Below are 252544 nucleotides of genomic sequence, written 5' to 3'. Positions count from 1 at the left end.
ACTTAGTGTATCAGCATAATGCCATCCCACTCGCACCCAAGCTCCCTGCTGCTGTGCCCTTGCTCTTTGATGGAAATGGATACCTTGGGAAAAGGCACCAAGAGGCCAGCACGATGTTCCTTCTATGAAATTCTAGCCCCCAAACAATAAAGTTTTGTTACTGAATGTCTACTACTAGGGAATGGGGTCTCCTAAATGATTTAGTATCTATCAATTCCAATAGCTATAAAGAATAATCGCTAAACCCCTACAAGAACCAACCAACGTGTTTGTCTCGCCTCCTGCCGGCACAGAGTAGACACTCAGCAAACATTCCATAGATGAATAAATGCTGGACTATCTGCTCTGCCATATGGAGCTCCATAAACAGCCAGAATTTAAAGTGGAGTATAAAGCTCTTAAACCTCTTACAAGACACATATTGTTGCTTATGTGAAAAGAAACAAAAGCATGAACCAAATGAGGAAGGTATATTTGACAAGAGACTGATTTAAGAGTAAGAACTGAATTACTTAATGACAAGCCAAGTTGCAACATTGGATCAAGTTTACAGCCAAAGACATTACCAAGCTATGACAGAGAAGATATGGTTCAACCAGCTATAGGAGCTTTGAAGTCAACCATTTCAACCTGGCCCCAGGTAAAACTGTGAAACTGGGTTGGTCTGTCTGAGTGGCCCCTAGGCCTCCCTCTCTCCTTCAATCTTTTCCCTAAGCCAACAATTCCCTCATGTGTTCTGCACTCTCCCCTTAACCTTTCTATGTTACATGGAAAATACAATGGTGGTAGGTTTAAAATATCTCCGGACATAATCCCGCAATCCACGTATTGCAAAGGTCTCAGGGCAAATTTCCCAGGCTGTAGACAGTGAGTTACACCACTGCTGAGTTGAAATAAACTCCAGTATTTTTCCTAGAAGAAAAGGCTGGGATTTCTGGCTTTTATTTCCTACTTTTTCCCAGATGTGTGCTTTAGAAAGCCTAGCTTCCTCCTCAAGTAGTGTAGTTAGATAGAATTTAACATGAGTTAGGAGAGGTGGTGCAGGGAAGTACAGCTCTTTAAGATGTTCAGTGATTACAAAACAGCCATTGAGTCCAGGGATTATTTGATCCGTAATCAACAACCGCTAAGCAACACTTAGGCAAGAAGATAATCCAGTGCAAACTGAATTGGTATTTCTTTGGGCAATTTATATAGAATCTTTTGTCCTTGCATGATTCAACCTGTCCTTTTAAAAACTGTGAATCACCATGATTCTCATTCTGACCAATATTTTAATGCTTCATGGCTTGGGGGGAGATGAGTATTGTATTTCAAATCCAACACATTATATCTAGCATATATAGTGTTAACCATTGAAAGGGATTTTGAGGGCTTAATAAATATCTATGCTACAGCATGATACAAGATAGTCATTTAAGATTGTGTGTCTGGGTGTGACATCTGGAACTGCTGCAGCCACCCTGTGACCATGAAGAAAGTGATAAAAGAAATTTCTGCTGGACTTTGAATATATGCATTCAGACTTGCTCACTGCATGATCCAGACCCTGTAATATACAGCAGGGAGAAATAGCACCTGCCTCCCCAGAAGAAGGAACAGAAGGAACCAGAGCAACAGCTTTTCAGAAAGCTAGCCAGTCAGTAGAAAAGCTGTCAATGGTGAATTTGTGACTGTATTGTCTAGACTTGAAAAGCTGACTTGGGGCATAGCAATCAGCTATGCCAAGCTCCACTGTAACTAACCAATTTTGAACTGGCAATCCAAAAGTTTGTTTAAACCAAGCAATCATTTTTCCTTGTAAAAATTTGTGACTTCTGCCTTTATAGGTCCTGCTCTTGCCTTTGATTGGAAACACAGCCTTCAGAACGCTGTACTCTCTCACATACCTATAAATGAGTGAATCCCCAAGACTTTACCCTGAATTTGTCTCCAAAGTATTCTTTGCAGTTTAACAATTACTCTGCCTCAGAATCTGTGTTTCTTTTGTCTGGAGGTCAAAACTGATACACCACGGATGGCAAAGTAGAAAGACAGAAGGAATCTGGTTCCTTGTTAATATCTTTCTATTCCTAACTAAGGAGCCCCTCTACCTCTAGACTTTTTGCTGTGTGATATAATAAATTTCCTTTGTTTTGTTTTGTTTTGTTTTGCCTAAGCCACACTGAGTTGTGTTTTCTATTTACTTGCACCAAAGGTAAAATAACTGATGTACGTTCTCTGGTTACTCTTTCAAAACTAGTGCCCCACTCCATCACTGCTCTCTTATCCTCCTTATTATGTATTTCTATGTTTGTTTACTTATTTATTGCCATTGTCTCCCACAAAAATGTAAGCTCCACAAGACGGGAACTTGGTCTGTTCAGATGCCCAGTATCTAGGAAGCGCTAGCACATCATCAATGCCCAATAATACTTGTTTAATAAATGTTGATTTAATTCATAGGATTACATATTGTCTTAAATTGGGTTTCCTAGAAGCAAATCCTAAGATAGGGATGCAGAAGCATGTGATTTTTTGAAGCAGTGCTCTTGCAGAAGGAGAAAGGGAGTGAAAGAAGCAGGCTAAGGCAGGCAAAGGAACTCAACATGCTAGCTGAAGTCTAGGCTCAGCCTGAGCCCATGGAATGCTCCAGAGCGTGACGGTTCCATAGTTAGTACCACTTTAAAGCAAGGGCGGCAAGCTTTTTTTTTTTTTTACACCCAAATCAATAAGTCATTAGTTATTGACTGTATGCTGCTTGGTGGGGGTGGAGGAGAATGTTATCTCCCAGGCAAGTCAACTCCTATTCAGTGACGGCAATTCTCCAGAGAAGGGGGTAGCTATGAGTAGTTAATAGTCAACATTCAGGACAGCTGGGGGATGGGCACACTGCTCTGCTAAAGGGGATCCCAGGGGGATGATACATATCTAGGAAAATAACCTAGAGAATTACTAAAAACAGAAGCAATAATAGGATTCAGGAAAATGGCAGGTTATAAATTTAATATATAAAATTCAACAGAGGCACTTGGGTGGCTCAGAAAGTTAAGGATCCAATTCTTGATTTCCGCTCAGGTCATGATCTCAGGGTCGTGAGATCGAACCCTGAATTGGGCTCTGTGCTCAGCACAGAGTCTGCAGGGGATTCTCTCTCTCCCTCTCCTTCTGCTCCCCACCCCCGCTCGCTCTCTAAATAAATAAAATCTTAAAAAAAAAAAAGTCCCTAATCAATAACTTTTAGAAAATTCAGTGGAAGAAACTATTTTTAAACCCATAAGCTGATCAAATATCTAAGTATTCACAAATAAAAAATGTATAGAACTTAAATGAAGAAAACTTTAAAATTCTATCTTGTGACAAAAGAAGACAAGTAAACTGAAAGATGTAACATTTCTTGGATCAGGAAACTAAAAAATGTTAAATATATAAAATCTTCATAAATTGTCCTATAAATTCAATCTAATCCCAATTAAAATACAAACAAGAATGTTTTATCTTGAAAAATAATTCTATAATTCATGGTAACCAGGAAAATTTAAAGCAAAGTATGGCAGGAGACTGGTCCTACCACAGATGAACGCTATAATAATAAAAGCACTTTAATACTTGCAAAGCAGTGGGCAGATTTATGGAACAGAATAAAGGGTCCAAAGTAGAAACGACTATGTATAGAAAGTTAGTGATAGAGGTGGTACCTCGGATTGATGAAGAATGAGAGATTATTACATATGATATCAAAACAGCTAGGTAACTTTTGGAGGACAAAAACGCTGGATCCCTACCTCATTCCTTAAACCAGAGGGAGCAAAGATGTTATGCAACAAATGAAAAACAAAAGCTTCTAGAATAAAGCAAGGGAATATATTTTTGTTATTATAGAGCAGGGAAAACCTTACTAAGTAGGACACAAATCCATAAACCATAAACAAAGTCAAAGCTCAAATGGTGAGAAAACTACTAGCAACAAATCTGACAGGCTAGTTTCCATACTTTACAAAGAGCTCTTATAAACCAGTAAGATTAAAATTGTGTTAAGGATAAGGACAGATGGTTCAGAGCAAAATAAATACTAATGACCAATAAACTTATAAAGAGAGGCTTGACTTCAGCCACAGCTAAAGAAATGCAAATTCAAACAATGGAAGATATTTTTTCACCTTTTGGATTGGGAAAATTTTGAAGTTTAATGCTATCAAGTTCTAATGAAAATGTGGGAAGTCAGGGAAACTCACAAAGGATTGGTGGTATTGTAAATTAGTGGAAATTTTGTGTAGGTGATTTGGCGGTCACTTTTTGTGCACATACCCTTGGCCTATCAAGCTCACTGCTAGAAATATTCCATAAGGATATGTTTGCAAAAGTTTACCAAGATAGGATGTATAAAGATGTTCAGTGAAGCATCATTTGTAATTACAAAACAAAAAGAAAAACTGGAAACAAATTGCTAATCAATAGGGCATTGGTTTAATAACTAAGATAGAATGCTCTGCTGTCATTCTTTTAAAAACATGATTAGTTGTGTTGTAGATTAGTTTGTGTTGATATGGAAATTATAGGAACAGTAAGATATTTGATTTAATTAACTCGTCCCTTTTTAGTTTAATTAACTGACTCCCAAAGAGTTGACACCTTCACCGCTCACAGATTAGAACAAGGAACGCATGTGTAATATTAAACTCCCGTCAATATATCTTCTCAGCTCATTGCACTGCCTCAGTGTGGTCATCAACAAGTGTCATAGTGGTAACAAAACAGAAGCTATTGCAGACTTGCATTTGGAGAATAATGAACAGTGACTGAGAATACAGGCTGTCAGTGACTGATGCTACATAACAAGTTACCCAAAGTGTACCAGCTTCAACAGCAATTTCTGTGGGTCAGAAATCTGTGAGTGCTGCAGCTGGGTGGTTCTGGCTCAGGGTCTTTCAGGAGGTTGTAGTCAGCTCACCGCTCAAAGAGGGCTGGAAATGTGCCTCCAAACTCTCTCATTGTCGGCAAACTTCAGTTCCTCTCTGGCTTTTGGGCTTTCCATCCCCATGTGGGGCTCTCCATGGGGCTGCCGCTCGTGGCAGCTGGCTTCACCCCGGAGCAGATGATCCGAGAGAGAGAGAGAGAGAGCACGCACCTAAGACAGAAGCCACTGTCTAATCTCAGAAGTGGCATACCATCTCTTCCACTATTGGTCTCACAGCCCAACATGTATGAATACCAGACGCAGAGATCAGGAGCCATCTTGGAAGCTGGCTACCACACAGCCTCTGGACTCAGACTCCAGGGTTTGAATCTCTTCATAACATTTGCCTCAGTTTATACATATATAAAATGGGAATAATAACAGTATGTACTTTTGTTGTGAACATGAAAACCGCTAATCTATTTTAAAACCTTAGAATATACTTAAGATATTTATGACTGAATTATAGGACATTTGGTATTTGCTTCAAATACTCCAGGAAAAAATTGGGGAATAAGAATGATGATGGTAGATAAAACAAAGATGGCAGAATGTTAAAATGGTTTTTTTTTAGATTATTTATTTGTTTATTTGAGAGAGAGACAGTGCGCAGGCAGAGAGGTACAGAGGAAGAGGAAGAGTCTCAAGCAGATTCCACGCTGAGCTCAGCCTAACTCCAGGCTCCATCCAATGACCATGAGATCACGACCTGAGCCGAAATCAAGAATCGGTTGCTTAACCAACTGCACCACCCAAGTGCCCCTAAAATGTTTTGATAATGGTTGAAAGTGGGTGATATATAGAGAGAGGTTCCTATGTGAGCTTTTCTGTATTGCTTAATTTTCCATAATAAAATTTCTATAATAAAAAGTTATGTAATTCTTGGGCGCCTGGGTGGCTCAGTCGTTAAGCGTCTGCCTTTGGCTCAGGTCATGATCCCGGGGTCCTGGGATCGAGTCCCACATCGGGCTCCCTCCTCAGTGGGAAGCCTGCTCTCCCTCTCCCACTCCCGCTGCTTGTGTTCCTGCTCTCGCTATCTATGTCTCTGTCAAATAAATAAATAAAATCTTTAAAAAAAAAAAAGTTACTTAATTCTTTATGTAAAATGTTTATAGTGGTATCTGGAACATAGTATAGACTCAATAAATGTTAATTATTACTTTTGGAATGCTGGATAAGCCAGATTTTTCTTTATTCAAGTGATATAATTTCTTATACCCTGGGTCTTTATACATGTATGATTCTGGATTAAATAAGTTAACTTAGGTCTATATAATGTTTGCTTAAAAATCGTTGGTCAATTCAAGGATCCCTGACTGGCTCAGTTGGTAGAGCATGTGACTCTTGATCTTGGGGTTATGAGTTCAAGCCCCACGTTAGGTGTAGAGATGACTTAAAAAAATCATTGACCAGGATTGCTTGAGTGGCTCAGTTGGTTAAGTATCCAACTCTTAATTTCGGCTCAGTCATGATCTTAAGGTTGTGAGACTGAGCCCCGCTTCTGTCCTCACTGGGTATAGAGCCTGCTTAAGATTCTCTTTTTCCTTCTCCTTCTGCCCCTCCCCTGCCACTCGCGCTTGCGCACACACATGCGCGCTCTCCCTCTCTCTCTAAACAAAAAATATATATATATGTATATATATATATATATATCGATCAATTAGCTGTAATCATTTTTCTACCAGTGCCTAAGTAACCTTTGCAGCTGCAAAAATGCAGATTAATTTCTTGTATCTTGTATGTCGTATTCATATCCTATGAGCCACAAGAGGGAGCCCATGTCCAGAAGCATACTAAAAGTGACAAACTTAGAATTACTATTGACAGGAATGGTAGTCCACTGAGCTGTCCCTATGAACAAACATAGCTAACAGTCCTCCCATCAGCATTCTCTACTCCTTCCCCCTAAAGAGAGGCCAACCTTATTTCCCAAGACTCCTTGAGGAAACAAGTGGAGCCCTTCCAGTGTGAGAGGAGTTGAGCAGACTATTTTGGTTGGGAGTAATGTGGGGTGGGAGAGATTGGGCACACATTAGGTGGGCCTGGTGGGGTGACCTGTACTTACCTTCCTTGCTGCACCAGGGAAGAGAGCCAGAATCAGAGGAGCTGGTCTCAGACTGCAAGACTCAAGAATATTTGAGGGGCTCCTGACTGAAATATCTTATACCAGCTTGTTCTCTTGCCTGAGATTTCCCTCTTTAGGGAGACTCATTCCCTTAGAAGATGGCCATGCTGAAAATGCACTTAATGCACAGGATGATGGAAAGTAAATACTTCTTTTGCATCTAAGGCTGTTTATCAGGTTACTCAGGAGGGACTAGGGGAGGGAGTGAATGAAGAATGCAGTCCTGGGAAGACACTAAGCACCTGGTTGGGCTAGCTAGGGGAGCCAAAGGGAGATGTGGCCAATTTCAGACTGTCTTGCAGAGAGTGTGCTGCTTATAACAGATAATTACAAAAACTCATTTTTATGATCTAGGACTCAATTTCAATTATACTCAGCTTTGTAACCCAGTTATGATGGAAGCTTTGTGAAATATGTCCAGCCTCGGCTATTTTGAGACAAACGTATTTTACATTTTTTTCATTTCTTGTGATCACTAAAACTTTTTTTCTCTTATATAAATACTGCTTTCAATTACAGAATTATGGACTTCAATGTTCTCCGTAGGATGCGATTTTCCTCATAATAAATAGAAATGTTGCCAATCTCGTTATGAATTTGGACCTAACTTGGTTATAGTAGAGCCCTTCTTGCAAACACTTAGCATATCAAGATCCAACAGTGGTGCACAACAGAATATGTAAAATACATATTGTTTCTGTGCAATGTTAACTCCATTTATATTTAATAGACATTTATTGAAAGTCAACTGTGGGGGTACCATGATATATAAGAACAGTGATAATATGACTTGCACACAATTTTTAAACAAGTGGCACTTCTGAGTCTCATCTGCTCCCTACTATATCCCCCTCCATTTTTTTTTTCTGGAAGGAGGGACATTTATGACAAATATAGCTCATGTCAAACTTGTGAATATCCTACCCTTCTACCTTTTATTTATGTCATCCTTAAGTTTACAGAACAAAATCATAGGTACGGACCTTTTTCCTCCTAAGAGTAGGCAAGTGAAATGAACTTTTGATCCAGGTGACCAAACACATTTAATGTGTGGTTTCAGTACACCTGATACTTAACATGATGGAAACAGAGTTGTCAGCAAACTCTTTCTCCTACCCCCAATAAAACGAGACAAACTAAGTAATTAAAGGCCCCTTGAAGAAAGCATATGCAGGATTCTCCTAGAGGGAGAAAAGGAGAGATAGGATGGACTGTCTTAGTAGAGGGGAATGCAGGGGATGGGGAGAGTCCCCAAGACTGAGGGAGGCATAGGCTTGGTGAGGTCAGTAGGGCCACCTGTGCTTAGCTCCTTAAAGCTACTGCAAGGGGTATCAGACAAAATTAATGGTGAAACATTGTGGCAAGTCTCTACCTAAGAACCCTGAATGGGGCAACTGGCTAAAGACTCTGGAATTGGCCATCATTGCCCTTCGCTGGTGTGACCATTGGCCTGACTGTGACATCTCTCAAGCTGTCATGTAGGAGGGAGATAATCTCCTTTACCTTCTTTGCAGGTAGTGTCATGGGGAAGCTTAAAGAAATCCTAGGATATGAATGACATCTAGTAGTTAAAAAAGATAAGGTAGAAAGTGGTAACCACTGGTTATTGCAAAGAAAGTCACCTTTTTTGTGAGATAGAAATCATTTTACTTCAAAAACTAATTATGTACTGAATGGTGATTAACATAACAATAAAAAATTTTTTAAAAAAGAAATCATTTTACTGATCTTTATGATTGTAAACGTAACCCATGCTCATTGCAAAATTCAGAAAATGTAGGGAACTATAAAGGCTCTGTGTACCATTTTAATGGGATCAGTTGACAAATACTAATTGATAACCTGCTTTTTTTCAACAATAATATATTTTGGACATCTTCCCATGATAAGGAATATCAATTTATGGCCACAGAGTATTTCCTTGCATAAATATGTCAAACGTAATGCCTACTGGTAGATATGTAGATGGCTTATAATGCAGTTTTTATATAGAAATGATGATACTGGGGTGCCTGTGGCTCAGCTGGTTAAGCATCTGACTTAGGCTCAGGTAAGGATCCCAGGGTCCTGGGATCAATCGAGCCCCGTGTCGGGCTCCCAGCTCAGCGGGGAGTCTGCTTCTCCCTCTCCCTCTCCCTCTCCCCCTGCTTGTGCTCTCTCTCTCTCTCTCTCTCAAATGAATAAATAAAATTTTTTTTTTAAGAAATAGTGATACAATGAACAGAACTTTGCACATTAACTCAATTATTTTCTTAGGACCTATTTCTAAAATTGAAATTGTTGGGTCAAAGAGTACATAAATTTTTAGAACCTTGATGTGTACTACCAACTTGTTTTCCAGAAGTTCAGCAGCGATTTATATCTCCAGCAACAGAGTATTGACAGCGTCTGTTTTTTTCACATCCTTATCAATTCTGGGCATTATCTTTTTGAAATCAACAAATTCATTTTTTACTCAAAATTTTAAGAATCTTCCAAGCCCCAGATACCAATGATACTTTTTAAAAAATTATAAAATAGTAATAGTCGATCAAACATTCAGCAAGATAAGTTTCAACAGACACAGTTCTGAGACAATAAGCTTTCGTGAAGGAAAAAGCAATGAATTAAAAATTTATTTGCGGGGCGCCTGGGTGGCTCAGTCGTTAAGCGTCTGCCTTCGGCTCAGGTCGTGATCCCAGGGTCCTGGGATCGAGCCCCGCATCGGGCTCCCTGCTCGGCGGGAAGCCTGCTTCTCCCTCTCCTGCTCCCCCTGCTTGTGTTCCCTCTCTCGCTGTGTCTCTCTCGGTCAAATAAATAAATAAAATATTTAAAAAAAAAAATTTATTTGCATAACATCTCATACACAAAGCAAATGATAATTATTTAGATATACGCTGTCACCGTGCATCACTCTCTAACGTGAGCTGTAACGTGTCTATGACAATACTTGTAGTTCAAAATCAATTTGTTATTGAATCACCCATATCAATCTTTGTCCTAAACACAAGAGTTTTGTCATAATGTGAACCCAGGGAAGGACTCCAAAAACAGAAATGCCTGTAATTCGTTCTTCCTTTTTTTGTATATATGTGTAAATAAGTAAGTAGGTATTTAGACCAAATAATTAAATCTGAAAATTATAGCTATTAAAGCCCACTTTAATGTCCAGTAAATGCTTTTTAAAACTCCCTCAGACTGATATAATTACATTAATTAAAAACATGAGCCTAGAATAGTGGTTGGGCTTCTTATTCTTCCCATAAGTAAGCAAGGTCATTTAAAGAATTTGTAGTGATGCAAATTATAGTCAGTGTAAGTCAGAGCAGTGAAAAGCTAGAACAACTAGAGCACTTCGACTTAAAGTGTTGGAGATAATTCATTTCAATTTAATGAATGGATCAATTACTTAATGAGCTCACCTTAAATAGAAATGTATGCAATCATTGGTCTTAGCGTCTAAAACGAACAAAACAAGCTACAATTTTTTATTGAGTTAAAATTCTTGTAACATAAAATTCACCAATATAAAGTGTACAATCCAGAGGTTTTTAGTATATTCACAATGTTGTGCAAACATCACTACTCTCTAATTCTGTAACATTTAAATCACCTCAAAAAGAAGCTCCATACCTATTAACCATCATTCTTGATTCCGTCCTCCCTTGACCCTTGACAAACAGTGATCTACTTTCTATCTCTATGGATTTGCCTATCTGGACATTTCGTATAAGTAGAATCATACAGTATGTGACCTTTTAAAGTAATAGCTTTATTGATATATAATTGAAATACTGTATTACTCACATATTTAAAGTGTGCAATTCAATATTTTTTAGTATATTTATAAATGCATGCAACCATTATAATACTCAATTTTACAATGTTTTCATCATCTCAAAAAGAAACTCTGTGCCTTTTAGCTGTTACCTCCCTATCCTGCCATTCTTCCCAGCCCTCCTTCCCACCCTCAGCAACCGATAATCTATTTTTTTTGTCTCTACAGATTTGCCTATTCTGGACATTTTATATAAGTGGAATGATATGGTATGTGGTCTTTTGTGACTAGTTCCTGTGACCAACATGTTATTATCTGACTTTTTTTTTATGATAGACATCCTAGTCGGTGTGAAGTGGCATCTTGTGTTTTTGATTTGTATTTCCCTGATGACTAATTACACTGAGTATCTTTTTATGTGCTCTTTGGCCATTTATATATCTTCTTTAGAGAAATGTCTATTTAGATCTTTTGCCCATTTTAAAAATTAAATTACATTTCTTTATTATCGAGTTTTAAGAGTTCTTTGTATACTCTAGATATGAGTCCCTAATTGGATATATGATTGCAAATACATTCTCCCATTCTGTAGGTTGTCTTTTCACTTTCTTAATAGTGCCATTTGAAACATGACCCTAGAAGCTTTTAATTTTGCTTAAATCCAATTTACCTATTTTTTCTTTTGTTGCTCATACTTTCGGTATCATATCCAAGAAGCTATTACTAAATAGGAAAGAGGTCATGAAGATTTACTACTATGTTTTCTTCCAATAATATTAGAGTTTTCACTGTTACATTTAGGTCTTTGATCCATTAATTTTGTATGTGATGTGAGATAGGGATCCAACCTCATGTAGATAGATGTCCAGTTGTCCCCACACCAATTATTGAAAACACTATTGTTCCCCCATTGAATGGTCTTGGCATTCTGTGAAATTTCAATCGACCACAGATGCAGAGGTTTATTTATGGAATCTCAATTCCATTCCATTGTTCCATATTGCTATCCTTATACCAGTACCACATTGTCTTGATTCCGGTGTTTTGTAGTAAGTTTTTCAACTGGGAAGTAAGTAAGTCTTCCAACTTTGCTCTTCTTTTTCAAGGTTGTCTTGTCTATTCTTGGTCCCTTGAAATTTTATATGAGTTTTAGAATCAGCTTGTCCATTTCTGCAAGAAAAACTCACAGAATTTTGCTAGGGGTTGTATTGAATCTGCAGATCAATTTGGAAAGTACAAAACAAACATAAAATAATGTTATTGTTTAGGTTGTGGAAGACTTTTTGCAAAGATGGCCTCAATCATTCCCTTCCCCATATATGGATAGATGCCATGATATTTGAGCTCCAGCCATCAAAAGGTAGAGTCATTTCTCATCCCTTGAATCCAGGCTGGCCTTGTGACTTACTTTGACCAAAAAGAATGAGGCAAGAGTGACACTGGGCTACTTCCAAGTCTGGCTTATCTCAGTAAGCATAATGTTTTCAAGGTTATAGTATGCATTAGAATTTCATTCCTCTTTAAGGCTGAATACGTTGTATGATTCCACTTATATGAGGTACCTACAATAGGCAAATTCATAGTGACAGAAAGCATAATAGAGGTAACCAGGGGATGGGGAGTTATTGTTTAATGAATAGAGAAGTGCTACTTGGGAAGATGAAGAAAGTTCTGAAAACTGATAGTGCTGATGGTTGTACAACATTGTGAATATACTTAATGCTACCGAATTGAACACTTTAAAGTGGTTGAAATTGTAAATTTTATGTTATGTGTATTTTGCCCCATTGTTAAAAATATGTTTTCTTTGACGCGGAATTTTTAAATACATCTAGTTAACTCACGCACCTGGATGGACGCTACAGAGCCATACAAACCCACTTGAACACATTAACCTTCAGAGCAGCTCTGTGAATTCTCTTGATTGGCCCCATTTCTGGCTCTAGCGGTTTGCCCTCCTACAGTGCCTCCCAGCTCCTTACTTAGTGCTTCAACCTTCGCTTCTTGGAATTGACAACAGGATTCTACTTCCTGAGTTTGGCCTTTGGTACTGCCCAGCACAGACTCAATCCGTGCCTATGGTCCTTTCCATTTCTGACACCTCTGGCAGCCACCTTCTTGCCCCACCTGCTTCCTACAATCCCATCTGGACTCTGAGATGCTCCAGACAGGCTTTTCAGAGAAAATACTTGCAATATTTGGGACATAGTTATACTAAAAATTATTAATTGCCTATATGAAGTTCAAATTTAACTAGAATGTCCTATATTCTTATTTGCTAAACATGGCAAGTGGATTTTGGGGGGAAAATGCATCAGGAAAAATATATGAATGCGTTTTATTTTTATTCTCTTTCCTGGTGAAGCCATTTTTCAAAGCACTAGCTATGTTGGTATGTCAAGGACCTCAGCAGCCAGACTAATAGTCGCGAGCTTAGTTTGAAACACATGCAACCATACCCTCCAGAGAGAAAATAACGTGTAATGAATCTAATAGTGTTTTATTCCACTGAGCTTCACAGTCAGTCCATGTATTACTTTATAGCAAGCTACACTGAGTGTGCATTTAACCACAAAAATTTACATTACGTTAATTTACAATGAAAAAGCACATTTTCTCAAATTATTTAAAAAGCACAATTATCATATAGTGAGCACATGCCAAAGTTTTATTTAACTCATTAATGAAGAAAATAGAAAACAGAGAAAATAGTTTGATGAGGATATGAGAAACTGGGATGGAAATGTCAGTGGGAAAAGGAATGTTGAAATCAGATGGCTGAGTTAGATATGAAACTGGATCATATCCTACAAGGCAATAAAACCATAACCTCTGGGTTATCTTCTTTACCAGAGAGGGGGAAAAAATCATATCTTGCCAATTTTTACAAGTTAACATCTAACTTTACAGAGTTATGAGACATTGGGGCCCTAATCAGTTGTTAGCCAAACAAAGTTCTATTTCTTGCAAGATATGACCCTCAGGTGAGTCTATTAGAAAATGCTCTAACACGATGTTAAAATGTTACTCATATTTTCACCTTTTGTCCAATCTGTACCATTTTTTCTGTACAGCATATACTACATTCATAACTACATTTGGTATTGAAAAATAAAGGATAGGGACCAATAATATGCTTGACTCCCTTCCATTCCATCCTGGGGTGAGCCTGGGATGGTAGATAAAAATCCACTCTTGCCTCAGTTCCTCTCCATATCCCAGGGCCTCTCACCAGTGAATACAAGTCCAGCGTTCAAAGTTGTAAATGTTTCAAACAGAAGGCCACCTAAATACAAGCCAACTATTTCATGTGGTGCTCATCCAAAAACACACAATTTGTTCCAAGTCTGGCGGAAAAATTGACTAACATCTGGTCCTAAATTGAAGCCTTGCTAAGGATTTCTAAGGCTAACTTTTCCTGTTTAAATTTTGGCATTCATGCTGAATTTAGAATCTAGACAAACCACAAATCTAGACAAACCTTCTGTAATACTGATCTTTTTTTTTTTTTTTTTTTTGAGGAGGTCAATACATCTCTCCAGCTTTCAAAAAGTACAGTGAGGTTGTAATAGACAACTATTGGGCCCACATCCCTTCTTCTAATCTTGCTCCCTCCCAGCTGCTCTGAAGATTGATTGCTAATTGCTCAGAGCTGCCCCTTTTCTAGAGAATGGCCTTTAGCCAATAAGAGCCTCCTAAGAGGATACTCCCTCCTCCTGAGGTCGCCCACAGCCAAGGACTGACTGATGAAGGTACAAAAGCCTGGACCCTTTGTTTCAAAGCAGGACCAACTCCAGGGCACAATCCAGGCTCCAGAACTCCTCAAGATATCAGGCAGAAGCTAGACTCCAGCTGGGACACCTTCTTGCTTAGCTTTTGATTCCTGCCTTGTCCTGCTTATCTCCGCTTCTCCTGAAAGCACACACTCAAGAATCCCCGTCTCAGCCTCTGTGTCTAGAGAATCTGACATAAGACAAGGGTATCTGTCTGCATCCTTCCTTCAAGGCACCCAGTTCACTCTTAAGAGGTAACCAGGATTGCCAGTGTCTTGGGTCAACTTGCAGAAATATAAGAAAATGTATAATACATAAATATAAAATATTAAATATTATTTTTGTGGGCTTATCTTTGTTTTTATATAAACAGATGATATCATACACTATCAATCACTGTTTTGCCTTTAGACTTTTATTTGATAATGAGTCTTAGAGATGTTTCTTACCCAGTACACATAGTGCTCTTTATTTTGTAAAAGTTTTGAGTACTCTGGTTTTTGGTTTGGTTTTTTTTTAAGATTTTTATTTATTTATTTGACACAGAGAGAGAAAGAGCACAAGCAGGGGGAGTGAGAGAGGGAGAAGCAGGCTCCCCACTGAGCACAGAGCCTGATGCAGGGGCTCAATCCCAGGACCCTGGGATCATGACCTGAGCCAAAGGCAGACGCTTAACCGACTGAGCCACCCAGGTGCCCCTTGAGTACTCTGTTGTATCTACTATAATTAGGAAATTGGTCCCCTAATTTTGGACATGTAGATTTCCAATGTTTAGCTATTAAATAAATATATATAGCAATGCTATTGTGAATTCTTGTTTGTGTGAATCCTTATTTGTATGAAATATCATAAATTATTAATATTTTCATAGGATAAATTCCTATTAGTGGAATTCCTGAGTCAAATGGTACATGCATTTGTATTTTGGCAGATATTGCTAATGTGCTTTCCACAGAAATTAAATCAATTTTCATGATCACTGAAAATATAAGGGAATGGCTATTTCGTCAACCCTCACCAACATGCCAAGCCGGCATATTAAAAAAGGTATCTCTTTCTCTTTTTTTTTTTTAAAGATTTTATTTATTTATTTGAGAGAGAGAAAACACAAGTAGGGGGAGGGGCAGAGGGAGAAGTAGACTCCTTGCTGAGCAGGGAGCCCAATGTGGGGCTCCATCCCAGGACCCTGAGATCATAACCTGAGTTGAAGGCAGCTGCTAACCAATGGAGCCACCCAGGTGCCCCCCAAAAAAGGTATCTCTTATAATGTATGAGATTATGCATGTATTTATATGTTTAAGATTCATTTGTATTTCTTTTTCTGTGCAGTATCTCTCTATGTTCTTCGCTATTTTTATATTGGATTTTGGCTATTATTAATTTATAGTTATTCTGTGTAGGAAAATTAACGCTGTGATGTATTATGAATATTTTCCCAAGTTTATCATTTGTCCTGTCCCTTTGCTTATGGAATTTTAATGCTTTGCAGCATTCTTTTTTCTTTTCAGGTAGTTGAATATACAAATCTGTTGTTTCTTGATTTTTGTGTGGTATTGGGCAAGTTTTTCCCTGGTCTAAAGTTATTTTGGAAATTCTGTTATATTTTCTTCTAATACTTTTATAAGTATACTTTTTTTTTTACATTTAATCTAATGCATCTGTAATTTGTTGTTGTTGTTTTTTTTTAAAGATTTTACTTACTTTTTGGACAGAGACACAGTGAGAGTGAACACAAGCAAGGGGAGTGGGAGAGGGAGAACAGGCTTCCTGCTGAGCAGGGAGCCTGATGTGGGACTCGATCCCAGGACCCTGGGATCATGACCTGAGCCGAAGGCAGACGCTTAACCGACTGAGCCACCCAGGCATCCCTTAAAGTTCCATTTTCTCTATACTAACACTCCTATATTATGTTAAAACTGCTGGTGAGCCTGTTATATAAGGTGCTTTGGAGGAAACTTAAGGAGTGATCTCTGAGAACACTTGAGGCAGTGGAGAGCTCCAGCTTCCTGGAGCAGTTATATGGGAAACGGAGACCAGAGAAAATGGCCTGTTTTTGGTACTGAGGATTGAAACCTTAAGTAAGGTACAATGCCATAGAGAGGCTAGGTTCAAGTGTGGGTTAACTCAAGAGTGGACTTGAGACACCTTCTTTTGGCATATAGTAACTAGCACAAAACCTTGAAAGGAGAAATTATAGCCTGCTAACCCAGGGGTTGGCACCATCTATCCAGTAGATATCTACCTTATGCTATTGTAAAAAATCATAGTTCAGTGCTTGCTTGAGCACTTATTATGTGCCAGCCACTGGTACTGGGTGTGTATATGTGTGTGTATTAATTTGATTCTCACTACAGTCCCATGAAGCAAGTGCTAGTTTAATCTCCATTTCACAGATGAGAAAACAGACTTAAAGAATGATCCAAGATGGCACAGTTGGGATTTAAATACAAGCAACATGACTCCCAACTGAGTCTTTTAAGTATGGAAAGTAAACTAAAGAGACTTCTGGTTGCAGATGAGATGGAATAGACACACTTATTCTTTCCACTAAGTACAACTCAAAACCTTGGACGTCATATATAAAATAAATCAAGAAGACCCTGAAAGAAAGAGCAAAGAAAACAAAATGGCTAGGACCTCAGGACCCAAGGAATGACATGCATTGAGTTCCCTGAATTTTCTTATTCTCAGCTGGGTGCTGGAGAGGCTAACAACAGAGAAATGCCAACAGATGTAGACCTTTCCAGGCAAAGGATGGCTAAGTCTAGCAAGATTGAAAACTTGTAGACAATAATTGTCCTACTGCAGTCAAATTCCACAGGAAAAACTGAGGCCCTACCCACACCCCTGTCAGCAAAGGCTGAGTGGGAGGCCTAGACTTTGTCCTCACACAGCTGGGATGAGGCATTCCTCTTCCCTTCCTCTGCCCCAACTGGGGTGGTATCAAAGAAGGCCAAGTGATGAGCCAGGACTTTTCATCCTAATCAGTCAGTAACAAGTCCCTCCATCCTCTGAAGTCTCAGAGGAGACCACAGAAAGACCTTGGATTTCCATTCCACCTGGCAGTAACAAGGCAGCATCATACTTCCCCCACAAGATGGTGTCAGAGGAAACCCACTAAAATTGAAGATTTAAATAAGATCCAGAGTCTCATAACATAATAACCAAAATGTCTGAAACTAATTTAAAACATCAATCCTTTTCCCAAGAATCAAGAAAAATCTCAGCTAGAATGAGAAGAGACAATCAACAGATGGCAAGACCAGATGACAACAGACACTGAAATGACTTGACAAGGATTTTAAAGCAGCCATCATAAAAAATGCTTCAATGAGAAATTGTGAACATGCTTGAAACAAATGAAAAAGTTTCAGCAAAGAAATAGAAACTATAAAGAGGAGCCAAATAAAAAATTTGGAAATGAAAAATACAATAAAATATAAAAACTCACTGGATAGGCTCAATAGCTGACTGAAGAGGAGGTAAGAATAAATCCATGTGTTTAAAGTTAGATCAGTTAAACTTACCCAATATGAATGACAGAAGGGAAAAAATGAACAGAACCTCAGGAACCCGTGGGACGGTAACAAAAGGCTTTCATTTGTGTCATCAGAGAGGAGAAAGAGTATAAGGCTGAAAAATTATTCGACAAAGTAATGGCTGGCTTGTCCCCAAATCTGGAATAATATATAAACCTATAGATTCAAGAAGCCATTGAACCCCAAGCAGGATATGCCCAAGTAAATTCATGCCAGAACACATCATAATAAAAAAAAAGGAAAATTTTTTTTAAGGTGGAGGCTCCATGTGGAGTCCAGTGTGGGACTTGAACTCATGACCCTGAGATCACCACCTAAGATGAGATCAGAAGTCGGAGGCTTAACCAAGTGAGCCACCTAGGTGTCCCCATAATCAAACTTCTGAAGATGAAAGACAGAGGAAAAATCTTGAAAGCAAGAGAGAGAAACGATGTTTTACTCATACAGTAAAAACAATTTGAATGAGAGCAGATTGCTCACCAGAAATCGTGGATTCCAAAAGAAAGTGGCACAACATTTCTGAAGCATTTAAAGAAAAGAACTGTGAACTCAGAATTACATATCCAGTGAAAATCATTTTCAGGAATGAAGGGGAAATCAAGACACTCTCATATAAAGAAGAACTAAAAGAATTTGTCACCAGCAGACCACCCCGAAAAGAATGGCTAAAGGATTTCAAACAGAAAGAAAGTTGTAAAAGAAGGAATCTTGGAATATCAGGAAGAAAGAACAATGGAGAGTAAAAATATGGATAAATACAAGACTCCTCTTCTTGAGTTTTCTAATTATGTTTGTTGAAGCAAAAATTGTAACATTGATGTGATTCTCCACATATGTACAAGAAACAGTTTAGACAATTAGGGAGTGGATAAAGAGAAAAGGGAGATAAAGTCTCCATACTTCACTCATAAAACAGCAATACCAAAACAAAAGAGTAAAAATTTAAAGAATATAGAACACTATAAAGAAGAAAGTGATAAATTATACCAGTCCCCTTAAAGAAAGTAAACCGAAGAGCTTCTTCTGAAATGGGAATGTGAGAGGTTCCATATTACTACACTGCTCAATATGACAAAGGTCAAGTTTGTCCCTGCTGTAGGCAGACTGACTATGGACTTTAGAGAAAGAGATGTGTTCTATGCCTAAAGAGCAGTGTATGTGGAAGTGTGTGTGCGTGTATGTGTGTATGTGCACGCGTGAGGGAGAGAGGCAGAGAGATACCATGGTTGAACTCATGGCTCAACCTGTTTTCATGACCCACCTGATGAGGCTTTCATGCTCCCTGGGAACCCAGTTGACAGCAGGTGGTATGCACTCCCAGGAAAGCCATTGCCCCTTCCTTCAAGTACAAAGTCACGCAGCTCTGGCAGCCCAAGGAGGCAGGAGGGGGTTCAAGAGACAGCACCGCTCCCTGACCATGGACTCCTCTTGGAGAAGCCAGACAGCCAAGCAAGCTGATGAGAAGACAAGAGTAGAAGACTGAGAATAATTTTGTCCCTGGCATGAGAGAATACCTGGGGAACTCTGAGAACAGATAGGGCATCTGGAAGCAGAGACTAGGAACCTCAGTGGGCAGGCAGGGGCTCAAAGTCATTGAAATGAGGCTACTGAAGGAAATGTGGCTTCATATTCTTCAGTTTAGTGCAACTTAGACACAAAGGCTATAGTTGCAGCCTTAAAGATCTTCAGGTGCTGTATATCTTCAGGTCTAGGTAGCTACAGCACTTTTGATGAGAGACCATTTTTAAAATTCTAAAAAAAAAAAAAAGAAATTTCGTAGATTCCCTCACTACTCTATTCATTGTCTAGAAGATTTTACTATTTGAAAGTTGTTCCTACTTGCAAACCATACTCTCCTAAGATGTGGTTAGATTTTATTTTCTTATATTTTATTTTTGTTTGAGTTGGAAGACAGCTGACCTTCATATTTATTTTAAAAATCATATTTTAAAGGGTATCATTAAATCATTATGGTTGTAATAGTTGGAATTCTTTTGGTTGCAAGTGACAGAAACCCAACTCAAGTTAGCTCAAACAGAAAAAGATCACGGCTACTTTTAGTCCCATCTGGATTTGGGGGCCTCAAACATAGTCTTCACAGCCTCATTTTTTTTTTCCTACAATCAGAAGCTAGGTCTATATCTCAGAAAATCTGTCCAACAAACAAACAAGAAAAGCCTTGGGGAAAACTATAATTGGCCCAGCTTATCCATATGCCTATTTCTGAACCAATCACCATTCCCGGGGAAATGAATGGCCAGGCTCAGTCACCCGTGGGTGAGTGAACATTGAGAATCTCACCAGATCCACACAAAGTGACTCCCCCACAGGAAAGAAGAGGCCTGGTATCAGAGTAAGAGGAAAGGAATGCAAATCACACCCAAAATGATAGATGTCCAACAGATGTCTACTTACTGTGCTTGGCAACATGAATACAGAGGTAATAAAATGTAGACACTACCCTCAAGGGTCTCATTTTCCCCAATTTTCTTCCTTTTTCCTTCCTGATTCCTTTAACAATTTAGTAAATTGCTTTACCTCATTTGCAAAGTGCTATTCCAGACTGGAGACTTCTGGTTTCTATTTTAAAGATTTTTGAGATCCGGGAGTTTCCGTTTCTGAATTACATTCAGGAAAAATTCCTGATCATTTGGGGACTCCCCAATCACTGTGAGAACAAAAACACTTTAGATTAAAAACATTGCTTGCCCACTATGGTTGTGAGTAACATACAACTGGTAAAACCAGAGGCTCCTTTTATAAAAAGAAGTGATGCATGATTAAAGCAGTCCTGAGGAAAAGAATTCCAATCTAGATCCGCCCATCATGATGTAGCTGTGCCTTTGGCATGTCCATACATGTTCTGGGCATACCTGACGTGTGTGCTTCAGTCATGCTCACTCCACCCATCCCAAGAACCTGGAGAGTCAAGGTCTTTTTTGGATATTATTAGCCTTGGGTAAGGGTTGGACTAAGGCGTGAAAAGGGAGGCGGCTTATATGAAACTGCAAAAGCCAAGACCCGTTATCTAATTTACTTGCCTCCTTCATTTTTAAGATTAACCATTCATAATATGACTACCTCATGAATTTATTGAAAAGAACTTGAAAGATTGCTTAGTCTGTCCTCTTGCTTCATGGGCAGATCACTACCTGATTTAACTAAGGAATTAATCCTCAGGCAGTAACATTCCATCCACGTGTGGTAATTTATTGCATTGGGGCCCATCCCTACTACCCAACCCAGAACTTGGTTGGGTTGGGAACAAGATGAGGCATAAATGCATGGAAGTATTAATGAGTGATAGAAATACAGGAAGCAAAACATTTTTTGTTTTTTTTAAGATTTTATTTGTTTGTTTATTTATAGCATGAGCAAGGGGAGGGGCAGAGGAAGAGGCAGAGAGAGAACCCTAAGCAGACTCCATGCCGAGTGCAGAGCCCCCCCCCCCAGGGGGGGCCCAATCCCATGACCCCAAGATCATGACCAGAGCCGAAACCCAAAAGTTTTAAGAGTGCTTTTTGAAAGAGACAGGATTCTTTTAAAAGTTATGTGATCATATTTTTAGTTCAACATGGTGGATAAACCATATCTATTTCTCTGCTCCATCCTGGAACTTCACCAAATTAATTAGAGTTGAATTTTTAACAGCTTTATTGAGGTATACTTGACATGCCATAAACTATACATATTTAAAGTGTACAGTTGTGTGTGTGTTTGTATGTTCACACACTCCTGCCACCACCATGATCAAGATTATGAGCATATCCATCATCCCCGAAAGTTTCTTGTGCCTCTTTGTAATTTCTCCTTCCTACCTTTCCCTACCCATTCCCGGGCAACCATTGATCTGCTTTCTGGTCACTACACATTAGTTTGCATTTCCTAGAATTTTATAAATATTAAATCACACAGTATGCATCTTTTATGTCTGGCTTCCTGCAGTTAGCATAATTATTTTAAGATTTATCATGTTGTAGAATGTACCAATAGCTCATTCTTTTTATTGCAGAGCATCATTTCATTGTAAGGGTATACTGCATTCTGTTCATTTATTACTTGTTGTCTGACATTTTGTTATTTCCAGTTTTTAGCTATTACATAAAATTTCTGTGTACATATGTGTACAAGTCTTTGTAGGGATGATTTCATTTCCCTTGGGTAAATACCTAGCACTGGAATGGCAGGATCTTATGAGAAGTGTATGTTTAACTTTTAAAGAAATTGACAAATTGGTTTCCAAAGGGGTTATTCTATCTCATGTTTCCACCAGCAGTGCAGGAAAGGCCCTGTTTCTCCACATCCTTGCTAACAGTTGGTATAGTCAGTCTTTTAAATGTTATTCATTGTAACAGGTATGTGGTGCTATACTGGTCTGATTTTAATTTACATTTCTCTAATGACTAGTGATACTGAGCATCTGTCTTTTCACCCATATATCTTCTTTGGTGGAGTGTCTGTTCAAATCTTTTGCCCATATTTTAAGTGTTGTTTGTTCCCTTAATTTTGACTTTTGGGAGCACTTAATATATTTTAGATACAATCCTTTATCTAAATTCTACTCTGCAAATATTTTCTCTGAGTCTGTGGCTTGGCTTTTCATTCTTTTAACATTACATTTTGAAGGGCATTCATTTTCAATTTTGTTGACATCCAATTTATTGATTTCTTCTTTTATGGATTGTGCTCTTGGTGTTATATCTAAGAAATCTTTGTGTCACCCAAAGTCACAAAGATTATTTTCCTATGTTTTCTTTTAGAAGTTTTATAATTTTAGGTTTTACATTTAGGCCTGTGATCCATTTTGAGTTTATTTTTGTATATGGTTAAAGTCATTGATTGAAAATTGTTGTTCATTTGTTTTTGCATATGAATGCCCAGTTGTTCCTGTAGAAACATTTGTTGAGCAGTCTATCCTTTCTCTACAGAATTGCCTTTCACATTTTGGGAATATCAGTCATCCACATATGGGTGGTTTTATTCCCTTCCTTCTATTCTATTCCATTGCTGTGTGTCTCTCTCTGTGATGATACCACACTATCTTGGCTTCTTTTTTCTTTTTTCTTTTCTCTCTTTTTTTTTTTTTTTTTTGAGAGGGAGTGGGGGAGGGGCAGAAAGAGAGAATCTCAAGCAGCCTCCATACCCGGCATGGGGCTTGATCTAACAACCGGGAGATCATGACCTTAGCCAAAATCAAGAGTCAAACGCTTAACCAACTGAGCCACCCAGGCACCCACTATCTTAGTGCCTGTAGCTCTTTAATCTTGAAATTAGGTGGTGTTAGTCCTCTAACTTTGTTCTTCTTTCTCAAAATTATAGCTATCGTAGGACCTTTCCATGTTCATTTGAATTCTGGAATCAGCTTATCAATTTCTACACAAAAAGCCTACTGGGATTTTGACTGGATTGCATTGAATCTATCGCTCATTTGGGGAATATTGACATCTAAACAATATTGAGTCTTCCAACCTATGAACATGGTACATTGCTTCATTTATGTGACTTTCAAAATTTCTCTCAGAAATATTTTACAGTTTTCAGTGCACAAATCTTTCACATCCTTTGTTAGATTTATCTCTAATTGTTTCATTTTTTATGTTATTGTAATTTGTAGGGTTTTTCTAAAATTTCAGTGTTATAGTGCTCTTTGCTTGTATTTGGACATAAAATTGATTTTTACAAATTGATCTTATATACTACAAGCTTGCTAAACTAACATATAATTCTAGAAGCTTTTTAGTACCTTCATTGGATTTTCCATATGGACAATTATATCATCTATAAATAAAGACAGTTTTACTTCTTCTTTTCTAATCTGGGTGCCTTTTAATTTTTTCCTTGCCTGATTGCACTGGCTAGAACTTCAAGTACAATGCTACATGGAAGTGATAAAAGTGGGGGATTTTAGGGGAAAAGCATTCACTCTTTTGCCTTTAAGTATTATATTAGCTGTAGCTTTTTTATAGATGCCCTTTATCCAATTGAATAAATTCTCTCCTCTTTTACTTAGCTAGCAACCAGATCCTCTAAAAAGTTATATGATTGGATTTCCAGCTAGACATGCCTGCCTGGGCATGCCATTTTATTGGTCCTTTCTGAATCCTATCAAAATCATCATAAATGAATTTTTTTTATTCCAGTAAAACTCAAGAATGTGTATTGATTGAAATGTTGTGAACAAGAACAAATCAGGAAATCTGAGAAATTGCCAGATATTATCGGTCAGAATTTACACAAGACCTTGAAAAGGACATTAGGTCAGATATATTAAAGTATCTTGAACATTTACTTGTATCCATGTGCCAGGGTTATTGTGACAAAAATCAGATTGTAAATTACCAATTGGTTTAGGAAGGTGCTCAGCGTTGCTACCATGGAGACTTACTCCAGGATGACTAATTAAGATTTGTTAAACTGTGCTGGCTGTGAGTTTTCTAGAAATGTTGGAAGTGGTTTGAAGGCCATCTTGCAGTGTGCCCTGAATCGCCCTACCGTCTTTGCTGAGAAGCTCTTCTAGTCTATGAAAGCCGTGGGCACAGATGGCGCCACCTTGTCAGGACTGTGGTCACTCAACGTGAGGTTGATCTTGTACCGACAAAACAGATGTTCAATCAGATGTGCCCGAAGACCCTGGGCACAGTGACTGCAAGTGACATGAGTGGAGATTACTGAAGGCTTCTTATGGCCGTTGTAGGACAGTAGACGGGATTTTTCAAATGAATAAAGCTATTCATACCTTGTCCTTCAAAGCAATTTCCTTCACAGCAATTGACCTGCATGCAGCAATATCAACCATCAGCTAACCAAAAGAGGTTTTTATTAAGAACTATGTCAGGGTAATGTGCTTGGTTTGCACAGGTAGTTACTACCTTAATTCCAATGTTATTTTTTTCTCTATGTACAATCAATACAAAGCCTTTTCACAATGATAGAGTAATAATGCGATGCTTGTAAAACATAATTCTCATTGCTCTTATGCTAATCTGGATGCCAAAATGAATAAAATCATAAGAATCTCATTCAAAAAGATGCATTTTAAACACATATATAAATAAAATATACTGGCAGCAAATGAATTACTGGAAGCAAAAAATATATAGATCTGTAGGAATAAAAAATAAAATATTGGCAGCATAAAAAGCAAAGGAGTGAAAACTGACTCAAAAGCACTGAAAAACCTGGAAACCTACCTACTTTTCTACTGCAATGGGAAACAGATTAGAACATGAATTTGAAGGACAAACCCCCAGAAAAGACGTGAACTCAAAAGGACCAAGTAAGTCATTGGTAGGGTAAGGGGGTGGGAAGATTGGTTGATAACATGTATAAGGAGCAGTGAATACATCAGTTCAGAATAAGAAGTCACTTCCCCCAGCCTGTACCACCGGAAGGTCATCTTTCCTCCACCGTAGCTTAACACTGGAGGTTTAGACACTGGAAAAAATTTAACCAAAGAGGATCTGAGGCAGAGCTGAGGGCAAGCATGGAGTGCCATAATGAAAAGAAGGGGAATACATAGAAGTCTAGATACTGAATAGGGGAAATCACTAGTATTCTCTCCTTGCTGATTCCTCGGATATTAAAAACCAGCTTGTGAAGCTGTACTAGTTTCTGAGAGCTGTCGTAGCAAAGTACTACAAACTGGGTGGCTTTAAACAACAGACACTTATTGCCCCACAGTTCAGGAGGCTAGAAGTCCAAAATCAGGATGTTGGCAGGGCCATGCTTTCTCTGAACCCTCTAAGATTCCATGTGGCTTCTTCCAGCTTCTGGGAACCCAAGGTGTTTCTCGCTTGGTGTGTAGGTGTATCACTCCAATCTCTGCCTCCATCCTCACATGGCCATCTTCTGTGTGTCGTCCTGTCTATTCTTACTAAGGACACCATCATACTGGATGAAGGGCTCACCCTTCTCCAGTATGACCTCATCTTAACTAATTACATCTGCAATGACCCTATTTCAAAATAAGGCCACATTCCAAGTTTCAGGAGGTGAGGACACCTCCTCACGGGGGGGGGGGGGGGACACAATCCACCCCATAACCACATCCTAGGCAAGAGATTGGGGGGTTAAACTCTGGGAAAATTGACTGAGTTAAGAGGGAAAAAAACCTACAGATCCTGACATTTGCTGAAGCTCCAGTTAAACATCCAAGTTCTCGCCTGATTGCCCCTGGTGATCGGACTCACACACGTACAGCTTCACAATGCTTCCAGTAGCTTCTTGTTACTTGCCTTATAAATGAACATTTCAGGAAATATTTATCATGAAAGAGATTTTTTTCTTAAAGATTTTTTATTTATTTGATAAAGAGAGACACAGCAAGAGAGGGAACACAAACAAGGGGAGTGGGAGACGGAGAAGCAGGCTTCCCACTGAGCAGGGAGCCGGATGTGGGGCTCGATCCCAGGACCCTGGGATCATGACCTGAGCCAAAGGCAGATGCCTAACGACTGAGCCACCCAGGTGCCCCATGAAAGAGATTTTTTAAAGGAGTAAATAAATAAAATCTTTAAATTAATGATGTCTTTATTTAATAGAGTAAATAAATAAAGTAAATAAATAAAAGCTTTTAAAAGGGGGGGAGTGCTCTGGTCATGATCCGAGAGTCTTGGGATCGAGCCCCGCATCGGGCTCCCTGCTCCGCGGGAGGCCTGCTTCTCCCTCTCCCACTCCCCCTGCTTGTGTTCCTTCTCTCACTGTCTCTCTCTCTGTGTAAATAAATAAATAAAATCTTGAAAGGAAATCAGAGTAAACAGAGTACGCAGGGAATGGGAAAAAAGTCTGTAAGAATCTTCAAAGAGATAACAGAAGACATCATATCTGTGACATAGGAAGAGATTTCTTAAAAGTCCATTAAGAGAATTAGCTCTTGGGGGTAAAAATATGGTAGCCATTCTTTTAAGTTCAATAGACAGGTTGGAAATGAAAATAGAGGAATCCTCCTGGAAAGTGGCAAAAAAAATCAAAGATATTGGAAACAGGAGAAAAAAAAGATATGAAAATAGTGAGTTCGATTATTCCAGGAAGTCCAACATCCAGCAAATAGGAACTCTGGGAAGAGAAAACAGAGCAATAGAAGTGAAAGCTTTTTCAACGAAATAAGACAAAAGTCATCCAATCTGGACAGATTGCAAGAGTTTACTCAGTGGCTGGCAAAAAAAGAATTACAAGGAACCATATCAAGACACATCACTACAACTGAAATAAACAAAACATTATAAATCTTCTCAGAAAAAAAAAAAAACACTGGAATCCAGAAGAGCTTGGAGGAATGATTTCCAAAATGTAAGAGAAAATGGATTACAACACAGAATTCTGTAACCAAATTACCTAAGTATGAGGGTAGAATAAATATACAATTAGAAATGTCAGGTCTTAAATAATTTATCTTCCAATGGAGGATGTGATTCATAAGGTAAGAGTGTAGACCAAGATAGAGAAAATATAGAATCCATGACACAAGGGACAGAGGGAATTCCTTAAATTATTGTGAAATGAATTCCCTTGACAGCTGTATGACCCATCTGGAAAGCCATCATCCAGACTGGAACAGGACAGAGGGCTCCAGGAAGGAGGCCTTTAAAGAAAACAGTTGAATTGATATACTACTATGTGTCTACAGTCATTGGGAGTAGTTTTACCATTCTGAAAAGATTTTGAGGATGAATTAATGACAGGTATAAAGATACTAAACAAACAAAAAACCAAGGCAATTATATATTCATAAGTTGAATAAACAAGAAGTACACAAAAAAGGAGATACAATCACAATTTTCTCTGTGGCTCAATAGTAAACAATGGTTACATAGTCCCTAATTAAACTATGAATATTGAGCTAGCCACAGATTGTAATTATATGTGGAAAATGAGATGAGAAGAAGTGGAGGTGAGGACAATGGGAATGTAAAAAAAAATAAATCTTCAATTTCATTTTGAAAAGAGTAACTAATGTTTAATTTTGAAAAACCAAGAAATAGCCTTATAAGCTGGTATTTAGCAATGTGGTAATAAATACTAAAAAAAAAAAAAAACAGTTAAAAGTGTTTAAAGGGGCTGTAATTATGCCAGTATGATGGCATCTGCCAATATGAAGTGCATAATTTACTACTGATGGAAGCCGTGAACCACTAACAGTTTCTGAAGTCATGACTTCAGAAGCATTTCTCTGTGATCCTTAAGTACCTTGGAGGCTTCTGAGTAAAAAGTAATAAATAGCATTATTCAGAATTTTGAAATAAAGGATAAACTATGACTTTCTCAGAAAGCTGGTTACATTCTAAAAAATCATTACAGTCTTAAAGATGGCTTTGAAATTGTTATGAAAGAACAACTTACCTTGCCTAAAGTGTCATTAACCAGACCTAGGTTATTTCAGCCATGGTGTTTTTGAGTTATTTCCATGTGATTGTTTACTTCTGTTAAACTTAATATTAACCTCTGATGGTCTCTGCTGTGTTGTTCTAGATCCCCAAGTCATCGAATTTATCAATCATTGAGATATGGTTCTTGGAAGCTTAAAAGTAGTAATGCAAATAGTAACCTAAATGTATCACTAAGAATAGCTTGGCTGTTCTTTTTTTTTTTTTTTTTAAAGATTTTTTATTTATTTATTTGAGAGAGAATGAGAGAGAGAGAGCACATGAGAGGGGGGAGGGTCAGAGGGAGAAGCAGACTCCCCGCTGAGCAGGGAGCCCGATGTGGGACTCGATCCTGGGACTCCAGGATCATGACCTGAGCCGAAGGCAGTCGCTTAACCAACTGAGCCACCCAGGCACCCCAATAGCTTGGCTGTTCTAAGCACTTGCCAGAATCACTTGTCTGGGCAAGGCCTAATTTTAAGCTTTTAAAAATGAGCAGTAAATGGAAATTTCAGAGCACCAAGGGACCAACAAAGGAGTCAGATGTTCTGCTACTCCTTTTTTCTCCACGGCAGCACCTCTCAACCTTGTGCGCACATTCGAATCACTAGGGAAGGTTTTAGAATTCCAGACCCCGGGCCCGATCTGAGACCACGTAGATCAGGGCCTTTGAGGTGGGACCCAGCTATGGGTGTTGTTTAAACTCCCCAGGAGATTCCAGTGTGCAGCCAAGACTGAGAACTGCTGCTCTGTGAAAAACCATGATGAACAACATTCAGATACTAGCACGCTGTCTTCCGCCCTCTCCTTAAATGATCTCAGCCTTCTGCTTTCGAGATGTCCAGGCCAAGTTTGATCCCCCACCTTTTTTGGGAAGATGGTGTTGAGAAGAGATTTCCCTCTCAATCAGATACCTGCTTCAAAGGCCAAGGTGGCTCCAACCCCACATAAAACCTCACTCAGGGCAGTAAAGTTGGGCGGGAATGACATCCAATTATAACTCCATTACCCACTTGAGCTGTTTCGTAAGCAGGTTTCTCTCTGTTCTTTACTTGCAATATTAAACATATAGTTGGTACTTTAAAAAAAATAACAATTTTATCAAGGTATAATTTACATAGCATAAAGTTGCTCATTTAAAGTATACAATTCAGTGGTGCCACTATCTAGTCTCAGAACATTTTCATCACCCAAAAGAACCCCACCCCTTTAGCAGTTACTCCCATTCCCCTTGTAGAGAATTCCCAGCTCTTACACAACCACTAATCTACTTTCTGTCTCTATGGATTTGCCTATTCTGGATATTTCATGTAAGTGGAATTGTACAATATATGGTGTTTTGTGACTGCCTTCTTTCACTTAGCATGTTTTCATGGTTCATTCATGTTGTAGCATGTATCAGTACTTTATATGAATGAATAATATTCCATTGTATGGCTATACCATATTTTTGTTTATCCAACCATCAGTTGACATATGTTTGGGTGCCATTCACCTTAGGCTATTATGAATAATGCTGCTATGAAATTTGTGTACAAGTTGTATATTTTTATTTCTCTTGGGTATATACCTAGGGGTAGAATTGCTAGGTCATGTAATAACTATGTTTAACCTTTTGAGAAACTGCCAGGATGTTTTGGCACAATTTCTGAAACAAAGATGGCTCAAGTAATGTTGCAAGTATTAAATGTTTCATTTGTTACAATAAGATGGAATTTATTTTTCTAAAGATGTTCGGAGAGCTTAATGTGACTTTCTTAAGAACAGGAAATAGCTGCCCTCAAATTTTAATTTTCATCGCTTCCCCCATCCTTCCCTGGAGAGGAAAAAAATGTTTTATGGATGATAAGGGGACCTATGATTTGTGAATATTAAACCACTCTGCAGCCCAGGAATAAATACCACTTGATCGTGGTGAATGATTCTTTTCTTGTACTGTTGGATTCGATTTGCTAGTATTTTGTTGAGAATTTTTGCACCCATATTCATCAGGGATATTGGCCTGTAGTTCTCTTTTTTGGTGAAGTCTTTGTCTGGTTTTGGAATCAGGGTAATGCTGGCCTCATAGAATGAGTTTGGAAGTTTTCCTTCCATTTCTATTTTTTGGAATAGTTTGAGAAGAATAGGTATTAACTCTTCTTTAAATGTTTGGTAGAATTCACCTGTGATGTCATCTGGCCCTGGACTTTTGTTTGTTGGGAGATTTTTTTATTACTGATTAAATTTCAGTTTCTTTGCTGCTTATTGGTCTGTTCAAATTTTCTATTTCTACCTGTTTCAGTTTTGATAGGTTATATATCTCTAGGAATTTATCCATTACTTCCAGATTATCCAATTTGTTGGCATATCAGTTTTTCATAATATTATCTTATAACCATATTTCTGTGGTGTTGGTTGTTATTTCTCCTCACTTGTTTGTGATTTAATTTATTTGGGTCCTTTCTCTTTTCTTTTTGATAAGTCTGGCTAGGGGTTTATCAATTTTATTAATTTTTTCAAAGAACAACCTCCTGGTTTCATTGATCTGTTCTGTTGTTTTTTAGTTTCTATATCATTTATCTCTGCTCTAATCTTTATTATTTCCCTTCTTCTGCCGGCTTTAGGTCTTGTTTGTTGCTCTTTCTCTAGCCCCTTTAGGCATAAGGTTAGGTTGTATATTTGAGATTTTTCTTGCTTCTTGAGGTAGGTCTGTATTGCTGTTTACTTCCCTCTTAGGACCACTTTTGCTGCATCCCAAAGGTTTTGCACCATTATGTTTTCATTTTCATTTGTTTCTATGTATTTTTTTTATTTCTTCTTTGATTTCCTGGTTGACCCATTCGTTGTTTAGAAGCATGTTGTTTAACCTCCATGTTTTTGTTGTCTTTCTGATTTTTTTTCTCATGGGTGACTTCAAATTTCATAGTGTTGTGGTCAGAAAATATGCATGGTATGGTCTCAATCATTTTGTACTTGTTGAGGCCTGATTTGTGACCTAGCACGTGATCTATTCTGCAGAATGTTCCATGTGCACTTGAAAGGAAGCAGCCACTCTGGAAAACAATATGGAGGTTCCTCAAAAAGTTAAAAATAAAACTACCCTACAATCCGGCAATTGCACTACTAGGTATTTACCCAAAGAATATAAAAATACTAATTCAAAGGGATACATATACCCGGATGTTTATAGCAGCATTATCAACATTAGCCAAATTATGGAAAGAGCCCAAATGTCCACTGACTGATGAATGGATAAAGAAGATGTGAGAGATACATATATATCTCCATTTTATATATATATATATATATAAGCAGGTTAAACAACATACTTCTAAACAATGAATGGGTCAACCAGGAAATCAAAGAAGAAATAAAAAAAAATACATAGAAACAAATGAAAATGAAAACATAATGGTGCAAAACCTTTGGGATGCAGCAAAAGTGGTCCTAAGAGGGAAGTATACAGCAATACAGACCTACTTCAAGAAGCAAGAAAAATCTCAAATATACAACCTAACCTTATGCCTAAAGGGGCTAGAGAAAGAGCAACAAACAAGACCTAAAGCTGGCAGAAGAAGGGAAATAATAAAGATTAGAGCAGAGATAAATGATATAGAAACTAAAAAACAACAGAACAGATATATAGATAGATAGATATATAACAGATATATATATATATATATATATATTGCATATATATGCATATAATGGAATATTACTCAGCCATAAAAAGGAATGAAATCTTGCCATTTGTAACAACATGAATGGAGCTAGAGAGTATTTTGCTAAGCGAAATAAGTTAGTCATAGAAAGACAAATACTATATTATTTCACTTATATGTGTAATTTAAGAAACAAAACAAATGATCACAGGGGAAAAAAGAGAGCGGCAAACTAAGAAACAGACTCTTAACGATAGAGAACAAACTGACGGTTGCTAGAGGGAAGGTCGGTGGGGGATGGGTTAAATAGGTGATGGGGATTAAGGGAGTGCACTTGTGATGAATATAGGGTAATGTATGGAAGTGTTGAATCATTATATTGTGCACATGAAATTAATATTACACTGTATGTTAACTAACTGGAATTTAAATAAAAATTTAAAAAAAGATGGGGTGCCTGGGTGGCTCAGTCAGTTAATCATCTACTCATGTAAGCCTCTAGCTCAGGTCATGATTCCAAGATTCTCGGATGGAGTCCCACATTGGGCTCCCTGCCCAGTAGTGAGTCAGCTTCTCTCCCTCTTCCCCTCCCCCCGTTCGTGTTCACTCTCACTCTCTCAAATAATTAAATAAAATCTTAAAAGAAAACTTTAAAAAAATGACTACAAACTATAACTATAACTAACTGAACATTTTGATGGGAGCTCAACAATCCGTTTGTCCCCGGACCACACTATACAGTCTGTTTTGAAACTGGATCAATTACTGGTATGAGGTCATCAAAACGTTTCTTTGTTTTCAAAGAAGCAGTGACCTCGCAGGTAAAAATCTGTTGAGTTTTTTCTTTATCTGGTGCAAAATAATCAATTCCAATATGCCTAACAAATCTCCAGTCTCGTTACAAACATGGGAAGAGAACCAAAACTAAAACAAAAAAACATGAAAAAATAATTCAAAGTTGCATTCTGAGTAACAAAAACAGGAGTAAATTACACGGTAGTCAAAAAGCTTGGAATCTATCCAACGAAGTTAACAACAAACATTAGGCTTGGAGAGCTAAGGGAAGGAGTTATTAGCAAAAATGTATTTATTAAATGACTCTCTTGGACATAGAAAATAAACCACCATAATATATACATTTTCACAGATACTTAGCACTTTACTTGGACAAAACTATTCCTGCAGAGCAAGAGTTAGCTCTTGACATAGACAAGGGGTAAGTCCTGGTTAACTTCTTGCTCTGTTTATCATCTCAAACCCAACTTCTAGGAGAACATTTCTTTTTCCTTCTTTTAGCTTTGACCCACCTCACCCTCCTCTCATCTTAGAAGGTGGAGGACAGCCACAACAGCCGGCTCCCCTTGGGCTCATATTAAAACCAATGCTCAAGTGCTCGCTTCAGCAGCACATATACTAAAGCCGATGCTCAAGAAGCTGTGAGAAGAGAGAGTTCTGCTGTCTCCATTTCTGGGTTTTCTCCATGCAGTAGTGTTGGTAAGCAGGACAGGCTAGGCCATGTGGATCCATAGATCCTTGGTGGATCTTCATAGGTTGTAACTATACCAGTGGGAGAAATGATAGGTGTTGTTAAAAATAAAAGTCAGCTATTTTACCAACAAAAATGGATTTATTCAGGATTAGTAGAGAATTGCAATTTGGGACGAGCAACCTCTGGCAAAACCATAGACAATTCCAAAAAACAAAAGAGAGGAGAATTATTTTATGGAGAAGAGGGAGAAATTTGGGAGTGGTTGTTCTGAACAAAAATCCGTCGGAAAAAAGCAAGATTTGAGGGTGATCACAGTTCCTCATTGGGTGAGTCGCAGGGTTTCTTGTATAAAATGCAATGTACATGTTTCCCTGTTAGGACCTGTAACTGATGATTCTTTCCTGTTGATGACTCTCCTGTTGATCTCTGCAACTAAGAAGTCTTCTTGTAATTGACACTGAGTGATAGGGCTCCCCCTTTTAACCTCTTCTAGCCTCTCTAATCCATTTTAGTGAGGTTTCCCTTTATTAATTTCACATGGGTCTGTGATGCGGCCAAGCTACTCAAGAACTCACAGGTGCAATGCATTCCTTAATTGAAAACCTACACTCTTCCCTCAATGATTCAATTTTTTTACTCTTTTCCTGAAAGTCTAAATGTTATGGCCAATAGACCTCCTAAATGCCCCATCAGCTCTTATACACAACTTATTTTATTTTCACGTGTTTTTGCTCATTATTGTATAATCAGCATGGACAGAGGTCCTCAGTGTGCACTCATGTTTATGTAATTTGTTCTCAGTCAAGACCTCCATCCCCTTGGGCAGCTCTCAGCTCTTGCTCACTTCACTTTTTGATTATACAAGTGCAGAAATTGAACTACCTCCTCCCCATCATCACACCTGTGCCCCTGCTGACCAAAACATATTCATCTAAGTCTACTGATTCAATGCATTGTTTTTTTCACTAAATTATTCACAAAATATTTTCACCAAACATTCCCAAATTTATATCACCATATGATTGTGTATCTTCCTTTCCAACTCCTCTATTTAAATCCAAGTTACATACTTATCAGCTGTCAGTAAGTATCCCAAATTCAAATAAACTCCCTTTCAAATTAATGTTACCTATTATTTATAATAATATCAAAAGTCTGGAAATTGTGCTTTTGTGTCAGTATTAGATGGCACACCAGGGATATAGGTAGCAAGAGAAGGCAGCGATATGAGAATTAGAAAGTTCACACTGAATGTCGATCCACATACTGCTTTCTTCACCATTTTAAAAAAATTTTTTTAGGGGCACCTGGGTGGCTCAGTCGTTAAGCATCTGCCTTCGGCTCAGGGTCCTGGGATCGAGGCCCGCATCGGGCTCCCTGCTCTGCGGGAAGCCTGCTTCTCCCTCTCCCACTCCCCCTGCTTGTGTTCCCTCTCTCGCTGTGTCTCTCTCCGTCAAATAAAGAAATAAAATCAAAGATTTTATTTGAGAGAGAGAGAGAGCACAAGAAAGGGGAGCAGCAGAGGGAGAGAGAGAAGCAGGCTTCCCACCAAGCAGGGAGCCCGATGCAGTACTCGATCCCAGAACCCTAGCATCATGATCCGAGCTGAAGGCAGATGCTTAAACAACTGAGCCACCCAGGCGCCCTATAGCTTTACTTTTAATCATAACACTATTACATGCTTATTGGAGGAAACCAGAAAAATATAGAATACCTACAAAGATTTTGTGACAACACTTAACAGGGACTTCTAAAAGGTGGCTTAAGCCACCTGTACACAGGATTTATATGATAGAACAGTCATCCCCAGCTTTGTTCTAGACCATTTCTCCCTCCTTTTCATTGTCTCTGCCTGGGGCCACATTCTGGAAAAGGAAGTGGAAGGAAGGCCATGCTCACATAACAATGAGCCAATGATTCTCTCTGATATCTTCTAAGCACCCTTTTATCACAAGTCCTTAGCACAAGGGTTGCTTGAACAAAAAGGCTACTGGTATGAAAGGAATAAGTTCTAAGGATCTAATTTGTCATGTGCGACTGTAGTGGATAACACTGTATTGTATAATTGAAATATGCCAGGAAAGTAGAACTGAAATATTCTCTCTCTCACACATACACACAAAAGCAAATATATGGAGTGATGGATGTGATAATTAACTCAATGGGGAAATCCTTTCACAATGTAGACATACATCAAATCATCATATTGTACACTTTAAATATCTTACAATTTTGTCAATGATACCTCAACAACATGGGTATCATAATCTGCTATGGAGCTATAGCCATTGTTGACATCTCTTTTAGTCTTTTGTCTAGTTAGATAGGCTAAAAATTATATTTTAACTGCTTCTTTTGGGGGCGGGGGGTAATAATTGGTATTTTCTTCCAAGTCTGGGACTAGCATGAGGCAAGTGAGATGTCTAGGGCACGAAATTTAGGAGGCACTCATTCTCGGGATTCTGTAGAGTCAGCATTTATATGACCCTGAGAGTTAGTATTTTCTTAAATTTTGTGCTGTGGCACCTCTATTCCCTGCCTTGTTTCTTTCTATGATTTCTCCCCCACTTTCAGGCTGTGACAGCAGGAAGAGAACAGCATGTCTCTTCCTCGCTTGGTAGTTTCAAAATCCTTAAGGAATGGAAATGGCTCAAAATATAGATAACGTTTGCGAGGGGAAAAAAAAAACCAGAATAATGTAAGAGCCAACTCCTGTTTTGTTACTAAATATGATTCTACAAGTAGAGAGGAAAGGAGCAGCAGAAGGGAAACAGGAAAATGATGGAAGTTTAAATAGAGACAAATCCTTGCAACTTGATCACCCCTGGGCAGACTGCAGGGACCAACCTCCCAAGGCACACCGTGCTCCAGCACAGCCTGAGCGTAGCAGAAAGGACAGTGGGATCTACAGATGTCTTGAGAGTAGGAATGAGGGACATTCCTCAACAGTGAACTGCTCAGGCCTGATAACCCAGGGATCCAATATCTGGATGGTGTGAGGATGAGGAGTCCTACTAAATTCCCCAAAAGGCTCCTGGAACTTGGATGCAACTTGAAGGAAAGAGGGTGGTAGAGGAGACACACAATTTGATCAAGATTAAATTGTCACCACCCTAGGGGAATGGAGACTTACAAGAATAATTATACAGGAAATTATATAGGAGAGAAAAAAAGGTAATGGCTTTTTGCCTATTTGAACATGTTCCCTAAGGTTTGTACCCATCATGCAAGCACAGAATGACCCCTTACATGCTTCATATCATATGCCCGTGGGATATGAGTGGCCAAGTGAAGGGATGAAGTTATATGGCAAGGATTCAGTCTTTCAGAAGACAGAAGATCCTCTCAAGAGCTCTCTTAACACTACATCTTTCTTTATCTTCTCAACCTTACCTACTCAATACCCATACTACTTTCTCCAGTTAATGTGCTCTCCACTTCCAACTTTTTGCTTAGAATCTTATGTGCCCTCCAAAACCTAGCACATAAGACCATGAAGCTGTAAGCACTCTTTGTTGGTGTCACCCGAAGAGGGTTCTGAGGGGATCTGAGCAGGGTATCTGGGTTTTCACCGTGCCTGGCAACAAACATAGTCTTTGAGGACTGCTTTGAGTCATTCTGAGCATGATACTCCTGTTCATCCTTGTTTTATGGTTTGTTGATTTGTTGCTTCTTTCTTTTTCCTTTTGTTGTTGTTTTGTTTTGTTTTTGCTAATTTATATCCACCCTCCTATGTTTCTATATGAAACAATAAAAACTTTCAAAATGTCTTGAACAAAGGGGTGCCTGGGTGGAGCAGTAGGTTGAGCAACTGATTCCTTGTTTCAGCTCAGGTCATGATCTCAGGGTCATGAGATCCAGCCTTGTGTCGGGCTCCACACTCAGTGTGGAGTCTGTTTGAGATTCTCTCTCCCTCTCCCCCTGCCCCTCTTTCTCATGCTCTCTCTCTTTCTCTAAAATAAATAAATAAATCTTTAAAAAAAAGTCTTAAACAAAAACAAATGCCAGATAGTCCAAAGACTTATATCTATAAAAGGAAACCACAAAAGTCCATGGTCAAAGGCTTCAGAGCTGCTTTGGGAAGGTAGGAGCTTGAGAAGGTTAAAGTGCTGTACGGAAGAAAATGGAAAGAATTTGTTTTTTATGTTTTTTTCCCCCCTTCGGAGAGGGCAAGCACAGAGGAGAGAGGAGTGAGTACAGAAACAAGAGATGTAGCCAAAAGTGTCCTGAGAACAAGAGTGCTTGATGTCTGATTGTGTGATGCTTCTGTGGCTCTACCTTCCAAAACATTCCTTGTGGACTGCTACGTACTCAGAACCTCGGGTAAGCAGAAGCCATTTTTGGTATGAAAACTAAGAAATGGATTGAAGACAGGGTAGAGATGCAGGAACAGCCTCACGCTGCACGATGGGAGCAAGAATTCAGTTGGAGGCTGCCAGCGCCTGCACGGCCATGAGACCGTAACTCCATAGGGAATTCACAGATCTCTTGGCCAGGGCACTGGGTTTCCTTTTCCCCACGCCATGGAATATGAACCTTCAGGCCGGTCTTACGGGACTACACTAGGGAAGCTCTTGATGAGATACTTCTACAAAATCATATGCAGCCATAACGTGGGAGAATTTATGTGCGTTGTGTGAAAACACAAGACAAGGAAGAGACAGAGGTAGCACCAGAACCCAGACATTAAAGGTCTTAGTGTGGTCTTCTCCTTTTTACCTTACTGTTCCCAGCAGTTTGCAATGGCAGGCACAGGGTTACTGCATCTGAGGCTTCTCTGAAAACCTTAATAATGAACCTGGGAGTCTGAAAAATGGGTTCGCTGAAACCCTCTCAGCCTCATACGTGTCTGAAAAGCTGTTCACTCACTCACATTGGCTTGACCCCAAGCTGCCCTATGCACTTTGTAAAACTGGCTGGCTAAAGTTTCCTTTTCTATAATGTGTTAAATTTCTTCTAGTCCATCTTTCTTTGTAAAGGTTTAACAAGTGTTGATATTAAGGAAAAGTGAGCTAGTCATGACCTGAAAACTTTTAGAATGCTACAGAGCAATTCCTGAGCCCAGGAAGTCTCTCTGTGTTCTATCGAAAAAGGAAAGGGATTGGAGTTCTCAAGAAATAGCCACTGTGATTGGGGATGTAAGGCATATGAAAGCTGGAAAAATCACAGGAGCCAGGCCAGCAGTTTATAATCTGTCTTTCAGAACTAAAGAGGTTACCGAAGGGGCGCCTGGGTGGCTCAGTCGTTAAGCGTCTGCCTTCGGCTCAGGTCATGATCCCAGGGTCCTGGGATCGAGTCCCACATCAGGCTCCCCGCTCAGCGGGAAGCCTGCTTCTCCCTCTTCCACTCCCCCTGCTTCTTTTTCCTTTCTTGCTATCTCTCTCTATCTCTGTCAAATAAATTAAAAAAAAAAAAAAAAGAGGTTACTGAAGATTTTTAAGTAAAAAAAGTAACATTAATTCTTGAAAGATCACTGGCTCCAAAGTGCAAAACAGATCAAAGAGAAGCCAGGTGTCATAGCTCAGATTTCTATCACAAAATACCGTAGACTGTGTGGCTTAAACAGCAGACATTTATTTCCCACTATTGTGGAGGCTGGGAAGTCTGAGATGAGTGCCAGCATAGTCAGGGTGCAGATGGCTACCTTCTTGTGGTGTCCTTACATGGGTTGGGGGAGGAGAGAGAGGACTAATCCCATCATGAAGACCCTACCTTCATGACCTCATTTAAACATAATTACCTCCCCCAAACCCCACCTCCTAACACCATCACATTGGACTTCAACGTAAGAGTTTTGTGGGACACAAACATTCATTTCATAATCAGGGAATAATTTCTTAAGGAGGCTGTTGCAATAATTCAAGAAGGAAAGATGTAGTTCTTTTGGAGTGAGATTCTCACAACTATCAAAGATCTGAATGAGACATTAGGAAAATAGAGATTGAATGATTTCCTTATCATTTACTTCAGATACATAGATACCTGAAAGAAAAAGTGAGCCTTTGTGGACTTAGCCTAACTGTTGAGTGCCAAATGTGATAGTAAGGTAATACAGGATATTAAAGCTGCCCAGACTTTTGACTGCCCTGACATGGGCCCCTACCTGGGGTCTCAAACACAGGTGACACCTCATGTTCTTGGAGCTTAGGCTGGAAACATGATGATGACCCAAGATGATCTCATCTTGACATCTTTTTATGTTTGCAAAGACCCTGTCTCTGAATAAGGTCACATCCACAGGTTCTAGGGTTAGGACATGGACATATCTTTTGGGAGGCCACAACCAAACCCACTATAGATATTCTAGTGCAGTAGTTCTCAGAGTGAGTCCATTATTTTCTTTTTCTTTTCTTTTTTTTTTTTTTAAAGATTTTATTTATTTATTTGACAGAGAGACACAGCGAGAGAGGGAACACAAGCACGGGGAGTGGGAGAGGGAGAAGCAGGCTTCCCGCCGAGCAGGGAGCCCAATGTGGGGCTCGATCCCAGGACCCTGAGATCATGATTTGAGCTGAAGGCCCACACTTAACTAACTGACTGAGCCACGCAGGTGCTCCTACATCCTGTACATTTTAGATGAACTTCAGCTTATTAAAATGGTGATTGGAACACATCACTGTCAAAATAATTACAGGGAGATTTAGGTAGTTCTGGATGCCAATAACCTCAGTAATTTCAGGTTTTCCTGAATTTCTTCTATTCTCACTGTTTCAAACTTACATTTAAAACTTACTCTTTTTGGGGCACCTGGGTGGCTCAGTTGATTAAGTGTCTGCCTTTGGCTCAGGTCATGATCTCAGGGTCCTGGGATTGAGCCCCACGTCGGGCTCTCTGCTCAGCAGGGAGCCCGCTTCTCCCTCTCCCTCTGCCCGCCACTCTCTGTCTCTGCCTGCCACTCTCTGTCTCCGCCAAATTTTATTTATTTATTTGACAGAGAGAGACACAGTGAGAGAGGGAACACAAGCAGGAGGTGTGGGAGAGGGAGAAGCAGGCCTCCCGCTGAGCAGGGAGCCCGATGCGGGGCTCGATCCCAGGACCCTGGGATCATGACCTGAACCTAAGGCAGATGCTTAACGACTGAGCCACCCAGACACCCCAAATAAAATCTTAAAAAAAAAAAGAAAATACAATTTTCAATATTTAAAAAGAATTACAGTTAAAGATGGTGTGGTAGTCAGCCTCCAAAATTGTCCCCATCGTTGCCTCTAGTTTTCCATGCCCTCCCACATGACCTGTATGAATAATGAGACTATTGTGGAAATGATGGCATGTGACTTTTGAGATTAGGTCATAAAAGACATTGCAACTTTTTCTGTGGCCTTGGATCACTCACTTTGAAGGAGGTCCACTGCCCTGTCATGAAGACAATCAAGCAACCCTATGGAGAAATTCATGAGGTGAGGAACTGAGGCCTCCTACCAACAACCATGTGAATTAGATCCTCCAATACCAGTCAAGTCTCCGGATGATGCAGTTCTGGTTGACAACTTGCTGCTTCATGCAAGAATCTGAGCCAAAACCCTCCAGCTAAGCTGCTCTCAAATTCCTGGCCCACCAGAATCTGTAAGGTCATAAAAACGTGTTGTTGCTTTAAACCATGAAGACTGAGGCAATTTGTGGGGCGCCTGGGTGGTGCTGTCAGTTAAGCGACAGACTCTCGGTTTCAGCTCAGGTTCTGATCTCAGGGTCATGAGATCGAGCCCTGTGTTGGGCTCTGAGCTCAGCACGGAGTCGGCTTGAAATTCTCTGTCCCTTGCCTCTGCCCCTCCCACTTGTGCTCTTTCCCTCTCTCTCTCAAATAAACATATAAATTAAAAAAAAAAAGATTAAGGCAATTTGTTACTCAGCAATAGGTAACTAAAACAGAAAATGAGACAGAAACCGAAGTTTCAAAACACAAACTTCATACTTTTTTCTTATCAGAAAACTCACTGCAAAATAAAGTGGAAATGTGCCATTTGGAATAAAACATTCATTCACAGGCAACTGGGCAGGAATTAATGTTGTGGGAGTCACTGGATAATTTTTGTCAGAAAAAAATTTTAAACAGTCTTTAATAAGGTGGGGAATTTAATTTTGAAAATACCAACTGGGTGGATCCTTGCAGCCTGGGCAAGAAATCACACACTAATACTGTGGTTCTCAGTGATATTGTCATGGCCTTTCTTACCACAATCTAATTCATCTTTGACACATTTGACAGGAAGACATCACTGGACTCCCTGGTAACATCAAAGCACCCAATTTTCCAATCATTCGTTGTGCAGAAAATTTTCTATTTTTCCAGGCTTTTATGGAAAATAAGATATTGGCTACCATGAAAAAGCGGTATATTATTTATTTTCCTTGCTGAATGTGTGTCACAATACCTTTTTTTTTAATTAATTTATTTATTTTGAGAGAGAGAGAGAGTGTTGGGGGGCGAGGTGCAGAGGGAGAGGGAGAGAGAGAATCCCAAGCAGACTCCTTGCTGAGCATGGAGCTCAACAAGGGGCTTGATCTCAAGACCCTGAGATCATGACCTGAGCTGAAATCAAGAGTTGGTGCTTAACCTACTGAGCCACCCAGGTGCCCCTGGGGCAAAACCTTTTAGGGATTACAAATTCTTTTTTTTTTTTTTTAAGATTTTATTTATTTATTCATGAGAGACAGAGAGAGAGAGAGGCAGAGGCAGAGGCAGAGGGAGAAGCAGGATCCCCGCGGAGCAGGGAGCCCGATGCGGTACTCGATCCCAGGACCCTGGGATCATGACCTAAGCCGAAGGCAGACGCTTAACCGACTGAGCCACCCAGGCGCCCCGGGATTACAAATTCTAACAAGAACTCCCCCATGTAGGTCCCAGGAACCAGCTGAACTGGCCTGACTGCAATTACTAAGCTCAGTCTGTCATTTCCTGCCTCTGCATCCAGATTCTTTCTTATCTTGTGGGATTCCTTCTCTGCTTCTCCTTGCTGAAATCATGCCCCTGCTTCCATTCACCTCATTTGCTCATATGTCAAGAAGCTTCTCTTAAATCTGCCATGTAAGAGTAAACTTTCCCACCTTGGACCATACCCTTTTACGAATGTTCCCACATTTAGCATTGTAACATATACATTTTTGGAGTTGGGAGTTTAGAGTTAAATTCTAGAAGAATTTAATTTCCTTCTGGATTTGAATTACACTTTATAGAGCTTAGCTCAAATTCTTAAAAATGGCAGGAGACGGGGCGCCTGGGTGGCTCAGTGGGTTAAGTGTCTGCCTTCGGCTCAGGTCATGGTCCCGGGGTCTTGGAATCAAGCCCCCTATGAGGCTCCCTGCTCTGTTCCTCCCCCTGCTCCTGTTCTCTCTCTCTCTCTCATAAATAAATAAAAATCTTAAAAAAAAAATGGTAGGAGACTTGAAGGTATTTCCCAGTTGAAGGGTTATACGAGTAAGGTTTTCTGCACCTCAGGGACATACTAGGAATTTAGGAGAACTGATGCCATTGGTGGTACAGAGTTGGGCAGAGCCCTCCTGATAGGCAGAGTCACAGAAACTTCACAACCTACGGTGCACCTTCAACCCGATCCCCAGTTTAACTCCTAGCCCCCTTCTTCAGCAAAGCATTCCCCTCATTGAGAACCCACCTTTGAGTTTTTTACATCAGAAACCAGTGAGAAAATATTTACTCACAGAAATAATTTTACAACAAGTATCGCTGAGACAGGTAAGTCTACTTCATCATTTATTAATTTCCAGAGCAATCTATAAATATATATATTCAAATATGTTTGCTACATTTATGAAGTCTTTTCACCTTCTAATGGACTTAATTTGATCTTTACCAAAAAGAAAAAAAAGTCTCTGGTGGTGAGTGATGGGATTAGATTTTGCCCTACTTACAAGTTAATAACTTAGCCTGTTGCTGTTTCAGATTCTTGGGTCAGAGACAAAGAACTTTTTACCCATGACACATGTTTGCAATGATTCCCACTTTGCCTCCCAGATCTCGTGAGGGTTGAGTTACAGGAGAGAAACAGAGGTTGGGGAACTCTTCATTTTATAGCAAGCAGTAAGCAAACCTGTTCTTTGCCCTTGAGGGAGACATTATTTCACCCCTCAAAGTTGCGTGCTGCAAACATAACCCTGAGAAGTAACCCAAGTAAAGAGTGGTCAAGGTCTTGCATTCTTGGCATACCCATCAAGACTTAGTGAGATTCATGGAGGAGTATCTCTTTCAACAATCATTATTAATCCCCTTTATTTAAACTGAAACACTGAAGCCCAGAGAAGTCAATAGATCACTTTATGTACACACGACTAGTAATATCAGAGCTTCTGTTTTCTTATTCTAAATTGGTGCTACTTTCAATAGACCTGCACTATCTAAACTTTAAAATATTTTATTAATAATTTTTTATTTTGATAACAGATCTAAATAATTATTTAGATATTAATAAAATATTAAATATAATAAATAAAATTATTAAACATAACCTTTTAAAACATTATCACTTATAATTACTAAATGTTATTTTAAAATATTATTATATAAAATACTATGAAATATAATTTATATATTCTAAATATAACTTCACCCATTTCTTTTTTTATTTATTTATTTTATTTATTTGAGAGAGAGAGAGAGAGCGCATGGGGTGGGGGCAGAGGGAGAGGGAGAGAAAGAATCTCAGGTCAATTCCCTGTTGAGGGTGGAGACCACCACGGGGCTCAATCCCACAACCCATGAGATCCTGACCTGAGCTGAAATCAAGAGCCAGACACTCAACCAACTGAGCTACCCAGGTGCCCCTAACTTCACCTGTTTCATTTCCCTTTTAAAATGTGGCTACTAGACAATTTTTAATTATATTTATTTTATGATCACATATATATTATATTTCAATTGGATAACACTGCAATAACTCTTTTATCCTTTATTTTCCTTTTAGTCCTTTGTTCCTAAAAATTTTCCCCATTTTTCAGTAGTTCTAACATACATATTGCAAATGCACCATATACTAATCTTAAGTACACAACTTGCTGAATTTTTACCCATGCATATTTTGTTATAATTGAATAAGGAAAGGGTTAAGGTGGGGGAAAGGTAGGGGGCCCCTGACTAGGCTCTGAAACTATTTCTAGCAGGCAGAAGCACTAAGTCAGAGTGAACAAGAGGTAAGGAAACAGACCAGCTGGCCCTAAATATTAGGGAGTATTTTTCTTTGGCGGCTACAGTGTATCACAGAAAATGGCCAAACCTCAAAGAATTAAGTCATTAAGGGTGTTATCAATAGTCTATGCTCAAACCAAGACAGCACAAGAAACTCAAGGCCATAAGCTTCCCAGGCAGTTCTCAATAAAGACTGCCACTAAAAGCCCTCAGTGGCAACCCATTCGGAACCCCTCTCACTTTAGAGAGCTTCTTTGCTTTCTGCTCTCACCTTCACGTTCACTTCACTTCACCCTTTTGTGTCTGCGAGATTCATTCTTCGACTTTGTGAGACAAGAACCCTGCAATCCTGTAACATAATCACCACTCAGATCAAGATGCAGAATGTTCCCTCTTAGTCAATATCCACTGACTCCCCTTCTTTGTGATAACTTATATTACCATTAGTAAGTTTTCCCTGCATTGGAACTTCATATAAAATCACTCTTTTGTGTCTTGTGCTCAACATCGTTTTTTTTTTTTTTTAAGATTTTATTTATTTATTTGAGAGAGAGAATGAGATAGAGAGAGCATGAGAGGGCGGACGGTCAGAGGGAGAAGCAGACTCCCTGCTGAGCAGGGAACCCGATGCGGGACTCGATCCCGGGACTCCAGGATCATGACCTGAGCCGAAGGCAGTCGCTTAACCAACTGAGCCACCCAGGTGCCTTCAACATAGTTTTTTTGGGACTCATCCTCATTGTTGAGTGAATCAATAGTTTATTTTTTATTGCTTTGCAGAATTCCGTTGTATGGCTTTATTTCCAGTTGGTAGGCACCTGGGGTGTTTCCAGTTTAGGCTATTTTGAATAAAGTTGCTCTGAACATTTGTGTACATACTTAACCTCTGAGGAGGGCTGTGATCTACCTTTGGTAAGTCATCTAATGCCCCTCTCCCACTCTAGTATTTTAACATAGTGCCCTACTTGATGGATATTTATTGAAGTACGGTTTCAAACTAGTAGTGATTTGTCTCTTAGTCTTCAAATGGAAAATAAAGTCCAATGTCATAACAAAGTCTGCTCATAGTTTCCACTATCATCACAAATAATGAACAAATAGGTCAGGAAGTCAGTCTCCTGTACTTAAATGCTCTATTTCAGTCTTGTTGCCAGTTAAAAATAGACTTGTGCTACCAGATACATTTTAGTGACTGCTTAGGAAAGAATGTAGATGTTTCCTACACTGTTTTTTCCCTAAGATTCCTACCCATTTCCTTCATCTCCTTATCTTTTTCTTTTTAATAGTAATTCAGAGGGGTGCCTGGATGACTCAGGTGGTTAAATCTCTGACTCTTGGTTTCAGCTCAGGTTATGATCTCAGGGCTGTGAAATCGAGCCCCACATCAGGCTCCACACTCAGCACAGAGTCAGCTTAAGATTCTCTGCCTCTCCCTCTGTCCTTCCCCCTGCTCACATGCTCTCTCTCTCTCAAAATAAATAAACAAATAAACAAACAAACAAATAAATAAATAAAATAAATAAATAGTAATTCAGAGAAAGGCAGGTTCTAAGTGGAAATATTATAGAGACATTCAAAGAAAGTCTATAACCCACAAGGAGGGTTATTATTTTGGTAGTTAATGAAAAAAAATTTTTTTTCATTTTCTTTCCTTTAAGATTATGTATTTGGGAGACCACAGAAGCCAGACATCCTTGGTTTTAATCATGCATCTGAAATCATGAGCCAACTAGAGACTTAACCTCTGAGCCAAAGCTTTCTTGTCTCTAAAATGGGGATTCAATACCTTCCATATAGGATTGCTTAGAGGATTGAAAGACCTAGCATAAGTCAAGCTGAGCTCTTCAGGCAACAGCCTTTGTGAAATTGAGTTCTCATTGGACACATGCCTTCTTCCTATATGAGCTGCTGTTTGTTTCCTGTTCTTTGTCTCTCTGAGAACTTGGGTTTTGTCAGGTATCTGTCTACCAAGTTTCCTAAACTGTGTGCTCAGGCACCCCAGGGTGCTGCAGCAAGCTCACCTAGAGCAGTCCAGGATATTTTAAATTTTAAAGGGAAACAGTGATACCTGGCATCTGTCAGAACTATACTGGCTCCAGGAAGTTCACAGTTTCAACATTAAATTGTGGTACATTTCTACCATTGATGTCATATCTTTGCAAGGCTGTTTTCTGTGCTGCATGGAAATCTATGTACAACAGAATGAAGATGGCAGAATCAATCCCATTTGAATCCAAGGTTTGAGAAATTGCACAGTGACCAAGAGGTACAGACATCTCATAAGTACCTAAGTGTGGTTATTGAAAAATAAAATAAAAAACATATTTTTCTCTGGGTGCCTGCATGGCTCAGGGGGTTGAGCATCCAACTCGTGCTTGTGTCTTTCTGCTCAGGTCATGATCAGGTCATGAGATGGAGCCCTGCCTTGGGCTCTGCTCTCAGCATGGACTCTGCTTGGGATTCTTTCCCTCTTCCTCTCCCCCCCTCCCCACCCCGGGATTCTCTCTCTCTCTCAAATAAATAAATCTTTACAAATGTATTTTTCTCAATTTCGGTGTATTATTTTTCATAAGGCTACTAAGTTCATTAAGTTTTTTGGATCTTACTATTCAGTAGGTGGTATTTCTTAGGTTTGTTGGTTTTTTTTTTATCTAGAGGTATGTGAAAAAAATGACTGAGATACTAAGTGCTGTGAGCTAGAAAGTCTGAGAACTTTCTGTTCTAATGCTGTTTAACCTAGGATAGACAACAGTGATACAGAGAAATATGTAGATTTTGTAGGGTTGCAACAGTCAAGACTACATTTTGTAGATAAACTTTTCCCCCAGGAAACCCCTTCTTTAATTAGTTAATTCCTATGTACCCTCAAATCTCAATTTAAATATAACCTCTTGCAGGAAGCCTTCCCTGATTTACAACTGTCCTACTCCCATTCGCAGCGCCACCTAGATAAGGAACCTCTCATCTAGGCTTCCCAAAACCCTTTGCTTATCCCAGTGTAGCATCCTGGAAATATTGATTTTTTTTTTTTCTCTATTTGAGTTTGTTGTGGGTGGAGATTTAAATGAACTTTGTATCTATGGAATCTGGCAATCTCTGGCATGTAACAAGTGCTCAGAAGATATTTGTGATAAATTAACAAAACACACACAGGTTTATATGGGTAATAGTAACCAGTGTTTACTAAGCATTTTATAGGTACTTCCAGGGTTATTCAAATGACATCTTATTATCTTATAACTTGAAGACTATTTAGTTTTTTTGTGACTTGAAGATCATCTAGTGTGATCCCTGAGTTCAGAAAGGTGAATGGAGGGCTAGGAGTAGCAGTCACTTTTGTCTAAAACTAATAACCCTGACCATACTAAATCCGGTGGAGAACGTGGAGCAACTGGATCTCTCAAGCACTGCTGGTGAGGGTGTAACATGGTCAAGCCACTTTGGACAACAATTTGGCAGTTTCTCCTAAAGTTAAATACACGCCTATCTGAAGACCTAGTAATTCCAGTCCTCAGTGTTTATCCAAGAGAAAAGAAAACATGTGTCAACACAATGGCTTACACACTAACGGTTATAGCAGCTTTATACATAATTATTAAAAAGATGGAAACGCCAAGGTCTATACACAGGTGAATGGGTCAACAATTGTACTGCTTCCATACAATGGACTTCTACTCAGCAATAAAGAGGGACTACTGAAACACCAACAGTACTGGGTAAATCTCAAAACATTATGCTAAGGGGGAGAAGTCTGGCTCAAAAGAGTACAGACTGAAGTGATGTGATGTTAAAGAACGGGAAAAACTACGCTAAGGTAAGAGAAATTAGATTAGAATTGCTTGGGAGGGAGTGGTTATTGACTGGGAAGTTCCTGGAACTTACCAGAGTGGTGGGAATGTGCTACATATTCGTTGGTGCTGTGGTTACCCTGGTGAATACATTTGCCAAAAACTCATAGACTGTACACTTAAAATACGTGTGTCTTATTCCATGTAAATTAAACCTCAGTTAAAAACAAAAAAAAAAAAATTACATGGTGACCCAATCAACCATGGTGACTGGAAGCAGGGGTCATGGTGTTCTTTTATGAGGAAGTGTATTCTTACAAGGTTAAAAAAAAGAGTGTGGAGATGGGGAAGGGGGATTTCCAAGTACCAGAAACTTGCCCAAGTACTGACTTCAAGCAGAAGAAAACTTGGAAGCGTTCTCTATCTTACAGAGTGAGGGAAGGACGCTGCGATAGTAGATGCCCGATATGGGCCAGCCTCTAGAGAGGTGCTGATCCAGTTCGACCCCAACTCCCGCCAGGGGTCCCACTACGCCCAGCGGCTTCCTCGGGAGCAGCCGCCGCCGGCAAGTTGCAGTCGGGAGGGGAGGGCGCTCGCCGGCGTCGCGCTGACGTCACGCGCGTGCTGACGTCGTCGGCGGCCGCGGCCTCTAAAGCGGGCTGGGTTGCGGGGGGCGCCGAGTTTGAGTAGTTTGGGGGCCGCTCGGCGCCTGGCGCTAGTCCCGCCGCCCGCCGCACCCCGTGAGCCGGGCTTCGGCCGCACCGAGCGCGTCCGGCCCGTTCCCGCGGGGACCCGCGCTGGCGGCTGGGCGGCGCTCGGCAAAAGTTGGTCCCTCACGGGCGGGCGGCCATGGAGCCCCGCAGCATGGAGTACTTCAGCGCCCAGGTGCAGCAGAAGGACGTCGGCGGCCGCCTGCAGGTCGGCCAGGAGCTGCTGCTCTATCTCGGCGCCCCCGGCGCCATCCCGGACCTGGAGGAGGACCTGGGCCGCCTGGGCAAGACGGTCGATGCGCTCACCGGCTGGGTGGGCTCGAGCAACTACCGGGTAAGCGGCGGCGGCGGCGGCGCGGCCGGGCCGGGCACGCCCTCTCCGGCCGGCCCTTTAATCCCGGACGCGCGCGACCAGCCAGGCGAGCCCCCGGGGTGCGCCTGGCGCCTCGGAACCGCCCCGTGAAGGGGAAACCTGTAGGCTCAAGGGTCCCTGGACGCGAGTCGGGGACTTAGTTCCCACCAGGACCAAGTTTTTCCCCAGTTGTGAACAATGACAAATTCAGCGATTCCGTGACACAGTGCGGAGTTTTTTTTGGCATTAGGACACAATGTTTAATCAGCTATTTAAAAAATCATCGATACTTTGCATACAGAAAGCGCTCGAAGACTTTTTGCATTTGTACGTATCTTGTAAACACTGTTAGACCAAGACATAGGACATTAGGATACAATTTTTAAGTTCAAAAGAGTGTCAATTAATTCCTCTTAATTAGTGCTTTTTATCTTACTTAATCTTGTTTCTTTTTTTCTTTTTAAAATTTTGAGTCTGGAAGGTTGTGCTCTTCGTCTCTAAGGGATCTTTAGAGCTTAATCAGGTGCCTGATTGCCTGATTAAGTTTACCGTTAAATCTAATACAAAGGTGCTGACCCCGGGGCATTATGTATTTGTTTTTCATTTATTGTCGACGGAAAGTAGTTGAACGCTTCCTGTTAATTTGTTTTGCTGCAGTTGAGGACTGACTCGGATTTGAAACCTGTGTACTAGTAGGTGACCTAGTGAAACGTGTCCTAGTGGATTAGTTGATGATGAAAAAAAATTACGAGCTACAAGAAGAATGAGTGTTTTTGAAGAGCTGGTAGTAGGCAGGCTGTAATGTAGCCAAGTTGAGAGACCAGGTAAATATTCTGACTGAGCCTCTACTGTAGTTTTTAGCAGTTATTTTTCTTTCTAGTCTTCTGGTGGCAGTGTTGCTTTAAAATGCTGGCTCAAATCTACGGATGAAGTGATTTTTCTAAGTAATTTATGCTTATAATCCTGCGATAGGCTGTACTTTGAAAGCTTTATTCTCCTAGAGTAGAAAGTCAAACTCTGCAATTACTGTGCAGATTTAATGGTGAAACTTACATGAGTCTTGGAAGGGGTTGACTTTTACAAGGATAATAAACCCTATGGGAATTAACCACCTTGATGCTCTATTACATACTATTTCATTATTTTTTAAAACTTTAGAAAACGTTAATATTGAATAATATATCAACTGGGAGGTTATTATTTCTTTGGGAGAAACAAGCTAAATTTACTTACACTGTGAGGACATATGCACACTCAAGATAATTGATTTTATGTTGCAACATAGGCTGTTGTAGAAAGTCAGCTCTTTGGTAATGCTTGCACCCCTTCCCAAGTGAAGGGTGTCACCTTCTACGCTGGCCATAGGGAGTTGGCTTTGGACCATTTCAATCTTCAGATATACCATCGTGTCACCTTCTACGTCAGCCATGGTGAGTTGGCTTTGGACCATTTCACTCTAAAGATGTACCTTGAGTGAATGGCATTTGACCAGTCCCATCTCTTGAAACACATCTCTTGGCTTCTGTAATACCACAATATCCCAGTTTTTCTTTAATGTCTTTAAGCACTACTACTTAGTGCTGTATTTTCCTTTCAACTGGTCCCTAAGAATTAGAATCCATCAGGGATCTGACCAGGTTCTCATCTCTTTACTACACATTCTCTCCATGCTCCTTACTAGATGCTGTAGCCTGAGACAGTTTACACAATGAGAAGAAAACTGCCACAGGCTTCCACAACCTTACCTACACACGCCCTTGTAGCTGTGCTGTATATTCTACCTTCTTCTCTGTTTCACTTACTGTATCAGTCCCACTACATGAATTTTAGATTCCATGGTCTCTTGCCTACTTAAGGCCATTAATTCATCAATTCTGCTTTCTCCTTCTTGAGTCATTAGTTCTCTTCTTTCTACTGGATGCTGTATATAAAACCTTTTCTGACGTTGTTAGAGGGCATTTGGGTTAGTTTCTTGCTTGGGTTTTATAAACTAAGTTACCAAACTAGGTCATCATTTTTTACCCAAGGTACAATAACACATATTTAAGTCTTTAGGAAAAAAAGCGTATCATGGAATTTTTTGAACATACACACAAATAGAGAATTGTACTTAAATTTCAAATGATGCTGAACAAAATACAGTTTTCTTCAGATTTGATACTACTTTAGAATTTGAGTATCTTAATAACCATCATTACTTCCAAAAATTTGAGTGATTATACTGTATGTTGGGTATTGTTCTAGATACTGAGGATCCAGCTGTGAACACGACTAGTAAATCTCATTCATTTAGCTTCATTTGGATATTTATTGAGTACCTACCATGAGCAGGCACTCTTCTAGGCACTTCAGATACAGTAGTGGGAAAACCAAAATCCTTGCCTTTGTGGACTTAGATTCTAGTGGGGGTAGAGGAATACACACAGATGAGTAACTAGAATCTATAATATGTTAGAGGTGGTAAGTGCTTTGGAGAAAAAAAGCAGTGAAGGGAATAGGGAGTGTTGGGCAGGATGCAGGTAGTCAAGAAAGGGAGGTGAAATTTGGGTATAGACATGAAATAAATATAGGAGTGATGGATGATTTAGGCAGAGGAAACTGCAAATGTGGAGGCCCTAGTTCTGTGGAGGAACATAAAGGACAACATGGCTAGAGTTTATAAGTGAATGATGTGTTAAGAAAGATGAAATTGGGGAGGCAGGTGGAAAGCGTTATAGGATTTTATTCAAAGTCAGTGGAGGGTTTTATGTAGAGGGGTGGCTGCTTTGTGGAGAGTAGATTGTAAAGATGGCAATGTTGAGAAGTGCAAGATTTTGAGATACACTTTGGTGATAGAGCCAGTGGGACCTCCTCTTGGGTTGAGAGAGAGGAATTAAGGATAATTACCTTTTTTTTTTTTTTTTTTTAGATTTTATTTATTTGAGAGAGAGAGACAGAGATAGTGAGAGAGAGAGCACAAGTGGGGAGGAGAGGGAGAAAGGCTCCCCACAGAGCAGGGAGCCGATGCGGGACTCGATCCCAGGATCCTGGGATCATGACCTGAGCCGAAGGCAGACGCTTAACTGACTGAGCCACCCAGGCACCCGATAATTGCCTTTCTTGAGCACCTCTCATATACTTGGCAAATTGATGGAGGAGTACTTGAACCTAGGGAGGTTAAGATTTTCCTACTCCCTTTCTTTGCTTTTCTAAAACTCTTCAGTATCCTATCATTTATCAGCTCTACTTTTTTATATTGTTTATCTGCAAATGTAACAGTAAGTTGAGTCTAAAAATGGAGAAATAAATAGCATTTATATAACTATGAAGTGCTGAGCTAAGTAATATGCTAAGATTTCAAGTCTTCTCAGAATCCAAAATCACAGCCCCTTTGCCATTTGAAGGATGAGACTTTCCAATGTCAGCTTCACCTTGATTGTATTTCTTATAAACTGTTAGTTTCTTAAAATATACCATTTCTTAGCTTGCTTAAACAAAAATTGTTTGAGATCTGTCTTTATATATGGACCTTGCCTATTCTTTTTACTTACAATAAAGAATGTCCACATTTTTAATTTTTTACTGTAAACGTTCTTTTTTTTTTTTTATGTTTTTAAATATTTTTAAGGTTTAAAAGTGTTTAAAGTTTGTAATTCCTAGTAGGAAAACATTATCTGAATGACTACCCTAATGGCAAACCACTATAGAATGTTTCAGTTGCATGTGGGGCAGAGGGGTAGGGATTCTCTTCACAGCACCCCAGCTTTCTTCATGAGAAGGTCAGAGGTACACTGGTTTGTATTATTGCGACATCCATTAGGTGATCGTTGCTTTTCCTTCAGCAAGGGCTTTATTTGTCAGAAGGGCATTATTAGGCTTGACCTCCAAATTTGGCTGACAATTTACTGATGAGATTCATAACCTTTGGATTGCTCTGATATTTTGACATATTTGCTGGGTTCTGGGCCACATCCTGGAAGGCCACCATAACTTCTGGATCCTGCATGGCTGCGAGAACCTCTGGATCACTAAGAATTTCATTGAGCCCAGGCATTCCTGCCATTCCAGGCATCCCCCCTGCCATTCCAGGCATTCCTCCAGGAAAATTACCAGGCATTCCCCCCAGGAAAGCCACCTGGGAAAGAGCCATACTGAGCTCCTGATTGTCGTCTGGCTTCTTCCTCCCTCTGGGCTCTCTCATGTTCTTCCCGAGCCTTCTTAACCCTTTCTATTCTTTCTTTGATCTCTCGCTCTTCACGTTTTCGCTCATACTTTCTCCGATGTTCAGCAATTTTCTGGGCCCTCGGTTGAACTTCTTTCAGCATTGCGCTAGCATCTTCATCGTAATCCAGTTTACAAGCAAGGGCAAGATCATGTGCTGCTTCTTCCCAATGGCCCAGAAGTCTGTGTGCTTTCCCTCGCCACTTATAAGGCTGAGCTGAATCAGGATTTATTTCAATAGCTCTGTCACAGTCTCGAATGGCAGCATTTGGCTTCTGTAATTTGATGAAGACACTGGCTCTCTTGGCATACAGAATGGCCAAGCGAGGATTCAGTTTGATGGCATCTGTGAACAAGTCAATGGCTTTCTGTAGTTCACCATCATTTAGGGCATCAATGGCAGCCACTTTTTTATCATTTGCCTGATCCATCATTTCCTCGGTTATCTCTACATTTTCATCTCCCGTTTCCTGAGGGGCATCAGTATCTGGTTCAATCACACCTTCATTGTCAATTTCTAGATCACTTTCCTCACTTGATGGTTCCTCTGTCTTTATGTTTTCCTCCGCCTTCTTACTATCTGTTTTTTCTTCCTTGATATTGTCTTCTGATTTAGTTTTATGAGTGGCAGGTGGTATTTTACCCCCCATGCTCTCTGCCCACTCCTGCAGGAAACGCATTTCCTCGGTGTGCAGAACGCTCCAATCCTGCTTACACATTTTCACGAAGGCCCGAAGCTCGCTCACGTTGCGGGGGTCCATGGTCCAGAGGCGGTGAAAGGCGGCAGGCGCGGCTGAGGTTGCGGCCCGATTCCAAGCCCCGGTTACTAGCTCAGCGTGATCGTGTGGAAGGGCTGTAAACGTTCTTTTACATTGTCTCCTTGCATGAGAGTTTGATTAGGGCAGTGATTCTGAACCCTGTCAGATTCAGTGCCCTCTTTTAATGTCTCCCTTTTAATCCTGAAATAAAATTATAGATAATACCGAGGACACATAATTTTTTAAAATCCCAATAATGTCCTAGCTGTACTAAAAAGGGAAAATTATATGTAATTTGTAATGGTATAAAATAGAGTTCAGTATGTAAATGCCCCATAATGGTAGCTAGATGGCTGTACCAGTACATAGTTTTGCTGTAGATGCTACCACAGCCAGTTCAGACCACTACGGGTGTGTGGTTGCTGGGGATTCAGACTTACAAGTGGCATTACTATTGGTGATTGTGATATCCTAGAACTCTAAATCCTGAACCTTATTTTTCTTGAGTACTCCAACTTAAAGAGTTTGACCACCCCAATCCAGTTAGCTTTTAACTATCCCACACTCCTCTAGTCTGAGCTTCCATTTCCTGGTCAATCAATCACACCCAACATTCATCCTTTTTTTTTTTTTTAAAGATTTTATTTTATTTATTTGACAGAGAGAGACACAGCGAGAGAGGGAACATAAGCAGGGGGAGTGGGAGAGGAAGAAGCAGGCTCCCCACCGAGCAGGAAGCCCGATGCGGGGCTTGATCCCAGGACCCTGGGATCATGACCTGAGCCGAAGGCAGACGCTTAACGACTGAGCCACCCAGGCGCCCCTCCCAACATTCATTCTTAATTCTCTTATCCCTGTTCATACTCGTTTATGGTCGTGATTTGATAAAATGGAATCCTGGTTAATCCAACTCTGCCTACCCCCACACCTGTGGTGCCTACACCTGCAACTAAGGGTAGATGGAGAAGAACACAAAACCTCTGATTTCATTTTAAATTTCTGACCTTCAAGGGGGCCCTTATTGGTGGCTGACAATCATACTGTATTTTCTAGTTCATTCAGTCTTAGACAAACTATTTTATATCTGTTCCGCCCCCCCTCAGACCTACCAGTATCTATTCTATATTCAGTGTCAGCTAATGGCCTTACTTGCTATTTTCCTGAGAAAATTGAAAGAATTGAAATTTCTTAAGATTCCCATTAGGGTGTGTACCCACCTCCCAGCATTTATACCCATAGCAGGCTCTCAGTGTTTGTTAAATCTAAATTAAAGCACATTTGTCCCTTGATTTACCAGCTGGAAAACTTATGTACTAAAACCATGCAAAAGAAAAGTTCTAGGCTCTGATAATTTCAAACAGGATTTTCATTTACTTGAATGGCTGGCAGCAGGGCTGCTAAGTATGGCCATGTACCTTTGGGCTGCACAGCTCCAAGGAATAACAGTGTGTTGTACTACCCCCTCCCCCAGTTTAGAATAACTGTTTTTGGGTATATGTCTAGAAGTGGAAATATTGGATTATACTTCTCCTGTCTTGTCCCGCTCACTTGATCTAGAATTAATCAATACCTTTAATTTTAAGTCATTTGTTTCCCTCCTTTTTTTGAGGGAAATAGTTTTATTATTTATATAATTACATAAAAATAACCTGTTAATTCTTTTTAGGTTTTCAATTTTGTAAGCCATCAGGTTTTACTTACTTAATCTGTGCATAGAAGCTCTACTTGACAATTACTCTATCCCATTCTTTTTTTTTAAGATTTTACTTATTTATTTATTTGACAGAGAGAGAGAGAGAGAGACCGCGAGAGAGGGAACACAAGCAGGGGGAGTGGGAGAGGGAGAACGGGCTTCCCGCTGAGCCGGGAGCCTGATGCGGGGCTCGATCCCAGGACCCTGAGATCATGACCTGGGCCGAAGTCAGACGCTTAACGCCTGAGCCACCCAGGCGCCCCTAGTCTATCCCATTCTTTACTCATTTTCTTAGATGCTGAGTTAATTTGTGGAAAAAATGTCCTGTAAACCATTAATATTTCCTAATGAGAGGAGCATTACAGGAAGTCTGCTTCTTACAAAGAATACATATCTTTTTTTCTTTTCTACTTACAGTGGAAAACATCTGTGATTATGAATTAAGCTTATCTTCTTCCTAGATTTCAAGAATTGTTGTTAGGCTGACTTTTACATGGGAAATTCTAGTTGTGATTCTTAAATTGCAAGTAGTCATTACTATCTCGTGCATTTATTTAGCTTTGTTGTTGTTGGACAACATTTCTGATTTAAACTGTTTGGAAAATTAAACATACTGAATTAAATGAAACTCTGGCCAAGGCGACAACTTGCGTGTGATTTTATTGACATGACATTAGTTACTCAGATATGTTAAACCACCTCTCATTCATAGGTGAAAAGGGAGAGTGAGAAAGAGAATGGGAAAATGACCCTAAAGGTTCTGGGACTTCTTGGGGTTAATAAAATTTCATAAATTTTTTTAAATTTCAGTTTTATGACTTTAAAACACCCTAAAATTTAAGCTTGGTCTTAGCCCCAAATTTGCTTTTTAGAGTTTCTGTTTTTCTGCCTGTTAAAAAATATTGTTTTTGCTTTTAGTTTTTTTAATATTTTGTTTTATACTTTTATATTTATAATTTAATATGTTTCTATTTTTGCTTTTGTATTTTATATGTACCTGTTAGAAAGTACACTAGTTTTGCTTTTGTGTTTTAAAGGACCTGAATGGAGGGGCGCCTGGGCGGCTCAGTCGGTTGAGCAGTCTGCCTTTGGCTCAGGTCATGATCCCAGAGTCCCAGGATCAAGCCCCCCGTATCAGGCTCCCTGCTCAGTGGGGAGCCTGCTTCTCCCTCTGCCCCTCTCCTCTGCCCTCTGTTCATGATGTCTTTCTCTCTCTTGAATAAATAAATAAAATCTTAAAAAATAATAAAATAAACAACCTGAATGGAGGCATTTGAGTTCGTAAGGAAGTGGTGGGGAGCAAATTGGAAGATAGCTCTAGTTGTTTTCTTCTTTTCTTTCTTGATGGTTTCTTATTCTACTGAAAGGACCCTTAGCCAAGATGTAGGCTAAGTTGAAAGATGTCCAAATGGAAATTCAGGAAAGTCATTTGTCTCTAGCTCCATGGTAAATTTTGATATTTGCTATATCAAATTCACCCACCATATTCTTTAGGAATGTGTTGGCTTATTATTGGGTCTTTATTTACTAACCCATGTGAATTTTAGAATCAGTCAAGTTGCACTAAAAAATTGGGGCTTTTATTGGAATTACATTGAATATCCTCTTTTTGGGGGAAGATTGGGTATCTTTTTTTTTTTTTTTTAAGATTTTATTTATTTATTTGACAGAGACACAGTGAGAGAGGGAACACAAGCAAGGGGGATTGGGAGAGGGAGAAGCAGGCTTCCTGCGGAGCAGGGAGCCCGATGTGGGACTCGATCCCAGGACCCTGGGACCATGACCTAAGCCGAAGGCAGTTGCTTAATGACTGAGCCACCCAGGCGCCCCAGATTGGATATCTTTATAATGACCTCTTTTACCCATGAAAATTATTTGTGCTTTTTTTTTTTTTTAAGATCTTATTTATTTATTTGAGAGAGGGAAAGCAAGCGAGAGAGCACCAATGGAGGGAGAGGCAGAGGGAGAGGGAGAAGCAGACTCCCCAGTGAGCAGGGAGCCCGATGTGGGGGCTCGATCCCAAGACCCTGGGATCATGACCTGAGCCGAAGGCAGATGCTTAACCAACTGAGCCACCCAGGTGCCCCTGTGTTTTCTTTAATATGTCTCATTAATGTTTCATTATTTTCTCCAAATAGGTCTTAAACACATTTTGTTAGATTTATTCTAATAGTTATTGAGAGTATAAATCCTATTTTTTTATTTTTAAAAAATTATGCTTTCTGATATATTGAAATGAAATGGCATTTTGGATATTGATTTTTGCGACCAACCTGCCTGTAATTCAAAACATTTTTTCTGCAGTTTGTGGATTCTTTTAGGTTTTCTCTACGTATGGTAGTCCCTTGTCATCCGTGGGGGATACATTTCCAAGACTCCCCAGCAGATGCCGGAAACAGCAGATCGTACCTATATTCACACTATGTTTTTCCTTATACATACATACCTGTGAGAAAATTTAATTTATGTTAGGCACCATAAGAGATTAACAGCAATAATAAAGCAGAACATTTATAACAATATACTATAATAAAAGCTATATGAATGTGGTCTCTCTCAGAATCTCCTTGTACTATACTCACCCTTCTTGTGATGATGTGGGATAATGAAATGATGAGATGAAGTGAGGTTTAATGATGTAGGCATTGTAACATAGTGTTAGGCTATTATTGATTTCTGAAGGAGGATTATCTACTTCTGAACCACAGTTGACCTTGGTAACTCAGGCTGTGGAAAGCAAAACTGGGGATAAGTGGGGACTACCAGATAATGATAGTTTTGCTTCTTTCCAGTTCTTTAGTTTTGCTTGGTTTGGGTGCATTGGCTAAGACTCTTAGGATGAGGTTGAGTAAAAGAGCGTGGGCCTTGAGTTCTTTTGTTTCAAGGGTATGTTCATTTCACCATTAGGAATCACAGTTCCTGTAATTTTTTTTTTTTTTAAGATTTTATTTATTTGACAGAGAGAGGGACAGCAGGAGAGGGAACACAAGCATGGGGAGTGGAGAGGGAGAAGCAGGCTTCCTGCTGAGCAGAGAGCCCGATGCAGGGCTCCATCCCAGGACCCTGGGATCATGACCTGAGCCGAAGGCCAACGCTTAACAACTGAGCCACCCAGGCGCCCCTCCTGTAATTTTTTTTAAAAAAACTTTTTACTATAAAGAATTTTGAACATATGTAAAGGTAGACAGAATAAAATAACAAATCCACCCACAACACTCATCAGTCCATGGCTAATCATGCCCCATCACTTTGTCACAAATCACAGATACATTGTTTCATCAATGAGACTTTTGATTTAGTGTCTTGAAGATAAATGTTCTTTAAAAATTGTTGGGGTGCCTGGGTGGCTCAGGCAGTTAAGCGTCCAACTCTTGATCTCAGCTCAGGTCTTGATCTCAGGGTCTTGAGTTCAAGCCTCACGTTGGGCTCCCAACTGGGCATGGAGTCTACTTAAAAAAAATTATTAAAAAATTGTTAACATAACCTCACCACCATTATCATATGTAAAAAAAAAAAAATAATGCCAAATATGCAGGGTCAAATTTCCAATTTTTAAAATGTCATGCAAATTTTTAATTAGATATTTGTTTATTTTAGTAGGCTCCCACCCAGCGTGGAACTCAGTGTGGGGCTTGAACTCACGACCCTGAGATCAAGACTTGAGCTGATACCAACAGTTGGATGCTTAACTGACTATGCTACCCAGGCACCCCTTTAATTATTTCAAGAAAACTCAGGATCCAAATAAGATTTCCACACTGTGATTTGTTAATATATTAGTTTCCTGTTGCTGCTGTGTCAATTTACCATACACTTAGTAGCCTAAGCAACATAGATTTATTTTCTTATAGTTTTGGAGGTCAGAAGTCCTAAATGGGTTTCATTGGGATAAAATCAAGGTTTCAGCAAGATTGTATTCTTCTAGAGAACTTCGAGGGGATAATTTTCCATATTCTGGAAACTGCATGCATTTCTTGGCTTAAGACCTCTTCTTCTGTCTTCAAAGCCAGCAGTATAGCACCTTCACATCTTCCTGACCACTGCTTTTGTCATTGCACCTCTGTTTACTCTCCTGCCTCTCTTTTATGAGGTGTCTTGTGATATATTGGGCCCAAGATAACCCAGAGTAATCTCCCCACTTTAAGACCTTTACAACATCTTTAAAGTTCTTTTTACCACATAAAGGAACATTCTCACAGGTATCACAGGTCTTAGGATGTGGACACCTTTGGGAGGCCATACCTCAGTCAACATGTTTATTAAGTTTCTTTGAATTTTTTTCTCCCTCAGTTTCTCTTTTTAAAAATTCTTGGAGGGGCGCCTGGGTGGCTCAGTTGGTTAAGCAACTGCCTTCGGCTCAGGTCATGATCTTGGAGTCCCTGGATCGAGTCCCGCATCGGGCTCCCTGCTCGGCAGGGAGTCTGCTTCTCCCTCTGACCCTCCCCACTCTCATGCTCTCTCTCTCTCATTCTCTCTCTCTCAAAAAAAAAAAAAAAAAAAAAAAAAAAAAAAAAAAAAAAAATTCTTGGATTTTAGGGTGCCTGGGTGGCTCAGTCGGTTAAGTGTCTGCGTTCAGCTCAGGTCATGATCCCAGGGTTCTGGGATCAAGTCCTGCATAGGGCTTCCTGCTCAGTGGAGACCTTGCATCTCCCTCTGCCCCTCCCCCCACTCGTGGGCACCCCCCCACTTCTCTCTCTCTCTCATAAATAAATAAAATCTTAAAAAAAAAATTCTTGGATTTTATTTGTAGAGTTTCCCACAGTTATGATTTTGCTGATTTCATTCCTGTGCTGCTAGTTCCTCTGTATTTCCTATAAATTGGTAGTTGGACCTATAGCTTGATCAGATTCGGTCTTTTTTTCCTCCTCAGGAGGCACATAGCATCAAGAAAGCACATAAGGTATGATAGTATCTTTTTATGATGTTAGCAACCATTAATGTTCAGTGTTTAGATCTCTTAATTCATTAGGGTTTGTAAAATGATACTCTAATTTTGTCATTCTTTCACTTATTAACTAGAATACTTTTATAAAGAGAAATTTAGACCATTTACTTCTGTTTGGTTACTCATTGGCATAGTTTATAATAGAAAGGCAGGCATACCTCATTTTCTTGTGCTCTACATTATTGTGCTTCATAGATACTGCATTTTTCACAAATTGAAGGTTTGTGGCAACCCTGCATTAAACAAGTCAATTGGTGCCCTTTTTCCGACAGCATTTGGTTACTTTGTTATCTCTATGCCACATTTTGGTAATTCTTGCAGTATTTCTAAATTTTTTGGGGGGGCGCCTGGGTGGCTCAGTCGTTAAGCGTCTGCCTTCGGCTCAGATCATGATCCCAGCGTCCTGGGATCGAGCCCCACATCGGGCTCCCTGCTCTGCGGGAAGCCTGCTTCTCTCTCTCCCACTCCCCCTGCTTGTGTTCCCTCTCTCGCTGTGTCTCTCTCTGTCAAATAAATAAATAAAATCTTTAAAATAAATAAATAAATAAATAAATAAATAAATTTTTTTGTTGTAGTGTGTTATGATGATCTGTGATCAGTGATCTCTGATGTTACTATTGTAATTGTTGGAACCACACCTATTCAAGATGGCAAACTTAATCAATAAATGTGTTCTGACTGCTCCACTGACCAGCCATTTCCTGTTTTTCTCCCTCTCCCTGGGCCTTCCTGTTCCTTGAGACACAACCATATTGAAATGAGGCCAATTAATAGCTCTACGATGGCCTCTAAATGTTCAAGTGAAAGAAAAAGTTGCGTGTGTCTCACAGTAAATCAAAAGCTAGAAATGATTAAGCTTAGTGAGGAAGGCAAGTCAAAAGCTGAGACAGGCCAAAAGCTAGGCCTCTTGTGACAAACAGCCAACTTGTGACTGCAAAGGAAAGGTTCTTGATGGAAATTAAAAGTGCTACTCCAGTGAACACACAAATGATAAGAAAGCAACACAGCTTTATTGCTGATAGAGAGACAAAGTTTTAGTGGTCTGGATAGAAGATCAAAGCGGCCACAATACTCCCTTAAGCCAGAGTGTCGTCCAGAACAAGGCCCTAACTATCTTCAGTTCTGTGAAGGCTGAGATTGGTGAGGAAGCCGTGGAAGTTTGAAGCCAGAAGTTGGTTCATGAGGTTTAAGGAAAGAAGCCATCTCCATAACATAAAAGTTCCAACAAGTTATTCAGAAGATCTAGCTAGGATGATTCATGAAGGTAGCTACACTAAACAACAGATTTTCAATGTAGACGGAACAGCCTTATGTTAGGAATAAGATTCCATCTAGGACTTTCACAGCTAGGGAGGAGAAGTCAATGCCTGGCTTTAAAGGACAGGGTGACTCTCTTGTTATAGGCTAATGCAGCCTGTGACTTTAAGTTGAAGCCACTGCTTCACTTACCATTGTGAAAATCCTAAGGCCCTTCGGAATTATGCTAAATCCACTCTCCTGTGCTCTATAAATGGAACAACAAAGCTGGGGGAGAGCACATCTATTTACAACATGGTTTCCTGAATATTTTAAGCCACTGCTGAGACCTACTGCTGAGGAAAAAAAGATTCTTTCAGAATATTACTGCTCGTTGACAATGCGCCTGGTCACGCAAGAGCTGCAGTGGAGATGTACAATGAGAATTACTGTTGTCTTCATGCCTGCTAACATGCCTGCTAATCCATTCTGCAACCCATGGATCATGGAGTAATTTTGATTTTAAAGTCTTACTGTTTAAGAAATAACATTTCGTAAGGCTATAACTGCCATAGATTGTGATTCCTGTGATGGATCTGGGCAAAGTAAATTGAAAACCTTCTGGAAAGGACTCACCATTCTAGATGCCAAGAAAATTCATGATTCCTGGGAAGAGTTCAACATAACAAACAGGAGTTTGGAAGAAGTTGATGGCTTTGAGACATTCAAGGGAGGGAGTAACTGCAGACGTGGTAGAAATAGCAAGAGAACTAGAATTAGAAGTGGAGTCTTCGCTGTGCAGTAACTTTTTATCTTGATGTGGTCCCAATAATTTATTTTTGCTTTTGTTTCCCTTGCCTCAGGAGACATATAGAAGTTGCTACAGCCAGTGTCAAAGAAGTTACTGCCTGTGTTCTCTGCTAGGATTTTTATGGTTTCAGGTCTTACAGTTAGGTCTTTGATCGTTTTGAGTTTATTTTTGTGTAAGGTGTAAGAAAGTGGTCCAGTTTCATTCTTTCGCATGTTGCTGTCCAGTTTTCCCAGCACCGTTTGTTGAAAAGACTGTCTTTTTCCCATTGGATATTCTGATGGGTTAAATAGGTGATGGGTATTAGGGAATGTACTTGTTGTGATGAGCACAGGGTGATGTAAGTGTTGAATTACTACATTGTACACCTGAAACTCATATAACACTATATGTTAACTAACTGGAATTAAAATAACCTAGGGGAAAAAAAAAAAAGAAATGGAGCCTGAAAATGTGAGTTGCAACAATCTCATGATAGAACTGGAGCAGATGAGTTGCTTCTTAATGAATGAGGAAATAGTTTTTCTTGGGATGGGATCTACTCCTGGTGAAGATGCTGTGAAGATTGTTGAAATGACAGCAAAAGATTAAAAATCTTACATATATTTAGTTGATAAGCAGCATCAGAGTTTGAGAACCTTGACTCCAATTTTGAAAGAAATTCCGTGGGTAAAAGGCTATCAAACAGCATCACATGCTACAGAGAAATCATTCATGAAAGGAAAAGTCAATTGTTGCAGCAAACTTCATTGTTGTCTTTTTTTTTTTTTTTTGAAGATTTTATTTATTTCTTGATGAGAGAGAGCAAGAGAGGGAACACAAGCAGGGAGAGTGGGAGAGGGAGAAGCAGGCTTCCCGCAGAGCAGAGAGCCCAATGTGGGGCTCGATCCCAGGACCCTGGGATCATGACCTGAGCCGAAGGCAGACGCTTAACGACTGAGCCACCCAGGTGCCCCTTTTGTTGTCTTATTTTTAAGAAATTGCCACAGCCACCCCAGCCTTTAACAACCACCACCCTGATTGGGCAGCAGCCATCAACGTTGAGGCAGGACCCTCCACCAGCCAAAAGATTACAACTTGCTGAAAGCTCAGATAATTGCTAACATTTTTTAGCAGTAAAGTATTTTATAGTTAAGGTATTTACTTTTCTTAAGACATAATGATATTGCATGCTTACTAGAGCAAAATATAGGGTAAACATGACTTTTATATGCACTGGGAAATGAAAAAATTGACTTACTTTGTTGCGATATTCCCTTTATTGCAGTGGTCTGGAACAGAATCCACAGTATTTCTGAGGTATGCCTGTAGTTCAAATGATTCTTTCATTTACTAAGTGTTGAAATATTAAGGTGGTCTTCTTGCATCCTCCAATATTGGCTAAATAGTTTTTATCATTATGAATTCTTGTATTTAAACATATCTAATGTGTTTCAAGACAATGCAGTTATTATCCTTATTAATATTTAAATGTTCTATCTTGACATGACCCTAGTAATCTCTTACAGCATCTTCGCTGTCTGTTACCACAAGATGTCCTAGTTCCTGCTCCTGCCCTGGAATGAGCCACTTCTCCAAGAAACTCTGGTTCTTTTTAGTGGGAAATAGTATATATGTGAGTGCTAGTGGAACTCATTGTTACTTGTTTGATTGTTTCTAGATTTTTTTTTTTCAATAAATAGGATGGGTTTTATCTTAATTTGGAAGAAAAATATATCATGAGTTCATAGTGATTCTAATTTAGTTTCAGGACTGCATTTTTTACTACTTCTGTATGTCTTCTATCTCCTTCAGTCAACAAGATTTCTAAAATCATTGAAGTTTCTTTTTTTGCAGAGTTTAGTGTTTGTTCTTAGGGTATATCCCCCTGGAGAGAGATAATCAAATTACTATACTTTAAAGTCACTTGAAATAGTTAAAATACTAATTTGGTATACGTTTAGGTTCACTTATTTTGTTTTCAATGAAATTAGTTATTGCTACAAATACAGTGTATTCAAAATAGTCTGGCTTCCTTCTCTATTCCTTATAGCCTGTTCCTAACCATTAAAAATATTTTTTCTTATTATTTTTCCATTGCTGTTATTTTTAATAAACATTTCTAACTGTATCTACACGTAGTCCTCTTTGTATATATACATGCATTGTCCAACTTGCTTTTTTCAGTTAACGATATATCATGGAGGTGCACTTGGGTGGCTCAGCTGGTTAAGTGTCTGACTCTTGATTTTGGCTCAGGTCATGATCTCAGGGTCGTGAGATCAAGACTCGTGTCGTGCTCCACGCTTAGCGAGGAGTCTGCTTGAGATTCTCTCACCCCCCCCCACTCACTCTTTCTCTTTAAAATAAATAAATAAAATCTTAAAGAAAACAATATCATAGAGGTTATTGCATAGCAGAATTAGGGTAGTCCTCATTTTTATTTTTAAAGTGTTATAGTGGGGCGCCTGCGTGGCTCAGTCGTTAAGTGTCTGCCTTCATCTCAGGTCGTGATCCCAGGGTCCTGGGATCAAGCCCCGCATCAGGCTCCCTGCTCAGCGGGAAGCCTACTTCTCCCTCTCCTACTCCCCCTGCGTGTGTTCCTGCTCTCGCTATCTCTCTCTCTCTGTCAAATAAATAAATAAAATCTTTAAAAAAATAAAGTGTTATAGTACCCTGTAGCATGGATGTACCATCGTTTATTGAATCTGTCTCATATTGATGAATGTTTGGATAGTTTCTGGTCTCTTGCAATGAATAATATTCATATGTCCTTTAATAATTTTGTTAGTGTATCTTAGGGATAGATTCCTAAATGAGATCTTACCAAGTGTGCATGTTTTTCCTGCTAATTTGAGATACTGCTTTTATCACCTGTAAAGTCTGTTAAGTCTGTGAGCCTATTTGTAGATTTTTCAATTATGTTTTAACAGCTTTATTGATATAATTTACATATTATACAATTTATTCATTTGAAGTGTACAATTCATTGATTTTTTTAGTATATGTACATATATGCACAACCATCAGCACAGTTAATTTTAGAATTATTTTCATCACCTCAAGAAGATCCTTGTACCCTTTTGCAGATACCACCTTATCCCCCCATATTCCCTAGTTCTAAGCAACCACTAATCTACTTTCTATCTCTATAGGTTTGCTTATTTTGGACATTTCTTACAAGTTTAATCATACAACATCTCACCATTTGTGACTTTTTTTTTCACTTACAATGTTTTCAAGGTTCATTCATGTTGTAACATGTACCAGTCAGTCCTGTTCATGACCACATTTTTGATTGAGTGCATATACCACATTTTCTTTACCCATCAGTTGAAGAACATGTGGGTTTTTGCACCTTTAGCTATTATGAATAAGCTGTAGTGAACATTGGCATACAGGTATCTGTGTCCTGGTTTAACTCCTTTGGATATATACCTAGGAGTGGAATTAATTGTTGGCCACTCAGTGTTTTTGTAACACCCTTCACCTTATACCTTCCCTTTTTTCATGTGCTTCATAGAGGGTTTTTCTCCATGTTCTCTTCTCCAGTGGTAAACTGCTCCTTATGCTGTCCTTGCTAGCCTGGTTGTGGCGAGTGGGAGTGTTCTCTGTTTTTCTGGTCCAGCTTCAGTCTTAGGAGCCCTTGGTTCTTGAGTCTTAGGGATGAGGCTTTATCAGAGATCCTGCCTCTCCTCAACTATAGACCTCTAATCATCTGAGCCCAGGATGATTTTCTGCTTCTCCCTCTGAAGTAGCGAACTTTTTTTCTTTCCTCTTTGCTCAGCAGCAGTGAGTTTTTACCTGTGTCCTGGGGTGACAGTATTTGTCTTTCTCTCAGTAGCATCATACCTTTGTTTCTTACAAAAGTATGGGAAAAGAAAGGTTTGTGCCTTTCCTACAAAGGCAGCTGCTCCCTTCGTCAGACTTGTACAACCAAGAGATACTTTTTCCAATCACGAGTGTTCAGTGGAGGTTTGTGGAGAAAGAGCCTGTAAATGGGTGTCTCTCTTTTTGTGTCTGTGGCTGCTAGGGATTATATATTTTCATGCTATCCCACGTTCAGCTATTAACAAGTTAAATATAGTTGAACTCTTAACCCACTTGTATCACATTTTCATTTTCCTTCTGTCCTCTGCCACATGTGTCCTACTGCTTATGTCCCATCTCTCCTTGGGAGCATCTGTCTTTCCTTAAATTTCAGGCTAGTTGATTATCCTACAACTGCAGCTTTCTTATGGATTCAAGAGAGATATGGTTCTATAGATTATTTGGCTTTTTCTTGTTACAGTGGGAGTGGTATTTTTTTCCAGTGTCTCCATCCTAGACAAAAGCTGGAATTTCTGTATAATTAAAGGTGCTGTTATTTTTAACTTTCATTTAGGAAACATTTCAACATTATGGGAAAGTTGCTTGTATAGTCAGTGAACTTCTTTGTACCCTTCACCTAATTTACCAGTTACTAACATTTTGCCAAATACACTTTATCATTATCTTCCTGCATATTTATACACCATTATTGTTATTATTATTGTTATTATTATTGAACCATCTGAGAATAGGGTGCCCTAACCTCATGGCTGTTTATCCCTGAATACTGCAGTCTCCTTATTTTTTAAAAAAACTTGGTAATATATGAAGATCTTTATATGTCAGTGATTATAATTGATTTGAAAGAATGCATTGGTACTTTGTATTCATTAAAATTTCTTTCTATCTGTAGGTATCATTAATGGGACTGGAAATTTTAAGTGCCTTTGTGGACAGATTATCAACACGATTTAAGTCCTATGTAGTAATGGGTAAGTTAACTTTATCTAAAAATTATTGTGGGTTTTGACATACTGACTTTTTTTCTCACTGTTTTTAATAGAATTGGTTCTCTGTGAATGCAAAAATGTAATTTTGTACAACCCAGAGATCTAATTAGCATTTTAGGTTGCCTAGACATAAAAGATTTTAAGCCTATTTAAATAAATATTTCCTTTGAGACCAAAAAAAAAAAGCAAAAAACACACTAAATATACTGTTGATAGATTTTTACTGCATATTTTAAAATGTTTTACTGTAACTTTTACTTTTTTTGTAACATTAAAAATTTATAACTTACACCATGACTTTTTTCCATTTTTTCTCTTTTTAATTATTCATTTATTTTTTTCCCTTTTCAAATTTTTATTTCAATTCTAATTAACATACAGTTATTGGTATATTGGTTTCAGGAGTAGAATTCAGTGATTCATCACTTACATAGAACACCCAGTGCTCATAACAAGTGCCGTCCTTAATACCCATCACTCATCTAGCCCACCCCCCACCCACTTCCTTCCATCAACCCTCAGTTTGTTCTCTATCATTAGGAGTCTCTTGTGGTTTGTTTCCCTCTCTCTCCTTTTTTCCCTCCCTTCCTGTATGTTCATCTGTTTTGTTTCTTAAATTCCACATATAAGTGAAATCATACGGTATTTGTCTTTCTCTGACATATTTCACTTAGCATAGTATACTCTAGTTCCATCCATGTCATTGCACATGGTTAAGATTTCATTCTTTTTGACGGCTGAGTAATATCCCATTATATATATAGACACACACACCACATCTTCTTTATCCATTCATCAGTTGATGGATATTTGGGCTCTTGCCATAGTTTGACTGTTGTTGATGCTGCTGCTATAGACATCATGGTGCATGTACCCCTTCGAATCTGTATTTTTGTATCCTTTGGGTAAATACCTAGCAGTGCAATTGCTGGGTCATAGAGTAGCTCTATTTTTAACTTTTTGAGGAACCTCCATACTGTTTTCCAGAGTGGCTGCTCCAGTTTGCATTCCTACAATGCCACTTGTTAGACCATCTGTGATGGACCGGTTCTTTTGTTACTAGTCTGTTGCAGACGAATATTTTGTAAAATACAATAAAAATAAATTACAGCAAAGTGAAAGGAAAAAAAAAACAAGGCCCAATTTTTTATTATTAGATTCAATAAATAAAATTATTTTGGTCAGATTGTTTTTAAAATTTTATTTTATAAACACTCTTCAGTTTTTTTTTTTACCACAAATAGTTTGTAGACTGGTCCGGGCTGCCAGCCATACTTTGAGGTGCACTTAACAGTAGTGTGTTTGCAGTACAGTACAGCATAGTAATACAATGCTTTTCTTTGTGTGGTGGTTAGGATTACAGCGTTGACTTTGACCTGTTTTCTAAACCTGAGTGACCTTCATGTGTCTTTTCGAGTGCTTTGATGAGTAGATTTGGTTCTATTATGTAGAAATATTTAAGGGGGGGGAAAAAGAAATATTTAAGGGAAACCTCAGATGTTTGTGATTTTCTTTTATGAGTTAAGTTAATGCTTCATAATGCCTCACACTTATTTTTGAATTATCTTTGGTCAACTTTTTATTCATGTTTGGTATAACCGTAAATTCTGCTGCTTTCTTCTTTTTATAAACTTTTTTGTTTAGCTGTCTTTTTAGCAGAAGCATCTTAGTGAGTTTCCCTTTATTATTCCCTTTTTAATCAATACCTGGTATCAATTCATTCTTTATATGAATATCCTCTAGAAAGGTGATTTTTTTACTCTGTCAGTCTTCTGCTGAAAAATCCTATGATGGGGTGCCTGGGTGGCTCAGTCGTTAAGTGTCTGCCTTCGGCTCAGGTCATGATCCCAAGGTTCTGGGATCGAACCCTGCATCGAGCTCCCTGCTACGTGGGAAGCCTGCTTCTCCTTCTCCCATTCCCCGTACTTGTGTTCCCTCCCTCGCTGTGTCGCTGTGTCGCTGTCAAATAAATAAATAAGATCTTTAAAAAAAAAAAAAAATCCTATGATGTTAAAAACTATGCTCTGCAAACATATTTTACTTGCTTATGTATTTTCTTAAAACATTTTGAATCATTGTTTAAAATTACAACGTTTTACATAAAAATTCATGTTTATGACTTGTCTTAAACAATTGGTCAATGTGGCAACCCTGATCTTCCACTCCTACGGGTACTTTTTGGCTGAAGTTTTGTCATAGCTTCTCTTTTGAATGGGTCATGAGCTTTCTGATTCATAAGTCCCTCCCATCTCCTCTTGTCTCCTCATAACTGAGAATATCAGTTATGATACGGCAAGCTTGGAATACTGCCATTTTTAGAGCTGGTTCATTTTTGGCATTTTCTGTATGTCCCTGACTGTAGGCATTTATGTTTGTAACCCCTGCCCTGTAGTAGTTCCCTATTATTAGCTGTGACAGATATTATTTTAGGGTTGACAGTAATTCTAGGTATTACGTTATCTTGCTTGTTTTTTGAACACAAGGAGGGCCAGATGGGATTTGATGCTCCGACTGCTCATAATGAGGCAGTAGGAGTATTGGGACCAGAATCCTAGTTTGTTGCCTCCTAGGACTGTCCTGCTTTCAGAACTTCTGTTTTGCTGTCCTTTGGTGTTCTAGTTCTCTCAGCGTGTATGTCTCTTCTGCATCTCAATAGCCTTATTTATCAGTGATCTTTAGCAAGTACTTTTTTCCACTTTAGCTAATCAGAAACTTGCTCAGTCTTATTAGTTCTGGCCTAATTTGTTCATGCTTCTGCAGTGCTGTTCTTTCTTTTTGAAATCCTCTCCTTGGGGCGCCTGGGTGGTGTAGTCAGTTCAGTTAAGTGTCCCACTCTTGGTTTTGGCTCAGGTTGTATGATCTCAGGGTCCTGAAATTGAGCCCCACATCGGGTTCCACGTGGAGTCTGCTTGGGACACACACTGCCCCTCCACCCTTCTCTCTCTCTCTCTCAAATACATGAATAAATCTTATTTTTTTTAAGATTTTATTTATTTATTTATTTGACAGAGAGCGAGAGAGCACAAGCAGGGGGAACAGTAGAGGGAGAGGGAGAAGCAGGCTCTCCACTGAGCAAGGAGCCTGATGTGGGACTAGATCCCAGGACCCTGGGATCATGATCTGAGTCGAAGGCATTCGCTTAACCATCTGAGCCACCCAGGCGCCCCTACATAAATAAATTAAAAAAAAAAAAAAAGAAACAAATCCTTTTTTTCTCTTTAAAAGATTTACTTCAGATTTCAATATCTAGGAACTTTTCATATTAACCTTACCCTACACTGAAGTTTTCTTTACTCCATGATTCTTATACCCTTAAATACTTAATAAATTACATTAAGTTGCTTTTATTCGTATTTCATATGTGTTCTCCATATATCTACATAGGCTTATATGTAATTTTTTTTATCTTCTAATCTACTCTTTATGGTTACTTCTGTGCATTAATGTTAGCCAGTATCATTTTCACTTTGAACCCTACATGTTCATCATTTTCCTTGGTGAAACTTGAACTTGTTATTAGTTGAGAGTCAGTGTGGTATAATAGGAAAATTTTATCACTACTTTGCTGCCGTATATTGCCTACTTGTCATCCATTTATTAGGCCTTATCTACTGTACATAATGAGAGATTATCCTTACACTATTTTTGATTTGTATGGTAGCTCCATAAGATAGGCAGTATATCTGTGTACTCTTAAGGGGGTACAGTACTAAACTAAGAGTCCCAGGGTTAACTTTCTTGTTTTACCCTGTCTTAGAATTTAGCCAAACCATGTTAGGAGCCTTTCTGTAAGAGGAAGAAATTGAATTAAATTATGTGTGGAAGGTGTTTTTTTTTAAATAATGTAATCCTAGATATATGTAACTTGATGTGAGTGATATTTTCTTTTGGTGCACTTAGGTTATTATAGCTATTTTTACCTTTTTACGTTAAAAGTGAAGAGATGTTTCAGGAAAATTGAGATTCATGTTCAGTTTTAGACGAAGTGCCAGACAGAGTATGGGCTCTATTGATATAGTTCTTTAATATAAAATACTTAATTTTTCTTTTGTGACCACATGTACTGTGGAAAAATAAGCTTTTCAAACAAAAAAATATATACAGTTTACTGATTACCAACCCTGGTTTATGATAACTGAATTCAGTAAAGGATCTCATGTTTTACAAATTTTAAGCAGATAGTTTTTTTTTTTAATTGTTAGTCACCATATGTTACATCATTAGTTTTTGATGTCGTGTTCCATGATTCATTGTTTGCGTATAACACCCAGTGCTCCATGCAATACATGCCCTCCTTAATACCCATCACCAGGCTAACCCATCCCCCCACCCCCCTCCCCTCTAAAACCCTCAGTTTATTTCTCAGAGTCCATAGTCTCTCATGGTTTGTCTCCCCCTCCGATTCCCCCTCTTCATTTTTCCCTTCCTACTATTTCTTTTTTTTTTTTTTAACATAAAATGTATTATTTGTTTCAGAGGTACAGGTCTGTGATTCATCAGTCTTACACAATTCACAGCGCTCACCATAGCACATAGACTCCCCAGTGTCCCATCACCCAGCCACCCCATCCCTCCCACCCCCCACCACTCCAGCAACCCTCAGTTTGTTTCCTGAGATTAAGAGTCTCTTATGGTTTGTCTCCCTCTCTGGTTTCATCTTTTTTTTTTTTTTTTTAAGATTTTATTTATTTGAGAGAGAGAATGAGAGAGAGAGAGAAAGCATGAGAGGGGGGAGGGTCAGAGGGAGAAGCAGACTCCCTGCTGAGCAGGGAGCCCGATGCGGGACTCAATCCCGGGACTCTAGGATCATGACCTGAGCCGAAGGCAGTCGCTTAAGCAACTGAGCCACCCAGGCACCCGTCTGGTTTCATCTTGTTTCATTTTTTCCTCCCTTCCCCTCTGCTCCTTTGTCTTGTTTCTCAAATTCCTCATATCAGTGAGATCATATGATACTTGTCTGTCTCTGATTGACTTATTTCGCTTAGCATAATACCCTTTAGTTCCATCCACGTTGTTGCAAATGACAAGATTTTGTGTTTTTTTGATGGCTGCATAATATTCTGTTGTATCTATATACCACATCTTCTTTATCCATTCATCTGTCGATGTACATTTGGGCTCTTTCCATAGTTTGGCTGTTATGGACCTTGCTCCTATAAACATTGGGGTGCAGGTGTCCCTTTGGATCACTACGTTTGTATCTTTGGGGTAAATACCCAGCAGTGCAATTGCTGGGTCATACAGTAGCTCTATTTTCAACTTTTTGAGGAACCCCCATACTGTTTTCCAGAGTGGCTGCACCAGCTTGCTTTCCCACCAACAGTGTAGGAGGGGTCCCCTTTCTCCGCATCCTCACCAACATCTGTCGTTTCCTGACTTGTTAATTTTAGCCATTCTGACTGGTGTGAGGTGGTATCTCATTGAGGTTTTGATTTGTATTTCCCTGATGCCGAGTGATGTTGAACACTTTTTCATGTGTCTGTTGGCCATTTGGATGTCTTCTTTGGAAAAGTGTCTGTTCATGTCTTCTGCCCATTTCTTGATTGGATTAGTTGTTCTTTGGGTGTTGAGTTTGAGAAGTTCGTTATAGATTTTGGATACTAGCCCTTTATCTGATATGTCATTTGCAAATATCTTCTCCCGTTCTGCCAGTTGTCTTTTGGTTTTGTTGACTGTTTCCTTTGCTGTGCAAAAGCTTTTTATGTTGACGAAGTCCCAATAGTTCATTTTTGCCCTGCTTCACTTGCCTTGGGCAATGTGTCTGGGAAAAAGTTGCTGCAGCTGAGGTCGAAGAGGTTGCTGCCTGTGTTCTCCTCTAGGATTTTGATGGATTCCTGCCTCACATTTAGGTCTTTCATCCATTTTGAGTCTGTTTTTGTGTGTAGTGTAAGCGAATGGTTCAGTTTCATTCTTCTGCATGTGGCTGTCCAATTTTCCCAACACCATTTGTTGAAGAGACTGTCTTTTTTCCACTGGACATTCTTTCCTGCTTTGTCGAAGATTAGTTGACCATAGAGTTGAGGGTCCATTTCTGGGCTCTCTATTCTGTTCCATTGATCTGTGTGTCTGTTTTTGTGCCAGTACCATACTGTCTTGATGACGACAGCTTTGTAATAGAGCTTGAAGTCCGGAACTGTGATGCTGCCAGCTTTGCTTTTCTTTTTCAATATTCCTCTGGCTATTCGGGGTCTTTTCTGGTTCCATACAAATTTTAGGATTATTTGTCCATTTCTTTGAGAAAAGTTGATGGTATTTTGATAGGGATTGCATTGAATGTGTAGATTGCTCTGGTAGCATAGACATTTTCGCAATATTTGTTCTTCCAATCCATGAGCATGAAACGTTTTTCCATTTCTTTGTGTCTTCCTCAGTTTCTTTCATGAGTATTTTATAGTTTTCTGAGTACAGATTCTTTGCCTCTTTGGTTGGATTTATTCCTAGGTATCTTATGGTTTTGGGTGCAGTTGTAAATGGGATCAACTCCTTAATTTCTCTTTCTTCTGTCTTGTTGGTATATAGAAATGCCACTGATTTCTGTGCATTGATTTTATATCCTGCCACTTGACTGAATTCCTGTATGAGTTCTAGCAGTTTTGGGGTGGAGTCTTTGGGTTTTCCACATAAAATATCATATCTGCAAAGCATGAGAATTTGACTTCTTCTTTGCCGATTCGGATGCTTTTTATTTCTTTTTGTTGTCTGATTGCTGTGGCTTGGACTTCTAGTACTATGTTGAATAGCAGTGGTGATAGTGGACATCCCTGCCATGTTCCTGATGTTAGGGGAAAAGCTCTCAGTTTTTCCCCATTGAGAATGATATTTGCTGTGGGTTTTTCATAGATGGCTTTTATGATACTGAGATATGTACCCTCTGTCCCTACACTCTGAAGAGTTTTAATCAAGAAAGGATGCTGTACTTTGTCAGATGCTTTTTCTTTAAGCAGATAGTTTTAATTGAAAATGCAGTTACAGAAAGAGTATTAGAATAGTTGGGCTACCTGGTCATCAGTTTTGCATCTTGTAAAATGGTATGCATCTCATACAGTGCTGAGAGAATAAAACATACCAGCTGTGCTTTAAACTTCTCCAGTGTTTCACTGTTCATATTCCAGTCTGATCTATTCATTTGTTTAACAAATTCTTAATGTCTATAGGGTAAAAACACTGTTTTGGGTTCCTATAATTATCTATTGAATATTCATCACATTGAATGGTAAAATTCAGTGGTCATTATATTATATACAGATCTTTAGGATCCTTAGACTGTTAACTATTCCAAATGCTTATTATGGGCTTAGCACAAGCCTTTTTTTTTTTTTTTTTTCTTTTTTTTTTTGCCAGTTTTACTTCATCCTCTCACTAGCCATGTGAGGTATAGGCCTGCATCCCTCCTTATTTTATAGACAAGGAAACTTCGAAATGTGGAGAAGTTTATATAATTAATAACTGGTAGAGCTAGGAATAAAATCTTATTCTACTTGACACCAAGGGAGTATGTGTTAAAAAGGAATTCTAATGCAAAAAATTCACGGATTTTTTAATAACTATAATAAAAAGTTTATATAGTGTAAAGTTGTTTTCATTGTTTATATTTTATAAAATTTTAGTTTTTCATATGAAGTGAGCTGTTGTTTGGGTCAACATATTAATTTCCTTTTTGGAGTTAAATTCCACCTCTCAAGAATGAAGTGGCTATTTTTTTTTTCATACTACTGTTGTGTGATTGTTACAACACACACACCCACGCAGAACACCCCAGTTACAAGTAAATAGAAATAGTTATGACTGGGACCTAATTGTGTGGATTATTTAAATCCTTGTTTCAGCTTGCTATTTGTGTGACTTTGGGCAAGGTATTTAATCCCTTTGGGCCTTCTCTATCAAATGGGCCTACTCTATTTCATAGGATTGTTATGAGGATGACGTGAGATAATTCAGTGCTTAGTACATAATAATATTTAATATTTATTAAGTGTTTATTACTGTCTTCTGCCTCTCAGAAGCTATCAGAACCAGAGTCCCACACAGCCAATCCTACAGATGTCAATGATTTTCTCTGATGTTAACAATAATCTAAGCAAGATGAGAAGTGTTTATATTATTCCGACTGACAGGTACTTCAGTTGCCTCATGATTAGGCTTATGATTTTATGGCAGGGACTTTGTTTTCTTATACAGTCGTTTCCTTGATTAAGCTTAGGTTTTTGGATAATATCATTTCATTTGGTATAGTGGGCTTCTCACTATAGTCGAATTTTCTTCCAAAAAGAATTTAATTTCTTTTTTCCTTAAGTGTTGTTGTTTATTATTATTACATCAGTCTGGTTGTTATATTGTAGACAATGTTATATTGTAGAACATATTTGCATCAAATTATATATACAATTAATTATAATTGTCAATAAATAAATGAGAGAAAAATCCCTTTCTCGATCTCATTTCTTCTTCCTTCCCTTGTTTACACTAGGTCTCAGCCTTCATTGCCTCAGGGAAAGGAAGGCTATAGCTATCATGTCAAAAGAGAAAAGAAGTTAATTTCTTTGCCTTCGAACATGTAGAATGATGCTAGCGATGGTGAGGGTGGTAGGTGACACAGAGTGCTTACTCAGTGCCCTTCACTCTAAGTGGTTTACATTTATTCCCTTTTTCATTTTCAGTCATCTTCTGAGGTGAGTGCTGCTGCAAACATTAATGGTTGAGGATATAAAGACAAAAGGAGATGAAATATTGTGGCCACGCACCTTGTAACACCACACAAGGGGCAATGGTAATTTAAGGGATTACAGAAAGATAATTTTGACTATGAGATATTTTTGCCCAATGAGTGGACTTAAAACCCTCTGAGTTCTAGCTTCCGCCTCCCTTTCCCTTCACCCTCACCCTCAATAGATGTGATTTCTTTGTGGTGCTTTGTTGATTTATAGTTACAGAAACCTTTTTCGTGAAAGCTCTCCAAGAATGGACTCTCACCTGCCTTTCCTGCCTCCTTCCATGAAATAGTGCCACAGTCTTGGACATAGTAGAGAAAAACTTTAATCCCAGGAGCCTAGGCTTTTATTTTTGTCAGTTGAGTAATATGTCATACATGCATAAGTGACACATGTAATTGTACACCAACACCTGCCTGTGCCCAGGTCGAGAAACTAGAACTCTGCCATCCTAGATACTTCCTCTCTGCATTCGTGATGACACCTCCCTCTCTCCCTCCCTCTGCCAGAGGTAACCACTGACATGACCTTTTATTTATTTATTTTTTTTTTTTTAAAGATTTTTTTATTTATTTACTTGACAGAGAGAGAGACAGCGAGAGAGGGAACACAAGCAGGGGGAGTGGGAAAGGGAGAAGCAGGCTTCCTGCCGAGCCGGGAGCCCGATGTGGGACTCGATCCCGGGACTCCAGGATCATGACCTGAGCCGAAGGCAGTTGCTTAACCAACTGAGCCACCCAGGCGCCCCTGACATGACCTTTTAGATAACCATTCCCTGCTCATCTGTAGAGCTTGACTAGCCATACACATCTCCAAATAGGATAATATTTAGTCTTGCCTGTTTTTTGAATGTTATCATAAGTGGATATCATGTAATATGTATGCTTTTGAAACTTCCTTCTGCGTTATTTTTTATTAGACTCATGAGTAAAGGAAATAATTTGCTTACCTCTTAACTTTTCATTTATGGAAACAAGCTGTTTATAATTTTGTAAAATATAGCTTATAATGGAGATGAATGATAAATATTTACTCTCTTTCTCTTGCCTTTCTCTAGTTATTGTAGCTTTAATAGACAGAATGGGAGATGCCAAAGACAAGGTTCGAGATGAAGCTCAGACTCTGCTATTGAAATTAATGGATCAAGTAGCACCACCTATGGTAGGCTTTCGTTTTCAAATTTACATTTTGCTAATCAGTGATGAAATATCAGTAAAGATAGCTGGTAATCACAGCAAGTCATTGAAGCCCCAGGGGACAGGAAAGCTGAAATTTTAAACAATGAATTGTTGTTAATTCTTTAAAGGAATTGAAATTTAAGATAAAATGTCAATATTTGACTTTTTGGTTTTTTTGCTTTTCTTTTTCCTATTTTCTGCTCTTTGACACTTTATACAAAGCTAACTCTGAGATTCTGCTGGACACTGCTGATTATATTATTCTTTAGGATTTTCTAGTTTTTCTTACCTGCAGATAATAGTGTTCAGTGAGAAAGGTCATTTTGAGAACTACTGAATGTTATATTAATTTGTGCAGCTTTTACAGCAACAAGAAGAAAATTTTTTATTTGAACAGGTGGTTACTGATTGTATAAGGCATATATTCTGTGACACCAACTTGTGTTGTATGAATACAGTAGAAAAAATTAGCCGTCATGGAGATGTTTTGAAAGGAGAGCAAAAAGGGGCGCGTGGATGACTCAGTCAGTTAAGCATCTGACTCTTGATCTCAGCTCAGGTCTTGATCTCAGGGTTGTGAGTTTAAGTCCCACGTTGGGTCGTAAGTTTAAGTCCCATATGTATGCTTTTGAAACTTCCTTCTCCGTTATTTTTGATTGGACTCATGAGTAAAGGAAATAATTTGCTTACCTCTTAACTTTTCATTTATGGAAACAAGCTGTTAATAATTTTTTTTTTTAAAGATTTTATTTATTTATTTGAGAGAGCGAATGAGATAGAGAGAGCATGAGATGGGGGAGGGTCAAGAGGGAGAAGCAGACTCCCTGCTGAGCAGGGAGCCCGATGCGGGACTTGATCCCGGGACTCCAGGATCATGACCTGAGCTGAAGGCAGTCGCTTAACCAACTGAGCCACCCAGGCACCCCACAAGCTGTTAATAATTTTGTAAAATATAGCTTATAATGGAGATGAATTATAAATATTTACTCTCTTTCTCTTGCATTTCTCTAGTTATTGTAGCTTTAATAGAGTGGGAGATGGCAAAGACAAGGTTCGAGATGAAACTCAGACTCTGATACTGAAATTAATGTTATTAACAATTTCCATCAGGTTATTCATCAGGTTATTCCAAACATACAGCTAATTGTCTCAATCAATTCTTTCTCCACATTTAGAAACACCATCCTTACCATTTATTAGATACACACACACACACACACACACACACACACAACACACACACACACACACACACACACACACACACACACCCTTCCTGGACTCTTTATTCAGTTCTACTAATAGTTCTCTTTCTGCCAAACTTTCTGGAAGGTAACTTGGAAGTTTATTAAAAAGCATGACAATAAATTGATATGTAAACAAAGATTTATAGAATGTTAAGTAGAAAAAAATCAGAATTTACAATATATACAATGGTATTATGGGTTATTACCTAAAATACAGTTTTAAAATTATAACACATATTACATATGTTTTATAAAAAATTGCAAAAATTAACTGTTTGCCCAGATATTTTATACCTTAGAATGAAGTCCTTGTTAATAGTTTGGTGGGTATCCTTCAACACTTGTTTAGTGGTTCAAATTTTAACTCATTTTGACATGCTGTTATAAGCAGTTCTATAAGGAACATCCTTGTACGTTTGTCTTTGGATGTACATATAAGTATTTATATAGAATAGTGTTCCAGAGATGGTGTTGCTGCATCAGGTTATTCACATTTAAGATTTTCTGAATAAACTTCCACGTTACCTTCCAGAAAGTTTGGCAGAAAGAGAAATATTAGTAGAACTGAATAATAAAGGGTCCAGGAAGAGGTGTGTGTGTGTGTGTGTGTGTGTGTGTGTGTGTGTGTGTGTGTGTGTGTGTGTATGAATCTAATAAATGGTAAGGATGGTGTTTCTAAATGTGGAGAAAGGATGGATAGAGACAATTAGCTGTATGTTTGGAAGAATAAAGTTGGGTTCCTTCCTACACCAAATTCGTATAATTGCTGTAGGTTATCTGTTACAGGTTATGTATGCTTTTTACAAAAGAAAATTATATTAGGTAGCAATAAAATGACTTTTACCAAATGATGTTTCTGTATTTGGATCCAGTGCTAAAGCGAGAAAAGCCTGAATTATAAAATGTTGAAAAACCCTGTTCCATGTGACAATTTGGAGTAGTTACTAGGCAACATTGGACCTTTTAAATGCTTACTGGACTACTGGGCTTATAATGGTAGCATTGTTGTTGGGAGGTTTCTAAAGCTTAGAAAGAATTCTATGTCCATGGAAATTCTAAGGTTTTTAGGTATTGGACATAGTTTTCCTGAGAATAATTGAAATCCAAAGTGAAAGATGGACATAGTTTTTCTGAGAATAACAAATCTAAAGTGAAAGATACTAAATAAAAACTAAAAATGTGATTAAGATACTTAAAAATGGGTGAGAACAACATTAGTACAAATTTGGTAGAGAAGTAAAGTCTGATGGGAAAATTCAGTTATCATTAAGGTTGGTGATAAGGTTGGGAATAAAAAAAGATTATAGCATGAGTAATTTAATTTTTTGTTATACTTGTTTTTTAAATAGTACATTTGGGAACAGTTGGCTTCTGGTTTTAAGCACAAGAATTTTCGATCTCGAGAAGGCGTGTGTCTGTGTCTTATTGAAACCTTAAACATGTAAGTTTTATGATTACTGAAAATAGCCATCTTGTTTTTCATTTTTCTAAAAGGAAAAAGCAATATCCATTTCATAAAGCTTGAAGAAAGCTATGGAAGTAACATTTTAAATAGTTACTAATTGATTTCTGGTATAAGAGTTTTTGATTCGGTATCTTTAGCTGTTAATTTTTTATGTGTATGTTAATTTAAAATTATTAGTCAGTGATAAGAAGTGTTTTTCTTTTTTTCTTGAGTAAGTTAATAGTTGCTACCCAAAATAGATGGTCGTATAACAAGTATGTTGATATAACTTAGGATCTACTTCTGTTCTGGACCCAGTTTGGAATTGTTTTTAACTCAGTGGTATTTCAAATATCGTAGCCAATTCCCCCCAGCTAGGCTTTCTAGACCAGTGTGTATGGCTACCCAAATCACAGACTGAACAAGATTCTCCCAGATAACTAGACAGTGAATCAGGTAGCAGTATGTAGAGCTCTGACAGCAGAGAGCCACAGAGCTCAGAACTCCAGTCCGAAGAAGTTGTTAGGGCTTTTGATCTCTTTCTGGATTATTTGTTCAAGTTCTGTGCAACAAGATAGGTGATAGATAGTAGCTTTCAACTTTTCCTGTAGTGTTACTTCCTTTTTTCTAACTATACCTTCATTTATTTTCTATTACTCCACTGTGGTCCTTTCTGCCATCTAGAGCTTGTAAGTGCATTCAGTTCTGCACAACTTTTGTGGTTTTTGGCTCTCCTGTCATTTGCTTTCAACCCATGACCTCATCAAATATTAATAAACATAATTAAAGGTTTTATTGGAATGCAAATTTATTTGAGACCCAGCATCTAAAAAAAAATCACTATTTTAAAGCAAAAGCTCAATTTTTCCTGAGTGATCAGTAGGTTGCTAGGTGTTAAAAGTGCCATTGGTTGAACATTTTGTTCTGTTGGATCATGTGTTGACAGTTTTCATTGTCAGTCATGATTTTTCAAGTTTGCATATTTCACATTGTTTAGAATTAGTTTTTGCTTGTGTCTGATGTCCTTCATGTTTTAATGATGTGTACCCATGCTCCTCACCATGTTTGTCTTTTTGATATAGACAAGAAGAAAGTATAAGGCTATTTTGTTTACTGTTCGATTAAAACCAAATTCTCTTTATTTTTTGTTTCAAATTATATTTAGTTTTGGGGCTCAGCCACTAGTCCTCAGCAAGTTGGTACCACATTTGTGTATCCTATTTGGAGATTCCAACAGTCAGGTAAAATTTTACTTACATTCAAGCATCGACTAATTTTTTTGGCTATCTCTTCTTTCCTAGTGCCCTTAACTCCATTTTAAAAAAAGAAGAGGGAGGGCGGAGGGGGGTAGTGAAAACAAGATTTCACCTCATTTTTTTTTTTTTTAATCCACCAAAGTTACTTTCCAAGAACACATTATATTCACGTAAGTTGCTTAAGTTTGTTACTCGTTTGGCTAGTATTAAGGATATATGGGACTAAAAGGATAGTTCTTGGGTTTGAAAGATTGAGTGACAAAGAACCTGGATTCCTTTTTATAGTCCTCCTACATGTTAATTGTGTGGACAGATTGTCAGCTTCCTTTCTTCATTCCTGAATGTGGTTGCATAACAACAACTTTTTGCAACAGTCATAACCCTATTTAACAGAGGGAATTTGTACCAGTGGTGTATCACTTGTTAGAAATTTCTTTACCTGAGCTGTGTATGCTGTAGGCATAATACAGGAGCATATTCTGGGTCTTGTCCATCCTAGTGGAGTTGAATCTTGACTATAACCTTTTTGGCATAGCTTGGGCATTTGGAATAACCCTGGATAAACTTGTCCTTGCTATTAGGCCCCAGCTCTGCCTTTGGATGTTTGAAGAGAGTTCCATTACCTCTTCACTTGCTCTTTGACAGTGAGCTGTGCAAGGAAACTAGAGCTGTCTTCCAAATTCCTGTCTTGAGGCCACATTTTTTTTTCTTTTAATTGTGTTAAAATATACACAACAAAAAATTTACCATTCCAGTCATTTTTTAGTGTACAATTCATTGGCAATTAAGTACATTCACACTGTTGTGCAACCATCACCACCATCCATTTCCAGAACTTTTTCATCTTCCCATACTCTGTACCCATTAAACAATAACTCCCCATTCTTCCCAACCCCCCAGCTCCTGGCAACCACATTTTACTTTCTCTCCATGTGATTGTACTATTCTAGGTACTTCATGAAAGTGGAACCATACAATTTGTCCTTTTGTATCTGGCATATTTCACATGGCACAATGTCTTCAGGGTTCATCCATGTTATAGCATGTGTCAGAATTTCTGCCCTTTCCTTTTAAGGCTGAATAATATTCCATTGTATGTGTATACCACATTTTGTTCATACATGCATCCTTAGGTGGACATTTGGGTTTGTTCCACCTTTTGGCTATTGTAAATAATGGTGCTATGAACATTGGTGTTGAGTTCAGACCACATTCTTGAAGGGCAGTTTTATTCCAGAAAAGTATATTAACTGCAATAATGATTTGTATTCATACAGTTATTGGCAGTTCTTTGTGCAGTCTTATTACAAATAGAAGATTTTTAAAAAACCACATTGGTAACGTTTACATACGTGTTTCTTAGATTTCTACAAAGCGTTTTACAAGATTTCTCTAGAGTTTTCTCAGCAGGTCCTCTTGCTTTTTGTTAATGACCTGCCAAAATCTCTCAGGGGTTTAGAGGCATTAAAACCAACTGAGAACTTCCAGTTGTAATGGTGCCTTGAGATGAAGTGTTTTATTATGTCTCATCTAAGTTTAAGTTCTGAATTCTTTGGCAGGTGAGAGATGCTGCCGTATTAGCTATAGTGGAGATCTATAGACATGTGGGAGAGAGAGTGAGGGTGGATCTTTGTAAGAGAGGAATTCCTCCTGCTCGGTAAGTCTTGCTAAATTTGTTTTGGTTTTGGTTTTTTTTTTTGGCCCCTCATTTTATAAGTTTTAATATCATGTGTTTCTTTTAAATAGGTTCAATTTTCTGAGATGTTTTAAAATTCACAAGATACATAAAGATATGTAGGTTATCACCATTTAAAAAGTTCTTTACATCCTGTAATTTTTTTGGACACTGATTATATACTCATATGTTATTTAATATGTAATTAAATATCATCCAGTAAACTGTCTTTTGATACCAAACAGTAATAATCATTATTTGGAAGATGCTTGAGCAAGAATTTAGTAAAAATATTAATTTATTCATTAAATAAATACTTTTTTGAGTGCCTCCTATTGAAAGGTATTACACAAGATACTGGATAACAGAAAGCTATATAATTATTAGTCACTACTGGGGCGCCTGGGTGGCTCAGTCGGTTAAGCGTCTGCCTTCGGCTCAGGTCATGATCCCAGGGTCCTGGGATTGAGTCCCACATTGGGCTCCCTGCTCAGCAAGGAGTCTGCTTCTCCCCTTCCCTCTGCCCCTCCCCCACACTCGCTCGCATGTGCTCTCTCTCAAATAAATAAAATCTTTAAAAAAAAAAAAAGAAATTAGTCACTACTAGTCACTACTCGGGGCGCCTGGGTGGCTCAGATGGTTAAGCGAATGCCTTCGGCTCAGGTCATGATCCCAGGGTCCTGAGATCGAGCCCCACATCAGGCTCCTTGCTCAGTTGGGGAGTCTGCTTCTCCCTCTCCCTCTGCCTTTCCCCCCGCTTATGCTCTCTGGCTCTGTCTATCTCTGTCAAATAAATAAATAAAATCTTAAAAAAAAAAATTAGTCACTACTCTTAAAACCTAGTCAAATAAAAAGAAAATTAAGAATATCTGAGTACAGTAGCATCAGTCAGATCAGTAAAAATCCCATTGATGAGCTTCTCATGTATCAGAACATTTTTTCCAAAGGTACTTTTTTTCTTTAGTAGTTCTCAGAGTTCCTGTTTTTATTAAAGATATTATTCCAGTTAAATTTTTTTGTAATCAAATTTTAGTCCCCATTTTAAGGGGGGCTTGAAAGGAATTTTTTAACGTTTTATTACAGAAAATTTCAAACACAGACTCAAGTAGACTAGTATAATGAGCCTTCATGTACCCATTACCCAGCTTCAACAATTAACAACTCATGGCCAGTGAGTTATAAATAAAATAAAACTCTTGTTTTATTTTGAAGCAAATCCCAAGTCATAATATTTCATCTGTAATTCAGTACATTCAATACTGTCATCACAACTTAAATTTTTTTTTGCAAATAGTTGTATAAATCAAATATCCAGTCAGCATTCAAATTTCCAGTTGTTTCATAAACGTCGTAAGTTTCTGTATATGTTTTTAGGTTTCTTTGAGTCAGTATCCAAATAAAGTCCAACAATTAGTTGATATGTTCTTACAAGTCTTTCTAAATCTTTACCTCCAACACGTTTTTCTCTTGTGTTTATTTGTTGAATAAGCTAGGTAGTTTATCCTGTAAAGTTTCCCATATTCTGAATATTGCTAATTCTTTTTCTGTGGTATGGTTTGACATATCCTTCTGTCTTTATATCTTACAAATTGGTAGTTAGATCTGGAGGCTTGATTAGATTTTTGGTGGTGGGGGGTCGGGTGTCAGGAGATGTAAGACTACTTCAGAGGTATGTTCTGGTATAACTCTCATCATATCTGGCTATCTCTCTTACCATGTATTTTTTTTCCAGTACCAATTATTTTTTGGTAATAAGATTGTCCATTAAATATGCATTTTGTTTGCTTACTCATTTTCTACTTCCAGGGCTAACAATTTCATTTGAGTAAATTCTACATCATTTTATGTGAATGAAAGAAATGATGTTAATGTAATGTATTTATGTGTATGAGTGTGTATATGTATGTATATATATTACATTATATATTTTAAAATTTATATTGAAAGTATTTTTTATTAAATAATTTTACAATTTTATGCAAGTATGACATCCATACAGAAATGTATGCAATCATAAGTATGCAGCTGTGTAAATTACCATAAAGTGAATACACCCATGTATCCACATAGGTGGCAAAGTTGAACATTATAATCATCCAGAAGCCTGCCTAAATCCTTTTTAATTCTTGAATTTTTGAATTTTATATAAGTGGAATCATATAGTATGTGCTCTTTTGTGTCTGGCTTCTTTCAGTTAACATTATTTTTTAGAGATTTATTTACTTATTTGAGGTGGGGAGGGGCAGAGGAAGAGAATCCTCAAGCAGACCCCCTGCTGAGTGAGGAGCCCACCATACGACTTGATCCCACGACACTGAGATTGTGACCTGAGCTGAAACCGAGATGACTCTCAGTTGCTCAACCAACTGAGGCATCCAGGTGCCCCTTGTTGTTGTTGTTTTAATTCATTTGGGTTGTTGGATCTGCCGTAGTTGGTTTGTTTTCATTGCCATTTACTTTTCTCTTTTATGAGTAAGTCCTACCTAATGAATCCATACTAATGATGGACTTGTGAGTTGTTTTCAGTTTGTAGCTCTTTTGAATAATGCTATTAAAAACATTCTTGTAAATGTCTTTTGGTGTACCTATGTATTCACCTCTTAGAGTATATCTAAGAGTGGAATTGCTGGGCCATCAGATATGTTCACCTGTAATTGATATTGACAAACAGTTTTCCAGAGTGGTTGTACCCATTTATATTCTTGCTGGCACTAGAATAATAAGAATAATAGAACTAGAATAATAATAACTAGATAATAATAAGAACTAGAATAAGTTCTTGCTGGAACTAGAATAATAGTTCCTATTATTCTATGTTTTCACTGATATTTAGCATTATTAGTCATAATCTTACTAATTTTAGGTTTCTGGTGTTGTCATTATAGTGGTAATCTGCATTTTTCTGATTACTAATAAAGAAGAGAACCATTTCATGTATTTATCAGCCATTTGGATATGTTCTTTTAAAGTGTCCTTTCAGGTCTCTTGCCTATTTTTAAAAATTGGGTGGTCTGTCATTTAAAAAAAATTGATTAGTAGGACTTTTTAACATACATTCTAGGTGCAAGCCCATTGTCAGCTATGTATATGTTTCAGATATCTTCTCCCACCTTGTGACTTGCCTTTTTACTTTCTTGATGATGTCTTTTAATGTACGTAAGTTATTAATTTTGATGTAGTTTTTAGACATTTCCTTTATGATTAGACATTTCTGTGCCCAGTTTAAGAAATCTTTGCTTATCCTAATATCTTAAAGACATTCTCTGGGTGATTGTCTTGAAGTTTCATTCACATTTAGATTTATAGTCCGTGGGGTATTTTCTTTGAAAGTGGTGTGAAATGGGGGTTCAGATACATTTTTTTTCCATGTGGGTATCCACTTGACCAACACCACTTACTGAAAACGTCTTTCTTCGGTGTTCCTTTTGTTACAAATTAAGTGTCCATATGTGTGTTTAAGATTTTTGCATTTATGCTCAAGGTAAGATTAGCCTATAATCTTCCTTTTTGCTTAAGTTGTTTTTTTTAATAAGTAATTTTAGTTGTTATGGGAAACCCCTTATTTGATTTCCCCCCCATCAGAATCAATCTCATAGGAGTTTTACCATATGGGGATAGCCTGCACTTTAATGTTCTTACTGAAATAAGCCAATGACCTATTAATCCCATCCATTCTTATTTATGGTTTCTCCGACCATGAAGTGGTGAGTCACTTGGCAGATAAGGAGTCTGAGACCAGAGCAGTGACAGGTAGTAGGGAATGGGAGGGTACAAGGTGTGATGAGCTTTGCTCTTTCAAGCATGCCAGAATGTTTTCTATCCTTAGCATATGACCTCATTATTTTGTAGGTAGTATTTTGAATCGTCACTGGACCCCTTTATGTCAAAGGGTCTAAAACTTTTATAAGGTAAAAATGAATGAATTTTGGTTTACCCATTTCTTCAGATGATTGTTCCACTGTTTCCCTCTTTTAACTTTATACTGAATATTGCATTTATTTGAAAACTATATTCTTTTATCATATAGTAATCATTTTCTAACTTTATGTTTCAAAAGGGTATTTCTGCCTATCAAATGCTGCTCCCTTTGTGATTTTGAAATTTCCTGTTGGATATAGCCCTTTAGGGTAAAATTTCTGGTTTTGCCCACCCTTATTTATATCAAGAACATTCTTCTTTATTAAAATACCTAAGCTTAAGTATTATTTATAAAGCCATTGAATCAAATAGTTTTAAAGTAATAATTAAAAATTTTTTCTTTCTGGGGTGCCTGGGTAGCTCAGTTAAGGACTTGTATGTTTTATCTGCCCACCTCAATTCCTTATCAGTTCTCTTCTATCAGAGCTTTCTGTCCTCAGTTTCTTACTCCCATTTTGCTACTCTTGAGTGTTAATTTCATGCTTCTTAACATCTTGTTCTGCCATTTTACCCAAAGAGCTCTCCTGGTTCCTCTCCTTTCTGTATCTGGCCTGTGTGGTCTTCATTCTGAGGTGTCCCACCTTCCAATTCCAGCATTCCCTCCCCCATTTCATCTTGTCCACATCTTGTCTCTGGGCAACTTGTCTGCTCTCTGCTCAAGTCTCTGGAAGATACTACTCTGTAGGATGAAGCAACCAATGTCTTTAAACTGAAATGCTTTCAGATGTGTGAATATTTTTATTTGTTGAATTCAGTGGGGGTAGGAGGTAAGGCTCCAGTTTAAAAATCACATTATGGTTGGGCGCCTGGGTGGCTCAGTTGGTTGGGCGACTGCCTTCGGCTCAGGTCATGATCCTGGAGTCCCTGGATCGAGTCCCGCATCGGGCTCCCTGCTCGGCAGGGAGCCTGCTTCTCCCTCTGACCCTCCCCCCTCTCATGTGCTCTCTCTCTCTCATTCTCTCTGTCTCAAATAAATAAATAAAAATCTTTAAAAAAAAAAAAAAATCACATTATGGGGGTGCCTGGGTGGCTCAGTCGTTAAGTGTCTGCCTTCGGCTCAGGTCATGATCCCAGGGTCCTGGGATCGAGCCCCGCATCGGGCTCCCTGCTCAGCAGGAAACCTGCTTCTCCCTCTCCCACTCACCCTGCTTGTGTTCCCTCTTTCGCTGTCTCTCTGTCAAAAAAAAAAAAAAAATCTTTAAAAAAAAAATCACATTATGATGAGTTCCTAGAAGGTTTTCAACTTTAAAAAAATATATTTTTAAGATAGAAAGTGTCTGCATCCTCAGTTTACAAGTGAGAAATGACAGGATATGGACCACAGCTTAACTAAGGTTATAGAAATGACACTGTGACAGAAACATAAGGGTAAGTCAGAGAACATCTGGCAATTAAAAACAAAATGACAATGGCCCTCTTCCCTGGCCCAGATTTCTAAGTCATAACTTTAAGAATAAATCAGAGCATAGGGGCGCCTGGGTGGCTCAGTCAGTTAAGTGACTCTTGATTTCAGCTCAGGTCATGATCTCAGGGTCCCAAGATTGAGCGCTACATCGGGCTTTGTGCTATGCGTGGAACCTGCTTGAGATTCTTTCTCTCCCTCTCCTCCCTCCTTCCCCTCCCGTGCATGCTTGCTCTCTCTCTCTCTCAAAAAAAAAAAAAAAAAAGAATAAATCATAGCATGATATATTGGAAAGTAAAGGCAAAGCAAACTAAAAAATACTGCTGTCAGCATGATCCCATTTTGATCTGAAGAAAATTTATATATAAATACAAACCATCGGGGTTCCTGGGTGGCTCATTCGTTAAGCGTCTGCCTTCAGGCTTGGGTCATGATCCCAGAATTCTGGGATCGAGCCCTGCATCGGGCTCCCTGCTCAGCGGGAGGCCTGTTTCTCCCTCTCCTGCTCCCCCTGCTGTGTTCCCTCTCTCGCTGTGTCTCTCTCTGTGAAATAAATAAATAAAATCTTTAAAAAAAAAAATAAATACAAACCATCAGAAAGCATACAATTCAAAAATATTGGATGTTGGGATTGTGTTTTGAGTTTTTTCTTTTTTCCTAACTATATTTCCTCGTTTTCTTTTATAATGAGTGTACATTGCTTTTGTAATAAGAAACACATTGTTAACTTAAAAAAAGTGATAGCAGAAGTGTAGAAATAATTCTGAATATAATCAGAAGAGTAATGGAATTGGTGTTGAAAGAAAGTAGTTTAATAGAGAAAATGTCAGATTATCAGTCATATCCGTATCACTTTAGTTTCTAGCATCTTATATTTCATTGTTTTTATGTTTGCCTTACGTTTCCTTTGCATGATTTTATGTACTTTTTATTTTTTTATTTTTAAGATTTTATTCATTTATTTGAGAGAGAGAATGAGAGAGAGCACATGAGAGGGGGGAGGGTCAGCGGGAGAAGCAGACTCCCTGCCGAGCAGGGAGCCCGGTGCGGGACTTGATCCAGGGACTCCAGGATCATGACCTGAGCCGAAGGCGGTCGCTTAACCAACTGAGCCACCCAGGCGCCCGATTTTATGTACTTTTTAAAGAGGTCTTGGTGACTGAGTGCATTTATTATAAGGTCGTAACAAGTATTTTTGGTGGGTTTGGAGAAATAATTTTATGAGGAAACATGAAACTGTGTGCATGTAGATGCTGCCTGTGTTTGGCTGCTTCTCTACTCAAGTGAGATGGGCTTGGTGTTTTCTCTCGTAAGTGAGGTAATTGTAAAAGAGAGTTGTATGAGACTGACTGAATCCCTGAACTTATTTTTCTCAGGGAGGTGGTTAGAGAAATTGTTTCTATTTAAACTGTATATAGAACAAACAAAATGTGTTCTTTATTCCCAGGTTAGAGATGATTTTTGCCAAATTTGATGAAGTGCAAAATTCAGGTGGTATGAGTATCTGCAAAGGTAAGAATAATTAAGTTATTCCAGTTCTAAAACATTTCTAAGATTATTTAGCAAACTTTTAGATACTAAAACATGTTTTCAAGCCAACTATTATATCACTGATTCAGCAGATTTGATTTCGTGGATTGAAGCTTAGTTAGGGTATAATAACAAAGTCTTTACATACTGCTAATTATTACCTATTCTCTCTTTTAGAGTAACTGAAAATTTAATTTTGGGTCAACTGTGGAAACTGGTATTACTTTTTTGCCTTATTTTTTGTAGCTTCTGGGTTGAAGATACGTTGACCCTCTTGCCTTCCATGTTCCATGCATAAAATGGGTTTTTTATCCCGAAAGTAATTGTTTTACTTAGTTGTTTTTAGTAAAAGTTTTGGGGTTGTTGGGCTTTATTACACCTATGTGTAGACTCTCAGTGATGATACTGGTGAAGAGACCTAGAAGTAGAAACTTCACCAGCATGATCATCTTTGGCTTCTCAGTTGGAATTCAAGGAGGTTTCGGGTTAATTCTGGCACTTACTCAGTTTTGTGGTTGCTCTTCTTTTTGTAAGATTGCTAGATTGTGTTTGGTTTTAGTGGGTGGCGTTTACCTAGACTTTAGTTTTTATCCATGTATGTGAAGAATATATTCTATTTCCGAAGATAGTATAGGTGGTTTTTCCACCTAGGAAAGGAGGTTCCTATTAAAGAGAGCGGGGTGGGAAGGCGCCTGGGTGGTTCAGTCTGTTAAGCGTCAGCCTCTTGGTTTTGGCTCAGGTCATGATCTCAGGGTCCTGAACTCAACCGAGAGTCTGCTTCCCCTCTCCTCTCCCTCTGCTTCTCCCCGTGTGCACACATGCACGCGCTTTCTCTCTCTCTAAAATAAATAAATAAATCTTTAAAAATAAATAGAGTGTGGTTAGCTTAGTAATGTAATTGATGTTGGGGGGAAAATTGGTGTGTGAGTTGTATAGTCAAATAATGGAAAAACTAGTTACTAATATAATTTAGTTCTTTTTCTCTGGGTTAAACCAAGACTGAGCCTTGTTGTGTTGCAGGAAGGCAGATGGAGTGAGAGTTTAGTGTTAAAAAGATTGTGTCTACCCTAATCTAAACTTAGTTCCAGAAGTATAAATTGACTTCAGCACTACCAGTCCTCACCCTGACTGCCAGGTTTTCTCACTCTTCTCTGAATAGAAGAAGGTGTTTTAAGTACCTTATCCTTATTTTTCCAGCAATTACCTCTATTTCCATAGAAACCAGAAACAGCGGGAAGATGGATAGTTGTTAAAATTACTTGGATTGAGACTGCTGTGTTTTTATACCATTTATAGTACATTCTCATTTGTGTATTCCAGACTATGTAGTTACAACTCTAAGAGAAAAGTATAATGCATATTATAAATTTAAGATATTATTTGGATACAGTTTATTTTGAAAGTGCTGTCTTTCTTGTATTTTGTGAGGTTATTTCTGTTCCTTCAAAATAGAAGATTTTATATTCCCTATTCTCTTAGCTCCTATTTCTTTTTCTCTTGTTTCTCTCTCGATAAACAGAGGTTTGGGGTCAGTATCTGGCATTTCTTTCTCTTGGAGGGAGTCTTCAGAGATTTTTTTGTATTGGAGATTATGATCTGAATATTCAAATGTGGTCACATGTGAATGTTAAAGTCTAAGAGGTTATATAGTGGGGTGTAGGAGTAGGTCAGGATGTTTTTGATGACAATATTATGCTGTCATTGAAAAAATACTTTAATGGATTCATTAATAAGGGAAGAGACTATAAGAGGGAAGCCTGTTTATCATGTTGGCAAGTCCCAGGGCCCACGTCTCTCCTCTTCCTTTCTGTATTCTCTGTAATGTAATCCAACTCAAAGGCTTTAAATGATAACTATTTGTTCTTGACTCCTAAATGTGTGGTTCTGGTCCTCATTCATCTCTCTTATGTTCTAGATTTAGTAGCTGTGGCCTCGATGACATTTGCATTGGAGTGCCTAATAGGATCTCAGGCTTAACGTGTCCAAAAGTGGAAAGCCTGTTGTTGTCTCTTCCTGCCCCTCAAATCTGTTGTTCCCCCAGTTTACCCATTTCAGTCAGTGCCACCACCGTCAGCTCAGGCTAGAAACCTGAATTGATCCCCCAGTCTGTCTACCTTTGAAATCCTAATATATCTAAAATTTGTTCATTTTTTTCCTATCTCCACTGCTAAAACCCCACTGTAAGTCTTCAGCTTTTAGCTGGATTATTGCAATAGATTTCTATTTCATGTCTGCCCTCTAGAATCTATTTTCTACCCAGGAATGAGAATGATCTTAAAATGTAAATTAGATCATGTCACAACAGGAAGAAGACAAAGTTCTTGAGTCAGGGAGCCTACATTCTAGTGAGGGAGATAGATCGTAAACAAGCAAGTAAGCAAATAAGCGAATGAATATCTAGAGTGATTACAGTTGGTAATGGAAGAAATACAACTACTCTTTGTTTAAGGAATTTAATGAAATTAATTTAAATTATTCCTAAAATCCTTGCAGCTAAGTGAAAACCATTAAATGAAAAAATTATTTCCACTAACATTATAGTATATGTCATCCCAACCCAGGACAATGAATAATTTTTTAATAATTTTTATAGGTAGAGAAATCTATTAATTGAACATTGAAAATGAATTTTTGTAAGTAATAATTTGAAGGCAAAAAGTTTGTACCCAAAGTAATACTCTTTTTTTAATTTCTGCATTTTTCCCCACAAAATTTTCAGCCCTTATTGGCTTATTATAATTGTGTACTCAACCTAAAACTTTAAAGTTATAGAACAGAAAAACAGTTTAGGGCAAAATAAAGGCTGAAGATGAAAACTTGTGGAAATAGTTCATGCACGTAACAGACTGAGAGCCATTGAAGATACCATCTCTTCTCTCTCTCACTTGATGTACATGTGCAAAGCAAATTGTTATGAATGCACCCAAACATGGCATTCCATTCAGATTTGTTCCATATGATATTCTACAAACTGTTACGGTAAATAAAATTTTTTAGTGTGTCTGTGCCTGAAGCCATAATAATGAAACATCAAACTTTTTATAATATATTGATTTAGAGTGCTTTGGGATGAAAAAAGTCATTTTAGTAAACACAAAAAGAAAAAAACCCAGGTTATAAAGGTGGTATAACCTGATTGTAAGAGTTATTTTTTCTCTTTAGTCTACCTCTTCTCCACTTATGTGTGTCTCAGTGCACAATCTTACATCTCATGCTTTTGTCTCTGATTTCTTTCATAACTGCCATATCTATACTCTTGATTTAAGTTTTGGTTGAATTCTTTGACTTGATTTTCTAGCAAATTAGTTCATCACACTCAAGACACAAAGTAAATTACATCATCAGAGATTTGAGCATAGCATTTAGTTTAGGGAAGGGAGAAATGCGTATTTTTTTCTCTTCAAGGTTTTTCAAGCCGGACTTTAATTCTCATATTACAAAGTAAGTTAGGCAGAATCCCTAAGTACAGTGGAATTAGCTCTGCTGTTAGAAGGAAACTAAGTTTAATGTTAATCAGATCAAGGCTGGAAGGAGGCAATACCAGCCCTGAAGAAGGAAAAGACAGAGTTGCAGGCCCCCTGTGATTATGGCTGGGCCTGTTGTCATGGAGCTTTCTAGACCATCTCCTACGCTAACTGAGATGTAAACACCAACAGTGTTGGTGGCTGTGACTGCAAGTCTTTTTCTCTTTGCCTGTGAAAAAACTATGCATAATTCTGATTTGTCTCATGTGCGTAGGGCTAATGAAGTCTTGGGGTGAAATCATTGTAAAATGTTTCCCCACTTCTCTATTTGAAACAGTTGCTAGGAAAAGAATTGCTCTAGGAGGCTGGCAATAAAACAAAGCATAGGAATTAGGCTTTGAAATTACCTTGAAACTGGGCTTAGAAGAGGCAATAAGGTAACTTGCAGTCTAGTTTTTTATATGCTTGTAGCATACACATTAGTGAAAAGCAAAGCAGACCTTTTCTTAGATTGATTTTAAAACATGTCTGTTTGTGACCATGAGCCCCAGGGCCTTCCCAGAGCTTGACAATGTGCTGATGGTTGTGCAGCTTGGATGGAGGGTGCTCTGTGTCCTGCAGCTGCGCACTGGCTAGGTTCTGTCTCCACCAGAAGCAAGCTTTGTTCCGTGTGGCTCTGCTGTCCGCACACAGAGCAGCCTTTGATGGGCTGCCTTTGACGTGATTTGTTTACGGCAGCCAGAAATGCTTCCTGCATAATGAGAGCAGTTAATCATGGAAACTGGGCTATTCCTGTTTGTGCACTTCTAGCAATCTTCTGTTGTAAATATTAAAAGGTAATGACAAAAGGATGAAAACCTTTTTAAAAAGGCACAAATCAGTTAATCCATCAGATCATGTGATTGCTACTGATTACATGGATATCTTTAGGGAAGCAGAAAATGATTGCTGAACACATGCCTTGTGTTTTGATGATTGCATTAAAAGTCCCCCAGTGGGATGGCATTTATTGGCTCCCAGAGCTTTTCTTACATTAAATTTCAGGCAGCCAGTACAAGGAGAAGCATCATAACCTGTATATAACCACATATGTGCAGTTAAAGAATAATCTTGATCAGGCTCTGCTAGGTTCTGCTAAATAGATGAGGATTTTCAGCAAGATCCCAGACTTTTATTTTGAAGTGGAGTAGCAGCTGTTGGCTATTGCGGTGCAGAGCTGCAGCGCGGCCTGGGTCACACAGTGCTCCGGGTGTCTGCAGGCTGCAGGCCGAGCCCAGTGGCGCAGGCAGCAAGCTGCATTTATTTGCTGTGCTGTTTGACCTCTTGGTTTGAGAAAGCTCCCTGGACCATCTGAATGGCTATGGGAGATGGTGAGTAAGATCTATTTTTCTTCTTATGCTTGTGTTATGCACTTCCTGTTAAAGTGACGATCATTTGCTGTGTAAGAAATATATTTCTCCCTAAAGAACGAAGGACACTTGTGTGTGTGTTGTGTGTATGTGTGTGTGTACAGTCATGTGTGCGTATATGCACATGTGTGCTTACTTGCCATTTAATATCCTTTTCTACTTGATATGTCTATACGAGATCTGGCAAATATGCCAATTTACCTTGCAACCCAAGCAAGCCCTTAGTCTTTGGTAGTGGATACGTAGGGCTATTGGAAGAAACATGGAATATATGCAAAAGCTTTGAAGAAAGAATATGGAATGTGGCTCTTAGAAGAATGACAGATTTTGGCAGGAAGGTTTGGTTAGCAAGCTTGTCATCTTTCATGTTGTATATGACAACAAGTAGAATTTTGTGGTAATAAAGTATTTAAAGAAGCAAAATGGCTTGCCATAGACACTATTTTAATTAACATGCTTGTGATTTGCCAGTGTCCCTAGTAAATAGTTTTCTAGAAAATATTGCCTTTTACAAGTCCTATATAGGGTATAATTTTATTAAAAATGGATTTTGCTAGTGTTTTATTATAATATATTTTTTTGTATTTCTATAGTGCTTTATAGTGTTCCAAAGCACTTTAGTATGCTTAGTATACATTAACTCCTTAGGTACAAATAACTATATGAAGTGTACAGAGTATTTTGGTGTTTCCATTGCACAGATTGGGAAACTGAGGCTTGCTGCTATGATAAGTCCTACATCTAGGCACAGAGAGCAAACCAGAAGCAAATCTAGAGCCTCAAGTTGCATTTGGTATTGTCCTTCATAACACTTAACTACCTGAGCGTGGTTCTTTTTTCATTATTAAAGCTTTTGTTAATATGCTTAGAGGTATATTTTATAATATCAATGCCAGAGACATGTATGAAGGGGTACTTAAAGTTCCTTAAAAATATTATGTGTATTTTTCACTAGGTTCTTAAGACTGGTCTGTATTTGGAAGTTTTAAGTCTAACAGTTTTATCCTTCCTTATGACGATATAATGACTTCTCTCTCAGGAGTTTGTCCCCTTGGGACTATGAGGAATGGGACGCAAATGTACCAAAATGATGATGTTGGTAAATAGTCGTTTAAGCTGTTATGTACATGTTAATAGAAATATGATAGTATATTTTGTTTTGGTATTATAATGGTTTATTCCAAGAATATACGTAACTGTTCTATATGTCCTTTTGGAAATAATTTTAACTACTAATTTTTAAGGCAAAATCCATCAAAATTAGCAAATTAAATTCTCATATACTTAAGAGCATTGCCAAGTTTATATATTTATTTATGTTTTAAACCGTAGTTTACAGGTGACTCTAAATGTTGCATTTGATTGGGGCCATATCCAGATTTTCTTCTTTCTTAAACATAGATTTGATGACTATTAGTGTATATTTAATTTTCTTTTTTCAAGCAATGCATAAATACATTCAGACTACTTAGGAATGTACTAATTTTAAAAAATCAAAGTAACAGCCTTCTGTGAAGTTCAGAAGGTAACCTTACTGCTCATTCTGTTCTTCAAAATGGAAATACTTTTATTGGATGTTATTGATAATTATAGTAATACACTTTTATTTAAAAATAGGAAATCTAGCAGGGGCACCTGGTTGGCTCAGTCAGTAAAGCATGAGACTCCTGATCTTGGGGTTGTGAGTTCGAGCCCCATGTTGGGCATAGAGTTTACTTTAAAAAAGTTAATTTAAAAAATAAAAATAGGATATCTAAACAGTAAAGATACATAGTAACAGGTCATCCTGCGATTTGTAGTTTTTAACAGTTTCATATATACTTCTGTATATTAGTCTTTCTCACATGTAGTACACATATACTATACTAGTATCAGGTGTACATGTGTAACAAATGGATTATAAAACAAAACAAAACAAATGGGTTTTGTTATTCCTAACCTGTGTTGTTTCTTATTCTTTGATTTTTATTAACAAGTATCTTCTTTTCAAAATTCAAACAATGCAGATAAATTTCCCTCTGAACCTCCTTCAAGTCCAGATATAAACAGAGGTGAACACTTTTATTAGTGTGGTGTCTGTCTTTGCATACCTTTTACTGTCCCTTACATGCACATTAAGTATCAAAATAAATGGTTTTGTTTTTATTGTGTTTACATAAATGATATTGTTCTGAAAGTATTTTTGCCATTTGCTACATCTACTTGGTATGGCATAGAGTTTTTCTTTTTTTTTTTCTTTTTTTAATGTCCTCATGTGTAACTGTCTTGTTTGAACTGTTGCATAACATTCCATAGTATGGATGTATCATAACCATTTCTTCTATAGAATTTTAGGTTGTTTAATCACATACAATTTTATAAATTATTCTGAAACACCTTCCTACAAATAATGTGTGTGTGTATACACACACATATATGTTTCTTAAAATACTCTAGAAGTAGAATTTCTGTATCTTAAGTTTTTATTGATTTCAAATTGTGTTAGTTGTAGCTAATTTCCTCCAAAAGAGGCTTTACCACTTATATTCCCACCATCAGTGCCTGTTACCCTGCATTCTTTTCAGTTCTCGCTATTATTATTTTTAAAATTTGCCTGTCAAAGGGGTGAAAAATGTCTCACCCTTTTAAAAACATCTCTGCTGTCCAATAAGGTTGATCATCTTCAAATGTTTGATTATTTGTATTTCCTTTTCTGTTTGTATTTCCTGTATCTCCTTTTCTTTATTCTTACCCAAGAATATAAAACCAAGTAGTCAGATGATTGTGAAGTAGCTCTGGGCAGTCAAATCAGATAGAGTTAAAAACCTGTAGGATTATTATGTGGCACTGAGCCCTGCAATCTGCCTCAAAAGCTCATGAGAGGAATTTGGCCTTTTGTTGTTACGCTGCAGAGTGGCTGGAAAGAAGTAAGGTTTTGTTGCAAATAGATTGTTTCTACACTTGTAACATTTCAACACAGTCTATTCTTCCAAACATGAATCTTTTAAAAAAACATATGTAAGTGATGATATAACCTTGACTTTCCAAAGGGAAGCCTTCTAGACCACTCTTGATTTGGAGTGGTCATATCACTACTGATTTGGTGGGAAGGGAACAATAGCAAGAAATTAGTGCTGAGTAGATATCTCCTCTTCTGTACCCTTGAATATTCTATGTGCTATGCTAGAATTGGGTTAACACAAATCACTCAAAGAAGGCAACCCTTTAACTTAGTGGCAAAAAGGCCAAACTTTTTTTCTGGAAGCAGTGATAATGGGGAAAACAAACAGTCTGTAAGAAGAAAAAGTAAATTATAAGGGACAAAAGATTGGGCATTCAGCAATATAGGTGGTAGTAGTGGGCGCTAAGATCAAAAATCTTAGCCTTCTTGAAACAGGCTCCGTTTACCCATTTGGGTGCAAGGTCTTGGGGCACCAGTAGCAACATATCCTCCAACATAAAGTTGCTAATGAACCTGAGTCTTCAAGAAATGGTTTACATTATTTTTTTGTACATGTAGAATGTATAGTTGATGTTCTTGACAGCTATTATGACCAAGTATAGTTGTCATGAAAATTTACCCAAAATGACTAGTTTTTGTGAAGGTTCTAAATAAACCTTATTGGGGTGCCTGGGTGGTTCAGTCCATTAAGCACCTGCCTTTGGCTCAGGTCATGATCTCAGGGTCCTGGGATTGAACCCCACAGCAGACTCCATGCTCAGTGGGGAGTCTTCTCCTCCCTCCCCCTCTACCCTTACCCCCCCCACTTGTGTTTTCACTCGCTCTTTCTGTCTCAAATGAATAAATAAAAAAATCTTTTAATAAATAGGTAAATAAACCTTATTATGAGCATCATTTATTATTTACTTTGATATTATGGCTATTGTGAAATATACTGTTTTTAATTTTATTAATACTAAGTAATGGTTTAAATTGTGTCTGCCCCTTCATTGAACTATCAAAGGTCTTAAATTTTTAATGGGCTCCTTTAAAGAAAAGGATAAAAGTCTTCAAGTAGGTTTTTAACTAGTGAGTTAATAACTACCTAAAAATTCTAAGAGACTTTATGAAATTTCTTGGTCTCTTTTAAACTTTATATGAGATGGACTTTATTTTTTTTTAAATAAAATTGTTAACAATTTAAGATTAACTGTGCTGCTGAAAACACAGCATCTTTATGTGAATATTAAAATTTAGCCATTTTATTTTGAAGCATTTGGATTTTTAATTTCTAGTCATTTACTGAACTTTTTTGTTTTAGTTTAAATTGAATACATTTTAAATGTTTACTGTTTGATTATTTTACTTCTGAAGGCTTGTGATTTTTCTTTATCTCTGAGAAATCTTCTCTTTTATTTTTTTTGATAAGTTTCTCCTCTTCATTAGCTTTAGTCTCTCGTTACGGAGTTGTTACCAGTCAGATATTGAACCTCGTATGTTGATTCACTGTCCATTATGTTTTGTCTCTTCACCTAAGTTTTATGTCTTTCTCTTTTCCCTTGTATTCTAGGGGATCTCCTTGACTTTCTCATCTAATCCTTCCATTAAATTTTAATTTTAGCAAATAAAAGTTTATATAAGAACTTTTTTTCCCTTTTCTGGTGGTTCCATTTTTATAGAAGTGTGTGTGTGTGTGTGTGTGTGTGTGTGTACGTGCACGCACTCACATGCATACTTATATATAAAATATTGAGCTTTCTGAGTTGGGGGTGGGAAAAGTTTAATGATGAAATCATTTCATAGGTTTTCAGTGATTCCTTGCAAATCATTCCTGTACTTGTTGGCTTAGAGAGTGTCACTTCTCCGTCATTCTGTGAGGTAGATCAGTCCTCACTGTTGTTTCAGTCTGCTTCTGAGAATTCTGAGTTGCAGCTTTCTGTGGTTTTATTCTTCAAAAGCTTTCCATCCTTTTAATTTGCATTTTATGAGAATTTTTTGCTATCTTTTGGGTGCTGATTTCACATACTTTGCCCTGCCTCATTTTCTGTGGTCTTATGATGTGCTTATAATTTTATAGGGGTTCCATTACAGGGTTTTAAGCAAGAGAGCAAAGTGATTCAAATTATCATAGTTCTTTTAAAGAAGAATTTCAAACATACCCAGAAATAAAGAATATTGTGACATACGTCCATTACTACCTACTCTCCAGCTTAAAGAAATTATCAATACATATCCAATCTTTATTCATCTGTATCCCTACCTATCTTCTCCAGCCCTACCTATCATGCTGGACCAGGGTATGGGTGTGTAGACACACATGCACATGCACTCACACATAAAGTAAAGTAAAACATCTTTTTAAAAAGGCAATTAGAGAACTTTTTAAAGGACAGTAGGGGGTGCCTGGGTGGCTCAGTCATTAAGCGTCTGCCTTCGGCTCAGGTCATGATCCCAGGGTCATGGGATCGAGTCCCACATCAGGCTCCCTGTTCCATGGGAAGCCTGCTTCTCCCTCTCCCACTCCGCCTGCTTGTGTTCCCTCTCTCGCTGTGTCTCTCTCTGTCACATAAATAAATAAAATCTTTAAAAAAATAAATAAACTAAAAGACAATAGAAGTTTGTTTGTTACCAGGAAATATTTTATTGACAACCAGTTTTCACACCTAAAAAATTAACCCTTAGTATCAAATACTCAGTATTCAGATTTACTCAGTTGTTTCCTAAATACCTTTTTACAAATTGAATTTTAATTCAAACAAGGTTCACCATTGTAATTGGTTGATATATCGCTTAATGCTCTATTCATCTGTAGCAGTTGTCTCTCTTTTTCTCCTCTTGCCACTTACTTGTTGACGAAAAAATATATCTATCAGGTAAAGTTTTCCCACATACTAGATTTTGATGATTACATTGCCATGGTGATTTTATGTTTCTGTTTTAAAGGTTTTTATATCCCCTTTATTTCCTGAAAATTAAAAATTCTGCTAATGGCTTGATCAGAATCAGGTCTAATTTTTTGTTTCTGTTTCTTGGGCGGTTTTTGGTACACATTTTTATAGGTGGTATTATGCATTTTTATCAGAAGCCATGCAGTGCCTGATTGTCCTTTTTTTTGTATATTAATATTGAACAGTGGGTTCAGGTGTTGTTAGCCTGATCTGTTCTTTATAAAGTTCCCCATCAGCCTTTCATTTAACAGTTTTAGCAGCCACTGGTCTAAATTACATTTTTAGATGATCTCATTGTCTACTGTGGGGTTTGGAAGGTCGAGAATGGAAGCAGGGAGACCAGTTAAGAAGTTGTTGTAGCGGGGCGCCTGGGTGGCTCAGTCATTGGGTGTCTGCCTTCAGCTCAGGTCATGATCCCAGGGTCCTGGGATCGAGCCCCACATTGAGCTCCCTGCTCCGCGAGAAGCCCGCTTCTCCCTCTCCCACTCCCCCTGCTTGTGTTCCCTCTCTCGCTGTGTCTCTCTCTGTCAAATAAATAAAAAATATTAAAAAAAAAAAAAAAGTTGTTGGAGCAATATAGGAAGAGAAGATACTGGTCTGGTCTTAGATTAGGAATGGCACCAGAAGTAAAGAGTAATTAGGTGGATTTGAGATATAATTTGGAGTTATATAGAACAAGAATTATTAATACGTGATCCGTGTGGGGCAGAGAACTTGGAATGCGGCTCCTTGTATATCAAGAGCTTGAGTAGCTAAATAGATGGTGATGTCATTTACTGGGATAGAGGTAGATTTAGGGAGAACAGAGAACAGGTTTGAAGATGGTGTTGGTGTTAGGTTACATATGTCAGATTAGAGATACCTTTGAGATATCTATGGATGGGGGAGATGTTTAGTAGGGCAGTTGAATATTTACGTCTGGAATTCAGAGATGGTATAGGCTAGAGACAAACATTTGAGAGTTGTCAGCATATAGATGTTTTAAACTGTTGAGAATGGATGAAGACATTTAGAAAGTGTGTAGTCTGGAGAGAAGGAGGATATTCCACATTTAGTGATTGGATAAAGGAGAAAGACTGAACTAGAGGGACCTGTGAGGTCAGAGGAAAGCCAAGGAGAGTGTTCTGTTGTAAAAGCAGAATGAGGAGTGTAGGCAATTGACACTTGAGTTTTCTGAGACACCTGTGGTACCAGAGCTTATAGTGATTATTGTTTCCTGATCTCAGTTACTAATTTATCTGTTACATATGAACCGTGGTCACTGTTAGATATGTAAGAGGGTAAAACCACTCAGGAATCCAGAGTCCTCTTACTCATTGTTTTAATTAGAATAAGGAAGGATATAGCTTCAAGGGAAAAGAGGAACTTTGGTATAAGAAGCTACTTAATATGAAACAGTATATTTGTGCATGAAGATCTATGGTATTGTGGGTTCTTCTTTCTGAACTCGTTGATTTACTGAAGGAAAGCCACACAAAATGAATTTTTTAAATGAGATAGGATATAAAGTTTTGGCTTTCTCTTTTGTTTGGCATGTAAGAATGGAGGAGTTTTTCATCCTTTATGTGAATTCAGAAGCAGAAATTTCAGGTTTTGGAACACATGTACCCATAAAAGTGAAGTGAAAAGTTTGAATAGCCATTTGAATATATGGCTTTCCTTTGAAGGGAAAAAGAAAAAAGGGAAGGGATTTGATTATGGTAATATAAATTTACAGTTCATATCTGAAACTTTGGGGACCAGCTATGTTTTGGAATTCTGAGTAGGTCAGATTTTAGAAAAGTAATGATCATAACCATATGTGATACAACAACTTCAGCTGGGTCTGGGGCTGTACCTTGTAATCAAGCACATTAATATTTTTACAGTTAAATATATGCAAATTCACAATGAGTGAAGTAAAAACAATAAATAGCCTCATGTCAGTTCACATGTTTTGCCATAAACTAAGTTCAAATCAGTTTAGATTTTGCTACCAAATGAATTTTAAAAGACAACAATTTAAAGAAAAGTTAATACCTGTTCTTCTCAAACTAGTCCAAAAAAATAGAAGAGGAAGGACGCTTCCAAATCCATTCTATGAAGCCAGCATTACTCTGATACCAAAACCAGATAAAGATACTACAAAAAAAAAAAAAGAGAACTACAGGCTGATGAACATAGATGTAAAAATCCTCAACAAAATTTTAGCAAATCGAATCCACCAATAAATTAAAAATCATTCACCATGATCAAGTGGGATTTATTCCTGAGATGTAAGGGTGGTTCAGTATTCACAGATCAGTCAACAATGGTACATCACATCAACAAGAGAGAGTTTAAAAACCATATGATCAGGGGCTCCTAAGTGGCTCTGTCAGTAAGGCATCTGCCTTTGGCTCAGGTCATGATCTCAGGGTCCTGGGATTGAGCCCCACATCAGGCTTCATGGGAGCCTGCTTCTCCCTCTCCCATTGCTGCGCCCCCTGCTTGTGCTCTCACTCACACTTGCTCTCTCTCAGATAAATAAATAAATAAAAACATATGATCATTTCAGTAGACACAGAAAAAGCATTTGACAAGATACAACATCCATTTTTGATAAAAACTCCCAACAGAGTAGGTTTAGAGGGAACATACCTCAACATAATAAAAGCCATATATGAAAAACCCACAGCTAACATCGTACTCAGTGGTGAAAAACTGAGAGCTTTTCCCCTAAGATCCAGAATAAGACCACTTTTATTCAACATAGTACTCGAAGTCCAAGAAAAAGAAATAAAAGGCATTTAGACTGGGTAAGAAAAAAAAAACTTTCACTATTTGCAAATGACATGGTACTATATATAGAAAACCTGAAAGATTCCATCATAGTACTACTAAAATTGATAAATGAATTCAGTAAGGTCACAGGATACAAAATCAATGTACAGAAACCTGTTGCATTTCTATACAATAATAATGAGGCAGCAGAAAGAGAAATTAAGAAAACAATCCCATGTACAGTTGCACCAAAAATAATAAAATACCTAGTATTAAACTTAACCAAGGAGGTGAAAGACCTGTACTCTGAAAAACTATAAAACATTGATGAAAGAAATTGAAGATGACACAAACAAATGGAAAGATATTCTGTGCTCATGGATTAGAAGAACAAGTCTTCTTGTTAAAATGTCTATACTATCCAAAGCAATCTACATATTTAATGCAATCCCTATCAAAATACCAACAGCATTTTTCACAGAACTAGAACAAACAATCCTAGAATTTGTATGGAACCACAAAAGACCCCAAAGAGCCATCTTGAAAAAGAAGAACAAACCTGGAGGTATCACAGTCCCAGATTTCAGGATTCACTACAAAGCTGTAGTGATCAAAACAATATGATACTGGCACAAATAGACACATAGATAAGTGGGACAGAACAGAGAGCCCAGAAATCCATGATTATAGTCAATTAATCCTTGACAAAGGAGGCAAGTATATGCAGTGGGAAAAAGACAAATCTCTTCAACAAATGGTGTTGGGATAACTGGATAGCTACATGCAAAAGAATGAAACTGGATCACTTTCTTACACCATAATACAAAAATAAACTCAAATGGAATAAGGACCTACCTAAATATGAGACGTAAAACCATAAAAATCCTAGAAGAGCACAGGCAGTAATTTCTCTGATACTGGCCATAGCAACATTTTTCTCAATATGTTTGCTAAGGCAAGGGAAACAAAAGCAAATATAAACTGTTGAGACTACATCAGAATAAAAAGCTTATGCAGAGTGAAGGAAACAATCAACAAAACTAAAAGCCAACCTCTGGAATGGGAGAAGATACTTGCAAATGACATATCCAAGAAAGAGTTAGCATCCATTAATATATAAAGATTACTCAGCCATATAAAAGAATAAAATATTGCCATTTGCAACAACATGGAGGGATCTGGAGAGTATAATGCTAAGTGAAATAAGTCAGAGAAAGACAAATGCCATATGATTTCACTCCTATGTGGGATATAAGAAACAAAACAAAGGAACAAAGAAAAAGAGAGACAAACCAAGAAACAGACTCTTAACAATGGACACAAACTGATGGTAACCAGAAGGGAGGTGAATGGGCGGATGGGTGAAATAGGTGAAGGGGATTAAAAGTACATGTGTCATGATGAGTACTGAGTAATGGATAGAATTATTGAATCACTATTGTACAACTGAAACTAATATAAGACTGTATGTTAACTACACTGGAGTTAAAAAAAAAGACAAAACATGCTAAAGCTAGACTCTTAGAATTTACTGACTTTCAGGCATTGCAGATAAGGGATTATGGGCCTATCATCTCTCAGTGCTTGCTGACAACAGTGTCCCGTTATTATATGAATGCAACAAAAGGTAGAGTCTTCTTCTACTTGGGCTTCTTTTTATTTCTTCTTCCTCCCTATCTGTTATCTCCATCTTTTTCTCCCACTCTTCTTAGCTACTCTCCTTTCTCCTCTTCCATTTCCGTCACACACATAACCACTGCAGCTTGCCACTTTATTAGTTTTTATCCTCTAGTACTTTTTAATAGGTTCATCTTGTTCATTTTCTGCACCAAACCATAGTAATTTCTTTTGAAACATTGGAGTGAGAACAAAGGTGTCAACATAATCATGCTTTCTGCATTTAATCCTCTTTTATTCAGTAAACATTAAAGCACCTACTATAAGTATCCCAGGTGATTTTTTTCTGATTTATCTTCCAGTTCACTTCAGCTGTATCTAATCTGTCATGTCTGCCCACTGAATTTAAATTTCAGTCATTATATTTTTATTTCTAGAAGTTCTGTTTGGTCTTTTTAAAAATCTGTCACTTTTTGGGGCACCTGGGTAGCTTAGTCCATTGAGTATCTGACTCTTGGTTTCGGCTTGGGTCATGATCTCAGGGTCCTGGGATTGAGCCCTGCATTGGGCCCCATGCTCAGCAGGGAGTCTGCTTGAAGATTCTCTCTCCCTCTCCGTTTGCCCCTCCTCTGCTCACACACACATGCTCTCACGCTCTCTCTCTAATAAATAAATCTTAAATCTGTTACTCTTTAAATTTTTCTTTTTTAAAGATTTTATTTATTTGACAGAGAGAGACACAGCGAGAGAGGGAACACAAGCAGGGGGAGTGGGAGAGGGAGAAGCAGACCTCCCATGGAGTGGGGAGCCTGATGCGGGGCTCGATCCAGGACCCTGAGATCATGACTTGAGCCGAAGGCAGACGCCCAACGACTGAGCCACCCAGGCGCCCCTCTTTAAATTTTCTGATCCCTGAAATTATTTTCAAGCTTGTCTAGTAAAGCTTTTGTAGTCTATGCTTGGTAACTCTAGGATTTTTAGTGGATCTGTTCCTATTATCTATCTCTGTTTATTCTTGCTCTTGGTGTCTTGTTTCCTGTCATGCCAAGTGACCTCTCAAAAATTATTTGTGCACGTAATATGAGGCCAGAGACTTTATCCCAGGAAAATTTTGCATTTGCCTTGGCTTTTGCGTGGGAGTAGGAATACTACCAGCGTGAGCCTGCTAAGTTCCAAGGGCTTGACTCTCTTGACTGTCCAAGCAGTTGACCTTAATCAAGTATTCCTTTTGATTTACTTCTTTGTTGCTTTCTTTTGAGAAAAATTGGAAAAGAATAAAAGGCCATAAGAAGATAAGGACTTACTTATGGTTCACTTTAACCTTGATAGTATAGTTGTTTGGTATACCAGCTTTCAGTGGGAACAATATCATATTAGACTCTATATCTTTTTTATGTGGGCTTCAAAATCTGTTCCTTTGCCTCACAAGGCCTTCAGAATAGAAATTCATATGTACTGATTCTGTCCCCTGTTTCTTACTATTTTGTCAGGTACTTAATTGTTTTAAAGAAGATTTTTTTTTAAATGTCTATTCTATTGAGTGTTTATAGTTGTTTGCCTTTGGAGTTTTGTTTCAGTAACCTGGAGACTGAAGGTCTCCCTACTATGAAATGGGTCCTTCTAAGCATTGTTCCACATGGCATAGTTGTGGCAGTGGACAAAACAGACAAAACTTCTTACTCTAATAGATAATACATTTCAGTGGGAAGAGTCAGATAATAAGGTAAAATATATAGAGGTAAGTGCTAAGGAGAGAAATAAAGCAGGGAGGTGTAGGGAATAGATCAGTAGTGTCAGGATGTTGGAAAGTTTATAATTTTAGTATCCAGAGAAGACTTCATTGGGAAAGAGAAGAATAAAGTTCTGAAGTTGGTGAGTAAATAGGGCAGCTATGGAGGGGAAGAGCATTCTAGGCAAAGGGAACAAGTGCACAGGCCCTCTTGGGAGTCTCAGCAAGAAGACTGGTGAGGCTGGATTGGAGCAAAAGATGGAGAGCAGCAAGTTGGGTCATGTTGGAGAGAGAACTACATAGTATCTAAGATCTTGCAGATTTTGAAGTACTGGTAGGCCTTTTTATGGAGTCATAAGAGGATTTTGAGCAATGGTGGTGTGACTTCGTTCAACTCAGGACATTATTTTGAAAACAAGCTCAAAAGGGCAAACGTAGGAAGTAGGAAGAAGGGTTAACTATGATACTTATCCTGGGATTTTTCTAGGTAATGGGGTTATAGGGTAAACAAGATAATGTTTCTGCTCCCTTTCAGTCCAACTTCTAGTTCACTCTTAAAAGTATTATTTCAGGAAGTGATAGGTGCTAGGAAGAAATATAATTGATTTGGTCTGAATATTTTATAGTTAAAATATTTTTAAGCCTAGAATATTTATAATCTTTATAATTACAAAACATTTTTAATTTAGGGACTTTTGATGATGAATTCATTTTATGAATTTCTTTTAGCTTATAGTCAAGAAAAGATATAACATTATTGGAAGTTGTAAAAAATTTTCCCCCTCTGTAGATAGGTCCTTTTTTATTTTATATTTTCGAAGCTGTGTTACTGGGTACATAAAAATTTAGGGTTCTTTTTTCCCTGTTGGATTGACCCCCTTTATCATTATTAAGAGTCTATCTCTAGTAATGCTTCTTAAAACTGCTTTGTTTGAAATTAGAATAAGCTACATCAACTTGGTGTTTGCTGTAGTTTGTCATTTTACCTTTAACTTTTATGTGACTTTGTAAAGTATATCTCATTTAAGCAACCTATTTTTTAAAATTCAATATTGGTCTTTTACTTGGAATATTTAGTTCATTTACTTTTAAGGTAGTTACTGATATATTTGGCTTCATTTTTGCCCCTTTGCCTTCTATTTCTGTTTCATCCACTTGTTTTCAGTCCTTCTTTTTGTCCCCTTCCTGCCTCTTTTCAGATAATCAGATTTAAAAATTTTTCTTGTATTAGTTTATTTATGTATACAGTTAGTCTTATTTTAGTGGTTACCCTAGAGCAGGGATTGGCAGACTGTTGCTTACAAGCTAAATCCAGTAGTACCCTCCTGATGTACATAAAATTTTATCAAAACACAGCCACACCCATTTGTTTACATATCCTGTATCACTGCCTTGGCACTACAATGGCATAATTGAGTAGCATAATTGAGTAGCTGCACAGAGAGACCACATGTATGGTTTACAAAGCCTAAAATATTTATTATATGGCCCTTTATAGAAAAAAATTTGCCAACTCCTGCTGTTGAGCAATGGTTCTTAAACTTGACCATACATCGGAGTCACTGGGAGGGTTTGTTAATACACAGAATGCTGGGCCCCCATCTCCAGAGTTTCTGATTCATTAGATTATTGTTGGGACCAGAGAATTTGCATTTTTAAGAAACTGCCAGGTGATGCTCTGCTGCTGGTCCGGTACCGCTGTCCTAGAGGTTACGATATGTATATTTGACTTACTCAATCAAAAATTGTGTGTTTACTACTTCCACAATAATGCTTAGAAGTCTTAGAACCCTTTAACTTTGTTTGCTTACCTCTTAGGAGCACTATTTTATAATAATTTCAAACTGGCAACTCAAAGGTCCATCAACAGAATGGATATTGCTAGATTATAGTACACTAGATAACTATAAGCAATGAAAATGAATCTTCCAAACATATTGAGTGAAAAGAAGCTAGATATCAGAGTAGATATTGTATGATTCCTTTTGTATAAGGCTCAAGAATGGGCAAAGCCAATTATGAAGTCAAGGCTAGTTAGTTGGCTTTGATAGGAAGTAATGATTTTGGGGAGGTCAATGAGGGTGCGTATAGGATGCTGATAATGATCTCTTGGTCTGGAGACTGGTTACATGGGCATGTTTGTTTTGTGAAAATTCATTGCACTCATACTTAGGATTTATACACTTTCATCTACCTTATTTTGATAAAAAGTTAAAATTTAATTTCCCAGTAGTTTTAGAATGTTAAGAGTTAATTTTTTTTAAGTGGTAGAGACATTTACTCTTCATTTCTTGTGTGTGTAGGAACAGAACACTGTTTCCATGGGAACTTCTGGCTATTCGGTGTTTCAGTACCTATCTTTCTGTGGATTTATGTGTCTACTCTGTCTCTCTTAGCTGTATATTTTTTTACATGGTGATGGCAAAAAAGTTTATTTGGGATCGTATTAGTGTTTTTATTTTTATTTATTTATTTTTTTAAAGATTTTATTTTATTTGAGAGAGACCACAAGGACAAGCGGAGGGGGAGGGAGAAGCAGATGCCCCGCTGAGCAGGGAGACCGATGCAGGGCTCAATCCCAGGACCCTGAGATCATGACCTGAGCTGAAGGCAGATGCTCAACCGACTGAGCCACCCAGGCGCCCCCCCAGATTAGTGTTTTTAACAGAACAAACCTTTATATATATGTAGGTTTTAAGTGATCCCATCTGGCTCCCTAATATTATTATGCTAAAAAAAAAATGTCTTTTAACTTGAAGGTACTTTTTTCTTATAAATTGTGCTATTTAAGGGAAAAAAACCACTTGCTGAAATTGAGTGTGGCTTTATATTGGTGTGTCTATTTGATTTTCTTTTTTCCAAATAAAAGTCTTACCACTTATTTGGTATATTTTCTTTAAAATATATTTAATAGTTGGACTTGAAGTATCCCTTTGTAGTAATGATTTCATTCTAGTTGATTTGGGTATTTGCATAGGTAAGGGGGAGCAGGTTGAAAGGAAAAAGACTGACATATTGATCTGAAGCCTGTGGTAAATCTGCTTCTCTGCCTCGCCCATCTTGTTTGTCGTGGTTGGTTTGTGCAGGGTCCTAGAGAAAACCATCTTCTCAGACAAGTAAATGCATACAGCTTGTGATTTTTTTTGTGGGGATTGGGGGGGTTCCATTTTATACAAGGAGATGATCCTAGTGTGGTCATTAATAAATATTCTAAAAGGAGCTTTGGGTAGAATATTTTAGAATCATTTATGAAAACAAATTGTTTGGTTTGGTTTCTGTGCCCTAAATAAACAGAAAATTGTAAGATTACAGAGTTAATTATGCACAGTAATGAGCACTGTGATATTCCATGTTTTACTGATGCAATAATAAGCACCACAGCAGAATGAATATTGCATAAAACCTTATTTTGTATTTGTATTAATTTTCATGTGAATTACATAGGAGAAAACAAATTTAGGTTTATAAACCTTTGTATTGAAAGCCTTTGAAATTTAGGTAAAGAATAAGGATTGCAGCTGCATAGATAATATTTTAAATACATGGAGAATTTTTACCTTTCATCTGGCAGTAGCTGCCATAAGATGATGTCACCTTGTAGCTGATTGGCTCTTACAGCACCTAGGGCAGGGAAGAGAAAGAAAAATGCCGGCACAAACCTCAGCGGTGGTTCTGTGGTTGTTTCTGTCTATTTTTGATAGAATCTTTGATTAGTACTGAATCTGCTGTATTTGGCCATGTGAACCATTGGGAGCATCCTAGGGTGAGGGAAATTAAGAGCTTTCAGAGGAATGAGGCGACTGATTTGCAAACGGATCTGTGATTGTAAGTTGCAGGATCTGGGTGTAAGGAATAAGGCAGGGTGTGCTGGAAGATACACTATGGGAGGAGCTGGGAGAAAATGCTTACATGAGTAGCAGAAAAAATGAAAATGCTCTTTGCTATCCTTCGAGTTAATGTATTTGGTTTTATGTTTTGACTTAATATATAGGTAGGAAATAGGATAATAGTGCAATCAATTTTTAAATTATACTGTGTATTTTATGTGGTGTTAGCCAATATATAAATGCTTATTCAAAGGAGCTTTATTTTGTATTATATCTTATAGAGTAATGATTTTATATGTAGCTTTATTTGATTTTTGAGTCTTATGGAAAATGGAGCAAAGCTTAGTTCTCTTAAAATACATTTTTCTAATGCTTTGTGCAGATAAAAGCTTTGATGATGAAGAATCAGTGGATGGAAATAGGCCATCATCAACTGCTTCAGCCTTCAAGGTTCCTGCACCTAAAACATCCGGAAATCCTGTCAACAGTGCAAGGAAGCCTGGTTCAGCAGGTGGCCCTAAGGTTGGAGGTAATGTAAATCCATTTCAAATCTGATGTGCATGCCTCATGCCCTTCATATGGACACACATACTTAGAACTTCAGAGGAATATGTTTATTCATGACTGCAGCACGATTGCAGATCTGGAGAGTCTATTGCAACACACAGAAGAATATGCTGCCTTTTCAGAAATGTTTTTAAAATACTGTATATTGCTGTTTCCTGTGGATTAGTGAAGTCTTAAGAGTATTCATTTTTCCTATGTCATTTTTAAAGGGAGACATTTAAGGGAGTGTTGGGATTTGGGTTTTTTTTGTTTTTGTTTTTTAAGGAGAGAGCAGGTTTTTCAGAATTTGGCTATTAATTTTCAGGTGCTATAGTTGTTAAAGAAATACTGATTTATGTAACATTTCTATAAATTCATATAGTAGTGAGTCTTGAATACTTCAGTGTTGAAAAAATGGTTGAAGATACTGGATATTGAATCATTTGTCACAATGGGAAATGGGTGGTGGTCAAGTAAAATTGCCTTAAAAATGGTTTCTGAATTAGATAATAATAAATAGGATAAAACAGTTTTTATGAATATATACAACACATAGTACATTCTTTGATCACATTAGAACTGCTTCTAGCATATTGTTTATCTTTTTAAAATTTCTATGGGTTTTTTTCATATTCTAATAAGAAAGCCATGAGTACTTTTCAGGTGCTAGTTTCTGCCAGATCTTTCTGGTAAAATGAATCCTATTAGAATAAGGAAATATTTAATGCTAAAAGGACATTAGCTTCTTTCTCTTTTTCTCTTTCTTTCTTTCTTTCTTTTCTTTCTTCCTGTCTGACTTCCTTTCGTGTGTGTGTTGGGTGTGTTTTAGTTATAATTTGGGAAAACAGATTTTCCTTGTTTATGATAACTGGTAGGAAAATCATAGTCTTCAGAATTTTTGTTTTTCTTCTTTTTATCTATATCTCCTTTATTAAAAGCATAAAGGAAAGAAAAATAAACTGTATATTTTGACCAGGTCCTGTAAGTTGTGTTCTGTTGATCTTTCTATACCACTGAACATTAATTTCAAGTCATATATATTCTTAATGTAGGAAAAATACCATAAATACTGCATTTTAACTATCTTTTTTGTGCCATATAACTCTCAAGAAAGACAGTTTGATATATATAGACACACTTATATATTTATATGTAAATGTATACATATATTTACATATATTCATATGCATATAAATAAATAGGTGAATATTGTGAAACAAATGTCTTACTGATTTATCTGGGTATTTTGAGTATTTACATCTTACTGGTTTTTTGTTTTTTTTTGTTTTTTTTTTTTGCTTTGCAATTATAGGAATATATTCTTATCCAAATGTTAGTTATCATATCCTATTACATGGTATTTTCTATTATGCATTCTTATCTCTGGTAAAAAGTATCATATTCTGTGGTTTCTTTCTTTTGTAACAAATGGCTACCTTGAATTACTGCAAGGGGAATTTTTTGTCTTGATTTTTGAATTAGAGATTTCGGATATATATAATTCATGAAATGTCTTATTTGACTTAAAGTGAATTAATATTTGAAATACATGGTGATAATATATAATATTTTTGTGATTCTGAGCCATGGTGTATAATTAGCTCTGTATTTCATGTTTTATTATCCTTTCTTAGATGAAAATTGAGGTTGTAGTTTATCCAGCAAAGCTCACTTAATTTTGGTGTTAATTGAATTGATACAATCTGATATTTTTTGTAACAAAACAGAAATTTTCTTTATGCCACCTCGCCTTCTCTGGTTTGTAGTCCTACCAGATATGAAAATGCTAGGTAGCTTTTGTGATCGTAGGCATTAATCACTCATACAGATTATATCATCCATCTAAGCAGCGGCTCTTTTGATAAAAAAATAAGGGTGAGGACTTCATTCTTTCTTCCTTCTCCTCCTCATCCTCTTTCTCATCCTTCTTTTGGCAATTGCAGATTCAGTCTGCAATTTTTTGTTTGTTGCTTTTGTTTGCCACAGCTCATTTAGGTTCACTGCCTATTTTTCTAAGAAAAGAGTACAAGCCAGAGGATATTGATACTGCTTCAGAAATTAATGCCCTTCTTGGCTGTCAGTCCTTCGAAAATTTAACTTTAGAGTTTCTGTTCTTGGCACAGGCTTATTGATTTTTAAATTAGTTCTAGAAAGTTTTCTGAAAGTTGTAGAATCTTGGAGTTAGAAGGGACGTTGGCATATAGTTCAATTTACTATTCAAATATAGTAGTCCCTTTTATAATGTTCCTGATAGCATGACTATTCAACATCTGATTAAAATAATGTGTGCTCATGGATTAAAATTCGGAACAAAAACCATCTACAGTACCACTACATGTGGGTATAATCAACTGATAAATTATGATGTAATTCTAGTTGCTTTCATAATTACTTTTCCAATAATTTTTATACATAACACGTTTTCTTAAGAGGAGGACAGAATTGGCACCATTCATTGTATCGTTTTGTATACCTTTTCTCTTACTAGTATTTTACCTGGAGCATTTTCTCAAATTATTAATTGAAAACTATTCATAGCTAAATAATATCTAGGTTGCTTTCAGTATTTTTGCTGTTATAAACAATTACATTATCCTTTTACATATATCTTTTAGCACATTTCCTCCAGTCATTTCCTTGGAATAAATTTCTCAAGTTTATTGAATCAAAAGATACAGTTATTCTTTCAGTTTGGCATAGTGTCCTCCAGGAAGGTTATAAGCCAAATTCAGTTCTGAATAAATAAATTCTATTTTATATTGCATTAAAACCTGCCTCTTTGTAACTTAAGCAAAGAAGATGAATTATTTGTTAACATGATACTTTGAAATACTTGAAGGTTGGGTTCCCCTCTCTCTTTATAACTATTCTGCTTTCTAGACTAGACACTTTCTTTCTCATAAGTTTATATGGAGTAATGGGGATTCAGTATAGGCATTTCATTTGCTACTCCTAGTTATATAATATACAGATAGGTATGATTAGTTCCTAATTAAAGGAATATGGTAGATGGGGGGGTATGTCTATATTAGTTGAATAAGCCCATCACAGACCACTGAGTTTAGCAAATATTTTTTCAGGTAAGATTACCAAAATAAAAATAAAGTGAACTTCTTTGAAATCCTGACTGAATCTACTTTTGAAGTTTGGGAGTTTAATTTACTTCTCTCAGAGATATATGTCAAGATTAAAGAGATGCATGCTATTTTTAACAGAGTATCTAATCCAGTTAATTAAAGCCAGTAGGACCTGTGTTTAATCTTTAGTGTGTTTTTCATTGTATTTTAAAATTGTCTTTTCATTGTCTTTAGTGTAGTTTTGTAGTTTAGTAGTGTAGTTTTTCATTGTTCTTTGGCTCCCTGTGCCAACCTGTTCTACTTATATTGTAATTGTGTGGCCTTTAAGTCAGGGAGAATCAAAAAAAGGATTGTGGGTTGCTCCATACCAATATATTATTGCTATAGAAATCCATATTATGTGGGAGTCAAAAGTGTTACTTACTTTTGTGCTTTACTAATTAGAATAAGGATAAAATGAATTCCCTTAAATAGTTATTTTCTGAATAACATTTATAACTTCATAATAGGAATTATGGTAAACACGTTTTCTTTTCTTTTGGCTTAATGGCCTAGAATATAATTGCTGAAGGTACCTGATTGTTTAAAATATTTATATCTCTGGAGTATTTTAGGTAATTTTTTAAGAAGATGTTTGAGTGTTCTCACATATATTCTCTTATTTAAATCAAAACCCCTCCAGTTAGGTACTTTATTATCTTAATTTTACTGATGAGCAAACTAAAGTTTAGAGAAGTTAACTTGCACAGGGTCATGCATCTAATAAGTGCACTAAGCATAAAAAATACTTTGCTATACTGCTACCCACACTAACCTCACCGAGTAAATAAGTATTCTAGATCCTTTAGCTCTGAGATTATAATCTACAGTAATGATCACTACCTTTCAACATCCATAAATCAGTCATTTTAAAGCTCAACTGCTACGGTTCTCAGCTATTTTATTTGGAAATAAAGCAAACCTGAATTTTTTTCATTATAAGTAGAAATGCTTTTTAGTATTGTTGAAATCACCCTCCTGTACCAATAATTTTGGCTGCTATTCTTTTTAAAATACAGAGATTGAATGAGATGATAATATAATTGTTATTGTTTGTAATTTGTACCAGATTTTGAGGTTAATCATTTTTTACTGAGGCTTGTATGTAATCATGGAGACACGTCATTGGCTAAATCATTAGTTCTCAGAGTTCTGTTATTCTTTCTCACTTGCTCATTCATTCAAGTAGACAGCATTTTCTCTCTATGGTTGTTTTCATCTAATATCAAAGACTGCTTTGAAATAGTTTTAGTTCTTACAGTTAACTACCACCTTTCCAAATTCAGGAGTGCTTAGTCATCGTTTTGATATATTTGTTTTACTTCATTTATGTCTGACCTGAGGTTTTATTAAGAATGTCCAAATACGGGGGCGTCTGGGTGGCTCAGTTGGTTAAGTGACTGCCTTCGGCTCAGGTCATGATCCTGGAGTCCCAGGATCGAGTCCCGCGTCGGGCTCCCTGCTCAGCGGGGAGTCTGCTTCTCCCTCTGACCCTCCCCCCTCTCATGCTCTCTCTCTCTCTCAAATAAATAAATAAATAAATAAAATCTTAAAAAGAAAAAGAATGTCCAAATATGGGTTGCCTGGGTAGCTCAGTTGGTTAAGCGACAGCCTTCGGCTCAGGTCATGGTTCCAGGGTCCTGGAATTGAGACCCGCATTTTAGCGGGAAGCCTGCTCCTCCCTCTCCCACTCCCCCTGCTTGTGTTCCCTCTCTCGCTGTCTCTCTCTCTCTCTCTCTCTCACTCTGTTAAATAAATAAATAAATCTTAAAAAAAAAAAAAAGTCCAAATATCTATTTTCCATGCTAATCACTCTCATTTTTTTCCCCTCATGCAACCACAAAGTTGATTTTTTTTTTCTTTAAAAGAAATAAAGGGGGCGCTTGGATGGCTCAGTCAGTTAAGCATCTGCCTTTGGCTCGGGTCATGATCCCAGGGTCCCGTAATCAAGCCCTGCTCAGCAGGGAGCCTGCTTCTTCCTCCCCCTCCGTACCTCCCCTTGCTTGTGCTTGCATGCATGCTCTCTCTCTCTCTCTCAAATAAAATCTTTTTTTTTTAAAGTAAAGATTATGAGGATCAGTATATATTTAATAAAAGAAATCTCACAGAATTTAGTGTTTAATCTTGGAATCCAAACTTTTAACTGATAAACCTCAATTTCTTGCTTTTGAACTTTATATAAAACCAAATAACTTTTCTGTTCGTGTGTTTTGTTGTGTTTTTCTTCTTCTCTTCTTCCCCTGATGTAAGGAAAGATACTAAACCAGAATGTTTTAGCCTTTATCTTAAAGATTATCTGGCCCCAATTTAGGTGAAGAGACTGAGCCTCTAAGAGTTAAATGATGTATCCAAGATAAGACAGTTAATAAGCAGAGATGAAACAAGGACCCAGTGCTTGGCCAGAGGCTTTTTCTGGATCATCTCTGGGTCATCTCCTATCCAGTACTGCATGTGATACATATTTTTATCCCATATAGCAAGACACTACTATTGGTGTTTGGAAATTAGGGATTGGCCAGTAGCCTTTTTCTGTTAAATTACAATGAATGCCACATCTTTTACTATCCATCATAAGAAGCGCTGGTGTTCTTTTTTTTTTTTTTTTTTTTAAGATTTATTTATTTGAGAGAGAGAGGGGTGGAGGGGGGCAGAGGGACAAGGAGAGAAATCCTCAAGCGGACTCCCCACTGAGTGCAGAGGCCAACACGGGGCTCAGTCCAGGACCCTGAGATCATGACCTGAGCCAAAATCAAGAGTCGGATACTCAACTGCCTGAGCCACCCAGGGGCCCCTGGTGCTGTCTATCTAAACTTTAGTTTTAAGGTAAATAAGATTCAAGTAATTCAGCAGGTTTAGTCTAATAGTATCTTGCCTCTTTAATACTGTTGCTCTGCAGTAACAGGTGTTAAGTTTGATATGTATCCTTCTACATTGTACTCTATGTTCATTTATGTAGGTACGCAGATTAGATTTTATGTTTGCCCATATTAAACACACTAGTAAATACTTTGCAACTTGCTTTTTTTCACAGAATATTCATCCTTCAACATCAAGAATGACAGCTCTCACATCCTTTTAATAGCCATACAGTATTCCACATTATTGATGTACCGTAATGTAATAAACTGTTTATAAGTCAGGGTCATTCAGGTTGTCTACAACTTTATGCCATTACGAAGACTGCCAGTCTCCATGTCCTTATTATATTTGGACATTCTGGTGCTTCTAATCTGTGGAATAGATTCCTCCCAGTGTTCAATTAAAGATTGGGTGTGTTTTTAATAAAGACATTATTTTACCTTTTCCAGCATTGAATGTAACAGCCTCATTAATTGTTGTCATTTTGATAGGTGAAAAATTGTGCTTTTTTTGATTTTGTTTTAATTTGTACTTTTCCATCCACCTGTCCATCTGACCAGCAGCTAGCAAATGTTTTCTGAAAGCTTTTAGCATGCTTCTGCTTTTGTGACCTCTGGAAAACATCAGTGAACCAAAACAAAGACCCTGCCTTCCTGGAGTTTTTATTCTCTTGAGGTTCAGAATATTTAAATTCATTAATGAAGTTAGCATATCTTCTTCCGCAAATTACATGTTGTTGTTATTTGCCCATCTTTTAATTGGGCTGTTTTGTCTTTCTCATCAGTCTGTTACACTTTTTTAAATATTCAGATCTTTTATTCTTTTGTTAAAAGTCATAAATATTTCCTCAATGTCTCCTTTGTGGCAATTTACATCAAAACTTAAAAATTTTTGTTGTGGTAGGTAAAATATCTGTTCTGTTCTTTTTGACTTCCAAATTTCCTATCCTGAATAAAAAGGACTATTTTCCAGTCCCAAGGCTATGCAAATGTTTTCCAATTTATTCTAAACATTATTTTACATTTAATTTGTTCAGTATATCTGGAATTTATTTTTGTATAAGGTGACAGTATATCCCTTTTAATTTATGTTCTTATGCATGGCAAATTAATGTCCATGCAATTAAAGAAAACATTCTTTACTTCATTGAATGAATACTGTTGTATGTATTTCAGTTATTTTCTATAGTTTCTTTTCTTATTTTCCAGATCTGTATTTCTACCTACTCTAGCTTTATAGTGAGTGGTTTCCCAAACTTTTTATTAAGAAAAATTTTGAGCATATAGCCAAGTTGACAATGCAGTGAACACTTATCATCTAGATTGAATAACTAGTGTTTGCCATATTTGTTTTAACTCTCTATATAAACATATTCCCATACATATTCTTTTTTTTAATCTCAGCAGTTGGAAAATAAGTTGTAGACATTATGACATTCCAGCCATAAATATTTAATATGCTTCTCCTAAGACTTAAAGGTATGCTGCATTATATCCATGATATCATTATCATATGCAAGAAGATTCCATAATATTATGTATAAAACAATCACATTACCAGTTTTTATACCCATAACATTGATACATTTTTTGAAGAGTCTAGACCAGTTGTCTTAGATTGTCTGGATTTGTTCTGGATTTGTCTGATTCCTTTGTGATGTTACTTAACTTGTTCCTTCTAGCCCTTTTATTTTTTGTAAATTCTTTTTAAAATTTTATTTATTTATTTGTCAGAGAGAGAGTACAAGCAGGGGGAGCGGCAGGCAGAGGGAGAGGGAGAAGCAGGCTCCACGCTGGGCAAGGAGCCCGATGCGGGACTCGATTCCAGAACCCTGGGATCATGACCTGAGCCGAAGGCAGATACTTAACCGACTGAGCCACCCAGGTGTCCCTATTTTTTGCAAATTCTTAAACTATATACTCATGTCCTTTTAAGCCCTACCATTCTATATTCAAATTTCCTAAAGTATCCTAAAAATTGTTTTTATAACAAGTGATTCTTTGAGGCCAGGAAGAATTTTTAGTTTCTTCATTCAAGAATGCCCCCTTCTGTTGGTATGGTGAAATGGCAGCTGCTTTACTAAATGATACCTGGGCAGCTTTCTTCTTCTAATTCTGTTGTAGCATCTTATTTCAGTAGAGCCCTCGTCTTCCCTTTTTTCCTTTCCTTTTTCCACCAAGCTTCGAAGGGATACCTCTCCTTTTTAAGTGCTACTTACCTGAGGGTCTTGGGGGGAATCCTAGTTAGAGGTCTGTGTTCCACCACTACCAGGATCTTCGTCCTCCATACAGTTTCCTCTGATTTTTCTCTCTGTGAGGACTCTATAGTTGACATTGCTGGCCTTGGATGTTCATATTTACCCATTTACTTGTAAATTGAAGTTTGAAGTGTTATTAGTCTTCTCTTAGTTGTATTACAAGTATGTGCTGTGGGTAATTTTATTTGTTCTTCTTTTTGGTCTCTAGTTTCTAGAATATGTAGTTGAATATTTGATTTGAATTTGGATAACTACCATTTCCCATGGGAATAAAAATGTCTACTATAATTTTTAATATTTAGTAAGGAAATGCTTTTTTTTCTTGATAAACCATTATCTCAGCATTTTGTTGAATTTTAGGACATTATTATTTTAATAGTTTCTACTTTCACCATTGATCTGAATCACTTCTTTGTCATGTATCAAAGTCTCATATATTTGTGGGCCATTTTTGAGTCTCTGTTTTGTTCATTTGAGTGATTGTTCTGTTCCGGCACTAAAACCTAATTGTCATAATTAGCTTTTTAAATCTTGATAGCTGGTAGGGCAGGTACTTCCTCCCCCATATTCATCTGTTTGTTCCTAATGTCTTTTGTTGATTGGTATCTTTGTGATTCTGTCCACATTATTTCTTTAAATGTTATATTCACATATGCTTTGTAGTCTGTAACTAGACAATATCTATAGTGCTATATCTATTATTTGTTACCTTTGACTCTTAGTTCATAATGGTTTGCCTTGTGTATTTGAACTTTGTGAAATTGCTTGAAGGGAGTTCTTCGGGCTTAAATTGGGGATTGTAGAAGCTTTTCTTTTCTTTTTTTTTTTTTTAAAGATTTTATTTATTTATTTGAGAGAGAGAGAGAGCACATGAGAGGGGGGAGGGTCAGAGGGAGAAGCAGACTCCCCGCTGAGGAGGGAGCCCGATGCGGGACTCGATCCTGGGACTCCAGGATCATGACCTGAGCCGAAGGCAGTCGCTTAACCAACTGAGCCACCCAGGCGCCCTAGAAGCTTTTCTTCAGAGATTTATTCATGCTCAAAACTGGGGAATCACCAATCAGGGACCCCTCCAGCCTCTCCTAGGTCTTGTCTCAACTCAAGAATTCCAGGTTACTCCTCCCCACCTGTTGGCTGGGGAGCCCACTCTTGGATGGGAAGAGTTGTAAAGTTACATTGTGAAAGGAGCATTCAAGAATATGAGGAATTGTTACAGCTATCCTTGCAAACAATCTACTGCAGTTTGTCCTCTGACCACAGTAATTCACATGCCTTTCACATACAAGATACACTCACAGACTTTTCTCAAAAGTTTCAACTCATATATAGCATCAGGTTCAAAGTCCATGATCTTTAGTCTGTATCAGGTCACCTGCGAGGGTTCTCTGGTGTGGCTGCTCTCCATCCAGAGGCCTATGAACTAAAATGATATCTTAACTTGCAACCCACATGCTCAGTGTACAATGGTGGTATAAGGACAGAATATCCATAATAGATATTCCATTCAAGAAGGGGAGGAATAGGGGTGCCTGGGTGGCTCAGTCGGTTAAGCGTTGGCCTTCAGCTCAGGTCATGATCCCAGATTCCTGCATCAGGCTCCCTGTAGGGAGCCTGCTTCTCCCTCTCCCTCTGCCTCTCCCCTCTCCCGGTGGACGCTTCCTCTCTCTCTTTCTCTCAAATAAATAAATAAAATCTTAAAAATAAAAGGGGGGGATGCCTGGGTGGCTCAGATGGTTAAGTGAATGCCTTCGACTCAGGTCATGATCCCAGGGTCCTGGGATCAAGTCCCACGTCAGGCTCCTTGCTCAGAGGGGAGCCTGCTTCTCCCTCTACCTGCTGCTCTACCTGCTTTTGCGTGCTCTCTCTCTCTGACAAATAAATAAAATCCTTCTTAAAAAATAAATTAAAAAAAAAAAGAAGGGGAGGAACAGGAAGTTCACTGACATAGCAATTTTCGAATCCAACAGGAACCTGTTGTCAGTTTCCCTTACTTCAGTGATGGTGTTTCTTTGATGAAGGTTTCGTTCTCTCTTGGGGTGTGGTTCTCTAAACGAATGTTTTCCTCTGTTCTTGGTTCTGCACTGAACTCTGGGCTCTGCCTCCTGAAATATTTCCTTCTTTTGCCTAAAAATCTTGTGTTGCCACTGTGTGTATCTTTTTCAGCCCTACTTGAAGGAAGGCTCTTATGCTAAACTGTCTCTATCTCTTGGTCGCACTCTTCAGAAGCACTGGTAATGCTCTCATTGGTTAACTCTCTTTAAAAATTATGGGTTTTATATTAATTTTATTGGGGTTTAAGCCATATTTACCCCCTGTTGTTTATCATCTATTTTTCTCTTTAGGGCTAGTCTCTTCATAGTAGCATGAGAAGAACCTGCCCCTTTCCACCTTTGAGACCTGTTCTCCTATATCTGAAACATACTGCTTTACCCTTTGTGTCAGTCACCTTTGTATCCAGCACTTCATCTTATTAGTTGTTAAGGACTAAGTAGAATGACGTTTTCACTTTATACTTAAACCTTTAAGTAATATTTAGGAATTTCTGAGAGTACCTACCCTAGTCAGTCTAGCATACTAGAAACCATGCTATCTCATGAACGTCAGAAGCCTCTAATCACCACCACCACCACCACCCCCACCCCCCACCCCCGGCCCTCATCCAAGTGAATACTAGTTTAGGGTGAGTTCTAGAGCAGGGATCAGCAAACTAGGCCACAGGCCACATCCAGCCAACTGTCTGTTTTTGTTTTATGCATGAGCTTGGAATGTTTTTTTAATTTTTAAATGATAAAAATATTCAAAAGAAGAATAATATTGTGTGACATGTGAAAACTATATGAAATTCAAATTTTAGTGTCCATAAATAGAGCTTTATTGGAATACAGCCTTACTCATTCATTTACATGTTGTCTGTGGCTGCTTTCATGCTACAGTGGCAGAGTTGAGTAATTGCAGCAGAAACCATATGGCCCACAAAGTCTAAAATATTTATTATCTGGCCCATTACAGAAAAAATCTACTGACCTCTATTTTAGAGTAGTTAGACAACTGAGCAAAGCTGTTCTGTTGTGTTTTTGCCCATTAATATCTTCTGGTGTGACTGTTAACCCAGTTATATTTAAAGAGCTTTAGTCAAGTTGGAAGCCAGCATTGTTCATTCCTTCAGTCCTGCAGCCTCTACTTGTGCTCCTGCTCTCAAACTTAACTTTATTTAAATACAGCTCTGCTTTGTGTATACACTCACTGTCCTTTTCTTGTGGCAATATTTGGCATTAGAGCCCATCACTTGTTTTGACTCTCTGCCTATAGTATTCATTCTCCTTCCTGGTGCTAAAAGTATTTTATAGTATTTTTTAGGTGAACTTTAAACCTATATCAGAAAATGGAATAATGCTTGTGAGAATGAACAGTTTATTCAGCAGATTATTCCCTATTAGGCAAACTAGGATTGTAAAAAGGTTTACTTGCAGTACATATAAGAGATAAACGAGGCCAACCTCAGCATGTCCTGTCTTTACACTATTCACATACCCAATACGCTCCCATTAGCAACAGCTTTGCTTATACAAAATGGTTCTCAAAGGTAAGAGCGAGATAGATTGGGGTCAACTATTTAAAACCGTGCAAGTTCTTGTGGAATTTGGTAATGTCCATGTCTAGGTTTAGAGACCTAATTGTCACATCTGAACTGGTAATAAGGCTGCATTTAGTGATATTTGTAGCCTTTTGTCTCTGCAGCTTCTGCAGGATTTTTAAAAGCCATTTAATTTCTACTTCACCTACCCTCCCCCCTAGGTTATTTGTCCCTACTCATAAGACATAACTGACTGGATATTAAAACTAAGACATTATGATCAGAGTGAATTGTGACTTTTAAAGTTAGACTTTACTATGCATGTTCTTAGTCAGTGGCACATTTTTCTGGCTTTATTTTGGATTTGTGCAGATGCTCTGCATTCTCTTGAAAGTGTTTGACATTGTGTTGTGGCTGGTGGGTTAATGTGTTGGAGTTAACATTTTATTCTACATTTGATACCTTTTGTAAACTGCCTGTAAGCTGTAGTAACTCTTCATACTGATCTCCCCTTCACTTTTTCATTCCTCTGTAAAATTTCTGTCTTCCACACTTGAGCACACTGATGTTGTCAGTTGGCCGTGCTCTGGTACATCTGCACAGGTCTCCTCCACCAGTGGCCTCCTCCAGGAACCACTTGTTCTCAAAACTTGCCTAGTGGTTCCTCTTGTTACTGTAACAAAGTAATTTGCAAGAAGTGGTATATAAGTGAACAGGCTATATTTAATGAATGTGTAAAGAAAACTGTTTTATGAAAACTGTGTTGAATTTTTAAGAACTACATGATAAGGACAAGTCCTTAAAGAAATTTCTGTTCAGGGACGTCTGAGTGGCTCAGTCGGTTAAGCGGCTGCCTTCGGCTCAGGTCATGATCCCAGGGTATTGAGATCGAGTCCTGCATTGGGCTCCTTGCTACACAGGGACCCTGCTTCTCCCTCTGCCTGCCACTCCCCCCGTTTGTGCCTGCTCTCTGTCTCTCTCTCTCTCTCTGACAAATAAATAAATAAAATCTTTAAAAAGAAAAAGAAATTTCTGTTCAGTGGCCTGGGCTGGGCAAGACAACTGCAAAAGATTGGGAAGAAATTGTAGAAATCTAGGCTTCTGCTTTCCTGTCAGGGAACCCATTGTCAAAAACAATGAAACCCAGGGGCGCCTAGCCAGCTCAGTCAGAAGAGAGAGCTACTGTTGATCTTGGGGTCATGGGTTCAAGCCCCACATTGGGTATAGAGATTACAAAACAAAAACTTCAAGAAAAATGAAACCCATAGTAAGAGATTGATAAATGAATGTAGTATAAGATGTTAAAATAATGTGGTTAGGTATCTTATTTTTTGTTTCTTTGCTTAAACTGATTATTTTCAGTTAATCTGTTATTAGTACTGATCATGGGGATAGGGTCAAGAGTTTTATTGTTATTGGATTTTTTAATAATATTTAGGGAATAACTAATTTATTTACTATTGTAAATGAATTTCGTACAGCAAGAATGCATTCCTGTCTCTCTTAGTTTATTAAATTGTCATTGCTTTTCATTTGTAGTTTTTTTTTTTTTTTTTTTTTAAGATTTTATTTATTTATTTGACAGAGAAAGACACAGCGAGAGAGGGAACACAAGCAGGGGGAGTGGGAGAGGGAGAAGCAGGCTTCCCGCGGAGCAGGGAGCCCGATGCGGGGCTCAATCCCAGGACCCTGGGACCATGACCTGAGCCGAAGGCAGACGCCTAACGACTGAGCCACCCAGGCGCCCCTTCATTTGTAGTTTTATATTGTCTTACAACTTTGTTACATTTTTCTGTGGTCCATCTCTTACTGCCCTTAAAACTCACATGCAAAAAGATTATCTTCAAAGGTTTTTTTTTGTTTTTTCAGGATGAGGAGCTTCTTACATACCTTTGGAAATCTTTAGCTTTTTTTTTTTTTATTAGGATGTTAAATTTTTAAATCCAGTTTTGAAAATGATATTTCCTTTGGTAGATGATAAACCTAATTGGGGAGCTATTATTATTTAACTTTTTAATTGGATAGATTTTTAAGCTAATTATCCCTTAGGATATGCATCTTATGTGGTTGAAGTCCATTTCAGTGTGTTAAATTATTACCATGAAGAAATAAATATACAGAGTTAGAAACTAAATACCACCTGTATCAGCCAGAGTTCAGTCAGGAGACAGAAACCACAGGGGTGCTGGGGTGGCTTAGTTGGTTAAGCGTCTAACTCTTGGTTTCAGCTCAGGTCATGATCTCAGATTGTGAGATCAGCCATGCATCGGGCTCCATGCTCAGCGTGGAGTCTGCTTGAGATTCTCTGACCCTCCCCCGGCTCGTGCACGCGTGTGTGCTCTCTCTCTCTCTCTAAAATAAATAAATCTTTAAAAATAACTGTTGTGGGTTTTTTTTTAAGATTTTATTTATTTATGTATTTGAGAGAGAGAGAAAACACAAGTGGAGGGAGGGGCAGAGGGAGAGGGAGAGAATCCCAAGCAGACCCCTGCTGAGCCAAGAGCCCTACACGGGGCTCTGTCCCACAACCCTGAGACCATGACCTAAGCCGAAATCAAGAGTTGGACACTCAACCAACTGAGCCATCCAGGCTCCCCAACAGTTATTTTTACAGAGAGAATTTAATATGAAGAATTGTTAAATGGGTATGGTGAATTAAAAATGCAAAAAGAGAACACTAAAGTGTCATCGAGGTAGCAATTACAGTCAACAGCTCCTACTCCTAGAGCTGGAGGAACAAAATGAGGAGGTTAAAATTATTAAAACTTAGAGGTGGGGTCCTGCAGAGCTGTGGCTCAGACCTCTGTGAGGGAGTACTAGCTGGCTGGCGTCTCTGACGGGCCCTGTGAGCTGGATCAGTGAGGGTTAGAAAAATCACAACAGGAATCAGGTGCTGGGAGCCTCCTGACAGAGTTGCTAGGGTTTTACAGACAAGAACAGGGAGCCAGAAGGAGCATGTCCCTTCTTCTGTCAGCTTCCATCTTTCCAGCATCCCTATTAACAGACTTTAGCAGGAAGCCATTAAAATCAGCAGAAAAATGGTTTGCCCAATCCTGGCTAGGCCCAGCATCACTGAATATGAAAGATAGGATTTGGAGCTGAAAGTAGCTTAATTACTGGCTCTTAAACAGCTACTACTTCTTAAGTTTACTTTTTTATTGTTTATGTGCAGTAAAGGAAGATTTGTTTGCATATATAAATTTAATTTTAAGGCCCTCATTTCTTTCACATTTGCTTTCCTGAACACTGCAGCATACATGGATCCTCTGCTCTGTTATTTGCCATCATTTATTGACATTTAGTGTCATTTAAAATTGCCATTTACCTTTTTAAATGATTATCTTTTCACCTGTATTTCTTGTGTACTTGCTACTGCATTGAATAAGGATAGGAGGGCTCTGTTCTTACAGTTTGAAGTTTACAACTAGCCTACTTTATAGAGAGTTAATCAACCATTGTTATGGACCTTGACTTTTCTGAAAGATGGTGACTTTTTTTTAATGCTGTCTTATAAAATGGAATGTCTCTCAAAATTATGCCTTTGTTGATATCAAAGGAGTTATATTTTTCATATTTTCTTTGGTGCTAACATGCTTAAACTTTAAAAAAATAAATTTCCTTTTGATAAGCAGGTGCTTCTAAAGAAGGAGGTGCTGGAGCAGTTGATGAAGATGATTTTATAAAAGCTTTTACAGATGTCCCTTCTGTTCAGGTAAGGATACCAGTAAAGTGGCACTCCCCAGGAATATTGCTTGCATACCTGTTCATATAATTACTTTTGTCCCTTTTAAAAATTCTCTTTTTCCTTAAATGACTATGTAAGTAAAATACTTGGCTTATTATTACCAAGCTGTTATTTGTTGGTACAATTAGGTTTTCAAATGATTTTTCTCTGAGGCTAAAATAGAATCCGTAATGAATTATGACATTGCAATGTTCAACTACATCCACTTTTTTTAAGTTGTGATACATTGTTCTTCCTTTTTTTGTTTTGTTTTGTTTTTACCTCCTCCCTTTTTGTCCACTTTATCTCTGTCTCTTTTACAGGCATACCTTTCTCTACCTGGCTGTTGAATATTGGAATTTCTTAGGGGTCAGTTGTGGGCCCTCTCCTCTCCACTTTCTTACTAAGTCATTTCCTTCAGACCCATGGCTTCAGCTCCTGCCTTTACATAGATGACGCATCTCTCTTGAGTGCCAAAATAATTTCTCCACTGACTGTTTACCTGACATGTCCTTATAGATGTCTCAGAGGCATCTCAGATGCAGCCTGTCCAAAATGGGGCTCATGATCTTACCCTTACAAATCTGCGCTTCTAGTGTTTTCTATGTGGAAACCATGACTTACTTCAGTTATAAAAGTCAGAAATCTAGGACTTACTCTACTGCATCAGATTTCTAACTTAGTAGTATTCACACTTCTTTTGCTTATATTATCTCCAAAAAGAATGTTTGAAAAGTTGTCTACCCTCTCACCAAAGTAAATTTTTGACTTTTCTCTTTTTCTAGTTGGGGAGGGGGGAACCTTAAACTGTATTCTAGAGCAATGCATCATAATAAGATTCAGAATGGCCGAGGGGCCTGCCTGCCTTTTGAAATTGGGCAGAAGGACTGTTGTGAGGGGAGTTTGGAGGCAGGAAAGAACTGGCTCAGAATCTTGCAGTAGTCATTCTCTAACAGAATGTTATCTTGACCCCCTCCTACCTCCTCACCTTGTCTCATGCCCTGCTCCCCTTTGTACTGTTGTTGGGGAAATTAATGGCTGTTGAAAGTGAAAGACTCTTTTGATGAAGGTATCTGATATTACTTGGATGGTATCACCAGGACCCCTTTCTCTCCCTCTCTTATTTCTGGATTCCTCCACATGATCTTCCCTCATGGTCAGCAACATGGCTGCAACTGTTTGAGCCTCACACCTTCACTGCCCTCTGTGTCTTTTCTGATTGATCCTGTAAAATTTGTGAGAATCCTTCTGATTGAACTGATTTAGATCACATGCCCACCTCTGAACCTTTGTGATGTAGAGAAATAATGTGCACCAATTGATTATGGTTGGGTCATTGGCTCTTCCCCTGTCCCCCTTTGCACTTTTTACTCCTGTGCTTTGGCCTTCTTTCAGTTTCCTTCTGTCACAGAGTCTTTGCACATGCTATTCACTCTAGGGAAGGCTAATCTCCCTACTTTGCCTGATGATGTTCAACTCATCCTTCGCTCTCAGTTCAAGCTTGACTCTTTCAACTAATTCACACCTCCCATATAGACTTTCATGGAACTGTAATTCTTTGACAGTACTTTCTATTTGCGGTTTTATATCATTTAATTAATTTTTTTCTCTCCCTGACTGGATTATAAGCTCCATAAGGCAAAGACCATGCCTGTTTTTGCTCGCCATAATATCCTTCATGCCTAGCATCGTGCATCCCTGTTATGTGAATATTTAAGTGAGTGAAAGGATAATGGTGTTTTTGGCAAACAGTTGGCTCCTGAGGAAACAAAGTATGTAGCTTTCCTGGCTACAGTGTGGGGGAGCTAACCTAAACCATGTCCTTTTGCAATAATGTATATGAATGCAGTAGGTACATACCTGAAGTCATTTTGAGAAATTAGGCCTATCATTAGTTCTTAGGATATTTGCATCATGTTTTTAAATGACAAAGCATTTTAAGAGTATATCTAAAGTTAGTCATGAGCAGAGAAATAGCACAAGGGTAACAGGTAAGGAAGACAAAGCATTTTACTTTATTGTATATAATGTATATCTATTTTCCATTAATAATGGTGCTAGAATAGGAAATAACGTTATTACTTGAAAGATTACTATAAACATTGGGGCATAGTTTTGATATTGCTTATAGCAAGAAATATTAATGTTACAATTTTGTATCTTTAAGATCTATTCTAGTCGAGAACTTGAAGAAACATTAAATAAAATCAGGGAAATATTGTCAGATGACAAACACGACTGGGATCAGCGTGCCAATGCAGTAAGTTTTTTATTTTTTATTTTGTTATCCTTCTCTTTTTTTTTAATGTTTCAAAAACATGGAAATTCAGTAATATTACTACATGGTATTTGCTTATGAAATAGAGCATATGAAAGCTAACATTTCTTTCTGGAAAACACTTTGAGGTAATAGGAATTTTCTGAGTTAGGGTTAGTTTTTACTGTTTCTGCTGATCCGTGGAGCCTGTCTTACTCGTTTGTTAGTCTCTCCACATGTGCTACTTATTGACTGACCAAGAAAGTGTGAGCTTCACTGATGTCTGGGTGATGGGTTTGTGTGGGTTTACATAGTTGTTCATCAGTAGGCAGTGTTCTCAGTTCTTATAAGGTTTTCCTGTAAAACAGTTCACTTTGCCCACATGCTCGATAATTTCATAGTATTGACATCAATTGATGACAATATATCTGTTTGTCTGGCTTATTTTCTTTATTTTCTCACATATGTCTCTGAATATGATGAATATTTTTCACCTGTGATTTAAAAAGAAAAAAGTCTCCTATCCTTGAGTTAAGAATATTGTATCCTAAATTCCTTGATAAAATATTTGATACTTTTAAAATAATATCTACATTGGCAAAGGACTGTATATTTTAAAATTTGTAAACTTGCCAGATTTACATCTGAGGTTCCAGATGTGTCCTCTAGAAGCCAGAGAAAGGGTTCCATTTTTTTTTAAGATTTTATTTATTTATTTGACAGAGAGTGAGAGAGAGAGCACACGAGCAAGGGCGGAGGGAGAGGGAGAAGCAGACTCCCCTGCCAAGCAGGGAGCCCGATGCAGGCCTCCATCCCAGGACGCTGGGATCATGACTTGAGCCAAAGCAGATGCTTAACCTACTGAGCCACCCAGGCACCCCAAAGGGTTCCATTTGAAGACTTCTGCTCTGAGAGTTCTCAATCTCCATTTTGATTAATAAATCCTATATGGCCCTTTGAAAATTGCCCTTTTTGATGCTACAAACAAAAGATTTTTCAGCTTCTCTTTAATAGGAAGTTTACATATTTTAAGGTATTAAAATATTTTAACAGAAAATGTTGCTCCATATTTGCTAAATATGATTCATTATTCTGTCTTCAGTTCTGAGATTGTCTGAGATAGAAAGACCTCTGTCATAGGTAATCTATGGAGAAACATGACAAATTAAATGTTGTCAATATAAAACACAAACTTTGTACTTAAGAGTTTTTTGTTGGGGTGCCTGGCTGGCTCATTCAGTAGAACATGAAACTCTTGATCTTGGGGTCAGGAGTCCAAGGGGTTGTGAGTTCAAGCCCCGTGTTGGGTGTAGAGATTTTTTTTTTTAATGAGTTTTTTGTTTTACTTCGAAACAACCCTTTTGGAAACACAGGTGGTCTTTTAATTTTTTTAATTAGAAAAGTGACATGGGCTCATTGTAAGTGGAACAGTACAGAAGATTACAAGGAAAAAGTTAATAGTTTACTCCCTATTAAGGAAACAAATGTTTTCATTTTGGAGTATATCCTCTTCTATGTATATGTATGATAAGATAAACACAGTTTTTTTCTCCCACTTCTATAAAAATAAATGAGATCATACTAGATACGTTACTTAATAGCTTGTTTTCATTCACTTTCTTTCATAATTTATGCCCATTCAGTACAATTGCTATAGATGCCAGGCATATAGTAGTTGCTCAGATATTTATTGAATGCAGATCAATATGTGCATATATTTCTTAGTTAAAAAGATACCATGTAATTTATTAAACCATTTCCCATTTGATGGATTTACAGTTTTTTATTTTTTGCTATTTCGACAATATCGCAATAAATATCCTTGCACACATTTATAACAATGGTGTTTTTATTTTTGTAGGTTAAATTTTTCAAAGTGGGGTTGTTGGGTAAAGAGTAGATATAATTTTATTTTAGTGTTGCCAAAATATTTTGAACAAAGGTGTTAGTGACTCATAATCTTACTTACAATAAGAGCATCTCTTCTTTCTCATACTGGAAGCTGTTAAGTCTTTTTAATTTTTGCTAGCCTGATGGAGAAAAATGATACATCTTTGTTGTAATTAGCATTCGCTTATCACTAGTAAGGTTGAGCACATTTTCATATATTTATTTTGCTCAATTTAATATTGGGTTATTTGTCTTTATCTCATTTATTATCATTCTTTTGTATTGTACTTAATATGTTGCAAGTAATTTTTTCCAATCATGTTGTGATTTGTTTGGTTAATCTTGTTTAGGTGCCTTCTGATTTCTCTTCTACCTATGATAGTTTCCCTTATATGCATTAAGATTATATAACTTGTTACAAAATTTTTTCTACTATTGTAATATCTTTGTTATGGTTTTCATTGTCAGTCCATCTGATTTAGTTTTAAAGATCTCTTTAAAAATTTAGAGAACCTCAGAGTTTAACATGAAATTATATATAATAATGGATATGATAGGTAAACTTTTAGCTTCTCAGTATGTGTGAGCACAGATATGCAAATGTGGGTATCTTTTGATTAATGTAATTTTATTAGGTATGTCTGGTGTTAATATGGAAAACATTTGTCAATCCTACATTAAAAAGTAATGCTTAAGGATAGAAATGGGGAGAAAGAGCTATATATTTCACAAAGTGTGAAAATATTAAAATACGGACCTGGCTGACTAGTTGGTCCAGTTGATTCTGTACTTTGGCTTATGGGTGAATATAGTTTCCAAATTTGGCCCTTTTAAAAATAGTCTCCTTGGTAGATAGTGGTAATTTTGCCTGTTTTGAATGTACTTATGCCTCTGAATTGTGTGCTTTACAATGTTTAAAATGATAAATTTTATGTTAATGTGTATTTTACCACAATAAAAACTTTAAAACTTACCCTTAAGACTTTAAAATGTACTTAGCTATTCATACGTTACATATATCCATTTTGTATATAACTAAATCTGTAACATTCTTTTCCAGAAAGCTTTCTTTAGTTTATTTAGCATGTTTATTTATAAGATACATTTAATGCTATTAAAATGTCTGAATATAGTTATAAAAATTTTTAAATTTTTGTTCAAATAATGAAGTTTTGGTAACTTTTTTTTTTTTGGAATTGACACTCTTTATACCAATAATGAAAATTCTCTTTACTTCAGCTCAAGAAAATTCGATCATTGCTTGTTGCTGGAGCTGCACAATATGACTGCTTTTTCCAACATTTACGCTTGTTAGATGGAGCACTTAAACTTTCAGCAAAGGATCTTAGATCCCAAGTGGTTAGAGAAGCTTGCATTACTGTAGCGTAAGTATGTTCTTTCTGTGATAAGTTTTTTTTATGAATTCATTCAGTGCTCAGTCATTCAGTGCTCATTAAGTAAAGCAGGACAACCCCAAAACAGCATGTATATAATCCAAAATTAATTTTTAATATAAATAAAGATTCCATTTGTGTGATTTTTTTTTTTTTTAAGATTTTATTTATTTATTTGACAGAGAGAGCGAGAGCAGGAACACAAGCAGGGGGAGTGGGAGAGGGAGAAGCAGGCTTCCTGCCAAGCAGGGAGCCCGATGTGGGACTCGATCCCAGAACCCTGGGATCATGACCTAAGCTGAAGGCAGACGCTTAACGACTGAGCCACCCAGGCGCCCTCTGTGATTTTTTTTTTTTTAATCTTTCTTAACAACACTATATAAACGTTAAAATGTGGTTATATGTATAAAGCCCATGGGTGCCTTTTTGGTCACTAAGTCTTTAAGAAGAAAATTAATGGGTCTGAGAACTATTCAGTTTTCTCTTTACTAATTTGGATATTAAGCTCTCTATTTCTGATATTTTAACAGTTATCCTGGAATTATAACGTGTCATTAACCTATCAAGATTCTAATGTATTCCGCAGGTTTATATTCTTCCAAAATTCTAGTATGGTACAACACTTAAATTTCTTTTACCTCTACTTCTGATCTGTGTACTGTTGTTATATAAGCATTTCTTTGAAGATAGGGAACACAAAGATGCCCACTATTAATATTTCTAATCAAAATTGCATTAGATGTCCTGGTCAGAATAGGGGGAAAAATCCCAGGAAATAAAAACTATGAGGGTTTGCTAGAAAAGGAACAAAGCTGCCATTATTAACAGATGGTATAATTTATCCATGGAAAACCACAAGAATATATAAACAAATTATTTTAATTAAGGGACTTTAGCAAGATGCTAGATACATCAATATACAAATATAATTGGGTATCTTTTAAAAGCAAAAATAAAAAAACAAAAGTGTACAAAATGTAACCTTGAGAAATATTCCATGGTGAGAGTTCTGCTTCTAGCAATGCTGCAATAACTGGTACAGAGCTAGCTCTCTTGCAAAAATTGGATAAAACATGTGAAACAGCTATTTATAGATAATGGACAGTGGACGGAGCAAGACTGTGATTCTTGAAAGAAACAAATCAGTTGAGCAGTATAATCAGCACAGTTTTGACCTGGAGGTACTTTTTGGACCATGGAGAAGAGAGGAAGCACCCAAGGAGAGCAAGACAGTTTCATGAGTTGAAGAAACAGAGACTGGAGTTTCTGAAAATTGGAGTGGTTAAAATTTACAGTGCAGAATCCTGGAGAGTAAAGAGAGAAACAGAGAAAGAGCTATAGAGAACTGGATAAGGGATCCCATGAGTCTAGCTGAATACGGATCTGTGCATGTGAAAGTTGCAACTCCCTGAGGATGGGAAAGAACTAGTGCTGGAGGCTATAAGGTAAACAACAGTTCCCAGAGCTCATACGGGCTGGGAGAAGTTCAAGTTCTGATGAGTCAGAATGGAGAAACCTAGTTGAATACCCAGGGCATTTGGCAGAGATCCCAGAAAGGCCATTGTATAGGAATAATACTAAATTAGTTTTAAAGTAAGGCTCCTTCTGATAAACTGATAAAGATCAGGCTGATTCCCAAGTACATCACTTGCCTACCAAAATAAAACTCACTCTTTAAAGGAAGACCACCCTATCTAGACATAGGTGGTACCTCCTTGTTTCTGATTTGAGGTTCCTTTTTTTTTTTACGTTTTTATTTATTTATTTGACAGAAAGAGAGAACACACAAGCAGGGGGAGCAGCAGAGGGAGAGAAGCAGGCCCCCCACTGAGCAGGGAGCCCGGCGTGGGCCGATCCCAGGGGATCATGACCTCAGCCGAAGGCAGACGCTCAACCAACTGAACCACCCAGGCGCCCCTGAGGTTCCTTTTTGCCTGCGAGTTTAGACATTAGAAAACTTGAAAGTATAACGGAACACTAAAGGTCTGAGTACCTCTGTGAATCAAGAACCTGAACTTTTGGAGCTAATTGTATCCCAACAGTGTATTTTAAATAAGACATGAATACATAGAAAGTAACCAAAGCTGCAAGCATTGTCAGAACTGTGAGTGATGACAGCATCCTTCTTAAGTGTTCTAACTAAATCATGCAATTAGAGGCTGAATTTAGTTGTTTAGGGTCACCCAACGAACTAGTGTATGATAGAGTTGTATTTTCAGTCCAGAATTCTGAAATGCTACACCAAAGATGTAAGGGAGTATTTCGGACTAAAACGGTAGTGGTACCATTAATAGAAATAGAGATTGTCTTGACGAGTACTAATGTGGGTAAGATTTTGAACTTGTTTGTAAAATATGTTGAATTTAAGATTGATGTTGGGGCATCAGAATAGAAATATATGATGGATAAAGACTAAAGGTCAGAGCAGTCAGGGCTGATGTTTTACCTGTCAAGATAATGGTTAAATTCTGACATCAGATGGCTTCTCTGCGCCATTGTAAAAAGATTATAAAGGGGCACCTGGAGCAGCGTCTGGGCGGCTCAGTCAGTTGAGCGTCCAGCTCTTGATTTCGGTAGGTCATGATCTCAAGGTCTGGGATTGAGCTCCCTGTTGGCCTCTGCGCTTAGTGGGGAGTCTGCTTGTCGCTCTCCCTCCTCATCTGACCCCCCAAAGTAAAAAATAAAATCTTTTTTAAAATGTGGGGGTGCCTGGGGGGCTCAATTAAGCATCCAACTCTTGATTTTGGCTCAGGTCGTGATCTTGGGGTCATGGGATTGAGCCCTGCAGGCTCTGCATTCAGCATGGAGTCTACTTGAGATTCTCTCCCCCCCCCCACGCCCCCCGCACTCTCTCTCTAAATAAACAAATAAATATTTTTAAAAAGAGAGATATGGTAAAATGCCAAATTTCAACTTTGGACTAGACAAAGGGAAGGAAAAACAAGGAAATGAAGTAATATTTGCACTTCCCTTTCTCTTTTGTTTTTCTGTCATTAGAAGTGGTTAAAATAAAAATTTTAAGTTAATTCAGTAAGAGAATATTTTTAAATTATATAGTCCTACCTATACTTAATATTAAAAAAATTTTTTTTTTTTGTCTTCCGTTGTAGACATCTTTCAACAGTTTTGGGAAACAAATTTGATCATGGCGCTGAAGCCATTGTACCTACGCTGTTTAATCTTGTCCCCAACAGTGCAAAAGTCATGGCAACTTCTGGATGTGCGGCTATCAGATTTATCATTCGGGTAGGTTCTTCTCTTCTGTGTTTCTCCTTCACTCTCCCCACCTCTCTATTTTCAATATACTTAAGTAAGTCATTGGTACTTTTTTTTTAACCCCAAAGGAAAATCACTTTTGAATGACTTTTTCTGAAATAAAAGCAATACTTGGTTATTACAGTTATTATAGAACATTTAAATAATACAGAAGATTACCAAGTAAACATGCTTGCATACAGAATATAATATACACAGGTACATGTACTTGTGTGTGCGTGTGTGTTTAAAATTATGTTACAGGTAGGGGCGCCTGGGTGGCTCAGTTGGTTAAGCGACTGCCTTCGGCTCAGGTCATGATCCTGGAGTCCCGGGATCGAGTCCCGCATCGGGCTCCCTGCTCGGCGGGGAGTCTGCTTCTCCCTCTGACCCTCCTCCCTCTCATGCTCTCTGTCTCTCATTCTCTCTCTCTCAAATAAATAAATAAAATCTTTAAAAAAAAAAAAAAAAAAAAATTATGTTACAGGTAGTAACGGACAGATGTAAAACAAAAATGTTATAGGCAGTGGTATGACAGGGAGATTCTTAGTATTTCTCATCTTCCATATCTTGAATGTGCTCCCAAAAAACAGTGTTAAAAAATGAGTCTACCCTCTTGAATTCTGTTCTTCTACAACTAATCACTCCAGCCATTCAATATATACTTTTCCAAACTTCTATGCCTACACAAACTGTATTTATTACAAAATATAAACATAATATTTGTATTTTGCATATATATAAATAATATTTTTTAACTTGTTTTTTAAACTTCATTTACTTGGACAGCTTCCCTTATCCATCCATATAATTCTTCTTAATGTCTAGATTGGTTCTCTGTTAAAGGACAATAACATTAAATCATCCTCACCATTCTTCCCCCTGAAGTTTATGGAGTCCTTTTTCTCCATCCTTTTCCAACATTGTGTATTATCAGTCTCTTAAAGGCCTTATGATTTGATAAATGAAATATTTTTTCATATTCTACTTCACATTTCTTAGATTACTAGAGACATTAGGTATTTTTTTCCTTTCAGAATTCTTCTGTGGATTGCCAGTTTATACTTTGTACATTTTTTCCTCACTGATTTCGAAGGTCTTATGTATCCTATAAGTATATTGATTCTGTGTTATAGATGTAGGTACCAGTCTGTCAGTTCTTCAAATATTGTTTAAGCTATTATCTCTTTATATGAACTTTCAAATTTTTATGTATTGAGACAATGCTCTTTTTGTGGGTTTTGTTATGGTTAAAATGACCTTCCCCATTTCACAATTATAAGATACTCAGTTGTTTGAAACTTTTATAATACTGCTTCTTACATTTAGATCTAAGTGGATTTTGTTTCCTTGTGAAGGATAGGTATCTAATATGATTTTCCCCCCAAATACAAAACCAGTTGACTCGGTGGCATGTATAATTCAGTCTTTTCTTGGCAATGCCAGCATGTTCACATAATAAATTTCCATTAAGTATATGAGTCTGTTTTCTAAACTCCTATTCAGTTTCTTTGATGTTTGTTCTTTCCTAGTAAAGAAATGAAGTTTTGTTTCAATACTGCTGCACCAGAAGGTTGTTTCAGCAGTGAAATCAAATGCCTATTTAGAAAGCTATGAATCCTTTTCTGTTTTAGTATTTTTTTAAGGTTCTCTCAATCCAGCACCTTGGTAACTGTGTTAAAAAGTAGTAGGAATTATTGAGATCTTTGTTTTGTCTTTGAGTCTATGGGAGTACATTAATTATGATGTTTGGTTCAGGTTTCTATGGATACTCTACATTAGATTATGGGAGTTTCCTTCTGTTGATATTTTTGCTAAATTTTGATCAGGAATAGATGTGAAATCTTATCAACTATCTATTTAATATCTTTAGAAATGATTATTTATCCATTGTACATTCATTAACTGAATTTTGGTTGGCCATTGTAAATCATTATACTGCTAGATTCATTTGGCTAATACTTCAGTTAAGATTTTGGCATTCATTTTAATATATGAGTCTTTATAGAATTTCGTGTATTATTCTATTCTTAGGGCTTGCTGACCTTGGAAGTTCTTTAATGACTTTTCTAGTATTTTAGACTCTGGGCACTTTTGTGTTTCATTTTGAATTGTTAGTTGTATTTTCTCAGTATATCCGTTTCATATAGACTTTAAGAATCTTTGGTATGAGGTCGTATACTGTATTCTCTTAAAAAAAAAAAGTCTCTACCACTGTGGTTCTATTACCATTTTTTCTTGTTACAGTATTTTTTTTTACACTTGCTAGAGGCATTATCGTTCTTTTTTTATTTTTTAAGATTTTGTTTATTTATTTGCAAGAGACAGAACGAGTGGTGGAGAGGGGCAGAGGGGAAGAGAGAGAGAGAGAGAGAAGCCGACTCCACGCTAAGCAGGAAGCCCGATGCTGGGCTCGATCCCAGGACCCAGAGATCATGACCCAAGCCGAAGGCAGATGCCCAACCGACTGAGCCACCCAGGCGCCCCGTTTATGAAAGTTCTTTTATAAGCTTCAAATTTTAGTTTTATAGTTTTCAGGGGTGTTCTTCAGCTTTTTTTCTAATCTTTTAGTTCCTATAAGTTTCTTAATTCCTTTCTTTGACTTGTGTTCTCTTCTTTTTTTTTTCCTAGATCTTTGTGGTATGTCCTTAGATAATTTGTTGCAGTTTTTATTATTTAATATTATAAGGCTGTAGGTTTTCTTTTGAGTTTGGCATTAGCAGCATCCCAATGATTTAGATTTACCAAATTCTTTTTATATTTATCACTTGTAATTTTCATTTCAACATTCTCTTTGAATTACATAATGATATTATTTGCATTTTCAGTTGGTTCTTTTGTTACTCTTGTCGTCCTTAGTATAATTTCATTACATTCTGATCAGAGAATTTAGTTAAACAGTTTCTTCTTCAGTGAATGCCTTGAATTTTATTTGTGTCCCAGTACATCCTAAATTTATATAGTTAGTCTTTTAGTACTTGCAGAATATGGAATTTGTTTATAGAGTACTTTGTTCATCTCTAAATCTAGCTTGATATTTCATATTATTCAAAATCTTTATGGTCTCATTTTTTAAAAAGGTACTTTATCTGGCAAATTCTGATTCTAGATTTTTGTCAATTTCATTTCCCTAAACAATTCTTACTTTATGTATGGTCAAAGTTTTTCACTATTACCATTTTGAAATAGTGTTTTTTTTTCCTGTCATTTCTGTTTTCTGTTCATTGTGCTTTTTTTTTTTACCTGTTTCTTATGTTCTTAGAAGTTCCTTATTCTTGATCAGTGTCAAGAATAAAACCTCTGTTTTACTTCACTCACATTTTTAAAAGTTTACATTTTATCTCATTCATGTTGTTTTTCCCTTAACCATTAAATCGAACAAAAACATTTTCACTTTCAGCAATTGAAAATTGTAGTTTTTTGGGTGCGCCAAGGTGGCTCAGTCGTTACGCGTCTGCCTTCAGCTCAGGTCATGGTCCCAGGGTCCTGGGATCGAGTCCCTCATCAGGCTCCCTGCTCAGCAGGAAGCCCGCTTCTCCCTCTCCCACTCCCCCTGCTTGTGTTCCCTCTCTCCCTGTCTCTCTGTCAAATAAATAAAATCTTTAAAAAAAAAAAAAAGAAAGAAAATTGTAGTTTTTTACTTTCATTCCTGACCATTGTTTGTTAGTAAACTCTTATTAACCAGTTTTTAATTGGTTCTGCATAATTTGTTTGATGTAGTGTGTTCTCAATTTTCGTGCATATTTATCTTTGTATGTCTTATTTTTTATTTTTTATTTTTATTTGAGAGAGAGCTTGTGCGCACACATGAGTTGGGGGTGGGGCAGAGGGAGAGGGACAAGCAGACTCCCCATTGAGTGTAGTGCCCAACACAGGCTTGATCTTAGGACCTGAGCTGAAGTCAGAAGCATAACCGACTGAGCATATTTTGCATATTTTGAAGTGGCTTTTCTTTGCCTTTACAGAAGAACTAAAAAATTGGACCTTAGCTTCATACTCCTTTTTCCTCAGAATTGTTTATTTTTCGGGGGCAGCTGGCTGGCTCAGTTGGTAGAGTGTGCGACTCTCTTTTTCTTTTTTTTGAATGCTCCAAAGGACATTTCTTTTTCTTTTTTTTTTTAAGATTTTATTTATTTTTTTAACACAGGGGGTGGGGAGAGAGCAAGCACAAGCAGGCTGAGCGGCAGGCAGAAAGAGAGGGAGAAGCAGGCTCCCCGCTGAGCAGGGAGTCCAACATGGGGCTCGATCCCAGGACCCTGAGTTCATGACCTGAGCCGAAGGCAGACGCTTAATGACTGAGCCACCCAAGTGCCCCTAGTGTGCAACTCTTGATCTCAGGGTTGAGTTTGAGCCCCTTGTTGGGTGTAGAGATTACTTAAAAAGTTAAAAAGAAATTGCTTTTAATTGTTTACTTTTCATTCAGAATTGTTTTCTTAATTTTTTATTGTTTAAGAAGTGAGATACCATTTGTTTCTTTTCTAGAAAAACAAAAATAAAAACTTTAGGAAGCTTTACAGAATTGTCTCTGTGTTAGAATTTCCCTACAGCAGGTCTAGGAGTCTTCCTCCATTAGTGGTATCCTTGCACACAGTGGATAAGGATTTCTGACGAAGATGAATTTTCCTTAAATTATGTTAGTTTTCATGGATCATTTATTTATTGCTTCTGTTTTGTCAGTTTTTTTTTCTTCTGTTAGTCTTATTATACAGATTTTGCAACCTCAGTATCATTTATCATTTCTTGAATTTTTTGTCTTTTGCCTTATAGCTGTATATGTTCTCAAGAAAAATATCTTTTAATTCTACTTACATGACAGTATCCATGTTGTCATTCTTAGGCTTTACACATCATAACATTGCTTTCAAATTTCTCATTTTTCATAAGCTTGCTTAATGTTATTGATATATTATTCTGTCATCTCAATGAAAATACAAATCAGGTGGTTTTTGTTGTTTTATGTTATTTCCTGTTTTCTGTATTGTGTTTGCCTCCCAGAGGACTGCTTCCTTAGATTGCTATATTTGATTTCTAATTCTTCTTTTAATTCTAAAGAATCTTTGTATTTTTCAGTTATTGACTTGTATTAATACATTAAAATCTAAATCGTCTGACTTGATGTTTGGTTGAAATGCTTCACCTGTAACTATGAGGTTCACTTTTTATTTTCCTTTGGTACAGCTCCCCCTGAATATGGTGTAGTAATAGGTCAGTGTATCTCCCCATCCCTGCCACTGTGTTGAATGTGGGCTAATCAGCAGTAGGGTTTTGGGGAGGTTATGAGAGAGAGGAAAAGGATGGTAGGTAAGACCTATATAGTGTGTTGTGACTGGGGAGTCTCCTTGGGCTATAAGTCCATAGCCATGTTTGGAGAATGGGTTCTTCCGGGTGCTGTAGGAAACAAGTCCACACGGCCCTTCCATGCTGAGTGTTGTATAATTCTCATTTTGAAAACTGCAGGTCTATAGGTAGTTTTCCTCTGTAATAGCTGAAAAAAGTTTGCACTTTTATTTTGGTTGAGTTAGTTATAGCAGACACAGATGTGATACATATTCTCCTTCAGTGAAAGACTTGTTTTTCCAATACTGTAAGCACTACTGGCAGACAGTTTTTAGTGGCCTCCTTTTCAAGGATTGCCTCAGCTGTAGAGAGCTGCCTTTTCCAAGGTCTTGTGCCTTCCCTTTATGGCCCACATCCAATAACTGATTAATGTGGAAGTATAAAGTTTTGGCCATTTTAAACTAATTCAAGACTATTCTGAAGGGCCATTTTAACTCCAGAGCTCCCTAATGGCTTTTAGTGAAGATATCCTGTGGCTAAATCAGATTGATTTCTTTGTCTGCCAATTCCTGCTTCCTTCACCACCCTTCCACAGGTGTTGATTCCAAGGGCACTTCTTAATATCCTGTATGGGAGACTTCATGTCAGAGCCTGCTTTCTAGGTAATCCATCTTGTACCATTAGCTCAGAAGAAAAAGTAGGATATTTGAAGCATCAAATATGTATGTTTAGATTACTATTTTATTCTTCTGTCTCCTGTGCACTTTTTAGTGTTTACTTCACTAAAGAAGAGTGTTTAAGAATTACTGATAGAAATCAAAAGATTATATCTGTTGGGCACCTGGGTGTCTCAGTCAGTTAAGCATCCAGCTCTTGATTTCAGCTGAGGTCATGATCTCACTTGTGGAATCCAGCCCTGCATCATGGACTCTGCGCTTAGCAGGGAGTCCGCTCGAGATTCTCTCTCTCCCTCTCCCCCTCGCACTGGCACACGCTCTCTCGTTCTCTCAAATAAATAAATAAATCTTGAAAAAAGAAAAAAGATTGTATCTGTTGAACTTTACCTGAATTCTAGACAGCTGTGGTTCAGTCACAGTGAAGGTTACATTAAAATCACCATTTCCAAGTGCATTCCCAGTAGTTAGATGTGCAGATTCACTCTGCTTACTTGCTTTGATGACTTAGTAGTTATTTTTTCCAGCAGCAGTAGCCATGGCACCTCAGAGAGCATGATAGATGCATGCCCACTCCCTCTAGTGCTCCCTCCCCAGAAATACACTGTCCTAACAGGTCTTTGCAATTACACTATTAACTTCTCTTTCTAATATAGTATTTCAGCCACACCTGCCCTTCTGAAACTATATCATCATTACCGTTACTTTAATTGGAGAAACTGCTTGACAGTCTTAATTTCTTTCCAAATCTGATTTTATGGGTTTTTTTGTTCTGTTCTAATATATCTAAATGCTGGGTTGTAAGGCAAATAGAAGAAGGGATTATATGAAGTAGACAATATTTTTCAACCTTTCTAAAACATCTTTTTCAGCATACTCATGTACCCAGACTTATACCTTTAATAACAAGCAATTGCACATCAAAATCAGTTCCTGTAAGAAGGTAAGTTTTGAGGGAAAAAAATTCTTAGTATAGCTTTAATATTGTATTATGTTTAATTGTTATTCTGGTGCAAAAATTAGTTGTCACTGATTTCTTGCCTTCTAGAAACCTTAGTAAATTTTTTTTTATCTTATGTCCTATAAGGAAAAAGGAATGAAATGATCATTATAACCACTCATGTTTCTCAGTTTTATCATATTAAGCTTTGATTTCTTTGGGCCACTGGTTGCCTGGTTTTCAGAGAGGATGGAGTCTAGAGTCAGGTCTTTGCTAGAGTCCCACAACTGCCATTGAATCACTGTCCTACCTTGGGCAATTTAAACTGCTCTGAACTTCAGGATCTACATAGGTTAGTAGGGCTAATGATATTGATCCCATAGAATTGTGAGGATAAAATGAGATAGATACACATTAGTAGAATTCAGTGTAGTGTTTGGAACAGAGTAAATAGCCATATCAGGTCAATCTGTCAGTCTCTCTGTCTCTCCTTATGATTTCTACTGTTTTAATGTCATCACTGTCACCAGCAATACTAAAGACAACAAAAACAAGATTTGTACATTTGATGTTTAAGAAAATTGTGAAGAATCAGGGACGCCTGACTGACTCAGTTGGAAGAGCATGTGACTTGATCTCGAGGTCATGAGTTGGAGCCCCATGTTGGGTATTCACAGTACTTACTTAGTTACATAAAGAAATACATACATACATACATCACACATACATACATACATACATACATACATACAAAAGTTGAATCAGGGGTACCTGGGTGGCTCAGTTGGTTGAATGTCCAGCTTTTGGTCTTGGTTCAGGTCTTGATCTAGGGGTCATGAGTTCAAGCCCTGCATTGGGTTCCATGCCGGGCATGGAGCCTACTTAAAAAAACAAAAAAGAAAGAACAAGAAAACAAAATTGTATCATACCATGTGATTTCACTCATATGTGGAATCTGAAAAACAAAACAAATGAACATTCAGAAATACAGAGAACTAATGGTTGCCAGAGGGGAGGTGGATGGGCAAAATAGGTTGCAGGGGATTAAGAGATCCAATTTGAGTTATAAAATGAATAAGTTACAGGGATGTGTAAAGTGCAACATAGGGAATATAATCAGTAATATTGTTTAACTTTGTATGGTGACAGGTCATAACTATAGTTGTTGTGGTGAGCATTTTATGTCAAATCACTATGTTATATACCTGAAACTAATATAATATTGTATGTCAAGTACAATTAAAAATAAACTTTAGAAATAAATAATTTTAAAAATAAAGACATTTAAGTACCATATTTTATATGCTAATTTGGTACCTGTACCCATCTTTTTTGAATTCATATTCTTTTCTTGATCTCAGTTTCTTAACTATTTTAAAATTATGTTGGCTTGATTTATTTTATTCAAAAACCATCTTAAACAATTTTTGCAAGACAGTAGACATAAGAAAATAACTACATTTTTTTATATTTGCAATGAAAGACATTTGGTTCACAACAATTTAAACTATAGTCCTATCTGATCATGTTTTGATATTATTTCTATTGCTATATGCTTATAAAATCTGTTCTTATTCATTTGGTCATTATTGTTTCAATAAATATTGTTTGAATAACAAAGAAAATTGAAAAAACTCTTTTTACTTGATAAATATGTATTTAAGTACTTTGACTGCTAGGAAGAAGCCGAAAGAGACATTGTTGCCTTTAAGTGATTCAGAGTTTTGGCAATAGTTGTTTGATCACTGATCTCTTAGGTCCGAGGTCAGCAAATGACAGCTTACTGGTCAAATCCGGCCAACAGTCTAGTTTTATACAGCCTGCAAGCAAAGATTATTTCACATTTTTGAAGGGTGGTTATAAAGGGGGAAAGAAGAAAAATATGAGGTAGAGACTTGTATGTGGTTCACAAAGCCTAAAATATTTACTGTCTAGCCCTTTACAGAAAAGGTTTACCAATCTCTGTCTTACATTGAGGAAAGTGGTAATTGGAGAAATATTAATGTGACAGAGAGGAAGAGTCAAGAAATGCATCATAAAATTGCCTTGAAAACGGGGAGCAATTCAGTAACTGTAGGGGAATTTTGTGGGTGTAACCTACGCAGAGATGTAAGCTTGCTGAGCGCTGCAGAGCCATCAGACAGGCCACTGAGGCCAGAACACATGATAAATGGAAAGTCTCAGTAGGAAAAGAAGCTAACAGGGTGGAGGGGCTGTGTAGGGAGGGCAGGATTAGGTTGAAGTCAGAATATAGAGGGCTTTGAATGTCTACAAAGAGAAATTTTGACATTGCTCCATACTTTGACAGTTTTTGGTGAGGAGGTAATGTCATCCATCTTAGTTTTTATTTCAGCTATGACCAATGATTAAAAAGGGACAATGAAAAGTATGGGTTTAATTAAGTAGGAATTCTTATAGCTTATATAAGAGGGGCAGGGTCTGAACTAGAGCTGTATTGATGATAATTGACTGAGGCTTTATTCAGGAAATAATTCAAGTGATTTTGGGTGTAGAAATGAGAATTTGATCATTGGATATGGATGAAGAGGTGATATCAAGTGCTTCAGACTGAGTTCTGGAATCAGAATGCCAGGGTTTAGGTCCTGTCACTTTAGGCAAGTTAATTTAACCTCCCTGTTTTCATTTTTTAAACTGTATAATATGGGCTATAAAAGACTGGATTCGAGAGGGTAAGAATTAATTTGTTTTTTGTAGGTAGTGTTTGAGTTGATAGTCTCCGCCTATGTAGGGATGTCCAGTTCAACCATGAACTGCTTGAAACTTTGACTTAACAGCTGAATCGAAGAACCAGTGCTGGAGTTAAAGGCCTAGATGTGAGAAGCATAGCTAATAGTCACAGCTGAGGGCACAAATACAGATGTTGTTACCCAAGTAAAGACTATGAAAGAGAAGTGGGCTAAGATCAGCACCAACCATGTGAGCACCTATTTAAGGGAAGGTGGAGGAAAAGTGTTAATAAAAGAAGAAAAAGAGGGAACAACTGTGTCATCAGATGCCAAGAACGAAGAGAAGCTCAAGAATGAGACAGTTAAAGAAGTTGAGAACTAGAGGTCTTAGGAGAAAAGATAGAAATACTTGATTAAAAATTATGCATATTTAAGAAAAGCAGAAATGGAAGATCCATGCCATCTTTCTTGGTCACCATTGTATATCTTCAATTTCTAGTGCAGAGTAGGTGTTTGACAAGTATTTTTTAAATTAAATGAATTAAATTTTTATATTTGACAAACATTTTAAGGTAAAATCATGGGGAACCCTGAAGGTTTTTTGAACTCTTTAGCGTAGGAATAGTTGGAGCCTTAAAGTAAGTTAAGTATTTGATAGTTAAGATAACTAAAAACATGTGTTATACTTTAATTCAGAGAACAAAGTTCAGTATTATAGAAGAAACTGATTAACATTTAAATTAATATAACTTAATATGTTATAACACTTGGTTATAATTAACTTTTATTTTTCAGGCGTTCATTTGAATTTTTAGATTTATTGTTACAAGAGTGGCAGACTCATTCACTGGAAAGGTATGCATTGACTCTTCCTTTCCCACTTCCTTCTTCTCCCATTGTCACCAGTTCTTTAGAAGTGGATGGCTTTTGGGGCGCCTGGGTGGCTCAGTTGTTAAGTGCCTGCCTTTGGCTCAGGTCATGATCCCGGGGTCCTGGGATCAAGCCCCACATCGGGCTCCCTGCTCAGCGGGAAGCCTGCTTCTCCCCCTCCCACTCCCCCTGCTTGTGTTCCCTCTCTCGCTGTGTCTCTCTCTGTCAAATAAATAAATTAAAATCTTAAAAAAAAAAAAAAAGTGGATGGGTTTTGCATTATTTCTCCTTTTGCTTAAAAGTTATTTGTACTGGTTTTCCTTTAAAGCTGTGATGTAGTGTGGCTCCTCTTACTCGGTGCAGCTGTGATTTTCTTCTTTATTTGTGAGTTGAGTGAGGATCTCTTAAGTAGAATGGGGTTATAAAAGGTTAAATTGGGCAGAAATTTTAAAATGTATCTCCAGACAAGTGACCTAGGTTTCCTGAGGTGTAATTAATCAAGTAATGAATGATTTAAGATAGAAGGAGGGCCCTTCTTTTCAAAAGAAAGAGATTTTAAGAAGAGATTCATTGAGAGGTTTCTCTGTACCAGTTGTCAGGTGTCATTGGTCAGGAATATACTGGGTGGTGTCTAATGTAGCTCTGAGATGAACAAGAGGAAAATGTGCACAGCTAGTTGGTCACTAGCTAGTTGGCTATTTGCATGGTAGTAATTTCAAGTTTGAAGCTTGGGGTATACCTGCATTTACTATTGAATACCTTGCTGATTTTCCATTTTCATGGAAATCGTTAAACCTATTTATAGCCCATTTTTAAAAAAATAGAGTTTGTTGTTTAATGTAGGCATGATATAATTCTAAGTTTCCTTTAAGTTCTTTTGTGGCAGCTACTATTCAGTTAGGTCAGATCATAACTAATCATACTATTAGCAAATCATTTCTACATTGGTGGGTTGGTGAGGAACCACACCAAAGGGTTTTTTTTTTATTCATTAAGAATTTAAAATGTGAGTACTATACTTATATACATTATCTGGACTCCTTGTAAACATAATTATATTCAACTTTTTAATGTTTGACTTGTCAAGGAGGAAACCATACATGAATGAAATGTGTGGGGTGGATTATGAGAAATCTTAGATTTGTTATTGCGCACTAATCTTTTTATCTCCCCTGCCCCTTTGTGACTGATGTGTAACATAGAGGTAGTAAGTATAATTTGTGGTGAAATATAGTTTTACTCATGAATCTAAAGGTGCTTTGGGGCACCTGGTTGGCTCAGTTTGTAGAGCATGAGACTCTTAATCTCGGGGTTGTAAGTTCAAGCCCCATATTGGGTGTAGAGATTACTTAAAAATAATAAAATCTTCAGAAAAAATAACATGTTTTGTTTTATAGACATGCAGCTGTCTTGGTTGAAACTATTAAGAAGGGAATTCATGATGCTGATGCTGAGGCCAGAGTGGAGGCAAGAAAGTAAGTCTATAATGTATTTTTGTGACAGTTTTAATGTACTTGGATCTTTACTTTGAAAGGAATTATACTGGAAGAATGAAAATATCACGTGTCTCAAGTATTCTACTTGATTAGCTCTTTAGTAATTTCGAGATAGATTTTTCTCCATTAAATCTGTACTAGATATATGGGACCCTGGCTAGCTCATTTGGTAGAGCATACAACTCTTGATCTCAGGATTGTAAGTTTGAGCCCTACATTAGGTGTAGAGATTACTTTTAAAAAAATCTGTACCAAATGGCTAACAGTTGACTTCACATTGTCATTTGTATAATCATCATTATTCCTATTTCATCATAACATCCTCACTTTCATTATGAATAAAAATAGCTCTCATTTACTGAGAATGTGCTAAGTACCTGATACTGTGGGGTACTTGGTATACATTACTATCTAATCTTGAAAATGATCCTCCAAATGTGGTATTTCTATAGATTGGCAACAGAAGTTTGGACATTTGGGGGTTAACTCCAGGCCACACAAACTGTAAGGAGCACAGCCAGATTTTGAACGGAGATCTGCTTTTCTCAAAAGCCTACCGGCTTTCCACCAAAACTTGTTAAATTTAGAAAGTATTCACTTGAGGGGTGCCTGGGTGGTTCAGTTGGCTAAGTGTCCAACTCTTGGTTTTGGCTCAGGTCACGGTCTTGCAGACGTGGGATCAAGCCTCTCCTCAGGCTCTGCGCTCAGTGCGGACTCTGCTTCAGATTCTTTCTCCTACCTCCTCTGCCCCTCCTCTCTCTCTTTCTCAAATAAATAAATAAAATGTTTTTTAAAAAAGTATTCACTTGATATGTGGTAGATATATTAATATGGTCTCATCTTCATTCTCAAATGTACATATTTTATGTGAAGCTATTACTTTATGTTCTTTTTCCCTTTTTTGTTGTTGTTTGTTCATTTGTTTTACAGGACATATATGGGTCTTAGAAATCACTTTCCTGGTGAAGCTGAAACATTGTATAATTCCCTTGAGCCATCTTACCAGAAGAGTCTTCAGACTTACTTAAAGAGTTCTGGCAGTGTAGCATCTCTTCCACAATCAGACAGATCCTCATCTAGCTCACAGGAAAGTCTCAAGTAAGGTCATAGAAATGATATTACTGATTTCTTCCTCTCCAATTTCCTGTAGTTTCTTAAATTAGATGATTGAATATCTGCTTGCTTTCACTTGAAGCCTTGAAAGAATGATAACTGGAATGTGCAGTTGACCCTTGAACAGTAGGGGTGCCTACCCATAAAGTTAAAAATCTGCATATAACTTGACTCCCCCAGAACTTAACTACTAACAGCCTACTGTTGACTGGAAGCCTTACTGAGAACATAAACAGTCGATGGACACATATTTTGTATGTTGTATATATGTTATGTACAGTATTCTTACAATAAAGGAAGGTAAAAAATGTTATTAGGAAAACCATAGGAAGATAAAATACATTTATAGCACTGTACTGTGTTTGTTGAAAAAAAATCTGCATAGAAGTGGACCCACACAGTTCAGATCTGTGTTGTTCAAAGGTCAACTATACTTACTTTTTTGGCCTGTGTCTCAAGGGTTGGATTACATGGTGGTGTAACTTCTTTTGGGGTGAAGAGTTTAGTGATTCAAATTTTGTTTCTGTATGTTCATGTCTGTGAAAAATATTGGGAAACACTGATTTATATACATTTTTTAATAACCCCAAAATAGTTCATACAGTAAGCAGCCTATTTCTGGGGCATTATAATGGAGGAATGGTAGTGGGGATTCAGAAGTCATCTTCAGAACTGTGACACAGCACTGTGTGACTAGTAAAAATACACTGCTTTCCTGCCTCATCTTTTGCACAACTTAAAACTTCAGCAAATCCCTCAGGGGGGGCAAATTCCCTAGTATCTGACTCACTTCTGTGTAGTTCCATTCTCATAATTATGTTGGCTTCCTCAAACCCTTGCTGCCTTGGCAGCCTTAACTCTAATTTTCTCTCTCTCTAGCCCTATGAGGTTGCTAAAATTTCTAGTGCCATCTCTACTCCCAAGCAGTGGCCTCAAATATCTGCAGCTTTCCTGACAGAATGTGAGCTTACCCCTATGTGATTCCTGTCCCTTTGAGACTTGGACCCCACAAAGACTGCTGCTTGCCTTGGCAGCTCTCTGATGTGGGAGGGAGACCAGGGTGAGGCAAGTGAGGCAAGCTAGGGCACAAGACTCAAGGAAGCACTCCCAGGGTCTTATGGGTACTGGACTAACATGCAGTGACTTAAAGGTTTTCAGAATAAAAGCAGATAAAATCCGATTTCAGTATAATTATTGTAGAAATAATTAACCTATCCAAACTTCTGTTTAAATTTGTGATAAAACCTTCACTGCAAATGAGCTTTGTTGTTTTTTTTTTCCCTTTTATTTACTTTGCTCAAACTTTAAAGTGCCTACGAATCACCTAAAGATCTTGTTAAAATGCAGAATCTGATTCAGTAGATCTGGGACGGGGCCTGAGATTTTGCATTTTTTAACATATTCCTAGGTGATACCTTTGCTTTTTGAGTATGGACTGTACTTTAAGTAGCAAGTATCTAAACAGGATATTTTATCTTATTTCAGTATTAACATCTTTAAACATAAACAACTTTTAAGTTCTGTGAACCTTGAAGTGGTCTGCCTCAGTCTAATAGAATAAGTTTTAAGGGCCAGTTATAAAAACAATACAATACTGGATTTAATAACCAACTACCAAATTTACAATTTGATAATAATGACTTAAAGAATATTTTTCAATAGCCTGCCGTTAACCTGTTTGGAATCTTTGCTTCTCTCTTCCCCCCACTTTTAAGATTTATAGATATACTTTCCTAATCCCCCTTACATACAAAGATAATCAAAAAAGATACTAAAAGAGATGGTGGATTCTTTGAGATGATTTGAGCTGTTTTGCTTTCTAATCATGTTATCCTCAGCAGTAGTTCTTAGCTTCATTTCTCTTACGCCATGCAGTAACGCTCGGTAGCACTGCTATAGGTGGTCTGATAACCTACATAATAACTGCATGAATTGCCAGTGGCCACAGCCATTATGGCGTAGGTGAAAGAGGCTTTGGTCATGCTGAATTCCCTGTGTGCTAGTGATAACTCTCTCTCTCTCCTTCTAAGGAAAACATCTTGGAATACAAGTGTTGGAGTGTGCTTTATTGTATCCTCTATGGTGAGCACTGTAATGGGTGCTGAGGACCAGAGTGAACAATAGCAAGCTGGTTGCCTCTCTTTGTAGAGCTTACAGTCTGTTCATCGCTAGTTATTTCATTTTTGCTTCACGGCTAACTGAGATACCACTGATATGTGACAACGACTGTTCTAAAATGATTTGTAAAAGGAAAATTAAAATTTAGAAGTAAACTGTTCAGAAAACTCAGTAGTATTTCATTAATTGTTTTGAGAGGAGTAATAAATTACATCTTCTTACTAAAAGTCTTTCTTATTACCTTGCAGTCGCCCTTTTTCTTCCAAATGGTCTACAGCAAACCCATCAACTGTGGCTGGAAGAGGTAAACTGCCTTTCTAAGCAAGAGTCATAGCATATTTTACATAGAAACCTAATACCACATATATATACGTTGTAGCTGTGTTTGTATACTATATACATACACTACACATAATATGTACAATGTAATGTATACAACATATATACATATTACATAGTATACAGCATAATCCAAGTTCTCTGAAGCACCGCTTACCCTTACTGATGCACTCTGTTTTCTCTTGTTTCAGTTCTTTACAGTGCTGGTCATGACCCACTCTGTTGATTTCGCCTAGTCATGGATCATAACTCAGAGTTTATAAAACTCTTTATAAAACTGAAAAACTAAAGACCAGAAATTTAATGACTTAATGTGCGTTGCCTAAGAGTGGTAGAATCTGCATTATTTTCTGAATAACCGTATCCTGGAATAGTTCTCCTTGCATTTTTCTGATAGTAAAAAAAATAACAGTGCTGCCATTTATTTATCATACAGTGCTTCATTTTCATGAATCAGTCATGAACATCATCTCTTCATCTACAAAACGGTTGTATGAACTTTACAAAGGATAGGTGCTTTTTTCCCATTTTATGGAAGAGGAAAGTGAGGCGGAGAAATGTTGAGAAAATTGTCCAAGAAGATGTAGTTGTAACAGGGTTGAAACGGAAGCATTCTTACTTTAAAATACTATAAAGTACTTTCTAGTGTTCGTTTGTACCCTGCTTCCTTTTTGACCATTTGTCATCATGGATTAGCTCGTGATGGTTTCAGGTTTATATAATTTTCATGCTGTTTGCAGTGATTTAAATAACATAGGTTACCTATGCTTTGTTTCCCATAGTATCAGCAGGCAGCAGCAAAGCCAGTTCCCTTCCAGGAAGCCTGCAGCGTTCACGAAGTGACATTGATGTGAATGCTGCTGCTGGTGCTAAGGCACATCATGCTGCCGGGCAGTCTGCACGAAGTGGGCGGTTAGGTGCAGGTGCCCTGAATCCAGGTTCCTATGCATCACTAGGTAAGACAGCTAAGTATGGGGTATTGTACATTGTTTGCTCCCTGGTCTCAGTGAAGTCAGGACGATGGTGATATCTTAATCATTTCTATTTCATTCTTGCTAGTAAAGGATAGTCCATATGTTATAATATGAATCTATACTTAGAACACAATTCTAAGTATTTAAACTACCTTGTTTCTACTTTTTCCATTGTTATCCTGCTAATCATCTTGATCAGAGGGACAGTTCTTGATTCCATGTTTGCCTGTAGAATTTTCATAGTTCTGCACTATTGCCACACTCAATTACTGGTTACTAAGGGAGTTGGGAAGGGCATTGGCCTTGTATCCAGCTTCTGTTTCCTTACCAAGAAGTTAAAGCCTTTTGGGGATCTGGGAAAAATGCAAAGCTTAATTAAAATCAAAGTTTAAACATGTATTCCCAGAGCTATTTGGGATAATAGTAATAATAATAATTTATGTTTATCGACTTTATTATAAATTTTTTTCGTCTATCTATCTATCTTTCTCTCTATTTAAGTAATCTCTACACCCAGCGTGGGGCTTGAATTTATGACCCCAGGATCAAGAGCTGCGTGCTCTTCAACTGAACGAGCCAGGCATCCCTGTGTTTATCAACGTTAAAAATTTGAGGCTAGTTATTCATATTGCTTATCTCTGTTTTGTGCTTCATTTTTCTTTCTTTTGGGTAGAACACTAGGCAGGCAGATCATTGGAACACAGTAGGAAGTGCAGAGATATTGGGATGAACTGTTGTACATGATAAAGTTGGCACAACTACATTGGGTGAGGAAAGGATAAATAATTCAGTAAAAGGTGTTTAGACACATGGTTTACAGTTTGGTATAAAATTAAGTTAGAACCATTTTTCACACCATATAAAAATTTATTCCAGATGACTAACGAGTTGAAAAGCAACTTGATGAAACCAAGTAGTTGTGTATTCATCTAATCTCAGGTTGGGGAAGGAATTTCTAAACATAAATGCCAAAAAGCCACAAGGGAAAAGTCCCTCTGATTTAAATATTAAGTGTGAAAATATAAAATCAAGTGGCTGAAAACTTAAAGGGGAAAACGTTTTTTCACATACTACCAAAAAAGCTAAAATGTCAGCAAGTTTTATAAGTCTATGAAAAATGGGCGCCTGGGTGGCTCATTCGTTAAGCGTCTGCCTTCGGCTCAGGTCATGATCTCCGGGTCCCTGGATCAAGCCCCGCATCGGGCTCCCTGCTCTGCGGGAAGCCTCCTCCTCCCTCTCCTACTCCCCCTGCTTGTGTTCCCTCTCTCGCTGTCTATCAAATAAATAAATAAAATCTTTAAAAAAAAAAAATAAGTATGAAAAACAGATGAGCTTATTTTTATAGAAAAATATTTATGTATATCAAAATTGTCCCCCCAGAACACCAGAACAAGTGTTGAATCTTAGCTGGAATCAAACAAGTGCAAATTGAAAGAGCTGTAAATATAACAAAAAAGTTAGGCTTAGTGCCTACTGCTGATAAAGAATGTAGTTAAAAAGTGCTGATGTGAATTAAACATGGAACACTTTTTCTAAGTGGCAATTTAGTAAGACCCATAAAGCTTTTCTTCTTTTTTTATTATTGAAATAAAACTGACATACAGTCAATTTTACTACTACATTGTAATTTACTACTACATTGTAATTTACTACAATTATACTAGTTTCACAGGTACCACGTATTGATTCAACAATTCTATACATTACTCAGTGCTCACCACAATAAGTATAGTCACCATACAATGTTATTGAACTCATGAAGCTTTTTAAATGTTCAGAATTCTTTTCTTTTTTTTTTTTTTAATTTTTTTAGAGAGTGCAAGCATGAGCAGGGTTGGGGAGGGACACAGGGAAGGGGAGAGAGAATCTTAAGCAGATTCTACACCCAGCGCAGACTCCATTGCAGGGCTCACACAACCCTGAGATCATGACCTGAGCCAAAATCAAGAATCGGATGCTTAAATTGCACTGCTGGGTATTTACCCCAAAGATACAAATGTAGGGATCCGAAGGGGCACATGCACCCCGATGTTTATAGCAGCAATGTCCACAATAGCCAAACTATGGAAAGAGCCAAGATGTCCATCAACAGATGAATGGATAAGATGTGGTATATAGATACAATGGAATATTATGCAGCCATCAAAAAAAAATCTTGCCATTTGCAACAACGTGGATGGAACTAGAGGGTATTATGCTAAGTGAAATAAGTCCATCAGAGAAAGACAAGTATCATATGATCTCACTGATACGAGGAATTTGAGAAACAAGACAGGATCATAGGGGAAGGGAGGAAAAAATGAAATGACGAAACCAGAGAGGGAGAAAAACCATAAGAGACTCTTCCATCTCAGGAAACAAACTGAGGGTTCCTGGAGTGGTGGGGGGTGGGAGGATGGGGTGGCTGGGTGATGGACATTGGGGAGTGTATGTGCTATGGTGAGTGCTGTGAATTGTGTAAGACTGATGAATCACAGACCTGTACCTCTGAAACAAATAATACATTATATGTTAAAAGAAGTAGAAGGTAGTAGGAAGGGAAAAATGAAGAGGGGGGAATTCAGAGGGGGGGAAGAACCATGAGAGACTATGGACTCTGAGAAACAAACTGAGGGTTTTAGAGGGGAGGGTTGGGGGATGGGTTAGCCCAGTGATGGGTATTAAGGAGGGCACGTATTGTATGGAGCACTGAGTGTTATACACAAACAATGAATCATGGAACACTACATCAAAAACTAATGATGTAATGTATGGTGACTAACATAACAATAAAATAAAATTAAAAAACAAAAAAAAGAGTTGGATGCTTAACCGACTGAGCCACCCTGGTGCCCCTAAATGTTCAGAATTTAGATCCAGTAATCCAGTGTTTATAGATAATTATGCCAAGAAATAAAAAAGAATATTCATCACATTTTTAATAATAGATGTTATTAAAGTCAACCTTGATATGTAACAGAGGGGGTATGATTGAATTATGGTATGTTCTTATAAATACTGTGCAGCCATTAACAAATAATATTTTCAACAAAGATCAAATGATACTATCAAACAATGTGATAATTTCATCATTTTGTATAAAATTATACATAGATAAATATACATACACTAGACAAAGATATTAACAAAGATGTCAACAGTGGGTTGTTTAGTGCTTTTAATTTTCATAAAACTTTTCTGTATTAGAGACATTACTTTGCTAGGAATGCAATGTTATTTCAGTATATGAAAATGAACCAACTAAATACACTTTATTAATAGAATAAAGGACAAAAACCACGTAATTATTTCAGTAGATGCAGAAAAGGCATCTGACAAAGCCCAACACCTTTTCCTGATTAAAAAAATAGTCAACAAACTAGGAATAGAAGGGAAATTTGTGAACCTGATAAAGACCATCTATGAAAAATCCATAGCTAACATCATACTTCATGTGAAAGAGTGGATGCTTTCTCCCAAGATCAACAATAAGATAAGGATGTCCACTCTTTATTTTTTATTTTTTTGGCGTGGTTGGACTTTTAAAATCTTTTTTTTTCTTTTCTTTTTTTTTATTATGTTAATCACCATACATTACATCATTAGTTGTTGATGTAGCGTTCCATGATTCATTGTTTGCATATAACACCCAGTGCTCCATGCAGTACGTGCCCTCTTTAATACCCATCACCAGGCTAACCCATCTCTTGCGCTTCCTAACAACATTACCATGGAGGTTCTAGCCAGGTCATTAGGGCAAGCAAAAGAAATGAGATGTATCTAGATTGGAAGAAAAGTAAAACTGTCTGTATTTGCAGAAAACATGACCTTATATAGAGAAAATCCTAAGGAACCCACAAAAAAACTTTCAGAGCTTAGTAATGAGTTCAGCAAGGCAGCAGAGTACAAGATCAATATTTAAAAATCAATTGTATTTCTAAATGCTAGCAATAAACAATTTGAAAATAAAGTAAGAAAATGATACCAATTTATAATAGCATCAAAAATAACAAAATGCTTAGGAATTAATACAACAAAGGAAGTGTAAAACTTCTTTAGGAAAAACCACTCCTGTGTTTCTTCTTTACTCTTAGACTCATAATACTGCTGACACCAGATTTGTTGGTTTTCCACACCAACCAGTTCTCCTACACCAGCTGGGTGTCCTACATTTCACTTCAGTTCTGACAGCACAGACCTCACAGATTAAGGGCTCAGTCCTATAAGACTGCCCGTGCCTGCCCCCAACCCCACTCTTCAGACATCAATTGCAAATCCAGGTTGTCACCAGTGCTTTTGACCAAACTGACTATAAATCAGAGGTTCCCATAACCTCCTCCTGAGGTTCAATTAATTTGCTAGATTGACTCACAAAACTCAGGAAAACAGTCTACTTACTAGATTACTGGTTTATTACAAAGGACTTGTAAAGGATTTGAATGGGCAGCCAGATGAAGAGATACATGGGGCAAAGTCTGGAAGGGTCCTAAGCACAAGAGTTTTTGTTCCCATGGAGTTATAGTGTGCCACCCTCCTGGTACATTTATCAACCTGGAAAGTCTCTGAACCTTGTACTTTCGGGATTTTTAGGGAAGCTTCGTCACATGGGCATGATCAGTCATTAACTCAGTCTTCAGCTTTTCTTCCTCTCCCAGAAGATGGAGAATGGCTAAAAATTCCAAGCTTCTAATCATGGCTTTTCATCTTTCTGGTGACCAGCCTCCATTCTCTCCAGGAGCCCACCAGGAATCACCTCATTAAAACAAAAGACACTGCTATCATTCAGGAAATTACAAGGGTCTTAGGTCAGGGTATCTGTGTCAGGTACCAGGGTCAAAGACCAAATAGAACAAAAAAGATACTCCTAGTGCTCTTATAATTTAGGAAATTATAAGGGTCTTAGGAACACTGTATCAGGAACCAGGAGACAGAGAACCAAGTGCAAAAATTTTATATATATATAATTATTTTCACACTTGTTCACCGAAAACTACAATACATTGTTAAAATCTAAATTAATGGAAAGACACCCAGGTTCTTTAAAGACTTACTACTGGGGGCACCTGGGTGGCTCAGTCGATTGAGCATCCAACTCTTAGTTTCAGTTCAGATCATGATCTCACGGGTCGTGAGATCAAGTCCCGCCTCGAGTTCTGTGCTCAGCAGGGACTCTGCTTGAAATTCTCTCTCTCCCTCTCCCCCACCACACTTGCTCACTCTCTCTCTCTCTAAAATCTTTAAAAAAAATAAAGACTTAACATTGTTAAGATCGCAAATTGACCTATAGATTCAATGCAATCCCTGTCAAAAGTCCAGATCTCTTTTTATAGAAATTGACAAACACATCCTAAAATCCGTATGAAAATGCAAGGGATCCAAAGTAGATGAAACAATTTTGAGAAAGAACAATCTTGAAAAAGTTGGTGGACTCACACTTTCCAATTTCAAAACTTACTCAGCACTACAGTAATCAAGTCTGTGTGGTACTAGCATAAGGATAGACATATAGACCAATGAAATGGAGTTGAGGGGCCAGAAATAAACCCATATATTTATGATCAGTTGATTTTTTCACAAGGGTGCCAAGACCATTCATTGGGGAAAGAATTCTTTTCAACAAATGGTGCTGAAACAACTGGATAGCCACCCCCCTCTTCTGCCTCTCTCCTTCTGTTATCTTCCTCCCTCTCCCCACTCCCCCCTCTCCTCCAGACAGCTTTCTTATACACATGTGACTGATGTACTCTGCTTTCTTCTACTTTGAGCCTTGCTTGTCATGGCTGAACGTTTATGGATCAGAGGGAGTGTTCCATTGTTTTTCAGCAAACACTTAATGAGCACTTAGTTTTTGCCAGGCATCCTACTAGGTAATGGAGATCCAGAAATAGATGCTTCTGTACTCAAAGAGTCTCTCAGTCTAGTGGTAGATTGCTGAAGGATGAGCAGCTGAAAATCTTGTTGCATTTTATGCATTTAGAATTTGGAAGTCCCAGTGAGACATCAGACTGGAGGTGTTGAGTCATAGTAGTATAATGAGAAAGAGAGAGAGACAGTGGCATCGAGATAGCATGGCAGTGGAACTTAGGAGAAAGATCTGTGCTTGTGAGATTAGATTTGGAAGTCATTAGAGACTTTTCTTACTATAATCTTGCAATGTTAAACTTAGTACATTACTTAAAACAGTTGCTACTGGGTTTTTTCTCCCAGTTCCTTTGGGAATGGGGAGAATGGGGAATGGGGATATGATGAGTGTTTGATTTCAAGAAACTCAGAAGACCAAAGCGAGAGGTCTGCCTGATGATGGCAAGGGTCCCAAGTTGGGATATGGGCTTTAGTAACTTCTCACTCTAGGGGAGTGAAAATCAAACTCATTAGCGATTCTTTGTTTTTGTATCTTTTTCTCACAAAGGAACCTCATCTTGTTTAAATCTCCTAGTATGTTTTAATTGAAAACAAGTTTCATATACATGTCTGTGCTATGAATTCTGTCGTCTTAAAAATAATGTTCTAGGGATTATAAAATCATTTTTTTTCTAATATACTAAGTTTTCCTCTGTTCTTTGCTTGCTCTTTCATCAAAGAGGATACTTCTGACAAGATGGATGGTAAGACCTTGCTTTTCTAATTCTACAGATTTTTACAGCTCTTGGATTCTATATAATATCTTCATTCTCTTTTTGAAAATAGACTGCTTATTTTGCAGCAATCTTAATGTAAAAATGACTACGTAATTCTCTAAATTTTGGGTTAGGCATATCCATTTTTGGGTTTCCTAGTCTATTCAAATATTAGGTTACTGTTTGTTGTGAGTTAAATCAGTTATCTTAATTTTTTTTCCTTAGCTCATAGAAATATTCTTGATTTCTTAAGTCTGTCTCTGAAATAGAATCAGAATCAGAAGAATGCAACTCATAAGGCATTTGATAGAACTCTTTAGTTTACTAACTGTGATAGACAAATGAGATATTTTACAGATTCATATGGTTATTTGTGAAAACAAAATGCAAGTTACAATGCTGTCTTTTTAAGAGTAAGTTTTTAATGAACATTTATTCAGGACTGAACTTTAAGTTTTAATTTCAGTATTCAAGTGATTGTAGTTTATCTATAGTTGCTTGGATCAATGTGGTATTTTTTATCTGTATGGTATTTGTCAAATACTACATGGCATATTATCTACATTTTCCCTTCACTTCATCAGATGCCATAATGTTGTCTAGGAACTTGAGCTTTTTTTTAAGAACTTGTAAGAAGATACTGAATTTGTAAGTCTTAGTATGAGATCTAGGAAAGTTGGAGAATTGTATGTTTTTCTGTCAGTTATTACATAGCTCTCAGACATATCTTCCATTCTGATGAAATGGGAGATTTATTTAATCTTGGGTGGGGTACATGACTGTTATTCATAGTGTCTCTATGTTCCTCTGTATGTTTAATATATTTAATAAGTTAAAAAAATTATTGAATGAAATGAAAGCCCACCACAAGATAGTTTCTGTATTTTAAACCCTTTATGGTATCACTTCTCACACTGAAATTATCTGTCCTTAAACTATTCTCACTTTCCAGATTAAGATCTTTTCTTGTTTGGGTCAGAAACATCAACCTATTTGAAGAATCATCTGTGTCACGTGATGTGTTACTCCCACTGATGTTCAATCCTATGTTTAAAAAAATCTGTATATACACATACAGAAATATATCTGTTATTGCCCTTTAGTATAGTGAGTTGTGATATTTTCATTTGTTCATTTCTGCTACTTTTCATTGACATCTTAGGGAGCATACGTAAATGTTGAGTAAATACCTGATGGATTGATAGGTCTTTGTAATGCTGTAATGAAAATACTGGGTTAATGAGGCCTACGTCATGGATTTGACTCCCATGTTTGTCAGTTAGCTTTTCTAGTTCTTTTATGGATAACTTTTTGAAAATGCACAGAAAGTATTCTTATTCTGTAAAAACCTCCATTTCAGAGAGAGTAATGACAGGGTTACATCTTTCTTGAGTGATTAACTTCTATAATTTTCTTCACCATTTCAAATTTTGAGTATGAAATGTAGCAGATAAAAGTGTTATGGAATTTTGCCATTTTCATTTGTTTAGTTTTAACCTTTTCTTGTGCTGTGAGTCATTAGATGACCTCAAAGACTAGAAGATATTTTTTTTCACTCTTTCATTTTAGTCTTGGGTGGGAGGTGTAAATAGGTCTTAATATCAGCATTGGCAGAATTTGTTGAAATGTTGTTATTTTATTTCTCTTATTTAGGAGCAACATCTGAAGATGGTAAGAATTATACATTTTGTTAGTAACACAAATACCTCTACGTTAATATTTTCATTAGTAGGAATTAAATATTAAACACTAAAATAGGCTAATTTTTTTGCAAAACTATATAATTTGCCAGCTGTGATAGCTTCTACATTTTATGTTTGGTTGTGTTAATTACACATGTGAATTTTTTTTCTTTAGTTCTTCATCTGGAGTTTTGCTTTGTATCTTGGATCATCTCATGCTGGAAAAACATAATTGCTTAACATGTTTAATAATATCTAGTATAAAGTTAGTAAATAGTGTTTTTTCAGTAGCATCATTAGTGCTTTTCTTTATTTTTGTGGTTTTGTTTTTTAATTTATGCTAATTCATTTATACTTTGGGGGAACATGCTCCATTGCTTTATCATGGGAGTTTAAATACATTGATTTAGGCCGCTTTTAAGTGTGTCTTTGATTTAGAATCAGTGGAGAATTGCATATATGATTGAATTTGGGATTACAAAAAACTTGCTAGATAGACTACTTTATTGAGCCAGTTTCCTTTAAGAAAATAACTGTTTATTGCTTTTGAATTTGTAGAAAGGAAAAAAATTTAGTTTTTTAATTTATATTGCCTGAAGGCTGTCTTATTAAACCTCTGATTTTGAAACACTTCTTTTTCTCCTAAGTTTTACGTAGATGACCTTTTCTTGTGATATAAAACCAAGTGTATTTAACATTTTTAGTCTCATACTTACTCTGATATAGTTGAAATATTTCATATTTTTCATATCAATTGGAGTACTCTAAAAATGGTTTCTGGCACTGTAGCATTATAATTTAGAACAATAGTATCAGAATAGTTATCCTAATTTCTTTGTTATATTGGATAAATTTTCCATTTCAAAAATAATAATTTTGTCTTTCTGTTTTACTTCTTAGTTGGGAGAACATTGTATCCTACTCTAAACAGACTCTAAAAGGGTGAAAGGCCTGAACTATGGGCTTATTAAGGGCCTTGAAGAATTGAGAATGCTAGACTCACCAACTAGACTTCTGGTTTTGCTTCTGTTTTATTCCCGGTTTTTAATCACTCTCTTATCTTCCCTCACTCATTTCTTAATTTTGTAATTTCTCCTTACTTTTCATTTATTTTTTCCTAATTAATATAGCCATATCAGGCCAGGCAGTATAATGATTGCCCCACAAATTGTACCTTTTAACTTAACAGGATTCTGAGCCCTTCTTCATGATGATGTTTAGTATTGGTTCTGATTTGATATGGTTGAGACTGTTTGAGAACACCGTAGTAGCTACTAGTAATATATTTTTGTTTTTACTAATGACACTTAGGTACTTTGATAAACATTATCTCCTTTGGTTCAAAATTCTAAAAATAAATGTGGCTTGGTTTTGTGGAGGGGGATGAGGCAGTGGTAAAGGAGAAGGGAGTATGCTGAGAAAAGTGCCAACTCTTATGTGATTGGTATTTCCTCAAATCATTTTATAAATGAAACTGGTTGGGGGAAGAGAATAGTAAATGTGTCCATATCTGTCTGTAGTAATCTGATGTTTAGCACAGGATAAAAATACTAAATATTTAGCTAATATTATCTCTTCCTGCAAATCCCTTTTAGAAGTATATTTTCAGTCAAAAGAATTATTTGGGTTGTTGTTTCTAATAAGGTTAGGCTGATATTTAAAACTATAGACTGTATTTGAGAATAAACTAAATTTTATGGAAACAAATTTTAGAATTGGAACTGCCAATTAAGAAATAAGTATCATGCCTGTCGTAATTATGTTAATTATGACTCTACTAGACTAATAATATCAAACTAAGAATGGAAATCTTTTAGTTTGACTTTATTTTTACCCTTGAAGGAAAGTTAGCTTAATGGTGCAACACATAGAAAGCAGTATGTATGCTAAAATTTTTTAAGAGAAATATCACCTGTCAGTGATGGTTACATTGTTATAAAATTTAACAGTACTTAAAAAGCACACCCAATTAGAAAATTACAGTGAGATTTTTTCCTCATTACTAAATATCATTATAGAAAAATGTCTTTAATTATGTAAATAATTTTATTCCTTAGGCCGGGTGAGAACGAAGCTTTCAGCACCACTTGCTGGCATGGGAAATGCCAAGACAGATTCTCGAGGAAGAAGTCGAACAAAAATGGTGTCTCAGTCACAGCGTACGTATTGCCTGAGTTTTCCTGCATTTGTAATGCACTAGGATAAGTGTGTTGCTTGTATATGACTGTATTAGGAGATTGACCAGTGGATAAAGACAAAGCTAACTTCAAAAAAGACAAGCCACATACTGAGTTCTTGTTCTGTACTTTAGGTTCATCATCACCTGACAAAAATGAAGGTATTTTTTTTTTCAATGTTTTGGATCAGTTGTTGTGCATGTTTTGGAATTTTTTTGAGTGAGTGTTGTCTTGTCTTTGGTGTGTTACTAGGGCTGCATCATTGATATCCGCCACTTAGAAAGAAAAAACTTCATCTGCTGTACAAAGTTTTGCATGGAGATATTTTAAGTAGCACAAATCTCTTAGCATTAAGGTTTTCACAGTCTACTCAGAAACTTGCAAATGTAGAAAATTGTGCTTTTTAGAAGCAAAATAATTGCCATATGTTAGCATCTAATCTGGTTGCATCTAGCTAATACTATTCAAGGACAGACATGTGTGTCTTCATACTCTCCCAAAATCTATTAGAATACAGTTAGCATTTTTGGCAGGTGTATACTGATTCATAGTGAGGAAACATAAAATGACCAGTTCTATTATATTTCTTATTAAATTTAAGATTTATATTTTTACTATTTCATTGGAAGCTGAGCTCCTCATAAGCACAATTATTAAAAAGCACAATTTTGAGGTCTAGGTAAAATGAATGATCCATTTCTACATGTTCCAGAATAGTAACCCATACATTTATGGCATTATTAATTTAAGAGTTTGTTCCTATTCTTTCTTTATCAAGAGATTTTCATTAGCACTTAGCTCTAAAAACAGCGTTTTTTTTTTCCCTAGGGAAGTAATTTGGGTGTTATTCTACATACTTGGCTATTTTGAAAAGAAATATATTTAACTGTCTTCCACAGTCGTTAGGTGATTTATCAAGATATAGATGTCCTATTTGTCTGTTTTTTAATTTGATTCCCAAATCTTGGAATCAGGGAAAAGGGCTGGGCTTGGAGGGGGCCAGGTGGTGATTACACAAGTCCTGCCAGCAGGTTCTCCTTTTCTCCTCTTTCCAGAGTCAAAAAATCCAGGCAGAGAAATGGTGGGAATATTCAACAAGAGCCCTAAAAATAAGGAAATCCTTGGTAAAATTGGTTTGCAAATTGAGGATTATTTATAAATAAGAAAAAAATGGAAAATGCCCTCTGGGTAAGGGCTCTTCTTCCAAATTCCAAATTAGGAATAGGTCATATCGCATTTTCCCCTGATCTTCAGTATTTTTAAATTTTTTTTTCTGTATTTTTAGAGTAATTTTTTTAAGTAACTCAGTCATTAGCAGTTGTAGCGTAGTTGCTTAGAGCCTTGCTACTCCAAATGTAGCATCAGAATCACCTGGGAGCTAGTCAGAAATGCATAATTTCATGCCACCATAGATGTCCTGAATTCAGTCTTTTTAACAAGATCACCAAGTGATTTGTGTATAATAAAGTCTCAGAAGTATTTGATCTAGATCATGGACTCTGGAGCCATATTACCCACATATGAATCATGGCTCTTCCAGTTTACTTAAAGTTGCTGTGTTTCTGTATATTTATCTATAAAATGAAGAGGATAATCTCAGAGGATTATAGTGAGGATTAAATGTTATATTTTTATTCCATTAAATGTTATATATTTAATGTACTTTAAGACATACCTGGGCCCAGAGTAGGCGCTCTATATTTCAGCTGATAAAATTGTCCTCCTTGTTGTTATTAACCTAATGTCAACTGAATTTTAAACTCCTGTTGTATACTTTTGTACCTTGTTACGTTTATGGCCTTCAGGAAACAAAGAAATAAATAATGATAGGAAATTTAAAGCATAAAGAAGAATAAAGATAGCAACCCAAAACTGTCTCTATCCATTATCTTAAGGATAAACTTTAATTTGATGTGAGCTATTTTATTTAGTTCTTTTCTAAAGTAATACCAAGACAGAACTTGTGACAAAGATTCAAAGTGCTTTGTGTATGGTTTTCTAATATATTACCTAAGGACTTCCCTTTTAGGTATATTGTAATTACTGATCAGTAAGATTTAGAATAATTTTTTTATATTTGATTTTTCACTTTGAAACCCAGTCTACAATACTTCAAATCCTCTCCTGAAGTATGGGAACATAATAATAGGTTTTTTAGACCTGGTAGGATTTTAAAATCAGAAGACTTTCTCACTATAAAATCACTTAGGTTTTAAATCATATTGAAGAAGTTTTTGTTTGTTTGCTTGCTTATTTATTTGAATGACTGTATATTCCATTCCAGATTCTTTTGAAAAAGGAAATTGTGGCCCTGTACGATTTGATGCAAGTTTCTTTACAACAGATTTGCACAGAAATATTGCTATGACCTCTGTCTTCACTTTGTTGTGAAGTAATTCATTAGAGTTTGCATGATCTTTCCAAATTTTTATATTACCATTTAGGGGGAAAAAAATCCCTTGGGTCAAAGCAGGTGTGTTCTGATGACTAATCAAAATAAATAAAAGCAGACCCAATGGAGATACTTCCAGATTTATATTTACATAAGGATGGTGTCTTTTGTTATTGTTGGTAGTGACTGGTTGTGTACAAATGGCTGTACAGCCTGTCAGAAACTCGGTCTCCTCACCCCAACCCCCTGCCGTTTTTTGTTTGTTTTTTTTTCTGTGCATCTTAAAAAAAAAAAGATTTGTAGCTTTTTCATGTAAGCTTTCTTCAGCTACAAGATGTTGTAGTTCTTCTTTACCTGTAGTTTTAAATTAAATGTTTAAATAATAAAAAGTTAAACATTTAATTATTTAGATTATAGGCTATTAGTAGAAGAAAAGCTGAAGAATTTATATTTACTTTTGCAACTTCATTTCATCTGCTTTGTACATGAGTGTCTGATTTCAGCTGTAAAAGCTACTAAATGTACTGCTTTTGTTACAGACGTCTATGGCTTAGGGATTTTTCTTTTAAAGTTTGCTTTTTTTGCTTTAAGGTTTTTTATTTTCTAAGAACTGACCAAAGCTTTCTTATTTCCATCTGCCATTCATTTTAAATCTGCTCCTTCCCTCTTCATGGATTATAACCCTTACCCTAATTCTGCCTTTACACTTGTTCAGGATCACAATCTGCTAATACCATTGGTGGTAAGAATCTATAGACTTTATGTGTGCATCTATTGTTTGATCACCTATTTTCATTATCTAGAATGGGTTCTATTCAGCAGAAATTCTCAACATAAAATTCCATTGTTGTGTAGCCATACTGGGGCAAAAATTGCCAATTATCTTTGGCCTGTCTTTATTTTATTACCAAAACCTTGAATTGCTGAAATTATCCAAGTCGATCCCACAGGTTTAGACATTCAAAAACAAAGGAGTTTTAGTAATGCCTTGAAAATACATAAAAAGTATAAAATGGTAGTTTGAAAACTTTAGGTAGCACGAGAGAAATTAGGTATCCAGTTTCAAGTTTTGCAAATTAGAGTATTTTCTAGTAGCATGCTATTCCCTAGGTACATCATGCCCCTTTTCATCAACTCTGTGGTTTTCTTTTAAGTAATTAGCCTAGGTAGTCCTTGGCTGGGGAAAGAGCCCTGATATTTTCTCTAAGTACAAATAATTCCAAAATGAGTCATAGGCATTGGAATGATCACACTGTCCATAGGGGTTTGGAGTCAGTGGAGAAGAGAGGGTAATGATGAAAGCAAAATGAACACTGCCAATTTTTCATCAGAATGAACACTGCCAATTTTATTTTCTAGGAGAGGGTATGAATGAATTTAAATATAGAAAGAGTGAGCTTGCATAGTTCTGATAAACACAGTTAACCTAGAATAGGTGGGGTGATTACTCTGCTTCTATACTGCATGTTTCCTCTCTGCTGAATAGACCCACATTTCAAGGAATTCTCTAGTCTCCTACCAACACCTTTACCCCTTAAATTTATATTAGTTTTAACAGAATACCATAGTGTATGTGTTCATTCAGTTCATTATTTATACTTTTTATATTGTTGCAAGTGTTCCCATAAAATACTCCATTGGCTTATCTTGCATTGTGAGTTTGTGGCATGTTGGGTGTTTGGATGTTTTGGTGTGTATGTTTAGTTTAGATACTGCATGGAGAAAATAGGTGCCTTGTGGGTATCCTTAAGGTTATAACTGAAAAAAACCTGATTTGAAGATTTCTTCACCTGAAACATCAAGAAACAATTCAAACGAGCCATCGTTTTAAAGTAGAATTGAGTAATTGCCCTGAAATAATTTAGAGTTCCTTCTACTCAAATTGTTAATTTCGGAAGTACTGCTTTATTTTATACAGTATTGCTGTAACCAGTGGAAGATAATTTTCACTTTGTGTGCTGGTAGAGTTTAGGAATTAAGCATGAATTTAATTTGTATTTAGTAAGACCATGCCAAGAAAACTAGTGAGGGTCACAGATCAGCAGCCCGTGGACCACATCCAGCCTACCTCCATTCATTTATTATTTGGTCTACACAACATGATAAAAACGAGAAAATTTCAAAGTTTTCATTTAAAAAAAAACAAAACAAAACCTAAAACCTGGCCGGTATTACCTCAAGATACAGCTGGCTGGAACTGAAAAGTCACCCCTCCCTGCCTTACACTCAGTGCTCCTCCCTCATTAACATCTCCTGCTTGACCACATTGGCGTTTGAGTCTTTAGTTTTTGCTCTGTGAAAATGAAGCATGATTGGGTAAGATTATACAAGGTGAGCAGTGACTGCCCTGTTGGTTAAGAGAAGTGATGCCCAACAAAGGGGAAAGGTTGCTTTCATGAAGAGTTGCTTTCATTTATTTAAGTGCAAGTTTAACTTTTCTATAATGCTACTATTTGGAATGTAGAGTTAAATTATATTCTGGAGTTATCTAGTTTGTTTTCCTAGTCAATGCAGACATAAAATATTCTGATTGACAAGGAGCTCATTTCCTTAAAAGTTAACCCATGCAATTCTAGTTTAAAACCATCTTTCTTAACTTTTTTTTCTTTAACCCTTGCCCCAATCTGAGATTTTGTCTGGCTCCCTCTCTCTTTTTCCCTGACCACATATCCTCTGCCTTCCAAGATTGAGAATCACTAGTTTGGAAAGGGTCTGACTTCTCTGACATTTGCTCATAGTTCTTTTCTACTCTCAGTACCCCTACATCTACATCCTAGGCATGGCCACCCAAGATCCCTTTGCTTTTAAGCAAATAGCAAATAGCAAAAAGCAAATTTCTTATTCAGCTGGCCCAATTTTATAAACATTTAAATTGTAATTTTGTAAAAATTACAAGTATACATAGTAGCAAGATAATTTTGCATCTCAGAAAGCAAACCATTTTAACATGAAGAAAATTTTTATTATATTCTTAACAAAAAATAGCAGTAATGGAATGACTAATTCTGTTCCTTGCAAATACATAGCTTTCTAATACATAGTTGTAGCCATGTGAAATGTACTGTCAAAAAAGTTATTTTTTTTTGAAATCTTATATACTATTTGTGTTCTGAAACAAACATACTATTAGTGTTGTCCTATACCCCTCAAAACTGAAAATAGATTTTACATGATTTTTACTGTTCAGTCCTAGTATATATAGCATACTTTTTTTTTCCCAGGTTATGACTATACATGTCTTTCTCAATCCATTTCCTTTGAACTCAAACTTGCCATACTATCCCAGTTTTCTCAGATGTATTTCTTGAATTTTTATCCTTTCAACAAGTTCTCTTAGAGTTCACATCTTAACATTTGTATGTATGTTTGGTGTTCAGCTGGCAGCCGGTCGGGGTCTCCAGGAAGAGTTCTGACCACAACAGCCCTCTCCACTGTGAGCTCTGGTGTTCAAAGAGTCTTGGTCAATTCAGCCTCAGCGCCGAAGAGAAGCAAGATACCGCGGAGCCAGGGCTGTAGCAGAGAGGCTAGTCCCTCTAGACTGTCAGTGGGTAAGGTTTTCTCTATGAGACTTGGGACCTCTTCTTTTGTATTTCAGGCTTGGGTATTGGAAAGCATGGCAGACATCAGTTGGGTGCTTAGAAGCCAGAAGAAAACAACTCAGAATTCAAAGAAAATTGAAATATAGGTTATAAATTGAATTAGGTATCTTACCTGGAAAGTATAATTCATTTATATTTTAATCCTTTTGTTGGCAGCCTTCTTACGCTTGTAGAATACTATTTTACCCTTGTAATCTCATACAAACTAGATGACTATATTCAAATTTAATTGTATTCCTGGTAATGCTTTTTCAGGGTAATTTGTTCTCAACCTCAGAAAGATTGATCAGTTTTTAAGAAAGAAAAATAAAACTAACCTATCAAAAATACAAATTCTGTCTTTTATTTCCTCCCTTTCTGTGCTGCTGTTGCCTGGTACCAGCCCGAAGTAGTCGTATTCCTCGACCAAGTGTGAGTCAAGGGTGCAGCCGGGAAGCCAGTCGGGAGAGCAGCAGGGACACAAGTCCTGTTCGCTCTTTTCAGCCCCTCGGTAAGTACTTGGGCAGGCGTTGGGTGCCTTTCTTTCCCCTGTGTTACCACCATCTGATAACCTCAGCATACGTGGGGTTTAGCTTTCTTCATCGACTGTGTTTGCCTCTCTTTTCTATCCTGGTAGAAGAAAGAGTCAGAAGGAAATTACATGTTTGGGAAATTCCTTTGACATTTACTTGTTTTAAATGAGTAACTTAGACCTTGTATAAGCAAATTGCCTCCATAATCAAGTAAATATCACAGATTTAAACTACAGAATATTGCAGGGGCGCCTGGGTGGCTCAGTCGTTAAGCGTCTGCCTTCGGCTCAGGTCTGATCCCAGGGTCCTGGGATCGAGCCCCGCATCGGGCTCCCTGCTCCGCGGGAAGCCTGCTTCTCCCTCTCACACTCCCCTTGCTTGTGTTCCCTCTCTCGCTGCCTCTCTCTCTGTCAAATAAATAAATAAAATCTTTAAAAAAAAAAAAAAAAAAACTACAGAATATTGCATTCAAGATTTATCTTAAGAAATAAACCTATACAATTTAAAGGTAATATTTAAATATTCTCAAGTGAAGTATGGACCATTTCATTTGATAAAATAAATGCTGTTGGTTTCTTCAGCAGAAGTATTAACATTTCAACTTAGATATTTAACTTAGGTTATTAGAGTGCTGCAAAATACCATATGAACTACTAACTAAAATGGGAGAAATTAACATTATTTTTTTACTATTTTACAGTTTAATGGTCATTTCCCATATATTAGTTTGTGTCATGTCACTGCTGTAAAACCTGTTTCTGGTTATATAGATTATATTATAACCTTGACTATAATAGTATAGTTACCTCAATTATAAAAATCTTAAATGACTTTTTTTTAAGCTTTTAGTATTTGAGAATAATCGGAGAGGCAGAATTTTTTACACTGAAAATTTTTAGAATTTCTGCATGGTCCTTCAGGTTTTTAACTAGTACTTTGTTTATATATATGTACATACTTAACGCCATTTCAGATTTTTTCTTTTAATTCCATAAAATGTAGGTTACTGTAATACGTAGAGAATTTCTCATAGTTCTCGTTGCCTGTTGGAATTATTTCATTCAATAGACCTGTTAGTAGAGGATATCTAGAGATTAATTTCTGTTCTCTGGGCCATTTGGTTCAAATAAATCACTATACTGTCCTGCACTGACCTAGAAAACCTTCATTGAGCTAGGGACCCAGATAGGGATATCCTCAGCCTTCATTGTTTCTGTTCCAGTCCCAGGTGCCAGAGCTCCCTTTCAATACTTTGCCAGAGATATTTTTAGTTCATATACAATAGTCATACACAATATTTTTAGTTCATATACATACAGGCTGTGTATATGCACACACACAAACATACGTGTAGATGTACACGGTAAATCTTCATGTATATGTGTTTTAAAAATGAAATAAATCCTACATTTGTATAAAATAAGCATCCCATCTTGAAGGGTTGAAGGAAATGAAGTGGGAGCTTAAGAGCATATGTTCTAGGGTCAGATGGCCTGGGTTCTGTAACTTCTGTACCTGAGTTTCCCAATCTGTAAAAGTAGGATAATAATAGTATGTACTTGTTAGGATTGTTTTGAAGAAGCTATAAATGAGCGAATTCCCCAGAAAGAGTGATTTGTGTAATAAAAGTATTTTAACTGCTCTGATTAATTGGCACACAGTGAGCACCTGGTCGTCGTCGTCATCGTCCCTGCCTCCACTACTGCTCGTCCACCTTTTCCCCTAAAGCTCTTAATTGCTTGCCTAGAAGTAGTTCCTTGTACTTTAGCGGCAAGGATCTTCGACATTTTTAATGGTATAACACCTGCATCTGTATAATGCTAATGCTGCAGAATTATTAGAAAACACGAGATATCAAGAAGAAACCAAAATGTGTTTCTGTACCTTTTAAACCTTGCAGTAGTCAGAGATTAGAGGAAATTTATACTCAACTATTAATCACTTAAAAAATAAACATTGTTAATATGCCTGTTTTTAAAGAGAAATGGTGGCTAGCCATTCATTTTCTAGATTCATCTCAAAGCCTCCATTTGACAATTTAAATCACTTAAGTTTTTATTATTAAAGGAAGCTGTTCTCCTGATTCTAATGAAACATTCTATTTGGATTAAAGAAGATCATATCTTTTAATCATATAGTTTTCAAAGAATTGATTTTTATAGCCCTTTTATTTACATATGGATACTGCATGGTAAAGGTAGCAGATTAGCCCTGTTTAGTACACAGGGATGAGGAGTAGCATTCTGGAAAATCAGGTTATCCTTCCCACTCCCATTGTTTGCTGTGTTTGCCTGCATTCTGCTGTCCTTACTGTGTTTATTTGGTGGATTCTTTTTTCACCTCTGACTTGAATATCGCCATTCAGCAGATGAACCCCAAAGTTTGCCTTGCATTCAGTTGTAGCACAAGGTCAGTGTGAAGATCCTAAAGCATCAGAAATAAATCAGAGCTGAGCAAAGCCAATCTTCTCTAGAACTTGTACCCTAGCTATTATTTATTTCTGGAGCCAAGTTTCAAAAAAAAAGGCTTATGTTATTACAAGAATGTGAGTGGTGCCTCTTACCTCTTACCTGCAGAGCCACAGGTAACCATGATTCCAGAAAATTTTTCAAAAATTTTCATCCATTAGGCATTTCCATATTGGTAACTCTCACCATTTAAAAAATTATTTCTGTCAGGTAAAATTAAAACTATTAGTATGTTTTATTAACAATACCAGTCACCTTTCACGGTCTGATTAAACCTTTTGTGCAGCATTCTTTCTGTTTAATCCTTTCTCTCAATCTTTTTGATCTTTTTTGCGTTCATTAAGGTCCCGTGGCAAAGAAAAGAGTGATTTGTGTAATAAAAGTATTTTAACTGCTCTGATTAATATATCTAAATAAGAGTGATCTATTTCATTAAATATTAAAATGAGTCTTTCCTGGCTTATTTGTTTCTGTATGTAAGAAGAAGAATGTGGTGTTAGGAAAATCAGGATTTTAAGATACAAAATTTAAAATATGCTAAAATTAGATTCAGAGAGACATGTAATAAATAGAGGGAGACATGTCACATTTCTAGGTCTTTTGATTAGATTATTAATACTTTTTTTATGTTCAAATGTGCTTTGATATTTAAATAATTTTTTACTGAATGCAGAACTTATATTCTATGAAACATTATGGAAGATATTTAGGCTAACGTAAATGAGGTATGTTATCTTTTGAACAATGTGAAGATGGTACATGTACTGTTTAAGAGTAAAGGCCTTGAAAGAGGACAGGTACTGAGGTGTTTCACTTATAGTAGTAGGGCTTTGATCACATTAATTAACTTCTCTCTATGCTTGAATTTACCCATCTATAAAATGTAATAGTAATACCTGCTTCATTGGGTTCAAGATTAGAGATAGGGCTATTATTGGTTACTAGTTACCATAGTGGTTTTTTTTTTTTTTTAACTACAGTGTTCATTTTTTTGTTTCATGCTTGTACTTTTGACATTTCCTTCCATTTGAATACTTGCTTTTTTTTGTCTCCTGTGGGCTTATGTCTGTCCCCTTAGGTGTAAGATCTTTTGTGTGTCAAGGATGATATTACAGTGCTAATGTTCAGTTGCCTGACTTGGCAGTATTCTGATCCTTAACTAGTACTAGTAATACCAGTGTTGACTAACTCTCCTTGCCTGACTATAGTGCTGCCACTATTCCTTGTTTCTGTGGTAATAGATGAGGTTTGTATGGTCCTGTTATTCCAGCCTCCAGACACCATTCCAGATCTACTGGTGCCCTCTACGCCCCCGATGTGTATGGGGCCTCAGGTGAAGGATGAGTACATTTTCACTATCATCTGTGCATTCATCTCAGATTTTTGTCCTTTTCAGTTTCCATTGAATTGTATATTCATGTTTTTAAATCAATTTGTTTTTATTTAAATTTAATTTGTTGGATAGTAAGTCATTTGTGATTTTTAATTTTCCCCCAAGTAACTTTTTCCCCTTCCACAACTTTATTTGGACATTTTTCTCACTGGCAGATGACATTTTTGTGTGTGTGTGTGTAACCTAAGTTATGTCATGTTTAAATATGGAATTGTTTTATGTTCTCAATTATGTACTTCATCTTTGTACATGTTTTGGAAAAAAAAAAAAACCAAAATGGTGGATGAAGTGTTTTAATTGTAAATGATGGTGTAGAAAGTAGTTGAGGGGGAGAATCCATCTCTAGTTTGTCTTTACATACCTCAGAATGTTGGGCACACAGTAGGTGCTCAACAAGTATCAAATGACATGTCTTAGTTATAGATTGAAATCAACCTATCTTGAAGAAGGAGAAATAATAATTGGAGGTTTTTTCCCTTGTAAACTGGTGTGGCTTTATTGAGCTCCCTAATCATCATTGGTTTGAGGTTTGATCTTTGTTCTGGAGTACTCCGTGGCTCACCTGAATGGAAGAGATTTGCCTGACTGATAGAGCTGGACTAATTGCACGGGCTATAGATTCGCAAGCCCTTAGCCAGCCATTCTTTCTTCTATCTTCTGGTCAAAAATGTATCATAGCTACTATTCTTTAAATTTATTTTCCACACACTGTCAGTAATTTTAATTGCCTTTACCATTTTATTTGACCAAAAACCAAATGTACCCAGAAAATACAGAATTGCTTTTAAAATGCTTTGCCCCATTGGTTTTTTTTTTTTTTCCTCCCCTTAAGGATCTTAAAGTTTCCAATGTGACACTGTTAAATTTATGACTCTCTCAAAGCTGTTTTCCTCCTTCTGACGAATTAGGTCCAGGGTATGGGATCAGCCAGTCAAGCCGACTGTCATCTTCTGTCAGTGCCATGCGAGTCCTGAACACAGGTTCTGATGTGGAGGAGGCGGTAGCAGATGCCTTGGTACTCTTCTCCATTTCCTTATCATTATAGATGTTCCCATTATGAAACTAATGTATGGGTAAGGCAGTCCACCAGTACAGGAAAGGACATAGGAAAATGCTTGTGGATATAATTGAGGATGATCAAATGTGGGCAATTTAAAAAGCAGAGCAGTATAATCAATTCTTGATCTTTATTTCTTGGCCAGAATTTTAAGCCAAGGCTAAAAGTAATTGATGGCATGTCAGGAATATAAATATTGATGTCCTTAGTTTTATGCACTGTAGTACACTAAGAGTAAGGGTAGATTAGATTAGTACATAAATATGTAGACTACAAGCAATATATTTCAAAGCTTGCTTAACTTTGAGTGTTTAGGGATTGTGTTAGTTTGGGGTAGGATTTTGTTTAGTCTTATGTATATTTTCTGAGCTGAGAGAAAGTACAGCTTCAAGACACATGATAATTAGGATATCCTCCTGGCTCTTTATGCCTGACACATTAAACAGTGAGATTTAAAACATCATCTATAGATCCATGATAGTTTGTCAGAGAGTGCTGTACATATTTCACTGCCGTTTTTCTCACTTAAAATTATGAAAGAAGTATCATTTGAACAATGACTATAATTGGCTTTTGCCAGTTTCCCAGGTCAATTCAGTATGACACTTTCTGTTTCAAATTATATTAATCCAATGTTTGGGAAGCATTTACTCAGTTTCTTACACAGAACGTATAAAAAGCCTCATCTTTGTTTTGAAATAAGAAATACATTATGCCTTTTAAGACTGTCTTAGCCAGTGTTGATACAATACAATTTATGCCACATATTTGAGAAATAAGTTTTGAAAAATATTCGATGGTCATAGCTATAATACAATAAATGTAATCACATATGTAGTTCTGTTCTAACAGTCTACATGTGCTGAATTTTTTCCTTTATCTCAGCCATTTGATTGATTTTTTTTATAAATGATGTAACTAAGTAGGAATTTTGTTGTCTTGGGCATGGGATATATTGATCACATCTTGTTCTGATGATCTTAAATCAGATGCTTTAAATTTACTGTTTTTCCTCAATGTATTTCTCAAATCATATTTTCTCGTTTCTTTTTAAATGAAATTATGCTCACATAAATTTTATTAATTGAATGGGTTATTCTTGAACTATTACTTATAATAGTAAGATGTGTTTGAATTATATAAGGAATATTTAATTACCAGGGCCAAAAGCTGAATCCCAATAATTTGATTCTATCTACTTCCATTATTTGCATAGCATAGATATTCCGATTATAACTATTAATTTCTAGAAAAAAATCTTTCCAACTACTAAGCCTAATTTGCACCTTGGGAAAATCACAGAAACAAAGTTAACTTTGGAAATGACAGAAGGATTCAAATAGAAAATTTGAGGGGCACCTGGGTAGCTCAGTCGGTTAAGCGTCCCACTCTTGATCTCAGCTCAGGTCTTCATCTCAGGGTCGTGAGTTTGGGCCCACGTTGGGCTCCACACTGGGCGTGGAGCCAACTTAAAAAAAAAAAGAAAATTTGAGTTTCTTTAGGAAAACTGGTTATGGGAATATTTTTGTAGCTTAGGACTAAAGGATATTGGCAAGATTGAAGATATAAGCAGTTCTCATGTGTCTATATATTAAAAAATTTAATGTTTCTGATTATGGGCATTGTTTATGCCTGCTTCATTGTACTGTTTAGCAAAATGTTCTTCATTATTTTTAATTTTTCTCTTTAAAAATTTACTGCTCTCAGCTCTTAGGAGACATACGGACTAAGGTATAGACATTGCTGTTTTCTGACATCTTATGATACCATAACTTTTTTCTTTTGCTTCATCAGTTTAACAGATGATAGTTTTCTAGAAAATATTCAAGTGGAAGTAATAAGATCCTTTAATACATCCATTTTTCTGTATATATAATTATCAAGAGGGAGATGCTGCTTGAATGTCCTATGGGAGTTCTTGTCCTTCCAGCTTGACTGCTCCATACAGATGAGATGTTATTATTCACACTGATGTCAGTGACAAAACTGATTCTAGAACCCAACACAGGAATACCACATTAGCACTTTCTAAATTAAGTTGGTGTCTCTAAATCAGTAAGAGGCATTTAGTGATGGAAATATCTTTATAAAACTATTTTGAATTAAATTCAGGTTACTTTTTGTTTTTAGATTTTAGACTTTGGAGAAGTTGTTGTAGCCACTGGAACTGTTTTAAATTATTGTGCTTATTAACACGTTTCATAGAAGTGTCTTCACTGCTCATGAGCCTAAATTCAGATATCAGATTATATACAGATATATTTCCAATCCTTCCAAGGAGATTTCAAATAAGCTATTTACTCTCTCGTTTCATTTTTATATGCAAGGTATAATTAGCAGTTACAGATATTAAATGATAAGCTTCAGATGTAAAGAAATCAAAGGAATCTAAATAGGCTTTCTTGCATTTATTGAAATAGACGGTATAGACACATTGGGAAAAACATGGAGGACTCTCAAGGAGCTTGCCTCCTAAAAATAATAGCAAGCAAAACAGGTTCTCATCATGCTTTGTATTTCACTTCTCGAGGAGACGTGAGGGTTGGGTACAAAGGAAGAAAATGTGGCAAGAGAAGTGGTAGTGGATGTAAAAGGGAGACTAGAGAGAAGAGAAAGCAGACAGGAGAAAATAGAAGTCATACAGGAAAATGTGTTTCCTGATCCATTCTCATCCTTTAAAAAGTAATATTCTCTTCTTACCAACTCAAATTTCAAGTAGTTTCTGTTCATTTATACTCTAGTAGTTCTTGGTTTCCATGAAAAGGAAAAAGAAGAGGGAAAAACCCACAATTTGAGCACTTCCCACTTTAATATCTGAACTTTCATATAGCCTTATTCTGTTTATACTATATCCCATAGTTTAAAAATATTCATCTTCTACTAACTTCTAAAACATGTTTTCTGAAGCAAAACTAAATATTGATAATAAAATCAATGATCAATTGATTGATATAACATTGATAATAATTTTATTATTACAGTAATTAGCCTCATGCTTGGTACTGATTTTAAAACAAAAACCAGTCTTTTTGTGGTCAGTAGAAATTGTAAAATACCAGTATATTCTTTTGGCTACTGCTAATGAGAGCCTTTATGTATAACAGAAAAAACCTGCTCGAAGAAGATATGAATCATATGGAATGCATTCAGATGATGACGCCAACAGCGATGCATCTAGTGCTTGTTCAGAACGCTCCTATAGTTCTCGAAATGGTAGTATTCCCACATATATGAGGCAGACAGAAGATGTGGCAGAAGTCCTCAATAGATGTGCTAGTTCCAACTGGTCAGAAAGGAAAGAAGGCCTCCTGGGTCTGCAGAACCTATTAAAAAATCAGAGAACACTAAGGTGAGTTGTGTTGGCTTAAAATAATTGTTCTGTCAGGTTAGCACTTTCAACTTGACTTTGTCTCCATAACACCTTAGAGATATTAGTATGGGAACAGACTTGTTTTAAATTCAGAAGATGGCACCAAAATATTTTCCCAAGCTTCAGGACCATCAATACTATCTATACTAGAAATTTTTATTTAAAAGGAAACTTTTTATTCACAAATAGAAGTTCATGAAAAAGGGTATTAATTTTTAAAATTAAAAAAATAATAAAGTGTACATGAGATTAAAGCTGGCCGGTTTATTAAAATTCATTCCTGATAAATTTTTCAGTGAGAAGAAAGAATGTTTATGCTCACTTGAACATGAAGGTATATTCTCAGTGTTCATGTATTATGTGAGTCATAGTGTTATACAAAATGGAATTGGAGTGAATTTCTCTTAACTTTATATTGGTTTTATAGTTTGTCTGATTTGGTTTGATTTGATTCAGTTTTCTTTCCTAATGGCTTTTATTTGCTTTTCCCCCCTAAATTCTTTATTGTCTTTATCTGTGTAATGTTTTAAACTTCTCTAGTCAACCCCTTTAAGAACCTAGATTCAGATAATTCGTAAGTTTGAGTATAGTGGAAAATTAGAGGGCTACTTCTTGACTTGATACCTGAAATCAGGGTTAGAGTTGCTAGCTGTATATTTACTTTAGGAAGTATTAAACCTTTTTAATTTAAAATAGATGTTCATCAGTGTACTGCCTAATATATTTTAATGTTTGCCTATCATACTTCATGAATCATTGCAATAAATCATAATATTGTTCCTAACCCCATCCAGATTAGGTTAATATTAGGTTCAGTATATCATTATCAGTGGCAAGAGAGTAGGGCATAGTGTAGAAAGATTTTAGCCCTCAGGTGGCCAAATTTAAGAAAACATCTTAGCATTTAAAGGATAAGATTCAGGGGCTCCTGGGTGGCTCAATCATTAAGCATCTGCCTTCGGCTCAGGTCATGATCCCAGGGTCCTGGGATCGAGCTCTGTATTGGGCTCCCTGCTCGGCGGGAAGCCTGCTTCTCCCTCTCGCACTCCCCCTGCTTGTGTTCCCTCTCTCACGTTCTTTCTCTCTCTGTCAAATGAAATAAAATCTTTAAAAAAATAAATAAAAGATAAGATTCATGTGCTGGGAATGTCATTTGTACAGTTTCCCCTGTCATGCTACATTAATGAAATACAATTGGAGTTCTTTTCATGTAACTTTTAAAATAATGTGGGTCGCAACAGAATTATTGTTGCATTTGATAAATTTGTATTTATCCCTGATTAGTAAGTCCCACACATTTTTTGATTTAGAGGACTGTTTTGTTTTGATTTTTTATAAGAAGCCTATTTACAGCTAAGGTTATTTTTAAATGAATTCTTCCTACAGCAAGTTATTAATAAGCTACTTTTGGGGCACCTGGGTGGCTTAGTTGGCTAAGCATCTGACCTCTGCTCAGGTCATGATCTCCGGGTTATGGGATCAAGCCCTGCCCCCGTGGCACCGCCTCCCCCCCCCTCCCCCCCCCCCCCCCCCGCTCAGCAGGGCGTCTACTTGTCCCTCTCCCTCTGCCCCTCCCCCTGCTTGTTCTCTCTCTGTCTCTCTCTCAAATAAATCTTTTTTAAAAAAAGATATTAATAAGCTGCTTTATTATTTTGACAGTCGAGTTGAACTGAAAAGATTGTGTGAAATTTTCACAAGAATGTTTGCTGATCCTCATGGCAAGGTATGTTTTAGTATTTAAGATTATTTACTCCTATGGGATGTCACCTGTGGATTGCCAAAAAAATAAAAGTAAAATAATAGCAAAACACTGTAAGCCATTTTTTTTTATTATTGCCCCAAAATGGTAATAATCTTTTCAAACACAATTGAAATTTTTGGTAAAATACATAATTTAGAAATTGCTCTCTGGTAACCATTTAAATTTCTCCAAAGAGAGATTGTCTAAGACTATAAGCTGAGGGATATAGTAACAAACATGACTCATAGAATTAGTCAAACTGAATGTGTTTGTATCACTAGAAACTTTTTACTGTTTGTAATGGGAAAAAATTGGGGTAAGTTGAAAAAAGGTCTATTGTTTTCTTCTTTTGCAGTGTTAATGTAAATATTTTCTTATCTTAAAAGTGCAGTTGTGTAGAAAAGAATTGCCATTAAATAACACAAAAGCACAAAGTACCATGTTGGCCATAGTTTGGTAGTAACATTAAAAACATTTCATATGTTGAAGTAGTCCATAAAAATTTTCAGAACACTGTTTAATTTTTAATGTTGATTAAAACATACTTCGTTTTAAGCACTTAGGCGCAATCTGCATGTGCACCTGGAAATTTTGGTTCACCTTGCAGGGTAATTGTAATTTTACATGTTGTAAAATGTATTTGGTTACTCTGTTTTCAGTAATGTGTCTGACAGTGGTGAAACTTTATTGTCTTTTTTTAGGTTACCAGTTGTCTGCATGAGAATTTCTAACCTAAGTGAGAGGGAGATGTGGAAGGGAAATTATAAAAAAAATATTAATGAATTTCACCTTATTTTTTTATTGTCTTCACTTTATTGTTGCACATATCATTCTCATTTTTTTCTATTTTTGATATTTTCATTACTTGCAACACTACTTTAAAGATAATAAAATCCCACTTTACATATAAACTAAAATCCAGCTAAAGATTATAAATTGCTTCTACTTTAAAACAGTTTTCAAAGATTATCCTCTATCAAATGGTGTATTTATTTTATCCAAGAATGCAAGTTTCCATTAAAGACAAAGATTAAAAAACACTTGGTAAGCTGTTTGTTTAAAATTTATAACTTTCAGGGGTGCCTGGCTGGCTCAGTCAGTGAAGCTTGCAACTCTTGATCTCATGATCATGAGTTCAAGCCCCACATTGGGCCTACAGGTTACCTATAAATAAATAAATAAATAAATAAATGAAGTTTATAACTTTCAAACTGAACATGTAGGTAACTGTATGATTTTATACTTACATTACTACCACCAGTTACAGCTGTAGGACTTGCTTTAATGCAAAAATTTCTATAAATCTTGAACAAATTAATTGTTGATATATTTTCTTGGCAATATAAACCAGAGAACAAGACAATTGTGATCTGGATGGACCTCTTTTACAAACAATATTTTAGTAATTATACAACTTTAAAAAATAGAAATTTTTTTTAAGAATTTATTTATTTGTCAGAGAGAGAGAAAGGGAGCACAAGCAGGGGGAGCGGCAGAGGGAGAAGCAGACTCCCCGCTGCGCAACAAGGAGCCCGATGTGGGGCTCGATCCCAGGACTCTGGAATCATGACCTGAGCCGTAGGCAGACACTTAACTGATTGAGCCACACAGGCGTCCCTAAAAAACAGAATTTTTTTTATTTTTTTAGATTTTTATTTATTTATTTATTTACTTATTTGACAGAGAGAGAAACAGCGAGAGAGGGAACACAAGCAGGGGGAGTGGGAGAGGGAGAAGCAGGCTTCCTGCTGAGCAGGGAGCCCGATGCGGGGCTCGATCCCAGGACCCTGGGATCATGACCTGAGCCGAAGGCAGACGCATAATGACTGAGCCACCCAGGTGCCCCTAAAAAATAGAATTTTAAAACATCTTCAATAAGTGATATAATTCTTACCTAGTGGAAGGTATAAGACTGAGGCTGGATTATTTCTTGAAGTCCCAGCTTATTTTTTGCTAGGACAATAATACAATTTAGTTGGATGCTAGAATTTATACAGTAATAAAAAAGAAACACTTTTTAAAGAGTCTCTTGGAGATGAAGTAGGAAAGCTGAGTTTGATGTTGGGAAAGGAACTGAACTGAGCACATATGCTTGGCTTCCCTTAATAGACGTGGAGAACCAGCTACGGTCCTCCCTAGAATTGTCATGAAGGTGACTTTTTGGTTTTTCTTCATCAGGTTTTATAACAATATACAATTCTTACTGACCCATCTGGTTTTGTTTGTTTGATTAGGTTTTTGGGCATTTTAGTTAGATCAGTGAAGACCAATGTAATGGGAAGATTTTTGTTAATTTGTTCCTGCTTGACTTTTGTTTGGTGATTGTCCATTGGAGGCTCTGCCAATAGTGTAATTCATTAAGAATAAACTGGATATGTCACCATACTGTGCTGAGTTTAAAATGTCAGGGTTTGGGGCACCTGGGTGGCTCAGTTGGCTAAGCATCTGCCTTTACCTCAGGTCATGGTCTCAGGGTCCTGGGATCGAGCCCTGTGTCTGGCTTCACGCTCAGCAGGGAGTCTGCTTGTCCTCCTCCCTCTGCCCCTTACCCTGCTCATGGTCTCTCTGTCTCTCTCCCAAATAAATAACTAAAATCTTTTAAAAGAAAAATAAATAAATAAAATGTCAGGGTTTGATTTGAGCTTTTGCAATATATCTTGATATTATTAAAATAGCAGATTTCTCCTTCCCCATTTTTTAAATATATCTTTATAAAGTACCAACAGCTCCATCTTCAGAACAAGCAACTGATTTTGATACTTTATTTTCTTTCCAGATACAGTTTTGTTCTTTATCAGAAGTAGACCATTTTTTGTTCTGTAAAGGGCCAGACAGTAAATATTTGCAGCTTTGTGTGCCATAAGGATCTCTGTCACCACTACTCAACTCTGCCATTGTAGCACAAAGGCATCTATACACAATATGTAAACAAATGATTATGGCTAGGTTGCAACAAAACTTTATGAACATTGAAATTTTAATTTTCATGTAAATTGCTTTTTAAAAAAAAAACTTTTTAAAATCAAAAATGTAAAAACCATTCTTAACTTGCAGACTGTAGTTTGCTGATCCCTGTTTTCTATGCTCAGTTCTGAGTTATTGACACTACAGTAGAAACATATATCCAGGAACCTCTGCTCGCAGAGCTCATGCCACCAGTTGAAGGTTAGGATTTTTTTTTTTTTTTTAAGATTTTATTTATTTGAGAGAGAGCAAGAGTGAGAGAGCACAAGCAGGGGGATAGCAGAGGGAGAGGGAGAAGCAGGCTCCCTGCTGAGTAGGAAGCCATCTGCGGGGCTTGATCCCAGAACCCTGGGATCACAACCTGAGCCGAAGACAGACACTTAACTGACTGAGCCACCCAAGCTCCCCAAAGGTTAGGATTCTTGAAGGGAAACAATGTACAGGCCCCTGGGTGAAATCATCCCTGTGTATTCCGGTATTTCCCTGCCATTCTCCATTACTGATCTGTGAGTTTTGTTTAAATGCTCAGTGCTACCTTGTAATCCTCCTCCTCTCATCTTTCTCTTCTCTTCTCCAAGAGACCATGATAGTTTCTCTCCTCAATACTGCAGCCCATTCACCTCCCAAGCATATGTCCTGGCTTCTTAGCTTACCCGAAAAACGGAAGCCATCAAGCAGAATCTCTCATTTCCTGCCTCCAAACCAGCCATCTTAACTACATAGAAAACCCATTCTTTCTACCTTCCCTTCTGTTGAAATGGAGGGAGGTCTCACCTTGAAGCTGTTATTAGCCTCAATATTCTCTTGGGCCTAATTTTTTGCTAATGTGATCTCATCTGCTTGGCTTCTGTGAATTTCTCATAAATTCCATTTTGCTGGTTGACATTTCTTTTTGTTTTCAGCTTTATTTTTGGTTATTCAGTGTGTCTTTTCTGTCTCTTTAAGGAATGTGATCTCTCCGTTGAAGTGCCTGTTGTGTCTCATCCAGTCTCCGTCACACCCTTTGTCTTGTAACACCTGTCTCTCTTGTGTGTTTTACTAAGTGTTGGCTCTGCATGGATTCTTGCCCTGGGCTCTCTTCTTTCATTCTGTACCTTATCTGAAGCTTCAGTTACTGCTTGCTGTAACCTAATGACTCCCAAAAGTGTACTTCCAGCCCATATTTTTCTCTTGTGCTTACTTAGTCACATGCCTTATTGGTCATCTTCAACCTCAGAACCACTCTTCCTCCTGTGTTGCTTTATCTCATTAGATGAAATCTCCATTCCCTCATTGCTCAAGTGAACATTTTGGGCATCATTCTGGAAACCCACTTAATCCTAATTGATTCAGCCTTCTGAATATCTCTCCATTCTCACTGCTAGTTCAGGGCACAGTGGTCTTTTGCCTGTTGCACCTCCTCCACACTGCCTCCTTTAGTAATCTTTCTATAAAAGATAAATCTTCTCTACCAGCTTAAAACCCTGCAGTGACTACTCATTGCCCTCAAGAAAATGTCGAAACAAAGCCTATCATTTTGCTTGTCATTCCTTCCTCACTCTCACCCCAGCCTGGACTATGTCCATGTCCCCAAAGGAGTCATGCACTTTTTTCTCATAGCCTTGAAAAATGGTATCAGGGACACTTCTTTGTCTTCCTCAAGCCTGGGTTAGCTCTCCACTACTAGTGAATTGTAGTCACTTAATCTATAACCTCAACTGTTCTGAAACCTCACAGGGCAGAAACTTTCTGAAGCCTTGCCCCCTGAATGGGCCATAGGGTTTAGGAGGAGACATCTCATACCACTAGCTTAGTTAGGTAGATTTTCCCTTGTCTTTTTAGGTTAAAATCAACATTTTAGTCTCTATGTTAACACCTTCTGGATAATAGCCTGCTTCCATGATAACTGAAAGTTGTTCTCACTTAATGCCCAACACGATTGAGACTATCTACTGTCCTCAGCAGAAACAAGATACTTAGAGAAACAGGTTGTGGGCAGCCCTATCTACTTTCTACCATCTATGCTTTCATATAGGATCTCCTTCTCAAGCCCCGATATATTTTAGAATGTCAGGAGAGCTCTAGTATACAGTGCAGACACCCCAGAAAGGAAGGGCCAGGAGAGAGCTCTTTCTGAATACCATTGAAATAGATGATGGATTTTTTTCCTGGTACAGGATTGGCAAAGTTTGCAAGCTGAAATTATTTGATGCCTGTAACTTGATAAACTTTTTTTAACCTCAAATACCGCATGGAAATAAGTGGTGATGGATGATGATGTATGTATACATAGACAGTAATTTAGAACATAAGCTGCAAATGTTTGATTTAAAACCTGTTAATATTTTGCTAGAGAGATGATACAACACAGTGATATCAAGTATGGATAGTAGATCTAGATTACTTGGGTTCAAATTCTGCCTCCAACATTTATTAGCAATGTGTGCCTTAGTTCCCTTATCTGTAAAATAGAATTAATTGTAATACCTACCTCATAAGATTGTGAGGATGATTAAGTGAGTTAATATATGTAAAGCCCTAAGTATACACCAAACACTGTATAAGTTTTTTAAAACTAAGTAAGTTTGAAGAATGAAGGAGTTCAGGGAAGATTTTTATTTTGACTGTTCTAGAATCATTTTTTTCCCTCAAATGTAAGAAGTGTCAGATGCCAAAAGTTACCTTATGTGTTCTGACATTTGCCTCTGAAGGAACTGTTTGAAAAGAGCCACCTTCACTGAGATTCATGCTTTGAATTGGCATTTCATGGTCTATATAGTCCTACCTCTTGAAGTCATACCATTTAGCCTTGAACAGCTAGGGTAGGAATTTAATCTGCGGCTACTAAAATGGAACACAGTTGGGTGCCCAGTCACATCTGGTCTCCTAAACAGTGTTCTAGACAGCAGAGCTGTCTGCAGTCCTAGGATCAGGAGACCATAATGCACATCTTACCTGGGGAAAACTTAAAGTTGTGGTATAGACAGTTACTTTTTTTTTCCAAACAACTGTAGTCGTTCTAAACCTTCACAGATACCACTTAACTTGTAAATGTATTGCTTCTGAAGAGAAAAAAAAAAAAATTAGGTACTGTACTTTGGAAGTAAATGTTGGCACTGTTTAGAAATGGGGGTAGGTGTCTTAGTCTTAGATTCTTTCTAGAAGTTGAGCCTCAAGGATATTAGGGTCTGGAAAAGAAGTTGGTTTTCTGGGTTTTGTTTGGCAAGGAGGTGAGGGAAAAACACAGGAAACTCACATGCTCTTCTCTCATACTGTTCATTTAACTCTTGTTTTAAAAACTATTTTGAGTTTATCATGAAACTTTGAAAAACATTTGTCACTTTTATTTTCTAAGTGTTTTTCTTCCATACAGGAACTTTGCATTGATGGCGACTAATTTGTGTGTTTTTCTTTTTTTTCTTTTTTTCTTTTTGCATGCTGTCCCCTGTGTTGGAACTCTCAATAGAGAGTAAGTTGGTTCAATATTTGTTGGAAACCTAACTTTACTGCATGACTGTGAAATTAACCCTTTTTCTCTATTTTCTCTCCCGAAGAGTTCATGCAGTGTTGGACCCTTTGCAATCCACGAAATGCTATTTGCAGTTATGCAAACTGTCATTCTGTTTGGAAATGTGCTTTTTAATCTACTAATTAATCTAATTTGATTATGTTCTTCTGTATTTGATGACTGGCACACCTAAGATGTAAGTGAGATTGAGAAAAGACTGCCTCAACTGTAATAGCTCAAATGTTATCATTGTTTTCCAATAAAGTACACTTGTGAGATATGTGGAATTATAAACTGATTCCATTGAAGGTTGGTTCCATTGAATTATTAAAAATAATTCCCAGGTTTCACAATTATTAAAACATCTTTAGCCCCAACCCCCACGTAAGTACTTTCTAATATTCTATAAACATCATTCTGTGAAAGCAAACAGAACATTTGTTTATGGAGCAGTGGTTCTCAAATTTCTTTTCTGAAATCAAATTTTTAGCCCTGATATAAGCATATCTACTTTCTACTTTCTTCATTAATTATAGATAAGGAAATGGGAGGATATCAACATCTAACAGTGAACTCTGTGTGATAGGGCAGTCAAGTAAGAAATTTTATGTGAAATTCCCAATATATGTTTTGAATAGATATATATAGGCATATATCTTATCACTTAGTAAATACTATTGATACGATTTAAGTATTTTGAAAAATAATAGAATTCTGTATGTGGAGTACTATAAATAACATGTCTGCATTTTTGTTCATCTGTACTCTCATTATATATAATCAAAAGAAATTTCTACTTAGGAGAATCAGAGAAGTCTTCTTAAAGAAAATAGCAGTTCAGATCTTGGCAGGAACATAAACTTTAGATATGTCAGCATGAGAAGAAAGGGCCTCCTGGAAATGACTGGCATGAGTCCACAGAAATGGGAGATGTCAGAAAGTTTATAGGAGAGAGAAAGAAATTAGTCTTGGCTGGGATGAAGGGAAGATCTTACACATCTTCCCTTGCCATTGAGAAAAAAGGGCTGGCTACCAATTACAGGGTAAGTTTCCACGTAAGAGAAAATCCTTCCTCTTTAAGGAACTTTTTCTGCACATTAATTGAACAACTTTTTGTTCAGTCTTCAGCCTCTGATAAACTTTGAGCTTGGTTCTAATTGGTAATGCAAGACTATATAAAAATAGAGGCTTTATTCTCAAATGTTATATGTTCCAGATGGGAAGATGATATAAATACAGAAAAAGTTAAATAGCACCATCAAGCTCGTCCCACAACAGGTTCCAAGTGGCTATATTCTAAGATGGTCTAAGAAGCTTTTTGGCTGAGACTTGAGTGGTAAACTTTGTAGCACGTCACATGCTGTGTGTAAATAGAGGAAGTACGGTAGGAAATCAGGAGTGTGGTGAGATGTGTTCAGGGACAAAGAGTATGTTGCCAGATAGTCCAAGATCAGTTTGGAGAGTTAGAACATTGTCTAAGCATTTGAGACATTATTTTGTAGACTATTCTATAGGCAGTGGAGGATTTTGTGTCTCTCAGAAGAATGATATCACAGTCTGATGATGAGAAAGAAGCATGAGTTGGCCTGCTGCCTGTTCTGTAAATAAAGTCATGTTGGGACACAGCTATATTCGCTTGTTTGCATACTGTCTATGGCTGTGCTACAATGGCAGAGTAGTTGTGATAGACACTGGATGGCCTGCAAAGCCTAGAGTGTGTACTTACCTGGCCTCTTCCAGAAATGCAGACTTGAGGTCAGAAAGACCTGGTGCCTACAGTGATGGTATGATGGACAGATTTGGGAAAGGCCAAAAGAGAGCTATTTGAGAGGTCTTGGGGCCTACTACGCTAGAGCACAGTGGGCCTGTGAAGGAGCAGAGCAGGCCTGTGAAGGTCACACTTTTGATGAAAAGCAAATCAGGAAGAAGTCTGGCTCTTTATCACTGCACATTTAGAATGCAGAAGGAAAATGCCTGGCAACAGAAGAAAGACAGATGGGAAATAATAAGAGGAAAGCAGTGGCAAGCTACAGAATGGCCAAGCATACTAAGCTAATGAAAAAGCTACTACTTTTCATGATTAGGAGTTAATTGGTGGGAAGGAAACTGAAGGAGAAATTCTTGGGACATTGTCTTCTGTAGCTGTAAGCAAAGGATTTAGATTGAGAATAAAAGAGTAAAGATAGAGGGGACCATACTGTAGAGAGCAAGAATCCAGAACAGAAAGCTTAGTCTTAGAGGAATAAAATTGGCTCTCCCTTATAGAAATGATTATTAGAAGGATGGCTATAAAGGAAATGAAAGTGGGGGAAAAGTCAGTGGAGTTTTATGTTGAATGACAGTAAAGTGGATGAGGTAAGTTATCCGTAATAGAGTGGATGGAACACAGCTGAAAGCCAGCATTAAGTTGTGACCCAACCTTCACTATGGAAACCTTGGACAAGTCACGGAATTTTCTGGTTCTCAGTTTCCTGAGAACCAGATAAAATGGGAGAGTCGACTTAGGAATTCTAATGTTGATTTTACTATAGTGAAAGCTTATAGTTGGAATCTTCAGGAAAAGAGGCAGGAGTTGAGACAAGATTAAAAGTAAATCAAAGAATTAGAGTGTTGTGCCTGGCAAACTAGGTTTGGAGGATGGGCAGAAAGCCCTGATGTGTCGTGTTTGCTATAATTCCTGAAGTGTAAATACCCCCACCATGGCTAATTTCAGGCTATCAACTACCTTACAAAATTCCTGAATATTTAAAACAGTCGGCTTTCTAGGCAGGTACTGAGTCCAATCCACCACTGGACAGATTTGCCAGGTACCAATCAGTAAGAATGAGTACTAAATTAGATAACACGCATTTGTGCTAGAGTAGGTTTAGTGGAGTTCCTCAACAGTGTTCTAGGCCCTGAAGAGACAGCCAAAGGCCATTTAATATTGAGACAGTGGGCCAAGTTTTAAATCTAAGAGAAGCCAGGTTTTTAGGTGTGGTCAGGGAGGTGGGATGGAAGTTAATGATTCTGCATTGTGAATAAGATCAGTGTTGAAGAGATACTGCCTGGGGATCAGAGAGTATTAGAAAATCTAAAGTAGTCATAGTTCCTGCTTTTACACTTATAGTGCATCTTGAGCAAATAGCTAAAGTGTATTTTTTTCTAACTCGGACTCAAATATTAAACCTTAGTTATAATTCTAATCAGGAAAATCCTTCATTTCTAACATAAGAGAAAAAATGGGAGCTCATGTATAAATGCATAAAGGAAATTCAAGAATAAGATACATATTGAGAACAAACTCTTTAATTCTCAAATAAGCAAAGTTTTGAGATTATTAACTTTTTTATTTTTTTAGTTTTTTATTTTTTTAAAGATTTTATTTATTTATTTGAGACAGAGAGAATGAGAGAGAGAGCACATGAGAGGGGGGAGGGTCAGAGGGAGAAGCAGGCTCCTTGCTGAGCAGGGAGCCCGATGCGGGACTCGATCCAGGGACTCCAGGATCATGACCTGAGCCGAAGGCAGTTGCTTAACCAACTGAGCCACCCAGGCGCCCAGATTATTAACTTTTTTAAACCATAGTTTTTATAGTCTGTTGTGATTATACATTGTCTCATAATATAATGGCTGACATTGGTCCTAAGAGTTTTTTCTTCTTTACCTAGAAATAAATTCTCCAGTATGGTATTGAATTTCTTATAGAGATAGAACCTTAATGTTGGTCATTTTTCATAAGTATTTTAATGAGATGCATTACTTAAGAATATTAGCTTTCCTTTCCTTAAAATTTTTTACCTTATAAAACTTCTTTAACTAGTAGATGAATATTGGAACCAAGTATAAAACCCATCAAAAGAAATGGAGACTAATAGCCATCAATGATTTTTTTTTTAGAAATCACTAAAATTAAGATGTAGATTTGTATCCTGAATTTATTTTAGGTACAGTCACCGTTATCCCAGATCATTTAAAATTACATTTGGGGCAGTTTTAATAAATACTATATCTCATACCAAAAGAATTTTTGACAGCTGACATATTGAGAAATATAGGAGTCTTTAATTAGCCCAACATGTCAGAATGTTCTTATACTTTAAGATAGCTGTCAGCAAAGTCATCTTCTGATTAACTCAGTGCCAGTCTTCCAAAGAGCTGAGGGCTGGTGAGGCTATCAGTAGGTAATGCCTTGCCCTAAATTTCAGATAAAATGGATTTCAGTTTAACCACATTAAGCTATGGCATCATTGACAACATTAGGTGTGCCAGCCATTATGGCCAAAGTTTCTTTACCAAGTGATGCTGCATGGGATAGCTAATTGTTGAACTTCGGCAGAAGTTGGATAACAGTTCAAACGTACTCTTGTATCACAGAGTCCAATGAAAAGCAAGAGAGATTGTTTTTCCGCTTGGCTGCCAATCGCTGTGCCTCTGATTCCTGTATTCCCTTCCTATTTCGGTTTTGAATTGATCATAAAGGTCAATATTTCCTCCTTTTTCTCTCCCCTTCCCCATTTATCCACTGTAGGTATTCAGCATGTTTTTGGAGACTCTAGTGGATTTCATACAAGTCCACAAAGATGACCTTCAAGACTGGTTGTTTGTACTGCTGACGCAACTATTAAAAAAAATGGGTGCTGATTTGCTTGGATCTGTTCAGGCAAAAGTTCAGAAAGCCCTTGATGTTACCAGGTAATATTTTCTTCAGATACTTCAAGTTTATCCAGTAGTAATCAGGAATGTTTAGTTTCTTTGTTTAGATTTCGGAGTCCTTCCGATTCATTTAGGCTGCATGGGCTTCATTTGAAAATTGTTAATGATGCCCATTCACATGGGTATATCTAATGCAACACTGGTCCTTAAATCAAACACTGCCTTTCTTTTCTAAAACCATCATGAACACTGGTTGAGTAATTCAAAGGCAGTATTTTATCTTAACTAGGATATTCAAAGTAGAGTTGAAGATCTTATTCAGTCTAATGTTAACATAAAAAATATTTCCTAAATTTAAAAAGAATGTTTTATTATAGCACTTAAATATTCAGAATCTTTTTTCAGAAGATTTTGAACCAATGATATATTTCTGCTTTCTTGTGTAGATTGTTGAGGTGAATTATTTCAAATACCCACTTACTAGGTTGAAGTGAGTCTAGAATTCAGATATTAGGTCTGGGGAAATATCTCTGATAATGTTCAACTTTTTTTTTCTTTTACTTTTTTATTTTAAAGATTTTTTTATTCATTTAATTTAGAGAGAGTGCAAGTGGGGGGAGGGGCAGAGGATGAGGGAGAGAGAATCTCAAGCAGATTCCCCTCTAAGCAGGGGAGCCCCATGTGGGCCTCGATCTCACGATCCTGAGATCATGACCTGAGCTGAAATCAAGAGTTGGACCCTTAACCGACTAAGGCACCGAGGCGCCCCAGAACTTTTTTTCTGATTAAATCCATACTTGAGGGAAGATAGACCATTATTTGCTGTAGTGTTGTTTTTTTAACGCCCATTAGGATATAGATTCAGATGTTCACATTGTTCTGGGAATAACTTGTATGCGGTACTATATAGACTATACTACTTACAGATACGACTTCATGCATGCTCTTTGAATGACATACTGTGTTTTGATATTCAGCATAATCTTCTGTTTAGTTTGCTAAATGTTTACTTGATAAATTTTTGTTTTGCTTTGTTCTTTCCTTATTTCAGAGAATCTTTTCCAAATGATCTTCAATTTAATATTCTAATGAGATTTACTGTTGATCAGACCCAAACACCAAGCTTGAAGGTAAAAAATTGAAGTTTTTTGAAGACATTGTAAGGAATTGAAGTATTTTATTAATAAAGTTATGTTGATATTTGTATTTCTGTCCAATGAGAAGCTGTTCCATCAGTGGATTTTGTTTTTATAAACTTTCAGACAGTCAAGCCAGCACTTCGGGACCAGCTTCACTCTTTTTGGAGCTCCAAGGTTTTTTTGTTTTTGTTTTAATCTTCATTATTTCTTTTCTTAACTCTTTAAAAACTCTGCCGTGTTTCAGAGAATGTTTGTATGCATCTGATTTCAACTACTAACCTCTGTAAGCCCTTTAAGCATGCACAGATTTTATTTCAAATGTTACTCAATTGCCAGTCTATCTCTTGGAGAAGCTTCCTGGGGATTTCCATTTAGAAAGCAGCACAAGTATGGCCATCTAACTCTAAGCTGGTAATGCAGACTTGCTCTATAAAGTCTTATCTCATTTTATGTTTGTGATTTCCCAACACTTATTTTTTTAGTTTAGAAGTTTGAATAGGTATTTTGGGCAAAATGTTAGTTTTGCCTATGTCTTTATTTTAGTAAACAAAAATTTTTAAGTTTAATCTCCCTACTATTCTCCAGTTCTCCTTAACTGAAATAGTCACTTTTCTTTTTGCAATGTGATATTTCTAATGTGTGCATAAAATTTAGAATCAGGATTAACTTTCTCAATTATTAGCACACATTTTTTAATTTATGTGAAAACGAGATGGATTCCAATTTGTGACTTAAAATGATTACTAGGTTTAACATAAAAGAAAATATAATTTAATGGAAAAGCCCCTGAATTCTTTACTAGAGATGTTTTCTTAGTGAGTTTTATTAAATGAGATTAAAGTCAGGGAAATAACAAGCATATGTGCATTTACAAGCCTTACATTTTTCTGCTCTCTTCTGCACGAAATATATTTCTACAAGCATTATTGCCCATGATTGATTTTCCTTTAAGATTCTGAATATGATTTTGCCTTAAAAATCACAATTATGTTTCATACCAGGGTTGATTTACACTCAACATAATGTTAATTTCTCAGAGCTGCTTTGTGAAAGGGATTCCATCTATTTTGATTTTAAAATGTGACCTACAGAAGGAGAATCATATACTTGATTTTATTGATAAATGTTTTGAACTCATTCTTTGTCCTAGCCATTGTGTGAGGCAGTCCAAGGAATATAAAATTTACAATTTTTTATCATTATAATGCACAATAAATTGTAAATAAGGGTTATGATTTAGGTACCAGGGGTAGGTAGGTATTCAAGTGCTGTTGAAAATGTACGTAGAGCTATTTCATGGGCTAGTGGAAAAGGAGGTCTAAACCATTAGCTTAAGAAATAAGGGTGAGGGCGCCTGGGTGGCTCAGATGGTTAAGCGTCTGCCTTCGGTTCAGGTCATGATCCCAGGGTCCTGGGATCAAGTCCCGCATCGGGCTCCCTGCTCCTTGGGAGCCTGCTTCTCTCTCTACCTCTCTCTCTCTCTCTGTCTCTCATGAATAAATAAATAAAATCTTTAAAAAAAAAAAGGTAAGGGTGATAGGGGAGTTCAGGGAGAGAATAAAGTTGTTGAATGCCTAGAGAAAAAGACAGTGGGAAACAGACAAATTAAAATTAGCTTTCCTATTGGAAAATGGGACTGGAATTACAGACTGTTTCTCTAAAAGCTATATATTTAAATGGCTTTTATATTTTATATATACATGCAGTACATATTATATAAACATACACACAGGTAAAGCTATAGAGGAAAATCACTCTTCAACTCCTAAATTGATATTTTAGGATAACAAGGAAAAGTTAAATTGGAGCCATACCTATGCCAAAAATGAATAATTTTCAGATGGGTGACAGATTAAGATTAAAAAACTGTTCTGAACAGGTTATAGAAAAAAACAACTTGAATGTGAGATCTATAAAGTTCTTTATTGAAAAAAATGCGTCTTTCAGATAAAGGAGAAAATTTTATATAAAATTTTATCTCTCACAGTCATGGTTAAATGTCAGAAAAGAAACAATAGAATGGGGGAGATGGCAATACAGAGTGATTTTGAGTAAGTAATATTTAAAAAAAACAATTTTGGTGACCTCTTTTCCTGGGTTTCACAGATCTGTTGTAAAGTTATGCACATTTAAGTAGCAAGATAATTTTTCCTTCTCTGAAGAATATGTGTTATTAAAATTACAGACTATGTATATAAACTTGTGAAATACTCTACTTAAATCTAAACTTTCAAATGATTATTATGTGTGTATTGTGATTATTTTGCCGAGTGGCATAGTAAACACACCTGCTCTGTGAAACCCTTTAAAATTTTATGTGCCTCTGTAAAATTGCCAAGACACTGCACTAGTTGAATCTCACATAGCACAAATAAGTACATTCAAATATTGATGGCGGCAAATTGAAAACAAACTACATTGATGTTCATCCTTTGATTTACTATTGCCACCTTTCAATTATTCACACTGATAAAAGGTGACACGGCTTTAAGAATCCAGAATGTTAGGTGCTGCCTTACTTTGTTGGGCCTGCTACTGCAAAATTAACCATAAGTCTCTTTTCCTCTCCATGGCACATTTTACCTGAGATGGCTGATAGGTTAACTCAGTTTTTTTCAATACATCTCTTAAAGTTATAGTTCTTAAAATTTATTCATTTTGGAATGAATGTAATCTGATCACTTTTTCCTTTTTAAAAATTTTTTTTTAAGATTTATTTATTTTAGAGAGAAAGAGCATGCCCAAGAGAGGGGGGAGAGGGAAAGAGAGAGAGGGAGAGAAGCAGACTCCCTGCTGAGTGCAGAGCTTGATCCCACGGGCCCCGAGACCACGACCTGAGCCAAAATCAAGAGTCGGACGCTTAACTGACTGAGCCCCCAAGCACCCCCTTTTTCTTTTATAAACTGGAGTCAGAAGGAGGAAAATGTACAAGAGTCAGAACCTTATTTTAACCCTTCACTTCCTATATATTGACTTGGCACAGTACTTCCAAAGGACCTTATTTGGGTTGAGTGAGACAAGTGGCATCTTAAGATCAATAACAAGGGAAGAAAGATCATTCTTATCTTAATCTTTGGCAATATTTTTTCAAAGTTGCTGTTTTAATTATACATGTAAACCTTCCAAGTCAGCAAATCTGTATTTAATACATGTTCAGCATCTGTTGTATCCAAGGACTGTACACTATGCCAGGTGCCATTTCTAAACTGCACTAGCAGAGTCGTTTAGAACCATTATTTACAAATCCTAGAATGTTAGAAGATGTGACAGTTGTTCTCAACCTGTTTTTCTGCTCCAACACACCTGGGAGAAAGGAGATAATTTAACAGTGGATAACAAAGGAGATAATTTAACTCTAAGGATAACAAAGGCTGAGCATAAGGAAGAAGCATGTGTGCTTTGCCCCACCTCCTGCTGATTTTGAAGCCTGCATTCGACCACACACCTACCTAGCATGCACCCAAGCATCAGGAATTATAAATAAGTGTTGTATTTTCTCCAGTGGTACTTCTGTAAAAATTTTTTGTGACGCTTCTTTTGAAAGGTAGTAGTTCTAGCAATTGATGGACCTATTAAGGAACATGATCTCGTTGGGTGAATGTTACTGTATGTTTGGGAGAAAACCTGTATTGCCCACCTCAGTTACTTACTTGGTTTATGATACCTTATTTCCAGAATACTTTTGGTTCATTTCCACAAAAGCCAAACTACACTTAATTTATAAAGATGGGCTCCTAGGGAAATCTAGACAAGTCAGCTGTAAGCTCTGAAGGCAGGCTCAAGGAAAAGGGTCTAATCTTGTCAAGAGAGTCTTCAGCAGTTGTTCAGACACAGGGAATGAAACACCTGGGACTTAAAAGTTCTGCATATGTGAAAACAAAAATCCACATTACCATGTATTTGTACCTCAGGTATGTAGATGGTTATATAATTTCTTTGTTGTTGTTGATGGTGTTTCATTTTGTATTGGTCGAAAAAATAATCACCTAATTGTTTCTGAAGTATTGTCCGTATCCCTCAGTGATCATCTGATTGTCCTCTCTCATTGTGCTTACCTCTGTAGGTGAAGGTTGCTATCCTTAAATACATAGAAACTCTGGCCAAACAGATGGATCCAGGAGATTTTATAAATTCCAGTGAAACTCGTCTGGCAGTGTCTCGGGTTATCACTTGGACAACAGAACCCAAAAGTTCTGATGTTCGGAAGGTATGTTTTAATTTAAGGTTTAGAAGGTAAATTAGATAAGCAAGTCAGTCGTTTTGGATTGCCAATGAAGGGAACTAATATTTCAGGACATTACCAGTTAGCATTGAGTTATTTACCTGGTGACATGAAGACTTTTTTTTTTTTAATCTTCTCTTTTATATTTAAAATTTTATCCATTTAATATGAGTATAATATAAAAAATAATTGTCCTGGGGCACCTGGGTGGCTCAGTTGGTTAAGAGTCTGACTCTTGGTTTCAGCTTAGGTCGTGATCTCATGGGTCATGAGATTAAGCCCCAAGTCGGGCTCTGCGCTCAACGGGGACTCCGCTTGAAGATTCTGTGCCTCTGTTCTTCCCCCTACCCGCGTGCATGCTCGCTCTCTCTTTCTCTCTCTAATAACTCTTTTTGGGGCGCCTGGGTGGCTCAGTCATTAAGCGTCTGCCTTCGGCTCAGGTCATGATCCCAGGGTCCTGGGATCGAGCCCCGCATCGGGCTCTCTGCTCGGCCGGGAGCCTGCTTCTCCCTCTCCCACTCCCCCTGCTTGTGTTCCCTCTCTAGCTGTCTCTCTCTCTCTGTCAAATAAATAAAATAAAATCTTAAAAAAAAAAAAAAAAAGAAAGAACTCTTTTTTTTTTTTTTTTTTAATAAACCTAAAAATAACTGTCCTGGTGCACCTGGATGGTTCAATTGGTTAAGCATCCAATTCTTGATTTCAGCTCAGGTCGTGATCTCAGGGTTATGAGATTGAGCCCTGCGTTTTGCTCTGTGCTGGGTGTGGAACCTGCTTAAGATTCTCTCTCTTCCTCTCCCTCTGCCCCTCCCCCCAAAATAAATAAATAAATAAATAATAACTGTCCTTGCCACAATCCTCCCAACCTCTAATCTTGTAACCATTCAAAATATAGTCAACCCTTGTTAGTATCCAAAATATGTAAAGAATTTATACATCTCAACATCCAAAAAAACAAATAATCCAACTGAAAAATGGGTAGAAGACATGAACAGACATTTCTCCAAAGAAGACATACAGATGGCCAACAGACACATGAAAAGATGCTCCACATCACTCATCATCAGGGAAATGCAAAGTAAAACCACAATGAATTATCACCTCACATCTACCAGAATGTCTAAAGTCAAAAACACAGAAAACAAGTGCTGGCAAGGATGTGGAGAAAAGGGAACCCTCTTGAATGGTTGGTGGGGAATGCAAATTGGTGCAGCCACTGTGGAAAACAGTGTGGAGGTTTCTCAAAAAATTAAAAACAGAATTACCCTATGATCCAGGAATTGCAATTTTGGGTATTTACCCAAAAAATACAAGAACACTAATTCAAAGGGATACATGCACCCCTATGTTTATAGCAGCATTATTTGTAATAGTCAAGCCATGGAAGCAGACCAAGTGTCCACTAATAGATGAATGGATAAAAAAGAGGTGCTATATATATACACATATATATAAATATATAATGGAATGTTATTCAGCCATAACAAAGAATGAAGTCTTGCCATTTGAACAACATGGATAGAGCTAGACAATATAATACTAAGCAAAGTAAGTCAGGAAATGACAAATACCATATGATCTCACTCATGTGGAATTTAAGAAACAAATTGGGGGAAAAGAGACAAACCAAGAAACAGACTTTTAATTATAGAAAACAAACTGATGGTTACCAGATGGGAGGTGGGTGAGGGGATGGGGGAAATAGGGGATGGCGATTAAAGAGTACACTTAACATGATCAACAAAAAAAATGGAAAAAAAGAAAACAAAACCAAAAAACAAAATATAGTTGACCATTGAACAACACAGATTTGAACTGTGTTGGTCCACTTACATGCAGATTTTTTTTATAGTATAGTAATATAAATGTATTTTCCTTATGATTTTCTTAACATCTTTTCTCTAGTTTATTTTAAGAATACAGTATATAATACATATAGCATAAAAAAGGTATGTTAATCAGCTGTTTATATTACCACTAAGGCTTCTGGTCAAGAGCAGAGATTTGACTGTGCGGGAGGTTGGTGCCCCTAACCTCTGTGTTGTTCAAGGGTCAACTGTAGTCTAAATCTTTCCCCTTGCAGGTACCAATGTATTTCAAGTAGGAATTTACAGTTATTTCTTGATTTACTCATTTTAGGCATTATCTATTGATCTATTGATAAATTTAGCCAGTATGTAGCTTTCTATCTACCTTTGTACATAAGAACTTAGCTTTAGGGACGCCTGGGTAGCTCAGTCAGTTGAGCATCTGCCTTTGGCTCGGGTTGTAATCCCAGGGTCCTGGGATCGAGCCCCACATCAGGCTCCTTGCTTGGCTTTTCCCTCTGCCTGCCGCTCCCCCTGCTTGTTGCTCGTGCTCTCTCTCTCGGACAAAAAAAAAAACTTAGCTTTACCCATCCTATTCCCACATCCTTTCCTATATCTTTCCCCATAATCTTCAGAATACTTAGGAATCAACCATTGGTAATCAATACAAAAGATTTACTTCTGACTGTGGAAGTGTTCACTCCTACGCCAAGTGGTTTATTGCTACCTCCTTTCTTAAAGAAACTTTGTTGTGGTGTAAATAATTTGCCTTGTTTTTCATTTGCCTGGGTTTTTTTTTTAATGTTATTTAACTGTCTGTTCATATTTTCAACATCTCTGTAACATGCTTATGGGTAACATTTTCCATATGCTCAAAAACATAAGTAAGTTAGTTATATCATGGGGAGCTCCTTTCTAGGCCTTCTGTTCTCTTCATCATCTTCCTGAGACCTCTCTTCACCCCTAACCTTTCATTTCTCACATCCTATATGTAGCTCTGTTTACTCTCTTCCTTTGTGAATCATTTTCTTCAATATTTGCTGCAAAGAAGCACGTAGAATATACATTTTATGACCTTTATTTCTAATGGTGAACACTTTACCCAACAGAAGCAGAATATACATTCTTCTCAAGTGTACATGGAACAGTCTCCAGGATAAGACCATATGCTAGGCGATGAAACAAACCTCTCAGTAGTTTTCTTAAGAGGACAAAAATAATACAAAGTATGTTCTCTGACCACAGTGGAATGAAATTAGAAATTAATAACAGGGAAATTTGGGGGGCTCACAAATACATGGAAATTAAACAACTTATTCCTAAATCACCAGTGGAATCGAAGAAGAAATCAAAAGTGAAATCAGAAAATACCATGAGGTGAATGAAAATGAAGACGTGACATACCAGAACTTAAAGGATGCAGCTAGAGCAGTGCTTAGAGTGAAATTCATAGCAGTTAATGCTATAATAATAAAGAAGAAAGATCTCAAATTAGTAACCTTAACCACTACCTTATGACACTGGAAAAAGAACAAACTAACCCTAAAGTAAGCAGAAAGATGTAATCAAGATTAAAGCACAAATTGGGGTGCCTGGCTCGGCTGGTAGAGCATGTGACCCTTGATCTTAGGGTCATGAGTCCATGTTGGGCATGGAGCCCGCTTAAAAAAAAAAAAAGATTAAAACACAATAAAGCAGAAAAACAATAATCAGTGAAACTAAAAGCTGGTTTTTTGAAAGATCAACAAAATTGGCAAACTTTTAACTAGATTGACCAAGAAGAAAAGAGACTAAAATTACTAGAATTAGAAATGGAAGAGGGAATATGACCAACCTTACAGAAATAAAAATTGTAAAGGAATACTATGAATAATTATGTCAGTAATTTAGATGAAACGAACAAATCCCTAGAAAGATGTAGACTACCAAAACTGACTCAAGAAGAAATAGACGTTAATAGAACAAGTAAAGAGATTGACTTAGTAATCAAAAAACTACCCATGAAGAGAAGCCAGGCTCAGATGGCTTTACTGGCAAATTCCACCAAACAAATTACTACCAATTCTTTAGAAACTCTTCCAAAAAACAGAAGAAGGAACACTTTCTAACTCATTGTGTGAGGGCAGTAGTACCTTGATACCAAAACCAGATAAAGACCACACACACACACACACAAAACCTACAGCCCGATAACTTCTACGAATATGGATGCAATTTAATCCTCGACAAAATATTAGCAAACTAAATCCTGCAACATATAAAAGAGAATTATACACCATGACCAAGTAAATGGGATTTATCCCAGGAAAGCAGGGTTAAATTAACATCTGAAAGTCTAGTAATATAATACACCGTATCAATCAAAAGACAAAAAACACATGATTGTATCAATAGAAAAGGCACCTGATGGTGCTCCTGGCTGGCTCAGTCAGTGGAGCATATGACTCTCCATATAAGGGTTGTAAGTTCGAGCCCCTATTGGGTGTGGAGATTACTTAAAAATAATACCTTGAGAAAAAAAGAAAAAGAAAAGGCATCTGGCAAAATCTTAATGTCCTCTCGGGATTTAACAAAAAATAAATAAATACATAAAAACTAACAATGGAAGGAATTTTCTCAACCCAGTAGAGGGCACCTGCAAATATTCACAGCTAAACTCATACTTAATGGTGAAAGACTGGGTGCTTCCTCCTTAAAATTAGCAAGACAAGTATGTCTGCTGTCACTATTTCTATTCAACATACACTATACAATTCAGTATATACTATGCATTACACTATACTCTGGTCTAAGTGTGTAATATGGTAATGGTATGTCTAAAAATGTACAATTCAACAGTTTCTATATCTGTTCAACTGGGGGTTCTAGCCAGGACAGTTAGGAAAAAATAAATAAAAGGCATCTAGACTGTAAAGAAGAAGTAAAACTATTTCCATTTGCAAGTGATATGATCTTGTATAGAGAAAATCCTAAGGAATCACTAAATAACTATTAGAACTAGTAAATTCATCAAGTTTGCATGATATAAAACAGTATACAGAAATCAGTTATATTCTAAACCCTTGCAGTGAGCAATCCAAAAATGAAATTAGGAAAAGAATTTCATTTACAATAGCATCAAAAAGATTAAAATCTATAGGAATACATTTGACAAAAGAAGTGCAATTTATATAGAAACTACAAAATAGTTTTGAAAGAAATTGATGATTTAAATAAACTGAAGAACATTCATGTTCATGGATGGGAAGATTTAATATTGTTAAGTTGGCAATACTGCCCAAAGTGATCCACAGGTGAGATGTAATGCCTATCAAAATCCCAGAAATTTGTAGAAATTTACAAGCTGATTCCAAATTCATATGGAATTGCAAGGGTTCCATTATAGCCAAAACAATCTTGAAAAAGAACAAAGTAGGAGGACTTCACACTTCCTGATTTCAAAACCTAGTTTAGGTTTTGAAACCTCAGAAATACTGCAGATTCAGTTCCAGACTACTGCAGTAAAGCCTAGTCACATGAATATTTTCATTTCCCATTGTATATGAAAGTTATCTTTGCACTATGCTGTGCTCTGTAAGTGTACAATAGCATTATGTCTAAAAAAATGTACATACCTTAATTTAAAAATACTGCCAAAAAATGCTAACCATCACCTAAGAATTCAGAGTCCTAATCTTTTGGCAGGTGGAGGGTCTTGTCTCAATGTTTACTGATCAGGGTGGTGGTTGCCAAAGGTTGGGGTGGCTGTGGCAGTTTCTTGAAAGAAAGCAGCAGTGGTGGAAAAACAGTATGGAGATTTCTCAAACAGAAATAGAAATACCGTAGACACTACTGGATATTACCCAAGGAAAATGAAAATGGTAATTTGAAAAGATATTTGCACCCCTGTGTTTAAAATTGCAGCATTATTTGCAGCATTATTGACAATAGCCAAGATATGGAAGCAATTCAAGTGTCTCTTGATAGATAAATGGATAAAGATTAGGTATTCATATACGGTGACTGTTAGCAGCCATAAAAAAGGAGGAGATGTTGCCATTTGTAACAGCATGGATGGGCCTGAAGGATATTATGCTGAGTGAGATAAGTCAGATTGAAAAAGACAAATACCATGTGATTTCACTTACATGGAATCTAAAAAACAAAACAAATGAATAAACAAAAAGCAGAATCAGACCATAAATACAGAAAACAAACTGATGGTTGCCAGAGAGAAAGGGATGGGGGATAGGGAAAATGGGTGAAGGAGAATGGAAAATACAGGCTCCCAGTTATGGAATGAATAGGTCACGGTTATAAGAGGCACAGCAAAGGAAATATAATCAGTGATATTGTAATGGTGTATGTTGACAGATGGTAGCTACACTTGTGGTGAGCATAGCATAACAAGTTAAATCATCATGTTGTACACGTGAAACCAATGTGACATTGTGTGTCAACTCTACTCAAGTTTTAAAAATTGTTTTTAAATAATTCAAAATAAAAATCATTTCGAATTCATTTAAAGAAATAAGACAAAAATGGGGCACCTGGGTGGCTTAGTCATTAAGTGTCTGCCTTCGGCTCGGGTCATGATCCCAGGGTCTTTGGGATTGAGCCCTGCATCAGGCTCCCTGCTCTGTTGGAATCCTGCTTCTCCCTCTTCCACTCCCCCTGCTTGTGTTCCCTCTCTCGCTGTCTCTCTCTCTGTCAAATAAATAAATAAAATATTTAAAAAGAAAAGAAAGAAAGAAGACAAAAATGAAGTTTGCTGCATCAACTCTTCCTTTTACAATTTCTCTGTACTTTGAGATGCTGTTTAATAGCATTTTACCCATAGAGTTTCTTTCTTTTTTTTTTTTTTTTTCTCATAGAGTTTCTTTCAAAATTGGAGTCAGTCCTCTCAAACTCTGCTGCTGCTTTACCAACTAGTTTATGTAATATTCTAAATCTTTTGTTGTTATTTCAACAGTCTTCACAACATATTCACCAGGAATAGATTGCATCTCAAACAACACTTTCTTTGCTCATCCGTAAGAAACAACTTCTCATCTCTTCCAGTTTTGTCATGAGATAGCAGCAATTCAGTCACATCTTCAGGCTTCACTTCTAATTCTCTTGCTAATTCCACTACATCTGCAGGTATGCCCTCCACTGAAGTCTTGAACCACTCAAAGTCATCCATGAGGGTTGGAATCAACTTTTTCCAAATATCTGTTAATGTTGATATTTTGATCTCTTCCCAGGAATCACAAATGTTCTTAATGGCATCTAGAATGGCAAATCCTTTTTCAGAAGGTTTTCAATTTACTTTGCCCAGATCCATCATAGGAATCACTATCTATGGCAGCTATAGCCTTACAAAATGTATTTAAGTAATAAGTCTTCAAAGTCAGAATTACTCCATGATCCATGGGCTGCAGAATAGATATTGTGTTAGCAGGCATGAAGACAACAGTAATTCTCATTGTACATCTCCATTGCAGCTCTTGGGTGACCAGGCGCATTGTCAACAAGCAGTAATACTTTGAAAGGAATCTTTTTTTCCTCAGCAGTAGGTCTCATCAGTGGCTTAAAATATTCAGGAAACCATGTGGTAAATAGATGTGCTCTCCCCCAGGCTTTGTTCCATTTATAGAGCACAGGAGAGTGGATTTAGCATAATTCCAAAGAGCCTTAGGATTTTCACAATGGTAAGTGAAGCAGTGGCTTCAACTTAAAGTCACAGGCTGCATTAGCCCATAACAAGAGAGTCACCCTGGACTTTAGAGCCAGGCATTGACTTCTCTCTAGCTGTGAAAGTCCTAGATGGCATCTTATTCTAACATAAGGCTGTTTTGTCTACATTGAAAATCTTTTGTTTAGTGTAGCTACCTTCATGAATCATCCTAGCTAGATCTTCTGAATAACTTGTTGGAACTTCTGTATCAGCACTTTGCTGCTCCACCGTGCAATTTTATGTTATGATGGAGATGGCTTCTTTCCTTAAACCTCATGAACCAACTTCTGGCTTCAAACTTCCATGGCTTCCTCACCAATCTCAGGAGAACTGAAGATAGTTAGGGTCTTGCTCTGGACGACACTCTGGCTTAAGGGAGTATTGTGGCCGCTTTGATCTTCTATCCAGACCACTAAAACTTTGTCTCTCTATCAGCAATAAAGCTGTGTTGCTTTCTTATCATTTGTGTGTTCACTGGAGTCAAGAACCTTTCCTTTGCAGTCACAAGTTGGCTGTTTGTCACAAGAGGCCTAGCTTTTGGCCTATCTCTGCCTTCCTCACTAAGCTTAATCATTTCTAGCTTTTGATTTAATGTGAGACACACGCAACTCTTTCTTTCACTTGAACATTTAAAGGCCATCATAGAACCATTAATTGGCCTCATTTCAATCAATATGGTTGTGTCTCAGGGAACAGGGAGGCCCAAGGAAAGGGAGAGAGATGGGAATGGCTGGTCAATGGAGAAGTCAGAACACACACAACATTTAGTGATTATATTCACCATCTCATATGAACATGATTCGTGGTACCCCAAAACAATTACAATAGTAACATCAGAGATCACTGATCACAGATCACCATACAAATATAAGGATGAAAAAGTTTGAAATGTTGCGAGGATTACCAAAATGTGACAGAGACATGAAGTGAGTAAATGCTATTTGAAAAAGTGCGCCAATAGACTTGCTCAGCAGAGTTGCCACAAACCTCCAAAATATATAAAGAACTTAATACAACTCAGTACCCAAAAAACAATCTGATTTAAAAATGGGCAGAAGACATGAACAGACATTTCTCTAAAGAAGACATATAGATGGCCAACAGACACATGAAAAGATGCTCCACATCACTCATCATCAGGGAAATGCAAATCAAAACTACAACGAGATATCATCTCACACCTGTCAAAATGGCTAAAATCAACCACACAGGAAACAAGTGTTGGTGAGGATGTGGAGAGTAACCCTCTTGCACTGTTGGTGGGAATGCAAATTGGTACAGCCACTGTATGGCCACTGTATGGAGGTTCCTCAAGAAAATTAAAAACAGAACTACCCTATGATCCGGGAATTGCAATATTGGTATTTACCAAAAAAATACAAGAACACTAATTCAAAGGGATACATGCACCCCTATGTTTATAGCAGCATTATTTACAATGGCCAAATTATGGAAGCAGCTCGTGTCCATCAGTGGATAAAGATGTTGTGTGTATATATATACAATGGAATATTATCCAGCCATAAAAAAAATGGAATCTTGCCATTTACAACGACATGGATGGAATTAGAAAGTATAATGCTAAGCAAAATAAGTCAGAGAAAGAGAAATACTGTATGATTTCACTCATATGTGGAATTTAAGGAACAAAACAAGCAAAGGGGAAAAAAAAAGAAACCAAGAAACAAACTCTTAACTATAAAGAACAAACTGAAGGGGCATCGGGCTGGTTCAGTTGGTGGAGCATGTGACTCTTGATCCCAGAGTTATAACGCCCCACGTTGGGTGTAGAGATTACTTAAAAAAATCTTTAAAAAGAAAAAACAAACTGAAGGTTACCAGAGGGGAGATTGGTCGGGGGATGGGTTAAATAGGTGATGGGGATTAAGGAATGCACTTTTGATGAACACCGGGTGATGTATGGAATTGTTGAATTACTGTATTGTATATCTGAAAGTAATAACACTGACACTGTATGTTAACTAGAATTAAAAGCTTAAGAAAAAAGAAATGGAATACAGTATTCTAATGAAGACCTGATTTATGTTGTGAAATAAGTAAATAAATGAATAAATAAAAATGCATCTAGTAAAGCAAATATGACACTAAAATATAAACTAACAAAAATGAAGGACTTTATCAGAATATACTAAAAATACTGCATTTTAAATCATACAACTTAAACCCATATTAATGCAGAAATAGACAAATAGATCGATAGAACACAAAGGATCAGAGGATCAGAAACAGTTTGATTTATATAGGAAGTTAATTCATGATAAGGGTGTCACTTCATGAGGGAAGGATATATGCATTAGAAAATGGTTTTAGAACAGTTGGCCTCTCTACCTCTGCAGGGAAAGAAAGCTGAGTCTCCTACACCAAAATAAAGCCTAGATGGAATAAAGTATACCTTAACAATCATTAATTCATTTGCTTAGAGTAACTTGAGGCAGTTTCAGTGTTGTTCCAAAAACACAGGATCATAAAGTTTTGTTTCAAAATACAAATAGTTTTCTGTTGTTTTTTTTTTAAGATTTTATTTCAGAGAGAATGCTTGTGCGAGGGGGAGGAGGGGCAGAGGGAGAAAGAGAAGGCAGAGAATCTCAAGCAAACTCCCTGCTGAGCCTGGAGCCTGACACAAGGCTCTGTCTCACGGTACTTGAGGTCATGACCTGAACCAAAATGAAGAATCAGGCACTTAACTGACTCAGCCACCCAGGCGCCCCCCAAATAGAAGTAGTTTTATTTAAGTACTATTAACATGTTCGAGGACATACCCACACAATGTATATTGGGCTTATAGCTGTTGTTTTATTATATTTTTCTTATTTTTTTTACTGTTTATTATATTTTTCCTTCAGCGGTATATGATCGCCCTCTCCCAATTTCTTCATGTATAGAGTTCCATCATCTTTCAAGGCTGTGTTGTATAGTGTGCCATTGCTCCAATGTAACATAATTTAACCATTCCCCTAGTATTTTATATTCAGGTATCATAAACATAGAACACTTAGGTTTTCATAGAATGGGGTCTGAAAAGGTCCAGGACAAGATATGCATATTTTCATCTGAGTCATGATTGTGAACTATTTGGATTTCTTCCTCCTCTCAGTTAAGTTTCTATGGTAATCTGAATTTCAAAGTTTGGCTTTCAGTAGTTCTGTTGATTACATTAAAAGAAGAAAGTAAATTTATAAGTTTTCTTAACTGATCTGAGTAAGCTTTGTTTTGTTCCCATTTCCACCAAAACATTATTTTCCATTTATATAAAATGAATAGTAAAGTATTAAGTTGCTCTGAATGGACTTTGTATAGCTTAGGGGGATATACAGGTTTCCCCCACTATCTGAAAGTAGAATGTTCCTATGAAACCTTTCATATGCCAAAATGGTGTAAAGCAAGGAAGCAATTCCATTAATTTATATGGAAAAACTTCTCAGACTTCCCAGACCCAAAAACATAGCATCTTTTAGGCTTTTCTGATACCTCAGGATACATCTTGCTAACAGACGCACAAAATAAATCAAGATAAAGCACAGATGCTCACATACACAGTTCAACAATACTATGGTGGCTTGATGCTGAGTGTAGTTCCTGGGGAAGGAGCTTGGTGGTACCATTCTCACTGCTCAGAGTGCGTGCTGCCTTTATAAAGGCTCACTGCAAAACAAAGGCTGAATACTATTTTTGCTTTTTGCCTTAAATGTAAAAGTAAAGAACTTCTTTGTTTTTCTTTTGGTACTGTTGTAGGTCTTTCATAAAAGCAGAGTGGTGTAATGTGAACTTTTGAAAGGTGTAGGATACCTGTACTTGTATATTTCCATCCATCTTTCTTCTTGTAATCATTTATGAGGAAAACTGAAGAAGTAGCATATATTGGTAGAATAACCCCAGAAACCAGTTAACTTTTGCCATTGAGTGCTAGATTGTATTTGTGACATTCTTTATATTCCCTTCTTACCTTCAAAAAATAAATGGCAGGCCAATAATTTTCTTACTCTCCCAACAAAGAAATCTGGAAGCATATAAGGACATCTTTTTCTGTGGGAAAGATGGCCTAATGCTATTGAACAGAATTGTTGAGTGAAGAAAATTGTCTCCTTTGAGTAACCAAAATATACATCTCTACTTATTCTATGTCTTTGTTTTCTAGGCAGCACAGTCAGTGCTGATTTCCTTATTTGAGCTCAATACCCCAGAGTTTACAATGTTATTAGGAGCTTTACCAAAAACTTTTCAGGATGGTGCTACAAAGCTTCTTCATAATCACCTACGAAACACTGGAAATGGAACCCAGGTATCTTTCAGTTATTTTCTTGACTGTTATGTGATGTGATGGTTTCACAGCAATTGCTTTCTTTTACATGAAGTAAACTTTTGATCCAAGTGTATAATTTTTGCATCTGTATTAGGCAACATCTCCTAAGCAGTATTAAATACAGTCCTGGAAAGAACATAGTCCTTAGGCTTGTCATGTTTATGTTGTAATTTGGTATACATTCGGTTGGTGGTGAACAATGGCCAGGGTATGAACAAGGAAAGCAAACCAGTCCTTATTTGAGGACTAGAAGGGATGACTTGGTTAACAATAAGATCTGAAGAAGGTAGGGCTTTAAAAGGTGTGTTCACAAACCTGTTGACAGGTTTGTGGGTCCATAGTTGCTTGAATACAGAATTTTGTCTTGGGGAGGTAAGGTCTGAATAAATGGAACATTACAGTGTTATATGTACCTAAATGGCAAGAATCATTTACATAATATGCCTAAAAAATTTAAGTTTTAAAAAGACATATTTGATCATGTATAAAGAAAAATTAGATGCACTTATGGCAGGCTTAATATAAAGTCTGAGGGTTAAAAACAATCTGAGAACAATTTCTTGGGACTAAAGTTGGTTATCTTTTTAAAAGGAGAGGGATTGTTTATATCTTAAGAGGTAGGCAAAATAATAATAACAAATTTTACTTTGGTATGCTTGCGAAAATCATTTATAAAGCAAACTCAAGGAGGAATAAAATTTGAATATTAGTAATGGTTGGAGGAAGGAAATTGGCTTAGAATGAGAGGCTAATTTAAAATTGTCAGTTTGGGGGGAGTATCTGGCTGGCTCAGTCTGTAGAGCATGCGACTCTCAATCTCAGGGTCATGAGTTCAAGCCCCATGTAGGGCAGGGAGCCTACTTAAAAAATGATTTTTTTAATTTAAAAATTAATTAATTAAAATAGTTTGGGATCCTGTTGAATCTGTGAGAAGGAAGATGTTGATAATATTTGAGAGCAGGAAGTGGGTGAAGAAAACAAGACTAAAGAGGTAGATTTCTGAATGGGGAGAAAGTTTTTCCCTATAGAAAGCAAAGATAAGTACATGATTATTTAAAATACTGACCTACAAATATGGCTCTTTCATATTCAACTTCTTGATTGCATGGCTTCCTTAAGAGCCTTTTAGTTGAACTTAACCTGTCGTATGTTAATATTTACTTGACTCCCCCAATCAGGGTTCCATGGGGAGTCCTTTGACGAGACCAACACCACGTTCACCAGCCAACTGGTCCAGTCCTCTTACTTCTCCTACCAATACATCACAGAATACTTTATCTCCAAGGTAATAAAAGGGTTATTTTCCATCATGGCTTGTGTTTGCCGATTCCCATTCTTAGACAACAGACATTAATATAATTCCACTTGATTTCCACTTGACTTGAAAGGTCTGTTGACACATAGAAACTTAGCAGATTCAAAAAACTTTAAGTATATTCCAAAACTAACCCTTTAAATGAAAATAATGCATAGGATATCTAATTTTTATGTAAGTGAAAAGAAAACTTACACAGCTTTTGTAAATTAGTGCTTGAAGCATTAAATGGAGTAGTTATGTTTCTCAGATATGCTTATAGACAAAATCAAAAATAGAGAAGAAAAAAGAAGGAAAGGCTAAATATAAAATGGCATTATGTCTGTGTCTTTAGGAAAGAATGTGACTGTGAGATTGGTCCTTAATCTAAAATATAAGCTGTGTAGAATTTTCACACACTTATGCAGTTCAAGCATTGGCTGTATTTAAGATGAAGTTCTTAATATTTTTTCCCTTTTGCTGGCCTTTTAAAAAATCATTTGCATAGTAGTCCATATTTACTAACATAGTTATTAACTTGATTTTATTAGCCATATATCATAGCATGCCTCATCATATTTATTACAATTTATAGGATACTTCATCAGCATCTAAGGAAGAAAAATACATTGCAAACTTAACATCTAGGTTATTATTCCTTGTGACACACGTAACAATTTGATGGCTAAATTCCAGCTTCAGTTGAGTTTTAGAATTTGATTATAGAAGTAATGTCAGTAACATATATGTTCAGTGTTAGAACTTCTCTTCCTTCCTATAAATTTGTGTAAAATACATTTATCTTCTCTTTCAGCTGTACCATTATTGTCAGTTAATCACAGGAGTTAGCAAACTTTCTGTAAAGGGCCATATGGTAAATATTTCAGGCCTTGTGGGCCATGCAGTCTTTGTTACCTCTACTCAGTTTTGCTGTTACAGTGTGGAAAATAGCTGTAGCAGATACCTGAATAAATAAGTGTTGCTGGTCCAATACGATTTAATTTATAGACACTGAAATAAGAATTTTATATGATTTTCATTGGAAAAGTGTTAGGAAATGTTATTTTGACTTTTCTCTCAACCATTGAAAAAGTAAACATTTTTAGATTTCAGAGGTCATGGTTTGCTGACCCCTGGTTAATCGGAACATTTTTGAAGGTGACAGACAAACCAGGTGTTAAGGGCTATGCATTTAGAGTCATTGTAAGCTGCCCTTGGTGGGTGGACAAGGGGACATATACCATAACCATTTATAGTTCTCAGGTTTTGTTTTGTTTTGCTAATTACATTTTGGGGATCCTACATAATCTCAAATGTGTTTGTGTTTTAAAACTATACATAAATAATTAGTTGTCTTTTTCATAGTGCATTTGATTATGACACAGAAAATATGAACTCTGAAGATATTTATAGCTCTCTTAGAGGTGTCACTGAAGCAATTCAGAATTTCAGCTTCCGTAGTCAAGAAGATATGAATGAGCCATTGAAAAGGGATTCTAAAAAAGATGATAGTGATTCCGTGAGTATTTGAATATTCTTACATTGCAGGCTTTTCCATTAAGAGGTGTTTTTTTTAAGATTTATTTATTTATTTGAGAGAGAGAGTATGCTCACGCAGGGCGGGGGGGAGGGCAGAGGGAGAGGGAGAGATTCTTAAGCAGGCTTCATGTCCAGCAGGGAGCCTGACGCAGGGCTCAATCCCATGACCCTGTGATCATGACCTGAGCTGAAATCAAGAGTCAGACATTCAACTGACTGAGCCATCCAGGTGCCTCTCATTAAGAGATCTTTGTTGGATTTTTTTTTTTTTAACTTTGCTTTCTGTCATTTTTCAGATGTAACTTTTTAAGGGATCAGTCACTCTGCAAGCATTCACTGAGTATCTACACACGCCAGGCACTGTTCTGGGTCTTGGATTTTACAAGGCAAAGTTGCTGCCTTCAAGTTCCTTATAAATTTTCAGATAGAGATGAGTACTATTGAATTTTATGTTAGAACACAAAGTAAATCTATTTTAGATTATTTGGTCAGGGAAGACCTCTCCCAGTCAGTGGCATTTGCTTTGAGAATAAATAAAGCCATACAAGATCTAGGAGAGAAGAATTCCATAAAAGAAGTGGCAAGTGCAAAGACATTTAGATGGGAACAAGTTTTGCATAGTTGGGAACTGGGACGAAAGTCAGTGTTGTTGGGCTGTTGTGAAAGAGTTGGGGGGTGGCACATGGGCCAGATCACATGAGTCTTACAAGACTAAATACATTTAGGTATTTATTTTCCCATTAAGTGTAGTGATAGCGATTTGCATCATCAGTTTGTAGGGCTCCAGTTGAGAATGTTATGACCCATTGGTGAATATTGTTTAGTTTGTTGCTTCTGCCATCATACAAAGAGTAGTTGTTTTGGGTCGGGGAGGGGGAAAAAAGAGTAGTTGTTTTGTACACTGCTGCTGAAGACTTTGCTCAAAACAAGCCATCCCATTTCCTACGGAATCTGTGGTTCCTCGGTGTTTGCAGAATTGTAGAACTTTGCAGTGCTTCAGCACGTCTCTAAAGGGCTCCCTCCTCTGCCTTCCTGACTGCTTTCCTGCTGTCGTTTTTCTCCCAATGCCTATCTGGCAGATGGTCCTACTAAACTGGATGCCAAAAACCAGCTTACCACTCAGATTTGAGGTTCCCCACCCCAAAAGCTACATGAAGTAGCAATAATAGTTTAGTAATACAAATCACTGCTTGAGACTTTTTTTTCCTCAGAGATAGCAGGATACAGTGTGGGGAGCTCAAACAGTGGATTCTGGCAGAAGTGAGTTTAAATTTCAGTTCCTGGCAGTTATTAACTAATCATATATTTTCACTTCTAAGCCTCAATGTCTTCATTAAGAAAATAAGGATATTACTGCCTACCTTAAAAGTTACTGTAAGTGTAATAAATTGTATGACTCATTAGCTACATCCAGCTGCTTGTTTGAACTTCTCATCTTTTCCCCTAGAGCTCCTCTTTTCTGTTTCAGTTGATAGCAGCACAAGTTGCTCAGCCAAAAACCTTGGACCAAGGAGTTGTCCTTGTCGCCTCTCTTTCTGTCATCCTCCATACTCTGTCAGGAAATCTGTTGGTTCTGTTTTCAGAATATATCCAAAATCCATCCACTTCCCATCCCTGCTATTCTGGCTTGAAACATCATCAATTCTCTCACCTGCGTTATTAAAATAGGCACCTAACTGGCCTTCTTGATTGTGCCCATTGGCCTCCTGTCATCTGTTCTCACTCCTTGACTTATAACTCCATAGGAGGTCCCAGAATAAAAGCCAAAGTCTACACAATAGGCTTTTCCCTCTGTTACCCTCTGGTCTCATCTACTTTCCTCTGCTCCAACCACACTGGCCCCCTTGCTATTCCTTGAACTCCCTGGGCATGCTCTTGCCTCAGGGCCTTTGTCTTGGCTATTCACTCTGTCTTAGACATCGTTCCTCCAGATAGCTCGGTGGCTGATTTCCTCACTTCCTTCAAGTCTTTGTTCAAATGGCTTACTCTGACCCTAATCTAATCTGCACCCTCCTTCCTCCCACCACAGTACTCATGATCCCTTTAATCCTGCACTGCCTCCCATACACTAATCACTTTCTACCATACCGTATACTTTACTCATTCATTATGTTTATAAATATCTGTCCCCACACTAGAATGTAAACTCCATGAAAGTGGACATCAGTCTCTCTTTTGTTCACTAATATAGCCCCACTGCCAGGAACAATGCCTGGCACGCAGTAGGAGCACAGTACATATTTGAACAATATTTGTAAAGCACCTAAGTAATGGCTTAACACATAGTTGCTGTGAGTAGACAGTGACGGTGGTGATATTGATGGTAGTAATGATTTTCATACTAGTATTAGTATCAGTGTTAGTATTGATGTTTTGGTAAGTATGTTAATGCATTCAAACTTCATCAGGCATCTTTTCAAAAGTTATAGTCCTTGAGGCCATTTTTTTAAAAAAAAATTTTATTCTCTTGTACTTTGTTGACATGTTGTCATTGTGTAATTTACTACCTTAATAATGGACTCTGGCAGCTTTTAGTTCTGTGTTGCTAATGAAAGTCCTTTTATATCTTTAACTGGCATAGAGAAGCTTTTGGTAATCCCACTGAATATTGTTTGGTCAAGCCATTAGCAAGGGAACTATAGGAATCATTAGAAACAGCATTCTTTTATGATTTTTATTTGCCCTCACAGCTGTGGGGTTTTTTTTTACATCTTTAAATTTTGACATTTTAAATAAGTTTTAACTTATGTTGATTCCATTACTTAATTTTTTTCAGCTGTTTATTGTTACCTTTTTTAAAATAGACTTTGAAGCAGTAGAGAAACATCTTTTTAGAATTTCAAAGAGATACTTAAAAATGAATTAATGTGTAGGATGCCTGGGTGCCTCAGTCGATTTAGGCATCTGACTCTTGATTTCAGCTCAGGTCATGATCTCAGGGTCGGGTCGTGAAGTTGAACCCCTTCTCTCTCTCTCTCTCCCTCTGTCCCTACCCCCACTTTCTCATAAATAAAATAAAATAAATAAATAAATAAATAAATAAATAAATAAATAAATGTTTTTTTAAAAATGAATTAATTTGCTATGCCTTCTCCTCCCCATTAATAGATGTGTGGTGGTCCAGGGATGCCTGACCCAAGAGCAGGAGGTGATGCTACTGACTCAAGTCAAACAGCCCTTGATAATAAAGCTTCATTGCTCCATTCAATGCCTGCGCACTCCTCTCCTCGTGCTCGAGACTATAATCCATATAACTACTCAGATAGCATCAGTCCCTTCAATAAGTCTGCCCTCAAGGAAGCCATGTTTGATGATGATGCTGACCAGTTTCCTGATGGTAGGTTCTGGGTCATATTTTGTGTTTTAGAGGACTGGTAATCAATGAAACAAAAGAAATACACGTGCTCTTTTATTATAACTCCCGAAGAAGTAAGGAGCTTTGGGATGGGAATGTTTCTCCCATCTTTTAGGAGCTCATTTCTAGTGGTTTGATAGTTTTCTACCCCAGAATGAGAAACAGGGTAATCCTGAGATCATCCTCAAAATCAGGAAAACCTTACTGACTGCCCAGAAACAACTGAAATCAATTGTAGCTTATAAATTTAGTTTATCTCTAGACACAATTCAGTCATTAATTTTTATACCAGCATGACAAAACCCTTTGAAGAACTACCCATTCTTTATAATAGCCCTTTAATAAAGTGTGAAATCATAAACAAACATTAGTAAGATGCATTCAAGACCAAATGTGAGGTAAGCTACCATTAGAATTTGGAGCCAGCTTAGGACTAGCTCTACACTTTCAGTGACTTATACCAAGGGTGTGGGACTAGCTCTTACACTCACAGTGGCTCGGAACAAGGGCATAGGACTAAGTTCTAACACTTACTAAGCTGTCCAGCCTGATATTTGGTTGACTGTCCAGAGTGTCACATCTGAAAGAGGGTGGAGATGTGCTACCTACCTGCCCTTCCAATTACAGTATGCAGTTAGGTTCACATAAAATGTATAAAGACTGATATAAAACATTGCAAATGGTTTAGGTATTTTTAATAAGGAATTACATTTATTCTCTACAAATTACATAATTCATTAATTTTTTTTATTGAAGACTCAAGTAATATAAAGTAATAGATAACTATGTGGGTAAATTTGAAAGTACCCGCCTTACCAGTCTCATGATACTATACTTAGGTAGTTTTTTGTTTTCCTTTGTTCCCCCAGTATTGCTGTCAGTGAACATATTTCTGCATAAACTTTTATGCACATACATAAGTAATTTACTCTAAGAGATTCCTAGAGGTAGAATTGCTCGATTGGGGCGCCTGGGTGGCTCAGTCGTTAAGCGTCTGCCTTCGGCTCAGGTCATGATCATGGGGTCCTGGGATCGAGCCCCGCATCGGGCTCCCTGCTCGGCGGGAGGCCTGCTTCTCCCTCTCCCTCTGCCTGCCGCTCTGCCTACTTGTGCTCTCTCTGTCAAATAAATAAATAAAATCTTTAAAAAAAAAAAAGAATTGCTCGATTAAGAGATATGTAAGTTGAAATTTTTAGAGTTACTACCCAATTACCAACTCAAAACACTTGGCCAGTTTAGGTAGTGCTGATTTCCTCACCAGCACAGAATGTTTAGACTTTTTAAAATTTTGACATCCATCACCATGATGGATATAAAATAGTCCATCCTAATGAGCATTTCCTTAATTATTAGGAAGACTGAGAAGTTAGATATCAGAAATATTTTTTTAATTTTTGTAATTTGGTAAGTGGAAAAATCTCTTCATTTTTATTCCTTTGATTACCAGTAAGGTTGACGAATCATGTTTTTACCAATATGTCATTTTAAGAGTCTTAATATATCACAGTTACCACAAAGGCAAAATTATGACAACTTGCCAAACTAAGTCTAAATTACATAAGAATCTATAAAATTGCCAAAATGATTCACTTTGGTGTGTTTTGATTTGTCACAAGTGGTTAACTCTGTTACTGAGGTTTAGTCACAATAGCAGCAAAACAGGAGGGAATAAATTGGACCTAGCATGAGCGTGTCCTTTAAACCCTCCCTTGCTGCAGCAGCATGGTAAACTGAGACCTAGTTTTAGCAGCTTTAATTGTTCTTAAATTATTTATGTACAGAGGTCACACGCTGGCAGACCAAATTGGTTCCACTGACATTTCTTGCCTTGGCTGCAATATATAGATATATATATATTTTTTTTTTTTTTTTTTAAACAATCAAAAGCGTAAAAGATGGGGGTACAGCACAAAAACTTTTCCTTGAGCCATTTGAGGGTAAGCTGCCAAACTGATCACCCCAAATACTTTAGGATGTACTTTCCATAAACAAAGACATTCTCCCACATAACCACAATATACTCATCCAAATCAGGTAATTATCATCAGTACATTAAAAACCACCTGCCCATTAACCCCATTAGAGTTTTGTCAGTTGTCCCAGTGATACCTTCTAGCCAGAGGATCCACTTCAGAATCTCACATTGCATTCAATCATGTCTCTATTGTCTTCTTCAGTGTTCAGTCTTTCCTTTGTTCTTGTGACCGTGGCACTTTTGAAGGTCAGAGACCAATTATTTTGTAGCATTTCCCTCAATTTAGGTTTGTCTGATGTTTTCTCGTGATTGGATTCAGGTCATGTGCTCTTGGCATCAGTGTCCCAGAAGTGATAGTGCATTCTTCAGGTAATACACAATTTCACTTTGCCCTTTGGTGATATAAACTTTGGTCACTTGATTATGGTGGTGCTTACCAGGCTTCTCCACTGTGAAGTTACTCATTCTGTAATTAATAAGTCTTGTGGGGAGGTACTTTAAAACTGTATTAAAATTTATTCATTTAAAAAGTTTCATTCACAAATTTCTAACTGTATGAACTCATGGTTTGCATTGTATTCAGTGGGTTATAATTTGTAACGATCATTTATTTTGATGCTCAAATTGTCTTTGATTTGACCTGTTCTTTTGACATGTCCCCATCCTTGCATGCTGGCATGACAAAATGTTGTACTGTCCCTGCTTCAGTCCTGGAATCAGTCATTTCTCCAAGGAGCGATCTTTGGTTTAATTTAATAGAAAATGGTCTTTAAAGGCTAGAGTCTGGGCATGAGGTGTACTCACTGCTAGTGGGATATCACTATTCCCAAGACCTCTCAGTGGCCAGAGCTAAGGAATGTGTGTGTGGTGTGTGTGTATGCATACACACACTGATTTACATCTGTTTATTTCTGTATCAAAAGCTATGAGTTTACTCCAATTCCGATTTAGCACCATAAGATTAATTCTAATTTCCTCCTTTTCCATATTGATAAAGCCCTTTTTTCTGACACTGAGAAACCTGGCTTTCATTATCCTTAATATCCTCCTGTATGCAGCCAGTTTTCGATCTCTGCCACTACCTCCTCACCTTGCTGGGCTCTGCCACTCCACGTGGACACCCTCAACTTGCTTGGGCTCTGACAGGTCACACCTGGTCACCACTCCATGTAGACACCCTTCTTTCCCTGGCTGAGCTCTAAAATTCCATACTTTGCCACTCTCACGTGTGGAAGGAAGCCCTGCTTACTTTGCTCAGGAATCTGTGTCCCCAGGCCTAGTCATTTATAATTTTGATGATTGGAAAAAATCTCTTCATTTATGAGGCTGAGGAATCGTGTTTTTACCAGCTGCTTATGTTACGAGAGTTAGTATATCATAAAGCCAAAACTATGACAGCTTAGCAAGATTACCCACTTGGGGGACGCCTGGGTGGCTCAGTCAGTTAAGCGTCTGCCTTCGGCTCAGGTCATGATCCTGGCGTCCTGGGATCGAGTCCTGAGTTGGGCTCCTTGCTCAGCAGGGAACCTGCTTCTCCCTCTGCCTGCCACTCCCCTTGCTTGTGGGTTCTCTCTCTCTCTGCACCAAATAAATAATTAAAATCTTTAAAAAAAAAAAAAAAAAAAAGATTGCCCACTTAGTAACTGACTGATTCTCTTTTCCTTTACTAAAGATCTTATATTTTCCATTTGTTAAAGGAAGACATCTTTGGAAATTATGTAACTGAAATCCAAACTGGGTAGAATATTTTTGAACTTGAGAAAATTATTTCTTCGCAGCATAATACTTGATTGATTTCTGAAACATAAGACAGCCATTTTATGTTGAACACTCTTTGAAAATGGATAAGCCATTAGTTAAGCGAAATAGTAGTTGCTCTAAACTTCATATAGCAATTATTTATTGCTTATGTTCATTTTTAAATTTGAGATAGGGAAGACCTTGTTTGACATTATTTTATTGTGAACATTGCTAACGTCACCCATTCTTTTTAATTTTATTGACCGCCATTGCTCTTTTAATTTTCCTTCCATGTCTGCCCCAATGCAAAATTTCTCCTCCTTTTTTTGTTTTTAAAGTCCATAACTTTTGGCAGGAGATAATAATTTTGTTCAAGTCAGAATTTCCATAAAAAGAAATTGTTTTAAAATTCTGAGACTTATTTAGTATGTTATTCAGATGTTTCTATACACATTACAGACAGATAACACACATTAGTGATAAATTTTTCAAAATTAATGAGTCAGAAGAATTTAAAACTCCACTAATGTCCACATCTAATTATGATCTTTGTAAAGTTTACCAGGGACTATAATATTCCAGAATAATACTGTTAGTGAGGATGGTTCTGTTATTCAAGAGAGACTCATATCAAAGTTTGCCAATGAAAAGAATATCCCATATTTTTTCAGCGCTGCAACAGAAATATCACAATTGTAATCATGCCAATATCTGTCATAAGAACAAAGAAAATTAATATTAGTTTATGGTGTTCCAAGCACAGGTCTTCACTATGACCATAGGAAGTCAGTGCTCTCTGCCCATTTTACTCATAAGAAAACTGAGCCTCTGCAGTAATTAAGAATGTGCGTTTGTTACACGAAGTAAGAAGTACAGGTTTAATGGGATTCCAGAGCCTTTCTTTTCGCATGACCATGATGCCTCTCATGAGGAGGTACAGTTGGTTACCTTTAGGTTTATCTCATTTGTATCATGTAAATCCGTTTTGTAACAAAATATTTGTTTTCTTTGGCAGAAATTATTTTCCTCTTAGTCATCTGTCCAGACCATTTTATGTCAAGTCATTTCTGATTATCTCCTAGAGTAATTACAAAGCCTATATTCATGGAGAAAAGAGCTGCATTCCTTTGAAAGCATTTTGTGTGTGTGTGAATTCCCTTTATTGAGCTGAAATAAAATACACTCTTACCAGAATGATCCTCTGACATCTGTGGAAGTCTGATCACATGACTTTGCAGGAGTGACTTTTGTGAGATTTATGGAGATGCATTTGTCCTGCCGCAGTAGCTGCTGTTAAAGCAGCAGTACTGTTCCAGTGTTGGTCTATATAATGAAATTATTTCTAAGACAGTTTTTATCCTCCAAGTTCAGATGTCATCTTTGAACACAAATTTCTTTTTTATGGTTTGCTCTGCATTTTACAGAGGTTCTTCCAAAACCCTAATTTGGTTTACCTTGGTGATCATTCTTACCAGCTATCTCTCATTTTTAAGTTCAACAATCATATTCTGTGCTCTGTGTATGAGGTTGTTAGTGCTCTAATTGTAGTTCCATGAGCATTGTCATAATAAACTTCCTTTTTAATAGTTTGTGAATGTTGTCACTACATTTTGGTTCAGTTTCCCTTCCCTATCGTCTATTACTTTTACTCTAGTTGGATTCATCTATTCTTTTTTTATTTTTGGGGGGGGTGGGGGAAAGGGCAAAGGCAGAGGGAGAGATAATCTTAAGCAGGCTCTCTACCCAGCACGGAGCCCAACATGGGGCTCAGTCCCACGACCCTGCTATAATGACCTGAGCCAAAATCAAGAGTCAGACGCTTAACCCACCCAGGCGCCCCTGAACACATCTATTCTAATGGTTCAGCTTGATTTCCTTTCCTCAGGTTTCCGAGTCCCCTTAAGTAAAATATAATTTTTCTTTCCCCTACTTGTAGGTGTGGGTTCCCCGCAACCTATAATGTCAGACCATTGGTATCTCTAGGTCAGTGGCTAACCAGCTGGCAGGATGAGGCACAATAGTTCATTTTTGGGAAGTGGGCTCTTTCCTCTTGAGCCTTTGCTTTTGTAGGCAACAGCTATCTCCCAGATGCTAGATCCACAAGCCTTCTCTGACCTATTAGGATCAGCATAAGTGGCAGCCCTTTCCTATGAAAGACCAGCATGTTCTTGCCAAGTGGACCTACAGCAGTATAGCTCCATGCCGTCAACTGTCTTCCCTGGAGATTCGGGAGAGGGAGTAACCCCAGGTGTAACTTCCAAGCTCAGGCACCATATTCTGTGGTTATTTTATTCCAGAGGAGTTAAGGAAAAGAGTCTATGGCACAAGCTCAGGCCACTGTCTGCCGAAGTCCCAGAAGGGCTGAATTTGTCATTTATTTTATCAACAAAAGAATTTAGGAAGAATTCTGGTATTTTGTAATGTTTTAATATGAGCTTTGGGATGTAACTGTCTTTCCTACAATAATTATTCAAAGCACCATAAGTATCCTCTAACATTCATAAAATTCATGAGTTCATGATTATACTTTAAAAAAGAAAGCAAAAACAAATGAAAACTCTTTGATAATCATTACGCCCAACTCCCATCTCTGAATTTAAGGGAAAATATTAAGTATTTATTCTGCCTCTTATATCAAACTATATTTCAGGATAATCAAAATAGCTCTAGTTGATAAAATTACTCTCTACAGAAGAATTCCAGCCCATTTTTAATTCCTAATAAAATAATTCAGCAATCAGTGGGTGAAGCCATTACTCAAAAGATTGATTGGGGTGCCTGGGTTGCAGAGTCGGTTAAGCATCCAACTCTTGGTTTTTGCTCAGGTTGTGATCTCAGGGTCATAAGATCCAGCCCTGCATTGGGCTCAGCTGGAGTCTGCCTGATATTCTCTTTCCCTCTCCCTCTGCCCCTCCCCCCCACTCACATGCACCTACTCTCTCTCACTTACTCTCTCAAATAAATAAATCTTAAAAAAAGATTATTTTTAGGGGGGTAGTGCCTGAGTGGCTTAATCCATTGGATGTCTGACTTAATTCTGGCTCAGGTCATGATCTCCGGGTTGTGGGATCAAGCCCCACATCAGGCTCTGTGCTGGGCATGGAGCCTGCTTAGGATTCTTTCTCTCCCCCACCCCTTAACAGCCCCCCCACCCCGGCCAAGGGCACTCTCCCTCTCTTAAAAAAAAAATTTTTTTTTTTTTTTAAAAGATTGATGGGGAACTTTACAATGGTGGGATCAAGTTGTCACCACTTAAATCCAGTGGTCATTATTAATATCACTAAAAATGGAGTACCCAAACATTGTGAGCCTCCTGGCATGACACCATAGAAATGCATACTGATGTATGTAAGGATTAAATGATCTATTTGCCATTTACTAGAAATATTTCAGGAAAAAAAGTGGGGAGGGACGAAGATGAAGTAAGAATGGTAAAATCTTGATAATTCTTAAATCTGGGTGAGGGCATATAGGGGTCCATTATATTTTTTCCTTATGTGAATTTTCATTATAAAAAGTTTTAAAGTAGAATTGGTGTTTTCAAGATGACAAACTGGAAAAGAAAATTAGTCATTTTTTTTCTTAAAACTAACATTGTCTGTTTCGTAACGTTACAAAGTTGTCATCCCCATACTTAGCTGACCTATAAAGTTACAGAATTAACATTATGTCCTCTTGCCAGATCTTTCCCTAGACCACTCTGACCTGGTCGCAGAGCTATTGAAGGAGCTGTCTAACCATAATGAACGTGTAGAAGAAAGAAAAATCGCCCTCTATGAACTCATGAAACTAACACAGGAAGAATCTTTCAGTGTTTGGGATGAACACTTCAAAACAATATTACTTCTATTGCTTGAAACCCTTGGGGATAAAGAGGTAAATGGCAGGATATGTAAATAATAGCCTGTTTTTCCTGTCTTGGGTTGCCTGTCCTTGCCTGTTAATCAAGAGCTACACAGATTTGGAAATTGGGAAAATCAGTCTCTTTTACTGCTTCTTCCTGTGTGAAATTTTCATTTTGAGTACTTTTTCTTCTAAACCATAGGCTCAATGATTTTGAACAGTTGACAATGGGAAAAATGAAAGGTTGCTGGTAGTATTTTTATAGGAAAGTACAAGTTACTTGTTTTGCATATTTAAACTAGTTGTTCAGAAGTGTAATTTCTTTTCTCATAGGATGTTGTTGGTTCTTGATCTCCTACAAGTATAAAAAGTGTGATTCAAGTTTTCAACTAGAGATGTGAAAACTTAATTATGTAATATACCATATACTTTGTGCAGTTGTCCAGGACTTATCCCTGCCCCAATGTTAAGACCCTTAAGTTACAGAAATGGAAAATGTAGAAGATTGTCTATAACCCAAAATATTAAAAACATTAAAATATTTCTTCTTAGCCTACAATCAGGGCTTTGGCATTAAAGGTTTTAAGAGAAATCCTAAGGCATCAACCAGCCAGATTTAAAAACTATGCAGAACTGACTGTCATGAAAACATTGGAAGCACATAAAGATCCTCATAAGGAGGTAAGTTACCAGGCCATTAAATTATTATTTTATTCTCAGTACTTCTGATATTATTGCATGAAACATACAAACATTGCTTAAAGAATACCCTTGAAGAGTATCGATCATTCAGTCAAATGAACACTTAACTTTGATGTTCCAGGTAATATATCTAATGAAGATGCAATCATATTTTTTTATTAAATGAATTATGGTGATATCATGGTCTTTCACCTAAAATAAGCCAGCTCTAGGACATAATCTTGATTTCATTTTTTCCTTCTTAATTTGACTTGTAGTTTTCTAATTTAGAATTCACCAACCGTCACTGTCCACTTACCAATAAGAATTTTTGAAATAAGTAATGAAGACAAGAATCATTATTATTTTAAAGTGGTAAAGTGCCTATAGGAACTAGATGTCTGTTCAGAGTTTATTCAATAAAATAATGAGGACAGCTTTCCTGAAGGGAGTCCTGTAAATCTGTCTCATCTATCTGTCTTTTTATTTATAGTTGTGTAAAAAAAAATTAGACTTTTTAAGCTTTTATTTAAATTCCAGTTAGTTAACATACAATATTATATTAGTTTCAGGTGTACAATATAGTGATTCAACACCCAGTGCTCATCACAGCAAATGTACTCCTTCGTCCCATCACCTTTGTCACCCTTCTCCTCCCCCACCTCCCCTCTGGTGACCAGTTCTCTATACTTGAGGGTCTGTTTCTTGGTTTGTCTCTCTCTCCTGTCTCATCTCTTTATAGTTGTAATATACCCATCACCATCAATTATGTTGATGATATAACCCTGAGGATTTTTATTAAGTTTCAGAAATAATTAGAAAAGGAAATTTCAAATAGAGACTGCAGTTCTAAGAGAAAGCACCAGAGCAGTAGCATTAGGTGCCTCTGGTAGAACCAAGACATAAGCGAAAGAGGTCAAAAAAGGAAAGTTAAAAAATAGCAGTGGGACAAAATAGATCAAAACTAAATGTAAGAGCTGAAACTATAACTTTCAGGAGAAATAGGTGTAAATCTTTGTCATCTTGGATTAAGCAGTAGTTTCTTAGACATAACACCAAAAGCACAAGTAGCCAACAACAACAACAAAAACATAAATTGGACTTGATCAAAATTTAAAACTTTTGTGCTTCAGGATGCCCAGGTGGCTCAGCTGGTGGAGCATACGACTCTTGATCTCAAGGTTGTAAATTCAAGCTCCACATTGGGTGTAGAGATTACTTAAAAATACAATCTTTTGAGGGCACCTGGGTGGCTCATTTGGTTAAGCATCCCACTCTTGGTTTCGGCTCAGGTCATGATCTCGGAGTCCTGAGACCATGCCCCGTGTTGGGCTCTGCACTCAGCTGGGAGTCAGTTTGAGATTCTGTCTCCCTCTTCCTCTGCTCCTCATGCTCGCTCTCTCGCTCTCTCTCAAATAAATAAATCTTTAAATATATATACATAATAAAGGGGCGCCTGGGTGGCTCAGTCATTAAGCGTCTGCCTTCGGCTTAGGGTCCTGAGATCGAGCCCCGCATTGGGCTCTCTGCTCAGCGGGAAGCCTGCTTCTACCTCTCACACTCCCCCTGCTTGTGTTCCCTCTCTTGCTGTCTCTCTCTCTCTGTGTCAAATAAATAAATAAAATCTTCAAATATATATATATATATATAAAATAAAATATTTTTTTAAATAATAAATAAAAACTTTTATGCTTCAATGGCACCTGGCTGGGTCAGTCAGTAGATCATGAGACTCTTGATCTTGGGGTTATGAGTTCAAGCCCCACATTGGGCATAGAGTTTACTCAAAAAAAATAAAATAAAAATCAGTGTCACAAAGAATAATGTTTAAAAAAAGAAAACTTTGGTGCTTCAAAGGGCACTCTAAAGAAAGTGGAAAGAGAACCCACAGAACAGGAGAAAATTTTTGCAAATCATATGTCTGATAAGGTAATATACAAAGAACTCTTACAAGTCAACAACAAAAAGAGAAATAACCCAATTTAAAAATGGACAAAGGGTGGGGCGCCTGGGTGGTTCAGTCGGTTAAGCATCCAACTCTTGACTTAGCCTCAGGTCGTGATCTCAGGGTCATGAGATCTAGCCCCATGTCGGGCTCCATACTGAGTAGAGAACCTCCTTAGGATTCTCTCTGCCCTTCTCTCCCAACCCCTCTCTCTCTGTCAAAAACAAACAAACAAAAAAATAAAATAAAATAAAACCTGCATTAGCCAACATTAAGAGAACACAAAAGAAGGAAGACTATCTGGAAGAAATATTTCTCCCTATATATCCATTCTGGCTTCAAAAGTTACATTTTGCCAATGCTGTTTTATCTGTACCCTCACTTTTTGTGTGTGTGTGTTTACTGTAGTTTCAAAGCAAATTATAGCTAACATGTTGTATTGCATATTTCATGAAGTTTGTACTTCTGGGACATATTATAACGTTTTAAAAATTTACTCCAGTTTAAACATTTCCTCTTTGTTTTAGGTGGTAAGATCTGCTGAGGAAGCTGCGTCAGTGCTAGCCACTTCAATCAGTCCAGAGCAGTGCATCAAAGTGCTTTGTCCTATCATCCAAACTGCAGATTACCCAATTAATCTGGCTGCAATCAAAATGCAAACAAAAGTGATAGAGAGAGTATCCAAGGAAACCCTTAACTTGCTTTTGCCGGAGATTATGCCAGGCCTAATACAGGTGAGAAACAAAACTCAGAGGAATAAATTATGATACATTTGGGATTCGGTTATTTTAGGCACTTTCTAGGCAACACTAGTGGCATAACCAAGCCTTCCTGCTGTCTTGGATATTCAGAGCAAAGAAAGACTTTCCATAACTAGCTCTGTGTGTGTGTGTGTGTGTGTGTGTGTGTGTATGTGTTAAATATATACATAACGTAAAACTTAACCATTTAGTCATTTTTAAGTGTGCATTTCAGTTGCATTAAATACATTTATGATATTGTACAACCATTACAGCTATCCAGCTCCAGAACATATTTCACCATCCCAAACAGAAACTCTGTACCCATTAATAATTCCCTGTTCCCTCTTCCCATAGCCCCTGGTAACTTCTGTTCTACTTTTTCTCTTCTGCTTTATAGGTTCCTCATGTAAAAGGAATCACACAGTATTTGTTCTGTTTTGGCTGGCTTATTTAGCGTAATGTTTTTAGGGTTCATCCATGTTATAGCATGTATTAGAATTTAATTCATTTTTTTATGGCTGAGTAATTTCCATTACTATGACTACCACAATTTGTTTATCCATTCATCTTTTGATGAATATCTGGGTTGTTACCCTTTTTTTAATAACATAAATACTGCATTGAACTTCTTTATATTTCCTTATATGTATATATCTAGAAGTAGAATTCCTAGGTACTGCCAGATTTCTCTCCAAAATGGTTATACTAATTTACAGTCACAGATGTAATGTGGTTTTTTTCTATGCACACAAACCTTTCATCCACATAAACATTTTAATGAGGTCATATTTTATAACATGCTTTGCTTAATCATAAATTGTTAACTTTTTCCATTCAATAAATTATATTCTATAATGTAACATAATGACTGATTATTATTATGTAGTATGTATAATAAAACCACTTCTGAAGAGAATTAATCATTAATTTCTTTGTGCATCTTTAGTATTATCTTTGACTCTGTTGTAAGCCTAATAGTGCTCACTAAATTGTGGGGTCCTTGAAGATAAGATCCAAATCTCTTCTTTGTACTTTGGTACAAAGAACAGAACATACGTAGTATGTGTATATCATACATATAGTGGGTACTGAATAAATTTTTGCCAGTTGAATAACTTAGAGTAATGGTAGGGATAGGACAGATGTTGAGCTTAATTCAGCCTGAATTATAGGAGTACCTTGACTGCCAGGCCCAGTTTTACTCTGTTTAGATTTTATTCAATAGTGAAGCGCTCTTGGGCTTCCTACAGCTGAATGCTTTAGCAGGGCTCATCTGCAGACTTTACAGAGCAGGTTGGCAAAGGGGCAGCTTTCCAGGCTAACTAAGGTAGAACCTGATAAGGAAAGCTAATAGTGGAGTGGAGGTGTGAAGGGGAAGTGGAGGGAGAGAAGGGCACGTTTCTGCTAGGAAAGGTAGGGAGGTTAACTTCAGTCAACAAAGCTTCCTCTCCCTGCTACGCCTACAAGCTCATCTCTGAGCCACATCTTCTGTCCATGTTGGAATGGTACTTTTTCAGATCCCGCAGGAGTGCTAACAAGGACTTTTCTCCCTAGGGTTATGATAATTCAGAGAGCAGTGTTCGGAAAGCTTGTGTCTTCTGCCTGGTGGCTGTTCATGCAGTAATTGGTGATGAACTAAAACCACATCTCAGTCAGCTCACTGGCAGTAAAGTAAGTAGTGATGCTTTGTTCTAAAGGTGGTGACTTTGGTACATTTTTCAGATTTAGTTCTTTGTTGTGTTAAAGGGTAAATTTGTTACTCAACTTTGAACAAGTCGGGCCTTGAGCATCCAACTCATTTCTCCCACCATTTGAATTTTAACTGTTTCTACTTTCACATTGTTCACTCAGGTGAGGTCAAGTAGGGTAGGCTGCTCTGAAAGAAATGCCTACAGCCAGTGGATTCCTTTCCCACCACCACACCCAAATCCTCACTCCCAAGGACTGTTTAAGAATAAATAGTGGCTGGGGCGCCTGGCTGGCTCAGTTGGTGGAGTGTGTGACACTTGATCTCAGTTGTTGTGAGTTTGAGCCCCACAGTGGGTATAGAGATTACTTAAATACATAAGTACATAAATGAATATCCTTTTTTATTTTTATTTTTTTCATTTTTTAAAGATTTTATTTATTTATTTGACGGAGAGAGACACAGCGAGAGAGGGAACACAAGCAGGGGGAGTGGGAGAGGGAGAAGCAGGCTTCCCGCGGAGTAGGGAGCCCGACTCGGGGCTCGATCCCAAGACCCTGGGATCATGACCTGAGCCGAAGGCAGACGCTTAACGACTGAGCCACCCAGGCGCCCCATGAATATCCTTTTTTCAAAAAGAATAGTGGCTTTATATATTCATGGATTACTTTATATCTCCCAAAATGTGGAACGCTTGAACATTTCTTTAATTTTCCCCTGTGAACTATGATAATCAAATATTTGCTGTCCTTAAGACTTAAAAAAAAAAACAACCTCATTGTGTGGGTGTAGTCATCCAATGAGATCCCATCCGTGAGAAGTTGATCATGTATTATTGTACTCTATGGAAATGTTCCCTCAGAATTCTTATGTTGAAATCCAATCCCAAATGTGATGGTATTAGGAGGTGGGCCTTTGGAAGGGGTTTAGTTCATGAAGGCAGAGCCTTCATGAATGGGATTAGCATCCTTATAAAAGAGACCCCTGAGATCCCTTGCCCTGTCTGCTATGTGAAGTTACGGCAATAAGACGGCTGTCTGTGAACCAGAAAGCGGGATATCACCTGGATCTTGCACTATCCAGTCTCCAGAACTGTGAAAAATAAATTTCTATTGTTTATGAGCCACTTAGTCCATGGTATTTTGTTACAGCGGCCTTGATGGAATAAGATGAAATGTTGATACTAATAATAAATGTAAATCTATTTACCCAAGAAACATTGGTCAAGCACTGTCTGTACATCAGACATTGTGCTCAACATTAAGACACTGATCCTGTTTTCCCAGGACTCACAGGAAGCCAAGAGCCCAGTAAAATGATGACAATTTTTATCCTTACAATTGTTTTCTACCTTTATGAAAAGTTTGAGACGGAATAAAGGAACAAATGGCCAAAGCTTAAAAAAAAAAAGACTTAAAAAAAAAAAAATAGGGGTGCCTGGCTGGCTCAGTCAGAAGAGCATGAAACTCTTGATTTCGGGGTTGTGAGTTCGAGCCTCACATTGGGTGTAGAGATTACTTAAATATTAAATAAGCTTAAAAAAATGTTTTAAAGACATGGGGCGCCTGGGTGGCTCAGTTGGTTAAGCGACTGCCTTCAGCTCAGGTCATGATCCTGGAGTCCCAGGATCGAATCTTGCATTGGGCTCCCTGCTCAGCAGGGAGTCTGCTTCTCCCTCTAATCCTTCCCCCTCTCATGCATGCTCTCTCTCTCTCTCTCAAATAAATAAATAAAATCTTTTAAAAAATAAAAATAAAGACTTAAAAAAGAGTCTTGCTTTCCTCATTTCTTTGATATTATCAAACATTGAAATTTATTCTACAAACTGAGGGTAAACTATGATTGTTGAATTGTTGCTTATGAACCAGTTTGCGGGAAACACTCATGCTCATCTAAACAGTTTCCCAAACCCACGCTGTTGTCATTACTATGATCAAATTTATTTTTAAAATAGCAAAAAGGTGGAGAAAATACCTATAAAGCTCAGGTATACACCTTAGATTAAATAGTTACGTGACTTATAGATAGATTAGAGCAGTGGTTCTTAACCCTTTCTGAGTTACAGACCACTTTGAGATATGGGTAGTATCTCATCCCAAGAAAAATAAATAAATACAGAAAATTTTACACATAGTTTCAGAGGATTCATTGAGTCCCTGAATCCCATGGACACCAGGTTAAAAACCCTTGAATCAATGAGTTAATGTTAAAAAAGCAAACTTTCAACAGCACAGTTTTCTTTTTCCTTTTTTTTTTTTTTTTAAGATTTTATATAATTATTTGACAGCGAGCGAGCACAAGCAGGGGGAGTGGCAGAAAGAGGGAGAAGCAGGCTCCCCGCTGAGCAGGGAGCCTGCCGTGGGGCTCAGTTCCACGACCCTGAGATCATGACCGGAGCCGAAGGTGCCAGACAGGCACCCCTCTTTTTTTTTAAGTAAACTCTACACCCAGCTTGAACTCAAGAGCCCCACATGCTCTACCAGCTGAGCCAGCAAGGCGCCCCAACACAGTGGTTTTGAAAGAAAAAAATCTCAACTTTTATGATAAGCTCAGATTGTGTCCTGATAATCCAGAGATGTCTGTAGAAGAATTAAAATTAAGTACTTTGTCAAGACTCTTTTAACTCTAGGAAACTGAGGGCTGCTGGAGCTGAGGTTGGTGGGGGGATGGGGTTACTGGGTGATGGGCATTAAGGAGGGCACTTGAAGTAATGAGCACTGGGAGATGTATGCAACTGATGAATCACTAAATTCTACCCCTGAAACTAATAATACACTAGATGTTAGTTAAATTGAATTTAAATAAAAATTTTTTTAAAAATTAAGTACTTCGTCAGAGTACTAGGCATATGAAGACCATAGGTAGGTTAAAAAATATTTGGAAATGACATTAGATGAAAAAAAGTAAAGCACAGAATTGTATATGCATTGATTAAAACTTTACAGAAGTATGATCTCATCTAGCAAAGACTACAAATTGACACACAGAAATCAAGAACATTCTTGGAGGGCAGTGTTATAATTGTTTAAGATCTTGGGTCCTGGAACCCAAGTGCCTAATTTCCTATCCTGGCCCACTTCTTACCTACCCCTGTGACTTTAGGCAATGACTTGCATGTCCTGTATCTTGATTTCCTCGTCTATAAAGTATTGTTGAGATAAAAAGAGATAGTGTAAGGTAGTTAGCTTATTATATAGCACATGGTGCTCAAATGTTTATCCTTATTGTCTTAATGATGACTTCTTTTTTCTAAGTTTAAGTTTTACATGCTATCACTACAATATTTTTTGAAAAGGCATATTAGAATACTCAGTCATCAGGGGTACCTGGCTGGCTTAGCCTGGTAGAGCATGCAACTCTTGATCTCAGGGTCGTGAGTTCAAACCCCATGTTGGGTGTAGAGATTACTTAAATAAATGAATAAATAGAATACTCAGTTGTGAACAGACTAAGACTTGAATTTTTTTTTTTTTGGGGTAATTCTTAATTATCAACAATAACTTGGGTGTAACTTAGTCTAAAATCTCTCTTTTTAAATTCATATATGTATATAATTTTTTTAATGAGCATCTTACTATAATTTATAATTGGCTCAATGACATACGTTTGGCTTGAATCTGCAGATGAAGCTACTGAATCTTTACATCAAACGTGCACAAACAGGTTCTGGAGGAGCTGATCCCACTACTGATGTTTCTGGACAAAGTTAGTGAAACTGATTAAAGTGAACCACGGCCTCTCAAAGAAAGGACAGACAGACCACACCTCATCAATGAAAGGAAATTTTCAAACACATCTTTTGGAACTTACCATCTTTCCCAGTTTTAGTTTTTTGTTTTGTTTTGTATTTTCTGTAACAGAGGGCTATCCTCAGTCTGCATGTAACTTTTATGATAGTTATTCCAAATTCAAGAAGAAGCAGTATTAACATCAGTTGATCAGTACAAAGTAATTTTTAATCGAATTCATTTCACATGTTTGTACTTCTTTGTCTTCCCATTAACCTTTGCCAGTGTTATGATTGTATAAATTTTTTTAAATGCTGGTTAAAGAGGAATGCTTAAAGCTTTAAAAGTTTAACAGTCTAAAACATTTTTTTTTGCCTCTATTCAAATGCAGAATAATATTTTTATTGCTACTTGGAGTTTTGTTCCGTATCATGTCCTATGCTAGAAATACTGAAATGATGTGAAACAAAGCAGGACTAATTTGAACTACAGCTGGACTCTGTGTGATGGTGATACATGTCATTAGTTGCAATTTCTTTGGGGTGATCTGTAGTTTAAAACTAAGACCTCAGAGAAAGTGCTACAGAATCAGCCAGTTCTGTAACACTGATACTGCTTATTGGTTGTTGATCTTGCCATCTTTATTTAAAACCATGTCCCCTCTAAGATCCCTTAAGACAGCTGCACCAAATCATCTGCCTGTTGTTTTCTTGATACTTATTAAAATAGAAGGTTTTATTGCAGGGTTTTGGTTTGTTTATCTTTGTTGTGAATGATGCTTTTTTCGTATTTATTAATCTCAAATTCACTTATGAATAAACTTGGTAATGGAAAGAGACAAAAAAAAATCAAGTGCATGTGTGTCCTTGACCGTCTTCTGTTTCTCATTTAATAAACAAACTTATTATTGAGACATGGGAGTCAACCAGCACCTTTTCTTTAAATGGTGGAACCTGGTTTCCTTTTACCATGAAATTGTCTTACTTGAAAACATTGATCCTGATGAGAGAGAAGATGGTACAAGGCTATTATCTTTGTGTAATGGACTTAAATTCTCTACCTCTTCAGGGCTAATCCTTATAACTGAGCTGCTGCCTGTAGTATCTTTTGGGAAACTACTTCAAGGGTGATTTTCTGTTACATTTTAACAAATTTTTTTAATCACCTTTTGCTACACCTATTCTTTTCATGTGCAGCCAACTTTCAAAAATTACCAGTTTGGTGAAAGGCAAATTAGATCATTCGGAACCAGGATACTAATGATTTCTCATCTTGACTTTTTAAAAATCCTAACATGAAGTGAATTTGACTGGAAAGGCAAATAGCTATTAGGGAAGCAATTTGCTATTGTTACAGAGTTACCTGTACTTTCTTTGTTTAATTGAAAAAAATGTAGAAATGTATGTAAAGAATTTAAGACAGGAGTACTGGATGGATGATTTGTCATAGGCTTTTCCCTTCGTTTCTGTTCTAGCAGCAGGAAAATAGTTTCTCTATATCCCCTCCCCTTTACCTGTAACAATTTTGTTTTCTACTGTTAATTACATTGTGTATTTATAGTTCTATGCTTCCTGTTGTGCATATACTGGCAATAAAACTGTACATAACATTACTTGAAAAAATTAACAGTGTTTATCAGTTGTTTTTCTGTCTCACTCTGTGAAAAGTCACTTAGCTCCTAACTAGGTTTTTAAAAATATTTCAGAGGTCCTGTATTAGTGCTATTCTCATGAATTTTATAAGTGCGTCTGAGGAAAACATTTATCAGGAGTAGCCTCCACAGTCAGATGGCTGTATATGCATGTGTATGACAGCTTATCTTTTTTTTTTCCTAAGATTTTTATTTATTTGTTTGATAGAGCACAAGTAGGCAGAGAGGCAGGCAGAGGGAGAGGGAGAAGCAGACTCCCCGCTGAGCAGGGAGCCCGATGTGGGGCTCGATCCCAGACCCTGGGATCATGACCTGAGCCGAAGGCAAACGCCCAACCAACTGAACCACCCAGGAGCCCCTGACAGCTTATCTTTAAGAAGAAAAGGCATTTTATTTATTTATTAAAGATTTTATTTATTTATTTGACAGAGAGACGGTGAGAGAGGGAACACAAGCAGGGGAAGTGGGAGAGGGAGAAGCAGGCTTCCCGCCGAGCAGGAAGCCCGATGTGGGGCTCGATCCCAGGACCCTAGGATCATGACCTGAGCCAAAGGCAGCCGCTTAACCAACTGAGCCACCCAGGTACCCCGAGAAAAGACATTTTAAACATTGAATTCTTCTCAGTTTCTCAGTTTTGTTTTATGTTCCATGACCTTTTGTGTGTTTTATAATCATTTTTAATCTAAATATTGATTTAATTTTGATCTCTGCTTTAAGATCCTGCTTTAATTACTGTTGACAACTAAGTACTTTGATGTAAGCTGAATAATAACTCTACTTGAAAACTTAGGTCAAGCACCTGACATCTAAAGACAGGCACTCAAATGAACTGAGTAGTGAAAGAGTATGGTTTAATGTGACTAAGTGAAAGCTAATATATAAAAACATGAAAAAAGATTTAAAATTCTGTAATTTTAGGGGCGCCTGGCTGGCTCAGTTGGTAGAACATGCGACTCTTGATCTCAGGGTCATGAGTTTGAGCCCCATGTTGGGCATAGAGATTACTTTAAAAAAATAAACAACAAAAGTAAAAATATATATACATATAAAAAAATAAAAATTAAAATCTGTAATTTCAGTTAATGAGGCTTTAAGAAAGTTATTACTGACTATTCAAATTTGTTCATTCCAGAAATATATTTAGGTGTCAGCCATTAAAAACTGGTGGTAAGTTCCTGGTTAAATTTTTTCTTTCCACCTTTCATTATCAGTATCATTCATTTACTGCACTGCTCAGAACTAATTAAAATCACATAATTCCTGATTATAAACCATATTTGTTTCTTGGAGGTTTTCAAAATCTATAATAGCCTTCTGCCATTTTCAATTAGGATGTGGTTTGAACCTGAGGTTTCAAATTTGGAGTATATTTACTGTATTCCTTCATATTCTATCTTGTAAACTTTGAGTCAAATGACTTTTCACCAAATATGTCTCCAATAAAAGACTGGAATCTTATCAAGCCAGATCTGTTTATAAATTCAAGTGTATCTTATTAATTTAGAATAGCATTTACAGGAAATAGAAATGAGGATTGATACATTACTCCATAATACATGAGGGCTTTTTTTTAAGCTTAACCTTTGACATCTTTGCTTCCTGTGTTGTGTAGGTTTGTCTCATTGCAATTAATCACGTACAGTTTTACAGCTATGCAAAAGAGAGAATTAAGCTTAAAAATGCTATCAGTGGGACACCTGGGTGGCTCAGTCATTAAGTGTCTGCCTTTGGGTCAGGTCATGGGATTGAGCCCTACATCAGGCTCCCTGCTCAGCAGGGAGGCCTGCTTCTCTCTCTCCCACTCCCCGGCTTGTGTTCCCTCTCTCACTGTCTCTCTCTCTGTCAAATAAATAAATAAAATCTTTTTAAAAAAATAAATCTTACTGGTTAAAAAGTTATCCACCTCCCTTTTTTTTTTAATATTTTATTTTTAAGTAATCTCTACACCCACCGTGGGGCTCAAACTCACAACCCCAAGATCAAGAGTTGCATGTTCCACTGACTGAGCCAGCCAGGCACCCCAAAAGTTATCTCTCTCTATAGAGCAGAAATAAATTATATAGAAACTAGAAAAACAGTAGAACAGATCAATGAAACCAGGAGCTGGTTCTTTGAAGAAATCAATAAAATTGATAAACCTCTAGTCAGACTAATCAAGAAAAATAAAGGACTCAATAAGATCACAAATGAGAGGGGCGCCTGGGTGGCTCAGTCGTTAAGTGTCTGCCTTCGGCTCAGGTCATGATCCCAGGGTCCTGGGATCGAGCCCCACATCGGGCTCCCTGCTCCGCGGGAAGCCTGCTTCCCCCTCTCCTACTCCCCCTGCTTGTGTTCCCTCTCTCGCTGTGTCTCTCTCTGTCAAATAAATAAAATCTTTAAAAAAAAAAAAAAAATCACAAATGAGAGAAGAGAAATAACCAACACCACAGAAATACAATCATAAGAGAATATTGTGAAAAACTATACCAACAAATTGGACAGCCTACAAGAATTGGATAAATTCCTAGAAACATAACCTGCCAAAACTGAAGCAAAAAGAAAAAGAAAACTTGAACAGACCGATAACCAGCAAAGAAACTGAATCAAAATCTCCCCAAAAACAAAAGACTAGGATAGATGACTTCACAGGCGAATTCTGCCAAACATTTAAAGAAGAGTTAATATCTATTCTCAAAAATTCCATAAAATGAGGGCGCCTGGGTGGCTCAGTTATTAAGTGTCTGCCTTCGGCTCCAGTCATGATCCCAGGGTCCTGGGATCGAGCCCCGCATCGGGCCCCCTGCTGCGCGGGAAACCTGCTTCTCCCTCTCCTACTCCCCCTGCTTGTGTTCCTGCTCTCGCTATCTCTCTCTGTCAAATAAATAAATAAAACCTTTAAAAAAAAAAAATCCACAAAACAGAAAAGGAAGGAAAACTTACAAATTTATTCGATGGGGCCAGCATTACCCCGATACCAAAACCAGATAAAGACATCATGAAAAAAGAACTACAGGCCAATATGAACATAGATGCAAAAATTCTCAACAAAATGCTAGCAAACTGAATTCAACAATACATAAAATCCTTTACCACCTGGGGTGCCTGGCTGGCTCAGCAGAGCGTGCAACTCTTGATCTCAGGGCTGTGAGTTCAAGCCCCATGTTGGGCATGGAGCCTACTTTATTTTTTTTTTTTAAGATTTTATTTATTTATTTGACAGAGACACAGCGAGAGAGGGAACACAAGCAGGGGGAGTGGGAGAGGGAGAAGCAGACTCCCTGTGGAGCAGGGAGCCCGATGTGGGGCTCGATCCCAGGACCCTGGGATCATGACCTGAGTTGAAGGCAGACGCTTAACGACTAAGCCACCCAGGCGCCTTGGAGCCTACTTTAAAAATAAGAATCATTCACCATGATCAAGTGGGTTGCAAGCATGGTCCAATATTCACAAATCAATCAACATGATACATCAGAGAAAGGATAAGAACCATAGATCATTTCAATAGATGCAGAAAAAGCATTTAACAAAGTACAACATTCATTTGTAATAAAAACTCTCAACAAAGTGGGTTTAGGGGGGACATACCTTGACATAATAAAAGCCATCTATGAAAAACCCACAGCTAACATCATCCTCTGGGGAAAAACTCTTTTCCCCCAAAGGTCAGGAACAAGACAAGGATGTCTACTCTCACCATTTTTATTCAACATAGTACTGGAAGTCCTAGCCACAGCGCTCAGACAAGAAATAAAAAGAATGCAAATCAGTAAGGAAGAAATAAAATTTGCACTATTTGCAGATGATATGATACTACATATAGAGAACCCAAGAGACTCCACCCCAAAACTGCTAGAACTGATAAACGAATTCAGTAATGTCCCAGGATGCAAAATCAATGTACAGAAATCTGCATGTCTATCCACAAATAATGAAGCAGCAGAAAAGGAAATTAAGAAAACAATCCCATTTACGATTGCACCAAAGAGGTAAACAATCTGTACTCTGAAAACTATACAACACTTACGAAAGAAATTGAAGATGGCACAAAGAAATGGAAAGACATTCCATGCTCATGGATTGGAAGAACATTGTTAAAATGTCTGTACTACCCAAAGCAATCTACACAATTAATGCAATCCTTATCAAAATACCAATAGCGTTTTTCAGAGCTAGAACAAACAATCCTAAAATGTATATGGAACCTTTACAAAAGCCCCCAAATAGACAAAGCAGTCTTGGAAGAAAAAAAAAAAAGCAAAGCTGGAAGCATCACTATTCCAGACTTCAAGTAATATTACAAAGCTGTAGTGATCAAAACAGTACGGTACTGGCACAAAAATAGGCACATAGATCAATGGAACAGAATAGAAAATCCAGAAATAAACCCACAGTTTTATGGTCGATTAACCTTCGACAAAGCAGGAAAGAATATCCAATAGGAAAAAGTCTCTTCAACAAATGCTGTTGGGAAAACTGGACAGCAACATGCAAAAGAATGAAACTGCAACACTTTCTTATGCCATACACAAAAATAAACTCAAAATGGATTAAAGACCTAAATGTGAGACCCTGAAACCATAAAAATCCGAGAAGAGAACACAGGCAGTAAGTTCTTTGACATTGGCTGTAGCAACATCTTTTTAGATCTGTCTCCTGAGGCAGTGGAAACAAACACAAAAGGCAACTATTGGGACTACATCAGAATAAAAAGCTTCTGCATAACAAAGGAAACAAAACTGAAAGACAACATACAGAATGGGAGAAGATATTTGCAAATGATACGTCCAGTGAAAGGTTAGTATCCAAAATATATAAAGAACTTATAGAACTCAATACCCAAAAATCAAATAATCCACTTAAAAAATGGACAGAAGACATGAACAGACATTTCTTCAAAAAAGACAGATGGCTGGGTGCCTGGGTGGCTCAGTCGTTAAGCATCTGCCTTCGGCTCAGGTCATGATCCCAGGGTCCTGGGATGGAGCCCCACATCGGGCTCCCTGCTCAGTGGGAAGCCTGCTTCTCCCTCTCCCACTCCCCCTGCTTGTGTTCCCTCTCTCGCTGTGTCTTTCTCTGTCTAATAAACAAATAAAATCTTAAAAAAAAAAAAAAAGACAGATGGCCAACAGACACATGAAAAGATGTTCATCATTACTCATCATCAGGGAAATGCAAATCAAAACCACAATGAGATATCCCCTCACACCTCTCAGAAGGGCTAAAATCAACACAAGAAACAACAGGTGTTGATGAGGATGTGGAGAAAAAGGAACCCTCATGCACTGTTGGCAGGAATGCAAACTGGTGCAGCCACTGTGGAAAACAGTATGGAGGTTCCTCAAAAATGGAACTACTTTATGATCCAGCAATTGCACTACTGGGTATTTACCCAAAGAATACAAGAACACTAATTCAAACGGATTCATGCTCCCCCTGTGTTTATAGCAGCATTATTTACAATAGTCAAACTATGGAAGCAGCCCAAGTGTCCATCAACTGCTGAATAAAGAAAAGGTGGCATACATATGTAATGGAATATTATTCAGCCACAAAGAAGAATGAAATCTTGCCATTTGCAACCACATGGATGGAACTAGACAGTATAATGCTAAGTAAAATAAGTCAGAGAAAGAAATACCATATGATTTTGCTCATACGTGCAATTTAAGAAACAAACAAGCAAAGGAAAAAAAATAAGAGAGGGAGACAAATTTAACTATAGAGAACAAACTGATGGTTACCAGAGGGAGGTGAGTGAGGGGATGGGTGAATTAGGTGATGGGGATCAAGGAGGGCACTTGCTGTGAGGAGCACTGGGTGATGTATGGAAGTGTTGAATCATTATATACCTGAAACTAATATAACACTGTATGTTAACTGGAATTTCAATAAAAATAAAAAGTTACCTTTCTTTATTGTAAGCAATAGAGATTGCTTTAAAAAAACTTTAAAAAAATCTTTTTTTAAAAAAGAGCTTTGTTATTTTTTTTAAGATTTTTTTTAAGTAATCTCCACACCCAACATGGGGCTTGAACTCACAACTGTGAGATTAAGAGTCCCATGCTCTACCGACTGAGCCAGCCAGGTGCCCCAAAAAGAGTGTACTTTAAACCAATCAAGAAAAGTTGGGTATAGCTTTTCTTTCACTGGTTTTATTTCACGAGTTTTTTCTTTTTTTATAAAGTTATAATACTGAGTTTGCTCTCCAAACTGAACAAATCACTTATGTCTCCGCAGCTGGCCACCATACACGGCTAAGTTTAATTTAGCTGGACAAACGGGGTACCAGTGGAGGAAGGACCCCAGATGGAGTGTTAGATATCCTTAGATATGTATTCTAAGATAAAATCTAATTGAACTAAAGAGTTCACCCGAGACTTATGCAGAAGAATAATGTGATTAGAATTAACATCACAAACACTGCAATCTTAACATACTCTGAAAACTTCAGATGTGAGGTGTTTTAGGCTACAATTTTTTACAGATTGATCTCTGTGAATCTGGTTCTGATTACCTTTATTTACTTGTTAAATATTTTAGCACCTGCTGTGCATCTGAACCCCCTTCAATCTGTCTGCTGTAAATATGTAGTTGTAGATCTGATAACGAGAGAAAGGCATTAATGTGCTTTCAGAAGGATTAGTATGGGAGGTGCTGGCCCGTGACTCAATGACTCAGTGTAGAAAAGTGCCCAGTGGTGCTCCGAGCAAACCCGCCATCCTGAAGGGCATGCACTGTGTGCAGCCCTGGTCTCCCAGGGTTCTTCCACTGTTGGTGGTGTCACACCTCTAAGGCAGTGTTTTTACCCTTAAGAAAGTATAAATCAGTTACTTTGTTGGAAGTGAGTACAAAAAGACTGCTTAATAATCAGTTTGCGGGTTTTATGTCTACAGCCAAATTTATACTAGTTTTTATCAAAGTTTATCAGAGTAGAGACTTAGACTCAGAGTTAGATCATTTTGACAAAGCAAGAAACGTGCTTTTTCTTCTCCATCCTCATAGAACAGTGGTTCTCAACTTGGTGATTTTGTCCACTGGAGGATATTTGGCAATATCTGGAGACGTTTTTGGTTGTCATAACTTGGCAGGGAGGGCCACTGACGTCTAGTGGGTGAGGCCAATGATGCTTGCTGCCAAACATCCTGTAATGCACAGGATTGCCCCCACAACAAACAGGTGTCCAGCCCCAGATGTCAATAATGCCCAAACTGGGAAACCTTGCATTAAAGGAGTTGCCATGGACAGCTGCCCTGGTAATATAGCCCAGTTTGAAAGCATTGAGTCGGGAAAAAAAACAAAAAAACAAAAAACCACTGACTCAGGTTTTTTACACAAAGATTGAATAGAAAGGTAAACAATCCAGAACTCACTTCTAGATGACTAATTTGAAGATGAATTTTCCCATTTTTAATACATATGGGCTCACATGCCAACCATTCAACATAAATCATTGACCCCCAACATAATCCAAACCATCCTGGCTCATTTTCTTCTGCAACTTACTCCATTCTGAACTCTCAGTCTAATGCAGTTAGTCCCTCCAATTTTGCTCTCATTAAAGAAACGGTGATTTTTATTTCAAGGAACTGATTATCGAGCTCCTGAGGGCAGAGAATTTCCATACAGTGAAGTTAGGTTCACTCCAGGCCAGCAGCAGTGCGGTTCACCTAGGAGACCCTCAAGAATGGCCTTGGGGTTGGTTGGCCAGTGTTAAAAACTTGATAGTTATTCAAATATGGCATGATTCCACCTATGAGGTGCCTAGAGTAGTCAAATTCATAGAGACAGAAAATGGCATGGTGGGTGCCAGGGGCTGGAGGAAGGAGGAATAGGGCGTGATTGTCTAGTGGGCACGGTCACTGTCTGGGATGATGAAAAGAGGTAGACGGTGGTGATAGCTGCCCAGCAGTGTGAATGTACTTAACACCACTGACCTACACATTTTAAAGTGACCAAATGGTAAATATTATGTTGTGTATTTTACCACAATTAGGAATAATAAAAAATAACTTAATGATCATTAAAATGAGGTCACAATATAAAAGTGATTCAAGGACTCTGTTCACCGCCTGATTGCTGAGAATGCCGATACGTAAAGATGATCAGGTAGATAATCTATAGAACGCTATCTATATCCGTATACATACAGCGTATATATAAGAACAGAGCAGGCAAATTGAAGCAACTCTTTAAAAAACAGCTGTGTGGAGATGTGTTGATAGTGCTTACCCACGGAATTGTGAGACTCCTGTCTTTGCTTCCTCTCTCGCACACGCTGCTCATTTGTCCATGACGCCGGCTTTGCCGCTCCTCTCCCTCCATGTTTCTAGATTGAGCACGCAGAATCAAGCCTCCTTTCAGGTTTATACCGTAGGCAGACCTACCACCCTCCGCCCCTTGTCACCCTTGCCTCTGCTGTCGCACCGCCTACTGGCACCTGGCCCACAGATTTCCTCACCTTCCCAAGAGAGGTATAGCAGCAGACTGGTTAAGAGAAGGCGTTACGCCGTGAAACTGATCATGGAAAAATCACTCTTTCCACCACCTGAGTGAGTTACTTAATCTCTCAAAGCTTCAGTTCCTCATCTTACAGAACAGCGAGAACAACAGCACTTATCACATGAGATCGTTGTGGGGACTCGATGAAATAATGCCTGTTTATCAGGCATAGCCTGACACTCCGCACGGGATGGCCTTTAGTCTCCGACGGGGACAGTGGTCATCCAGCTGACCCACTGGGATGCTGCCGCCCCTCATGCTCAGTCACTCCACCCTCCTTGGACCTGGGCTGCTCCAGCCAAGGATCATAAACCCAGCATTTCACTTGCTAATTGCAAGGGGATTTAACAATTAGTATTATTTTTTTTTATTGTGGTAAAAAGCATACAACATTAAATTTACCATCTTAGCCTCTTTTAAGTGTACTTTCAGTAGCGTTCAGTATATTCACATTGTTGTACGACAGATCTCTAGAATTTTTTCATCTTGCAAAACTGAAATTCTGTACCCATTAAAGACTAATTCCCCTCCCCCAGCCCTTGGCAACCACCTCCCTACTTTCTGTTTCTGTGATTCTGATCATTTTAGATACTTCATAAGAGAGGAATCATATAGTGTTTGTCCTTTTGTGCCGGGCTTTTTCACTTCATAAATGTCCTTCAGGTTCATCTGTTCTGTGCATGCAACAAGGTTTTCTTTTTGAAGGCTGAATAATATTCTATTGTATGAATATACGCATTTCTTCATCCTTTCATCCGCCAACAGACATTTGGGTTGCTTCCACCTCTTGGCTATGATAATGCTACACAGTCTTTTTTTTTTTTTGTAAGCATGTATGTGTTTCTAGCACTGTCCACAATACTTGGAACATAGCAATACTATAGCAAGTCTTAATATTTATTGTTAAGTTCAGTGACTCTTTATCCAAATCTCTTAAAAACAATAAATTGTTGTGCACATTTTCACACTTCAGATTTTTGCTGGTATTTTACATTTTAGCTTGAAAGTATGTAATAAACACTGTATACTGATTGTTCTTTCTCATGTGTCAGGATTTGTGCTCAGCACGTTAGATGCATTAAGTCTTCATTCCAATCCCATGAGTCAGGTGTTATCATCAACCCCAATTCACAGAAGAGACTGAGACATGGAGAAGTTAATTGATTTGCCCAAGATCTTGTAGCCCATAAGCTTGTAACTAAGTTTTAAAACCAGATTATCTGAGGCCAGAGATAGAAAACTTAATCTCTGTGTTAGAAATGCTCTAATTATTGTTACAGGAACATTTGTAAGGTTCTGCTCCAACTTTGTGAATATTGGCACCCTTTAAGGTCTAAAGGAAAAAAGAAGCTATGGCATTTAAAAACTGTTCTTTATATATAATTTTAAATAACTGGAGCATAAAAAACACTGAGTTTCTAAAAATACATGTATCTAACCTAGGGAAGTAATCAAAATAAGTAAAAATAATAGTCATAGTAGTTAAAGAAAAGGATGCAATTTCCATATCCTCTATCATACTGGAAGCATTTATAAAATGATAACTCGACCCGAACCACATTTGTCTTGGAGATGCAAGGCATGACAGCAGGAGGTCCAGCTCTCCCGCCTCACTGACGCTGCGAATACAGCGGATTACATCACCTTTTCCAGTTGTCCTGCCTCCATTCACTTGCCTGTCTTCAAACCCGGATGGTGAAGAGAAGTGTCATGAGGACACCATTCAACAGCTGTAAGGAGGGTAGCCAGCCCAGACTGAAATGCTGGGAGAGCAGGCTCTGGGAGGAATGTGTCCAAGGAGAGGAGAGAAAGAAAGAGGGGGACAAAAGGAGGGGACTCACCTGATGAGTGCATGTATTGGGGGGATTTTCTCAGATTTGGGGAGGGAATTAATGTGGGTAAATTGACAAGCACATGGAAAGCAAAGTACGTAGCGTAATATACTATATCCTCATCTGTGAATAATATTTAAACATAATAATAATGAAAGCTGACTTAATCAAAGAGCTGTGACAACTTTGACGAGGCAGGAGTATATAGATCATTGAATCCTCACCTGCCATTGTAAAAAAGTAAATAGATAATATCTAGAAAAAAGTATGGAAGGAAATTGCTGAAGGTTGAAAGTAGCTGCTTTGGAAAGTAGCAGTCTCCTGATGAGGGAGACTGGGGCAGGGGTCTGAGCTTTGTTATAAACTCAGCAGCATGGGCTCCATTGGGCTGGTTGGCTCTTACTGTTGCAGTGGTGACGCACTTCATCCTGTCTTTCTCAGACTCTTAACATCTGGAGGTCTTTCTACTCTTCTCAGCTCTTCCACCTAGATCCATAAGCCTGGGCCTTTCTTACAATCTTGCTCTTTTTTTTTTTCCGTCTACCCTTAACTCACCAAGATGAGTGCAGATCCAGCTCTGCCCCTATGCCCGCCTGGCCCCGAAGCACCCAGTTCTAGGGACTCTTCTCCAATGCCTGAGATTTACGGGCCTGAAGAAAATTATGCATCCCTGCAAATGTCATCTGCTGAGACACCCCACGCAGAGACCGTCTCTCCTCTTCCTTCGTCCATGGATCTGCTTGTTCAGGACAGCCCCGACTCCTCCACCAGTCCCAGGGTAAAACCACCACCCACTTCTGGAGAGGAGAGAACAGTGAGGAAGGAAGATACGGCCCAGGGCAAGAAACAGAAGATCAGGACCGTGTTCTCTCAGACCCAACTCTATGTCCTCAATGATCAATTTCAGAGACAGAAATACCTCAGTCTCCAGCAGATGCAAGAACTTTCCAACATTCTGAACCTTAGCTATAAGCAGGTGAAGACCTGGTTCCAGAACCAGAGAATGAAATGTAAGAGGTGGCAGAAAAACCACTGGCCAAAGGAGAGCAAGAGTGTGAGTCAGAACAGCACACCAACCGCAGAATACCCAGGCTTCTATTCCTACCACCAGGGATACCTGAGGAACACTTCCGGAAACCTTCCAATATGGAGCAACCAGACCTGGAATAACCCGAATTGGAGCAACCAGACCTGGAACAGCCAGTCTTGGAGCAACCACTCCTGGAATGGCCAGTCTTGGAGCAACCATTCCTGGGCCAGTCAGACCTGGTGCCCCCAAGCCTGGAACAATCAGCTCCAAAACTGTGGAGAGGAATCTCTGCAGCCCCAGATCCAGTTCCAGCAAAATTCCATCAGTGATTTGGAGTCCATCTTAGAAACTTCTGGGGAAAGCCATAGCGTAATACAACAATCTGCTAAGTATTTTAGTACCCAGCAAATAATGGCTTTGTTCCCAAATTACTCTGTGAACATACAGCCTGAAGATGTGTGACGATGAGTATATTATTCGATCTCAGTTTGGGTGGTGGCTGTTATTCTCCTAGGCTTTGTCTTTTAGGTCCTATATATCTCTGCCTCGATATTCTGTTTTCCATTATTCTTACTGTGTCCCTTGAGGGGGTATGATTGGAGTCAAAGAGGTTTCAGTAGCGTTGGCTCTATGGACAACATGATAAAAGGTGTTTCTCGCTATAGATAACTAGATACAATACTAATGTGGATATCTTTAGGCTCTAGAATCTAACCTCAAGAATAGGAAGTGAAGATACAAAGATGTATGATGAAGGATAATTTGTATTTTCTGAGATTGTGAGGCTTTTCTTGTTAATAACCTCTAACGGTGAAGGGTTAAGCTATAATGTGCTTCATTGATTTCCTCTGTCCCTTGTGATGTTTTACTAGAACTGTTAATTTGTTCATTATTCTAGTATTTGTAGAAAGATGTTTTGTATTTTAATGTGTCATGATAATAGTACCAGTTTGGCTGATTGGTTTATAGGTTTAAGTACAAATAAATAAAATACACACTTTAAAAAAAATAAAAATAAAAAAAATAAACTCAGCAGCATTTGTGTCTGTTTTCAGCTATGTACTCTTACCACTTTGGTTTTCTCAAAAAAAAAAAAAAAAAAAAAAACAAATAAATTACACCAGCACTTCCAGATGTGTACTGTTCATGGTGCCAAAAACAATAACAAAGAAGAAGAGGAAGAAGGAGGAGGAGAAGAGGAAGAAGAGGGAGAAGAAGAAGGAGAAGGAGAAAAGGGAGGGAGGGAGGGAAGGAGGAAGGGAGGAAGGAAGGAAGGAAGGAAGGAAGAAAAACTAACCCATGTGTGCATGACATAGGATTTTAAAGTTGGGGAAAACAGAAAGAATACATTCCAGATTGCAAACAAGGATGTGGAGGTAGGGGGTTCACCTGAGGAAGAGAGAAGAAAGAGGATTTGCGATGCGGCATATAATTTCATTTGTGGAAATTTGTTTGTTTTATGAAAGTCTTACCTCTACCAATAAATAAATAAATAAATAAGCCTTCCAATCTTTCCCTTTGCTTCCTTGGGTCCAGTGTGCCTTTTTTTCCTGCCTGCACATTTAAACCAGCATTTTTACATGACAGACACCAGTCTTTGGAGCATGCCGTTTGGCAAAAGAAAGTGGTATTTCAGTTCAGAAAACCTCTTAGCACATCAATGATCCCTGGGTAATTGGGGCAGATTGATTCCTGCTTTTCTAGGTCCCCAGACCTCGGTTTTTAACATCTTTCCTGCAGGAGAAAAATTATTACCTTTTCTGGTTTTATTTTCTGGTTTTAATATCATATAAGATCTTGCTATTCTGCGGATCAGCAGCATGAGCATCATTCAGACCTACTGCATTTTTAACAAACTCCCCAGGTGACTCATATGGTTTGCGATTCATATACATGTTCGTGTGTGAGAAGCACTGATCTAGAAGTGTTTGTGGTAAACAACACTGATGTTATTTATGTTGTATGGTCCTTTCACTTTAGCAATTGTCAAGCAGCTTATGGACTCCATTTTGAATGCTTTCCAGTTAGCGGCTATTTCTTTTCATTACACATTCTCATAGGAAATCTATGAACAAATGTATTAACTACAATACTGGGAATTCTGGGACTACATCCCCAAGATCACAGCTTCTGGCAATGACAGGTACGCTGTATCGTGGTGAAATAGCAAGTAGCCTGATTCAAGTTACCAATCAAATGTATTGTTTGAGCAATAAGTACTACAACATAAATGTAATTCCATTCTATTGAAAAATCATTTATTGGGGCGCTTGGGTGACTCAGTCGGTTAAGTGTCTGACTCTTGGTTTTGGCTAGGTCATGATCTCAGGGTCCTGGGATCGGGCCACCGAGTAGGGCTCTGTGCTTAGCAGGAAGTCTGCTTGAGATTCCCTCTCTCTTCACTTCCCCCTGCTCATGCTCTCACATGTGCTCTCTCTCAAATAAATAAATAAATCTTTTAAAAAAATCATTTATTCAACAAGTACTTGTGATGTATGAAAGATGTTGGGGTTTGAGCCGACAGCCAAGGAAGAATTCTTGAGACATCTTTGGTGCAAAAAGGTGGCTTTATGAAAGCCTGGGGACAGGATCTGTGGGCAGAAAGAGCTGCACTGGGGTCAGGAGGAGTGGCCCATTATGTACTTTCAAGTTGGGAGGGGGTTAGGGATGGCGTAAGCCTCCCAGGCATTTTGGACGCAAGGTTTCCAGGACCTTGAGGGGCCTAGCTATTGTTGGGAAAAGGTCATTTATTACTGTCTAATAAAACCTTAGTCATGAAACCCTTCAGATGTATATCAGTGGGCCATATGCTTGGGGGATGATTATCAACATGTATCTTGAGGGGTAGAGATGAAGTTACAAAGGAATTTTTATATGTTAAAGAAGACTTTCTGGATCCTGGGGATCGGGCTAAGATTGCCTTTTGCCCTTAGCAAAGTATTAACATCGAGGCAGCTGAGTCCCTAGAGGAATGTCACTCTGCCTGTTTGAAGGACTTTTCAATGGGCTGTAGATAGTAAGGAAATTTAATTTTTCTTTTGCCTTTGCTTCCCACATCACTTGGACGCCTATTCAAACGTCAGACACTGTTCTAGGCACTAGGAATATCACATTGAAAAAGCAGACAAAAATCTCTTTCCTCCTGGAACTTACATTCTAGTCAAAGAAAAAAGATAAATAAGAAAAATGTAGTATACCTGAGATAGTGACAAAGACTAAGGGACCACAAAAAATCAGGGAAGGAGGATTTTAAAAGGTGAGGATGTGATCGAATCTTCCAAAGACTGGTCAGTGAAGCCCTCACTGAGAAGGATGCTGAGCAGAGGTGAAGAAGTGGAGGGTGACAGGCAGAGGAACGGCTCCCAAACATGTCTGTGTCCTAAATCCCGGGGCCTTTGGATATTTTACCTTACATGGCAAAACGGACTTTGCAGGTGTTATTAATTTAAGGGTCTTGAGAGGGGAAGTTTAGCCTGGATTAGCCAGGTGGGCCCACTGTCATCAACTGTGTCCTTATAAGCGAAAGAGGGAGGCAGGAGGGTCAGAGTGAGGAGCAGACATGCCAGCAGAAGCAGAGGTTGGAGCGATGTAGGAACAAAGGGATGCAAGCAGCCTCCAGAAAACCGGAAAAGGCCAGGAAACAGGTTCTCCCCTAGAAGCTCCAAAAGGAATGCAGCCTGTTGACACCTCGACTTGAGTGCAGTGAAGTTGATTTTGGACTTGTGACCACCAGAACTGTGAGATAATACATTTTTGTTGTTCTAATCCACCCAGGAATCTGTTATAGTGCGCTGGGAAACTAAGGCATGGAGCCAGGCCTGGGGTGGCGCAGGTACGTTAACTGCCTCAGCGTACATCTCCAAAAGCATAGTGGCTTCGTAAAACAAACATTCAGCTCTCAGCCACGGTACAGCAAGATGCAGGCAGACCAGGCGCTCTTCTGCTCCACGGACACAACAGGGATCTGGTGCCCTGGGCCCAATCAGGGGCTCCACTAGCCCCTAGGCTTCACAGTCCCCCACTGGATACTTTGCATCTGACTCGATGATAAAGGGAGAACAAGCATGGACAATTGCAAGGGAGAACTAGAGTGGGAGGGCCTGGAAGAGGCAAATGGCACTCCCACCTGTGTTCCACTGCCTAGGACTTCCATAACGACATGGCCATCTCTAGTGTTGCAAGGGAGACTGGGAACTGTACCTTATTTGTGTGCTCAACAAAAGAAATGTGGCTTGGCAAAATAACAACTCTGCTACAGTCCATCCACCTTTCTGGCCACCAAATGTCTGTGCACACCTATGCCCTCCCCACAGAACACAGTGACTCTTCGTGTAAGGGATACAACCCCAAGTCCCATTCAGTCAACACCCTACCCAAAGTCCAGATGTCCAGTGATGTAAAATTCTGTCCATCAGGTCTGGATGTTAAAGGAAACCAAATATGTTACCCCCAAAAAAGAGAATGCCAAGACTCCCTGAGAGTTTTGAAAGGGCCACGCCTAAAAGTAACTTATGTGAAGGGAAATTAGGTATAGATTATATGGGAACTCTCTGTACTCTCCTCAATTTATCTGTAAATAAACTCTAAAAAATGACATTAGAATCATGATGGATTGTTTCTGTCCTCTTAGAATACGTTGTGAATGGGGCGCCTGGGTGGCTCAGTCGGTTAAGCATCCAATTCTTGATTTCAGCTCAGGTCATGATCTCAGGGTCGTGCATGGAGCCCTGCGTTGGCTCCATGCTCAGTGGGGAGTCTGCTTGTTCTTTTCCCTCTGTCCCTCCCCCTGAGCACTTGCTCTCTCTCTCTCAAACAAATAAATACAATCTTAAAAAAAGAATACACTGTGAAGAATTTAGGCATGAGTTATCATGAAAGCTGCAACTTAATCACATGGTTAAACGAATAAGTAGACAAATGAACAGAAGTAGAGAAATTAACAAGAGTGAAATATAATATGTGACTAAAGAATATATAGCTGATTGTTTTTCTGTTCTTTTAGCTTTTCTGTAGGTTTAAAAAAATTTTAAATACATAGTCGGAGGAAAAAAGAAAGATCATTAAGTTTTTTGGAGAAGCATAATTTTATATTAAATGTGCCTACGAGAAAAAAAAATTACCTGTTCTGTTTTCCTCAAGATGAAGGGCACTTGGAAGCATCTTTGGATTGTCTGGTCTATAGTTCTCCAGGGTCAAACGTGGCTCAGTCTTTGCTGAGTAAAAAAATCTAAGAAATTCCCAAGTGGCTCCGGGTATTGGTAAAATGACTATAAACTAGAGACTGTCCACATTTGCATATAGTCAAGTAACATTTCATCCCTTGTTGGATTTTATGACGTGGTCAAAACACCGTGAATGGTGGCAGCAAGGGCACTGGCAAATGAGATGTCTGTCCTTGAGTTGCCTGCTTGTCCAAGACTTAGTAGTCAACTCACTCTTGTTGGTGAGATGGGTCAGAGGTTACACACAAGAGCAAACACTTACATGAACCAGGCCGAGTTCTAAGCTCAACAATGTGTTAACTTATTTAATCCTCATAACTCCATGAGGGAGATACACTATTATCTCCATTTTATAGATGGAGAAACTGAGTTAATGTCCTAGATCACACACTCATAGTTGGCAGAGTTTGAATTTGAATCCAGGCAATCTAGCTACAGAGTCTAACTACTATGTTATATTCAAAGGAGCACTTGGCCCATCTTTGTGGTCATGTGGTCTATATGATGTTCACATTATTTTTGACACCATTCCAGTTCTCAAAATCTGATTGCAGGGCATTCTCTCCATGCAAACAGAACCAGGAAGGTAACATTCTCATTTTAAAAGCAAAGAGACTTGTTATCAAATCCCACCCAATGGCATTGTTATCCACCAATCTAAGAATGAGCATATTTGTTAACTGTTCCAGGAACAAATTTTGCTAGTTTTAAATCCAGTTGACTTGAAGCTTTTCAAACATCTTGCTACCTACCTGACTGTGTGTGTTGTTCACAAGAATGACCACAATTTTCCAGTCCCTCTCCCATTTCTCTCAAAGAGAGAATCTGAAAAATGTGTTTTATAATGGTGAAGCATTTTAAGAACCACCAGACAAAAAGCATCTTTGCTCCTTGTCAGCATTTATGCCAAATAATTTTTGTGATTTTGCATCTGCTTTCACCAAGAGATGGAATCTATTTCCCCATCCCTTCGATCTGGGCTCGTCTTATGACTTGCTTTGGTCAAGAGATTTCAGCAGAAGTGATGGCGCTCTAGTGCTGGGCCGGGGTCTTACACTGGCCTGTTGTCTCTCGGAACCCATCCCACCACCATGAGAACAAGGCAGACATGGTCTGCTGGAGAGTGGAGACCATGTAGTGTGACTCAAGTCAGCCCAGATGTCCCAGCCGAACCCCAGACATGCAAGGAAGCCAGCCAAGATCAGCAGAGCCATTGCTGGCTACAGATGCATGAGGAAGCCTCGCTGGGCTCAGAAGAACTGCACAATTGAGCCCAGCAAAAGTTCTGACACACAGAACTGAGTAAATGGCCGTTGTTTTAAATCCCTACATTTTGAGGTGGTTGGTTACCCAGCAAAAGTTAATTGACACTCTGGCTCACTGGATACTCAGCACTGCTTTTCCAAAACCTCGGCATGTCTCAGAGGTATCCCCAGTACCCCACTGCCTTAGTCTCTTCAGGCTGCTGTAACAAAATATAGCCGACTGGGGGATTACAGGCAACAGCAACTTATTTCTCACAGTTCCGGAGGCTGGAAGTCTGAGATCAGGGTGCCAGTGTAGTCAGGTAGGGGCATCTTCTGGGGTGCAGACTTCTTACTGTATCCTCACATGGCAGAAGGGGAGGGGGAGAGCTCTGTGGGTCTCTCTTTATAGGAGCACTAGTCCCATTCTTGAGGGCATAATCCCTGCCAAAGGCCCCACTTAATACTATCACCTTGGTGGGGGGTAGATTTCAACATCTGAATTTTGAAGAGATGCAAGCATTCAGATGCTAGCACCCATGAACATCTTAACAAAGACCGAATCTGAAAGGATACACCTTTTGCAATGGTTAAGCAGCCCAAGAGCCATCACACAGAAAGGGTGTTTGCTACGTGTTAGCATTTGAAAATTATATCATCTATCACTAATTTTTCCTGGGGAAGAATTAATTGCTGTGCAGAAGTCCAAGCAGGTAGGTCTTTTCAATCCCAGCAGTCAAATGTGAACATTTCTAAGACCCGATTTTCTCCATCAAGAGCTTGTTCTTCCTGTTTACCAGCTGTATCTTCCTGTTCAGTAGCTGTTACTAAGTACTGACTGGATAAAGATTGTATAAGGAGAGCAGTTGTTCCTTTAGCTGATCCCCAGGGTCACATTTAATTGGAAGAAAATGGTAGGTATGGGATCATTGACCATGGCTATAGCAGCCTTTCTGTTCAGAGCTGTATCAGCTGCTTTCACAATTTTGCAAAACAGCAAGACCAGAGTGTTCTTCAGATGCTGCTCATCTTCACCCATTACTGGCAATATAAAACTCTAGTGACCAGGTTTTAGATTATGTTGCAGGAGGCAGCCCTTCAACTTAGTTGCTCTCTTCAATGAGAATTTCTATGTGCATATACTCAAATGGATGTACTCCAACTTGCGTATTCTTTGGAATACAAATGCCATTTTCACCATACTTTGCTTAATCTATTTGTGGGATCTTTTTTTTTTTTTTTAAAGATTTTATTTATTTGACAGAGAGAGACACAGCAAGAGAGGGAACACAAGCAAGGGGAGTGGGAGAGGGAGAAGCAGGCTTCCTGCAGAGCAGGGAGCCCAATGCAGGCCTCGATCCTAGGACCCTGGGATCATGACCTGAGCCGAAGGCAGACACTTAACGACTGAGCCACCCAGGCACCCCTATTTGTGGGATCTCTTAATATGTTAGGGAAACACAACTTTTATTCATGATCTAAGTTCTAAATAGTTTGTTTTTTTTTTTAATTTTACTTATGGTGGTGTTTACTATAAAAAAAGTAATAGTTTTATGTTGTCAAGTGCATCAATCCTTTAAGATTGCTAGATTTTGTGTCATAGTTACAAAAGCCTTTTCCCAAGTTTCTAAAATTGTTCTCCCACGTTTTCTTCTAGTGCTTTATAATTTTGCTTTTTATCCTTTTAAGCCTTTTTAAAGAAAAAGAAATTTGAGCCATTTGGAATGTATTCTGGTATAAGCTTTTTCAGGTGCTTAAAGTTGATCCCCAAACCAGCTATTGAATAGTCCATTTTCTTTCACTGATTTGAGATGCCAGCTTTATTGCATAATAAATTTCCGTATGCATATTGATCTGTTCCTGGATTTTTTCATTCTCTTCCTTTGCTCATCCATTCATCAATGAATACTGTTTTAATATATTTAGGTTTTATAATGTTTTAATATCTAAACTTAAAATTTTTTTTGAATATTTCTGCTCATTTACTTTTCCATTTTAATCTTAGAATCATTTTGTCCAATTAAAAAATTCTGTCAGTGTTTTTATTGGAAGCACATTAAATTTACTGGTTAGCTTAAGCAGAACTACCATTATAATACCGGATGTAGTATTTTATGTTCAGTGTACTTTTGTGTTTATTTTGAGAATTTAAAAATTTTGCTCACATAGTTCTTTACACTTCCTGTTAGGTTAGTTCCAAGATATTTTATCTTTTTTTTTTTTAAGATTTTATTTATTTGACAGAGAGAGAGATAGTGAGAACAGGAACACAAGCAGGGGAGTAGGAGAGGGAGAGAAGCAGGCTTCCCGCTGAGCAGGGAGCCCAATGTGGGACTCGGTCCCAGGACCCTGGGATCATGACCTGAGCCGAAGGCAGACGCTTAACGACTGAGCCACCCAGGCGCCCCAGGATATTTTATCTTTTTAAATCCTGTTATAAATTGATCCTTTTCTTTCATTATGGTGTCAATGCTCTTTGTATGAAACTATTGATTTATGAATATTCATGTTGTATGCCACTATGTTATTAAATTTTTACTTGTTTCCCCATGAGATTTTCAGGTATATGAATATATAATCTATAAATAGTGATAACTTTAACCTCCTTTTTCTACTTTTATATCTCTAGTTTCTTTTTCTGATTCAATTGTGTTATTTAGTGCTTTCAAAAACCTATTAAGTGATAATAATGAACATTGCTGTTCTGGTTAAAAATATGTCAAGTTCTTTGACATTTATCCTTCAAAAGATGGAGACAAATCCTCTCTCTCTCTTTGTTTTAAAGATTTTATTTAGTTATTTGACAGAGAGAGAGAGAGAGAGAGAGCACAAGCAGGGGGAGCTGCTGAGGGAGAGGGAGAAGCAGGCTCCCCACTGAGTA

General features: G+C 37.5%; 1 protein-coding gene and 2 pseudogenes across 50 annotated transcripts; 2 read left to right on the top strand and 1 right to left on the bottom strand.

Moving 5' to 3' along the window:
- The first annotated feature begins 49219 nt into the window (after positions 1 to 49219).
- CLASP2 (cytoplasmic linker associated protein 2) lies at positions 49220 to 231832 on the top strand. Of its 50 annotated transcripts, none has more exons than XM_078073962.1 (43): positions 49223 to 49587; positions 67948 to 68026; positions 77810 to 77913; positions 80527 to 80618; positions 81787 to 81862; positions 83437 to 83534; positions 90320 to 90384; positions 111441 to 111587; positions 127040 to 127122; positions 129302 to 129394; positions 132521 to 132666; positions 135786 to 135921; positions 142754 to 142824; positions 146304 to 146363; positions 147776 to 147853; positions 148805 to 148972; positions 151354 to 151409; positions 152227 to 152400; positions 158979 to 159002; positions 160668 to 160685; positions 162754 to 162855; positions 163008 to 163034; positions 165981 to 166007; positions 168643 to 168813; positions 169247 to 169354; positions 173115 to 173177; positions 174146 to 174252; positions 176002 to 176025; positions 177399 to 177643; positions 179324 to 179387; positions 190367 to 190530; positions 191543 to 191621; positions 191754 to 191804; positions 195694 to 195837; positions 207512 to 207655; positions 208855 to 208961; positions 210336 to 210489; positions 213618 to 213846; positions 221262 to 221455; positions 221975 to 222103; positions 224576 to 224782; positions 226346 to 226462; positions 230102 to 231832. In XM_078073962.1, exons 1-43 carry the CDS (start codon positions 49393 to 49395, stop codon positions 230186 to 230188), a joined length of 4707 nt encoding a protein of 1568 aa, XP_077930088.1. In that variant the 5' UTR covers positions 49223 to 49392; the 3' UTR covers positions 230189 to 231832. The 50 variants fall into 50 exon arrangements, with proteins under 50 accessions (XP_077930125.1, XP_077930099.1, XP_077930098.1 ...); XM_078073966.1 differs by having other exon boundaries at positions 49224 to 49587; positions 127043 to 127122; XM_078073973.1 differs by lacking the exon at positions 158979 to 159002 and having other exon boundaries at positions 49222 to 49587.
- Positions 53187 to 54581, bottom strand: LOC118544234 (hsc70-interacting protein pseudogene; annotated as a pseudogene).
- A 10894-nt stretch (positions 231833 to 242726) lies between the features above and the next one.
- On the top strand, positions 242727 to 244380 carry LOC118531639 (homeobox protein NANOG pseudogene; annotated as a pseudogene).
- Positions 244381 to 252544: the final 8164 nt, after the last annotated feature.

This window comes from Halichoerus grypus, chromosome 1, assembly GCF_964656455.1.
Source record: "Halichoerus grypus chromosome 1, mHalGry1.hap1.1, whole genome shotgun sequence".
NCBI classification, from domain to species: Eukaryota; Metazoa; Chordata; class Mammalia; order Carnivora; family Phocidae; genus Halichoerus; species Halichoerus grypus.
This window is presented reverse-complemented; position numbering and strand designations above follow the sequence as displayed.

Bases quoted from the DNA above. Each gene is read 5' to 3' on its own strand.
- CLASP2 (XM_078073962.1), top strand. From the start codon at position 49,393: ATGGAGCCCCGCAGCATGGAGTACTTCAGCGCCCAGGTGCAGCAGAAG. The intron at 191,622-191,753 runs GTAAAAAATTGA...ATAAACTTTCAG, and splicing joins CCCAAACACCAAGCTTGAAG to ACAGTCAAGCCAGCACTTCG. The intron at 195,838-207,511 runs GTATGTTTTAAT...TTTGTTTTCTAG, and splicing joins AAAGTTCTGATGTTCGGAAG to GCAGCACAGTCAGTGCTGAT.